General features: G+C 47.1%; 78 protein-coding genes, 1 non-coding gene and 1 pseudogene across 80 annotated transcripts in view; 39 read left to right on the top strand and 41 right to left on the bottom strand.

Annotated features, from left to right (window-relative positions):
- Window positions 1-8,385: 8,385 nt before the first annotated feature.
- Window positions 8,386-9,588, bottom strand: F4812DRAFT_410635 (uncharacterized protein). The gene has a single exon (XM_047932541.1). It carries the CDS (start codon window positions 9,099-9,101, stop codon window positions 8,601-8,603), a length of 501 nt encoding a protein of 166 aa, XP_047795176.1. The 5' UTR covers window positions 9,102-9,588; the 3' UTR covers window positions 8,386-8,600.
- Window positions 9,589-18,021: 8,433 nt separating this feature from the next.
- Window positions 18,022-20,797, bottom strand: F4812DRAFT_410640 (uncharacterized protein). Its single transcript, XM_047932542.1, has 2 exons — window positions 19,050-20,797; window positions 18,022-18,965 (listed from the first exon to the last, which is right to left on the bottom strand). Exons 1-2 carry the CDS (start codon window positions 20,582-20,584, stop codon window positions 18,404-18,406), a joined length of 2,097 nt encoding a protein of 698 aa, XP_047795177.1. The 5' UTR covers window positions 20,585-20,797; the 3' UTR covers window positions 18,022-18,403.
- Window positions 20,798-20,830: 33 nt separating this feature from the next.
- On the bottom strand, window positions 20,831-22,050 carry F4812DRAFT_410643 (uncharacterized protein). The gene has a single exon (XM_047932543.1). The coding sequence runs from the start codon at window positions 22,031-22,033 to the stop codon at window positions 21,128-21,130; it is 906 nt and encodes a 301-aa protein (XP_047795178.1). The 5' UTR covers window positions 22,034-22,050; the 3' UTR covers window positions 20,831-21,127.
- Window positions 22,051-23,972: 1,922 nt separating this feature from the next.
- On the bottom strand, window positions 23,973-25,054 carry F4812DRAFT_29901 (phosphoglycerate mutase-like protein). The gene is made up of 2 exons (XM_047931209.1): window positions 24,334-25,054; window positions 23,973-24,247 (listed from the first exon to the last, which is right to left on the bottom strand). The coding sequence occupies exons 1-2, from the start codon at window positions 24,878-24,880 to the stop codon at window positions 24,006-24,008; spliced, it is 789 nt and encodes a 262-aa protein (XP_047795179.1). The 5' UTR covers window positions 24,881-25,054; the 3' UTR covers window positions 23,973-24,005.
- Window positions 25,055-26,691: 1,637 nt separating this feature from the next.
- F4812DRAFT_454685 (uncharacterized protein) lies at window positions 26,692-27,392 on the top strand (the record flags this gene model as incomplete). The annotated part of the gene is made up of 4 exons (XM_047936687.1): window positions 26,692-26,704; window positions 26,875-27,003; window positions 27,071-27,124; window positions 27,271-27,392. The coding sequence occupies 4 exons, from the start codon at window positions 26,692-26,694 to the stop codon at window positions 27,390-27,392; spliced, it is 318 nt and encodes a 105-aa protein (XP_047795180.1).
- Window positions 27,393-28,655: 1,263 nt separating this feature from the next.
- Window positions 28,656-30,126, bottom strand: F4812DRAFT_454686 (Phosphotyrosyl phosphatase activator; the record flags this gene model as incomplete). The annotated part of the gene is made up of 2 exons (XM_047936688.1): window positions 28,656-29,036; window positions 29,098-30,126. The coding sequence occupies 2 exons, from the start codon at window positions 30,124-30,126 to the stop codon at window positions 28,656-28,658; spliced, it is 1,410 nt and encodes a 469-aa protein (XP_047795181.1).
- Window positions 30,127-30,533: 407 nt separating this feature from the next.
- On the top strand, window positions 30,534-33,334 carry F4812DRAFT_30013 (uncharacterized protein). The gene has a single exon (XM_047931215.1). The coding sequence runs from the start codon at window positions 30,861-30,863 to the stop codon at window positions 33,189-33,191; it is 2,331 nt and encodes a 776-aa protein (XP_047795182.1). The 5' UTR covers window positions 30,534-30,860; the 3' UTR covers window positions 33,192-33,334.
- A 1,116-nt stretch (window positions 33,335-34,450) lies between these two features.
- F4812DRAFT_410652 (uncharacterized protein) lies at window positions 34,451-38,664 on the top strand. The gene is made up of 2 exons (XM_047932544.1): window positions 34,451-34,823; window positions 35,045-38,664. Exon 2 carries the CDS (start codon window positions 35,154-35,156, stop codon window positions 38,592-38,594), a length of 3,441 nt encoding a protein of 1,146 aa, XP_047795183.1. The 5' UTR covers window positions 34,451-34,823; window positions 35,045-35,153; the 3' UTR covers window positions 38,595-38,664.
- A 1,728-nt stretch (window positions 38,665-40,392) lies between these two features.
- On the bottom strand, window positions 40,393-42,668 carry F4812DRAFT_30073 (cytochrome P450). The gene is made up of 4 exons (XM_047931220.1): window positions 41,929-42,668; window positions 41,504-41,866; window positions 40,600-41,448; window positions 40,393-40,532 (listed from the first exon to the last, which is right to left on the bottom strand). Exons 1-4 carry the CDS (start codon window positions 42,241-42,243, stop codon window positions 40,401-40,403), a joined length of 1,659 nt encoding a protein of 552 aa, XP_047795184.1. The 5' UTR covers window positions 42,244-42,668; the 3' UTR covers window positions 40,393-40,400.
- A 3,276-nt stretch (window positions 42,669-45,944) lies between these two features.
- F4812DRAFT_410659 (amidase) lies at window positions 45,945-48,518 on the bottom strand. Its single transcript, XM_047932545.1, has 3 exons — window positions 46,871-48,518; window positions 46,692-46,797; window positions 45,945-46,624 (listed from the first exon to the last, which is right to left on the bottom strand). The coding sequence occupies exons 1-3, from the start codon at window positions 48,287-48,289 to the stop codon at window positions 46,404-46,406; spliced, it is 1,746 nt and encodes a 581-aa protein (XP_047795185.1). The 5' UTR covers window positions 48,290-48,518; the 3' UTR covers window positions 45,945-46,403.
- F4812DRAFT_t9 lies at window positions 46,294-46,384 on the bottom strand. The gene has a single exon. It is a non-coding gene; the product is annotated as a tRNA-Tyr (tRNA).
- Window positions 48,519-48,534: 16 nt separating the features above from the next.
- On the top strand, window positions 48,535-51,585 carry F4812DRAFT_410669 (MFS general substrate transporter). Its single transcript, XM_047932546.1, has 8 exons — window positions 48,535-48,797; window positions 48,852-49,271; window positions 49,338-49,378; window positions 49,435-49,532; window positions 49,591-49,931; window positions 50,000-50,607; window positions 50,688-51,044; window positions 51,250-51,585. The coding sequence occupies exons 2-7, from the start codon at window positions 49,038-49,040 to the stop codon at window positions 50,929-50,931; spliced, it is 1,566 nt and encodes a 521-aa protein (XP_047795186.1). The 5' UTR covers window positions 48,535-48,797; window positions 48,852-49,037; the 3' UTR covers window positions 50,932-51,044; window positions 51,250-51,585.
- On the top strand, window positions 51,278-53,804 carry F4812DRAFT_464892 (MFS general substrate transporter). The gene is made up of 4 exons (XM_047938385.1): window positions 51,278-52,120; window positions 52,315-52,821; window positions 52,905-53,046; window positions 53,179-53,804. The coding sequence occupies exons 1-4, from the start codon at window positions 51,717-51,719 to the stop codon at window positions 53,575-53,577; spliced, it is 1,452 nt and encodes a 483-aa protein (XP_047795187.1). The 5' UTR covers window positions 51,278-51,716; the 3' UTR covers window positions 53,578-53,804.
- Window positions 53,805-53,843: 39 nt separating this feature from the next.
- On the bottom strand, window positions 53,844-55,974 carry F4812DRAFT_410681 (lactoylglutathione lyase). Its single transcript, XM_047932547.1, has 5 exons — window positions 55,418-55,974; window positions 55,323-55,351; window positions 54,774-55,225; window positions 54,355-54,628; window positions 53,844-54,222 (listed from the first exon to the last, which is right to left on the bottom strand). The coding sequence occupies exons 1-5, from the start codon at window positions 55,633-55,635 to the stop codon at window positions 54,047-54,049; spliced, it is 1,149 nt and encodes a 382-aa protein (XP_047795188.1). The 5' UTR covers window positions 55,636-55,974; the 3' UTR covers window positions 53,844-54,046.
- Window positions 55,952-58,908, bottom strand: F4812DRAFT_410691 (Calcium/proton exchanger). The gene is made up of 7 exons (XM_047932548.1): window positions 58,103-58,908; window positions 57,799-58,010; window positions 57,488-57,721; window positions 56,849-57,352; window positions 56,662-56,773; window positions 56,524-56,609; window positions 55,952-56,462 (listed from the first exon to the last, which is right to left on the bottom strand). Exons 1-7 carry the CDS (start codon window positions 58,386-58,388, stop codon window positions 56,361-56,363), a joined length of 1,536 nt encoding a protein of 511 aa, XP_047795189.1. The 5' UTR covers window positions 58,389-58,908; the 3' UTR covers window positions 55,952-56,360.
- Window positions 58,909-60,868: 1,960 nt separating this feature from the next.
- F4812DRAFT_464896 (glycoside hydrolase family 81 protein) lies at window positions 60,869-63,859 on the bottom strand (the record flags this gene model as incomplete). Its single annotated transcript, XM_047938386.1, has 5 exons — window positions 60,869-61,553; window positions 61,613-61,701; window positions 61,761-62,062; window positions 62,110-62,254; window positions 62,315-63,859. The coding sequence occupies 5 exons, from the start codon at window positions 63,857-63,859 to the stop codon at window positions 61,064-61,066; spliced, it is 2,571 nt and encodes an 856-aa protein (XP_047795190.1). The 3' UTR covers window positions 60,869-61,063.
- A 1,307-nt stretch (window positions 63,860-65,166) lies between these two features.
- F4812DRAFT_410724 (uncharacterized protein) lies at window positions 65,167-66,369 on the bottom strand. The gene is made up of 3 exons (XM_047932550.1): window positions 66,216-66,369; window positions 65,982-66,161; window positions 65,167-65,906 (listed from the first exon to the last, which is right to left on the bottom strand). Exons 2-3 carry the CDS (start codon window positions 66,106-66,108, stop codon window positions 65,293-65,295), a joined length of 741 nt encoding a protein of 246 aa, XP_047795191.1. The 5' UTR covers window positions 66,109-66,161; window positions 66,216-66,369; the 3' UTR covers window positions 65,167-65,292.
- Window positions 66,370-67,800, bottom strand: F4812DRAFT_410727 (chaperone protein dnaJ 6). Its single transcript, XM_047932551.1, has 2 exons — window positions 67,407-67,800; window positions 66,370-67,335 (listed from the first exon to the last, which is right to left on the bottom strand). The coding sequence occupies exons 1-2, from the start codon at window positions 67,540-67,542 to the stop codon at window positions 66,581-66,583; spliced, it is 891 nt and encodes a 296-aa protein (XP_047795192.1). The 5' UTR covers window positions 67,543-67,800; the 3' UTR covers window positions 66,370-66,580.
- Window positions 67,801-68,968, top strand: F4812DRAFT_410728 (cytidine deaminase-like protein). Its single transcript, XM_047932552.1, has 2 exons — window positions 67,801-68,842; window positions 68,904-68,968. The coding sequence occupies exon 1, from the start codon at window positions 67,822-67,824 to the stop codon at window positions 68,350-68,352; it is 531 nt and encodes a 176-aa protein (XP_047795193.1). The 5' UTR covers window positions 67,801-67,821; the 3' UTR covers window positions 68,353-68,842; window positions 68,904-68,968.
- F4812DRAFT_t8 lies at window positions 68,822-68,968 on the bottom strand (annotated as a pseudogene). Its single transcript has one exon. The product of its transcript is annotated as a tRNA-OTHER (tRNA).
- Window positions 68,969-69,209: 241 nt separating this feature from the next.
- On the bottom strand, window positions 69,210-69,953 carry F4812DRAFT_410730 (uncharacterized protein). Its single transcript, XM_047932553.1, has one exon. It carries the CDS (start codon window positions 69,934-69,936, stop codon window positions 69,289-69,291), a length of 648 nt encoding a protein of 215 aa, XP_047795194.1. The 5' UTR covers window positions 69,937-69,953; the 3' UTR covers window positions 69,210-69,288.
- A 5,771-nt stretch (window positions 69,954-75,724) lies between these two features.
- Window positions 75,725-79,090, top strand: F4812DRAFT_454700 (Piwi-domain-containing protein; the record flags this gene model as incomplete). Its single annotated transcript, XM_047936689.1, has 5 exons — window positions 75,725-76,008; window positions 76,058-77,241; window positions 77,294-77,529; window positions 77,588-78,722; window positions 78,786-79,090. The coding sequence occupies 5 exons, from the start codon at window positions 75,725-75,727 to the stop codon at window positions 79,088-79,090; spliced, it is 3,144 nt and encodes a 1,047-aa protein (XP_047795195.1).
- Window positions 79,091-79,511: 421 nt separating this feature from the next.
- Window positions 79,512-81,873, bottom strand: F4812DRAFT_464900 (MFS general substrate transporter; the record flags this gene model as incomplete). Its single annotated transcript, XM_047938387.1, has 5 exons — window positions 79,512-80,051; window positions 80,203-80,546; window positions 80,620-80,668; window positions 80,817-80,960; window positions 81,040-81,873. The coding sequence occupies 5 exons, from the start codon at window positions 81,871-81,873 to the stop codon at window positions 79,596-79,598; spliced, it is 1,827 nt and encodes a 608-aa protein (XP_047795196.1). The 3' UTR covers window positions 79,512-79,595.
- Window positions 81,874-84,336: 2,463 nt separating this feature from the next.
- F4812DRAFT_30996 (uncharacterized protein) lies at window positions 84,337-85,832 on the top strand. The gene has a single exon (XM_047931327.1). The coding sequence runs from the start codon at window positions 84,503-84,505 to the stop codon at window positions 85,277-85,279; it is 777 nt and encodes a 258-aa protein (XP_047795197.1). The 5' UTR covers window positions 84,337-84,502; the 3' UTR covers window positions 85,280-85,832.
- Window position 85,833: 1 nt separating this feature from the next.
- F4812DRAFT_30991 (uncharacterized protein) lies at window positions 85,834-86,601 on the top strand. Its single transcript, XM_047931326.1, has one exon. The coding sequence runs from the start codon at window positions 86,016-86,018 to the stop codon at window positions 86,442-86,444; it is 429 nt and encodes a 142-aa protein (XP_047795198.1). The 5' UTR covers window positions 85,834-86,015; the 3' UTR covers window positions 86,445-86,601.
- F4812DRAFT_31000 (uncharacterized protein) lies at window positions 86,601-87,663 on the bottom strand. The gene is made up of 2 exons (XM_047931328.1): window positions 87,413-87,663; window positions 86,601-87,341 (listed from the first exon to the last, which is right to left on the bottom strand). Exons 1-2 carry the CDS (start codon window positions 87,432-87,434, stop codon window positions 86,758-86,760), a joined length of 606 nt encoding a protein of 201 aa, XP_047795199.1. The 5' UTR covers window positions 87,435-87,663; the 3' UTR covers window positions 86,601-86,757.
- A 287-nt stretch (window positions 87,664-87,950) lies between these two features.
- On the bottom strand, window positions 87,951-88,870 carry F4812DRAFT_464904 (carbohydrate esterase family 5 protein; the record flags this gene model as incomplete). Its single annotated transcript, XM_047938388.1, has 3 exons — window positions 88,366-88,870; window positions 88,179-88,295; window positions 87,951-88,084 (listed from the first exon to the last, which is right to left on the bottom strand). Exons 1-3 carry the CDS (start codon window positions 88,802-88,804, stop codon window positions 87,951-87,953), a joined length of 690 nt encoding a protein of 229 aa, XP_047795200.1. The 5' UTR covers window positions 88,805-88,870.
- Window positions 88,871-89,719: 849 nt separating this feature from the next.
- Window positions 89,720-91,237, bottom strand: F4812DRAFT_31041 (thioredoxin-like protein). The gene is made up of 2 exons (XM_047931334.1): window positions 90,712-91,237; window positions 89,720-90,425 (listed from the first exon to the last, which is right to left on the bottom strand). The coding sequence occupies exons 1-2, from the start codon at window positions 90,983-90,985 to the stop codon at window positions 89,833-89,835; spliced, it is 867 nt and encodes a 288-aa protein (XP_047795201.1). The 5' UTR covers window positions 90,986-91,237; the 3' UTR covers window positions 89,720-89,832.
- A 1,671-nt stretch (window positions 91,238-92,908) lies between these two features.
- On the bottom strand, window positions 92,909-95,059 carry F4812DRAFT_31071 (uncharacterized protein). Its single transcript, XM_047931338.1, has 3 exons — window positions 94,193-95,059; window positions 94,000-94,139; window positions 92,909-93,940 (listed from the first exon to the last, which is right to left on the bottom strand). Exons 1-3 carry the CDS (start codon window positions 94,671-94,673, stop codon window positions 93,170-93,172), a joined length of 1,392 nt encoding a protein of 463 aa, XP_047795202.1. The 5' UTR covers window positions 94,674-95,059; the 3' UTR covers window positions 92,909-93,169.
- A 14,109-nt stretch (window positions 95,060-109,168) lies between these two features.
- On the bottom strand, window positions 109,169-110,838 carry F4812DRAFT_410766 (transcription initiation factor IIE, beta subunit). The gene has a single exon (XM_047932554.1). The coding sequence runs from the start codon at window positions 110,639-110,641 to the stop codon at window positions 109,775-109,777; it is 867 nt and encodes a 288-aa protein (XP_047795203.1). The 5' UTR covers window positions 110,642-110,838; the 3' UTR covers window positions 109,169-109,774.
- Window positions 110,839-111,240: 402 nt separating this feature from the next.
- On the bottom strand, window positions 111,241-112,888 carry F4812DRAFT_31170 (cytochrome b5). The gene is made up of 4 exons (XM_047931352.1): window positions 112,575-112,888; window positions 112,096-112,380; window positions 111,848-111,974; window positions 111,241-111,748 (listed from the first exon to the last, which is right to left on the bottom strand). Exons 2-4 carry the CDS (start codon window positions 112,209-112,211, stop codon window positions 111,584-111,586), a joined length of 408 nt encoding a protein of 135 aa, XP_047795204.1. The 5' UTR covers window positions 112,212-112,380; window positions 112,575-112,888; the 3' UTR covers window positions 111,241-111,583.
- A 483-nt stretch (window positions 112,889-113,371) lies between these two features.
- On the bottom strand, window positions 113,372-115,495 carry F4812DRAFT_449178 (heterokaryon incompatibility protein-domain-containing protein; the record flags this gene model as incomplete). The annotated part of the gene is made up of 2 exons (XM_047935945.1): window positions 113,372-115,063; window positions 115,124-115,495. The coding sequence occupies 2 exons, from the start codon at window positions 115,493-115,495 to the stop codon at window positions 113,372-113,374; spliced, it is 2,064 nt and encodes a 687-aa protein (XP_047795205.1).
- A 593-nt stretch (window positions 115,496-116,088) lies between these two features.
- Window positions 116,089-117,128, top strand: F4812DRAFT_31211 (uncharacterized protein). Its single transcript, XM_047931354.1, has 3 exons — window positions 116,089-116,117; window positions 116,181-116,300; window positions 116,374-117,128. Exons 2-3 carry the CDS (start codon window positions 116,296-116,298, stop codon window positions 116,978-116,980), a joined length of 612 nt encoding a protein of 203 aa, XP_047795206.1. The 5' UTR covers window positions 116,089-116,117; window positions 116,181-116,295; the 3' UTR covers window positions 116,981-117,128.
- Window positions 117,129-117,723: 595 nt separating this feature from the next.
- On the bottom strand, window positions 117,724-118,909 carry F4812DRAFT_454713 (F-actin capping protein, alpha subunit; the record flags this gene model as incomplete). Its single annotated transcript, XM_047936690.1, has 5 exons — window positions 117,724-118,075; window positions 118,200-118,337; window positions 118,434-118,692; window positions 118,771-118,789; window positions 118,853-118,909. The coding sequence occupies 5 exons, from the start codon at window positions 118,907-118,909 to the stop codon at window positions 117,724-117,726; spliced, it is 825 nt and encodes a 274-aa protein (XP_047795207.1).
- F4812DRAFT_31320 (thiamine diphosphate-binding protein) lies at window positions 118,766-120,861 on the bottom strand. The gene is made up of 3 exons (XM_047931359.1): window positions 119,448-120,861; window positions 118,853-119,388; window positions 118,766-118,789 (listed from the first exon to the last, which is right to left on the bottom strand). The coding sequence occupies exons 1-2, from the start codon at window positions 120,634-120,636 to the stop codon at window positions 119,351-119,353; spliced, it is 1,227 nt and encodes a 408-aa protein (XP_047795208.1). The 5' UTR covers window positions 120,637-120,861; the 3' UTR covers window positions 118,766-118,789; window positions 118,853-119,350.
- A 134-nt stretch (window positions 120,862-120,995) lies between these two features.
- On the top strand, window positions 120,996-124,355 carry F4812DRAFT_410814 (glycoside hydrolase family 5 protein). Its single transcript, XM_047932555.1, has 2 exons — window positions 120,996-122,049; window positions 122,105-124,355. The coding sequence occupies exons 1-2, from the start codon at window positions 121,347-121,349 to the stop codon at window positions 123,676-123,678; spliced, it is 2,277 nt and encodes a 758-aa protein (XP_047795209.1). The 5' UTR covers window positions 120,996-121,346; the 3' UTR covers window positions 123,679-124,355.
- A 7,443-nt stretch (window positions 124,356-131,798) lies between these two features.
- F4812DRAFT_464906 (uncharacterized protein) lies at window positions 131,799-134,571 on the top strand (the record flags this gene model as incomplete). The annotated part of the gene is made up of 3 exons (XM_047938389.1): window positions 131,799-132,057; window positions 132,211-133,994; window positions 134,035-134,571. 3 exons carry the CDS (start codon window positions 131,799-131,801, stop codon window positions 134,107-134,109), a joined length of 2,118 nt encoding a protein of 705 aa, XP_047795210.1. The 3' UTR covers window positions 134,110-134,571.
- A 13-nt stretch (window positions 134,572-134,584) lies between these two features.
- Window positions 134,585-136,234, bottom strand: F4812DRAFT_410823 (riboflavin kinase). Its single transcript, XM_047932556.1, has 2 exons — window positions 136,050-136,234; window positions 134,585-135,976 (listed from the first exon to the last, which is right to left on the bottom strand). Exon 2 carries the CDS (start codon window positions 135,718-135,720, stop codon window positions 134,869-134,871), a length of 852 nt encoding a protein of 283 aa, XP_047795211.1. The 5' UTR covers window positions 135,721-135,976; window positions 136,050-136,234; the 3' UTR covers window positions 134,585-134,868.
- Window positions 136,235-137,813: 1,579 nt separating this feature from the next.
- On the top strand, window positions 137,814-138,868 carry F4812DRAFT_464908 (uncharacterized protein; the record flags this gene model as incomplete). The annotated part of the gene is made up of 2 exons (XM_047938390.1): window positions 137,814-138,030; window positions 138,381-138,868. 2 exons carry the CDS (start codon window positions 137,814-137,816, stop codon window positions 138,866-138,868), a joined length of 705 nt encoding a protein of 234 aa, XP_047795212.1.
- Window positions 138,869-140,595: 1,727 nt separating this feature from the next.
- F4812DRAFT_410826 (glycoside hydrolase family 2 protein) lies at window positions 140,596-144,127 on the top strand. Its single transcript, XM_047932557.1, has one exon. It carries the CDS (start codon window positions 140,896-140,898, stop codon window positions 143,716-143,718), a length of 2,823 nt encoding a protein of 940 aa, XP_047795213.1. The 5' UTR covers window positions 140,596-140,895; the 3' UTR covers window positions 143,719-144,127.
- A 15-nt stretch (window positions 144,128-144,142) lies between these two features.
- F4812DRAFT_410827 (Ecdysteroid kinase-domain-containing protein) lies at window positions 144,143-145,792 on the top strand. The gene is made up of 2 exons (XM_047932558.1): window positions 144,143-144,675; window positions 144,766-145,792. Exons 1-2 carry the CDS (start codon window positions 144,159-144,161, stop codon window positions 145,596-145,598), a joined length of 1,350 nt encoding a protein of 449 aa, XP_047795214.1. The 5' UTR covers window positions 144,143-144,158; the 3' UTR covers window positions 145,599-145,792.
- A 106-nt stretch (window positions 145,793-145,898) lies between these two features.
- On the top strand, window positions 145,899-147,780 carry F4812DRAFT_410831 (carbohydrate esterase family 1 protein). The gene is made up of 4 exons (XM_047932559.1): window positions 145,899-146,577; window positions 146,656-147,007; window positions 147,083-147,123; window positions 147,188-147,780. Exons 1-4 carry the CDS (start codon window positions 146,286-146,288, stop codon window positions 147,394-147,396), a joined length of 894 nt encoding a protein of 297 aa, XP_047795215.1. The 5' UTR covers window positions 145,899-146,285; the 3' UTR covers window positions 147,397-147,780.
- A 193-nt stretch (window positions 147,781-147,973) lies between these two features.
- Window positions 147,974-149,892, top strand: F4812DRAFT_410834 (NAD(P)-binding protein). The gene is made up of 2 exons (XM_047932560.1): window positions 147,974-148,852; window positions 148,958-149,892. Exons 1-2 carry the CDS (start codon window positions 148,635-148,637, stop codon window positions 149,538-149,540), a joined length of 801 nt encoding a protein of 266 aa, XP_047795216.1. The 5' UTR covers window positions 147,974-148,634; the 3' UTR covers window positions 149,541-149,892.
- Window positions 149,893-150,881: 989 nt separating this feature from the next.
- On the bottom strand, window positions 150,882-152,262 carry F4812DRAFT_410836 (NAD(P)-binding protein). Its single transcript, XM_047932561.1, has 2 exons — window positions 151,649-152,262; window positions 150,882-151,559 (listed from the first exon to the last, which is right to left on the bottom strand). Exons 1-2 carry the CDS (start codon window positions 151,929-151,931, stop codon window positions 151,141-151,143), a joined length of 702 nt encoding a protein of 233 aa, XP_047795217.1. The 5' UTR covers window positions 151,932-152,262; the 3' UTR covers window positions 150,882-151,140.
- Window positions 152,263-153,915: 1,653 nt separating this feature from the next.
- F4812DRAFT_31500 (uncharacterized protein) lies at window positions 153,916-155,312 on the top strand. The gene is made up of 4 exons (XM_047931370.1): window positions 153,916-154,298; window positions 154,361-154,613; window positions 154,709-154,809; window positions 154,886-155,312. Exons 1-4 carry the CDS (start codon window positions 154,019-154,021, stop codon window positions 155,110-155,112), a joined length of 861 nt encoding a protein of 286 aa, XP_047795218.1. The 5' UTR covers window positions 153,916-154,018; the 3' UTR covers window positions 155,113-155,312.
- Window positions 155,313-157,629, bottom strand: F4812DRAFT_31508 (MFS general substrate transporter). The gene is made up of 3 exons (XM_047931372.1): window positions 157,242-157,629; window positions 156,800-157,073; window positions 155,313-156,722 (listed from the first exon to the last, which is right to left on the bottom strand). Exons 1-3 carry the CDS (start codon window positions 157,387-157,389, stop codon window positions 155,513-155,515), a joined length of 1,632 nt encoding a protein of 543 aa, XP_047795219.1. The 5' UTR covers window positions 157,390-157,629; the 3' UTR covers window positions 155,313-155,512.
- Window positions 157,630-157,771: 142 nt separating this feature from the next.
- F4812DRAFT_410845 (3,4-dihydroxy-2-butanone 4-phosphate synthase) lies at window positions 157,772-159,418 on the bottom strand. The gene is made up of 2 exons (XM_047932562.1): window positions 158,947-159,418; window positions 157,772-158,857 (listed from the first exon to the last, which is right to left on the bottom strand). Exons 1-2 carry the CDS (start codon window positions 159,008-159,010, stop codon window positions 158,223-158,225), a joined length of 699 nt encoding a protein of 232 aa, XP_047795220.1. The 5' UTR covers window positions 159,011-159,418; the 3' UTR covers window positions 157,772-158,222.
- Window positions 159,419-159,663: 245 nt separating this feature from the next.
- F4812DRAFT_410847 (ubiquinone biosynthesis O-methyltransferase) lies at window positions 159,664-161,442 on the top strand. The gene has a single exon (XM_047932563.1). The coding sequence runs from the start codon at window positions 159,845-159,847 to the stop codon at window positions 160,781-160,783; it is 939 nt and encodes a 312-aa protein (XP_047795221.1). The 5' UTR covers window positions 159,664-159,844; the 3' UTR covers window positions 160,784-161,442.
- Window positions 161,443-161,543: 101 nt separating this feature from the next.
- Window positions 161,544-163,573, top strand: F4812DRAFT_410848 (amino acid permease/ SLC12A domain-containing protein). Its single transcript, XM_047932564.1, has 2 exons — window positions 161,544-161,846; window positions 161,922-163,573. The coding sequence occupies exons 1-2, from the start codon at window positions 161,700-161,702 to the stop codon at window positions 163,416-163,418; spliced, it is 1,644 nt and encodes a 547-aa protein (XP_047795222.1). The 5' UTR covers window positions 161,544-161,699; the 3' UTR covers window positions 163,419-163,573.
- Window positions 163,574-163,742: 169 nt separating this feature from the next.
- Window positions 163,743-166,129, bottom strand: F4812DRAFT_410851 (ankyrin repeat-containing domain protein). The gene has a single exon (XM_047932565.1). The coding sequence runs from the start codon at window positions 165,772-165,774 to the stop codon at window positions 163,936-163,938; it is 1,839 nt and encodes a 612-aa protein (XP_047795223.1). The 5' UTR covers window positions 165,775-166,129; the 3' UTR covers window positions 163,743-163,935.
- On the bottom strand, window positions 166,108-167,488 carry F4812DRAFT_410854 (trimeric LpxA-like protein). The gene is made up of 2 exons (XM_047932566.1): window positions 166,871-167,488; window positions 166,108-166,804 (listed from the first exon to the last, which is right to left on the bottom strand). The coding sequence occupies exons 1-2, from the start codon at window positions 167,267-167,269 to the stop codon at window positions 166,616-166,618; spliced, it is 588 nt and encodes a 195-aa protein (XP_047795224.1). The 5' UTR covers window positions 167,270-167,488; the 3' UTR covers window positions 166,108-166,615.
- Window positions 167,489-167,498: 10 nt separating this feature from the next.
- F4812DRAFT_410856 (NADH-ubiquinone oxidoreductase 51 kDa subunit mitochondrial precursor) lies at window positions 167,499-169,610 on the top strand. The gene is made up of 3 exons (XM_047932567.1): window positions 167,499-168,117; window positions 168,178-169,165; window positions 169,234-169,610. The coding sequence occupies exons 1-3, from the start codon at window positions 167,761-167,763 to the stop codon at window positions 169,404-169,406; spliced, it is 1,518 nt and encodes a 505-aa protein (XP_047795225.1). The 5' UTR covers window positions 167,499-167,760; the 3' UTR covers window positions 169,407-169,610.
- Window positions 169,495-171,208, bottom strand: F4812DRAFT_31613 (peroxisomal biogenesis factor 11). Its single transcript, XM_047931389.1, has 2 exons — window positions 171,084-171,208; window positions 169,495-170,600 (listed from the first exon to the last, which is right to left on the bottom strand). The coding sequence occupies exons 1-2, from the start codon at window positions 171,127-171,129 to the stop codon at window positions 169,807-169,809; spliced, it is 840 nt and encodes a 279-aa protein (XP_047795226.1). The 5' UTR covers window positions 171,130-171,208; the 3' UTR covers window positions 169,495-169,806.
- Window positions 171,209-172,133: 925 nt separating this feature from the next.
- F4812DRAFT_454731 (SRP40, C-terminal domain-containing protein) lies at window positions 172,134-173,492 on the top strand (the record flags this gene model as incomplete). Its single annotated transcript, XM_047936691.1, has 1 exon — window positions 172,134-173,492. One exon carries the CDS (start codon window positions 172,134-172,136, stop codon window positions 173,490-173,492), a length of 1,359 nt encoding a protein of 452 aa, XP_047795227.1.
- A 3,100-nt stretch (window positions 173,493-176,592) lies between these two features.
- Window positions 176,593-179,442, top strand: F4812DRAFT_410864 (Metallo-dependent hydrolase). The gene is made up of 3 exons (XM_047932568.1): window positions 176,593-177,821; window positions 177,875-178,738; window positions 178,797-179,442. Exons 1-3 carry the CDS (start codon window positions 176,827-176,829, stop codon window positions 179,080-179,082), a joined length of 2,145 nt encoding a protein of 714 aa, XP_047795228.1. The 5' UTR covers window positions 176,593-176,826; the 3' UTR covers window positions 179,083-179,442.
- A 742-nt stretch (window positions 179,443-180,184) lies between these two features.
- On the top strand, window positions 180,185-181,943 carry F4812DRAFT_31722 (uncharacterized protein). The gene has a single exon (XM_047931399.1). The coding sequence runs from the start codon at window positions 180,276-180,278 to the stop codon at window positions 181,830-181,832; it is 1,557 nt and encodes a 518-aa protein (XP_047795229.1). The 5' UTR covers window positions 180,185-180,275; the 3' UTR covers window positions 181,833-181,943.
- Window positions 181,944-182,995: 1,052 nt separating this feature from the next.
- Window positions 182,996-185,401, top strand: F4812DRAFT_31724 (uncharacterized protein). The gene is made up of 6 exons (XM_047931400.1): window positions 182,996-183,464; window positions 183,527-183,558; window positions 183,638-184,205; window positions 184,285-184,593; window positions 184,649-184,759; window positions 184,815-185,401. Exons 1-6 carry the CDS (start codon window positions 183,030-183,032, stop codon window positions 185,193-185,195), a joined length of 1,836 nt encoding a protein of 611 aa, XP_047795230.1. The 5' UTR covers window positions 182,996-183,029; the 3' UTR covers window positions 185,196-185,401.
- A 276-nt stretch (window positions 185,402-185,677) lies between these two features.
- Window positions 185,678-188,005, top strand: F4812DRAFT_464909 (FAD/NAD(P)-binding domain-containing protein; the record flags this gene model as incomplete). The annotated part of the gene is made up of 3 exons (XM_047938391.1): window positions 185,678-185,748; window positions 185,803-185,950; window positions 186,015-188,005. The coding sequence occupies 3 exons, from the start codon at window positions 185,678-185,680 to the stop codon at window positions 187,575-187,577; spliced, it is 1,782 nt and encodes a 593-aa protein (XP_047795231.1). The 3' UTR covers window positions 187,578-188,005.
- A 1-nt stretch (window position 188,006) lies between these two features.
- On the top strand, window positions 188,007-189,241 carry F4812DRAFT_31755 (GCN5-like N-acetyltransferase). The gene has a single exon (XM_047931403.1). It carries the CDS (start codon window positions 188,651-188,653, stop codon window positions 189,194-189,196), a length of 546 nt encoding a protein of 181 aa, XP_047795232.1. The 5' UTR covers window positions 188,007-188,650; the 3' UTR covers window positions 189,197-189,241.
- Window positions 189,242-197,535: 8,294 nt separating this feature from the next.
- F4812DRAFT_410887 (uncharacterized protein) lies at window positions 197,536-198,812 on the bottom strand. Its single transcript, XM_047932569.1, has 2 exons — window positions 198,429-198,812; window positions 197,536-198,100 (listed from the first exon to the last, which is right to left on the bottom strand). The coding sequence occupies exons 1-2, from the start codon at window positions 198,573-198,575 to the stop codon at window positions 197,897-197,899; spliced, it is 351 nt and encodes a 116-aa protein (XP_047795233.1). The 5' UTR covers window positions 198,576-198,812; the 3' UTR covers window positions 197,536-197,896.
- Window positions 198,813-200,282: 1,470 nt separating this feature from the next.
- F4812DRAFT_31814 (uncharacterized protein) lies at window positions 200,283-203,375 on the bottom strand. Its single transcript, XM_047931405.1, has 2 exons — window positions 203,108-203,375; window positions 200,283-202,955 (listed from the first exon to the last, which is right to left on the bottom strand). Exons 1-2 carry the CDS (start codon window positions 203,112-203,114, stop codon window positions 200,338-200,340), a joined length of 2,625 nt encoding a protein of 874 aa, XP_047795234.1. The 5' UTR covers window positions 203,115-203,375; the 3' UTR covers window positions 200,283-200,337.
- Window positions 203,376-204,284: 909 nt separating this feature from the next.
- Window positions 204,285-206,130, top strand: F4812DRAFT_31926 (proteasome). Its single transcript, XM_047931422.1, has 6 exons — window positions 204,285-204,350; window positions 204,418-204,530; window positions 204,594-204,632; window positions 204,699-204,883; window positions 204,946-205,364; window positions 205,432-206,130. Exons 3-6 carry the CDS (start codon window positions 204,609-204,611, stop codon window positions 205,557-205,559), a joined length of 756 nt encoding a protein of 251 aa, XP_047795235.1. The 5' UTR covers window positions 204,285-204,350; window positions 204,418-204,530; window positions 204,594-204,608; the 3' UTR covers window positions 205,560-206,130.
- Window positions 205,950-208,351, top strand: F4812DRAFT_410898 (nucleotide-diphospho-sugar transferase). Its single transcript, XM_047932570.1, has 4 exons — window positions 205,950-206,484; window positions 206,549-206,605; window positions 206,679-207,848; window positions 207,915-208,351. Exons 1-4 carry the CDS (start codon window positions 206,419-206,421, stop codon window positions 207,939-207,941), a joined length of 1,320 nt encoding a protein of 439 aa, XP_047795236.1. The 5' UTR covers window positions 205,950-206,418; the 3' UTR covers window positions 207,942-208,351.
- A 123-nt stretch (window positions 208,352-208,474) lies between these two features.
- F4812DRAFT_410899 (uncharacterized protein) lies at window positions 208,475-209,801 on the bottom strand. The gene has a single exon (XM_047932571.1). It carries the CDS (start codon window positions 209,652-209,654, stop codon window positions 208,722-208,724), a length of 933 nt encoding a protein of 310 aa, XP_047795237.1. The 5' UTR covers window positions 209,655-209,801; the 3' UTR covers window positions 208,475-208,721.
- A 9,255-nt stretch (window positions 209,802-219,056) lies between these two features.
- On the bottom strand, window positions 219,057-220,262 carry F4812DRAFT_454742 (uncharacterized protein; the record flags this gene model as incomplete). The annotated part of the gene is made up of 1 exon (XM_047936692.1): window positions 219,057-220,262. The coding sequence occupies one exon, from the start codon at window positions 220,260-220,262 to the stop codon at window positions 219,057-219,059; it is 1,206 nt and encodes a 401-aa protein (XP_047795238.1).
- Window positions 220,263-222,563: 2,301 nt separating this feature from the next.
- Window positions 222,564-223,800, top strand: F4812DRAFT_410915 (uncharacterized protein). Its single transcript, XM_047932572.1, has one exon. It carries the CDS (start codon window positions 222,767-222,769, stop codon window positions 223,253-223,255), a length of 489 nt encoding a protein of 162 aa, XP_047795239.1. The 5' UTR covers window positions 222,564-222,766; the 3' UTR covers window positions 223,256-223,800.
- Window positions 223,801-224,587: 787 nt separating this feature from the next.
- On the top strand, window positions 224,588-225,595 carry F4812DRAFT_31976 (uncharacterized protein). The gene has a single exon (XM_047931432.1). It carries the CDS (start codon window positions 224,793-224,795, stop codon window positions 225,309-225,311), a length of 519 nt encoding a protein of 172 aa, XP_047795240.1. The 5' UTR covers window positions 224,588-224,792; the 3' UTR covers window positions 225,312-225,595.
- Window positions 225,596-229,339: 3,744 nt separating this feature from the next.
- F4812DRAFT_454743 (uncharacterized protein) lies at window positions 229,340-229,787 on the bottom strand (the record flags this gene model as incomplete). Its single annotated transcript, XM_047936693.1, has 2 exons — window positions 229,340-229,351; window positions 229,458-229,787. 2 exons carry the CDS (start codon window positions 229,785-229,787, stop codon window positions 229,340-229,342), a joined length of 342 nt encoding a protein of 113 aa, XP_047795241.1.
- Window positions 229,788-231,171: 1,384 nt separating this feature from the next.
- F4812DRAFT_464918 (major facilitator superfamily MFS-1) lies at window positions 231,172-233,475 on the top strand (the record flags this gene model as incomplete). Its single annotated transcript, XM_047938392.1, has 4 exons — window positions 231,172-231,232; window positions 231,294-232,162; window positions 232,222-232,662; window positions 232,756-233,475. The coding sequence occupies 4 exons, from the start codon at window positions 231,172-231,174 to the stop codon at window positions 232,870-232,872; spliced, it is 1,488 nt and encodes a 495-aa protein (XP_047795242.1). The 3' UTR covers window positions 232,873-233,475.
- A 237-nt stretch (window positions 233,476-233,712) lies between these two features.
- On the top strand, window positions 233,713-235,286 carry F4812DRAFT_410923 (uncharacterized protein). Its single transcript, XM_047932573.1, has 3 exons — window positions 233,713-234,117; window positions 234,211-234,884; window positions 234,956-235,286. Exons 1-3 carry the CDS (start codon window positions 234,035-234,037, stop codon window positions 235,057-235,059), a joined length of 861 nt encoding a protein of 286 aa, XP_047795243.1. The 5' UTR covers window positions 233,713-234,034; the 3' UTR covers window positions 235,060-235,286.
- A 272-nt stretch (window positions 235,287-235,558) lies between these two features.
- On the bottom strand, window positions 235,559-235,854 carry F4812DRAFT_454746 (uncharacterized protein; the record flags this gene model as incomplete). Its single annotated transcript, XM_047936694.1, has 2 exons — window positions 235,559-235,639; window positions 235,711-235,854. 2 exons carry the CDS (start codon window positions 235,852-235,854, stop codon window positions 235,559-235,561), a joined length of 225 nt encoding a protein of 74 aa, XP_047795244.1.
- A 583-nt stretch (window positions 235,855-236,437) lies between these two features.
- On the top strand, window positions 236,438-238,738 carry F4812DRAFT_410928 (uncharacterized protein). Its single transcript, XM_047932574.1, has 3 exons — window positions 236,438-237,112; window positions 237,179-238,154; window positions 238,244-238,738. The coding sequence occupies exons 1-2, from the start codon at window positions 236,774-236,776 to the stop codon at window positions 238,145-238,147; spliced, it is 1,308 nt and encodes a 435-aa protein (XP_047795245.1). The 5' UTR covers window positions 236,438-236,773; the 3' UTR covers window positions 238,148-238,154; window positions 238,244-238,738.
- A 761-nt stretch (window positions 238,739-239,499) lies between these two features.
- On the top strand, window positions 239,500-240,993 carry F4812DRAFT_454748 (MFS general substrate transporter; the record flags this gene model as incomplete). Its single annotated transcript, XM_047936695.1, has 2 exons — window positions 239,500-240,731; window positions 240,804-240,993. 2 exons carry the CDS (start codon window positions 239,500-239,502, stop codon window positions 240,991-240,993), a joined length of 1,422 nt encoding a protein of 473 aa, XP_047795246.1.
- A 1,037-nt stretch (window positions 240,994-242,030) lies between these two features.
- On the top strand, window positions 242,031-244,205 carry F4812DRAFT_410937 (MFS general substrate transporter). The gene is made up of 4 exons (XM_047932575.1): window positions 242,031-242,304; window positions 242,372-242,521; window positions 242,642-242,854; window positions 242,909-244,205. Exons 2-4 carry the CDS (start codon window positions 242,378-242,380, stop codon window positions 244,007-244,009), a joined length of 1,458 nt encoding a protein of 485 aa, XP_047795247.1. The 5' UTR covers window positions 242,031-242,304; window positions 242,372-242,377; the 3' UTR covers window positions 244,010-244,205.
- Window positions 244,206-244,328: 123 nt separating this feature from the next.
- On the top strand, window positions 244,329-246,586 carry F4812DRAFT_410941 (FAD dependent oxidoreductase). Its single transcript, XM_047932576.1, has 3 exons — window positions 244,329-244,886; window positions 244,969-246,170; window positions 246,233-246,586. Exons 1-2 carry the CDS (start codon window positions 244,637-244,639, stop codon window positions 246,111-246,113), a joined length of 1,395 nt encoding a protein of 464 aa, XP_047795248.1. The 5' UTR covers window positions 244,329-244,636; the 3' UTR covers window positions 246,114-246,170; window positions 246,233-246,586.
- A 374-nt stretch (window positions 246,587-246,960) lies between these two features.
- Window positions 246,961-248,984, top strand: F4812DRAFT_410942 (FAD/NAD(P)-binding domain-containing protein). Its single transcript, XM_047932577.1, has 2 exons — window positions 246,961-247,737; window positions 247,813-248,984. Exons 1-2 carry the CDS (start codon window positions 247,449-247,451, stop codon window positions 248,826-248,828), a joined length of 1,305 nt encoding a protein of 434 aa, XP_047795249.1. The 5' UTR covers window positions 246,961-247,448; the 3' UTR covers window positions 248,829-248,984.
- Window positions 248,985-250,961, bottom strand: F4812DRAFT_410943 (Homogentisate 1,2-dioxygenase). The gene is made up of 2 exons (XM_047932578.1): window positions 250,613-250,961; window positions 248,985-250,552 (listed from the first exon to the last, which is right to left on the bottom strand). Exons 1-2 carry the CDS (start codon window positions 250,678-250,680, stop codon window positions 249,223-249,225), a joined length of 1,398 nt encoding a protein of 465 aa, XP_047795250.1. The 5' UTR covers window positions 250,681-250,961; the 3' UTR covers window positions 248,985-249,222.
- A 366-nt stretch (window positions 250,962-251,327) lies between these two features.
- F4812DRAFT_454753 (MFS general substrate transporter) lies at window positions 251,328-252,596 on the bottom strand (the record flags this gene model as incomplete). Its single annotated transcript, XM_047936696.1, has 1 exon — window positions 251,328-252,596. One exon carries the CDS (start codon window positions 252,594-252,596, stop codon window positions 251,328-251,330), a length of 1,269 nt encoding a protein of 422 aa, XP_047795251.1.
- Window positions 252,597-253,951: 1,355 nt separating this feature from the next.
- Window positions 253,952-255,357, bottom strand: F4812DRAFT_410945 (uncharacterized protein). The gene has a single exon (XM_047932579.1). The coding sequence runs from the start codon at window positions 254,824-254,826 to the stop codon at window positions 254,212-254,214; it is 615 nt and encodes a 204-aa protein (XP_047795252.1). The 5' UTR covers window positions 254,827-255,357; the 3' UTR covers window positions 253,952-254,211.
- Window positions 255,358-257,825: 2,468 nt separating this feature from the next.
- Window positions 257,826-258,365, top strand: part of F4812DRAFT_410949 (uncharacterized protein) — a 3,325-nt gene continuing 2,785 nt past the window's right edge. Inside the window, exon 1 of the mRNA XM_047932580.1 lies at window positions 257,826-258,365. This exon is cut by the window's right edge and continues 1,038 nt beyond it. Coding sequence (XP_047795253.1) covers window positions 258,256-258,365 — 110 coding nt within the window. The 5' untranslated portion in view covers window positions 257,826-258,255.

Genomic DNA, 258,365 nt, shown 5'->3' on the forward strand with positions numbered 1-258,365 from the left:
TCATATGCGGTGATACGCACGAATCAGACAAGTCGGTATATGAAGCTTATTACATTAGATCCATGTATATAGGTATGTATCGCTAATGCTGTGCGAGTTACTCTTTCTCTCCTGCGCGTTATCAAGTTAGCAAGTGAGCCATGGTAGAAAGTGGCATAGAGGCGTAAAGGCGTGGAGAGAAAACTCGCTGGGAGCCGTCGTACGAAGGGAAGAGTAATCCCCCATACTCCTCCGGGGTGCCGCTTAGGTACCTAGGTAGGTAGATTATTCTAGGCCTCGGGGGTCACAACCTCTCCGCAAAAGCACGATTTTTCTCCATGATGTTACGGCGCAGCAAGATGAGTTAGGAATTATTGTGCGAACGAAGAAGTATAGAAAACCTGCGGTTGTTCCCCCTTCGAACCCGTCTGAGTCGTTGTGGTGTTGCAGCGCGGGAGGGCTTTTTTTCGGCACGGCCCTTGGGGCAGCTTCGCCAACGATTGGCCCTTTCGCATCCAGCAAGACGGGTGACATGAATATTGTTCAGCACTTATTACGTACGCGAGGCACCTACAAACAACCGAAGATCCCATTAGATCCCATCAGATCCCATCAGATGAACCATACTAGAGCCCCCTTATTTGTTCCTTCCATTCGTGTGCTTTTTTGTGCTTACCTGTTCGTCATGATCGCTGCCGACAGGCGCAAGTTGATTTTACCATGAGGAACATCGGCAATAGTAGTGGTAGCAGCAGTAGCAGTCTTCTCACATAATACCAAAGTGCCTTTCGCGACGTGTCGTTGTTTCGTAGCGTTCCATCCGGGCCCCTTTCCTTCGTCCCGCTCCAGGGACGACGAGAACCGCAATTAGAAACTTGCAGCTTATGATTATCTCGCAGCGGTGTGTCGTGACCAGAGTGGAGATGCTAATCGAGATGTCAGCGTTTGTCGGTGCCGGGTGCAGCATGCTGGTCCGCATCGTTGGGTCATATTACATTGTGCGTTCTAAACATCGCAGGCATATCCCTCTATTGATCATCTCCTCACAAGGGGCGAGACAAGAGAAGCTATGAGCGTGATATCTACCTCCTTTTTGCCCCAAGGAACCTGGTTCAACTTACCGTATGTACCATCCTAAAGGCATACATACATAGGTCTAGAACTTGGCCAACACATCGTAAGACTGCCGGTCTTCAGCGAAAGTCTTTAAATCCCTTCTACCCCCGTTCACCCAGGTAACTCCAACGTAACACATAATTGGAATTGGATCATCTCCGTAGCACAGGTGTTCACGGTGACCAATACCACGGCAAGGTGAAGCGAAGTGTGGTGGTTACACGAGCCACGGTCTAATTTTACATCTGGAAAACGCTCATCGTGCTGGGTAATCGACGCGGGATGGGGAGGGGTGCCTTGTTTGAAATTTCAGGGTCGTAGGCCTGGCCACGAATCTCTATGTTGATCACATCACCATGTAAGGCAGATATGCTGCGGAGGGATAACGGCAGAAGGTCTGATGATGGCAGGTGGCAGGTTGAAAGTGAAGAATCCGAACATCAGGTACCTGTATTTGACTCAAAAACCCCATAACGCGGGTGTGGCGGCTGGTCTGCCAATTAGTCTGTTAGTTTTGATTCTCACCTAAGTTTTTGGTGAAGATTCGCCAATGTTTCTTGCATGTCTATCATCGACCAGGCAAATCTTACCAAGAACTTTGTGAGGGTGCCATCCCCATGGGAAATTTCCAACGTTCAGCTCAGCCTTTCTCACCCCACCCACCCCCAGAAGGGAAAAAAAAACTTAAAGGTGCTTCGCCCGTTCGCGGGGTCATACGGATGCTGACCGGCCAAGGCCCAAATTGCTGTGCTGACGAATCTGCCTCACGTTGACTTGGTAATGGGATAGATTGGTTGGCGTGAATCTCATCAGTCTTCCGAATGGACGTGGTCGGCGCCGTCAGACGGTACTTCGCCAACACGAAGCAACAACATAGGCTCACGTTGAGGGTAATATGAAAGGAGAGAGCAAGCAAGTCTGTCTATCAGGCGATGTTAGAAGGAGTCTATTCGAACCCTGCTGACAGCATGCGGCACGGGTGTGTCTAGCCTAGCTGTTTTCTGCTACGTACTCGGCCCGTCCCTTATCATGTTAAATTCGAATTAAATCAGATCCAACTTGCGCAAGTGGCAACACCATATTCCTGGTAGTTTCAAGGCTATTGCGCCGGGATGGTCAGCCGCTCACTTTTCTACATTCTACAGTTGACTCCTCATCCTACTCCTTAATCTACCTTAGGTACCTTAGGTAGGTACTAATGCTGTCTACGTATAACTCGACGGCGCACCCCAAAGGGGTGCTGCGCTTTAATTAAGGAAACGGGCAGTAATTGAGCTAGCGTACCAAACTTCAAGCACCAGTAAGAGGTTATTCCGATCCCTGTTACTTACTGAAAGCAGAAGAACAATAATAATATTTTATGAAATTTTATAAATGTTGGAAAATACTTTAAAAATGTGTAGGAATTACATTTGTTCGGAAGTATTTCGGATCGAATCCCTAATCTTGCCCGTTTCCTGAATTAAAGCGCAGCACCCCTTTGGGGTGCGCCGTCAAGTTATACGTAGACAGCACTAGTAGGTATAAGATGGGGGCAAGTAAGGAATGGAGAATGAAGATAATTGGCCCCCACCGTTGTAATCAGACCCGGGTTCGGTCACCAAAAGCAGAATGCACATATTCATGTTCATATTCATTTTTATCTTTTTTCATATATTTATATTTTTATTATTATTTTTTAAATTCAACTATTTGATATCTGTTTATGTCCACCATTGCCGTTGTACATATAGATATTTCATTTAAGGTGGGAAGCACAACGCCATCGGTACAGGGGTCATGGCTGGCCTACGGTACGGCTACCAACGTGCTTCTTCAAGATGACCTGCGGAACATGACCAATCGTGTAAGCTGGCCCGGTACCATCGATCGTGGCTTTCCCGCGAATAGCGTAAAAGTTAATCGAAAAAAATATCGGTCCGCTCCGATTTTTCTTCCTTTTATCTGATTAAACTCCTAATTCGAAGACGGGGGTTGTACATGCTTAGCGACTATCATCTGCACCGGCTCATATTCCTGACGCACCCCGAAGCACATGCACACCGCCGAGTGAAGAAGTCGCCGACTAGCATTAGTCCGGCTTGATTTCTCCGTGGAGCTTGGTTTCTGATAAGGAGGTTCAAGCCGCATTGTTGCATATCAGGAGAGAGGGAAAAAAAAAAGGTTAGTTGCATTTAAGGCACATGAGAATGATCCTATGATCGGCGGTCATTATTCAAAGACCGAGGCGAATATATTCAAATAGTAGGCTCTAAGAAACAGTAATTACTCCGTGGGGAAGCTAGGATATTTGCAATAACAGTATCCGATATAGTACGAGGCCACGGTGTGATCTACATGGAACTGCATTCAGCATTACTATCTCAGGTCAAAGGGGTCCCGGTCAGCCACGAAGTACCTATCTCAACTTCTAGAAACGAAGAACAAAAAAGAAGTCCTAGAATGGTCTTCTCTCCTAAACCATCCTAGTACCCCCAGGCACAATCTCTCTCTTCTGATTTGTCACGACGTGCTATCGCGATCGTATATGCCAGCAGCTGAGACTTCAGGTCACGCGATGCAGAAGCTCGTGCAAATATACCATTTATAGTAGTGGCCCCGAAATGATCGATCCTCTTGTGCTCTGCAGTGAAACTGAGAGCAAGGTTGTTCACTTAGACAGGATAGGAACGTGTGCGCAATCCCGTATACGCCTCTTATGATCGTCCGTGAGAAAGAGTCTCAGGCAGAACTCCAAAGCTTTTGAGTCAGGATAAGCGTTGTCATCACCGATCAGTGAGAGAGCGAGTAAATGAGTGAGTGAGCATGAGAGTGTGTGTGCCATCATCCTCCGCCAAGCGAATATAATTAGTAAACTGCGCAACGTTCTAACCACAGCGTTATACCCATTCTCGAAGAACCGGTTACGCGGGATCACTATCACTCAGCACGGCGGCGTAGGGCAAGTCACGTTACAACAGCAATTTCAAAAGAAGATGTCTTATTCCAAGTGTCTCGTTCGAGTTGTCGAGATTCGGTGTATACCTGGAAATGAGATTAGGACGATGATGTCTCCAAATTCAGACCTTCTGAATCAGACTCTTGTCAGATCCGTCTTACCATTCAGCCAACAGCGATGACCCTGGACAATCCAAAAATGAGGAACATGAACAACGTCAAGAAAAAAAATTATTTATTCATTTGATTTGATTTGATTTGATTTGAAAATTGAAAATTGAAATATTTAAACAGAATATAATAAAGACAGAGAAACGTCGTAGCATAAGTGGGCTGGCGTACCACGGAGGTAGATCTGGGGGCCGTCATACCGAACAAGTTACTTTTTCTTCAACAAACTTCATGCACCCCAGAATTATAAGGAGTTCCTATGCACGTATCGTACATATACGTCGCCTGTAGGATGTAGTCTATTTTATGGAGATACGCAATCAATATAAATACATATCATATAATATTGACGAGCTCCTAATCTCCTCAGGTGGCGACCTCGAGGGGGTGGTAGGCGAACCCTTGGCGTGCCTACGAAACCCCAGGTTTGGTTGCTCGTTACCACATACAATCCAATCCAATACCGTACTGGTAAACTCGCCGGCTAACTGACGGGTTCGTGAAGAATGCGTGCCGTAGCCGAAAGAGAAGAGAAGAGGAAATGAAATGAAATGAACCAAGCCGTCGCGGCGGAATTGATTAGCTTGTTGTTAGCGGCACGAACACTACCTACTCACCTCCCTTCCTCACCTCCTAAACACTAATCCCCGTAATTTCCGTCCCAAAGATCCCGGGAGATCGGTTCCAGGGTTCTGCGAACGCGTGCGAGCTGCCACCCCCTTGCCCCGTAGGAGTCCCGACGGGCTCGAAGGGCCTTGGATAAATTCGCCGGGTAAAATCCACTCGGCACGCCTCGACTTGCGCGCCATTTAGCCGGACTACTATGTACGAGAGTTCATAAGGCCATGGCCTCGCCGCCGGGGACCCCCTACCATACCCTTTTCTTTTGGGCTTAATTCTCTTCCCTCTTTTTCTTTCTCCAACGGCTAAGGGCACGGGTTGCTTGCCGATGTGGAGGGTTACTTGAACCCCAGGTCTCCCCAGGAACAAGACACGGCACTCACGAAGCTTCAGTCAAAAGTACGACGCTCTTCCCATGGCTAGAAGCCGGGCTGTCTGAGATATCTCCGTTGGCTACTACCGTTGCGTCGGCCTTTTGAGGTCAAAGGAGGCCGTGGGCCATCGGAGTTAGATTAATGATTGGATGACAGGTACTTATTTCTAGGTTATTAGATGATCTATGTATGTGCTTAAGGTATCTAAGGCTAAGATACATTTTATTTTCTTCCCTCCTCGAATAGCTTCCGTGAGCCGTTAGTGATGCTACTTTTTTCTCTATATCGTGCTACTTATTGGATCGTGATCGAGCCGTGCCGCAGGCCTGCGCTGTCGCAATAGCCGTGGCCTTACTCATGTGTGTGCCTTTTGATAACGCGTAAGTTTTGGAGTCTTAGGTAAAACCCGCTTCTTCCTCCACGAGCCCTGCTGCTGCTGGCTGCTGCGTAAGGGTCTTGTCTTAAGCCAGCCAACGGCGCGACTGACACATACACACACGCACACACACACACCCACCACGGGAGTGGTAACGGGACAGTGTAATCAGCGGTGAAGACTTTCTGTATTAGAGCCGTGCGACCCAATAATACATCAATGATGGAGTGTAGGTATCAGGAGTAATCGAAAAGAAAAAACCCTATATTAATCTTGGCGATGCACAAGATTGCTCCCCCGGGGAGGCTAGGCCCAGGTTCCGTTTCGCTGGCGCCGTTGTGCTTGGTCTGATGATCCTTCCCCGCGTCGTCTCCAGAGCCTCGCCATACGACGTGGAGAAATGAACGGTACAAAGATCTGGAGAGGACTTTGTCAGATAGAGGGCAGATTTGTTAGGTAAGGTAAGAGTAAGTAAGGTATGGTAAGACACGACATAATAAGTCAGCACACCCATTTTTACCTATTAATGTTATCATTATTATTATTTCTCGAGGGAGCGGGACAATGTTTCAGGGGGGCTCGGTGCCACCCCCTCCTCCACCCCCAAAGGTACGTAGGATGCTGTCACGCGTTCGATTTGAGACACTTTTTGACAACTCAGCCTTGAACAACTGTCTTCACACCCTCAACAGATCTTGTCGGGACAAAAAGAATAACGGTAGGTCTTTCAGCCTTCCTAATTATGTCTCGGAAAGGAAGGATCTGGGCCTTAGATCTTTAAGCCTTGACAGGCACCTGAGCTCTTTTCGTGTAACTAGCTAGGTACCGATCGGGGGATGCACAAGTCAAATTGGCGATGAGATGAGGTTACAACAGCCGTATGCGTTATCTAAGCGCGAGGCTCTCTGACTCCTTTTCGGTCTATAGAGGGCTATGACGAAAGACTTGACAGAAGGCATACAGCCTACATTGGTGCTGAAGATCAGGTGTGTATTGAGAAGTAGGCTCTCCGAACACGCACAAGTACCTAACAATATGCCTTTCCAATTTCGGGTCTCATCTAGTGAATGTCCACCTGAGGCTATTCGTCCCTCCTATAATTTCAATTAATGCATACCTGTATAGACAGAATAGTTGCTGCAACGTTGTAGATTTATGATATGAAACTTGAGCTTAGTTAAAATTCGCATAGTGATTAGTTGTTTGAGGTAGACGGCGGGAAGGAATCGCCTACCCCTGATCCTAGTGAGGCTCCGGTAGCTTTAATTGACCTCTACTCAGATGCATGTTTTGCGAAAAGCTTACGAAGCCGGGGGAAAAAAGTCTGATGAGATCGGGTAACCAGTGGTCGAGTAATTACCTCGGCATGGGCTAACTCTGGCCTTGGGATCCTGCCGTTGACGGATTTCCGTGACACGCAGTCAACACTATAGCGTTCTGATATTCAAGTAATATTTCATCAGTTGGTCCTGAGCATGTGCAAATAGAAATCTTAATATATATTGACACCATTTATTCGCGACTATTGCTGCGGAGGAAGGCTATCAGCAGAAGTTTAGTCAAGTATAAGTAGCATAAGTAGAGCTAAGTAGGACATCAAGTCCTCAATCTTAGACATACTTAGTATTGTACTGATATCTTCTAATAAGGGAATTATGAACTCTATTCCAAGTTACTCTATTGAGAAGCACATTAGATACGCTGCTAGATTGCGGAAGCTTGGATCGAGAGGTTCATGATACATAGGGGTCTCTAAGACCGTCATGAACGTCTACTCCAAGCCTACATGACTATATGAGTGCAACCGCTACATCGCAAAACATACCCGATTTATGGAAAGAAAACTAGCATCGTGCCTCTATCATGCGATGCATCTCTAGGCTAGCATCTAAAATCATCTCAAGGAAATACTTTTCTACACTAAAAGGGGTACCTAGTGCCCAAACAAGGAGTTCAGTTCTTGTGCTACCCCTATTCACCGCTCTTCAAGCCATCTCTTATTGATGTGATATAGATACGAATGAAGTCATTGAGAAGGTTGAGCACCAACTGAAGTCTGCCGAAGGCAAAAGCCTAATTTGATTGAAAGGACGAATGATGGTGATGAAATAAAAATTTAAAACCCAATTATACTTTGCTTCTAGGATATAGTAGAGTCAGGCTTTATAGTCAAATTTGCGTGGGTAAACTTTGAATTCCTCACATGGCTACTCTACGTAACTGAGTACATCAGTCGTGAGTCAATATTCTAAATAAGGGCTTTTGCTAAGAAATAAACTTGAAAATTTCACTAGATTCGCTTGAAAAGGAATTACACACATCCGACCCTCGCAAGAATTTGGTTGTACAGGGATAAAATTACCTGGCTCAGATTTACCAACCCTCATACCTACTACGGTCCCAATCAAGCCGGTAGTCGTGCCCCTGGGGATACACAACACAATGGAATAAACTTTCTTAGGTTATCTTGTCGAGTATTCGCCATCGGAAGACACCAACAATATAGGTATATCCCACTCATGATTGATCATGCGTTATTCTGTCAAAACCTGCTGATTGAAAAGTGGCAAGTGATGACGGCAGGAAGGAAACTAACTTGGTAGCTCCACAGAACATCGCTATATAACAATATCGTATGGATTCGTAGCTAACAAATCATTGTCTTCGGGTGAGAACTTAGTAGCATGATCCCCTATCAGGAGAACGAATAGCCTATGAAGTCCAAGGGCACAGTCTTTAGCGCCCGTGTTGTGTTGATAAGAACTCTATAACTTAAAGGCATGTCACACTTTAAGAAAGTTAGGTAGCAAATTGCTATAGTGTTTCTTTGAATTCGTAGACTTCGTAATCGCCTTAGGTAGCATAGTATACCCAGCCTTCATCCCTTACCCGAGGAAAAAATAACCAAAATATTGCATTGCCTCAGGTTCATCCGTATTATGCCAAAACCTGTACCCGTTCCAGATGTACACTTGTAATACGTAACAAAACCCCTTTCCTTAGATCGCTGATAGACAAAATATATTCTAATCCCCACCTATTCGCCGAGCCTCTTCTTCAGCCTCCTTATCCATCTCGTCAACCTCGTCCTTACTGAACGCCTTGCTGAACTTTATCCAAGGGCCGTGAACTAAGCCCGTACCCGCACCGACTAGAATGCCTATCCCCGTAGCGGGAATGGCGACCAACCCGCTGACTAAGGCCCCGACAGTCATGCCGAGCCCGCCAGCGATTCCCGCACCTATACCGGCCCCGGCGGCGCCGCCCTGCAGCCAGCCAGACTCGAGCCTCTTAGCCGTCTTCAACAGTTTCGCAGCTTTCACGTCGAGCTCGCGGGCACGGAACTTGAGATCCTCGACAACAGCGGAGTCATTTGCCTCATCGGCTTGCTGATGGAGCTTTACGGACTCTTCTTGGAGCTTCTTGGATTCTTCGATACGCGAGGTGATCTCCTCTACAAGCTTCTCCTTGGTTGTCGGTCTCTTCTTCTGCCCCTCTTTGCTCTCATCTTTGCTGTTATCTGCCATCGCTGATTTGGATAAATTGATTGATATACCGCGACGTTTTAGCAAGAGAAAAGCACTTCTAATACAACAAAAACAAAACAAACCGCGGAATGTCAGAAGAAAGCGTATATGCGTTGTAGAGCATCAGCCTCATCTGTTTAAGGTAGGTTCCTCTTTTGGAAAGAGGTCGTTGTTTGGTTGTGGCTTGACGATTTTGAGGCTCGATCTCCGCTTTGAAACTTTGAAGACATTTGTCTCGCGGGCTATGTATGACGTCGTTTTCGCAAGTCTACCCAACATGTTGATCTAAGTACTACTTGTTACACGATATGCAACTTTAGGTAATTATTTTGTTACTTAGTAACAGTAAGCTCTAGGAAATAGTCGCGATTGAATGATGTCAGCCGCTCGATAAGTTGTTACCAGAAAAGGGGGAAGAGAAACAAGCAAAATGACGACATTTTCCCCAGGCCCTGTGACCTCGAGGCGCGGGGAACATCGTAATTACATAATATCCATTTAATGCTCTTTATTACTTCAAAGGAAAAAATCCCACCAATCATAATCGATATGTTTACGGAAGTGTGCTAGGTAACACCTGCTTAGGTTAAGGACCAAAGTACCTAGGTACCCAGGTTTTTGATCACTTGACGACCACGGGACTATTATTAGGTGGGCATTAGGTGGATTATTTCAAGGATCGAAACCAATCACCACGTCGGCGGGTCCGTCAATCTTAGTTGCGTTTCTTATTAAAGTCCATTAGGTACACAATTACAAGTACCTAAGGGTAATACCTAATAAATCAAAAGTACAATGCGACAATACGACAATGCGACAATGCGAACCAGATAGCAAACCAACGCCCTGGATTCCTAACTTGGAACCCATTGATCCCGTGATCGTTTCAAGCTTCAGATCTTCCAGACCGGTGAGGGACGACGCTCTGAACCGGAGTTCGCATATTGCTTTACATGGACGTGAGGACAGTGGGGAAAGCATTTCAAAAAACCCCAGTAACGCGTTCCCACTTCCTGTCTTCCCATGGGATTATTTTAATTTTTATTATTATTATTTTAATTTTTTTTCTTTCTTGTGCTTATATTTATTTTTGCTACCATGATATTAAACAAGCTGTCGATAAGTAGTATTTGTAGGAGGTACCTTACTTGATTATTGGCAAACGGGATAGTCGAAAACATGTCACACGATTAATCGCGCTTGTGAAGGATAGCAAACAATAAAACACCATTGAAGACATGGCTACCTTCTATACACACATGACACCTTACATAGTGCAAAGGTAGAGCTGTAGAGAATACTGCTACTTACTTAAGCATTAAGAACCGTTTACTATCTCCGATGATGAGCAATGAGCAACTTAGATAATCAGTAAAGACTTATGTGTTGGTATCGTTGAGCTGAAGAAGATCTGGGGAACGTTCCCGCTGTCAGCCAAGGAATTGGAACTGGGTATCCTAGCTGCGATGAAGAGAGATAGGTACGTGGTGGTGTACGTAGTAGGTAGTGTAGATACAATAGGCCCCAGTGACGGGGGTAGTAAATATTCCAAATAATAAAATAGAATAAAAAAATAATAATAATAATAAAAAAATTCTTGAATATTTTTTTATTCTATTTTATTTTATTATTTCCCCCCTTCTAATCCTGACTATATCGTAGCGTCAAAACCAAACTCTGGTACCAGTAGTCTCCCCGTCTCAACGCACGGCCTCTCTTGCAGCAATCCTAACCCATACGCATCTGTGCCCATATCCTGCCCTGTCTTACCTCTGTATGTACATTGTAGGGAGGGGACAGACTAGGAGTTTGGGTGATTAGCATGAAGTGCCACCAACGGGCTCTCGGACGTTCTAGCGTTCTCGCGGGACGGGTCAGCATCCGGCGACAGGGCTATCGTCAGCCCTTGTTTTCTCTTCCTCCTTCTTCCTCCTCCTAGTCAATCTCTTGACTTGCGCGTTTCCCAATTCGAACGCGTTGCCGTTCGCCATGACTCTCTTTCGTGGGTTTTAGCAGCGAGACCAAAAAGCCTTAGCTGAACTTCGACTTCCGGGCTCGTTTCTACCTAATGTAGTTGTTACACATCAAATGCACCCCTAGCCCTTCTAGAAAGAAATTCGAACCGTTCGGCCCTACCCTACAACGTGGCCCCCCCCTCCCCAAAGGAATTTCGCCGATAGCCCTGGGCGCTGGCTTGTTTCGTGAAGCGGAGCTTCCATGTGCCTGACTCCATAACGGAGTAGTATAGTGTATATGTATTGTACTATTGCACATCCAATCACGCTATTCCTCCTCCGATGCCCCTGAAGCTTCGTCATAGCGAGAGAAGAAAAAAAATTTGCGACGGATCGCTGGTTGAAAAAAGACTCGAAGAACACCATTCCCAAAGGAGGTTCGCCCGACCGCACGAGGGCAACTGTGTCTTGAAGCTCCTCAACTAACACGATTGCGTTTTAGCATCGCCGCTGTCAAATTCGTGGTTCCTGCGACGGAGTTACCCTGCGCTAGCTAGTAGTCCTGTCAGGATTATGATCACGGGTAAGTTAAGCGTCTGATGCGAAATTTAGCAGCCTCGCAGCTTGGCAGAGCGAGTAATGTTATCTACCGAGTAGCAACGGGCCTTGGGTGCCTATGTAATCTTAGGTAATAAATCTGATTAGGTTCTCTCTCTCCTGATCGACTTCACTTTGTCTTTTGTTTCTCCACTACGATATCTCCATCGGACATAAGCGAAGTGACTTTTTAGAGAATCCGGCGACTTCAAACGGCTCTCAGACTTTAGTATGTATTAATTTACCAACTGTGATCTGCTTGTATCGCTTAAGGTGCCTGGGTATGGAGACCTAAAACCCCTCATAGAGAAAAGCTAGAATTGCGGATCGCTTCCAAGCCCATGAATCAACATGAGAAGCATAATCGACCCGAGGCCATGGCTTCGGTGGGCTCTGTTTAACAACGGCTTGAAGATGGTATTGGTGGATACGAGATGAAGAGCTCCATTCTTGCCCATCTTACGATGAAGAAAATGGAGAACAGTTGGTCTTTGAGCTACGACTCCGAGTGATCGGGTCGATTTCTTCTTAGATTGGTCTGTTTCGTCCTCGTGGCAACTGTTCACCTGCAAGTATCACCACGAAGTACACGACGGAGTAGGAAGGTCGCTAAATGGTCTTTGCTAATGGGATGAGATAACAGTGTATTGCTCCCACGTGGGCATGGATATGTATCCCCCACACTCTGCACATGTCAACACCACATAATGTAAATGCTATTCCTTCAACCGGGTATAGATGTATTTGGACGGTGAGCAGCTAATTTCTTTTTTATCTTTAAGATAAAAAAGTAAATAAATAAATTTGAATATTATTGTCTTGCCGTTAAGACGTTACTATCTTAATGTTGTTGATCCCTTCCTTCCGTTAAAGATAAGCATTTTAGACATCTCTAAAGAGAATCACTAGCTAGGATTAGTACATTACACGATCTTCACAAAATTTGGCTTCGAGTAGATAAGTTGGTAGTTATAATAAGTCAAGTTATAAGCGAGCTACACCTTAATGGTTACTCGGTCACCAGATACTAAACAATAGTCTTTATCTACTAGTGCTATAACGTCTAAATATATGACCCTAGAAATGACCGGTCAATGGTTTGAAAACATAATAGGATTCTTTTCATCACGAATCCTTCTACCTACTACAAGAGGAATGAAACGCACCTATTACAGTAGCATTTTGAAGGGCACATGCAGGGTCCTCGCGATAGGGTTAACTTCGATGGCACCAACCCATGTGGCATCGTGTGTTCATAATTGTGTGAACTTCACTTAAAGCCGCGGCATCTTACAGTTGGCAGACCGCATGACAAAAAGTCGCGTCCCCTGGCCCTAACCTAAATACTTAAATGGTATCCCTCGGTGAGAGTGGCTAGAACCCATCACCTCTTGCCAAAAGGGGAAGGTCAATAAGCTGTAGCGCGAGGTGACCCCCAAACCCTGGCACCTACTTATTGTAAGTAAATATACGTTGAGAGGTTGTTCTAGAATTGCGGCGGGATAAACTCCGGTCAGAAGTTTAAACGCGAAACGCAACGAATGAAAAGCACCACACCCCGTACGCGATCTGGGTAGTCATCCCAGGGGAGATGACGGGATTTGCGTCGGACAGAAGAGCGTCCCTAAAATTCCGCGTAGGATTTCTCATCTCTTAGGTTTTTCGTAATACCATTGTCCTCCTTTCGGAAGTACAATGCATATAAACCATAATGCTTGTGGTTTTCGAATCCGTGTTAGTTCTTGACATACCTAGGTGGCTATGTTGGGTAAGATGGAAAAAGACGAAAGGAGTAATCATAAGCGGAAACCATCGACAAAGTGTGATTCTAATAGCCCACCTAAGGTAACTATTGTATTGTATAATAGAATAGTTATCCTAAATAAGAATAACTAAATGACAACTGCAAAACAACTGCCGGAACTCGTGACCGCCGGCGCATGCGGCGTACGGCGCAAACAGGCTTAGTTCTTTTCGTTAAAGGTAAGGTACCATCTAGTGTACATGAAGTCCCCGGATTTACATCGGCAACCTTTTTCTAGTATTTTATTTTATTATGTACGAAGTACGAATACGTCGGTCATTATTTTATCTGCGGCGAGCCGCCGGCGCCGAACTTCTCACAGCTCATTAACTTTTTGCGGCTTTTGCGAAAGATGCCTCCTAGCCTTGTCCGCAGCCCTGCATGAACACTACCTGCCGCGATTACGTGTATTTCTAGGTATTATACTAACTACCTCTTAGTGTATGTTGAAGCTGAATAGTTGGTCCCTGGGTTACGCGTTTTCTTTTGTTGAGTCCGAGACTGCCTTGCTTAGACCTGCACTTCCAACTTACCGCCTCCTCATTGACATCGTCAACCCTGTCGGCTTCTTACGTACCTAACGTATATCTATATTGTGCACTATTATCGTCATCGTCAAATCCATGTCCTCGTTGTTATGTTAGTTAGTGTTAGGTATCCGGAGTAATACGGACATAGTAGCTTGTCCAATGCTGCCCAACTTCGGTCTGTTCTAGGACTCCGGATAGTGATAGAACCCTTCTTAATTTCCAAGGTAATGGAAATACTCACTGGTGATAAGGTTGATCGAATATTGCTTGTCCCATGCGATATTAGAGTTAAGTAGTGGAGTTTTCTTATTTTTTATTTTTTCGTATTTTTTTCATCTCGTCTCTTAAACAACCGGAAACCCACCACCGCGGGTTCGATTACACCGTAGATGGACCGATGGGGCATCGCGCGCCCAGCACCGTGCTGTCGGGCTCGATATGGTACTTGCGCGCGACGATGGCGGATCCTGTCACGTCTCAGTACCGCGCAAGTCAACAAAGCTAGCAGTCAAGCTCGAATTTAATCTCCATTGCCCCGAAAAATCACGAGATTTAGCGACCTTGTTAGTGTAAGAGCAGGGAGAAAGAGATCCCTTGTCGTGTTCGGCATTTGGTCTCGTGTACTTGGGTGTTTGAGTGTTCGAAAACGGAAGGGCGATCGGCAAACAGATTACTCAAGACAGTATTTCGCGTGTTTAAAAATTAACGGACGGACCATGTTAGATATGTATTCGATTGATGTCGCGCTATAATACGTAGACATGGGAGAGTCAAAGAACCCAGGGTGTTTCCTTAGAGCGATTTGCGGCTCCGCAGCAATGTGACCTTGAGTTCCAGGCGGAAGGGAGGCCGGTGCATCCCGGAAGCCTTGTGGGCCAAAGGGGGAGACGATGGATCCGCTTTGGGCAGAATAAATCATATATCTTCCAAAGTACCCGAAGCACGAGGCTTCTGGCCCAAGGCTATGGCTTGGGAAAGCACATGTCGTCGTCAAGCGTCAGGGATGGCCGGCGAATTAATTGTGATTTTATATCGTATTGCTGGTTTGAGCTGTAATGAGAAGTACCTACCTTACTCAAGGATTAGAATAAATATAATAAAATCCAACAAGATAAAATAATAAAATAATAATTTTTTTCTTTTTTATTATTATAGGAAAGGGGAGAATAATTTGCTAATGCCACGTGTATTACCAGCAGCATGGTAAGCTTTCCAGTACCCAAGGTAATAAGCAAGGTACTTAGGTATTTGGTATTAAGTAATATTAAGAGTACCAACTTATTGGTAACGGCATACTAGACAAATCAAACATATCTAACCCCAGATTGTTGAAGATTCACAGTGTTTATCAGAGCAGGTGGTCTTAATAGAAGTTTAGTCGTGTAAGATAGAAACACCGGTACAGGTATGTAATATTTAGTTACTTACGTGAATGTAAAGGCTTTTAGCCAGTAGTTACAGTTTCTATAACCTTAAAAGCTTAAACCTAGTAAGCTCTCTAGATTCAAGAGTTAAATATAGGGAGATATTAGTATTAGCTGTGTATCGTCGATCAATTGTTTAAGGCATGAATAGTTTATAATTTATTACGTGGAGAAGAGAACGTATTATTACCTAATTCTATAAAGAATAACTACCTGTGTAACTATTTACTTACTATGTAACTCTAGCCCTGTATCCATAGCCGTAGAATACGTTAGCTAACTTTACACAAGGATGGTGAATGTGGAAAGGCTTCGTCAAGGATATGTGCATGACTTAGCGTAGCGTGGAGCTAAAGTAGCTCCGAGAGGCAGCTCCGGTTACTCCGAAAAACAGCGCCGGAGGTGCCGGAGACTAGCTCCGGGCGCGCAGCGGCTACGTAGATGCTTGAAAGGGCAAGCGTTAGGTAATAGATCACTCTGCTACACTGCTACTGTTTCTAGTATTCACTCTGTGTATGACAACCGTCACGGGATCTCTGATACACTTAATGTAAGCGTAAGTGCGGTATGTTTATTCCGAACTAGACAGCTACTTGGGTACTTAGTAGAAGTCGAATAATGACTAGAGCTATGTATAAATTCGGAATAAGTAAATGGCTTAATACTTACCAAGCAGGTACTTTAGGTTAGGTACTTATTGATGACCAATGCTGATTTTGCTTACTACAAGACTTTTAACGCTTGAAGAAGAGAGCATTAACTCGTAGCAAGTGTGGTTACACGATCGCCTTTAGAATCCACGTGGAACTCCCTTACTTGGAACTACCGAAGTCATGAAGGGCCAACATGGGTTGTCTAGTATAATTAAGACGTTTTAAGATGGAAGAGATCTCTTGAAGATATTTAATTAAACGTATTTGTATATCAGCTTTCGGTAGTACAATGCATTTGCCGTTAGATGCAGCTAATCCCCTAACGTGAATACATCAACGGTAGACCAAAGTCGTCATAGAGCAAACAGCCCCCCCCCCCCTTTTTTTTTTTTTTTTTCAACATACCTTCTAGTAGCACCGAACGTAGGGAAAGGGGAAAGGTAAATAAGATTTCACCTATAATGATAAGGATTTAAGTAGAATATGTAATGCTTGGCTTATATGACAGGCTGTGTCACTCTAAACGCAAGTTTGCGGATCAATTGTTAGTATATTCCATGAGTTGAATGTTAGACTCAAATATGGGCAAGCAAAAGTAGGTTACCCAAGATAGCTTCACGTCCAGTTCGGCCGAATAGACAATTGGGATGGAAATATAGGATTGATATTTCTCGTGCGTGTCATGAGATGATTTCTTGGCTGGACGTGAGAGGAAGGATGGAGAAGGTTAGGAGTTAGTCCTCCATAGCTACATAATAGAGGTATATCTGATTCTAGGTAATTTACTACCTAATTGCTTAGTTTCAAGGCGGTCTGCCAGAACTCCTTTGCCTCTACAAGCGACTCCGGTATAGTATGTGGTACCCGGAAGTCTGTCCTAATATTTTCCACTTAGGCCAAACCAGTTGCGTGTCGCCTTCTTTTGACCAGAACCTTAGGCCGTCACGGCTATAAATATCGGGTCTCTCTTTCCAAGAGCTATGTATTTCCTCGTGAGTGACTGATGAATGATTCTGCAACGGTAGTCCCGTAGGTTTCCACGAGGGCCTGAAGTCTCCTTTGATCCCAAAATGCTCAGCCGTATTGGCGATATGTCTAGTCTGCCACATCTCAAATGGCGAAAGATCAACTTAAGTCGCATTCTTAATGCAGCCTCCATACCTGCTTGATACTCTCGCTCTCTTTGAAAGTGGCATAGAGGACTTGACAACTCGAGACGGCCGAGATTAGGGATGTGACGTCAGGTAAGAATGCAATAATGCGATGGATGAGCTCGGAAGGCAAACGCCCCAGGCAGTTTGAAGGACTCTTCGCCCCTAAAATCGCCGCGGCTGCCTTCTTATCTACCATAGGTTCTCCGGCCGATTAACCTCAGTTGCGGACATCTTGTAGGCATTTGCGTAATGGGATCGCGCCAATCAGGCGAAAGGTTAGACGATTAGACGATATACTGCCTAGGTGATTAGGGTGTAAGGCGAGGCGAAAAAGTCAAATTAAAGACGGGAAGATGGAAAGACGGTTCGTATCTAGATATCTATAGAGTGCATATCATTAAAGTATCTTGGCAATATAATGACAATACAACATGTGCCTATGAGACCAGCACTCGAGGTATGAGCGAAGCTCCGCCCCAGAGCCCCAGAGCCCAACAGAGCAGCATATATTATCAGAATAACTGCGCAGCTAAGACTGCCGAGGTAGAGTAGAAGTGTCAGAACCCTGACCCAACTAAAGCGCAAATTGCCGCTCAGGAATACATGCAGGAACTCCAAGGCCGCGAAAACATGAAAGTCAGTTGGCTGGGCTATGATATCTCTATCGGGGGCAAGTGGGCATGCGAATAGAATAATAATAGCAAACCCACGATTATGATATTTCGAGAAGAGTCGTCAACACAAAGCAGGCAAGTAGAGTTGCCAGCTATTGAGCCAAAGGCTTGACAGGATAAGGGAATATGGTAAGCTTCAGGCAGTAAGTATTATTTGTAATTGATAATTATTAGGTATGCCGTTTGACCCAATAAGACAATTTCGACTTGGAGACGGAGGTTGCAAACAACCCTCCATATAAGGGGCAGTTAACGATTCCAAACTCATAATTAGCTCGGATGCTTATACCCCTACGGCCCTCGTCAAAATCGCTTTTTTAAAATGTGTTTAACGCCCGGATAGCCTAGGTAAACAATCGGCGCTGTCGTATTACCAACTCCCCCTTTCGAGGTAGACATCGATAACAACGACGACACCACCCCATTAATCCAGCCACCCATCCACGGTCCTCAACACCCAACACCCAACAAAAAACAAACCACACCTAGGAGGTACCTTAGGTTAGGCACTCTAATCCTTCCTCTTCCTCCCCTCGCTGCCCCCCACCCGTCTAAACTTCCTCTTATCCTTCCTGCTCATCCGCGCCCTATCCCTCGTCCCCTTGCCCCCCTCCCAGAACCCCTTCCCCTTCTTCCCGATGACGCTGCGCCCGCAGAACCCGCACGCCTCCGGCGCGTAGTTCTGCTCGCGGCTGCACCACCCGCAGATCATCCTGTGGGCCCACTCCTGCGCGTGCCCCTCCTCCTCCTCGTCGTGGCACTTGTCGCACGCGTACACCTTCCCGCAGCACGAGAACCGGAACCAGCGGTACGAGCGCCGGTAGTGCGCGCACGCGCCGTTGCGCGGGAGCGCGTCCCCCGCGTGCAGCCCGAGCTTCTCCTCCGCGCGCTTGCGCGGCCCCGAGGGCGGCGGCGGCAGGGCGCCCTGGCTTATCGCGAGGAACTTGACTTCCGGGATCTTGAAGGTGAACTTCGCGTGGCACTCCCGGCACACGTTGGTGACGGCGTCGCCGCGCACGGTCACGAGCCCCTGGCTGGGCGTCGAGCAGCGCGAGCAGGTAGGCACGAACGTGCTGGTTGGGAAGCGTTAGCAAGTGAAATGAGAAGAGGTAAGTAAATACGGGAGAAAAGGGGGGATGATCGTAAACACGACGTACCTGGGAAGCATGTCGGCGACGGTGCAGCAGGCGACATCAATAAACCCGGCCCTCGTCGAGTTCTGATGCACCGTCTCCTGGCGGAACTTGGCCGTAAATGCCGTGGCGCACTTCCTACAGCTGCCCGTCTTTTCGACTTCCGGCTTTAGCCCCGTCGCGTCGTTGAGCGTTTTGCACCGTTCGCACTTGACGCTGAGGTTCAATATCGATACCTGCAGCAGCTCGATGCCGTGCAGTTCGATCGACGGGAACGACATCGCCGTGCCCCTTTCCACCTGCTGTGTGATGCTACCCGAGCCGCCTTCGGCCCGTGTGTTGATTTCCGCGCCCCCTTCGTCGGAATCGTCCTCCGAGTCCCAGGAATCGTCGTCGTCAGAGTTATCCGAGTCGCCGGATTCGTGGCCGAAGCTCCATTCGGGAGGGCGGGGAATAACATGAATACGGCTTTTCCCGTCGTCACTGATATCCTTTGGAGCTCCTATCTGCCGAGCTGGCGCACTAACCACCTCGGTATTCCCTTTTGGAGCCGCCACCTCGGATTGAATCTTTGCTGCGCGGGCCTGTTTAGCCAAGACGTGAATATTTTGCGAGAGGTAGTTCAACTGGCTCGTCAAGTTCATCTGCTTTTGTTGCGCAGCCTTGGCCGCGAAGATTTCCTCCAAGGCCTCGACATCTTTTGACTCGACATTATTAAACAGGGCTCTCAACGGCTGCAGGGGGTAAAGCAAAGGGATAATCAACTGGACTGATTGAATTTGCTGCAGTTCCGGCGGCAGTTCGCTCCGTCGTCTTGGCTCCAAAGGTAACGTGTAAACAATTCCATCCGCGGATTTTTGGTAGTGAGGCGTCCGAGACATTCGAGATTCGAGCTGTCTGATCTCTTGCGCTCGCCTTGCTCTCGCCGCGGCAATTTGCTCTTCCGTAAAAGACTCCTCCGGTACATATGGTCTTCGAGGTGCTGTCGGAGCAGGCTTTGGTGGCGCCTTTACCGGTCGAGATGAAGTTGATGCAGTTTCGTCTAATGCAGCGGCTGAGTTATTCAGGTGTCTGGTATCCTTAAAGGATAACAGGGTAACTGTCTCAGTCTTCCGCTCCGAGAGGAACACTTCAAGGTTCTTATCCAAAGCATTGGTAAGAGCCAGCAGAGTTGAGCCTTTATTTTCCTGGACTAGCCTATTCCATCCCTTTTCTATGTTGACGGCGAACCCCCGGGGGATGTCTTTATTCTTAACTCGAAGAACAGGGGGGTTCTCTGGATATGAGGCAGGTACCTGAAGCTCGCACTCTAGATAATCCAACTCGAAAGGAAAGTCCGGATCAGATGGCTTGAGCCGGAATAGCAAATTTGTTGTTCCATCTTGCAGCGTATTTTGTGTGGGAGAGAAGCGCCTTTTCATCTGATTCAGCTGGTACTTCCGGGGATCCCGGGCCTGCGAGTCGGGAATCGGCTTTGGTACGATGTGATCAGCAGGGGGTCTATCTGCGGCTTGGCGGCCGTCGATAGCGCCTTCAGGGATATTTCCAGTTGAAATCATGATGCTAAGAGCAACAAAGCTACCTCCTAACCTAATAAATAGGCTTCAATGGAAAGAATATTATCAATTACTTGAGAAATTTCAACTGAATATGGAAATAGAAATAAATACCAATAATGAGAGATCAACCTTACGCTCTGAGGACCCGAAAGCCAAGTATATATGAGACATCAATGTATTTTGATTTTTATCTACTTGGGGCGATGACTCAACCCAAAATTATGAGTTAGAATGATGCCAGAAGAAGTCAGAGTTTGAGTGGCCTTCAAACAGAAGACATTCCATAATTGCATAGCCCCGTTGCCACCTTATCACAGGTCCCCTGATAATTACATGACCACATTCTTCGTACCATAACTGAATAAAATTCCAATTTTCACTCCTTTTTTCTTTCCGACCATAACTCAAATCTTCATCTTCCTAACTGCTGTGCTATCCTCCATATCGAATCAAACGAATATTCGCAATGAAGCCCCGGGGACCATACGTTGCAGAGATTTACTATTGATTACCGCGCTCTTGATTGAAGGACCAAGTGAAGCGTTAGAAGCGATAGCATTCGTCGGCAATGGGAACTGTGGTGTTGTAAAGCGTCCTCTCCCATGAACCCACAACGTATGCATTAACAGAGAAATTGAGAGCTGAGCGTAGTTCGAAGCCGTTGGTGCAAGTAACGTTTCGTGGCCAAATCATGCGGTTGGCCTTTCTGACACGCGTCTGGCTCTGTGCCACGTTCAATTCGTTCACGAACTGAGGCCGCGCAGTGATACCACCTGTGGTATTGTACAGGCCGTTCATGACATCAAGAGCTAACTCAATCGTGAAATCGATAAAAGGTGATGCGTGTCCTGTAGCTGCTTCCGCAGTCTCGACGGCAGAAGCGAGGCGCGGTGACCATCCGATAGCGTACGAGTTATCAGTGTTCACAAAGTCAATATGTGCATGGCCATCGTTGATTTCCGTCGTGATGTTGCTATTGTGGTATATGGCTCCTGCAGCCCCAACATCAGCGCCTACGGCCCAGTGGAGTCTTGGCTTAAGATTAAAGACCTCAGGCACATTGATAGTACTAGGGAAAAACTCGCCAGGGGAGAACAGATAGTTGTTGTTATTAAGAGGTGCGGTGAGGTTGAAAATGATCGATAAATCACCAATGAAGGCCGCGTCTATGTCGAACCAGAGACTTTCAAGGTGTGCGCTCGGAACATCGTAGCTAAAGAAGCCGCGGATTATAGCAGCATCGCTCAGGTATCCATCTTGGGCTGTAGCAGTAAAGGATGGTGCCTCCGAGAAAATTTCCATGTCCGGGGGAAGTGAGAAATTAGAAGCAACATTGATACCAGGTTCAGCAAAGGTGATGTTTCCGCTACTGTTCTGCATTGATCCTCGGACGTGGGAAAAGGTGACGTGCAGGGACTCTTGAATTGGTGTTAGCTCGCGATATTGCATTATATATTGTATCTTACTTACCAGTAACGCTTGCGAAATTCTTCTTGGTTGTCCGTGCTATCACTGTGTTGATTCCATCGTCCCAGATAAGAAACGTGACTTCATGAAGTCCTCTTTCGCCTTTGGCGTCACAACCCTCGACGCCATTCGTGACCAGGTAGAAGGTGTCGTAGAGAGGCCAGATGGCGTTGGCGTGACCGAAAGCAGATGTACCGTTGAAGGTAATGCTCAAACCCTCGGACGTACAAACAACTTGGCTTACTGATCCCATGGCCTCAAGTAACACGGCGGGTTGTTTGGTTAGTAGGTCAATATTGACGCTATTGAGGGGATCGATGAAATTGCCTAGAGTGTAGTAGAGGCTGATGTTTTTGAGTGGCATCATGTTGGAGTTCTTGTGCACATCGTAGCGAGGGGCGAGGGTCGGACGTAGGTCAGTGAAGTTATTCCACGCAGCAAGAGTGGTGGTAGCCAAGAAGGCAAAGCACGTCAAGTAGGATGTGAAGCAGCGCATGGTTGCAGTGGTATTTCGTCAAGGTTATTAGAGAATGTGATAGTAGATGTGAAAGTGATTGACTTAGACTTAAGTGCAAAAGGTCACGAGAGGCTAGGTTTTGGATAAAAAAGAATAGCAGAAAGTCTCAAAGTGTACTATTAGCTCGAATGAGAAATTCGGGTCACCTATTTATCCTAAGCCTGGGAGACAAGATCAGAGAGTGAAAGTGTTGCAGAGGTTGCAGAGGTTGCGGATGGTGTGGGTGGTGTCTCGTTGTTCGGGTTCAAATATATGCCTTAAAAGTCAGCGGTCTGTCCAGGAGTATGGCCTTAGGACGTTCTTTCCTGAGCAAGTTTCTATACGACAGTGAAACAAACTAGGAATGGTTTTTTACTGGCTACATATGTAGATATGAACTATAGCCTGTTATTTAGCTGCAAAGCTTACCCGGATAGGGCAGTTACCCTTCTGGAGTTCTTGCCTGAAATCTTTCTGAGTGATGCATCTGGCAGTCGTGTCTTTTGAACCTCAAGAAGCCTTCCCATGAAAGCATATGCCTGACTTTCCGGAAGGCACACATGTAACTCTGTACATACCTTATGTACCTATGTAATATCCATCACGGCAGGTACCTTAGGTATCTCATACGTAACTTTTTCTTACCTAACGCAGTATAACTTCTTGTGGTGATAGGAACTCGCGTGGTCCCTTCTTGTATTACTACCTCTAGGTTAGGTTAGGTTAGGTAGGCACATACAATAATCTAAGCCTGAGATACGTGTAGGTAGAAGGTACCTAATGTAATTAGGTATATTTGGTTGAATACCAGGTACCTAAGGTATTGATAAAGAGACTCGGTCTGGTAGCATTAAGAGCTTCAACGCCTGCACCTCATACTATATGTCCACAGGATCATCCTACTACCGTCTAACCCCATGAAGGAAGTCGATGTATGGCTATCACTTACTAAAATACAATTCGCCACTATATACCTTTTATATGATACAAAGATAAAATGTACAGTCTTGAAGAAACCCATGACGAAATGACTACATACTTTACGACGTACCCTCCTAATCATAGGAACGTTTTCTGGTAGTTTTTATAGGGAGTAGTGTCGTACTAATGGCATATGCAATTCAGGGTGGAGGGAAGGGGTTGAAGTAAGATATGGTTCAGGTAACTAAGCTTGATTTGGAGGTGCGGCTGTGGGCTACCAGCATGCACGCAGGTGTAGATATTCAACTGAAAGCGTCGCTATGTAGCAGTGGATTTGTTTGGTATATTAGGTAGGTACGTATTGTTATATACTCTGTCCCATAACTTGTCTAATATATCTCTAAACATGTATATTGGATTGAACTCCCATAGTGAAGATACAGTATCTAGTTCTGTATTATCTGTCTGGTAGGTTGCTTTACCCACCGACCCCCGAGAGTAGAGATCTACATCTAACTGTCTCTCCCCGCTGGCTATTTAATCGGTAACAGCTACTTCCGATGCCTGGGCCGAACGGCTCTCGTGTTTCTTGACCTCCTGCCGAAGAGCAGTCTGAAACGCTTCACGTATTTCCATCTGCTCCGTCTCAGTGAGAGGAATTGCGCTGCCGCGCCGACGACGCCAGCTCGGCTGGGTCTCCTTTAGCGTTGCGTTGGGATCTTGGCCGGTGGGATCCTTGAATTCGTATGAACGGATTTCAGTGTTATCCCAACCGGTACCTATTGGCCGTCAGTGGTCATATGTTCTGTCAAACAGGAGTGAGAGAGCTGTTGTTCTGTCCGAAGGAAGCGTGCTGTTTGCATACCTCTCTCTAACTTCACTCCGTCAAAGTCTTCGGTAAGGAAGTGGAGAAACCCGCCATGGGTGACAAGGACAATTTGCGCATCTTCTCCGGCTTTGTTCGCCAAGTCCCTGAGCCATACCCTAGCCGCCCGCGCTCTTGCTTCAAGCTTGGCGGGGGTGGGATAATATTTGCTTTCGCTGGACTTATCATTCCAGCCGTCATGGAGCATATGGTAATCCACAAGATCGCCAAATTCTTCCTTGAGCTTGCTAGGATCTGAGCCAGTATCGCATGGTAGCGTCGAGATTTCTTGGGCATCGGGAAGAGCAATTACTTTCTTCCCGGATTTCACCTCTGGCGCAAATGAGCGCAGACAGGTAAGTATTGTCCGTCGGATAGGAGAAGCGACGAGATGCGTGAGTTTGCCATGAACATCGAATCTTCTGCAGAGCTCATCGCACTGAGCTTCGCCTAGAGGAGTTAAGTCTGGGTCACGTATCTGCTGATTCGCCTCATTTAGGTTATGATAACCTTGAGCGTGGCGGACGAGATGAATAATTGGAGCCATTGCTGCAGCAGTATTTTGAACGATGTAATTTTAGAGATTTAAAAAAAGGGAGAGTTTAATACGAGAAGTTCTAGTCTTTCTATTCTCTAGGTACCTAGATTACCTAGGTTAGGTATGTATTCATCCCAAGTTCGGGCAAGTTTTCTTTGATAGATGTTGTTTGTCTCGGACCTTATTTGGGACCACTGGTGACTATTCGAGACCCGATCACGCTGATAATAGAACCACGAGCCATTTTGCAAGCTCTGATTGGATTGAGTTATGGGTTGTTAGGTAAGTTTGGGTAAGTTTCTTCTTGGTAGTCTTTTAGGTGGTGGACCTCCCAAGACATTTAATCGACTGACTCGTCTCAAATTCGCAATTCGAAATGGTATTGCGATTTCGTCTGATTTGAGCTATGACGTAACATAAAAAAAAGGGGGTTTCTTTTTGTCGTATAATCGGTTAGTACTTCGTACCTTCTCTTGAATGCTGCAACTATCCGAAGATCAGTAACCCAACAACCTGGTTCTGCATTGCAACATTTTAAAACGTTGAGCATGTTATTTATTGAGGTGTTTTCGTGCATGTAAGGTCATATGGGAATATTACTCAGGTAATTACCGGTACGGAGGATATAATTAACAACTTTGAGATTTGGTTAGCCTGTAAATGATGGAAGATAATTACGAGGTACAAGTTAAAAAGGCATCCGGGATCTCGTGCTACAACTTATCTCGCTAGATCGGCGCTATTGTCGGATTTAGACAAGAGCTCTCCAATAAGCTCGCTTGCCGCTGAGTTTAACAGACGGGTAAGATTCCTAGGTAAAGGTAATAAAATAAATTTAATTTGTACGAGGCATGCAAGCCATCGTACCTGCCATCCTAACTACCCCAGACTAGAATGACTAAGACTAAAAGTTGCTGTAATATGTAAGAACGATGGGGACGTGCCTGACACACACATGTGTGAGACACGGAGATATAATGATACCTCTATTAGGTAGGTACATTAGGTACCTCATATAATAATCATACACTACATGTACCTCATGACGATGTCTATTTCCCCGTCGTAAATGATTAAACTATGAATAACTTCCTCTCTAACGAGGTAATAAAATGTAAAATGAAAAGATGATGTGACCATATCGAAATTAGATACCTATGATTAGACATGATGCTACCTAACTTGGTATACACTACTAGGTAGTACCTAATATGGTACCTACCATATATAGATCAGATGCATGCATAAGTTGAAATAACTGTCCACGGGTACATATCTGCTACTTCATTTTAGGTAGTACCTATAGATATTGACGCACCTAGTGTACCTACACGTACCTCAGCAGCTAAGGTAGTAGTAACCCGGGTTTGGACCTGCTAGAGACAATTAACAATTAGCAAACCCCTGAAGTGTAATTGTCTAGAAGCTCCTTGGCTTGGTACTGTCCGTTGGTTAAGGCTTGTGCGCCTTATTGGTGGCCCGGCGCTAAAAGGGCTAGAGGGCTAAAAAATCCAACGTACGTACATGGCCTGCGCGAAGCTTGCATTTGCATGGGCGGTTGTCAAGGGTTGTCAAGGGTGCAGCAAAAAAAAGGGTGTTTTCACCACTTATCGATTCTCCAGTTTTAATCTCGACAACTTCCCCCAAAACGCCTTTTTTATCTTTCCTTCTTCTTTTCGACAACATCTTTTGTTCACCACGTCACCTTTTAACATTCGACCCTTCCTTACCTTCAAGTCTTGTCTTCGAGACGCGCCGTTCATTCTACACCACCACGCTTCAATCTCTCATTCAAGTCCGTCACTCTCAATACCGCAATCATGCCTGGTGTTCGTAAGTCTACCCATCTACCATCTACCATTTACCATCTACCTTCTCGGTGCACTTCTGTTGCGAACGGTTCTATCCTTGGACTTTCGCTGCCTGATGTGATTAGCCTATCTTACCGCACAGATTTCCTCTTATCGAATCGTAATCATGCTAACGTGCCATAACCACTTTAGCTAAGGATGCTCTCGACAACTTGAAGGCCAAGTTCAAGAAGATCTTCAGCAGGAGCAAGAAGTCCAAGGGCGATAAGGCTGCCGACAAGGCTGCTGATGCGTCCAAGACTGACGCTGCCCCTCCTGCCAGTAAGCTCTATCCCAGTCTCCTAATGATTTCTTCTCAGTCATACGACAAGGTACTAACTTATCATAGCTGCCGACGCCGCGAAGGCAGATCAGCCCGCTGAGGCGCCTGCTGCTCCTGCGGGTAAGTCCAACTCCAACCCCTCCTTTGTTTCATGTTCAACGTGCGCACCAATGAATCCTCTCGCGGGGGTTCCGTAGCGTTACACGCATCATGCTGGAATCGGAATTTGCGCGTGACACTCTGCTAACCATATTTCTTCCGAACAGAGGCTGCCGCTACTGAGGCCCCCAAGGTCGAAGCTCCCGCCGAGGTTGCTGCTGCTGCTCCTGCAGCTGAAGCTCCCGCTGCTGAGCCCAAGGAGGAGGCCAAGCCCGCCCCCGCTGCCTAAGTGTGGACGTCATCCGCCGATTTGTCTCCGATCGAATCAAACTCAGACAGTATACGCTGAACTAATATGATCGTTGGACAAGTAAAAGGAGGAATTAAAAATGGACGGGGCTGCTTTCTATCGCAGATTACCGACAATGGTTTTGTTTTTCACGGCTTGGTAGTTGTGAACGGACGGAGGATATTCCCACAGAGTTTGCAGTTTGAGAGATACCCTAATTAATAACTACTGGTTTGGCAGAACAATGGCATTATCCTTCGGTCTAAAGTTCTTTTTTATAGTACCTAGCTAGGAGTCTATCAGCACGTGATTCACTCTAACGTCTAGTGCTAGTTTCACCTATTATATTTGTCTTAGTAGAATTCCAGTCTCTCATGTGACGAAATATGTACCAAAATACATATTCTCTCCCTTGCCTCGTGCCTAATTGGAACTATCCTTTTGCGAACTGTACTTCGTATTAAGTCTAACAAATATGATCAATCATTAAGTCCGGAAGTCAGATAATGAAATGTTTGTTTTATGCTAGTTTAATTGTGTCGTTCAGGAGCTGTCCATTGGACATTGAACTTAAGGGGGTAATACCTTGTTGTGGTCTTCTACAGTCATCCATCAATGGTTGAGGCAAGGTTGGATCGACCAAGATGGTAAGGTTCGAGAAGGGAAATGGGATTACGAAGTCTGTTTTCATTGCGGGCTCTCATTAACTACCTCACACTTGAACTCTAGGTATTCACGGTTTCCTAACTCAACTGTAATTTCATGTACGACTTCTCCACAGCTTGAGATACAAAAGGGGTCTTTGGATATCCTAGTTGAGTTCGCAATATCGCTTCTAGTATTGGACGTAACTTCGTACGGGGTACGGCTGGAGCTCGTGGCCATGTTGTAATTAGAATTATGGGGCTCAAAAGCTATCGAGACCCTTGCGTTGACTCTGTGAGCTATTATGAAGCCAGGCAGAATGCCGTCAAAATAAGTGTCTAACACTAATATTCATTCCACCAACCTTTCTCAGCAAATATAAACACCAATTAAAATTAAGAAAAAACTAGTTTGATATAGAGCAAGATTTTAGAATTATTCTAGTAGTCATTTTGATAGTATAAGAGTCGATTCGGTAAAGCTATACAGAGAGAAAAATGGCCTGCTTGGTAGTGGAATAGGCACTTTTTTGACGCCATTCTGCCAGGGTAAGAGAACATTCTATGGAAGTAATCTCGAACTTCTAGAAAACGAAGTTTGTAGAAGTAACTTGTATATTTACCCACTTGGCCTGTCGCTAGATTTGGTCCAAGGGGCTTGGGTCATAGGTGATTGGGTACCGGGGGTGCTGGTCCGTGGTTGAGGTGGTCTAGGGACAGGATGTCCCGAGCCCCACGGTGCTCGGGAGTATGGAACACCAGGCCCAGAAGGTTGAGGCATGTTTGTTTGTGCCCACGGTGCAGCCGTACCGGAGCCAACTCCTGCAATTGGCGGCGGCGGCATGGACGTTGCAGAAGGGGGTTGATTTGCCATATGAACACTCTGCTGTGGAGCCGCGGCATTAGGATCTTGTTCCCAAGAAAATAGTGAGCCAAAAGGGAAATGCTGCACTACTGGGAACTTGGAAAGAACTTCGGCGTTGAACATCTTGATCATTCCCTGTCGCAGAGTCAGTCGAGGAATCAGGGGAATCATCAGGTCTATGTCTATATCATCATACCTTGTTAATTTTCCCCCAACCGTCCTTGATGCCGGATATATCAAATAATATGGGACTATGCTCCCAAAAAGGACCCTTCTTCACATCGTTAATAAACCCTATTGCCGAGAAATACATGTTCTTCTTCCTCTCTTGCTCAACGTATTCGGCCTTGACTACTTGTGCGGGTTTTGGTGCGCGAAATAGTGAGCCCTCAATAGGCATGGGCTCCGAATCTGTGATCGCACGAGTTAACTGCGCTGACCCGTAGATATATGGTTGAAAGGAGTGATCGTCCAGACCCCAAACACCATGGGATCCGGCAGGCTCAAGCGTATATGTTAGAATTAAGCGCCGCACCACGCGAAGGTAGGGTTCAAATATACCGAGCACGATACTGCGCTCTATATCACCGCCGGGCTTGCCATCTTTGAATGTTCCAAGTTTCCACAAACCTCCGAGAAAAGCCAGAAAGCTTAATTCATGGCCTGTCCCATAGTCGAGTCGCTGCGGACTTCCAAACCCACCAAGTAGGTAGGCCATCAGCTCGTCTTTGGCGGTTGCATCAGACTCGCCCCCGGAACCAAAATTCAACACAGAATTTGGCAAGAAGTCTTCGAGAAGTCCTGCTACTCTCTCTTCTAGTAAGCTGTACCACTTCCGGAAGCTAATATTCCCAAAGCGCCTAGGACCTTGATCAGGTGGCGATTCGTCGATATAGGACTCTATCCTAGCAAGTAACTCTTGCAGCTTCAGTACAGACTGCACTGGTTGGGTCTCATATTCTGAGCCGATGTGAAAAGCCATAATCTTCTCCTTTCCATCGTCGCATACGGATTTCCGAGGACACATGGCGCGGTTTAGTTGCATGACGAATATACCGATGTCTCGATATGCTTTTGAAGTCAAAAACTTGGCGACGTCAGGCCCATCGTTAATCTTCTTTGAAGGCTTAATAAAAGCGTATTTCTTTGAAGGATCCCATATCTCTAAGACGGGGAAGCTATTACCACTTTCTTGAGGTTGTTGCGAATCCTGAATAGTTGCCATGTCAACAGGAGCTCCCTAGGTAGATAAGATCTAACTGTGGCTGATCTTTATTTATTGTTGCTCCTTTTCGCTAGAAATTAAGAGATGGTGTAACTGTAAGTAAGCAGGATAATACCTATGAAGTGAAAATGAGTACGTCAAGTTACCGGTATTCAAGCTTATCGCTTTGCATTAGGTTAGGTACCAGGTAATAGGTATAGAGTTGATAGGTGTAGCACATGGCATTTCTTAGCTGCGTCACAGCTGTCCAACTAAATCAGATGCCCCGCCCCCCACTTGTGCTTGCTGCTGTAAGATTATGTAACTGAGTACCTCTATGTATCTAGGTACCTAACCTAAGGTACGGTACCTTATCTAAGGCAGGTACCCAAAAAGTCACCTCACCTGCTCACTTCCCATGTCCTTGTCTTCTATTTTGCGAATCCCCACAACCCGCTTTCTTCATTGACCGGCAGGTAAGCCGTGTGGCTTGTTTTCTAGAAGTTGCGACTGGGATAATCACGCGTCGAAATTACAGTACGCGTACGGATCCGTACTTCTCGCAACAATCTTGGGTAATTAACTAAATTTACTGATGCTTATCTCTGGCGAAACGTTATTCAAAGCCTACCTAATTGTTGGATATATGGAACCTATTAGTCCATACTCTTCCCTCCCCGAATAAAACAACAACAAAAACAAGACACTAAACTTACTAATTCTTCGTCAAATTTGCTATATTCAAGACCGGAAATATGGTGGAGACGCGGAGTGGAGTTCGCATTCCAGCGAAAAGTCCTATCAAAGATGCAGAGCAAATACAGCAACACAGTCCTGGCCCTAGCCCAGAAAACATCGATAGCAACGAGGATGAAATCCCCCACGTCATATCACCTAGTCGCTCCATTGATCCAAACATAAGGTCGCTAGACCATCGTCGAAACTGGAACAAAAAGTCTGGGGATGACTTATCTCTACACTTCAGCCCGTCTAAAAGACGAAAAACAGAGCCCTTAGCTACTTCTAGAGATGCACATTTATATCCAACACCTGCATCGCCCTTGGTTCGACTACCAAGTAGAAAGGTAGTTTCTGGAAAACCAAGCAGAACCTCGAGCCCGGAAGATGCTGTGCCTCCGGGACTCGTAAGTAGGGTCAATGCCGCGTTCAAAAAGAAAGGACGTGGAGAGCACCAACGACATTCAGAGCCTGCAAATAGTCAATTAAATAATCTAATCACCGGTTCGCAAAAAAGTGAGGTTGTGCTGGAAAGTGCCATGATCAATACTGGGGTTCAATCTAATCATAACGAGAAAGAAGGCCTACAGAAACCTCTGGAAAATGATGATGATACAACTGGCACATCCGGACGTGGCAAGTCTTCGCCTATACCCGTTACTGACCATGAGAAGGAACATGAAGCGGATGCTGGCCCAAGTAACGATGGCATTGCTCAACACGGCTCAGGTGAAGCTCAGAGCCAGGCCGACATATGGGATGTACCCATGACACCATGTCAAAAACCATCAACCAGGCGGTCAGGAGTCTCTGCTTCGGAGGGGCTTCCTGTACGTGCAAGACGTATCGAAGTTCATATTCCACAACGTGGCTCAAAGCTCGCTCAACTTTCTCAGACGGGACGAGTTCATAATTCTGAGCATCCCGGTCCTGTGTTAGAAGGAGATGGAAATGGTTCACCAGAACTGGGACAGCCGGAGGTTGAAGTTAGTGCACGAGATGTACAGGGGGACGATAAAGCGGTTATTACTTTAGGACACATTAATGAACTTTCTTCAGATGACGAAGATCTCTCGGACTTTGACTTTTCCGAAGATGGTTTTGCTCAGGACTTAGCAAGGTTTCGAGCCCGATATCCCAAAGGCTACAAAGGTAGTGAAATAACCCAGAGACCTCAAGAAGATGATCTTACTGCTCATCTCGATCCTTCTGGCCTGAGAAAGGCGCTTCAACTTATGGGACATGATGCTTGGTCTGGCAAAGGGCGAAAGTGGCATGAGCGGCCATTTTACTTTGATTATATGCAGCCTGGTCCCGTCCGAACTCTGCTCAAGCTTCTGACGAGACTGGAGAGGTTACTTGTAGCGGCACCGAAAGCTCCTCGAATTGAAGAGCAGAATAAGTTTTTTTATGAGCATAACGATCTCCTTAGCTATTATTTCTCGAAGATAAATAGTATCATCCATCATATTCGGAAATTGAGCCGATCACAACGAAAGAAGGAGATTAAAAAGCACGACCAAATGGCCAAGGACATCGCCTCGCTCGCCATTCCTATGCTATTTCATGTTCTGGCATCTGCATGGTGGCTAGGGGGTGATAAGTATGGGTTTCGCGCGTCATTCACAATTTCCACCATTGAATTACTTATGAGGATACTTGGTTGGATTGGTCCCTTATACCGCCCGTTGCTCAGAGCGCAAAGACAACAACCTGATGTTGAAGAAGAGGAAGAGGAAGATAAAGACACTGCACCCCAGAGAAAATACAGGCGCATAAAACAGCAGAAACGAGAAGAACTTGAAGGAATCTTGAATGAGTTGAAGGAGGTTGTCGAGGCCGGCCCGGATATGCTTGAGAAGGAAGAAGACCGCCGGAACCAGGAGTACCACATTCGTCAGGAGCGATTGAAACGACAGGAAGAAATCAAAGCCAAGTTAAAACAAGATGAAGAATTGATGATGATGGCCATCCAAGAACAGAAGCGGAGGTCGCTGTTGTCTCTCAGGCATGTGTACATACCGCTGTCACAATCACGACTATCGACGTCTACACGACAATCATCGGCCCAAGAGCTGCCACAGATCCAACCGTCTCAAGATGCCAATGATTGGACTGTCGAAGAGAAGATATACCTCTTCAAGAAAATACAGGAGTCATACCCTAATCTGCTAGACCTGGATGACGTTCGATGGTACCTTGATAGAACCCTGGCTGATACCGAGGCAATGGCGGAAGAACTCTTAAACCAGATGCTAGAAACTGTGCGTCCGGAACAAGCTGCAGCGGACAGAAATGCGCATGTTCAAGAAATCATGCAAAATTACAGGCGTACATGGGGTCATTGAGTTGAGTTGGTTTGGGGATGAAAAGTGAGTTAGGTATAGGTTGGGTACCTCTATACCCGTGAGCAATGCGCTTTAGCCCTTAGGTTTCGAAATATCAAGTTTCACAATTCAAAGTTACAATACCCCGAGTCTTCAGATTTGCGTCCTGTTAATGCGACCGAGTCGGATAATGGCTTATTGTCAAACCTCTCCGGTCTAGTTATCCTGCGTATGAGAGAAGTGATTTGATTTGATTGGACCTAAAGCTTCTAGGCTTTTAGAGGTCAAAGAGTTGGCCCAGCTATTTATGTCAAATGAGAGGCTAGTATTACCCAGTTATTATATATTGCGCATATGCGGTCTGCATGTGTTCGGGTTATCGACGGGGGCGCGGCCGGCATTAGTTGGTCAATTCCCGGCCTCAATCCGCAAGCTTGGCACAAGTGGTGCCTGCAGACAGAGCCAGTTATAGAACCAGTTGAGGCCCAGCGGTTAGATTAGCGGTCGTCCATTAGAGAGAGCTGGAGGAGGTATTTTGCACTTTCTTCTCGTTGGTAATAGTCGGAAAGTGTATTTGTCTTTTTTCGCTAAAGCGAGCACAGCACATTACCTAAGGTATAAGGTATTGTACCTTAGGTACCAGTCTCTTAGGTAAGAGGTACCTGTATAGTATATGTACAGTTATGTATGTACATGCGGGTAATCGGTAGATCCACCGAAACGAGAACCTAAGACAAGCCACCTGGCAGCCTGGACAGACATGGAAGCCAATTCATATCACATGCTGCACATCTTAGGTCCCTTATCATTGGACTGCTTTGTCTTATCAATTACGTAGCCGAACCCGAGACGACGTTGCAAAAAAGCGACATCATGATGTTACGAAATAGAGAAAGATGAGGAGTGTGTTATATCACCATGTTTCGAGAGGTAAGGTGATGACGATGCGCCCGAGAAGAGTTTGCTCAGTTGTAATTTTCTTTGGTTGTAACAGGTAAATTAAAGCTCTGTTTAGTCCTTCGATAGGGGAGGTATTTAAATGCCGGCTAAGAGGTACCAGCCATTTGGTTTCATTATCGGTCGCTATTAGTGGAATTGGTAGGTGGGGCTAGCCGGCACGAAGCACGGACCATTTATCACCTGGGCAGCTGCAAGTCTGCAAGTGCTCTTATTGCTCAATTACTATCTAGGTGTTAACCCCTGTAAAGCCCCTGTTTAGACCCCTGTGATTATCTAGTCGTTTACCTGACAGGCTCTAAGCCAGTGAGGAAGTCGGTCGTCTTTTGGCGGTCTTGGTCGTTGGAGCAGAATCTTGGAGAAGCCATTCTCTTTTCTACCTTTTCCCACTCCCCATTCGACACTTTCGTATCTTTCTGAAAAAAAGGGCGTCGCGAAGAAGCGAGAAGAAAAAAAAAGCCATTCACGTCGCGAAAGAAGAATACGCGTTCTTTTATTTTTTTTTCTTTCTTGGTCATTATTCTTTTTTACTCTTGACTTCTTAATTCTCTATTGCCAACCCTCTTAACACCAGTCAGAAGTACAATACTTGGTTGTATTATACCTCACTGGTTAATATCCCACGGGCGCTAATTCGATATCAAGTTCTTAAGAAGAGCAAGGGGAAAACAAAAATAGGAGTTCGTAAGACGACAGGTCAGTCAATACCCGTTTCAACCCACCATCAAACGCTCGAACCCCCCCTTTTTATGACGTGTCGACGTTGCGAATTATAGCTATTCGAAGTCTTAATTGATCTTTTCGATCGATGCGAATCTAAAGTTTTATACATCTCAATTGTCGCTCGCTCATATTTCACTTCTATAGCCACCGCTCATGTTTGGACACCTTCAATTATTAACGCTTCAGGCTCATAGAAAGTTGTATTAGTAGCGCTCTTGATTTTTACGACCTAGAAACGTTTGACACGCGACCGATTACGTGTATCCGATAATAAAGCTTTCTATTCTCGTAAACACCGAAATCATGTCTGACGCCGAAGGATTCGAGGTCGTCCAACACGACGAGTCGGCCCTCTCAGGCGAGGAGACTGCCGGCACCACTGGCACAGGCGCAACTGAGTCTCCCAAGTCTTCGGTTAAGTCTAGCAGTGAATCCAAACCCGAAGGCATGGCTGTGAAGCGACCAGCTGCTGGCGCGTCCGGTGTTCGTCGTCCAGGCACCGCAGCCAGCACCGCTTCGAAGACTTCAACTTCGACGGCCCGTGCAAGTGGCGGTCTGACAAAGCCCCCGACTCGCCCACCTGTCGGAACTACTGTCAAGAAGCCGTCAGTAAGCACTACTGCGACTCACAGACCCCAGCTTTCTGTCTCGGAGGATGAGAGGAAACGATCTACTATGACATCGGCGGCGGCGCGTCGAACCTCAACGGCGCCAAGCGTGACGTCCCCGGGAAAGTCAAGTGTTAGGTCGAGTATTTCCACTACAACCACCGCAAGGAAGCCCTCTACGGCTAGTAGCACTACAGCTCCAAGAACTGGCACTCTCGCGAAACCCGCGTCGTCTACAACTGGCACGGGGGGTTTGTCGACACGGACGTCTACGGCTACCAGACCTGGAACTACTGGTGCTGTGGCCGACGCAAGGAAGCGGCTATCCAGTGTCACAGGTTCTCCAGCTACTTCTGCTGGAGCCGCAAGACATGCAGCCCGCCCATCTCTTGCGTCGCCCATTTCTGCGACTGCAGCTAAGGATATTGACGACTTAAAGGCGAAGCTTGCCGAAAAGGAGTCGGAGGTAGAATCCTTAAAGGAACAGGTTACTTCTTCTGAGGCCAAGGTCGCCGAACTCGAGGAAAAGATCAAGGCCGAGGCAAACGGCGTCCAGGGCGCCAAAGATGACGTGCACCAAGGACATGAAGAACTCTTGGAAACCTTGAAGTCCACCCATGCCTCGGAGAAGGAAGCTCTGAGCACCCAGATCTCGGAAGCTGTCGAAAAGCTCAAGGCCGCTGAGGAGCAGCTCGAAGCCCACAGGACGAAGCTGGCCGAACTATCTAGCTCCCAGGAGGCCAAGGACACCGAAATCATCAGCCTGCAGAGTAAACTCGAATCCCTCCAGCTCGACAAGGATACTGGTGTCAAGGATAGCGAATCTGCTTTGGCCAAGGTGGCCGAAGAGCATGCTGCTGAATTGGAAAGTCTTCGCAAATCATTAGATGAACAACATCAAGCTGTTGTTGAAGCTCTGAAGACTTCGCATGCGACTGAGCTGGACCAGACCAAAACCTCATCTAGCGAGTACGAGAAGGCGCTGCAGGAACTGAAGGCTGCCAATGAAGCATTGCAGAAGAAGATTGATGAACTGACCTCTTCGACCGAAAGCGTCGGCGCCGAGAGTGCTTCTAAGATTTCTGCATTGGAGAGCGAGCTTGCAGAATTGAAGGCTGCTGCCGAGCAAGACAAAGCTGCCTTGGCTGCTTCGCAGGCGGAGCTACAGGAAGTTAAAGCGAAGCTTGAGGAATCCCTCGCTGCCGCAGAAGCTGCAAAGGAAGAGCTAAACAAGGTCAAAGAAGAGTTTGCCAGCTTACAGGAGGAGTTAGGTCAGGCAAAGGCGGCAGCGTCGTCCAATACTGATTTGGCTACTCAGATCAAGGAGGCCGAAGAGAGATACGAGAAGTTGAAGCAAGAGCACAAAGTCTCAGAAGAGACACATGAAGCCCAGCTGAAACAAGTATCCCAGGACTACGAGACAGAAATCGAGAGCCTCAAGGGCGATGCCTTCTTCAAGCGCAAGTTCCACGTCCTTGAAGAAGAACATAACGAATTGAAGGCTAAATTTGACGAGCTTAACGACACACATTCAACGGCGGTCCAGAAACACACGGAAGAGTTACAGGCTGCAAAGGCTGAGCGTGAGGCTGCTGTTGCGGCCCTTTCCGCCAAGGAAGAGGAGCACCAAAAGGCGCTTGACGCGTTGCAAGCCAGTCATGCAATGGCCTTAGAAGATGCTAAGAGCGGTGTATCGGCTGACAAGGAAGCGCAAATAGCCGAGTTAGAGTCACTGAAGGCTAGCCACGCGAAGGAAATCGAGATCTTGAAGACCGAGAGCGAAGCTGCTCTCGCAAGGGAATTAGAGGCTATTAAAGCCGCCCATCTCGAGACCCTCAATGCTCAGAAGCAAGATGCGGAAGCAGCGATTGCCGACTTGAAAGCTGCTCATGCCCAAGAGCTTTCTACCAAGGATGCCGATGGTAGCGCACAGATAGCGCAACTCGAAGCTTTGAAAACTGCTGTCGAGGAGGCGCACGCCGAGCTGGAGAAAGCCAAGGCCAGCCACGCACAAGCGCTTGCCGAGAAGGAGGCCGACAGCAGCACCCAGTTGGAAGCATTGAAGGCGGCTCTCGAAGCCGCGCATGCTGAGCTCGACAAAGCTAAAACTGCCCATGCTCAAGAGCTAGCTACCAAGGAGGCTGATGGAAGTGCCTACTTGACCCAATTAGAAGCTCTCAAGACAGCAGTTGAAGAGTCGCAGGCCGAACTGGAGAAAGCTAAGGCTAGCCATGCTGCTGCCCTCGAGGCTTTCAAGAAGGAAACCGAGGATGCTCACTCTGCCGAGATCGAAAAGTTGATAACAATGCAATCTGAGGCTGTGGAAGCTGCAAAGAACAACGCGTCAGGTTCGCACAAGGAGGCTGTCGAGGCTCTTGAAGCGAAGCACGCCCAGTTGATCGAGGAGTTGAAGCGGGAGCATGAAAGCAAGCTCTCTGCCGCCACGTCCGAGGCAACCAAGAATCTAGATGTCGCCAACGAACACGAGGCAGCATTAATTGCGGCAAAGGAAGCTTTGGCCAAGGCTCAAGAGCAATCTACAACCTTAGAAAACGAATTGATTGATGTCAAGACTAAGAACATTGAGCTGGTCAAGATTCAAGAAGAGTCGGAATATCTGCACCAACAACTTGCAGAGGCTAAGATGAACAATGTAGAACTTATGGCTGAGCTTGACGCCTTGAAGAACCAGAGGCCCGACACCTCTGCCGTAGACGCGCTGAAGGCAGAGATCGCAGAGCTTAAGAAATCTCACGCACAAGAATTAGCCGCCATTAAGGAGGTTTCTGCGAAGTCCGCAGGTGATTTCGATTCACTACATAAGGAGCATATCGCAACGAAGTCCGAGTTTGAATCCTTGAAGGAGCAGTTAGAGATAGCTAAGCAGGACGCCCTCATTGCGAAGAAGAATTTGGAGGCGCACAAGAACGATGCCGAGGCTAAGCTGAGGAACCAGGAAGCCGACTACAAGGATATGTACGAGAATCTGTCTACTATAGCGGAGGAAGAGCAGAAGAAGAGGGCGGCCATTGAGAAGGAAGCATCCGATATCAAGTCTAGATTTGCAGAGATGGAGGCTCAGCTGAAGGTCAAGGACGCAGAAATTGCCGAGGCACTGGTACGAAAGCCCAATTAAACTCGATTAGTAGTAATCTATAATATAATATGCTGACCTGAACACCAGGCTAAGGCGGCGGCGCAAACGCCAGTAAAGAAGGGTCTGTCAGCAAGTAGATTCGCGGGCGACAATGATGCTGACAAGAAACAAGATAACCAAGGTGCTAACGACTCGGAGGCTCCCGCAGGTGAGGAGCCTGACCATTCATCGACTGCGATGAGTGCGGTGCGCAGTACCCCCCATGCAAATTCTTGCTTGCCAACCGCAACATCTCCACTTGCATCTACATCTACATCTGCATCTACGTTCAATTACACTAATTTCTTTCAAGCCATCATGAAGAATCGTGGCTGACTCATGCTTTAATAACAGCTAGCACAAGTTAATTTATCCATCAAGGGCTTAAAGTCCATGAGTGATGAAATGGGGGACCGGAATCTACGGTATGTAGATGTTTAATGTCTAATTTCATGTCTTGAAAAATATTATTTATTACGATTTGTGAAGTTGTCGATTCTTTGGCCGGCAGGCTAATCAGAGATGGACACACAGCATGCTCAAGTCCATGACGGATATTCCTCAGAAGTCATAAGTGGGAACTGAACGATAAAGTCGGCTGTGACGAGAAGGAAATTCCTCCTTTTCGTCTACAGCACCTCGTTCATACCATGCTTTATGATAAAGACCCCTCGGCATGACCACTCAGCATGACTCGCCCTCCTCTTATGAGTTTATTTCGGTCACGACTTCTCAACACCAATCTTCTACGTTGGATACACCATCCAATCCAGACCTATCCTATCTTCTCGCTCAAGTCTTACGGCTAATGGGGCTACTACCTACTGAGCCCCTAACTAACGCTTATCGTTAATCGAGAATTTTCATTTCTACTTCTTACTATTCAGGAACTGAAACGCTTTGTAATGAAATATTTTTTTCTTAGGAGGAGAGAGAAACCCGATTGCAGATACCTTAAGGGGTGGAGGAGGAAGGCAAGGGCGCGACCTTTTTCTTTTTTTTTTTTTCTTTTTTTGTCTTGAGTCGTCGCGTCCGGGATGAGAAGGAACGCGAAATGAGCATAGCATGGATAGATGAGGTGGATGAGTGGATGGATGGGATGGATGGGAATGTGTATGAGAAGAAATAGGAAAGTTGTGCGAGAACACACACACCCAACTAGCTGCTAAGAGGTAATGCTGAAGGATGATACTTTTCTGACCTCCCTTCTACCCCTGCCCCCCTTTTTTTTTCTTTACTAATGAACATTGTTTTGCTTTGCCTCTCTTTCTCTCCCTCTCTCCCTGAGGACTACCTTATGTGGATATCTACTGTAATGGTCTCAGGCTGTCTATGTAGTTGAAATGGACGATACCCCCTTCTTTTTTCATTTAACCATACTATCTGTGATGGGCTTTGGCTTTCGTCTGCCGAGTTTTCATGCCTGACCTGATGTTCACGATCGGCTAGCCATCTTACCTAACGCACCAGGTTTAATGAGGTTTGTGAAAACCACTCTACGCATCAAAACAGCTCCGCATAAGTAGAACCATTCCAAATATCAAAATCGTACTGTACAACACAACTATCCTACGCATTAGAAGCATCGTATCAACTCCATGCTAGTCCCTGAATTTCAGCCTTTGATGAGGGATCTTCAAAGCCTATCGTGGCAACAAATAGGAAGCAGATCTATTACGCTTATCAGCGAACCTAGGTACCCAGGTACCTACTACCTTAGGTACTCCGAAAAGAATTATATGCAAAGCATTCATTATGTCCTTTTCAACTCGAGCCATTACTTTACCTAATGGTAGGTAACCCTCCCTACGATATGGCGTGTTTCTCCTTCGGTGGCTTTACCAAATCTCGCACTTCGAACATAGCATGGAAATTCTGCTGCTTGACGAACCACGCATTCACCAGCTTCCACTCTTGATTGGGGTCTTTGAATTGGATCTGGAGATGGGTTAGAACCGACCTTGTCCATCAATTTGATCAAAGAATATAAGGAGCAGAGACTTACGTCGAACCGCCGGAGCAAGCTCGGGACGACCTTGTAGATCTCCAGCAAGCTAATGTTCTTCCCAATACATGTACGAGCGCCCATGCCGAATTGGAACATCATGCCATTCATCTCACGTATGCGACGTTCCTGCTCTTCTTTCTTAGCACCTGTAAGTTTCTCATCTACTAGCCATCGTTCTGGTCGGAATGTGTCGACATCCTCGCCCCAGATCTCCGGGCGGCGATGTATGATCCACGCGGAGCAACCAACAATCGTCCCACCCTTGACATAATGACCTGCAATCTCAACACCAGGCTCAGGAACAATGCGCTCGAGCGGCAAGCCAGCTGCTGGATGTAACCGGAACGCCTCTTTAATGCAAGCATCGAGATACGGTAGCTTCTGGCTCTCAGTCCATGTCACGAGACCTGTTTCGTAATCGCTAAAGACACCCGACAAAGCTGCATCGTCGAGCTCCTTTCGTAGCTTCGAGAGCGCAGATGGGTTTCGTAGCAGATAGTAAAAGACGCTGGCTAGCGATATGGCGGTCGTTTCAGAGCCAGCGAATGCCATAGACACAGCCATGGTCTGTACCAAAGTATCGTTCATGAAATCTGGTCGGGCATCGTGTGCAGCGAAAAACTTGGAAAGCAGATCAGGCGACTTGGGTTCTGCTTTTCCTTCGGTAGAAACTGGAAGAAGAGGCTTGGAAGGGTCACCTGAAAGATTAGGTCCAAGACGCTCGGCCATACGAGCGCGGGCGAACCGCGCAACGGGGAAAGTAGCATCAATGAACCCCCATTGGGACAATTTCAGGTAGATGGGATTTTTAAGAAAAACGCGATCGAGCCACGGGATCTGGCCAATCTTATTAATGGTGTCAGTATTATTTCGTGGCATTTCAGCTCAAGTTTCAACTTACCGGCGCAACATAGAGGAATAAACTCCCCAAATAATCAACTATACCGTCGATATCCTCGTTTTTCTCAACAAACCCGTGGCGCTTACTATAAGTAATCTCGCCAATAACATCGAAGGCGTAGAACTGTAACCATCGTGTAAAATCGCATCCTTCCGGGTTACCTGCAAAGAGGCGCTCCGTTTGCTTGAGGAACAGCTTGGTCGTATTATCAACAAAAGGCTCGTACTGTACCAACGCAGACATAGCAAAGGCTGAATTGACGCATCGTCTAAATTGGGCGTGGAAGCTGTTATCCGTCGTGCTAAATAGCGAGGCGAGGGAATTCCCCTTGACTACTGATTGCTGGACGACATAAAAATCGGACTAATAGAGTATCAAGATCAATGTCCCCGTCCCCTATAGGAAGTCGTATAAGCAGTTCGTACCTTGACAAATCCCTTATTGAGGCCATATATTGTCTTGAGGGCCTTCGGGTCCGCAATGGACAGAGAATTAGGTCCTAGACGTACCACATCGCCATACTTTGCGTGTAACTTTCGATGTGTTATGTCAGGTCGTTGTCCATAAACATCCCAAAATCGCCACAGATCTGTCAGCGAAGCCAGAAAGGGGCCGGGGTACTTGTTCAAGCCATTGTGGTACCGATTCCTAACCAGCCGTATGAGAACTGCTGATACAATTAGAGGTAGCCAAAAGTGAGCTATGAAGCTCCCAATCATGGAATTCTCTAGTCCCAACATTGCCCCGCTGGTTCATCTGCTCTTATAAGATAAGCTGAGTCGAAACGGAATGGTTAATAACAGACTTCCACTCCCTGATATGGTGGGAGATCTGTAGGAGCCTATAGGTTGTTGAAACCTTCAGACAGCCCTTTCAATAGATAGAGAAGGATTTCGACCTGGAAATACAGCCAAAACAAGAGACTCTGGGTACTCCTATACCTCTGAAAACACGAGAAGTAGAAACGCCGAAGCCGAATATTAGGGACTGCTGACAACGTGTGCCAAGGTGGGTATATATGCAATCCTATTTGTCGGTTATGACACGGGCATGTCGGCGTTATCCAACGATGATTCGATGAAGGATAAATGCTCTTAATACCTACGGCGAGCCTGCTCAATTAATGATGGAAAGAGAGGGCTCAAGGGTTAGAAGTACACTCGTACTTAATATTTAGGTTAGGAGGTAGATATACCTAATGATATATGAACTATCACACTTGTAACGGCAGTACGAGGCTTTGCGATTGTTTGAACCAGCTCCTCGGCGCCTCTCGGCCCCTGTGAGATTGTCCCCATGCCCGCTTGAGGTTCCGCTCACAGCTAGGTAGCCAGGCTACTAGAGATCCAAGATTCTGGGGACCCCGCTGACCCACCTAGAAGGAAAAGGGGGCCTGTCGACAAGGCCGGCGGACGAGGTGGGCGGGGGAGACAAGCGCCTGGTCTAGCGTTGAATTGGGGAAACCGACAGGAGAAACCCATGATCGCCAAGTGAGTACCTAGGTAGACACGTGAATAGGTCGAGCCTGCGCTTGGGGCTGTATTAGACGTGATTTCGGCAGATGGATAGTCCAATGGTTTCGTAGGTGAAGTCAAACAAGAGCACGATAGCACAAGCCGGAGAATATGTTATGTTTCGGGTCATATCCGCGATGATCAACCGACGAAGTTTGGGTTGACCAGGGCGACGTTGGTGACACGGTAACCGTCTCGGGAACTTTCTTGGAAACCCGAGGCGTATAAATTACCCTCTTAATACTGATATGGGAACTTAAGTCCGATTTCGTCACCCAATATCCATTTTCCATTTTCCGATATACGCTAAGTATCCGGTTGGGCAAATATAGTAGCAGGTATCATTGGAATGACGCCGAGAAGAGCGAGTAAGCGCGCGCACGGGGCAGGCAATGCGGCTCTCGTCTATGACGAACCAGATAAGACTTACATATTAGCCCAAAGAAGGCGACGACAGTAGTGTCAGATTTGAGTGTAAGCTTCTGCATATCCAATAAGTGGAAGTCAGCTTATTGAGATGATAGTAATATTTTGAGTGGGCTATATTGTTGCCATGATGTATTATGCTTAGGTTTGTCCTTGAGGTTATTTAGAATGCGATTTCTAATCATAGCCCGGTTGTGTCTGTGTCTGTGTCTCTGTCCGTGTCTGTGTCTCTGTGTCTTTTTCTGTAGATGTTAGGTATTGTCGCGCATGGTCGTCCGTAGTATACATGATGATAGGTACTTAACACGAGCTACAGCTGTAAGCTGAGCAGGATCTAGATTCCGAACCGCATTGTCAATCTAGCATCTCAGACCAGGCGTGTGGGATCTAGGCATTGTCCAATTGGTGATGTGTAGGTAACGGCGCTTGCCGGTTGGCGGAATAAAATGGATCATCGAAACTGCCGAGTTAGAATGACGAAGGGAAATTTTGTAGTAAGTTTCGAAATTTAACCAAATCGAGCCATCGACAGATTCGGTGAGGTGGGGACGATACGATACGGTAATAGCGACTCGGCAGATGTAAAGAGCTACCTGATCCATACAACCCGCACCGGCCACACGGAGCTTTCGCTTAGTACCTAACCTACATAATACATATCTCTCTACAAGGATACATGCATATTATTCATGTAACATCAACTTGGTTTCCATCCCCTTGGAATTTCCATCTCATTTTCCTCTTCCTCACCATTATTATAGCCTGATATCCCTCCCTTCACACCGGCTTAGACCTCTTTGCTTTTTGAATACAGCTGCAACGTTCACACTACAGCGACCCTTTAAGTGGCCGTTACATGGCATGCTACCCGCCGGATGCAGCTCATCAAGATTCCGGAAGTATTTTGCTAGGTCGCGCACAAGGCGACATACAAGATGTAGGCTTAACTCCGAATTTTATACCGTCCATTAGTCATAGCTAAGAGTTGCCTGCGGCATATTGAGCGGTTTTTCAGTAATTGATAATAGGCGCGATAGACGCCTGGCGGGAAACATTTATTGCCGGTGGCAACACACGCGTCTATTTTCCAGAGTCGGGACAATACCCGTAATATGACATAAATATAAAAATTACTTTTAATAAATGTATCCAGGATTTTTCAAATTACGCAGCATGCAGTGGTTGCTCTAGAACCAACTCTAAGGGGGGCTCGTGAACGAATTTGCGAGACTGGCCATTTTAACTACCTCACATGGAAAATACCCATGGTGTCAGGATTTGAAAGATTCTAAATTGGAAGTACTAGATGCCTCGTTATTCACTACATTCTCTGTGATATTGATTAAGGGATACCGGATACCTATCTCAAGAAAATGGTTGTCTTGAATCAACTTTATTTGACTACCTCCTACTTACCTGATACTTAGGTTAAGGACTATAGGATACTATAGTTTGACGAACCAATAGAATGGGTTATATACAAAAGTAATGATTTATGCAGTATGGTGGTATTAAATAGGGGAAGTAGATTTACGCTTAATATACAAGTTAACTTATGAGTAGAACTGGTTCACAACTCAGCATGGATTATCTATAACAAATAGTAATCCATAGCCTCCTGTAGCATTTTTAATATAAATAAGCTACCTACCTATCTGTCTATTATAATAACCAACTCATATGTTCAAGGATGATTTTCCAAGTATATTGACTGTCTGACATCCAGTCAAATGATGGGAATAATCTGGGATGATAGCGGCTCAAAAGTAAGAAGCCTCATCCATCAACTGCCTATTCTGCTTCGCAAACATAATACACGGAGATAGCTCATAGCATCCCCTCTTAATTAATTCAGGTTGCCATTCCCCTGACAAGCTATCATCTGTGGCGATATCAGCACCTATATGCGTACTATCCGCTTCCACGGTAATCAAGCACGCCCCGCTCGCATCGTAATAGGAGTCCTCTAGATTCTCACCAGTTTGAAATATCCTGTATTCTCGTATACCTTAGATAAAATCCTTTCCTATCGGGTGCCGTTGTAGTTCAGCGTAAACGTGAGGTCAGAGTCTCAAAGGCCAATCCCGGCATTACAACTACCGAACACACCCCGTAACTGTACCCCGTCGTCGCCGTTTATGTGCCTACCTCCTATTCTCATATAGGTACTTACCATCAGCTATCAGGTAAGGTCCCGAGACTGCCGGGAAAGTGCATCGTGCTGTGTAATATACGAGTTTTTGCTTGATTACTTCGTGCTACTACATAGTATACTCCGAACGTCAATTACGATACTAATTTAAGAGACGTTAACATCTAAACGCCGTCGCACCACCGAGTGACGTTCGGCAGTAATCCGACGTAACACCTGACGGAATTACCTAGACGTAGAAATCCATGTCCGCTTTCCCAATGACTCGGATGTAAACATGAAAGCCTGTTACCTAATGCAAGGGCCCGAGTGCTGCTCCGTTCACAACCTAATAAAAGGTAGGTAAGTATGTCGGAATCGGCCCCGGTTATGTATTATGCAGATGAACGGCAAGCTTCGGGGCGAGCGTTCACTAACTGACTGGTTAAAGGAGGTAGCCAAAGACTTTTATACAGAAGCAGACTATTATTATATAAAGTCCACAGCTGAAAACGAGGCTATGAATCGGCGCTATATGTTACGCTAAGACTAAAACAAAAGGCTAACCCTAGCCCTCGTTACTAACCAAGCTCTAAAACTGCAAAACACCGAGTCCATGACTCCATACAGCCTAAGCGCAGAACACAAGCTGCAACAGACCACAGACGAACATAGCAAAAAGATGAAAACATGAAAAAAAAAAAAACAAAAATAAATGATCCCTCGGACCGGAATCGAACCGGTGACTTTTCGGTAACAATCATCTTTACAATTACAGCCGAACGCCATAACCAACTAGACTACCAAGGGTTGTTAATAATCATGTCCTTTAGTTTGGTTTAAGAGCAAATGTGAAAAGGCTGCTGTCTGAGAAACGAAACGTACTATCCTGTAGTTGGATAGCAACAGGAGATGGATGTAGCTTTGCCAAAGCAGCACTATTCAGTATGCTGTCGATGAGCTCAGCGTCCTTGAGCAACTGTTTATCCCCTAATCTAGAGCCAACCAGCTGCAACGCCACCGGCGCGCCTTTGAACAACTCCGGGTCATCTGTAATACGTCAGCTAGGTCTGGTACTAACTCAACCCGTAATAAACGCCGTGGAAGATGTACTTACACATGTCCTGGTTCTTCTGATCGGCCTCATGCAAAGCCGTGAACTGTGCGTCCCCGGGGTCGAGAGCCGGGTCGGCGTGTGTGAAGGGGATGACGACAGCAGGATACTAGAGCGAAGCCGTGTCAGATCACCAATATCTATCACCACATAATTCGTAGCTCCCAAAGGACTTAACTTACATCAACCACATTCCACGCCACAGTATAAATATCGCTCGTCCAATCCCCCGGCAGCACCGCCGTATGCGGACCCGCGGGAGCAAGCACGACGTCGCAGCCCACCCTCTGCCACTCGTCCAGCATCTGCCTCTGGACCCCCAGCTTCTTCGCGTTCCACCGCCACCCCTCCTCCTGCGTCTTGCGGGGGAGGCCCAGGAACCCGATCTTCTCGACGCTGGACACCGCCGGCTCGCCCGACCGCGCGAATTCCCGCCGCGCGTACGAGAGCCCGTCCAGCGTGAACAGCTGCTCCGAGATCTCCCGGATGCCGCGGAAATCCGGCGGGTGGAAGTCCCGCGTCTCGAACCCGGCCGCCGCGAGCGAGGCCGCCGCTTCGCGCAGCGCTCGGCGGACCGGCGGATGCGGCGTGAGTCCCGACGCGTGGAGAACGCCGACGACGGGTTTCCGGGGCGCCGCGGCGCCAAGCTCCACGATGCCCGGTATGACAGCGGGATCGAAGGACCAGGGCTTCGCGTGCCTGACGACGCGGGTAAACAGCTCGAGGTCGCGCACGGAATGGCCCAAGGGGCCGGTCACGGGCGGGATCCCGGTGTTGGAGCCCGCCCAGCCGGAGAGCGAATACCCGATCATGGGGACGACGCCGAAGCTCGGCTTGTACGCGTAGACGCCGTTGCACGCGGCCGGTATCCGCACCGACCCGCCGACGTCGGTGCCGACGCCGAGCGCGCTGCAGCGGAAGGCCTGGCTCGCGCCTTCGCCGCCGCTGCTCCCGCCGCACGTGAGGCGGGAGTTCACGGGGTTCTTGGTGCGGCCGAAGACATTGTTATCGCTTTCCGCGACGAGCATGGTCTGCGGCACATTCGTCTTTGAGATAATGACCGCCCCGGCAGCCTGCAGGAGCTCCGGCAGCGGCGACGTGCGGTCGGCCGGCTGGAAGACCCGGGACATGTACCCGTTCGTCGAGTCGTACCCCTTGAAATGGAAGCATTCCTTGAACGTCATCGGAACCCCGTGCAGGGGCCCGACAACCTTCCCCGTGCTCTTGAAGATGCTGTCTAGCTCTTTGGCTCTTTCTATTGCGTCCGCAAACATGATCTCCGTTAGCATGTTGCACAGCTGATGTCCTATGGCGGCACGTTTGCAAAATGCCGTCACGACTTCTACGGCTGTGAACTTGCCCGAGGCGATGGCGGCTGCGAGAGACGTGGCATCGTAATTCTCGCTGGTAATTGCTAGCTCGGCCGGAGTCAATATATCGTACGAATTGACGAATGGACGAAGGTCGACCGTATCTTCTGGCGGAATGTCTTCCGGTTTCAATTTCCATTCCGTCGGTATTCTCGAGTCCCGCTCAGCCCATTTCGCCGCCTGCAATTCCTGCCAGGACTTCCCGGCTATTGGTCCTTCGTTACTGCCCATCTTCAAATTTCTCTCTTATCCAATACTGAGCATTTTTCTTAACGGAGAGCATTCAAGCGGAAGGATGCTTGCTCATGATATTGATGGCCCCTCTCATGAAGAGGTTTCGTGCAAGCCTTAAGAACGCCATGCCGCGATATAGCTCCGAAGAGTGGGGGGATTCACGTCTAGGTATAAACTTAACTGCATTAGATCGGAGTAGTTGGAGATAAGGGGAGCTATACTAGGGACTCCTCACGTGTAATCTGATATACCTAGTCCTATCCCCTTGTTACATGCAACGCAAGATAATCATATCTCTTGGCGTCGGGGATGGCCTATCTGGTAATCAGTCTTGTCGTACTCATCTGTCGCTTTAACCTGCGAATTGAGAGCGTACTTCGTACCTGGGTAGATAATTGCAGGCAGCCAAGCCAAGTACGGAATACCATATTGGACATAGTCTGGTTTTGGCATTCCTATCTTGATAAACAATCTAGATGAAAAGTCGTGGTTGTAAGAGCGCGGTGTAAGTTATACCTACCCCAATGAATATACGGCAAGAATCTTATCAGCATCCAAGGTACTGCGAGTCGGGGTAAACATCACAACTATCTCAGCCAAGCATGGCTAGTATAGAGCGAAGAAGTATTTAACGTGCCCCTTTCTATACTTTGATTTCAATAATTGTCTTTTATTTCTAAACGTCCATCCTTACCTTAGGTGCCTCCTATGCTAGGTTAGGTAGGTACGCAGACAATTGAAAATAATGTCGGAGAAGAAAGACATCCCGGGCGTCGAGAGCGTGGCATCTGATACAGAACGTGGAGTTGGCCTCGTATTGCCGAAGAAGAGTAAACTACAAGACCTGATCCGTCGAAGAAATGACCTCAATGAGCTGGGTAGGGACATGCTGCAACAGTCGTTGCAATATGACCGCGCGCAACTGGAAGCAGATGCTATCAAAGTCAGGTGGAAGTTGGATCTTCTGGTCCTTCCGATGGTACGATGACAATACCGATCGATGTACCCTACCATATTTGCTTCTAACACAAATTCCGGGGTGAAGATGATGATCACGTACATGCTGTCATTTCTCGATAAGCAGACGTAAGTTTGGCACTAACACGATTTCAACGCTGCTTCCGCTAACGACCCGACCATAGCCTCAACTACTCGAACGCATATGGCTTACAAGAAGACACGAATATGACGGGTAACGACTACTCCTGGGTTGCATCAGCCGCATACTTTGGTTGGTTCTGTACGTGAATGCTCGCCTGAACGTAATAGATGAATGGGAGCTAACATCATGTATAAAGGTGGAGCGTGGCCGTGGAACTTATTGCTGCAACGCGTCGCCATCGGAAAACTAGTCGGCGGCATGCTGTTCGTCTGGGGAGCTGTCTGCATGCTGCAAGCCGCAGTCTTCAATTTTAGCGGCTTCTTTGCCGTCCGATTCTTCCTGGGCATGCTTGAGGGCTGCATCTCCCCTGCGTGGGTGATTCTTACTTCGATGCTATGGACTCGTCAAGAGCAGTCCTTGAGAAGCTCCATTTGGCTGTGTACGAATGGCGTATCGAACATTCTAGGAGCTCTCCTCGCCTACGCTTCAGGGATGGCTGAGGGCTTGGCGATAGCGCAGTGGAAGTTGATATTCTTAGTGAGAACTCCCACACGCCCTTCTTGCGGTACCTTAGGTACCTAGGCACTAATCAAAAAGAGCTTTAGATAGTCGGTGCTCTTACATTCGTTTGGGGCTTCGTAATCTTGCTTTACCTCCCCGACGGACCGCATAATGCAAAGATGTTGACGGAATACGAACGTACTGTTGCTGTCTGGCGCGTGTCCGACAACCAGATTGGCCTCAAAGACGCGACATTTCGACCTTATCAAGTCAAGGAGGCATTGTTAGATGGGAAATGCTACGTGATGTGGCTAATTGGCATAGGACTTGGGATTTGTAACGGCGCCGTAACGACCTTCATGTCAGCCATCATCAAGGGTTTCAATTTCGACGCCCTTAGGACCTCCCTACTACAGATGCCAGGAGGCGCTGTCCAAGTTATAGCTTGTATTCTGCTGGGATTGTTTTCACAGCTCCCGAACATGGTAGGCGGAGCTATCATCCTTGGCTGTCTACCTTGCATAGCCGGACTTGCGGGTATTTTAACCATCAATATCGAGCACCGGTACGCGCTTGTCGCTATGTGCTGGCTACTAAATTTCGTTGGATCCCCTATTGTCTTGAATTGGACAGTTCCCGGTCTCAACGTAGCCGGACATACGAAGAGGAGTACCGTGATCGGGATTTACTTCGTCTGTTTCGTCATTGGAAAGTAAGTTTTTTTAAAAAAGGGAAAAAAAAAAGAAAAATGAAGACTCGAAGGAAACGAGTCGCTAATGTCAACAAATGTAGTATTATCGGCCCTCATCTGTTCTTAGCGCAAGAGGTACCCAGGTACCCGACCGCAATTAAAGGTCTCCTTGCTACTTTCTGCGCCGTCACATTCCTCCAAGGAGTATACGTTCTGTGGTGCTGGCTCGAAAATAAGGGGCGGGACAGACTGGCTCGTCATGCTGAGGTAACGGAAGAGGAGTTACTAGAAGGGTTTGAGGACCTCACCGATAAAGAGAATAAGCATTTTCGATATAAGCTTTGAAGATATCACGAAGGTTATTACAAGTACTGTAGAGCCAGTTGGGAATAGACATGTCCCAAGCCAGGTAGTTATCTTGCCATGGAGGAAATATATTAAATATTGCCTAACTAGTTGTGAGTATAATGATTGTCTTCTAATGTCTAGAAGTCCTGAATTGAGGTAAAGAGCACGGTCTAAGTCGCACATCAGGGGAGCATGATACCTAAGTTATATTCTTTTAATAGTTACATGTTCAGTTCTGCTATGTTCGTCACAGCCCGTAGTGAGGCGGTGAGGATATATATACCTTCCTCCATCAGACCACTAACACATATCAAGTGATCATCGTTGATTCGTCAATTGCAAGGAGACCAGCTCCACCACGAACTCCGACGGCAACCTCTATCCTATATACGCTCAGTAGCTTCACTCATGTATCTAGAGTAGCACATTTACCAATGCTACATCAATTGTAAGGCCCTAGAGCTTTGAACATTGATGCCTGGGCTTTTATATAAGGCCGTACATTAAGTACCTAATGTAGTTAACAACATGTTGAAAATACAACTATCTAAATCGTCGAGGCCTGATAAACCCCTCTGCCGATGTTATCTCCGAGGCGTCTCGTAGCGTCGGATATCTACCCACCTACGTAACCCAGCGAGGCGCTATTATAGCTCGCCTCTCTATTATAAAAGTCCTATACCACACTTCACCCCTCCCCAAAAACACTTTTATACCTGATTTGACTTGAATACAAGCCTTCCTTTCCCAAGCGCCAAATACCTCTACTCAGGCCAGGCACCATGTCATCTCCACCACCTCCTCCGCGTAGGCCACCCGGCATCCTCCACCGCGTCGTCGAGGAAACCGGGCTCCTATCCTTGTCCTCCGCCCCCTTCGACGTCAAACTGCTGTGTCTGCAGCGCTTCGCGCGCATGTTCGCGTACGGGCTCTCCACGCTGGTCCTGGTCGCGTACCTGTCGGCCCTCGCGGTCCCCAAGACCGACATCGGCCTGTTCATGACGCTCACCCTCGCCGGCGACGTGTGCCTCAGCTTCGCGCTGACGCTGTTCGCCGACGCGCTGGGCCGCCGCGCGGTCCTCGCCCTCGGCGCCGCCCTCGTGACCGCGAGCGGCCTCGCGTTCGCGCTGTCCGGGCAGTTCTGGGTTCTGCTCGCCGCCGCGGTCGTGGGCGTTATAAGTCCGAGGTAAGGGCACTTGACTAGACTACCTTACCTGAATTCTTCCTCCCTCTTCCCCCCCTTTCCTCCCGTCCCAATATACCTACCTCTACATAACCTATAAGGTTAATCAATAGACTACCTACCTAACCTTAGGTAGGCAGGCAGACAGGTAGGTAGACACTAGGAGGTCACAAGTGCTAATACAATGCAAAATCCAGCGGCAACGAAATCGGGCCCTTCCGCGCCATCGAAGAGAGCATCGTAGCGCAGCTCACGGACGCCCGCAAGCGCAGCGACGTCTACGCGTGGTACAGCCTGGTGGGCCTCGCGGGCGCCGCGTGCGGCTGCATGGCGTGCGGCTGGGTCCTGCAGCACCTGACGGGGACGCTCGGGTGGGGGTCCGTCCGCGCGTACCGCGCGATCTACGTCGGGTACGCGCTTTTGGGCTTGGTGAAGCTGGGCCTGACGATGCTGCTGAGTCGTGCGGTAGAATCGGAGAACAAGGACAAGAACAAGAAGAAGAAGAGCACGGCTCAGGACCGCACCACTCGAGAGGGAGAGGCGAGGCCGTTGCTGGAGAATGAGGCGACGGAGCTAGTCAACGAGCCCCCGAAACGGGGGTTCCGAGCGCTGCTCCCGGACATAAGCAAGGAGAGCATGCCCGTCGTGATGACGCTGTGTTTCCTTTTCGCGCTGGACTCGTTTGGTTCTGGGCTCGCGCCGTTGTAAGTACCTCCTCGCCAGACCTAATCCCAACCTAACGCATTGCGCGCCGTAGTTACCTATTCTAGATGCTAAACGCCATCAGATCCTGGATTACATACTACTTCAAGTCGCAATTCGACATCGAAGAAGGGGAGCTAGGTTCGATATTCTTCGCCACGCAGATCATCGCAGGCGCTTCTATGCTAGTCGCCTCTTCACTAGCTAAACGGTTCGGCAACGTCAACGTATGTCCTCCCCCCCTTATTTTACCTACCTACTTGTGGTTCGATCACGCACTACATTCATTATATGTCCCTACCTAACCTAAGGTATCCTAACCTAGGTAACCTATCAACCATTGCTAACGCTCTTCCCAGACCATGATATTCACACACCTCCCCTCGCAAATCTTCCGCGCCCTGCTCGGCGTGCCCCGCTCCCCGCGCCTCGCGCTCATCTTCCTGGTCCTGAACGCGAGCACGCAGTCCATGGACACCGGGCCCCGCTCCGCCTTCCTCGCCGCCGCCGTCCTGCCCGCGGAGCGCACCGCGGTCATGGGCACCGTGAACGTGGTCCGGACCACGGCCCAGAGCCTCGGCCCGCTGCTCACGGGCATCCTGGTCGACCGGGGCTTGTTCTGGGTCACGTTTGTCGCGTCGGGAGGCGTCAAGATCGTATACGACTTGGGGTTGTTGGCTTTCTTTAAGAATAAGGAGAGGGAGAGGGAAAGAGCTGAAAGATTGAGAGCTCGGAGGGATGAGGAAACGGTGTCTTGAATATCTAAAGTAGATGGTCGTTGGGTTAGGTAAGTTGATGGCCCGAGGACGTAAGCGCTTCAATGATATAAGACGGTAATAGGAACGAGTACCTTGATGGCTCGGTGACGTAGTATGTCAAACAGGAATCAGTCTTCGCCAACATTTATATAGTCCAGTCCGTCCACTATTTCCGAATCATATATATTCTTACCGGGACTCGTCTCTTGGATTTTTGAATAGCTGCCCCCTCCACTACTACCCCCCCAAAGTAAATCGCTCAACAGTAAATTTTACGGGTTATATTGGATATATGAGTATCATATTTACAACCTCGTACCTGATGTATTTTGCCATCAAGCAATCGAATCACATTTTCACCCCATTTAGCTGCGGCCTTCAACCCCAACTAGCCGCGCAACACCATACCTAACCTATACGGGCAACATTGAAAACATTGCCATCTATTTACAGCTCACAGCGACGTGACTTAGAAGTTTTCCTTTCCAGAGAAGCGCTCATTTTGCACGATCTCGACCCAGTATCCATCCGGATCAAGCAAGAAAGCAACATTCTTCATGCGTCCTTCAGTGAGCCTCTTCTTCCAGCTGACCTTGAGGTCCTCGAACCGCGAGCAAGCCGCCTCTAGGTGATCGACCGAGACACCTATCTCGTATTAGCTCTCTCTCCTATCTTCCCCTCTCTTCTCCGCCAAGCTTATCTTTGCAAACCCCCAAGACACGAAAAAACGAAAAAACAACTAAAATGAAATAAAATAAAAGCGTGCTGAAAACTCACAGATATGTCCAAAGCCCTGCGGCTCCGAGTTCCCGTCATGATACTTGAAGTTCTCGTCCTTCTCCGTCCCGTAGTTCCACGTGAGCTCCAGCAACCCTTCGTGATCGGCCGTGAACCCGTCCTCCGGAACGCCCTCTGGGCCCGGGTAGCCGAGGAAGTACAGGTTGAACTTGGCGGCCGGCTGCTCGACCGTGCGGAACAGCTTCATCCCCAGTACTTCCTGGTAGAACTTGAGCGACTTCTCGGCGTCTTTGACCCGGATCATCGTGTGGTTCTGCGCATTTTATCGTCAGCTATTTTTACTCGCCTTTTTTATATACTTTATATATATTTATATATAAATATATAATATAATATTCATGGTTGTTGACAAAGGGGGGGGGGGTAGGTAGGGAGGTAAGCAAGAGGTGGCATTTTACCATGCGATACGTATTAACATCCGTCTCAACACCCTGCTCCTCCGGATCCTCAGCGCCCTTGGACCCCCTCTTCCGACTAATAATCTCGACCCAGTACCCGTCGGGATCAAGCGCGAACGCGATGTTCTTCATGCGGCCGTCCGCGAGCTTCTTCTGGAACTTGTAGCCGGCGTCCTCGAGGCGCTTGCACGCGGCCTGGATGCGGTCGACGGAGAAGCAGACGTGGCCGAAGCCGCGGTACGGCTCCACGTTGCCGTTGTTGACCGTGTAGCTGGGGTCGTTCTCCGTCCCGTAGTTGTGCGTCAGCTCGATCACCCCCTGCCGGTCGAACGTGCTGTTGCCCCGCGACGGAGCCCCCGGCCCGTCGTGGCTCAGGAAGTACAGGTCGAACTTGGACTCTGGGAATTGCAGGTGCTTGACTACGCTCATGCCGAGGAACTCGTAGAACTTGACTGCGTTGGAGGGTAAGTACAAACAAGTATGGTTAGTCAATGTTGTGTTGTGCTATCGTAGCGGAAGACCTCTTATGGTGCCGGTAGGATTTCATACTGGATTCTCTAGGGTCCTTCACTCGAATCCTGTGGTTGTGTTTTTTTGTGTTTAGTAGCTCATGCATCTTAATTGGAAGACCGCTCTGGACTTACATCGTGTGGTTGAACTTGTAATTGTTCGTATCTGTAGTCGTCGCCATTGTCGCAAATGTTCGCCAAGCGCTTGTACTTGTCTTAATGAATTGGTTGGGTACGTGATATGGTCTAGGTAGTTGAATAGATTGTAGAAAACCTTTACTCGCAAGTTGCGTAGATGATGGTATCGTATAAGAGTGTATTGCTGTCCTGTACACGCAGCGAAGACAAGACATGTAGTAGGGGGAGGTGTTGTGGTATTGAGAACAAAAAAATGATGTTGGATTTACTTGAAGTCCTTTAGGTACAAGCTCTGCGATAGACAATAATATAGGTATCTTCTAGAAGTACCTACCGATAATGGAGATAATGGATAACGGCCTAGGAGGTAGCATTCAAAATAATGACGTTTTGTCACAGGCTCGCAGCTACCCCTCCAGGCCCCTCTACTCTAGCCCCACGTTAAACCAGCCCAGATTCCACCGAGGCTAGCCAAGGGACGGATGTATCAATGTACTTTGGAATAGCTTCGTATACCTAGCCTAGGTATATAACAGGTAAATAGGTACCTAGGTAAATAAACAATAAATACCTCCCATCTTATTTGCACATAAAATTGATGAGAAACAACCCGCCTTATTTCCAAGACATAGTAAACCCCTGCTCTTTTTACTCTGTATCTCTCTAAGTTGCATTGTGCCACCAACTCCAAGCAGACAGACAGACAGACAGACAGCTTGCGCCTTCGAATTGTTTTTGTCTCAAACCTACTGGGTTAACCTAACCTACCCTAACACAACTCTACTATACATGTATACAAAAGAAAAATACGTTGGCTATGGAAACATTGAATTTGAGGGATGATACTCGTCTTGTTGAGATACGCTACCTATGCGATCCGTCACGCGCAGACTTTCCCCGCCCATCGAGGACAGGTCGTAAATAGAAGAGAAAAAAAAGGTTACCCGGTTACGTCGAGCTGACCCACGGCCCATTCGGTGCTGAAATACTGACTAGGAGTAACGAAGAATGCGAGGGCAATTATGACATATAAGGCCATTAACTAATATAATTGTTAGTATTTCACATTTCACCCAATCTAATAATGAATTCGGTGACATTACCATTGCGCCCTCGAGATAGTTGGATTTTCCATCTTGGACGGTGTAAATGACAACTAGCACAGCTAGAGCGAACGAGACCGTTTCAACTATACCACGTCAGTAAACAGCAACGGTAATAAGATCCCAAATTCGACTTACAAGTCTCAAAGTGTAAATCCATATCTCTATTCATAATCCAGCCGAGAACAACGAGGAACGGGGTCACGAACAGAGCAATCTGGAGACTCGAACCGATAGCAACTCCCATGGCCTGTGTAACAAGTTAGCTCTATAGGTATTTTAAATCAACTTCCCCAAGACAAATAACATGGAACATGGCACTTACAAGATCCATCTTGTTCTTCACGGCCACCACGACGGCGGTTACATGCTCCGCCGCATTACCAACGATAGGAATGAGGATGAGACCAATAAAGCTGCGGCTGATATGGGCACGTTCGACTAGAGCGTCGATACTGTCGACGAGATAATCCGCACAGATAGCGACCAGAACAGTAGTGACTATTAGAACGGCGCCGGCGGACCATGGACTCATATGCTGCTCTTCCTCTTCCTCCGACTCTTCGTCGTCATCGTCTTGAACTGACGCATGTTGAATAATATCGGCTGCAGCCTCGTTAGGAAGTTGGGTGACTCCGTTCTGCGTGGGTTCCGGCGTCGTTCCTGCTTCGGCGCAGAATAGCTCGTGATGTGTTCTCAGCTGGAACCATAGGTACAACACATAGAGTAGCAGCAGGATGATAGCGGTGCCGCGAGAAAGTGATAGCACGATTTGGTTACGTTCCTCTCTGTTATCTTCCTCGCTGTTATGGTTGATGATCATGAATAGCTACGTCCAAGGTTAATCTTAGCTGTTTCGTTTTCTTCATTTTTCCAAAAAAAAAAATTTGTTCGTTTTCTTTTTTAAAAAAAAGAAAAAAAAGAGCAATGATAAAAAAAATAGAAAATAGAATAAAGTACTAACAGTGCCAGGGAGAATCATAGAAGCAGCAGATAGGGTCATGAGCGAAGCTGTCGTCTGGGCGGTAATGCTCTGGAAAGACTGTTCCTGGCCGCGGCCCGCCTCGTCTCTCATGTTGACGATCCCGCCGAAGAAGAAACACATGCCCATGACGAGGAGCAGGTTGGACAAGATCGAGCCAATCATGGACGACTTGACCACCTCGATCTGCCTGTCTCTTAATGCGATTATGCTAACCTGCAGGGGAAAGAAGCAGTTAATAAAACAAAACACTATGATCATGCAAGTAATGGCGGGTTGGGGGCCGTTTTTACAATCAACTCCACCGCATTGCCGAAAGTGGCATTCAGCAGGCCGCCCAGAGCCTCGCCCAGCTTTACCGATATTTCCTCCGTCGCGAATGAGAGCACGGCGGCCAAGGGGATGATGGCGAAAAAATTGATGACGAACACGGCAACTGGGTCCCAACCGGCTTGACCGGCAACGATGCCAATCGGCACTGCGACGAGAAGGATGTTGACAGGGCCTAGACAAAAACAAGATCGATCTTTTAGTTACACATCCCTGCCTTTTCCCCGGATTTTACTTTGCTTGGTATAAGATATACGGTATACGTACTGCTCAATAGGGTAGCTTTGGTGATATGCCACGTATGGGCTGGATACTTGACCCATGGCTTCGGGTTATCCGTGCCGGGCGTGTGGTTCGCATCGAAAAAGAACTCCCAGGCCCCACCACTGTGTTCATGATGGTTGGCAAAGCCATTGCCATTTTGGACTACGTGACCGTTATTTAATAGAGGTGTATCTTCGTTCGGTTCCCCATTCTCGTGCGAATGCGTCAAGCCTGTGACGGTCTTGCGAAGTTGGATTTGGAAACTCGGTAAGACTGGTTCGCGATCCATTGTCGCCTCATCGTTAGCCAAAAAAAAAGAGGATATATAAAAAATAATAATTAAGATTCGCTCGGAAGATTTAAAGCCTCCACGACGGTGAACACCACATTACTTTGTGGAAAGCAGCGCGCAGATAGAGATACAAATGTGTGTAAGGAAACACGAGAAAGGGGGGGAGAAACCAAAGTAAGTAAGAAAATGACCGGAATTAGGGATTAGGCGTCTAATTGATTAGGCAGGAAAGTGCAGTAAAGACTTATTGGGAAGATATAGCGCAATAAGTAAAGGCTGTGAATAACTTACACACCATTGGGGACAACGCTGGGATTTCCCCCGAAAGTAACGCGGCCCAAGTGAGAAAAAAAAAGATACCAAAGCTCAGAGAGAATGTGCAGGAATTGATTGGGGCGGGCGAGACAAACGAGGCGCAGGCGACCTGAGTAAGGTAAAAAAGACGCTTTGTTTTTTTACTCGCAGCGGCAAATGGGGTGTGATTTACTAAAATCGCCAGAAAAGAAACAAGTGACTCTAGGCGTAATGTTAGTTAAGGCGTTAGTTTAATTGGAATGAGAGATATGACGAGATACCAAGCTCTTTTTACTGTTTTTGGCCGATGGCTTCGCTTGTCTTTTTTATATAAGTTATTAGTCCGGTTATTTCTTTGGCTTCTTAGATTTCTTGGGATTTCTTGGTACTGGACAAGACTGGCAAGACTGGCAAGAAGTTGCTGGGAAGAGTTGTCTTAGGTAGACATGCATACCTTTGGAATTTCTTTGCCAAGAAACACTTAACAAAACTTGAGAACTTTGTTAATTTCTTTTCCTTCTTGTTTGTTGTTGCCAATTGGTTAGGTATGTATTGTAGGTATTGTACACAGTAACCTAGTATAATAGGTAAAAGGACTTCGGGACTTTGAGTTGTACGAGTCAAATTATCTCTGCTTAGTATCTCTTCTTATTTTTACTTCAGTCTCTAGTTCCAGTTTTCTCCTACTTACTCCCTTGTTGACCGTTCCGGGTGTTGACGTCGTCTTTTCCTAATCGTCCGGTAGTGTAAGGGTAGTGTACGACACCGAAGCTAGAGAGACCCATCTTAAAAACTCCACCTTCAAAACAAGGTGAAAGGAACTGAAGCGGATGAATGCATCAGACTTTACCTGCAGTTAAAACGTGGCGTGAGCTCTAAGGTCGCATGGGGATTGGGGATTCAACGAGACAAGGACAGGGGTCGTAAATGTTAAATGCAAATAAGGCACTGTTGGTATCCTATAATACGACGGGATATATCCAATTGAGCGCAACAAGTCTCAGTCAGCAGCAAGGAGCTAGGACCAACTTTTTTTTTAGCTTCGATTTTCTCGAATTTCGATCTCACCAGGAACGAGCCGAAAAAGGAAGCTAAAAAGTTGAACTTGGTCAAAATTTGAAATAATAGATTTTTGTCATGATAAGATGCAGATAATAAATAAACCATAATCATTAGTCCTTCTAGATCGTCCGAAATAGAACTGACATTAGAAGTAGAAGTAGAAAGCAAGGACACTAATAATATTAAATATCCGTGCCAATGGCTTGCGTAAAAAGGGTTGATTGAATCGTGGAAACGTCACCTATCTCATGGTAGCACAATTGCAGTGGGAAGATAACCAGATTGGATGCCAAGTGTGGCAGTGTACATACACGAATCGTGTAGGTATGTACTACCTCCTATAATAAATGTATCTATTGTACACGTCTAATCTAGGCAACCTATAAGGGGTACATGATGTACCTTGTTTAATGGTACGCTACTTATAGGTACGCCCGGCCACGGTAAGCTCCAACGCCATGTCGTGCAACTTGAGGGGAGGTAGATTTGAAACCTTGTACAATACATGGTACGGTAAGACAAGATGGAGGAGGCCTCCCGGTAAATACTTGGATACCTCCCACCTACCTCAAAATCTAGATAAGCCTTTTTTTTTTTTCAATTAAAAACTTGGCTGCAGCCAATTGCCATCATTAGAACTACCTACCTCCTATCGACATGTCACCCTGCACAAACGATATAACCCTGATTTAATATCTAACCCCTACGGATGCTAAGGTCGAATAACCATTCGTCGAACGCCATGCACGCTACCTACACGGCGCCTGGGGGCTTACAACAGGGCAATGCAAGTAAAATACATACGCGGACTCCAATAGTTGCGTAACCAATGCCGCTGCACGTTTCCAAATTATCGAAAAATGAGAATGGAGACAGCGAGGGTAGAAGTGGAATAAATACTACATGGAACATACTACATGGGGGCATGGCCCGAATAGAAAGAGATGAAGATTATTGCCTACTAAGGTCAGCTACCATCTGATCTACTGCGTATAAGCATTCAGGAGCTGCAGTTAGGTGCGAGAAATTAGGATTCAAGGCGGTATAGTGGTGAGCTTGACTCTTACACCGCCAGTAAGGTAAAAAAAAATAGGTACGTAGCACTGCTATACCCGATACGCGAACCCCAATATAACTATATTATCATCACTCCTATTCTCTCATGTCCGCCTCTGAATCATAATCATTATTCATGCCCATATATATCTAAAACGGCCACCAACGCCTTCAATATATCCACGTAACCTCCTATCCTCTCTAATTGTTCTGTGTATGTCCCACAGCTATCGTCAAGACAACCCGAACTGGCCATGCCATCACATAAAAGCTAGTGTATCATTAGTCCCTTTAGGTCTACGAAGAGGAATCGAGATGGACTCACCTGCGCAGTAAGCTAAATACCACGTCAATGAAGCGCCACCATCCAGCCACCCAGGGTCAAAGTCCTTCCGTGTGAAGAAATCCCACGCAGCTTTGGGGTCGACCGTTGCTAGATTCGCAAAAAGAATTCCCTTCCAGCCTCCCTCGACCTTCTCCGCTCGTCCCTGGTCGAAGTACGTCGCCCACTCTTGTTTGACAAAATTCGCGGGTCGAGTGAGCTTTGTGCTAGGTAGAAGCGGAAGCATATGGATACCTTGGATATACTCGATATTGGATCCGAAATACGTGTTGTGATCGCACTTGTTTTCGAATAAAATCCCGGCGACTCTGTTTCCCACGTACTGGGAGGGTTGGACATCGTTGTCCTCAGTGTAGAGATAGTACCGGTTTAGAGCACGAGCGATGATCGACAACATCAGGTTACCCCTATTTGTTTCTCTCCGTTAGTTATCAGTATAGTTTTCTGAGGACTTGCTTGGCCTTACCTGGCTTCCATATTAGCGTCCTTGACTGTCTTTCCCCATACCTTAATAGCATAGGCGTGTAGCGCGTCCTCTGAGCTCGATTCTTGGTCCTATGAAATAGCTTAGTACAGCCACATTTTTTAGTGGATGCATCATCAATAATACTAACCTTTCCATCAGAAGTCTCATATAATCCATGAGCCCAACTGTGGCCATGGTACCAATCGAAGTTGCGCGAGACTGGGAAGTATTTATCTAGTGGAGAAGGGTTGGCGATGTCCCTGACTAGCGCGTTCACGTAGTCGACATTGTCCTTCGTAAGCCAACTGGGATCGAGGTAGCCGATGATGGCAGCGGCATAAATGAAGTAGCCGTAGTGAAAGTGGTGATCATTGTAAAACGTATTACCGAAGTCTGCGCCATCGTTTCCGGTCAAGTAGGTCGCAGAAGAGACCAGACCTCCCCAGGCAGCTTTTTGAGATCAGCTCTGTCCAAGTCGCAGGTGAAGAAAGACTTACTTTCGTAATATAGGGGGAATTGCTGCTTGTTCGCCGAGAACCGACTAAAAGCGGCCTTCAAGTTTCTCAGCCCACTCTCAGCCAACTCTTTATTCTTGAGCAAGTCGTTGGCTATGTAGCAAATTCCAGCGAACTTCGCCAATGCCTGCCACGACTATTAGCTACTATTCATAAGGGCAAAAGTCCCACCGGATTGTAACTATACCTTTCCACTAAAATACATTGAATTCTGGTCCGACTGGTGGATTGCATCCTGTGCTGTTTCGTTCATAGCTATGGGGGTGACCACGTTGATTGCATCGTCCTTCAACGTTTTCTTCTCACCGTCGACAGGATCCCAAGGGGAGAGATACATTGAAATAGGCATATGAGGCTCAACCATGGTCCATGAATCTGCAACCACGCCCACTGCTACTCCCTTGGTTGTGGTTTGAAGCTTTGCCGTCGTGATGCTATCATGGGTCTCCTTGTCGAAGGAATCCACATGGTGAGGCAGAGCGTAAATAAGTGGCTTGTCATCCGAGATCCCAGCCTTCTCAAAGGTGAATTTGTATGTGCCTTTCGACCCTGATACCGAACCGGAAAGCGTTACATTAATGGGATATACACCAGAGGCCCGATCTATTACCGACTCAGCCTCACCGGGATCCTTGGCAATTTGAATGACCCCGTTGAATGGCTTCTCAGCTTTGGCCATCCCGTTGTTGACCACGGTGAGGTCAAATGTGTCGCCTTTCTCGGAAAAGGCATATACATGCCATACTTTTCCGTCCTCCAAATACAGCGTATACTTGGTCACGCCTGGCTTAGGCCCCTTGATGGATTTTGTGACCGTCTTGAAGTAAATCCCAGTATTGATAAGTGGAGTCCCTCCTTGGTAGATGGCCGTGACAAACCCCATGCCTTGCACTAACGGGAATGTAATAAGAGGTTTCGCTTTTTTATCAGCATGTAAATTGACGTTCGCCGAGTGTGCGGTCAGATTATCAGTCGTCAAAATGGTATTTGGACCCAATTCTGACGCTGAGAGACATAATGACTGAATGCCCACGGGATTCAAAAAATACTTTGCGGCACCTGTTTCTTTCGACGCCTGGCCATATACTATCTGGTTTGCGTCTATATGTGAAATGGCCAACCCCCAGCTGGACGATGCTCCCTGACCATGCGCCCAAACGACTGAGTATGGGTGTACATATGTGGGCGACGTCTGATTGCCAAGAAAGAAATTGGCATAGAATTTATTTGTACCTATCGGTCCAGACTTGTTGTTGACACCTTTTCGAGATACCGGATGATCCTTCTGAACGGGGAAAGAAGAAGCAGGGGCGCTAGTTGCGATTGGCTTCTCGAAGATGTTCGACGATGCGGCTGTTGGAGACATTGTTGAAGTGTTTGATGAATTCCCATCCAATCCAGACGGAAAAGGTGCAGTTAGGCTTGATGTCGTGCTGCTAGTAGAATTAGGAGCTGCTGAGATATTGCTAGTCCTGTTGGATTCACAACTAGACGACGGATAGAGCTCTGGGGTGGTAGAAGATGTGGAATTTGTTGTCAGGAAAATAGGTTGATAACCCTCACGATGGATATCTTGACGTTTCCAGGGGGGGTAGTAGCGCTCTTGGGAGGTTTCTTGTTTAGCGGGCCTACCTTTATAATGCGACTCAACCTGAGTATGTCGGGTCCAAAGTCGTGCTGTCAAAGCAGGGTAGACCTGAGCCAATGTCAGTATCCAATAGAGCAACAACATAGCGCCTCGGGAAAGGGAGAGTGAGGAATCAAAGGGGGGGGTTGTTCTTAGTGGTCTGTCTTTATGAAGCTATCCAAGCCTCATCGGCGTTCCCAGCGCTCAACTGGATATGATGCTATATGATGATCTCTTCGTGGATAGTAGAATAGCAATTGGACATATTTGCTTGGGTATAATAGAAAAAGTTGTTGATGGAGCTTAAGATCCAAAGTCCCACGCCCATGCCCATAAGTAGTAGGCCAGCTGAAGTTGATGAACAACATGGTGTGTGACTAGGGCCAAAGATGCCCAAGAATGATGTTGGTGTACCAGGCGACGGATGAGTCAAAGTGACGAATGTTAGGTGTAGTGGGAAGCAGTTCACGAAGAGAGGAATGAGTTGTCTTGAATAGGGGCTGAGGGGTCCTACCTAGGTGACCAGCTTGAGCAAGCGAAGGAGTCTAGAATAATCACTGGAATGAGAATCGATGACAGAGAGATGTCACGAGTGAATGGCGAGGTAAGCCGAAAGGTATACAGAATAATAATAATTGAGTCTTTAGGATAAAATGTATTAGTTGACTTCGACGGTTGTTCTAGGTCTTTAGGGATTTGTGAGTGGAAGAAAAAGTGAAGTTGTAAAAAAAAAGAATATTCGTTGTAATAAATTTGTTTGATTGAAATTCAAGCTTAGTAGCCCTAAGAGAAAAAAAGGAATTATTTAAAACAGCTTCGTAACTACTTCATTCACTTGCTCATTCCATATTTTGGATAGAAGTCTCGTATAGGTGGAAAGAGCGTATTCTCACAAGACTTAATAAAGTACCTAAGGTACCTAGGCAGGCAGGTACAAACCAGAAGAAGAGAGGCACTCTTGAGTTCAGGTTTCTTCCCTTCGAAGTTCGAACCCTTCTATTCAAGCTAACCTAGACCCACTTTAACAGATACATTATGTAAACTTATACTTTGTCTAGTTAACTATTATCTCAGCGAGCTCAGACCACAGATCCAGTGTTCTTCTCTTTGTACCCCTCTAGCCACACCAAATTTCAACCAATCAGATAGCTCAAAATAGGGAAAAATCAAACACTCACAATACAGACAAAAATTCAAAAAGACCCACAGATACAAACACACGGACCATGCGTTTGGGAGGCGCCACAGGCGCCTGTGGGTTGTCTGAATTGTGGTCTGAGTTTACTGAGATAAGTTAACTAATTGTATATGGCCATTTTGGCTGGTTTTAAAGTCGGATCGATGTTGTTGGGACAATTTCTAGATATTGGATAGATGCCCCTAGGATAAAATCATTTAATGCGAAAAAAAAACACGATACCGATTATTCATATTGACTTATATTAATCCCTGCAATACGAATATTTGAAGCGTGAATCTATATACTTAGCATGTCACGTCGTGATCTATGAGAAAAGGAGTAGGACCTATGAGTGTATTCACAGTCCTAATGCGCTGTATTGACCTTTGGTGTGTGAGCTTCGGGCTTCTAGTTTAACCAGGGACTCTTGTTTCGCGTGTTTGCTCGTCTCTCTGCCCTTGTCCTCAGGTTCTAGCTCCCGCTTATGCTTTTCGACAGCAAGCCTGTTTTCCTTTCTCTTCTTCTTCCTCTCCATAGACTCCACATCGGCCATGTATTGCTTCTTACATCGCCGGACTTCCTTCCTCTCCAATGCCCAGGGTTTGCTCAAAACATCCTTGCGAAAGTCGCGAATCTTGTTCCAAAACTGGACCTCTTGACTTGTTGACATGACTCTCTGCAGCTTTTGCACCTTGATCTGCTTCTGTCCCCGGAAGACATGCGTACTACCTTTAACCTCGATGACCGTGCCGACGTCAATTTCCGAATATGGATCCGGGACTGGGTTTTCTGCGTCGTTCCCGAGTCGACTATCAGCAGGCTTCGGAGTAGTTATGCTGCATTCGATGCACGCCCCGGTACTATCATCAACAGTGTAATTCCGGTAGCTATAATACTGGTCTATCGCAACTACGACGCCGACGATCCGAACCCAGCGGATAGGGTGGTTCAAGGAGAAAAACACATTATCACCTGTCGCATGGTAAGCCTTACGTCGTAGAGTCGGTAGTATTAGGTTAGGTAGTTGTTGGGCTATAAAGTAAATACCTTCAAACCCCGGTCGACCTTCAAGGCCGTGGATATCGATGGCTCGTAGAGGACACCATTTGTTTATCGTTGGGGATAGATGAAAGCAATACGCAGGATAAAAAATAAGAGGTTCCGCACTTGTCATGGCATTTTGATTTTGATATTGATAGACAGAATCAATTTACCGAAAAGCAATTACTGACGAGGTTAGCGTGTTATGTCTTAATGTTTGGAAGAGGACGATTGACTTGCGATGACGCGACTGACGCGCAGGACGTGGAAGTATTTTTTTTTAGGCAAGCTTAGGGCACCTAAGCCTGCCAGTACAGGTACCGACCTACAGGTACCTACATACGTCATGCAAGCAGAAGTTGTGTTGTAGCAACAATCACATGTAAACAACGCATCACAACTCGGTATGGTATCGGGATGGGTAGTTGTCTGTCAAATTTTGTGTGAATTACTTCGTGAATTTAATGCTTGATGTAGTAGTGTGATACCTAATACCAGGTAGTACGTTTATAAATCAACCCGATTGCATGCATGTCCTGATGATTCCCCCTGCTTGTCTTAAGCAATACCAAATACGCCGTAAACAAAAAATCAAGGCCTAATCTTCACTTCTTGCTCTTCTTCTTCAACCTAGCTGCCGCGGCCTGGAAAGCTTCCTCGGAGGGCTCTTCTTCCGGACTTGCACGCTTCTTGCCTTTCTTGCCGCCTGGTGCTGCACCATACTTCGCCGCCAGGTTATCGAGGAAATTGCTTCGACTCTGCTGATTACTGCGAATAAGTGCTGCCAAGTCGCCCTCGGATGACCCCTTCTTGCCTTTGCCTTTTCTGTCTTTTTTGTCCTTCTTACCGAATAACTTGTCATGCACCCCTAATTCCTTGGCGTACTCCTCAGCCTCAACGCTCTCCTTCTGCGCCGCCTTGATCCGGGCTTCTTTAGACTTCTTGCTCTCATTCGTGTACGCTTTAAATGCGGGGACATCTTTTTTGGCGATGGCTTCGTCGATGATGGCGCGGAATCGTTCGTCATCTTCGAGTACGTCGCTGAGAATGACCGACTCGTAGATCTTGTCCATCTTGCCTTTATATTCTTCGTATGCGATTAAAATATCATCCTTTTCTTCGTCGGAACCCTTATATTTCTTCGCAAAATTTTCAATCGCATCTGCGGTAACCGTGTCGCGGTACTGCTCTCGGTAGAAGTCTGACCAACTGAAGCCATCCGAGTCGACAATGGACTCGCAGGTTGAGCCTGTTTCATCGTAACGCTTGCGTCTCGCCGGGTCGGATAGCACCGCATATGCAAAGGCTATGGACTGGAAGGTCTCGTGGGCTTTCTGCTTCTGATCTTCGGGAACCTTGTCTATATACAAAGAAGGACGTAAGTAAGAATGCGTAGAATGCAAACACTTGCCAATATAATGGGTAGCTTACCTGGGTGATTTTTCAAGGCAAGCTTTCGATAGGCTGATTTGATTTGGCTCTCGTTTGCCGTGCGCTCTAAGCCAAGGACCTCATAAGGGTCGATGGTGGGCGGTTCGCCAGCAAGTAAATCGTCCGAGTCGTCCATAGTAAGGTTAGGTAGGAATTAATAAACAGGCTGATACGAAGTACAAAGTTGTAATCTAGATGTAAAGTCGACGAAGTCCAGGTGGAAGTATGGGGATCGCGTTACACGCGTTTTCTCTTTACGCGGCCTTTATCGATAAAAATAAGGTACCTTCAATTACATAATTGCTCTTAGCGGGGTCTAGGTACCTAAGGTAGAAAAGTGTACATGGCTTTTGTACATCAATATCACTTTCGCTCTTTTATTTACCCTCTTACGCCAACTCCTCTAAAAAAAAAAATGGCTGAATGCATCCCTCGCCAAGCAGGAGAGATAGTAGCAGGAGATCATAAAGGGTACATGAAATTTGCCTTATCCCTTGCTACCAAATCCTCGCCAAAGCCCACCAACTACAGAGTAGGAGCCGTTGTCGTGGACGTAGCTACGAACGAGATCTTGGCGACGGGGTATACACTCGAACTTCCTGGTAACACCCACGCTGAACAATGTTGCTTTGAGAAGCTTGCAGCAAAGTACAATGTTGCGGCAGGTCGCATAGGCGATGTTCTCCCGAATCAAGTTGCTCTTTACACCACAGTCGAGCCATGCTCTCAAAGGCTCAGCGGAAACCTTCCATGCGTGGATAGGATATTAGCCATTGGGAATAAGATAAAGACAGTTTATGTTGGGGTCCATGAACCAGAAAAGTTCGTCAGCGACAACTCTAGCAAGCGAAAGCTAGAAGAGGCCAACATCGAATTTGTGCATGTTCCTGGTTTCGAAAAGGAAATATTAGAAGTCGCAACAGCAGGCCACGAGAAGGCCAGCTAAAAGGAGCAATAGATGGAACAAGCAAAATCGCTTCAATAATGTATTAGGTAGTAGCATATCTAACGTCTAACGTCTACAAGTTCATCTTGGTCAAAAGTAGGTGTTGGTCCTTTTTAAATATGAGGGTATCATAGTGTCTCATCATATATATACTTGTATGAAGAGACATAAAAAAGATCGAATAATGATAAAACATGGAAGGGGATATCATGACAAGAACAAATAGGATATTTTGACGTAGTAAAGTGAAATTCAAAAAAGGCTCATGTGGAATTGAGCGCAACGCGGGGTCCTCGAAAAGAGATGATAAAAAAAAGATTAAGAAATCAAATCGAGCTTGACGCAAAAAATGTCGAACATGCAGACATTGCAAAATTGAACCTTAAAAGGAGAAGGAAGTTGCAACAAGAAAAAAAGAAAAAAAATTGGTGGTTGCTTATCCCAGTGTAATGGGAAGCATCAGGAATTGAGCCCGATGCGGGGGTCGAACCTTTAAGGTTATGTTAGCATATGACTGTGAATAACCTCAGTTGATTGAGAGGAATACATACCCGCAACCTTGAGATTACTATGCGATAGTAAGAGTCTCACGCTCTACCGATTGAGCTAACCGGGCGTTTTCGGTGAAAATTTGGCTTGAATTTGCCGTATATATGCCTTAGGTTGGCTAGATAGGTCAAACGATTCTGTAGCCCTAAAGGACACCATGTGTGTATAATCTTTCACGCACTATATCTTATACTGTGGCTGGCTACCTAAGTTAACAGACTTGATGATCAAATCCGTTTCAACTTTTCAACTCACTTTATTTTACCCATGTGTTTTTTTAGTTGATTGCTTTTATGACTCAAAGAGATGTTTGATTTAGCTATAGTTTAAATGGTAATGCACTACGCATTCTGCGTACTACCTAGGTATCCTTCATTTACAATTGTCTCAAAATACCGGAAAATCCTCGTCATCATTGACACCATAACAAGTACTACTAGGGTAGCCTACCGACCAGTTATCCAGGTCCAGCTCAAGTCCTGTGGCCTGTCTGGCAAGCAGATCTATCATCATCGCCGCGATGTAAACCAGGTTTTTCGGCGCAAGATCTAGAGGGTTGACCATGTCCTCTCCAAATTCCTCCCGGCATTCTTTGCTCATGATAAACCGAACAACCTCAATAATGAATTCAATAACCCGGATATCGCTCGCCTGTGGATCCATCACGATCTGTGACCGAAGGTATAAATAAGGCTTACGTGACTCGTGCATGATGTCAAACTCCAGAAGCACCGGGACCATGTCGATTGGGAGGCGGCGGAAGCCGACGATCAGCAGTACCGGTTCTAGATACGTTTTGCGGAAGATCGCTTGTATCTCCTCATGGTTGAGAAACTTGGCCACCGTTTCGGGCCCGAAGGGCAGAATCTCTCGCCCGAGATCTCCAGCGGTCGGCGGGTTGTTCTCAAGAGACCGGTCTTCCAGATAGGTCATGTCCTCATCCTCGTCGTCGTCTTCCTCCGTCTCGGTCCATCGGCGCAGCTGTATCATGTTAACATAGTCTGATAGAAACGTGGCTCTGTCTTTAGACAGCATTTCGTCGTATGTACGGGACATCTTGTTGAACTTACAAGTTGCTTCACTGGTAAAAGATGAATCCAAGTAAGTCTACGTAATTGATATGTGATAGCTTGTGTGATTTAAGTAATTCAAGCCCACAAATTAACTTACATATATACGTATAAATATGGTTTCCGCAAGAGTGAAAATGCTTTGTGGTCCTTGCGTTTCATGGCAAAGAGAGAACAAACCTCTAACATAATTGTTGTAATGGATAGAACGGTGCTTTGTACATTAAGGTATTATCTGTTTGGCACACACCTTAACCCTGTACTACCTATGTAAATATATTGCACAACCCCTTTATCCCAGTAATGTAATTCCTAGGCTTCCATGAGGTAACTCCCCCCTTTTTTTTGCCTGAATTTTCTTTCTTTTTTTTTTCAAGGCACTACCCCTTTTTAAGTTGATGATAGATTGTCAACAATATCTTGAACCCCAGCAAATGATAGCTATCGACGGCAGTACGCGCTTAGCTATTTCAGTCACGAAGAGCTGTCCGAGAAGCTTGGTGGTAGGGTAGCGGTCCCTTGCACTCCAAAAATACTTACTACCAAAGGCCTCTAGCAAAGGCTTTCTATCCCGCTCCTTGAAATTAGCCCAAGCAGCCATATCGGATGACACGGACGACCACGCGCCCCGGGGAGAACTGAGGATCTGGCAGCGTATTTTGCTTTCTTGAGGATGCGGAGTAGGAGAAGCAGGAGCAGAACGGTAGAGAGGTAGTTTGTCTGGAAACACTCTTCATGGCCCGTCGTGGGGTTTATGGGAAAAGACTCTCTGTAAACAGCCGCGTTGAGGATAGCATTGTCAAACCGAGGGCCAAGATCCCCGACCTGCTACACAAAGGCGGCCGTTATTGACTCATACCATTCATAGTCCAGCTTTCTTCTCAGGGGTCATATCAAATGAAACATCCTGTGACATCCTCAACTGAACATGCGTGTTTTTGGGGAATATATCAAATTATTACCGTACTAGGAGAGCCACAAATCCAAAGATTACTAACTATTATCCCACGATGCTTAAGTTTGAGACAGGGGAGGAAAGACGGTAGGGAGAGACATAATAGGGGAGAGCCTATCTCCATCATTGTGTAAAACCACCATGATTGAACCTAAAAATTTGAAAGAGTAGCAAATCCGGGCAAGACTGAGTTATGGCTTTATCTACGGGGATAATCGCGACTTGTGGTGTTTGGCTCAAAACCCAGCTCAGGAAGCAGGGACAGAAACATATATTGTAGGTAGAGGTTAGTTTATCGACAGACACGAAATTTCAATTTAGGTACCTATTTAACTGAGATTTTCACTACTTGTCACTCTTCAGCAGTCCAAGCTTGAGAACTAGATGCTTACCTCCTAACTTATCCCTGAGATACCTACTTCAGCTATATCAAAGTGCTGAGCGAGGATAGGACTGCCTACCTAAGGTTTTAAACGGTAAGAGTTGAATTTATTTACTAACTTGGTGACTTGTTACATTCTAATCTATAACTAGTGATTTTTTCCTTCCCAATGAACATTTTGATAATTCACACACACAAAGCTTATGATTTATACGCAAAGAGTGAGCAGACTTGACTTTACAACATTGACATGAGCCAGTAGTGGTGCTGGTAACGAGTCGACTCTCGATGTACGTATGGAGCTCGATTTGTTGTTTATTTTTCATGTTTTTCAGTCTTTTTTTTTTTTAAAAAAAAAGTAAAGCACTTCATCTTCGCCTTCGCTTAGGACTAGGTTAAGTATTGCCATTTGAATCTCAGGTTAGTTAGGAAGCTCATACGACAGTACCTATCTAATACCCCTGATACTAAAATAAGGTAGACAATACAAGGTAGGTAATCAAATGATTCACTTTTATCCTTCTACTTTGAAACCCATATGGTACGATTGGGTCTAGATTAACTGACTGCTATGATATATCTGACTACATACCTTAGGTACCTAGGTACCTAGGTATTCAACAGAAATTCTATTCCGTTGAGGTTATTTTCTAATAAGATTAAGCATAGACGAGCCGCAGGTTGATCACCTAGTTACGCAAGGAAGGACTATCGACTTGGGAACCAACTAGTTCGGTTGAGTTGAAGAGACTGACACTCGCCAATGATACTAGGATTGCTTGATATAGAAAAAAAATCATTAGGCCATCATCTTACTAGAGTATTAAGGAAGCTTGCCTATTATTACTGCTAAAATGATAACCCTAATATAAAGTATACCGTATGTTAGATTAGACCATCAATGTAGCTTGGACTCTGTGTCCCAAGAAGTAAAATGGTAAGTGGGAACGGCTTCATTAAATCCACTTGCTGATTAGTCGAATACTAGCGGCATCAATTCAGTAATCCTATTAAGGAAAATAACACTGCCAGTCAGGGGTTTCAAACGGTATGATATTATGTTTTCCTTGTCTCATAACTGACAACTATGCGACTACCCTTGGATCTAGTTTGAACATTTATATTAAAAAATATTTAGGTACCTAAAGCTGAATTTCCTTCGCGCGATTCTTGTCGTACCTATTAGACAGGTATCTTCTCATTTTCGTTAGATATCTGCCAGTCACCTTTCTAAAACCTGTCGCAGAGCCTGCTTTTACCCTGGCCGCTCGTCTTTCTCGGTAGAAGACAAGGTATCCAATTGTCGAGACAAAGCGGTTTCTTTGTAAGATGTCGTGTACCCTCTGAATCACTCACGTGGTAAGGGGCTCAGCTCGAGTCCCAGACGAAGACCAGTGATCTCCGTTCGCAGCAGGATCCATGCAACATCTACGGCGGGGTTGTGGCAACACTGCATAACAGAATAGCGTACCAATTCCAGAATTAACGAGGCTATGTTCATCTATTTTGTTGGGTGAGGCCGTACAAACGGAATGTAATCTGTTGACCCTAGTGAGCGCTGGGCTAGGATATCCCGCATCTAAATCCCGGAGGGAATCTAAGCTGACTGCAAGTAAGTACCCTCCACGACATCCATATGAATGGTCCGGGGACTAGGTATGGAGACGAACACAGATAGCGACGTGGATTAGGTAGCGGGCCGATTCGGTAGTATTAACGTCCCCATGGGGATTAGTTAGTCCTGGACTGTGCGATGGGCCTCGCCTCTGATGACGAGCGGAAGACGTATTTTTTTTTTCTCCCTCCATGACTGTGGGGAAAGATCGGGGGGCAATGAGGGCCTAAAAATTGTCTACGTGTCAAACTCTCTGGAAAAGTTGATAGACATGCTGGACATGTTGTGAGGCCCAATTCCCACCCTCCAATAAGCTGGCTGCATACTGAGGCGCAATCTGCAGGTCGGCCTCCTGCAAAAAGAAGTGGCGCGGTTACTTCGGTTCTCTACATGCACGTGGGCGCTCCGAGCAGCCAGGCGGCATACATACAGCCAATTAATGGACTGATCAGGCTGAAGTCCGTTTGCTGGTTATTACGGATTACATTATGTTAGGTACATATTCGACAGGGTTTTTTTTAGGCCAGACTTCTAGGTCATATTGGATAGATTGGCAAGGGAACAAGACGACGAATTGAGGGTTTACCTCTTGTTGATGTAAGGTAGTCAACATAGCCGATTGGATCGCCTAGGCTTGTACATGAGGTAGATATGACTCTTCTAAAGGCCAGCCAGAGCAACTCTTAAGCTGGTCAACATTTTGGATGCCTACAGCTTACAGCAATAATGGGCTGACAAGTTTCGTTGCCAAAGAGATATATCATTTTCTGAAGTAACTACATCAAAATATGGAAAGTTGTACATTCGTGTATTTCGAACGGCTTTTGATGTCAATAATGAACGCATTACCATCTATTACCTGGCATTTTCTGTAGGTACCCACCAGCTCTCATCAATAAATGTCGTAGTGATGTATATTATTGTAATAGGTGGGATAGAGTTCCAGAGACCGTTATCTTGACCGAATCATACCTGCCGATGTACATGGCAGTCCCGGCTTGGAAAAAAAAAAGTAAACGAGGATATATCAGTCCGGCCCGTTAAGCGGTGTAGATGGAGAAGTAGGTAATGTAGAACAAGATGTAGAACAAGGATGCCCGCCATCGTCTCCTGTGAATCTTGTATGATAAATTTCATTTTACACCTTTATAGAATCCATTAAGGTGTATTCAGCTCCTATTAGAGAAGAGAAGGTTTACTTTGGTGAGGATGGAATCTTGGTACAGCACTGAATATTTTAACAATTTTTATTTATTTATTTCTTTGGTGCGAGTGACGTTTTGGTTATGCAAGACGCACAGCCGTAGGGCAAGAAATGTCAGGGGTGATAGGTTCAAAGCAGAGGGTAGCTATGCAGCTTCGATCCGTGTGGGCGGGTCTTTAAAACGCCCAATTCGGTCTTAAACGGATTAGCTGTCCAATCAAGGGGAAGGGGGGGTTTAACACGCTGATGCCGAGTATCGTAAATACCAACCTTGGTGTACAGTACATGTGAAGTTGTAGTTGAAGAACATATGGACATACCTATGTGAGGTACCTAACCTATGTAGGTACATACTCGTTCCTGGCCTGATGACAACATGTAAGCAGCCTGTGCGGCAGCTTCGCTTGTATGTGAACCCTGTAAGTGACCTGTATGTACACGCATCTCCCTATGTACATACATGACCTCTGACCTACGTATTGACAAGCAATGAGGTTAGGTCTAGGTAGGTACCTAGGTAGGCTTTAACTTAAGCATATCCCCTTTATGATTCTATAATTTCTATAATTTAAATATCACTCTTTACCTCTCTTCTTCCTCTTCCTCTTCCTCTTAAACCTATTATTAGGTAGTAAGGTGCCCCTTTCAGGAAACACTTTAGGAACCCCTCCCTGATTTATCCCCTTGTCTACTTTGTACAAAGCTTCGTGCGGGACTTGCTTATCGGTTTAGCGGTATTCATATCACCCCATATTCAACATTAACTGACTGGTCTGGAGCTGTCAATAGCAGAGCTTGTTTTGCTTCAACCCCCCACAGCGGCAGAACCAACAGATAAAGGTAGATTTCATCCCTAATCGCTACCACCTCTACATAAGGTTAGTATGTAATTCTACTGTCCCATCCCAGTGAATGGAAGACGCTTCCTTGCATTACCTGTTTTAGTTCTGGGTCTAGGATTCTTACAACTTCCTTTACTTCCCAAGCTTCCATTTCTTACAAGGACTTCCATAGCAACAACAAACAAGTCCAAACAGCCTCACAGTCTGAGCCAAACAGTCTCCTCAGTCAAACTGCCCGGACTGCCTCACTTTCACTTGTCCTAATGGCAATCGCGCCATAGAAACGTGTTGCCCTCTTACCACCTACACCTCATCGGATATATAGCCCTTATGGGCATTATCCTACATGCCACTCATACCCCTTCATTCTTATTCATTCCCCTCTCACACTCTTTATGACCTACCAGCACCAGCATCTCATACTTTTGCAGATACACTCATCGCGTATCCATTAATTTAGGCATCTGTGTTGTTGTCTATGAACTAGTATACCTATTTACCTTAGGTACCTACCTACCTAAGATACCTGTCTCTTCGCACATTCAGGTGAGAACCTCCAACTACATCCATCGTGGCTAATGCCCCTCTAACCCTTTTCTTGCCTCTAAGAGACCTTCACTCTTATCATTTCATTACCAAAGACTGCTTAGTGTTTAGACCGCCCCCCAATATTGACACCTCCTAGTTTATCTACCTACATACCCGAGCACCTCTTCTCCTAGTCGTCCTTTCTCCATCGTACTACAAAAGTCAACATGGCAGACCGCGGCAGAGGTGGTCGTGGTCGTGGAGACCGTGGGGACCGTGGAGGTTTCCGTGGTGGACGCGGTGGTGGAAGTGGTACCTTTTCCGGCTTCGACCAGGGAGGTGGCGGCTACCGCGGGGGTCGCGGCGGTGGTGATAATCGTGGAGGCCGTGGAAGAGGAGATCGTGGTGGTGGTGGTGGTGGTGGTGGGCGAGGCGGAGGTGATTTCCGCGGTGGGCGCGGCCGAGGAGGTCGAGGCGGCAACGCCTTTATTGGTGAGAGTGAAGTATACAAGTAAGTTCGGCTTTGTGCATTATATGCTACGACCCTGACACAATTATAGGCCGGGTGGTGCGCCTCCCCCAAGTCTTGCTATTACCAACCTTGAGAACAAGATTCTGGATGATTTCGGAATGGCGGCAAAGATGTCCGCCTTGAAGCTGTCATCTGGCAAGGGCTCGAAGACCCCTGCAAGTGAGCATATGCCTTGCCGACCAGCTTTCGGTAACAAAGGCACGGAAGTAACCCTATGGACCAACTATTTCGCATTGGACGTCGACAAAACACCATCACTATATAGATATACTCTGGAAGTAACATTAGACAAAGAGGGCCCCAAGAAACCCGCCAAGGAAGGTGGTAAAAAGGATGACAAGAAGGATAACGGCCCACGCTCAGCAAAGGGGATGAAGCTTCAGGCAATTATCAAGTCGGCACTTGCCCAAGTCTCTCGGGGAATTCCCTATGTAACCGAGTTCAAGAGTCAAGTCGTATGCCTCAAGCCGTTCCAACTACCAGACGATCAAGTCGTCAAGGTGCCGTACACGGACGAAGGCAAGAACGACATCTGGAATGTCAAATTCTCTAAGTCCCCTGACGTCGATATGGATAAGCTGAGGGCGTATGCCCAGTCTATGCAGGATCCTGCCGGGGAGACAGCGTTCCCTAAGTTCGGAGACGTCATGGATGCCCTTAGTTTGATCACGGGTTACCAAGCTCGAGTCGATAATAAAATGGCTGCCGTAGGCCGAAGTCGATATTTCCCCTTGGAAATCCGCTCGGAAATTACTGACCTGGGCGATCGAGACCACACCATGGCCATTCGTGGATATTTTCAAAGCGCCAGACTTACGACAGGGCGTATCCTCCTAAATGCTAACGTGTCCCACGGTGTATTCCGCGCAAGCGGAAATGTGGCTGACTTGATCAGAAGGTTCTCTTCGAGTTACCGGGATACTAATGGTCCCCAAAATGTGAACAAGTTCTTATCAGGTCTGTGGTGTAACTACAGAATGCCCGCTGAGAAATCAGTTCCGGGGTCAAAAGGCGGCCAGAGTTCGGGTGAAAAAATAATACGGAAGCACATTGCTGGTCTTGCTAGACCTGGCGATGGCCAAGGTCAGAATAAGCCAAGGGTAGACCGGCCTGCTAGTGGGCCTACAGGAGTCTCGTTTTTCTTGTCAGGTTCTGCTATTCCAGGTCTGAAGGAAAATGCTTACTGCACAGTCGCCGAGTATTACCTCAAAAGTTGGTAACCTATCATCTATATCCAGTTGGATGAATACTAATTATTATATAGGGTATGGCTTGAAAGTAGACCCGAATCTACCTGTCATAAAATTCGGCACAAACCGTCCGACCTACTGTCCGGCAGAGTTACTCGAAGTTATTCCAGGGCAGCCTCTCAAGCGTAAACTAACAGGCGATGAAACGTCCAAGATGATCTTGTTTGCTTGTCGATCGCCCTGGGCCAATGCGACGTCGATCATGAACGAGGGTCGTAGGTGCTTGGGGCTGGATGGAAATACAGCGCTGGTATGTGTTTGCCTTCATATCTGATACCACTTGCACCTTGCTAATAATCATTTTCCAGACGAAGTTTAATGTCACCGCTGGCAAGGAGCTGTTGACCGTGACGGGACGCGAGTTATGGCCACCGAAAATTTCGTACCTGAATATGCAGAATAAGTCGCAGGAAACCAAAGTTAATAATGGTAGTTGGAACATGATAAACGTAAAGGTCGTCAAACCCGGTCGCCTAATCAGCAAATGGACCTGGATCAACGTGGAATACACCGCAGGCGGTAAGATCGATGAGATTCGGAATGCCATTTCAGACTTTGTCCAGTTCATGATAAAGATGGGCGTCAACATGACTGAAACTCCGATGCCATCATCTAGCAACACAGTCGTCTGCTCAAGAAACGAACCTCTTACTGTTCGCTTAAGGGAGAAGTTTAACCAGTTCCAAAAGAACCCCCCACAGATGATCTTCGTGGTTCTCCCTGGTAAGAAGACTGACAAAGAGATATACAAGGTCGTAAAGCTGCTCGGCGACGTTGAATATGGGATCCATACCGTGTGTGTACTCAAATCCAACATAGCTAAGTGCTCCCCGCAGTACTCGGCCAATGTTGCTCTCAAGGTCAACTTGAAGATGGGCGGTATAAATCACAAATTGAATAATTCTGTCCCTATCGTTAGAGATGGCAAGACAATGGTCCTCGGGTATGATGTTACCCACCCGACGAACTTGGCAGGAGGTTCGGATGGTCTTCCAAGCTTGGTCGGGATGGTATCCAGTATCGACAAGGACCTAGGCCAGTGGCCTGCTGCGGCTTGGTCGCAGACAGGAAAAGTCGAGATGCTCAACGAAACATTGAGGGAGAAGTTTGCTTCGCGCCTGGACTTATGGCGATTTCATAACAAAGATTTGCCGCAGAACATCATCATCTTCCGAGACGGGGTATCGGAAGGTCAATTTGATTTGGTCAAAGAGAAAGAACTTCCATACATTCGGCAGGCTTGTGCCTCGAAGTACCCGGCTAACCAGCAGCCGAGAATCTCCATCATAGTATCGGTGAAGAGACATCATACGCGTTTCTACCCTACCGATCCTGGCCATACGACAAATTCTCGAAACATCAAGAGCGGCACAGTGGTAGATCGTGGAGTTACCCAGGCTGCGGTGTGGGATTTCTTCCTGACTGCCCACCAGGCCATCAAAGGTAAGTCCCATCCATCCTCTCTAACGCCATGGTAGATTGTTTTAACCTTTGGACGTCATATAGGCACAGCTAGACCTGCCCACTACACGGTTATATTGGACGAAATCTTCCGTGCATCCTTCGGGTCGGAGGCGGCCAACGCTCTCGAAGCCTTGACACACGAGATGTGCTACCTCTTTGGTCGAGCCACAAAGGCTGTTAGCATCTGTCCCCCGGCATACTACGCCGACATTGTGTGTACTCGACAGCGACTATACCTCGATGACTATTTTGAGCGTGCCGAAACACAGTCCACCACCAGCTCTGTGTCCACGGTTGTAGCCCCAGACATTCACAGGAACCTGGCAAATACCATGTACTACATCTAAAGTACGGTATGGCGTTGGTTTATGTTACTTTTTACGATGCTTTTATGAGCCAAAAATAGCAGTTGTTCGATTTGAACACATTTATGTGCCGGGAGCACTACTCACTCACGGAGCAATATCAACGTCTACATTACAAATATAGCATTTTGTGCAAGCGTTTGTACTCTCTATCATCAATAGATTAAGCGCTGAATTTTGAAGCGATGCCTTATATCTGAGATGGTCTTCATGTCGTTAACTCATGTGAAATGGTGACTGTAGATGGCGGAGGAATTGTGCTGATAGTTATTCCATGATATTGAGCGAGTGAATTGACATGCCTAATGTGATCTAGGTTGCGAAAGCACGAATGTGTTTTTATTATCTTATACATACCTATATAACATACAATTTTACTCACGTTAAATTTTGACCATATACAGAATACGTTAGGTACCTCATAACCTAAGGTAAGCACCTAGTCCAACTATTTCAAATTCTCACTTAGAGCTCATATCCATACCCCTTAGGTACCTAGGTGGGCATTCAGATGCACGTGCCCCCGCCGCCGCTTCTGCAACTTGGACGACGCGGCGCCGAGCTCGCCGGCGCCCTCGTAGAACGTATCGAACTCGGCGGCCGGGGTGCAGGCCCTCCAGAGCTCCCCGGCGGCGGTGGCGTTGGAGCCCCCCTGCTTCTTGTCGATCCTCTTCCAGCGGAGGCCGAGGGCGGCGAGGAAGGCGACGCTCGCGGCGGCGGCCGAGATGTAGTACGTGTGCCGCAGGCCGCGCATGTACGCGCCCAGCACGGCGCCCAGCATCCGCTGCTGGCCGATCGACGCCAGCACGCGCCGGACCTCGGAGGCCCCGCTGTGCGTGAGGAGCGACGGGTCGATGTGCGGCGCGTCTCGGGCTAGGCCCTTGATGAGCCCGTTTTGGAAGACGGTTTGCGCGACGGCGATGAAGAGGGCGCCGCCGAGGGACTATATATATATTTACATTTCATTGTCGGTTATTATTTGTTCTTGGCTATTTATTCCTTTTTGCGTCTGGAAATACCAAGACGCTCTTAGTGAAATAAATATGGAGGTATGGACGTTGACAGGTTGATTGGAGGAAAAGTTGCTAACTAACCTGGAAGAATTGCACGCACGAAGTCACCTGCGGAACGAGTTCTTTCGAGACCACGTTCTGCACCACGATGACGCCGGCTTGGAACCCGACGCCGACGCCCAGCCCGTCGAGGACCTGGTATCCGAACCAGCGAGCGAAAGGTGTGTGGACGTCCAGCGTCGTGATCAGTCCCGCGCCGACGGCGACCATGGCGATTTCGACTAGGATGAAGGGGTTGTAGTACCCGGTAGCGGTGATGAGGGCGCCCGAGATGATGGAGCTGGTGACCACGGAGATAAGCAGGGGTAGGAGCTTAATGCCTGCCTTGACGGCGTTGTCCCCCTGGATGGCTTGGAAGTAGAGAGCTGCTACGGGTTAGATACATTTTACCCATTTCTATATAACGTAAAATTGTTGGAATTGTGAGGCTGTACTCACACAGGTAATAGATCAGGGGGAAGAATGAAGCCCCGAAGAAGGTGGCAAACTGTCACATCCCAAATCAGTAATTTCCTTTTTCGGAAAGTCTCACGATGGCTTATGTTCCGGGATAGTTGCCGGACCCCCAACAACAGAACCGTTCCACAAGAGACAAGTACCTCGTATAAGGTAGGCATATAGGGGAGTACGCTTACCAGCATCGCACACAGCAAGTCCCTATCCTTGAAGAATCTCGGAGGCAGTAAGCCCTTGTCCTGTTGATGGTGCTCAATGGCAATGAACAATATGGTCATGACACCAGCACCGGCGAACAAGCCGATGATACGTCGGTCGCTCCACTACCAAATCCAGAGTTATTAGCATTCTGTTTCGCTGGAAAGACGATTTTCTTCAGCAAATTAGTTAAACAAAACATACCGGAAACTGGGCGCCTCCCCACTGGAGCGCAAGGAGTAACATAACGATAGCCGGGATCAAGATCGCGGCGCCTAAAAGATCGAGTTCCAGGACCCTGGCGAAGAAAGACAGCCCCTCGGGGTTATTGACGCGGACGATTTCGAGGCAGAAAAATATCACCACCATCGCGAGTCCTCCGATGGGAAGGTTGATGTAGAAACACCATCTCCAGGTGAGATGGTCCGTGAACGCGCCCCCGAGCAAGGGTCCGGCGACGGACGCGATACCCCACATGCATCCGAACATACCGAACATGAGAGGCCGCCTTCGAAGCGGCAGGGTATACGACAGGATGATGATGGAGCCGGAAAACAGGCCAGCGCTGCCCATCCCAGCTACGGCTCGCCCGATGATAAACACGGTGGAAGATGGTGCTATGGCCGAGACCAAGCTGCCGAGCTCGAAGAGCGCTACGGCTCCCACGAACGAGCACTTGATGTCGAAGGAGCGGTACACTTTGCCGTATAACGGCTGAAGCGCGGTAGAGGTCAAGAGGTATGAGCTGCCATACCAGCCGATATCCTCGACACTCTGATACTCGCCGGTAATCGCGCCTAAAGCCGGAGCAATGATAGTCTGGTCGAGTGCAACTAGGAAGACAGCCAGACACAGAGACAGGATAACGAGATACAGCTTAAGTCCAGTTGGATATTCGGTCCCCTCGTCATCATCGGAGAGGGTGTCCCGGGACTGCGCTTCAGGCCTCTTGACGAGATCGATGTCATACAACCCCTTGTCTTCCCAGAGAGGAATGTCGAAAGAACTCGTAACAGTGTCCGACGCAGAACCCGACATCTTTGAGATCCCCCACGATATGTTACCACCACCACGAAGTACTCGCTACCAGCTTGGATATCTGGTTGTTCCGGAAGATGAAAAAGAAAAAGCCGAGTCAGCTTCACAGACGATATATATCTAGCTAGGTAGGTACGCTTAGCTCTCAGCAGCGAGGAATATATCGGAAGGGCAGATTTCCTATAACGCAGTCATAAACAGGAGTGAAACCGCAAAAGTTTATAGATCATAAATGTGATGTCGACGAGCCGAGACTTTCGTGATGGACAGGCGAGTGAATTACTAGAAGACACGGAACATTTTCTCCCTGCCGATACGTAGCTGTTGAAGGTGAGATGAAGAAAATAGGCTCTATGCACGCTGCGGGCGGCATGTTTATTCGATAGCCGAAGCGCCCCGACAGGAGCAATAGTGAGTGAAAATCATCGTATCAAACCAAGGAAGGCATCCCTGAGTGAAGTATGCATGACACACGCCACCTAGGCAGGCAATGAAAAATCTCAATAGACTACCTAAAGTTCGGAGCTCAGCGTGGGATGCTCGAAGAAGTCTATCATCTAATTGTCTTGTCTTGCGAGCTGTCAGCTTCCGAGAGTGACATGGTGTTACTATTAAGTTTGGTGCGGCGTCATTGATTGCTATCACCTAGTCTATTAGAGTTCAAGCACATCATTCCGTCCGACCATAGGGCTCAATTTAAAGGTGCCATGGTTCGTAACGAGCCGAGGTTGGGGATACAATTCGCTTGACCAGTTTCTATTAATACAGCGCCCATGGACGTCTCGCTATGTGCGCGAGATTCTAAGTTTAGCTATCCCATAAATCTCTGTATCTGTAGGACCTGGGTTTTGGGACTTATAAGCGCACCCCCGGTCAATATGAACGATTCTTAGAGGGCCGAAGTCATACATTGGCATGGGATTGTTAGATATCGTTGCTTTATATGGAATGGAACATATATCGTCTCCAGTAGAGCTACTCGGCCGCCTACTTGAACACGGAAGATGCACTAATAGATCAATTGTATACAATTATATCTATAGCATTAAGTACCTAAGGTACACAAATACCTTCTAGGCCACCGCGGCTTAACGACCGTGATATTAGTCGCCTACATCACAACTGCAACTCAATGACTGTACGAACGATGGTGACATGTTCAATATACAATTGTGTTAAGTTAGGGGAGCATGTATTCGGGCAAACGATACCGAAAAAAAAAAAAGAAAAGAAAAACTCACCGATTCTCACCTAGCTAGAGCTCAACGTCTAAATTAGAACATTCTCGGTGTCTCAATAGTTACTATAACTGTTGAAGGAGAAAAACAATTGGGTACTGTCGGTGCTATAACCACTTCGCTCCACAGTCACCTCCAATTCGTCCCCAAGCCATGTGCTGGCCAGGTAGATATATCAAACATAAATCGCGCGGCGAAAAAGAGCTAATGAACGCTCTTGTGTCTCCTGCTGGAGTTAAAATTGAAAACAATTTCTTAATAAAAACGCCAAGCTGCGTGATCAGCGAAGAGCACATGGCTCCGTCGAGGTAAACGAGATGAGAATCTCGGTTCACCCCTCATAATGAAGCCTAACTTGACCGCCACGATAACCCTCCAAGTCTCCAACGTTCAGCAGCTTCTTGGCGCCCAGTTTTTCGCTTCCATTTTCCAAGAGTTAGCGAATTGCGGCTGTAGGCCAACTCAATATACCCCTGTCCGCTAATCAGGACTAGACGCCCCTCGAGGTCTCAACAGCAATAGGCATTGGCGAAAATCTAGGACTATTACCAAAAGCATACCGTTAAGGTCCAGGGTTTAGTTCAGCTGGGGAATCGTCGTGACTAATAACTCTGATTCAGCCCAGGCTAAGGCTAATGAGGCATTATATAGTGGCTTTTTTTTCCTGGAGATAGAGAATCATGCGAAAATCGGCGGTCTTTGCTCGCCTTCTCATCATGCGTCGCCCTCGTGTCTCCTATGCCTAGGACAATAACTTCTTGATTGATTTGATCCAAACCGCATCGGCATTCAACGTCGGAAGTCATGCAACGGAAATTTAGAGAGGACGTCTTATCTCCATGTATGTACCTTTGCTTGGTATACCAAATTATGCCAGGCGTGTGTCGATCAAAGACTAATGGCGCTAATTTATACCTCTCACCAAACCATTGTGGACTGAATATCCATAATGTTCATCCAAGGGACTTTTGCTCATTGCGCTTACCAACTTGGTACTTAGATAGTCACGCCCGAGCCTATTCGAACATGCCAAGCCTCTTGATCGGAAAAGATGACTGAATATTGGGGTCCTAGGACAAATATGACAACTCAGCGGATTGGTGTTATAACCCTAGATATGCAGCTCCCTGCGTGGGAAATGAAGCTAGCCTCTTGGCTTCTTCAGCCCAGTGAGATAGACCAGGTTTTTATGGCAAAAGCCCTGTGCTGCCTTGGGTCCTGAGTGAGATGAGGTCGAGTAGAAACGCGATGATAAAAGGAGCGCGGTAACCCAGACACTGTTACGGTCGACTTGCTTTCTTCCAAGCGCCTCTTTGATTTTACATCGTTCAAGTCCCAAGTACCCGCCTATCAAGCTCGTTCGAGTTCCATCTGAAATATCGGAATACAAAATGCACGCCCTCACTCTCGCCTTATTTGTTGCACCGGCCGTCATGGCCGCGACGCCACGAGCGCGTTCTGGCTTACCGAAAAGCTTCGCTCAATCTAAGTTCCTTAATGTCCTGGCAACCTGCGACGTAGGCCGCGTCCAGTGTGAGAGGGGGTGTATGCCCTTCGACGCTGAGTGTTGTAATGACAACACCGACGAGTATTGTCGGAAAGGTTACTACTGCATACCTGGCGCATGCTGCCCTGAAGGTGAAATTTGCAGCGGATCCGGCGGAGGCGAAGCCGAGTGTGACATTGGCGAGACTGAATGTGACGGTCTATGCATGCCCTTGACCGGGACATGCTGCAATGACGGTCTTCATTATTGTCCCGACTTCGGCAAATGTACCAGCGATGGATATTGCTGTGATATTGGCGATGACTGCGACGAAGGTGATAGCAGTGGTAGCATCCCCACGGGCTTTAGAAGTAGCACCGCAACTGATGATGACGTGACGTCCACCACGAGCCTCACGACAACAAAGACGAGTACCTCTACTACCCATCACCACACCTCGTCCAGCACTAGCAGCGAGACTAGCAGCGAGACTAGTGAAACCAGCAGCGAAGAGACCTCGAGCGAAACGTCTACTACTGCAGATTCAACCACCGAAACGCCCGTCACTTCTGCTCCTAATGCTGAGGTCACTACAAGCGTATCCCAACAGGCCGGCGGCATCTTCACAGCTGATGGGAAGATAGCTGCAGGTCTTGCCGTCGCCGCCGCGTTGCTGGTTTAAGGCTATCCAAATATGGTGATTTCTTTGAACATGATGGCGATTATAGTCGAAAAGGGGACTTCGATTCTTGTCAAATATTTGGATGGTCTAATGAATATGGCAAATGGGATGAATAATACTGGATAGTTAACACCTATATACCCGGAATAAAAACTTCTTACCGTATGACCTCGTTTTTAAATCGTCCCGAGTCGTTTCCTTGTCACCAACTGCCATAGTCAGCATGATCAATTACCTTCTACTGACCAGACTTTATTCGATCTGCTCGGTTATGATGATCTTGAACTAGAGTATTGAATCCATCACGATAGTACTAAAACCAATTATGAAAACCATTAAGTTTCGTAACTAATAAAGCTTCTTTTCTCTATAAAGCCAGCATATAATTGCGCTGTCAAAGTCGCGGACTTGAGAAGAAAAAGTTGAAAGAGATCAATATAAGGCGTGGTCAAAGTTGCGAAACCGATGAACGGATTAGTGGAGCTGTCATCCGAGTGGGGTAGGTACCTTAGGTACTTTATGGGCTGCTCCTCCACTGTGCCCCTGTTGCGTTTGATAGATTTGGTGACGTCACTGCAACGATAGTTCTCTAAGTTCAGATACCGTACATTTTTATAAAACTGTCAGAATTACATTATAGAAAGCAATGTGTTCCTAATTTCACATACCTTTATCTACATATTCCAAGTCAGAGTCAATAACTGTAATTGAAATTACCGATAATAATTTAAAAACAATGTCAAGCTTCACAGCCATCCGCCTAGCTCTACGAGCTCGATCAGTAGGAGGAGCTCCTCTGGCATCAGCCACCTCGACCCGTCTGGTGGTCGCAAGCAGACATATGCATCAATCGTCAGCGCCACGCTCCCCTTATAAAGATGATATGGATCGGGAGTCCCTCAAACCCAAGACGCACGAGTACACGACGAGCGGGACGGACGAGGACGTCGCTGCCAAGCAGGACGCCGCTTTCAACCCGAACAAGACGGATCCAGACACCGAGAAGAACACCGCCGCCGCCGAGAGCAATGGTAACCCCTTAGATGGGAGTCCCGCGGATAAGGGCTTCGCCGAAGCTGGTAAGGGCAAGTCGGAGGATAAGGCGTACGGTAATCAAAAGAAGGCAAGCGTTGCTGGAGATGCGCCCAAAGGCGGCAAGATTTAGATAAGCTACCTGTTCCTGTTGAGAATAATGATCTGGGAGGAGGAACTGGTATTTAGCCTAGGTGTATTATATTTCGCGCATCATGTTTCGCATTCCACAGTGGGAGTTTAGTAATTGAATCAGGTAGTTTTTTTGGTGGATATCGACGCAATCCCACGATCTCGGGCAATACTTGCCACAAACTGAGCTCATCTCATCATAATACCCCTAACGGGCTCGCGATTCATATTTCGGGGGAGAGGGGGTATCGCCCTACAAACTCCAATATCTACTTCATCTCTTCTTTCCTTAAAAACGTCTATCCGCATTCCCTTTAACCATATAGCCCGTTCACATCATCTTCGTCTTTGTCATCATCCTGCGGGATTTCGATAACCTTCTTTTTGTTCAAGTCCGCTCTGCACATAGGACACGTGCCCTTGCTCTGCAGCCACGGCCCGACGCACTCGAGGTCGAACCGGTGGCTGCCGTGGCACGGCAGCTCGACGACCAGGGGGTACGGGTCGTCGAGAAAATGCTCGGCGCAGATCGGGCAGCTGTCGTCCTTCTTGAGGCTCTTCCGCGGCACCCGGTCCAGCGTGTCGAGGTACTCTTGGCTCACGCCGGGGATCGACTCCGGAGGGGACCGGATGTCGATCTCCAGCGCGGAGATCAGGCTCCCGAGGAAATCGCGGTTTTCCTCCGTCGGCGCGTCCGCGGATAGGGTCTCGAACTGGTCCCGTAAAAGGTGGAATAGCGCCGCCGTGTCGACGGGCGTCGGGCCCGTGTGTTCCCGGTGGCTTCGTTGATTGGCTGTCGCGGGATCCGGGGATATTTGATGTAGATGTGAAGTAAAGCTGGACATATCGGGGCGCCGGCGATGAGGTGGACGGTCCGAAGGCTTAATGTTGTGTTCGACTGCATGATTTTTTTTTTCGTTAGTTTAGCTAATTTCCCTTTTATCATCTATCATTTGAGCTAAGGGTTACCTTCATAAGGATTACTAGCCATGGCGGGCGAATAGTTTGCGTGGTTAAAGCTGTGATTCGTTGCGGTGATATGAAGGGGTAGCAAAAAGGGTCTTTCCAATCGTCAAGTTGTATAATAGCCGCCTAGGTAGGTAGGAAGTAGGTAAGTATTAAAGATTAGTTATCGGGTTGTTCTATCGAGTTTTATAAATAGAAAAGGCTTAGGCCTTACGTGCTCAGGTGTACGTAAGATAGCTGATACCTTCCTTAGCTGAAGCTTCAATTTATTTGCCCCGCGTTATACTAGCTGCAATTGGGACAGGCACGCTACCTAAGCCACGCGTATTTTGGGGGTACTCCGAAAAGTACTTCCTGCCTTATCTAGTATCTGCATGGTGATAAAGAAAAATGTCTCTTTATTGAATTAAGGGAATTATCGGGTCTGATTCCAATAACAGGTATCAACTACAGCTTACAAAGTGCACACACATTTATTTCTTAGCTGATTCTTCAACTTCAACAAATAAATCTAAGTCTCATGAAAAGACGAATTGCCGCCTCATAGCTTTGTCTTCACCCACGCAGCAGCTTCGGGGGTAGTCGCGTTGAAATATGCCGTATGCCAGTTATAATCCATACCTTTCCCACCACCACAGACAGGGTCGTCAGCAAAACACCAGGAGTGTAGTAATTCTGAGAATTTGTTCAGAGATTCAAGTGCGGACCTTGACCTTGGCCAGATCTTTTTTTTAAAAAAAAAGCAAATCTGTTAATATATGATACGAACTTATGCGCTGCTCGTCGACTGTGTAAGTACTTACTCCGTTGCCGCCAGCACCGGTTCCCAAATTGTAACTCTGAGAAGCTGTGTGACGCACGTCGCCGAAGAAGGTCGCTGCCACAACTGGAAGATTTAGTTAGTATATACATTATATTTCTATGGATATGATATTTAGGACTACGAGATTACGTACTTTTATTGCCGGGCGAAGTCTCGGGCGACAAGGGCGTGTTGATTTTCTGCGTGCAGCCTTGGAACGAGCCGCCGCCCCCTCCAAGGATGTCGCCCACGACGTGTCCTCCTTGGGAATAGCCCGTCAAAACTAATTTGGACTCGGGGCAGCTCTTAGCGTATGCCGTGATCTGCGCGGTGCCGTTGGTAACACCCGCAAATGCCGAGTCGCAGTAGTTCTCGTACGTGGCGGGATATATGATATCTTCATACCCGCAGCTCGACAGGCCTTCGCATACTCTGGTGACGAGGTCCACCTGCCGGCCCGGATAGGGCTCAACTGAGCCGCGGGCTATGAAAAAATGTACGTCTTCGCACTTAGTTTGCCGCTCATCGAGATTGACCGGTGTTGCGGCGACAGCCCCGAAGACGGCGGCAAAGACGAGTGACCTGGTGAGCATAATTCCTAGTCCTTACTAAATCGCTTTTTGGAGTTTTTGTTATTTGTAAAGGGGCAGCTAAACGTCCACGATCGAGGGGCGGGACACATCTTATACTTGACCTGTTAATGTTTTGACTTCTCCAGAAGCAGCATAATGCCACTTGATTAGAACCCATGCCGTTGTAGGTTATAGTGTTTTTCGTACTTGTGCCGGATCCACTGTCACATTATCCTCCCAGGTTTCGTGCTGAGAACTTGGGAAATGATACCTTAGATCCTTGCCCAAGAAAATGGTGGAGGCTTTCATGCAATGCCGACATTTCATCTGGTTAGCCTTTTATGAAAGAATTCGGAAAGAATATAGCTTTATTAAGCAGGTATTCCGGGCTAATGGTAAGGCATCATTGGAGGAAAATTGAAGATTGGGATTATAATTAAGATCAGCTTCCGATTTGATTTTAGTTTCTAACAGCTTTTACTACTAGGAAATGTTACTGTCGTTCCCATCTTTGGCCTTGAACTGACACATGTAACATCCGCGAATAGCCCGTTACCCTTTTCCATATTAGGATGTCAGTTATCCAGTCGGCATCGTGTACCGGTAATTGAGTCAAATGCACCATTAACAGAGCAATGACTTGTTTTTACAGCTATGTCGCCAGTATTTTATACAAGTGAAGTCCATGTAAGCGTCTAATTAAGGATATAGAAAATAGACATAAAATCTAGTACGCAGCTACCATGGTTCTGTTGTTAACGTGTTGAAATTAGAGACTTGTCTTAAGAGCAACAATAATGCAGGGGTTTTTATCAAGACATAATACTAGTCTTATTGACTGGAATCTTGTTCCCGGTCCTTCATAGTCAACACCGAGCAGAAGCCCCTATCCAAGATACCAGGCCCCGAGTAGATATACAAATAGATAGAAGCATCTTAGGTACCTGTTATAAGGTACCAGGTATACATACCTAGACCTATAGCTCATTCGTATTCCCTTCATGACTTCCTCATTCATCATCCCCCAAAGCCATATACATACTCCTATCCTACCTCGCCCCACCCCCCCTCCGTATTCTCTCAAACTCCTCGGCCAAAAATTCCGCGCTCTGCACCCCGCCAATCACGTACCGGTCGTTCACCACCATCGTAGGCACCGCGCGCACCGCCAGCCCCCGCGGCGACGACACCTGCGCGACCAGCGCCTCCACCGCGCGGCCCCACTCCCCGCCCGCGTCCACCAGCACGCGCCGGACGTGCGCGGTCGCGAACCCCGTCGTCGCGGCCGCGATCGCCGCTAGGGTCGACGCGTCCGATATGTCGCCGTCGGACTCGTGGTGCGCGCGGAAGAGCGCTTCGAGGAGGCGCAGCTGCGGGGCCGGGCCGTGGGCCGACGTGCTGCCGTTTATGGCGGTTGACGGCGGTCGCGGTGAGGAAGACGGCGTGGGTGCTCCCCAGCCGCTGCGCCCGCCGCGGGGGGGCGTGGGAGAGCGCTCGAGCGCGAAGCGCAGGAGCTTGTGCGCGTCCCGCGTGCTTCCCGTGCGGCCCGTCCAGGCAAAGTTTATCCCGGCTGCCTCGCCGAGACTAGCCCAGTACTCGGGGCTTCGGGTTCGGGAGATGAGGTAGTCGGATTTATCGTATGCTATGTAACGAGTAGTTAGCTACCTGGCAAGTAACCGATCTATCGACGAAGTAGCTCGATGTAGTTTTCCCCGTGGAACAGCTTGAATAGGAACGTTTATATCCAAGAAATAAGACCGTTAGGAGAATATGTCCATTCATCGGTCTAATATCCGTCGGCATGTGATACAATGAGCAGCAAGAATAGACGTATAGACGTACTGTATGTACCCGTCCAGCAAAACTAGCCGCGTACCGGGTTTCCTATTCTTGTGCGCCTCTAAACTGGGGAAGTTGGATAGACTTACCACTTCGAGCTGCCAGAGGGTGGAGTAGAAACGGCAAGCAGACGATCTCGAAGGTTGCGTCAGGATGACGAGCTCTATACGTCTCCATAGCAGCCTTTAGGTTCTTAAATCCGACATAACAGTATGGGCAGATAACGTCTAGGATAAATTCGACCGCGAACTTCGTCGTCTCGGATACACCATTGGTCTTAGTCACTTCTTCCTCCTCTTTTACCGCTGTATCTATAGACATCATGTCGTCGACTGGCAACAGCAAATCTCGTATGCTCGCCATAGTTTCTCCGAATGTTGCAGCTGTGTTGATCGTAGTCAATATCAGAGGTCCAGGGCCGGACTCCTAGAAGAGTTGTATATATAGGCCCTGAGAAACCTCTTAATTTCCTTCTACAAGTGACAACCTTGCCCGGACCACCACCGGAAGGTGAGCGTGGGAAGAAACTCGGATTTGGATAGCAGGAGTCTCAGTATTAGGAAATAAGAAAGATGTATGTAATAGGGGCAAAAGCCCAATCAACGACTTCTAACCACATCCTCAAAGGTCTCATCTTGACGGAATATTCGACGCCGCAAGACATGAATAAATAGTTCTTTAATATAACCCTACCCACGGTAATTAACCCGTACAAAACCTAACTCTGGTACCAACAACTCCATGGCATACATACATGTTACGAAGAAGCGCGAAGACAAGACGCCGGTTTCCTGCATTAGCAGTCCAACAAGGCAAAAAAACAAGAATTAAAAAAACTCTTTAGTTGAAAGATCACATAATCAGAAAATCAAAATAGGGTTAAAAAAATTAATCCAAGAAGCCAAGCTATAATAGCTCTAATCAGGAATGCGTTGGCTAACTGCGCGATGATACGCGGAAGGAATAGGAGATAGATAAAAAAAAAGGGGGGGGAGGAAAGGGATTACATATTACTACTTGCGTCTACCCCATTATGATCACAAATCAAAAAATCGCCAAAAGCTTCCCTCAATACATAGTACTTACTTAGCTTAACTCTTAAGACCTTTTTTAAAGCCTCTCCTCCACCCCACGCACCGTACATGTACGCCATGCAGACAATCCCACCGCCTCAAAGTCGGAAGTACCTATTTCGTCACAATCGTACGAGAAACCAACCCCCGATGAAAAAGCTTTTTTATTCATTTTTGTTTTTTGTACATGACCTCTCTCGCCAAGATAGTAAAAGGTACCCTTAACCTAAGTACGCATTACCCACGCGCGGCAGATGGAGCCGAGCTGAGGATCGACATCACACTTGATCGAGAGGGCCCCTAAAATCCCACCCGCATGAGGTATTGTACCTACCGGCGTACCTAGGGTCCCTAACCTAAGTGAGTATACCTATTAGGTACCTACCTGGAAGCCAATAGGTTAGAGGTATCCACTCTCTACCCGCGCGCCCGGGTTTTAGCGCGGACGCCCTGTGTTGGAAGCAAGGAGAAAACCGATACCTAAAAGATGGGACTTGTATAACCTCCATCTACCTCTTACGCGATAACCATCTCCATGTGATATGTTGTATGTTGGCAACTAACAACCCAAGATAGAAACCAATAGCTCCATAAGAATACCTACGTGGTTCTATACCTCATACTTAATATAACTCAATCACTTCTACCGATATTTCACCATAGGTACGAAGTTAGCTGGATAGAAAAAGGTATGCTTCGATTTGTACGACGTCCTTCATAGATAGGTATTCAGCACAACAACTAAAATTCCTGTACTAGATGGTCCGCTAATCATGCATTCAAGACAAGCCCCTATTTTGCGCTGCCGATTTTTTTTCTTTTTTTTTTCTTTCATTCTTGATGCTCAATACCGGCGGACTCGTCTTCTTATCGACGTACCATCGCACTGTACAAAATGTGCCTTTTCTATAGCAAATCCATCGCACCATGTTTACTATTCACCACAAGAGTAAACATTCCTAAAAGTCCCCGATCCGAATATTTTCCTTTCCTTATCCTTAACTTCCTTCCTTCCTTCCTTCCCACCGGTGCCGATCTATGCGTATTATCGTGAAGACCGCCGGGCCGACCAGTTTATGTCGAATCGGCAGAAAGAAGCGAAGTCCAAACTGGCCATCCTCGTCCCAGTCGAATCCATCAAGTGAGACGTAGGTAATGGGCCCTTGGTATTATTAAGTTCCACTGGTGGCGCCGGCGGCCTATGACTCGGCCAACTAATGTGAAGACCTGCGCCTCTAAGCTGAGCTAAGTCAAGACTGCCTCGCAGTGGGATTCCTGATCTGAAGCCTGAAAACAAGACCCTAGAAAAGACAAACGCATGTGGCAAACAATCAGACCTGCCGTACCATTGGGTATTGAGCCTTCCATAACACAAAGGGAAGATGCAAGAAACAAAGGAGATCTATGCAAGATCATCGTAAGGGGGGAATATGGCCCCGTCGTAGTGCCATCCCACACCGCGTTGGAAGCCATCCTACTGACTAGCCCATAGCTCGTTAGGACGTGGTTTGACGTCATATCCTGCTGAGCCTGGCTCTGTGCTTGTTGCTCGTCTGATTTGCGCGCTTGAGTTGTAGTACATCTGACCCAGGTTGTTACTACTTAGGAACGGCTGATCTGGATCCGGATACACGTAGCTATTGCCACTGTTGCTATGCGTGGGTGAAGCCATATGAGAGGGCGATTGCCATCCTACACTACCCATATGCGGACTTCCAGCCGTGCTACCAGTACCTGACTGATGTGATTCCACACTCGGCTCCAGCGTAGGAGGTGGCGGATATACTGTCGGGTGAGAGGTAGGTCGCATGCCTGCAGGGTAGCCCGGAGCCGAAGTAGGACTCTGTGACTGCATATCGGTACGGATGTGCACCGGGAGCGAACCATTACCCACGTACGCATAGTCGCTATTGCGCATCGCATTAGCAGCAGCAAGCTCAGCACTAGGCGACATAGACATATGTCTTTGGCCTGGAGAAGGAGAGTTTAGTGGTGAACCATGGTTAGACCCAGGGTCGCCTTCACTACGCGCCACGCGGGCCGCGGTTCTGCTAGCCTGAGCTGCTAGAGCATTGGCTGTAGCTGCTGCTGCTTCCTCAACTGTACCAGAATGAGAATTTTGGTGGCGAGTCAGGGTTGTCCTCCGAGTGAACGTCTTTTGACAGTTGGCATAAGGACACTTATACGGTCGTTTACCCGAATGGATACGCCTATGTCGTGCTAATGAGCTGCTATCACTAAATGGCTAGAGTATCCAAGTCAGTATATCTTCTGTACGAAAACGAACATGATTAATATCAATACCTTGCCGCATCTTTCACACATGTGGGGTTTCTCGCCAGTGTGCACTCGCTGGTGCACTGTAAGAGCTGACCGTTGGATAAACTGCTTTCCGCACCCCTGAAAGTCGCAGACATGAGGACGAATACCGCTGTGGATACGCTCTGGGATATGTTAGAATCACCCCGTTGAATCTTCAAATGAATAAAAAACTTACCATGCCTGGCTAAATCACTACGTCTTGCAAAGGCCTTTTGACACGTGCTGCAGGGATACGCTTTATGTTGAGGTTGGGGTTGTTGGGGTTGCTCGGGAGGCTTGTTGTAAGGCATCGAGAGTGGGTGGGATAGGTGTGGCATCCCAGGAATCATCATCGTGTGAGGCATACTAGGGTCGGATAGGGCCATCGTAGCATGCATGGCAGTGGGGGAGCCGTAGGGCCGACCGTTACCCATCCCATTCAATGCATCTAATTGTTGGCCGGGGCGGGGTCCAGAGTGGTAGGAGCTCTCGGATCCGTGCGGCGAGTTTGCACGATCCATCCCGACCGGAGTCAACTGTGGATGGGGAAGAAGTTGATGTTCCGAGGGGCCTGAGGCTGCTGCTGCTGCTGCTGCCGCCGCTGCTGCCGCCGCCGCGTTTTTCTTGTCCAACATGTTCGTGATATTCATCACCTCTGATGATGGCGATTTGGACATGGCGTGGCCAAAATAAAGCCCAAGTTAGCCAAATCACGCCTCGCACGTACTAGAGAGCAAAATATGACTATCACGTCTCCACCGTGCTGCGGGTATTTATAGAGGAATAAATATTTCTTCCCTTGGACGATTTCAGGTGAATAACAGGCCCCGATATTCTAATTTCAGTAGAAAGGAGTCGATATAGTTCAGATATCTGGTTTGCATGGGACGGCAAAACACAAATGATTGGCTTTATCACCAACACTGACAAGGGTTTGGGTCGTCAAACTCGATACGCGTTAGTCGTGACCTGGAAAATTGTAGTCTAACACTTCGGCGTTACGTGAACGGCTTGCTGATATATTGGATACTAGTTGCGCACTCTTGAGTCGGCTTATTTGCAATCAGGCAACTTTGATGCGCCAAGTTTTTCCAGTCGGATCTCGAGGAGAGTCTGCACAGCAGCACAAGTAGCAATATCTAGGGTAATGCTTTTTTCCGATTATTATGAATGATGACAAGGGCGGGGCAGTGGTGTCGCAGTAGTATGCCGTGGGAGCTGAATCCGTGAGGATGTGATTGAAAACGTCGAGTGATGTGGTAGTCCAGTCAAGATTTCACGTTTCTTTGGGGCAGTATGAGGCGAAAGATTCGCGATCCTGACCAAGATAAATCGAGTCAGCACTCTTGAAATAATATGGTTCATTGAATAAGAATAAATTGGTCATATCCGTAGCACACGAAAGATATGAGGTAAAGTTTGTTAACTTGGACCTCGTCGACAAAGCTACCTTCTAAGGTAGCACACCAAAGACTTCTGTGATGCATGGATACCTCGAGCTTCACAGATAGCAAATGGGTCAAAGCAAACCGCCACTATAATTGCGGCGCGTGACAAAGAGTGGTCAGATCGTAGAGCAGCTACGGCAGCATATCGTACAAACCGTCCAAAGCGAACGGGCTATAATGCTGCAACAAAAGCGCGTGATAGATCTGGAGCTAGGCAACTAAAGCGGGAGGGAATGGGGCAGCTGGTGATCCTAACGTACCTCGAGGAATTATTCGGTGTTTCTTAAAAGTTTAACGGTAGACAACCTAGGCGGAACAAGAGCGCCGCTACTTATGTTAATTAGTTTTTTAGACGGCCGACTCAGAGGAAAACAGATGTTGACGAAAGAATTTAGAAAAAAAAGAAAAAAAAAAGAGGATGTGTGACGGCGAGGGAGGAAAAATAATAGAGGTGATGAAATAACCAAATCGATGTTATTTTAGGTAAGCTTGGTCGAGGGAGGTTTGTACTATGTATTGAAGTACATTGGTACTTGAATAGGTACATGCGTCTTGGTACTTTTTGATATAAATTTGGCGGTGGGCGGTGGGCGGCGTGCGTGTTAGCAAAGGCTGGTGGTAAGTGCACTGTACACTAAGATGGAGGTACCTAAGGGGACGGACGCAGGGGCCACAATGCGCAGAAAAAAACGTCGCTGTGGGTACCTCAGGTAGGTAGTAAGTGCATGCATCAATCTCTAAAATAAAACACTGCACGAAAGCTATGCACTCACCTAGTACTATAGGATGTAATTGTCTACTTAATATATATAAGGCATTTACATATGTAGATATCTAATTACATTTATATTAGTGTGAAGATGTAAAAGAATAGAAGAAGAAGAAAAAGGAAAATCTACGTATAATAATATTAACTTTCTCTCCTTTTCTGACCTTAGATAGATATGTCCTTTTTAGCCCCTGTTCATTTCAATGAAGGTCCAATGAAACCATATTTTAATAGGGCTACAGCTACAAGGGTACCGAAGTAGCGTATGTACATGCGCGTACAATGCGCTAAGGTTAGCGTATCGATAAAGTAAAGCACGCTAAGCATCATTTGGCTTTTTCTAAGCTTTTTTCGGTATAGAGCTTGTTTTCTGGAAGCTCGAATCCCTGTTAGTGAAAGCGAGAAAAAGAAATAAAAGAGGGAATTAAAAATACAAAAGAGGTAAATACATAGAAAAAGAAAAAGAAGAAAAAGAAAAACTTTCGGGGTCTTCGCGGGTCCGTCCCGATTCGGTACATTAGGTTAAGTGCCTTTCATTTAACTGATTTTAAAATGTGCATAGAACTTGAAGTGCACATATCGAGATACCTCCATTTATATCGAGATGAGTTCTCTTTTTATCATACCCGTTCTCCTCATCTGTAAGATCAATATGCGAACTTTTAAGCATGGTACGTGTGTGCTTAACTGCTAATACTATGGTTTGCTATGGTTTGCTATAGCTTGTGACGGGCTTCTATAGGCTGCACTGGTAAATAGGTATGTAGATATCAAACGCATAATTCGATCATGTACCCAGGCCACCCTCCAGGACCCAGGAGAAGGAACCGGTCAGAATAACTGCTTACCTTGGCACCAGGCACATTTATCATCCTGGCAAGAAGACCCATAGAACGATAGAACGGGACCCGCTCATACCATCCGCGATATTGGCATGATTATCTCCCCCAGACGTGCCATTGTACATAGTAATTGTACATAATCACTTTACTAAAACAGGTGAAACACCATTAAGGGTGAGCCTCTAAGTTAGGTTAGGTACGATACGAATGCTGAAGTCTACTACGTTAGGTATATACGGGGAATGAGACAGACCAGGCTACTTTTCTATACGGGCAACATCCCACTTATCTCATATACCTAACGGCAACTGACACCACGCATCAAAGGTGCATACATGAGGCATATGATATACATACATACGCTACATCATACTTAAGTCTATCCAAAACACATAAACTGCCGGGGTAGTACACATGTGCACATAAGAACGTATGCTCATATCTTAACGCTGTGCAATAGGTACTGTACCCAGTGCACTCGGACGTCGGAAGTAAGCATCTCGGGAAGACTGGTGATAAATCTTGGTAAGGTGACGAATACTGACTGCCCTGAGCAATGGAAAATACCAGTTACCAGTTACCAGCCGGTGCAGCTACTTTGACCTCGGAGCTTCAGGAGCCTAGACCTTTAACAGCAGCTCGAGAGTCACCCAAGAGTTACCTAAGGGAGGACCTGGGATTTTGGCGCGTACCGGAGACATGGTAAGAAGGTAAAGAATTAATGAGACGAGCGAAATATCCTTGTAAATAGGATGTACCTATAACGGCCTATCTGCTTGTGCGGCTTCTATGGGGACTCATCGTTTCCATAAATAGGGACCTGACCACAAACCAGCCACTAGACACGGGGGTGCATTCCGCTCAGTGACCGCAAAGAATACCAGGTAAAGGACCAGGTAGAATCGAAATTGCATATCCAGGCTTAACTGTATGATGGTAATCATGGTAATCCGGCCATAGTAAATTCGGGCTATTATGCAACAGGAACTCCAAATGCTTGAGCTTCCCACGTTTTATTCTTTTTCTTTGTCTTTACCTAGGTAAGTTCTGGGTAAGTTCTAATCCCGACCCTGTCACCTTTAGCTGGGTAGATAGTACTTCACCTACTTCATCTTATGTGCCGGGCAGTAGAATGAAACGTTATAGTGTAAATACAAAGTACCAAACGACGATACCCAGCCCGATGGGGATCCGTGTACGAGGCGAATACGTACCTTAAGGGGAGGTACCTATATTGCACCCACCCTATTCTACTTCCCGACAGCCCGAGCGCAAGGAAGTTATTCTTCCTTTTTCTTAGCTGTTTCTGACGGTATATCCAATCAGAACAGAGTATAGACAAAGTACAGAGGTAAAAACGACTGCTGCAGCACTCTCCGCTAGATAGCTGATAAGTTATAATTCAGATATCGAATTTTTACTTTTGATCCCAACAGTCGAATACTGGTATCGTCAAATGAGATAAATCTCCAACTTAACACGTCACTTTTGCTCTTCGCGGGAAGACGCAGATACTGCCGGGAAGATCCAGGGTACGTTAGGTACCTACAGGCATCAACAACCTTTCTTACACTCTGTCTCGTACGGTACCTATTCTACTACCTAGTTTCAACTCCAACTAAACTCCAACTCAACCCCAAGATCATGGGGGGGAGGGCGGAAGCACCACCAAGTAGTACCTATTAGCGTAGCATTCCTATCAGCATTACCACCAGCTGAGAACAACGCAGCTTGTAGCCTCGTGTGATCACGCTTATCTTCAGCTGCTCAGTAAGAGTACGACACGATACGATACATAACCACGTTTTTGACAGTGTATCCTCTTTAAGTGGCTATGACACTGCCTCTGCCATCGCACATACGGTATGGTATGGTATGGTATGGATACCTGGGTAGCTGTGGGGAAAGGCAAGGGTTCCATCAGCCAATGCACCTCAGCGCATGAGGTTTTCAAGCAGGCTTTGAAATTGGCCCTAACCCCAACACAGTAAGATTCTGGAAGATTTCGAGAAGCGGAAGAAAAAGCGCTGGACCCGGACGTGCCAACATTGAAAGGGTTTTTACCCTTTTTCGAAGGCATCAACCATCAACCCCCCCCCCCCCCCCCCCCTTTAACATTGCGTGGACAGAAAAGATACATACAACGCCTCCTTGGACATCTAGAACATCTAGCCACAACATACCTAATTACCTGGCAAGTTACATTTTCTCCCCTCCTTATCCCATCAGTTATGACAACGTTTCGATCTGATTATTCCTTATCCCTTAGGCCGAGCGCTTTGCCCGGGCATGGTCCCCCCCCCTTGGCCTAGGTCAAGGCAATAGATCGTTGCTTGATCCGTGACATGGAAATCTCCCGCGCCTTGCTAGCGGCACCTTCATTTCGCAGGCATTACAACAATGACATCAATTGGTTCAACCATGTGAGTTAAAAACATTCTCGAAGCTTTGCCGACCAACCTGCCAAAAGCGGAGCTTGCCTCTGCGCTTGCGCTTCTATGACTTCCACTATTTTCTTCTAGAACCACACAAACTGTTTAAATACGGGCCTTGGTTGTAACTTATCATGATGTACCAGCATGTAACAGGCTATGAGGTAGGTAGTTTGTGTATTATAATTTTTTTTGGTGAAAAGAGCTGGTTTAACCATCGCCATCTCCTTTATTAAATTGCACCTCAAAATTGTAAATTCATTAAATGAATGTTAAAGCACAGCCTCAAACAGTGCCAGTCAAGAGAATATCATGAGACGTAGTAATTTCAGAAGTAATATATGCAGCTACTTGTTTATATTTGTTCCACAAGTAAGAGGTATCTATACAATTAAACTGGCTAATAAGGTATGCAGTTAATGAATCAAAATATAAACTATTGTGATAATAAATGATTTCTTCTTGGATAATACCCAAGCAGCATTAGATGTCAAGCAAGAACTTTAAGTTTCTTGTCTACGCCATATTAATGGGCTGTATGAGGTACTCAGTCACTGTGGCAGTATGCGTTAGCCAGTTTCCACCAACATATAACAACATATTCGTTGTGATTTGAGCAGTCTCCTCATCTTAAGATCTCAAGTAGTAGTTAACCCAGATGAGTTATCAATTAGGTTACTTCATAAGCCACGTAGGAAACGATTCCACCTGTAGTTATCTCCTTTGGGTAACACAAGATACTTCACATAGGAAGAATTGTAGTATATTCTAACTCATGATATGCCAAGTTTACTATAACGCTGGATGACTTCACGCACATATCGATTTGGAACTAAAACCCGAGCTATACATGGCGCCGGTCGAAGCCACGTTGCTAGTAGACATTAAAAACACATTCCTGTTCTAGTGCATACCTATCTATCAAGTAATACACTAGATAGCTTGGACGGATTTAGCTCCACATCGAGGCTAATATTTTGATACCAACTGCAAAGGTAGTATACATAGTATGTAATCGATGTGGTTCAAAATACCTACATAGTAATACGCTTGGGCAGAGCGGCTCACCAAGTCGTCCCAGTAAAAAGGGTAACTAAAATAGGGCTCTAACACTAAAATCAACTTGTCCTACTCCTTCAATTTTCCATAGCTACTCAGAAGGGAATCTCCGAATCAAGCTGAAGATATCCGAGCGAGAGATGAGAAGGTCAATCAGTATAGGGGGACACTATTAGGGAAAGGCGGAATTGAGAGATTTCGGCTCGCCCCGAATACTAGTAGCCATTACGATGTGAGTGGAACCTCAAGGATAGAAACGAGGATACATACAGCAACAGCACCCGCATGCCTTTCCTTTATCTTGTCCGCTTAACTCGCAATCAGCTTCCTCCAGTCTCCAGGTCTTACGGAAGCTACTATTGCTAGAAACTTGATTCGCTGAGAACACAACTGGTAAGGATATACTATCTACCTCATGGTTTGTTTAAACGATCACAAGTCTCATCTCGCATACCAAGAACAGTATAGGAGTATCTAACCACTAAAGAAGGGGCTCACGAAGTGCTTATTCTTGGACCCCCTTCAAAAGGGGTGACGCTTAGCTGGGATCGACGCAACATGAATACGTACATACCTTGGGTACCTACTTACCTAGACGAATACTCCCGCAGTAATTCACCAAGCGTTTGCTATATGATTTATAAGGAAGGTACCGAATAAGTCCACACTTACGCATGATACCTTCACCGCCCATCCCCATCTGGGCTTCCTGCCGTACATTGTAATGCACATACGGAGGCTCAACGGCCGGCGGCCACGGACAAGTTCTTTAATCTATCCCGAGTGCCGTATCACATCAGGTAACGTGTAGGAAAGGTTCTAATACCACATTAAAGAAGAGTAATGGAGGTGTCACCAAGGTGTTGTATTGTGATCAAAATATGACAAAGTCCAAGAATTAAAAACTAAAGTATTTTCAATACATATAATGTACCTATATGCAAATATTTATCCGTTTCATGGCTACCTGAGATTCTATAGTTGAATCCATAATTTGAAACAACTCGTTTAAAGATTCGACAATGCTGTTGTTGTAACAAAGTGTACAAACAAAAATAATATCAGCGCACATCATTCGACCACAGGCAATGCCTCGCAGTTAACCCTAACGCCCTAGCACACTGGCCTATCGACTCCATTCCGCTGAACAGGGAATGACCTTGTCTTCCCGGCACACGGTTCGCATCCGCGCCCCGTCCACTACTACACAGTAGCGGTCCAGTACGACCTTAAGCGAACCCAGAACCGGTGAGTACCCTGTCCTGAACGCCCCCCTTGCCTACCATTGTCACCCTTGAAGACCCTTCCTCTGGGTCGTCCGACTCTCTGGGACACAGAAATGCCCGAAGGAACAAAAAAAAAAGCACGGTTGCTCAGGCGCGTTATTCTTACATACATAAACACATATATAGTAACATCCACATAAACTTCGCCCGTTGAGCACAGCTCACATTTTAGCTAGTTATTACGGACGGGTTTATCTTTAGTGAACAGTCAACTAATGAGTAAGCTTCTCCGCAGCTAAGTCCGTCCGAGGGAGCAACTGTGGAAGCGAACGTTTAGACACACTTCGCTCTTCAGCAATAACAATGAAAAGCACCCACCCCGGCTCGCCCGCAAGGGCTTGAGACGTTGGGCCTAGTTTCGTCAAACCTCTGTCCTTGACGTCTCTAGCCATTTTGAGCGGGACCCACGGGCTTCTTTTCATTACAGCATCCCCATAATTTTCTATTTACGTCGACGTGCGTGCGAAGCCCGTCGGGCAGCAGGCCACGGCCTGTGAAATTCGTGAGGCGGTCGACTCTTTTTATTATTAGTATTACCTCTGGCTTCGCTTTGACTAATAACTGTGTTTTGAAAACCCCGAACTCTGCAACAGACATGTCCGTACAAACACTCGGGCCGAGATTACTTATTTTGTTCGAAACGACTATATGGAGACTTTCATGGTATATCAATAAAAAAGCTAATATTATAGAAAATATCGAGGAATACAAACATCACGACGATAAGTTCAAAATATAAAAATGGGTATAGTTATCTATCCTGTTAACAAGTATTGTATATGCCTGTCAGGTAAGGGTATCTACCAGGTACGTAAGGGGGCAATACTGTCCACGCATAAAGCAGCAAAGAGCTGTTGCAAGGTGAATCGACGACCTATCATTAAAGAGTAAATATTGGTAACTATCTAACTACTGTATATACCGCAAACTACTCTGAAGATTCAAGGCTTGGAATAGATGCGGTGGCACCTTAGAAGCGTAATTATCTTCCTGAAATCCTCCACCTTCGAAGCAACCGTAAATTAGGTATTGAGCTTCATCCTGCAAGGCATCCATCCTATTCCGGAAAAGAGATCGCAGACATCTATCAAAGACGAGTTTTTACTGTGTGTAGTATACATGTTGTATTAGAGGTACCTAAGGTAGCATTGTATCAACAGCATGCTCTTGTAGATGGACTCATGAGGTCGCCCCTTATTCTGAGTGTAAATCTCTTCGATACATATTATGACATACCTTAGGTTAAATTGGTATCCTGCAGCTACAAATAATGATACCAGCCACTATGCAGGACTGCGAGCTGCATACTACGTAGTAATAGTTGCAAAAAGTGTTGCAGATCCTTCATCACCTGCAGCAAAAGTAATATCAATATATCCCCTTTTGAGGATTACTATGTGATATATTTGTTTACAGGGCTTTTGCGTGACTCAAATACTACTACGCCTCGCGTGTGGTCCCCCACGAGGGCGCGTAGCCTTATGTTTTCAAGCAAACATCCCCAGGATACCTACCTACCTACCTATGCTGCCTAGCAATACCGGCCTTGCAGATTCTAAGATAGAAGCTGCAGTAGCGAGTTTCGCTCATCGTGCGTTGTAAGCAAATGATCATCCTAGATAACCTGCTACTAAGACGGGACCTGCGGCGTAGAAGTCGTGTATGTTGCGTGCCGTGGTCATCATTACCTACATTAACATCAAGGATCGGTAATAATGGCTTCTACCTAACCGACTTCCAGCCAAGTAGTATACATCACGGAGCTTTACCTACAAGTACCGAATAGTACTTCACCGAGGTGCGAAATCAAGCGCTGCATGATTCATGGGATGTCACCACAATTTCCCCCCGAATCTAAACCGCGTGCCACCTACGGCATGTCCGTTACTAGCCTGGAGAATCGGCAATTCTATTGGCATAACCCGCTTTGTTGAAGTTAGCTGAATCGATCGCCGACGGGAGCTAAGGTCGTGTAAGATGAAATTTTGCAGCGGCAGCTTGGCCCTGACTTAGGTAGACGATACTTTGTGCTGGTCTGCTCGATTTGTAAAAACTTCGTGTGGGGAAAGGAGGGTTGCGGATTGCTTCGTGTAAACAAAGATTCTAATGCCAGAAACCGATCATACGATCTCTTGCAGCACATATTAAGACTTGTGAGACTGTCGAGGTTCATAAGCATTACAGCATTGACCGGACCCATATCACTAAGTCGAGATGGGCGATAGGTAGTCTAGCGACAAATATTTGTTTCATGCACTGCTTATTCCGCTGGGTATTATACAGGTTGTTTGATCTAGGGCTGGATAGGTAATTCATTCTAAGGGGGCACACACGTCTTCGGGCTCGCCATAACCAGGTGAATGGAGTAACTGGATCGACTACGATGGGTTAGTGTAAGATTTTAGGTTGCCCTGCGCTGCTATTCTCCTAAGATATTCCTTCTGCCTCCCTGTATCAAGGTGCTTGTTATTCTTGGGAAATGTGCTGTTAGCTAGACCATGTCGTCTCCACCTCTCTGGTGTCCTTCCGCCCCCACGGGGCCTTGGACTAAGAGCTAAGGGAATACGCTAATAGTGTATGTCAAGCGACGCTTTGAAATTATTGATAAGTCCGTGGAACAACGGTATCGAGCGAGTCAAAATAGTAGGGCTTCCCATCGAGGCTATGGATTCGTCCGAAAGAGTTTCCCGAGAACCAGAGCTAATTTCCATTTAGGTGGGTTTGGCAACTTTTAATACACGATAGACCGAGACAAGGATATCCCTTCCGACCTAAAACAATGAATTCCCGCTCGAGAGAAAGCTGACCTAAGGATATTTGCCAACTTTTTGATGTGACTTGCGTTGTTCTGGAAATAATTATGTTAACGGTTGAAAACTGATTTTTGCGTACCCAATAAAAGCAGTATTTCCGGAATTGCAATAAAAATATTTTGATCATTGAATAATTATATGCCATTATATTGTTACGTGTTAAGCGATGTTTGCAATAACCCTGGCTAATAAAAAGCAAGCATTAATACAGGATAAGAACGTGAAGCAATTCACCAAGGACTACATTTTACAAAGCGTTAAGTTCACAAGTCTTAAAAGTGTTACTATAAAGACCAATATTAACACAACTAGATCAAAGCCATAACAAACTCTAGATATTCAGAGTAATTATGAAGATTGGAGATTGAGTTACTTACTCCCATAATGACATTATGGCTTCTTAGTGACTTCCATGTCTCTTAGTTAATGATCGAAGCGTGCCTTCCAAAGACGATGGCTATGACATATGGTTGAGAATGCCGAATGTATGCTACTATTCACGGGTATTTACTTGCTATTATATTACGAGGTACAATCTTTACGTAGTTCTTCTGCTGGAACATATCCTAAAGTGAATTAATCTCTCTAAGCTATAGGGAAGATTGGGACAGGTAGAATTACTACAACGAGGCTGGTATTATGCCCAAAGGCCTAGCCTTGTAGGGCTAAACACTGCTGCTGTAGGTAGCTTACAACCCCCTAAGTCATAATACAATAACTTGTTCTTATTGCGTACTACTTCTGTAAAATTCGCTCTAGTCCTTCTATATTCAAACCACTACAAGATCTTTTACAGAGGAATTTGTCCCTCCTAGCTTAATTCCAAATCGTTCAGCATGACAAGCCTTAATATCCCCCTTGATATTCTGTATGTAATAAATTTTGGGACCATAAATTCCTTTGCTGCTCTGTGTAGACGTATAAATGCTGATATAAAAGCCCCCTTTATTAGGTAGGTAGTCATGCATTGTAACACGTTTTATGCTGAGCTCCGAACGACGGAGTTTGCAAAAGATATATGCCAACGATCAAACGAAACTAAATAATCGCGACAAACCAACAATAGGAATACTGTCTCTCAGAGATGACCACCGAGAGATTCCATCTCTCATGCAAAGCGCGTGTGTTTGTGATTATGGCGAGTAATAACCTAACCTATTTCTACTGTCCTAAAACATCGTATACGCCCCCAATACCCAAGCATACACTTCGAACAGGTACTTAAAGAACAAATAATGAATGATCTTTTCAAAATTCCCAAGCCACCTGTTGTTTATGCCCGACTCCCCTGAACGTGTCTTGGCCAACCGGCACGAATCATTCTAATATCAAGGACCAAGTATCGCGCAAGCACTATCAAATGGCCCGCGGCCCGATACGATGTAACCATATAGGACGCTACTTAGGTTAGAACCGGAGAATTAAATCGATATCTCCTTCCACTGTAGAGCTGCGGAACGATCTACCTATCTACCGGTATCGAGCTTTAGGCGGAACGGAGAAGATACGATCTCAACATTGCATTGGACGGCTGTTCCAATGATAGTTTGATAGTAAGTATTCTAAGAAACTCCCTAGCCAGACACAAAATCATCATTTCAAGACGCTAATTGCTAACGAAAGTATTGTAATACTAGTTCATCTACACTGTCTATATTTATTCAACCGATACCATATTCAATCACTAGGTCCTCGTTCATCAAGCGCCGATATCTACCTCCAGTATAATAACTGCAAAAGGATTTAGTTAATTGCGAAGACCTACAATGGGAGAGATGACTCCATTGGAATTTAAGAGTTGTTGGAGCGGTGGAAGGGATTTTGTAGAAGCGATCGAATCATCTGTTACCGACCGACCACACTAAGTACCGCAATCCGCTGAAGTAGTAACTTTATGGGTTGTCTCCAAGCATACCTGAAATATTGTAGCCCATCGATATGGTTGGCCTTGGAATAAAAGGAGCTTGAACTAGTATAATAGAATAATATTAAAGAGACCACTGAATTGTATATTATCCGCTTGCTATATAGCAACTGCTAATACATATCTACAAACGAAAGCTGCCAAATGGCGTTTTATGTATCGTCGATAGAGCCTAGGTGCCTGTATTTCTGATAGAAAACAAGCTATTATGTGCTACCACTCGTGAACAAAGATATACAAAACTGATTAAAAGTACCCAAGGTAATACGATTTAAGTGTATTGAAAGAGCAGCCAAAAAGTGGCTTTGGTGGACTGCCAACGGAAGTCCTACCTTCCTGGTGGCTATTCACTATTGAAGGCACGACCACCACGACAACATAATGCGGCTAGCTGGTTTCTCCTCTTGATGGTTCAATAGGAGTCATTAGCAAAGTGCCTCTTTCTCATCCGTGAATAATTCCAGTAGTCTTCAACTTACAATAAATCGCAAGCCAGTCTTTTGACTTCTGTAGACCTAAATCCTTTCTAGTCAGGTTAGCTGGGCGCTTCCACGCATTGCAGAGCGGTCTTTTGTAAATTCTCGTTGCCAACATTATCCGCCCTAGGTTTTATTGCAGTTAGCATCATACACTGGTGTAAGGCAAGACAAATACCTTAGGTACCTCCTATTTATTTACCAGCAACTACGTGTTAGTAAATCCTATCGTTGGAATCTTAACAAGACGCCTGGAATAAGCAACACATTTACCATACGAAGCTTAAATTCCCAAGGTTATTAAGGGTTAAAGTCTGCTGCGGAGTATCGAAGCCATCTCTACACATGTCACTCAGCTTTATGAAATTGTATTTATACTTCCTTAGCTAGGTCGGTAGTCATATTATCCCTTGATTTTGATTAAGAGCCTTTTAATAGAAACCCTAAGAGCCGCTACACATGTTCGATCCCTTATAAAGGGTTTTTGTATTCTAGGACCGAGAACATAAAGTAGAAACCTTGGCTACTAAGTGCATACGCTATTTAATAAACACCAGGTAATGAGTGCCAAATTTTGTCTTAACAGGAACCCATAGGTAACAACTATATGTGTAGGAGTTCGGAAGCTAGCTATCAAACCGCTACACTACCAAGAGGTAGGACGATGTCAACTCGAGGGGTTGACGTTGCTAGGACCGTACTGTGAGAATAGGGGGCTTCGTATCTTGTTTGAAATTAGTTGTATGTTATCCTGAGTCATAGTGCAATTACTACTTCTCTAACAATAGCAATGGCCGCTCGGCTCCAAGTTATGAATTCATTGACAGTATATGGAAAGCTAAGCTATGTTTCGACTTTGGTGCTACTTCTTCATATTGAACCGAACGTTCTCTTCTATGAGACGGATGCTGTGATGGTCAAACCAAACTATGATATATAATTTTTCTTAGGCGAAGATTTCCGCGTAAGCCGGCCATCCTGTGCTCGAAGCACCCATACAACATAGCAGACTCTTTTCACCGTTTATCTCGCAATAGCAAGCTACTGAAAATCATGGAGGGTATATATGGAAAATATATTAATGATGGAAAGCCCAGTAATGGTTAGTAATAGCTGAATTGGGTTGGCAGGTGCGCTTTAACTGAACACGCAAGCAAACACAAAACGGCACTTGTGAAAGGAACGGCGGTCGGCTGTGCGAGGAATATGAAACTGTTCTAATACTTACAGTCACTAATACAGGATGTTGACATTGATACAGCAAGCATGAGCTTGATCTCTTAGTACTAGTCATTCATGAATGTTTTTCTTATTTTAATGGCATTATCCGGTTAAATATTTTCATTAACTGAAACAATAGCTTTAACTCTTTACTATACTAATTCCCAATGGATTTGCCAGTTATTTGGGTACTTAGATAGCACTGGTATTTAGCTAATAAGCCTTAAGTTCGCGAAGTTAGAGGACGACAGTGAACAGGTGCAGAATATGTGAATGTCCCATGAGGGATTCGTTAAATAAAACCTACTTACCTACCTAGGTACCTTATATAATACTTATGATATAAGCCTGATAGTATTGAACTTTCTCTCATCTGAGACTCGAACTTGATTGTTAACCATGCATTATTCACCCTTCTGGTTTCACTGTAGGTGTGCCAACCTCAGCAATGTCTATACATTTAGGTTAGGTACCTACATAGGTAGGTATATACGTTAGGTAGTTTGTATTCTTCTAGTTAGATCATCCCTATCCTCTTCCCAGAATAGAATTATCGACTGCCTGCCTACCCAGGTATCTGTTGCTTTGTAACAGGATTTTGGATAGTGAGTGTGCGAAATAGGTAGCATGCGCTTAGGAGAGTCTGGCTCCTGTTTAACGGCGATCATAAGTATAGGCTGGTATCTAACATAACACAAAAGAACCCAATTCTAGATGCCGGTTAAATGTAGATTTGATGCCTAAACACTCAGTAATGGTGGAAATCGAGCTCACTGGTATATAATGACGCAAGGCTCGATCACAAGCCTTCAATACGAATCGTCATCTCTAATGACCTCCTTTTTCTAAGTGCTTAGCTAGTATCGGGTTCACCAAGACGACGAACATGACAACAAACAATTGTAAACTTTGTTTATTATATTAACTTGTGGCTGTAGCCGGTATATTTACCCCAGTTCTCTCTTCATTCTATGTTGCTTTAATGTAAAGGGGAAAGGGGAGAGAAACATAAAAGTATAGCTCTCTAAGCTGACTTCAACTGCTTCGATGTTTTTAAAATGTAACCACTTGGTTGGTTTCTTTTCTACCTACCTCTAAGGCATGGCCTATTTCTTGATGGACTCGCAGCGAAGTCGTGACATGGTAGGATGGTGTCGATAAACCTACCTAACCTGTTCCGTCTTGAGTTTGCTCCGCACCCAAACATTTGGATGGGAATTTAATGTAACAGAACACAGATATTGATCGAAAATTCGCCGTCGCGTATTAATTTTTCCTACCTACCGAGTATGCGTGTATCCATTATTTTATATAGGGGGTAAATTTAGTTTCCCCTTTCCGTTCCGAAACACCTCATGAATAAGACTGACCGAACGCCGTAATGCTTGCTTCACTCTCTCCCTTCCCCGGCTCTAGTACTATTTTGTAGGAATAGCCTAACCCAATAATAAAACAAGCCCCTTAATAGACACGCCCAGAGCTTTCCCACCAGACGACCAAGGCTAAGATCACTTGCGCTTGTGCTGCTCGAAGATGTTCCTCATGTGTTCGTTCTCGAATTTCTTCTGAACGCGCGAGGCCTTCTTTCGCTTCGGCGGCGCCTTTTGGCCGAGGTTCGCATCTGTCTTCCCCTCGCTCGTAGCCTTCTGACCCAACGCCTTCAGCTTCCTAGGCATGTCATCGACGGAGGGTAGGGCTTCTTGGAACCACATGACTCGGAACTCCGGATCGACCTCGTGGTGCAGTTCTGGGAAATCGGGCCAGATGAATCGCGCGTGGGTGTCCTTCTTGGTGCGAATACCCATAACCCTGTGTTCCTGCTCCAGTTCTTCGATCGCGGCATCGCAGTCCGGCCAGCCATCTTTGATATCTTTAATCGATAGGCCTGCTTGATCCTTCCTGTGTTGTAGGTATTCCAAGAGTTTTATCTTGGAATTCACTCCAGGTAATTTGGCTCTATACTCATAGGTACCGGCACGCCAATCAAATTGCTGGCCTTTGACTTTGGGAGCAGGGTTGAACTGAACACGAGAATGCGTCTTCAAATTGTGAACGAACACGCGTTGCTGGTCCTCGGGAAGATGCTGTAGCGTCAGGTGGTCCAGGATTTCTTGTATAGGTTTAGGACTGCCTTTCGCTTTGAGGAAATCGACAGCGTATTGTAGATGCGTGTTGCTATGCTCGCCGATATCTCTCGCTGCGGCGGCTGCAGCTGCAGCTGCAGGTGTCGGAGTCGAAGCATAATCCCTCGTAAAACTCTCATCGCGTTTTTGGCGCTTGATGTCGGACTTAGTTGGATTCGCTCCGGATGGCGATGCGGTCGATGAAGCAGGCGCCGACCTTTTTATGCCATTCGCGGGTTTTAAGGGAGACATGATGGGGTGTTTCGGAATCGATTCGTATAGTTTATGCGACGTCGCGACGAGGGATTTTTATTGATGAAAGAGATCTCGTCAAAAGCGCAGGATGATGGAAAGAATGAAGAATGAAAAGACGAGGCTGAATAATACCTTCAATTGTTAGGTAATGTTTTAATGTTCTAAAATTAGGCCCACTAATTACATCGATTAGGTGCATCCACGCTTGTAAGGTTTAGTGGGTTTCCGGTGGGGTGTCTTGGAAAGTTGGGATGAATCTTATCCTTATCAGTTCTTTTTCTTTGACAAAATATTGGGACACCTTGGGACGTTCTTGGGACGTCCACGTATTCCTTAGAAAAAGGATCAAAGAAGCAACGTATCTTTCTTTACAAACAATCGGGATCTGTTATATTGTCGCATTAATACTAAACTATTGTCACAATGAATAGCTCTATGTCATTTTAATAACACAACGAAGGTTTAGAATACGAATGCTACTTAAATGATTTATTACCTATCCCTCCTAGTGATTGTTCTGTTACTGTTATTAAAGACGGGAAATGTATTGGACGCCATGCGTGTAATCAATGGTTGGAGATAAATATTCCGAATTATATTAATTCATTGCTACAGTACTTCCTACTCCTTTCGATCATCGGAATTATTAAAACTGCCTTTTTATTAAAAAAGTGACTGCTGTCTTCTAGCAAGTTCATCTCTCTACTAATGTTAAATGAGCTATCTATATTTTCATCCGACTTGGTGTTCTAAATTAACTAAGAAAGTCTGAATGATGGTAAGAACAATGGACCAATGCATCGCGAAGAACTAAATAGCTCCATCTATTGAGTACCTTTCATCAAATACATTGCCCAGAGGATATAAATCGTCCATCCCCTGAATCATCCTGGACGCTCTTAATCCCCAAACAATTCACTCCGAAATGTACGATCCCGTTTAAGCCTCTTTGCCTTGCTGCGCCTGGAAGTATTGGAATGCACCGAAACCAAGTAAACCTCCGATGAAGATAATGGCGTACAAAGCAGTTCCCATACCAGCAGAGCTTGTGTTGGCGGCAGGCGCAAGAGATGACTGTCGGTCCTTGGGGGAAGGGTCACCGGGCTGTATTCAAAAACCGTCAGCATGTCGGAAACAAGAGAGAGAGGTATGGCTTATTTCTTTATTTTTAGAGACATAGGGAATAGGACATGTCTCTCTTACCTGTCGCTTAAGAGTACCGACGAGGAGTTGTTCTAAGGTCTCTCGAGCTTCGTCACTGTGGCCGACATCTTCGAAAGCTTCCGTCGCATCTTGGCCACCGACATCTAACAAAACTTCTTCACCACCACTATGAAGAGGAGACGAGTCAGCTTATACGCCACCAAGTCCGAGTATTGGCGAGTTGCTGCAAGGCGGGGAAGAAATTGCGACTCGGGGATCGCATCATACGTTGGAGTTGGAGTACTTACGGATGTTCATCGACGAATTTTGTGCAATCGTAGACCTTATCGTGGATAACAACAAAAAGATCCTTCTTAGTGTTGTGCTCAGCAATATCCTGGTAGGTGTACTCCTTGTCCGCCATTTTGAATTTGTTGTATTTAATATTTTTGAGGTTTAAAAGAGGAAAAATATCAATAGAAACCGCTTGCTACGCAGACTTTCGAATCGAGATGAAGGCACTGGATGCACGGGAACGGGAACGGAGTTCGGAGATTGTTGAGGAACTTGTGGAAAGTTGGGGGATAAGAGAGCTTATGAAATTAATTGTATTGGTGGTTGAACTTCTTTAAGTTGGACTTGTCTTTTTCCCCTAGAAAATTTCGGAGCTAGCGGTCTGCGGAGTGCCACGGCAGCACGGGCACCCCCCATTCACACAAGTCCTAGCGAATCAGGACTTCCCTAATTCATTTATCAGGATGCTATGGGGATCCTTGGATAAGCTCACCTAAGATAATGGGTCAAATGGACCCTGAGATTGGTTAGCTGCTTCCTTGACCCGTACTACAAGCTACGTACACCTGGAAGCTACCTAGCCCTTCTGCCCTTATTCCTGAGTTATGTACAAGAATCTTATGCACGCCTCGGCTGGTCGGTTATGTATTCCTCTTAAGACCGGATAGTCGGTCGGTACCTGCTTTGCGAGCATTGTGTAAGAGGTAGCATTGCATAATTTTATTGGTTATTTAACTGTACGAATCGTACCTACTTAGATAATTTGATAACAGATATTGAGATTTCTCAGACTTTGATAAAGTACACGGCATTTTGTCGCAACAATTATATTTGTAATTGATGAAATAAACTGCATTATATCTCCTAAATTGTTAGTGGGCATCGGTATGCATCGAATATATGAGGAATCGAATACGCTTTTACTTTCTTCTGTCTTATCCGGGTTGATCACGGATCTATATGGCACTGGTGTCAATGTTCACCCTCCGATTACATTGACCCCCATGGTCCGGATCTGAGGTTTCCGTCCGGTTTTATATTCACGCTCAATAATGATATAGACTGTAGCGTATGATACCTACTATTTCGACTTTAATACCAACTGCCTTTTTATGAACATATCTTGTCAGTTATCAGCCTACCTGGGCAGTTCTCATACCTACCTAAATAATGACCCTTCTCGAAAGGCCCGGGATGCTGCATTGTGGAATCGTGGTGAAATCCTCGGAAGCTTTCTTGAACGAATACGAAGAGCGGGGATCACCAAGAGACTGAGCTGCAACGAGTTTTCTATACAAGGTTGAAGAACTCAGCTGCTGGGGTTCCAATTGCCTTCCATTGTTCAATGGCCTCCCCAGCCATCAAACCAGCGACAAAACACTCTCCGATGAAAGAATATCTGTCCTCACCTAGGTCTCGAATTACATAAGGCACTTTACCACCAAATAGGACGACAACTATATCGTCCCTTTCCATCGTTTCGGGACCTATTCCCATCAAATTTCCTTCCGTGATGAAAAATCGTCTATGTAAGCAAACTCTTGTGAAGGCCTCGTGGAACCGGACCGAGCTAGAAGACTTAAGAAGATTATCAGTCCACTTGCGTTTTTGACTGATTCCAGAAATTTGTATTCGCTTCCTAAACTGCTGGAGTAGCCATTGTACTGCATCATCAAGAAATTCGGGATCCTCGTTGATCGGCTTTTTCGTGTCGCTGAGACCTGCGGTGAGCGTTGAAACAAAAGTATACGGTATATTCTTCGGCTGGTACATCTCTGGTCTCCTGTCTTCTAGGTTATTCGCCTTGTCGGCCCAGTGTGCTATCAAACTCCAAGCTGCCCCAACGAAATCACGTTCCTCTTTGTACGTCTTGTGTCGGAATCTATAGCTGACAAGCTTATCACTGTATTCCCTTATTCCACCGCTGGGGACCCTGGTACCTCTAACGCAAAGGCATCCCGGATCAGTCGAATCTCCAAATGTCAAATGCTCATTATTGCTTGCATTGTAAGGTGGGTTATCCTGGTTGTGGCTAACTAACTCCACGCATGCCTTTGGCTGGCTCCAGTCGGGAACCCAAGATGGCCATGCGGTGGTTTTTAAACCTTGGATTCCACCAGCATGAGATAAGGCCGAAAGCTCACCGTGTTCTATGAGGAGAAAGCGAATGACGCTGCGATAAACCTCATCAATAGGCTTACCGTAGACAGGTTCGATCAGCGTGTCAATCCTCTTCGTATTTGAGGTCTCCTCTGCTAAACTGTAGGTTGCGTATACTTTGTCTTCTTTGAGGGCTGCTTTCCTCCCTCGAACGTCGCGCAACATCTGAAGCAATGGCTGCCTCTTTCCTGGTTTTATGTGCATGTGCCACATTGCAGCTACTTCGGATATAGAGAGAAGGTCCCCTAACTCTCCCTTGAACTCAACATTGGTGGGCAACGCAAACCCATGGGTCTGAAACCACGCGGCCGCTTGACCTATGGCCGCCCAGTGAACCTCCCATTCCCCCAAAATAACTATGGCGCGTGGAGCAAGGACGACTTCCTGCACGACCCAAACGCGTTGGAACCACAAGTTATCGAAGAACTCCCGAAGGTACTGCCAATCTTCAGCCGACGCGTTGGGAAAGCCGTGTACTAAGTTTCGATATATGGTATCTGCAGCAGATTTGGATGCTGTAGAGTATCCCTCCCCAGCCTGAACGTTTCTCAACGCTTGTGCAATCATCGTCAGCACGACTGGCATCTTCCCGCGCTGACTGATGGGCCTGCTCCGTTGCCTTAGAAATGCGGGTACTCCTGTCAGTAGTTGTAATTCCGGGGTTGGCTGATTAGTTGGATGTGCGGTGTTTGGTAATTTGCCTAACCATATCTTGACCGTATGGGCATTGGCATAAATTTTATTCATGGCCTTTACCTGGAGCGACTTCTCAGAATTGTCGTTTTGGTTGATACAGAGAGCATCGATCCATATGGGCCTTTCCTATATGAGATTATTACGATTTGGACGTATCTATCACCCATCTCGAACGAGTCGCCTCACCTGTTGAAAGTCGGAACGCTCTCGCTTTTCCTGCCGATTCGAGGCGATCCCGCGCCAAACATTGCGACTCGAGTGGAGAGGGTGATCTTCTGGCCAAGTGACGACCGAATCCCAGTTTGGGAGCGGACGGAGATATCTCATCGCCTCGATCAAGTTCTTGGTGACTGTCATCCTCTGGCCATTACACATGATAGGCTCCTCCGACAGTTCAGTACCCCAGACATATGATATCGCGTCAAAAATTGGCGCCTCTTCTACGTTGCTGACCACGACGAGACTACAATTAATGGCTTCGGAAGCGAAACCCGGCATGATTAATAACAAACGCATCGACCCTGCCGGAAGGGGTTGGTAAATATGTTGGTTTGCCATTTCACCGCGCTCGACGTGAGGATCTATCCGAATACTGCTCTTTTTTGCACGATACCTCTTATATATACGGTTTCAGATGATTACGATCGTACCTTTCTTATTAGAATGAGAAGAAGGTACTATAAGCCCTCACCCACTGTTAAGGAATCGGAGTTAGTGCTAAACAAGCAATAAAAACGCCCCTCAGCAGAGCTATTTCTGGCATGAAACGCCTTCCCATAGGCTGTGATCTCTTAAAGCTGCTTATGCTCGATCAGCGCTTGTTCTCAGCCCCCATGCCTGCCTTACGCATGTCCGACTTCTTTGGGGTTACATCTGATACTAAATGGATGCTAATCCTTGAATTAGGTCGACATGTCACATTTGTAAGGCAAAAGCGACTTTCACGATCTTTATTTCCATCTTAGGTTTCTTTCTCATCGGGAATCAAACTTTAACTTCATTTTGAGACCATACGTATCTGCTGTATTCAATTTTATCTTGTCTGGGTATGATGAGGGTATTTTCAAATATTAGGAGAGACCTCGCCCTACGGAATGCTAGTGAGTCTTGACCAAGGAATATGGACCTAATTATGTCAGGACTTGTTACTGAGCGACTCCATAGCTGTTTACGCGCAATGGTAATGGATCATTTATCAGTTATGGAATATATGTGTTACTTTTTTCTAAGTTTACCCTCTCAGGCTCGGAGTTTTGTCAGCCCTCTCTTTCATATTGACGAGAGTTTACTGGATCATCGCATACGACAGCTTTAGCAGCAATTCGAAAAAACTCCAAACACTGGGTCGACTATTGGATATGATGTACGTCTGCTTTAAGCTTATTCCCACCCATCCTGGAGTTCCTTTTTAGAAATGGCCTCTTAACAGTTCTTAGCTTCTTCCCCCTCTGCCTATTTTTAATGGAGACGCCTCCCAGCCTCCGCCGCTGGCGCGTGATCTTCGGCATCAGCCTGGGCTATTGCTACGCCCGCTCGATGCTAGGCTTCGTGATGTCTATACCCAACCTATCCCACAACGTGCCGGCAGGCATCGTCATGTTCTTCGGCAGCTTCGTCGGGATCGCGCTGTACTTCTCCCTGTCCGGGAACATGCTGCTCCGCGGCGAGTCGGAGGACTTCTATTCGTGCCGCTCGCGGGCGCTGTTCTACGCGGGATACACGTTTTCCGTAGCCGTGGGCGGGCGCGGGAAACCGATAGACCCCCCGTACGCCTGCACCATATCCCCGCTCTGGTTCCTCCGCCCGGGACGGGTTCTCGCGCTCAGGTGGTGGTCCGGCGCGACGTGCTGCGTCGAGCTGGCAGAGGTGCTTGCGGCGGCGGCGGCGCTCGCATATTTCGTCGCGTGGTGGGCTGGGCATGACTATGTGTTTACGCGGACGCTGGGGGGCCCGGGGGTCGAGCTCATGCCCAGGGTGAGTGTTGGGCTGGCGCCGCGCGATGACTCGATAGGGCAGGATGAGGGGAGGATTATGTTGACTTGATTATATAGGTACCTAGGTAGGTACCTAAGGTATACTGTGTGGCTGGCGATGGGAGTCTTGATTTAGATGCCGGTATTATAGGGTAAAGGGGAAAAGAGCAAAGGTAGAAGAGTCTTGATAATTTAATATGACAGCTCAGCCTTGTCAACTATTCTATTGGGATTGCCGACCCGACCCGTCACCCTGTTAGATTCGAAGCAAAAAGTGCCTATTTTCGAAAATCGTAAAAGTGGTTATTTCTACGCTTTTAATTATATCTTCCACCGGTACCAAAGGCTAATGGAGATGTGAATTGCTTAGATTTCTTTGTAAGCAGAAGTAATGCTTTCTTGTAGGTTAGGAGCTAGGTAGGTAGGTAGCTTAGAGTAGCTTAGTGCCCTTGTTCCTGGGCTATCTAGAGTCTGATAGCACATGGCAAAATGCGTAATGAGCTATATCAAGGCAGCACGGGTCTCTTTTCTCTTATGAATCCCCAATAGGCCTAGTATATCCGAGACACAAGCTCTCTTAAGTCCTCATCACTCATAGAAGTATCTAAGGGAGGTACGTGCTCATGAAAAATTCATTGTTCGGCGTATGCTAAGCTAAAAATTACTCGGGCTGGCTAAGTACAGCATAACACCCCTGACCTCGAACCAGTTAGGTCATCGTTCCGCGTCAATCAAAAGGCATCGCAGCTACCTTCTCCCCTCCGCACCGCACAATTTACCTAGGTAGGTAGGTATATCTTAGGTACTATCTATCTATCCTCTCCTCGCCGCCCCGCCGATATCCTGGCCGACGCGGTAGCTAGCGACCTTATCCCACTCGATCTTCTGGCGGGTGACGGGCAGCTGCCTGCGGAGGCCCTTGAAGGCGCCCTCGCTCAGGCTCGTGAACCCGCGGTTCAGCTCCTCCTGGTACCTGCGCTCGGCGGCGCCGATCTCCCGCGCGATGGCGGCGCCGGTGCCGCCGGAAACGGACGTGGGCGCGACGGGCTTGCTCGTGAGCAGCCGCACGTTGCCGTCCTCGTAGTAGTGCACGTCGACCTTGACGCTGCCCTCGAGCGTGCTCGCGGCCGGGTCGAAGACGTAGAGCGAGCGCCAGCGGCCGTTCCTTGGGACGCGTGAGCAGTCTGTACATCTTGATAGGGGGGGATGCGGTGGGTGATTGTGATTGTTCTGTGGATGGGTTGTTGGGCTGGTGTTGGTGGAGAAGAATAGGAATAAGGGAGCAGTACCAGTAGTTGTTAGGGCTGTATTTGTTCGCCACGATTATCACCGCGATCTTGGTGTCGTTCTCGATCGGGTACACGCCGTATGAACCGTTGGGGAAGTGTTCCTTGACATATGCGGATATGCTCTTTAGTGTCGACTTCCTGCGCTCTGCCTGTCAGCCGACATATTCTATACCAATACCTACAAACCATTTCCCCCCTTTTCTCTCATCGCAACATAAAGAGGTTTATTCGTACACTAAATCTGTCTGGGGACCTTCCAGCACGTAGCTCTGAACATTGCTCGCTTTTTGGGTGGTGTGATCGAAGGAGAAGCTCGAAGAGCTTTCCACATCGTAGTATCGTCCGTCGCCGAGGGAGCTGTGGGAGCTGATAATGACGTGCTGGCTGCTGCCGGGCAGCTTGGCGGTGACGAACTGCTCTTCATTGTATCTCTCGAAGGCGGGTCCTAGCTTAGAGACGATGTCGGGTTCGTTGAAGGTTAAGGCTTTGATGTCTGTAGGAGTTATGAAGCATTAGTTACTATCTTATGTTGGATTAGTAGAATAGCTGCGTAAATAGGTTCGGTTTATACCATTTATGACATCGGCGAGCTATTTGACATGTGTAAGTTAGCTTGCGATGCTTCAACGCATATAAATAGCTGTTAAACGTACCTCGCCAGGGGGTGCACCCTCTACGAAGGACTCGACGGTTTCCAGAGCGGTCGCCATATTGAGTCTGTGTGCAGTGTGCAGAGAGATTAATTAATCCAGGTAAGTTGAGAACTTCCTAGCTAAAGTAAGGTACTATTAAATAAATAAAAATATCACAAGCGTTGTTGTCTCCATCACCCCCGATTTACTGGTCACTAGGTATCGAAACGTTAGGTACCTAGGGAGCGCGGGGGTATCTAATCTAAGTGGGGGCTAAGTGCTTTATCGATAACATATGTCCTAATTACGTAGCCTAGTACATACGGATCCGTGCATGGATTTCTTTTTCATTAACATGCACTTTATTCTTTTTTCCATACAACAAACATTGAAGACATTCGAATACTTCCTCTAAAATCCTAAGAATACTAGACTCGCGACTTATATGCATAGGAGGTAGTAAATGGTATTTACAAAGGCACTTCTTAAACCTCATGATTCAACATCTACAGCTCCTGTTTAATATTCTAACAATTTCTTAACTCCGTCATATACTCCTATGCTACAGTTAGCACGAACTATTCATCGCCAAACAATAACAGCTTTGGAAACTTACTGGCTACGTCCGGGATGTTGAACTTCTCAAACATCAATGGAGTAAATATACTCCATCCTGCCACTCGTGATACGGGAGCCTCGAGTCTTATAAATGTGTCTGGGTCTTCTTGGATTGCCGCAGCTACTTCGGCTCCGATTCCTGCGTTGACCATGGACTCGTGGACCACCATGCACCTCCCCGTCTTCCGCACACTCTTAAAAACGCATTCTTTATCCCAAGGATAGACGGTTCGCAAATCGATAAGTTCTATCGAAACCCCCAAGTCTTCTTCTGCCTTTTGGATGGCAGCACTACAAGTGTACAACGGCTGCCCGTACGAGATGATAGTAACGTCCTTGCCCTCCTTGAGTATCTCTGCTTTGGAGAGGGGCAATGTGTATGGACTTGTCGGCACTTGTTCGACGGCTGCTCGATACAGAATTTTGGGCTCCATGAAAACGCACGGGTCATTGCTCCTAATCGCAGAAAGCAATAGGCCCTTAGCTTGGAGTGGAGATCTCGGCATTATCACTCTTAAACCAGGAATATGAGTGAAAAGGCTCTCGGGCGACTGCGAATGGTATAGTGCTCCGTGACCAACACCTCCGCAGGGCATCCTCACCGTCAAGCCGCCCACGCTTCTTCCTGTATTACCTTCGCGGTATCGATACTTAGCAGCTTCGTTTACCAATTGGTCGAAGGCAGGGTAGACGTAGTCGGCAAACTGGATTTCAGCTACGGGCCGCATACCCTCAGCAGCCAATCCGATACCAAACCCCATAATGCCTTGTTCTGTCAAAGGTGTATTAAAGACACGAGCAGCTCCAAAATTCTCTGCGAGCTTCATCGTACAGCGAAACACGCCACCAAAGGAGACATCTTCTCCAAATACCAGAACGTTCTCATCCTCGGCAAGCGCTATTGATAGAGCGTCGTTTATAGCCTGAAATAAGTTCATACGTTTTGCCGTGCTATTCCTGGCTTCTGGTGGTAACTCTGGATTGGCAAGTGCCGTTTGCGAGCTATGTGATAACAGTGGTGTCGTTGAGTAGTCGGGCGGTAAGTTAAGTCGTGCGTTGGGCGGATGTGTAGAGTAGTTTCGACGCCGCGAGAAGCACGCAGCCGAGAATCTAGACTTGTACAAGATGTTGTTGATAATAGGCGTTGAAGCTCTAGCTAAAGGACGAAACGAAATGGAATTCTTCATTGTCACGAGTTCTACCTGCTACCTGTGCGGATTCATGTCTAGTATTCAAAGTATTCGATGGAGAACTTTGCTGAAAAGTAGAAGTGGAATTGAAGGAATCGGTCAAGACAAACCGAAGCCGTCATACGGGATGAGAAGTTGCCCATAACCGACGTCGCTTAGTTGCGGCATTCGGTTCAGAGTAACTTTCGGTTCAGGGAAACTTCGAATTGTTGAACTAAAACCCCACAATCTAACTAACGGGAAGCCCACGAGACCTTAATAAGCCAACCCCGCTAGTGGACCACTAAGCAGCTAAGTATCTTGCACTATGTTCATTGGTCCAAGCTACTGGGTGCAACAAGGTCTTAGCTTACGGTAAATCCGCAATTGGAGAACAACCATCTTTAAAACACAACAACTTTCTGCAAGGATTATTAACTTGATTAACTTGGACAGAGATAGTTGCCCGGTCAACCACAGATTCGCTGTTGAATTGAATACGAACTCTGGACCACGCAAGCTTAACCGGCGCATATTCCTAGGAACCTGACGCAATTGATAAATGACTGCAGATACTTTCCTCAAACGGCCTGCATATTTGTCTCCTCTACAGATTGAGGCACTCGTTAAGAAGAGTCTGTGAATGTATTCATATCACTATTGTATAGGTAGTTACCTGGGTACCTACATACCTGTCTCAACTTTCTCAATCTCTATACCCAGGTGGCATGGCGCACGACGAGGTGGAATCCGACGGCCCTCGGCGTAAGAACCCCGATGCGCACCATCAACGACATAAGAAAATAAGGTCAAGAGAAAATGGCTCTAAGAGGCCGACCTCAGGCGCTGAGGGAACGTCGCGTGGAACTAGCCAAAGGTTGTCAATGGGCGCTCTCGCTCAATTGAATGAGTATAACTCCCTCGAGGCTGCAGAGGAACAACCGAAATCACGAGAGCGCAAACCGAAACGGGATCGACCTCGACGAGAGGAGTACAAAGTTGTTGATGTCGAGTACGAATCACCCAGGAGAGCACGACGTTCTAGGGCCGAGCATGCGTATTCGGAAGGAGAGTATGAATCGCCTAGAAGAGAGCGACGGCGGACGAGGGAATATCGGGACGGAGAAAGGATACGAGAAAGAGGATACGAATCTCAGGGGGCGGAAGATCGGAGGGATCGGCGGCGACATCATAACATAGAAACTGAAAACGAAGAGGATATACCCATTTCAAGAGAAAAAGTACCAAAACATCGCAAAAAGGATCGAAGAGTGGTTAGCGGGGCTATTGTAGAGGAAGGGAGGGCAACTTCAAGGATGAGAGGCGGTGCCGCGAGTAAGCACAGTAGCTACGACAGCTACGACAGTATCGCGCAGGAGAAAGCGGGCATGCAATGGAACATGCCGGGAACAGTCAGAAAGAAAAAACGATGTACGTTTATTAAAGGCCTGATACCAGGCGATCATATTATTAACTTTATATATAGGGATTATAGCAGGCGTTGCGCTTGTGATACTTATCATTATTATAGTGGTAGCAGTCGTCGTAAGCAAGAAGAACCAAGTCAACGGTTCCGGTTCTCATAAGTCCAACCTCGGCGACATCTCGCAGAATGACGTCCCTCCAGCCGCCCGGGGAACGTATCTGGACCCGTTTACATGGTACGACACAACAGACTTCAACGTGACTTATACGAATGAGACGGTAGGCGATCTACCGATTATGGGGCTCTTCATGGACTGGGACGACTCCAAGTCCGCTAATGACAAGGTCCCGGCTATCGAGAAGTCCTGGGGAGATTACGCCAAAACTCCAGCACGAGGGGTTAACCTGGGCGGCTGGCTGTCGCTCGAACCGTTTATTACGCCTTCTCTATTCGACTACGACAGCAGGTTAGGGATCATCGACGAGTGGACTCTATGCAAGCATCTAGGTCCCAAGACGGCGGCTTCAACGCTCGAAAAGCACTACGCGACGTTTGTTACGGAGCAGACGTTCCAGGAAATTCAAGCGGCGGGTCTAGATCACATCCGAATTCCCTACAGCTACTGGGCCGTCCAGACGTACGACGACGACCCGTACGTCTTCCGCACCTCCTGGCGCTACCTCCTGCGCGGGATCGAATGGGCGCGCAAGTACGGGCTACGAGTGAATCTGGACCTACACGCCTTGCCGGGGAGCCAGAACGGCTGGAATCACAGCGGGAGGCAAGGTACCGCCAACTGGCTTAATGGCACGGACGGCGACCTGAACTCCCAGCGGTCGCTCGACGTGCACGACCGCCTGACCAAGTTCTTCGCGCAGGACCGTTACAAGAACATCGTCACGTTCTACGGGCTGGCGAACGAGCCGCGCATGGTGAACCTGCCGGCGGACGCCGTGATATCGTGGACGACGCAGGCGTACGACCTAGCGCGCAATAACGGGGTGACGGCGAATATCGTGTTCGGGGACGGGTTCATGGGGCTGGGCAACTGGCAGGGCAAGCTGACGGGGATGGACGGGCTCGTCTTGGACGTGCACCAGTACGTCATCTTCAACAACGACCAGATCGTGTTCTCGCACCAGAAGAAGGTCCAGTACGCCTGCGACGGCTGGACCCAGCAGACGCAGCTCAGCATGGATACGTCGACCGGGTTCGGCCCCACCATGTTCGCCGAGTGGTCGCAGGCCGACACGGACTGCGCCAAGCACCTGACGAACGTGGGCTGGGGCAACCGGTGGACGGGGACGTACGAATCGGGGAACGCGTCGACGGAGGCGTTGACGCCGCGGTGCCCGACCCAGGACTCGTCGTGCTCGTGCTCCGACGCCAACGCGGACCCGGGGTCCTACTCGGACGCGTACAAGAAGTTCCTCAAGATGTTCGCCGAGGCCCAGATGACCAGCTTCGAGAAGGGTTGGGGCTGGTGGTACTGGACCTGGGACACCGAGGGCGCGACCCAGTGGAGCTACAGGAAGGGCCTCGCCGCCGGCATACTACCCCAGAAGGCCTACGACAAGGACTTCAGCTGCGACGCCGACGTGCCTGATTTCTCGGACCTGAGCGAGACGTATTGAGCGCTGATAGCGACGTATCTTGAATAAGCATTATTTGATGTCCTTGATTTTTTATTTTTCTTCCTGCTTCCTTTGCTGGTTTTTTGCGTGGGGGTGGGCGTTTGGGCTGAAACCGGCGTGTTCTTCGAAGGGGGGCTTAGCATCATCATCTTAACCGGTCACTTACACCCATGCATGCCTAATCTACCTCCAACTTCGCATTCTAGAGGGGTTGTCAAAATGAGCTGAGACCGAGTGCAAATCTATAGACAAACAGGTCATCAATCGCGACAGCTCACTAATCCCCTTGCAGCAATTTCGAAGGGTAGAGCCAAGCGCGGGTAAGAGGTATGCAAGATGCAGCGGTAAAAAACAAGCAAGTAAGCAAGCTAATTTTCCAGCTATACTATCAGACCGGATCTCGCAGACGAGTCAAAGAGGGAAGTGGCGTATAAAGCCGACCGAGAAAAGATTAGCCGCATGTATCCCGCATCCGGTGGCGTCTTCTTTCGGCTCCTAGGCAAAGCTGGAGATGCCAATATCATCATCGTCGTCATCTCGCGCGCATAAGATTGGTTTCATGGAGCAGCAAGCGTTTCGCATATCCGGATTTTGCAAGCGGCTGATTTTTTTTTATTGACATATATATTGGATATGATACATGAAGTAGGTAGGTAGGTAGGGAAAGGAAAGGGGGCAGGGGGAGAGGGTGTGGTGAACGGGGTGGTAGTGGTGGTTAGGTCTCAGTCTATGTAATTATGAAACAAGCAAAATCTGGGTAGATATGAGATGAGCTTGCGTGTATATACTCCACGGAGAAAATCTGGCCATGGCAACATTATCTTGATAAGAAACAAATTTCGCAATGCTCTCACTATTCCCGGTCTCCCCCCCGGATCACCTGCTCCGGATTGTTGTATCAAGCACCATCCACGGGGATCCGCTTTGCATGGGGAAAGAAAGAGGGTGTGTGGAAGCCATTAAGGTAGTATTATGAGGCTCTGCGGTTGAGAGCAGAAAAGCAAAATCTCAAAGCAGACAAAGAGTAACGTAGAACGTTGGTATGCATGGGGAGGAAGAGCGAGTTGATCTCGGTGTGGCTAACCGGGATTTGTTTAGGGATCGGGCCTCTAGGAAGGCCAACCGGTATACACCGAGGCCGATGAAGTAGGGTGGGGGCCGGGACGAAAAAGGAGGCTGATGGAACTGTATGTTGGCCCGGTTTGGATCTTCTGGTTCTTTGCTTTACTGCGTTTCGCGTCCTGCCCACGCCACAGAGTCGCATTGCGGCTGATCCTACATGAGTTAGGTATACTTCGTTTATGCTGACAAGACCTGACAAGTGACAGATGGAATGCAAAAAAAATATCACCTAAATCGACTTAAAGCAAGCGTAAAGCGAATAAGAAAGTGGCTTGATATGCCAGCGTCTAATATCGATGTCTAAATCATACCAACAGACCGCACAAGGGTCCAAGTTCTGTCTGACGAGACGGCTAGAAGCCGGGGATTGGGTTATATTGCCGCGCATACGGGATAAGCGACTCGTTCGATTATGAGGCGGTGGAAGTCAAGTACAAAGCCAGAGGGTATGATTCGGCAGGTTGGCAGGCTAGCTGAATGTCCCGTAAACAACCTCTCATCGTACGTCTTTATCACAGCTTCATCCAGCTGCCCAGAATATTTGCCTCAACTCAATCCGAAGAAGGGCCGAGCCGCACGTTATACGTTCTAGATGAAGTCCTAGATCTAATAAATCTGAATGCAATAATACCTTACGTTAGGTTAGGTAGCCTTGTGAATCTGTGATATCGCAAAGATACCAATAGGCAACGCAGGCCAACGCAGGCAACCTACCTGTTAGCAAACCGTCTTTTCTGTTCCATCTGTCACCGTTAGACTAAACTAAGAGAATTTATGCCGTGCTATAGCCGTTTGAATATGTGCCAAGTCTACGGCTGGTTGCGGTTCGCAACTTACTTCCTTACTTAGACAAGTTTACTCTGAATTCCAGGAACGTAGATATGGAGCGAAATAGAGTCATATACTGTTAGGTCTCGGGGGAAACTCGAAATGGCGCCATTCAAGACCTACCTACCTTAGGTAGCTAACTTCGTACTCCTAACCGTGTTAGGGGTGTTACTTTGATGTGTACCTAACGCAAATACGCCCTTGTCCGGCGGTTATTCCCAAGTTTGATCTATAGAAACCGTAATTACGAGTTGATAGGAGGTAGTTGGTAAAAAACGATACGTGTAGCTGGAACGCAAAATCAGGACCTGCACTAGTGCAGCCCGCATCTGCGGCCGTAAAGACGATCCTACAGCTGAATTCCAGTACGAATGCCGAGAGACACGTCGATGGATAGGTGCTGGAAGGGCATCGACTGATGGTCGCTGTAAGTCGGAAGTAGCACCTAGCTTTCCGAATAAGCCAACTACCCGTGGCAATACCAACATTCTTCTTATCTTTTGTCGCTGTAGACTTAGATGCTATCGAGCGCCACCTCGCATCTCATGATGTCAAACATTGTAGCTTGCTAGGTCATTGGCTCCCTTTGCCTGCGATATGCAGCGCCACAAGGTAGTGTTTTGAACCGACTGTACGAGCCATAGGACGTACTTCTCCTCATCTATGCTTCCCAGTCCGTCGGGCCCAGCTACAGATAAGCTTATTGGCGGCATTGCAGACGTGCGTATCATTTTGACCACTTGGCGATGAATGTATTGGTTAGTTGTCAGAGACCTTGATCGCGACCTTGTAACCTCGTATCAAGTTTTCAATATATGCCCACAACCGATGTACGAGGAGAGCTAATGGGCGTGTCTTTCACGCAAGGTACGATACCTTACCGGATTAACGGTTCACTTGCTGTTAGCTGCTCTTATACTTACAGTTAGAAGTTAAAATACTTCCCCCCTGAAATAGTCCCCTGATACCACTTAGTTAGGCCTAGGAGACGTATTCGCATCAATAGATAGCCATAGTCATAAAGTAAAGCAGATTAGGTTTTGCATATGCTCACCGAATAGACCAATTTTGGAATAGTTTGGGAGTAACCCAGTATTCTGTACTCGGAAGTCCGGGCAGCCTTTTACCATAACTACGCCAAGGGTGTTTCCTCATTTGGAGGGCTTCATCCATCGTGATGGAATGCTATCCAGTAAATTGACCATATCAAACAATTATAACGTTGTATTCGATGCTGAGGATAGCTACCAACACCGTGTACAGACCGTCCGGTTACATAGGGTCTAAGCCTGGCAGCCTAACGCAGATGATGGTGTTGAGCAATGTTAGAGAGAGCCCTTCCTGCGAACTTGTGAGATAATGCAGTGAGACAAAGACAGGGTGCATAGTCGAAAGTCTTCCTCGAAATATTTTTGTAATCGCTTTGTCAGGTTTCTGTGGGCCATCGTGATCTTGCATGTCCGAAGCAACTTTTCCAAGTTAAGGTTCCGTGTCACCAGTTGGGACGAAGTGTAGAACACCTCAGAATAGGTAACGCAATTCTCACGTACAGCATGCTTCGAACCGTGACATCATGTGTGATACCACGATGAGTAACCGCAATATCAGTACCTACGCAGCGAACGCCCACGTCTTCGTAAGTTAGTCATGTCTAGGACCGCTGATGCTGCCTTGAGCCGGGCTGCATTTGGAAGAGCGCTTCCCATGTTGCACCAAGCTTGTAGCCGCTCAGCTACTTTCCTAGGGGATAGTTCTTCCTGATGAACTTCCCCAGTTCGCGCATTAGTCTTAGTCACTAGCAACTTGCCACAGTCCGTTGAGAGGCACACTAGCCACTTGGGTAGTAATATATATCTCTACACCACCCCTTCTACGGCTTCTTGTCCTCCCCAGTTTGTGTAGCCTGGATTATATTAAAACGCGCGAGGGTTGTATGCAGGCGAAACACGTGACTTTAATTATAGGTAGATTAGAAGGCTTGTAATGACAGCTCTTGGTCTACTGAAGTGCCGTGTTGTTGGGGTTCGAATATATCTGATCCGTACTATTGCATGACCCTCCAAAGGATTTGCATGCTGTGCCTCCCCAGTCCATCTGGCCAAGAGCAGGGCTGTACGCCATATGATATCTCAGAATAAAAGGAGTGCCGGTATTAAAACAAGATGCGAATATACTGGTGGAAGGGTGGCATTTACTTTCCATGACGGGTATAATGGGAATAACAAGCTTATAATGTGGTTGCATCCCGCAATAATAACAGCGCTATCCATGCAATGCACGGCACTGAAGTAGCGGATTGTTGGCGCCGTGAAATGCGTCGAGTTTGGGTGAGCGATCTTAGATCAATAAGACTGTATCAAAGCTATGTAGGGTTTCCAAATATGTGGACAACCTACATTGGCTATGTCGAATGGCATGCTAGGTATCATGACAATGGCGGGTAAGGCGACATCAATAGATGTTGTATGCAACCGTCTGTTAACGTAGTCATGAAAAGATGATCTAGAAGTCGGATGCGGCCTTTCCCTGGTGATACTGGTGGTGATCACTACATAGTGCGTTTTAGGTAGTGGCATAACGAAAGATGAAGGTCTCTTGCATTGAAGATCTTCAGGTACCCCGGAGAATTCGGGAAGGTTGGCGATAGGATACGGACGACTAAGCGGGAAAAGAGCGTCTAGATCAACATAGCGACCTGCCTATTTCACTGAGTTTTAGTGGGCGGCGGACGTAGCAACGTCTTTTGGAGAATCTGCAAAGAATGAGGCGATCTTGGTATGCAGCCATTCACCCATCGATTCGACGTCCCAAGTGACGCGTCCAAGAGAAAGCTTCGACTGGACCCGTTGGAAGCTGATTGGACGCCATCAAATGTTGAGTGCATATACATGTGGATTGACCCATGATAAGCATGGCTGGGACAATTCCTCGGCACTACATTCTGCGTCTTCCTTCCCAGTCAGGCTCGGCAAGACGGAGAGGTAGATGATGATTCGACGAAACGTCTCTCGCTTGTGTTGGCTCTAGATATTCAGCCACCCTTATGCATATAGAGACATGCAGAGAGCGCCATTCGTTTTAACGAAAGGGGGGGCAATTTGGAGCTGTTATCATTATTATTGGATATACCTGCGTACCGATGGTCCATCGATGGTCCATCCATAGTGGCCCCGTATAGATTTATATCAGAGATAGTATACGTGTCTATAAAGAAGGGGCAGAATATAGGACGGCAGCGTGCTCACCTGCTAGAACTGGAAGAAATGAACGCACGGGAGTGTTGTCCGTGATGAGATGGCGAGGCGGAGGGAGGGAAAAAAAGGGGGGGTGGATAGGTAGGTAACTTGCACTTGTGAGAAAAAAAAAGCGATAGAGTGAATGGAAAATGTAAGATGTAAAAGATGTAAGTAAAATGAAGTATTACGAAAGCCTCTCCATGCTTTAAATTGACGATTCGTATATGTACGTATCCCTGGGTTAGACCACCCTATACAGCTATACCTACCTACCTGGTACCTTACTTATACATGTAGAGGTATGTGTGGGCAGGTATGTGTATATGTATAGTTGAGTATCCAGCATAGTCTACCTCCTGAAGAGGCAACGGCACCTACCAATTATACCTGCATATGGTATATACCTTTCCTAAGTGTTCCCTTAAATATTGGAGCACCTAATGTTGGTCGCATTAAATTGTGCGCATGTATGTACCTAGGTACCTTAGGTAGGTAGGTTTATACATAATGTACGGATGTATGGATATAATAATGTAAGCTGCGATACCTATGTAGGTTAGGTACCTGGTATTCGTCCATATTTCGCTTAATGCATACCTATAATTAAATAAATGTCTACCTACCTAAATATAGGTAGAGCTTTAAGACGCCATGATCTGCCAAGCTAATTGTTTGGCTTGTCTGGGGAAACGCTGCATCAACGGCAGAGAGCCCTGTCGGGAGTGATCGGTCTTAGAGGTGGGTGAGAGGACACCTGAAAATGATGTCGTGCAAGGTTCTCACGTTTTTTATAGTTAGTCATCCAAGTTTGTAGCCTATCCTTGGCATAATTCTTGGCGTTGGTTGGTTCGTGCCTGACTGGCAGGACTGGGCAGGACTGGCCGACAAAAACCTTGTGGAGACTTGCCCACTGCATGAAAACATGCAGTTTTAGGTCTAGCGCCGCTTGGCTTTTCGCTTTTTTGTTCCTTTTTTTATCGATGTTCTTGTTTTCTTATGGGAAAATCCACACTGTCGTGTGCGTTTACCGGCTTTCTCTCAAGACCTGGCCTACATGGGGTAAAAAAAAAGACAAAGAATTAAAGGGATAAGAAAGATATGCCGGGAAAAGGGAAAAATGAATTCAATACATTTAAGTCCCTAAGAGGTAAGTACTGTGTAATAAAAACCTATATAGGTACTTACCTAAACTACCTAAGGTACCTAGGTAGTAGTAATAGTACCTCAAAGCGAAAGTGAAAATGAAATTAGAGTTCAGATGATTTTATGAACCCCGCAATTCGGTTCAAGGACCAGAGGGAACTACATAGTACGTACACTACAATTTGAGAATTGCGGAAAGGAAATAGCCAATGAGGTACCATCCTTCCCTCTTTTTTTTCGGTTCACTACTCTACCGACCGATATCGTCAATTCTTTTTTTTTTTCTCTGGTCTGCTGGCTCACCAAATCTCAAGGCCCATGTCATTGGGTCACTGATGTCGACATCAAGCTCTTACTAACCTCACCTAAACAAACCTCCCGACTTCCCTTTTACTTTTGCGCCACCGCTGTTTAATACCAATTGATTGGCGCTACAATTTTTTGAATATGAAAATTCCCGACTACTGACGTCTCTTCGTCAGTATTGTATCATTACAATTTCTTATTCTCGCTCTGATCTCGCTTGATCTCGTCGCTTAAATTACCCAAGGTAGCTCTTCATTGTTCTATTCAACTTAGTTCACCTACTTCGTCGCCGATCATCGAGTCGCTAGATGCATCCATATCCATATCAGATCTCCTATGCAGACCGCGCCTTACACGATCATCCTCGCAAAGCCGCGCAGCAAATAACGTATACGCAATAGCCTAGCCTACCTCTACCTACCCATATTCTTCTTACCTGCGTATGGTACTTTAGTTACATAGGTCGCCGATCCAGAAATAAATACATACCTACCTATATTTCTATATACACGCATATATACACGTACCCTACGCCTATCTATACACCCATCTATACACCCATACTTCACAAGCTACTGCTTCACATCTCCGGTTTCCCTCCTCCCCCTCCCCCACCTCCAGGTGTTCTATTCATATCCGAATCGCCGACGACAAAACAAAACTCTGTGCGCCCCAGTACCAAATGCGAACAAGCTCAGACGTTGCGGCTAGCTGCATCACCGTCGACCATCCCACATACCACCCCAGCCAGACGCCCCAGTGCCTTATCCGTCGCCGCGTGACTCCATGAGCAAAGACTTGTCCCCCCGCGCAGCCCGGCCCGTTCTTATTCTTGTTGAAACGAAATAACACCCCCCGCGATCTGTGCGAACAGAGCGGATAGACCCGCTCGACGGGGCCCCAGTAAGCCTTGTCCCCGTTGCACAAGGAACGCCTCTTTGTAACGGGGAACGGGGAACTTGCCCATTGGCGTCCGCCTTGCTTGACCACGCTGAATACGAGCGGCCTGTCGTTGCGCCGTGCTTGTGCAAGCCTTCTTGGGGTGTACTGGCCCCTAGACACGGCTGTCGCACCGCGGCAGCGTACAGCGCCATAATACCTAACCTAGCGTCTTACGCAGTATCTTTAGCTCCCCATTACCTCCAGCTTCGAATAAAAAAAACTTCTCAGGCGACTTCATTGGCTTGCATACGCCACTCAAGTCAATTGCTACTGGACCACGATCCAAGTCGAGGGTCTGTGCTGAAGTTGAAGCTAAGAGGCGGTGGGAAGATTGTACCTAGTGCTTGAAATAGGGAATATTGAAATTCTGAGGGAGCCCCCCCGGCTCTGACTGTGATACTCCTGCGGGGGTTCGCAAATATCAGCTATTTGTTGTCCTGGCCAGTGTGGTTGTGCCAGACTTACCCTGGGGCTTGTATTGCCATCCCTTTCATATCAGACGTGGAAAGCTGAACAGGAGCTATTCTATATAACTAAGACAGGATGCCGGAAGACGTTGAGGCAAATGGGACAGAGGTCTCAGATGCCTTGTCCGAGAACGAGAACGAGTACGACGACATGGAACAACCTATCAAAGACGAAGACGCCAAGATGACTGACCAAAACACGTCGCCCGAGGCTGGCGCCGCCGACCATTCAGGAGAGGTTAAGAAGAAGTACGATCCCAAAGATCCCCACCGCCCTAGGAGGAAGAAGGCAAGACGTGCGTGCTATGCTTGCCAAAGGGCGCATCTTACATGCGGTAAGTCTCAGCCCTACGACTATGTGCCCAGCGCCTGCATCGCAGTCCAACTGTCTCAACAACCCCACAATTGACCTACAGCCAATGTGTCTCAGCGTGAATTATGTCGAAGCGCCATGGAGCTAAAGTAGCCTTACTGACACCCTTCGGTAGGAGATGAGCGCCCGTGCCAAAGGTGCATCAAACGTGGTCTTGCGGATGCTTGCCAAGACGGAGTCCGGAAGAAAGCCAAGTATCTTCACGATGCTCCTCCGGAGGCTTTGAGACCGGTACTGGGACCAACTTATAACCCAGCGGTCCACACGAAACCAACGAATGGGAGACATCTTTCTAATGGGAATTCCGAAACATCCCCATATTATTCGGAAGCTTCCAATTCCTCTACCTACTCTATATTCAATGGCAATGCTCAAGGTCAGCTATCGTCGCTGTCCGACAACATGTCATTCGCCAGCCAACAGTCTCCGGTGACTTCTGGATTTCAGCCACCGAACACGTCAAGAGCGGCGCAGATGGGCTCCATGCACGTTCCTCAAGTCTCTGGCGAGATGACCCATAATTTTTCGACTGCACTGTTTGATCCAAGTAACCCCGCGTTATTTAACTTCGACCTCGAAGGCCTGAATTTTGGGAATCATTATGGTGCCCTTGAATTCGGGATGCTCGGCCATATGTCTTCTGGTGCTGCAGAGACACCCCCCAGAGACGCCATAGCTCATCCTCCTGGGACGGACGTCAACTACGGATCTACACCAGTATATCGAAACGGAGTCAATCAGTACAGTCATATGTATGAGAATGGCATGAACGACGGCTTCATGAGCGTTGATCCAAATAACGGCGGCACATATCCGGGTAACTTGCAGCATGGCTTACCCCATGCGTACGCCGTGGCGGCTGCCGGACCAACGCCAAATAGTCTAGCCAGCCCGAGCACAGACAATACGTCAAGCCCGCAACCCACGGGCTATGGATTCGATAAGTCGCCAACTGCGAGTACTTACACAGCTGCCAGCTCTCAACCAATAACTCAAGCTCAACCTACGCGACCAAAACCGAAATCGTCTAATTCGACGGGACGGTTCGGACCTCAGTCTGTTTTGGGCAAAAGACAACGTGACCCATCTGCGATCTATGATACTGTCACCGAGCCCTATCCATATCTCACCGGTTTTCATAACTTGATCGCATTTGTCCAGCGAAGGTTCTCCGCTAATAAAACTCTACGTATCGCCAAGTCTCTTGCCAGTATTCGGCCTTCATTCATCGCATGCACACGGAATCTCAACCGGCAGGATCTCATTTTTATGGAAAAATGTTTACAGCGAACATTATTCGAATACGAAGACTTTATGGGTCACTGCTCTGCACCAACTATTGTTTGCCGAAGAACAGGTGAAGTGGCCGCTGTAAACAAAGAATTCATAGCTCTGACTGGATGGACCAAAAATGTGTTGCTTGGAAAAGAACCCAACATGAACGTTAATAATGGTCGGTCGGCATCTGAGCTGAGTAGCCTCGGTAGCACAGGCAAGCCAGAATACACTACACCGCGGCTCAGAACTACTCAGCCAGACTTGGGCAAAGCCTCGGAAGGCAAGATACAACCAGCCTTCATTGCGGAGTTTATGGATGACGATAGTGTGGTGCAATTCTACGAAGACTTCGCCCAATTGGCCTTCGGGGACAGCCGCGGCCACGTGACAAGAAAATGCCGACTCCTCAAATACCGAACCAAGGAAATGAGCGAGTCTCTAAACAATGACGACTCCTCTCACAAAGACAGGCGGAACAGCAGCATCCTGAGCAACAGGGTCACACGGATCGACGGAGAACATGGAATCTCCAAACTTGAAAAGGACGGCAAGATTGACTGCACGTTTTGCTGGACTATCAAGCGGGACGTTTTTGATATACCAATGTTAATTGTGATGAACGTAGGTCGACTTCGCTACCGTGCCCCGAGGGGATTTTTAGATGGCTAATTTGATCGCAGTTCCTACCATGTTACTATCGCAATCAGGACCAACTAGCTGTATGAAGACTGGTTAGTTGAATCACACGTATAGAAGCATGCATGCTCTTGGATTACCCCCTCTTTTTTTTAACTTCACGGAACTACTATATATAGGTAGCATGGGCGGCGTTTTGGATGGAGCTCGTATTAAGAGCTCTTCTCCCTTTGAAGGGAGCTGGTCATAGTGCATGTTATCAGGGCTCACCATAGGGTAGACACGGCATAGAACATGGATTTTAAAATCGGTTCTACAATCGAACACCATGAATTTCATTGACCTATTCTACGGTACTATTAAAAAAACAGTACACCTTGTTCTATGCACTGAACGCCTATACGGTGAACTGCTAGACCAATATATATGGTCTTGTATAGGAGAATCGCATCCAACATGTCTCACGTGCCTTGCATCAAGGATATCCGAGAATTCCCATTGCAAATGCCTCGGGACGGGTTGATTCGGGTAACCCGCTGCCCCTCCTACCCCTTCGCGTCACCTCTCACCCCCTTCGCTCCCTTACCCCTCCATTTTGCCCCTCCTGATCGCATTACCCATGTCGCATCCTTGTGATGATATTTCCCATGTGGGTAAGTGAGGAAAGTAAGATTATTATATTTGCGTCACGTTGATATTGCAAGTACGTATCTAAACAAACGCGATACATAAGGTCAGGTTAGGTTAGGTTAGGTTAAGCAAGCAACCCAAGTCTAGGTACCCAGGTCTCTCCATGTCTATCTAGATATATATAGGTAGGTATAAGGTATATATATATATAGAAGAAAGAAACAGGCCGTTATTCGTCCCTAACGAGCCAGGAGGCGTCGAGCTCGCCGGCGGACCCTTGTTGTTGGCGCGGGGTCCAGGCGGGGCGGGCGAGGGAGGCGCGGGCGACCTCGCAGTCGATGTTGATGTCGGCGACGAGGGCGTCGAGGGAGGCGTAGTCGCGCTCCTCGCGGACGAAGCCCAGGATCAGCAGGCGCACGGGGGCGCCGTAGAAGTCGGCGCCGAAGGACCGCAGCACGTGCACCTCGGCGGAGCGCACCGCGTTCTTGTAGAAGGGGTTGTACCCGATCGACATGACCATCGGGTAGATCTGCCAGTGCTGCTGCTGCTGCTGCTGCTTCGGCGACGAGGAGGTGGGGGCGGAGGCGGAGTCGTGGGGAGTGGGGGAGGATGTGGATGTGGATGTGGGTTTGGATGTGGAGAGCGACGGAAAGGTTTCGGATGCTGTGCTGACGGATGTTATCGTCGTGCGCGGAGGGGGAGGGTGGGATGTAGGAGGAGCGTCGACGGCGGCGCGGGGGTTGGAGCGGTGGCGGGGTTCGTGGGATTGGTTTGCGCCGGTGCTGTTGGTGTTGTTGCTATCGCTGTCGCTGTTGATGGTGGTGGCATCTTGTCGGTCGGGATGAGAGGAAGGCAAGGCGAGGGCGGCGTATCCGAAGTATACGCCCGACTTGGCGGTGGCGATCCAGGGCGTCGTGACGGAGTCGACGGGAAGGTTGGCGGTTGGGATGCCGAGCTCCTTGGACCCGCGACCGAAGCCGGATATGACGGTGCCTTCCATGCGCAGCGGGTACGGTGGCTCCGGACCCGAATCCGAGTACAGGATCCGCGGGCGATCCTCCGCTGCTCCTGCTGTTGCCATGGCGTTCTAGGTCCCTCTATAAAGGGTAGATCTTAAGGGGTTATCGGAAGTTGGGTTAGAGATTGGCTGAGATTAGCGCTGACTGGCGTTTCGAAGGCGACGTTGTTTTTCTTTTCGTTCTCGGATGTGCGACAAGGATAACTTGGGGATCGACCGCGGGGTTTTTTGAGGGGCCTTGTTTGGTGGATAAAAAGCAATCTATTTTTTGATTGCTTCTCTAAGGTATATATTAACGACCAATTGGCATATAAAAGAGGTATGTATCCATTATATAAATCCTGTGGCTATAATGTATTCTAGTTGAAAAAATTATGACTCGGATCTATTAGGCACAACGCATGGAGAAAAGAGAGATCCATTTACGTGTAAAGCTATATCGGAGTTGATGGACATGTGGGGGTAGGATTAATAATACCTTAGGAACTAGCTAGTGTATATGATGCACGTCGCAGATTAGATAAACCTTACATTATCAGTTAAGCACCTTAGTACGTACAGGCTATTTTTTTATTGCCATTTTGTTCGCCTCAGGTACCTCCTATCACCAAGTCTCAGGAATTTATAGTGTGCTTATGTAATCGCTGGGTGTCGCTGAGCAAAGCCCACTACAATACATTATAGAACTTATATGATGACCAAACGTAAAGTTATTTTACGTTTAGTTTACGAATAGAGCATATGACCACATAGGTAAGGTAATTGGTCTTCCAATGTTTTACCTGTGAGACGATATCTTTGACGTCTTAACAAATACTCATCACTTTGTTGTTGACCTCACGTCCTATTAGCGCATTTGAAATAATTACCACAAAGCACAGTTTATTGACATGTTCTTCAAATCTAGTCCCGAAAACAAATGCAATTATATAAACAAAGCACAATCACAGTAGTGTGAGCGCGAAGAAATTCTAATATGATATACTTACAGATCGTAGCAGTTTATTGCATTCGACCGAGTATACCTAATCTATACTCACCTAAGGTAATATGAAAAGGACATAATCAAGGGTAGCCAGGTGCCTCGCAAGAGGATAAAACTTTAGGTAGAGGGCCAGGTGTTACTACATATTTCATCCCAGTATACCGCGCGTACAGCCTTGTGTTAGGGATAGGTGAATATAGTAGCGGTTCTACCAGGTATATAAATGGTAGCCAGCTCCCTCAAAGGAGGTTAGAAGGCCAGACGTTCTCGAAGCCAACTTTCAGAGCCCTTTGACTACGACGATATACACGAGCATTATGTGTAAGTAGTTTCTCATAAGAATAGTCAAATTTATTATCTACCGTAACAATAACGCCGCCTAAGTACAGTTATGATAAAGAATTGTTATTCGAATCGCTTTGAACTTGTAAATTAACGCACACGTCAACCATAGACTGATTAAAAAGATGCAAATATTATATAGATATGCCAAAGCAACTCAAAAATACGCACCACGTAATCGACCCTCCCCCCTTTTCTTTCTTTTTACTATCCATAATAATGTTGCCGAAATTATACCTACCTCCTAGCTTCCCTAGCCCCAAAAAGAGCAAAAGAAAAGCCTTGGATATAATTTCCTATAAGGTATTTCAGTTTTACCAGCTTTGGGCTTTACTTTGACCAACAATAACGTTTTATTCGAATTAGTAGTTTGTTCTTTACCTTACCTAAGGTAATTAGATGGTACGGGATCGGGCAAGGCCACGTACAAGCGTGAAACTATCGTCAAAATTAGGCTTGGATCTACAAGATCTAAACACGATGTATAATGTCCCTAATAAGAGCAAAATAAGATTTGAACTTCGTCAATGCGTTTTGTTTACCACACTAAACCGGAGTAAACAACACGTCTATGCTAGCCATAAGTTTATTTGGAAGCTAGTATTATAAAAGCAGACCCTCCTAGCCAGTCCGGTTTCATTTTATTCTTTCCCTTCCCCATATCGACCTACATCATCTTGGATACTCCAGTGGCATCTACGTCTCGAAAACATTCACAAGTTTTCATATTTTATCAGATCTATTTTCGAAGCATCGTTCCTAATCATCCACTACTTCGTCTTTTAGATACACAACATCGTTCTAAGCCCACTCAATTACTACAACCAAGATGTATGACTCGCTGGGATTCACCCAAGTTTCCTACGGCCGTCGACGCCAAAACAAGCCCAAGCAATCAAGCCCGCCTTGCCGACGAGACAACAACGGTTGGCAAGAGGGTGAAATTGCGTTCCTCAAGCCACACAACGAATTCAGTCCGGCGGCAAGAAACGACCTGATCCGTAGTGGCTATCTGGAAGTAAAGGCGAGCGGACACCCTGTAATTGGTACGTACACTACGTAGACAAACGCGTCCGCGTATACCCTATTTCGCACCCAAATCTACACTTCTTCGAGAGGTATCACAATTGTACAGAAATGGATAGAGGTGGAATAAAAGTACAGGATGATAAGTAACTACCATAGAGAAGGAATTATCCTTGTTGCTCATCCATTCTTGCTAAATATAGACATTATCCGTATAAGACGCGTCTCTACGTAGAGCCAATACGAAATGATACACTATATTTTGCAGAGTACTTTTTATCCATTCTCTATAGCCTCTTGCTCTCCCTTTTCTTTCTTTTTCTCTTTTTTTTCTAGAAGTATAACTGCTAATTATCATTATTCTATTCAGTCCTGGAGAAGTCGAAGGATTCGAGCCACTATCTAGTTACCACCATCTCGGCATATGGCTCTGGATCCTTCAATGACTATCTCCCGCCGTGGAAGCAGGCCGTTCACCGCTACAAGGACCGCTCTGCTTTTCGTGCGTTCCAGGGCTCGGTTAGGCCAAATTGCCATCGCAAGTATCTTGAACTCGAAGGCAACGCCGCTCTACCGAAGCCAGAAACGTCATGGGTCTACGCTCGAAGCGCTTTCGTGGTTCCTTCCTCAACCCTTAAGAAGTTTAATAAAGTTGAGAAGGGAACTCGATTAGCTAAAGAGAGCCTTATGGACCTCCTTGATCACTTCCGGGAGAATCCTCAGTTCCATCAACGCTGGACTCACCCGACGATTGTCAAGATGCTTCAATCGAAGCCGGAAAGCGGTAGCCCCTCAGGAAACCCGAAGCCAAGATTTCCAACGACAGCAACATCGCCCGTGCTATGGTGCCGTCTATGAGGGAGGTCCTTATAGCAACGTCAACCCCTCGAGTTGGCATCGCTCTACCTTTTGGTAGTGTAGCGGTTTGATAGACATCTCCCCGAACAATTACAGCCCGGAACCAACGCAACCGAAAAATTTGTCTCGAGTCCAGAAGATGCTACCCATTCGACCCCGGAGTGAATGCCAAATACAACATCAAATATAACTCATAGAGTGACTCTTAGTTGCACTTGGAGTACAGTTGTGAGGAGGTTCATTCCTAGGCCGAGTTAGTGGCTCGCGCGTTCTGATGCGGTTACGAGCAAACCCGTCACCGGATGACACCATTACCTTAGGTGTCTTCCGCACGATAAACGTTGCATTGGTAACACTGCAACCAGCTCGTATCCAACTCAACGCGAGCAAACTCGACAGACGATTTATTCCATAACTTCGACATTGCCGCGACCACCATAATGCAATCACTATATTTTGGTGACGATGGTGACGACCTTTACATTTATTGGGCTGTGAATGGACTATCTACGATAATCCAACAGCCGTATTATATACAAGCGAGGAGTTATCACCTATATAACTTTTTCAGGGGTATCTGGAAACAAAACAAATCAGGCAACCATTGACATCCTGTCGCATGGTATATAAGCCGTAATCGCTAGCTACATGTAGCAATTACGACGGCGGCATTTTTGTTCGACACATCTTCTGCTCCACGCAAAATGCCGCGGAGGGGGGCTATTGAATCATCGGGATGGGGATCGGATCCCGAGGCCGCGCGGAGAATGAAGTCCATAAACACTATGACGCTTCCACTTACGCGCCGCCATGCTGGATATCTTGGATCAAACCCTCGAAGTCATCGCCCCCGTCTGTCGATCTGCCTACTCCTAGCACTTTGCTACCTAGGTGGTTTGGCAGCTTCGGGGCCCTCGGGGTGCGATACCCACCTACCACCAACTACCAGCGCTTCTATCCGCGGAGCTCGGACTCTTGATCATGTTGGAGATTATGACCGAAAATCTAGGCAGCAACTTGTTTGACGCATGGGCTCACTCTTTATTCCACTGGGGTTTAGGTAGCAGAAACAAACATAACAGCTACACCTACCTAACCTAGACATACCCATGCCGTGGCTCCGCGTTGAGAATGAATGTTTATGGCGGGAACGAGATATGATTTTTGGAAAGATGGATTTTGGGAAGGGGTTTTGGATGGTTCCAATTTTTGGATGACTTTTTTTGGGAAAGGATTTGAGAATGCTTTGCGGGTTTTGTCCTCAGTGGAGGTTTCCCCGTATTCAGCGTATACAAAGGCATATACATGTAGCTGGCGAATGCGCATTCAAACTTGGGTGGAATTTGGCTATGACGATGTCGAGCTTGGAAATTGTGAGATATTGAGCGTTGGGAGGGTTATAGGTTTACCAAGACTATGGCTTTTGAGGATATGTCATATACTGTACGATCAAATGAACTCAGACTTTTACAATATCCAATTGATATTGGATCATTCTACAACATGGAAAGCTCCTTAACTTCTATCTTACCTGAGGTAGTCACTCAAGTTTCCTTGCTTCTACTTCCGGCGCAATAATAACTGAGAGCGCAGGTAAGTTTTAGACATTTGCTTTTGTAATTCACCTTTCATCGTAAAGCTGACGACTTGGGTTTAAGGTGACGTTGGTACATAGTCATAAATTTTACCCCTGAAAGTAAAAAGTTCCTTAAATCGACTGCAGATCTCAGCGGTGTGGGGATCTGATTTAGGGATCTAGATGTGCCAACATGCGCGTTGGATCCTAAATCCAAACAATTGTTGCTGACGTCGCACCCAATTATATTATATTATTTGTCATTCGTGTGGCGGAGCTCACCCTCACAGGATTGTGGGATTTTGGCCTTGGCTGGGTTGTATTATAAGAGTCATGTTGTCTAGATGTTTTCTAGCGGTTATGAGCTATGTTCCTTAGAGCTCACTGCGACGTGCCCTCCGGTAGGTCAAGTACTCAGCTCGCTTTTGAGTAGGTACGACATAAAACGAATATGCGTTTCGCCCACCTTGCTGCGTCAGCTGCCGTGGCCGCCGCTGCGAACGTCGTCGACCTGTCCGATGTAGGCTGGACACTTACCAACGACGAAAGGGATATCTCCGTTCCTGGAAAAGTCCCTTCGCAAGCCCACCTGGATTTATTTGCCGCAAAAGTTATTGATGACCCGTTATATGGGCTGAATGACTTCGAGCTGCGATGGGTCGCCTTGGCCGATTGGAACTACACGGCCCAGGTCTTGGGGCTGTCGAAGGGGGAGGGCTTAAGCACTTTTCTGCTGTTCAACGGCCTCGATACGTTTGCAAACATCAGTCTCTGCTCGAAACCTGTTGCGAGCACAAACAACCAATTCCGCCAATATTTCTTTGACGTCACCGATGTTTTATCCGGATGCCAATGCGATTCTCCCGAGCTTCTCATCGAGTTCGGTAGTGCTCCTAGAATTGCCAACGAGCTTGCAAGTCTACCCGGAGCTCCTACTTGGCCCGGGGATCCCTCTAAAGGCGTTCCCTTTGCCCTTGAGATCACATTTGAGTTCTCGAATCGCCAGTTCATCCGAAAGGAGCAATCGGATTTCGGTTGGGATTGGGGCCCGGCGTTTGCGCCGGCAGGTGTTTGGCAGAAGGCTTGGGTCGTGCAACTTCAAGATGAGGAGGTTCACGTTCGCAACTCGGTACTTGACATCTATCGCGAGGGTCAGTTGAACCTCATCCCCCCCAATCAGAATGCCAACTGGGTCTTGAACGCCAGCATCGACGTGATTGGTACCGTGCCGCAAGGGGCGAGCATGAACTACAAGATTGTCGACCTTGTAACTCAGAAGGAGGTTAGCAGCGGAGATTTGGCAAACATCATGAATCATGGAGACGTGATTATTGGTACTGCTGTCCTAGGGGCTAATGATTATAAGTTATGGTGGCCAAACGGACTGGGAGCGCAGAACCTTTACAATATCACTATTGATATAGTATCTAGATCGGGCAAGACGTTGGCTTCCGTAGAGAAGCGTACCGGATTCCGCACAGTCGTTCTAAACATGGGAGAAGTTACAGAGGACGACATAGCCAAGGGAATAGCACCGGGTAACTACTGGCATTTCGAGGTTAATGGGAAAACATTCTACGCTAAGGGTAGCAACATGATCCCGCCGGATACCTTCTGGCCACGAGTAACCGCGGAGAAAATCCGGGCGATGTTTACTGCCGTGGTCGATGCAAATATGAATATGCTTCGTGTCTGGGCTGGCGGCGCGTACCTCCCCGATTTTATATACGACCTCGCAGACGAGATGGGTATCCTCCTCTGGTCCGAGTTCCAGTACGGCGATGCCCTTTATCCCGTCGACCCAGAATTTCTCGAGAACGCTCGCGAGGAGGCCGTGTACAACGTCCGCCGCATTAATCATCACCCTTCGCTGGCTGTCTGGGCAGGCAACAATGAAATCTTGCTCTTGATGTTTTATGTACTCTCAATCATCGCACCAGACAAGATCGACTACTACCAGCAACAATTCCAGACGCTATTCATAGACACGCTGGTCCCTGCTCTCTTTGGAAACTCCCGCAGCATCAGCTACATGTCCAGCAGCGCCAACTACGGATATCTGTCTCTTAATTTCAGCGACCCGATGCCGTACGTCGATCGATACATGAACATCACGCCGGGACACATCTACGGCGATACCGACTACTACAACTACGATATCTGGCAGGCGTTCAACATATCGTCTTTCCCTATAGGTCGGTTCTCCAACGAGTTCGGGATCACAAGCATGCCGAGCATCAACTCGTGGAAGAACGCCGTCGACGAGGAGGACCTGTGGTACAACAGCACGACAATCGTGCTGCGGAACCACCACCAGCCCCCCAATGGGCTCAACACGAGCAACTTCGACCAGGCGACGCAGGGCATGATCGAGATGACGAACGCGGTGGAGACGTACTACCCGGTTCCCATGAAGGCGGACCCCGCAGCCAACTTCTCCGCGTGGTGCCACGCGACGCAGGTCTTCCAGGCAGACTTCTACAAGACGCAGATCGAGTTCTACCGCGTCGGATCGGGAAAGCCCCAGCGCCAGCTCGGCACCTTGTACTGGCAGCTGCAGGACGTGTGGCAGGCGCCGACGTGGGCGAGCATCGAGTACGAGGGGCGCTGGAAGGTCCTGCACAACACGGCGAAGGACATATTTCAGCCCGTCGTCGTCGCGAACCAGTTCAACGTGACGTCCGGGATCCTCGAGGTCTACGCCGTGAGCGACCTCTGGGAGGAGATTAAAGGAAAAGCGAGCCTCGGCTGGGTGGGCTGGGATGGTAGCAACGTCGATGCTGCCATCGAGGCGGGAGACGTGGATTTTACGATCGGGCCGCTGAATACCACGCTGCTCGCGAGGGTGGATGTGAACAAGTTGAAGGCGGACGCGGCGTTCGACGCTAGTAACGCCGTGCTGGTGGCGAACTTGACGGCCACCGGAACGCTGCCGAACAGCGACGCGACCACGACGTTCACGCACACGAACTACTTCACGCCGACGCCTCTAGCTTCAGCTGCTCTGGTAGATCCGGGTCTAAGCGTCGAGCACGACAGTAGCGCGGACGAGTTCGTGGTGCGGGCGGACAAGGGGACGAGCATCTGGACGTGGGTTAGCGTGGGAGTAGACGATGCGGACGACGTGATTATCGCTTTCGACGAGAATGCGTTCTTGTTGAGGAAGGGCGAGGAGAAGCGCATTAGATATCGGGTCATTAGTGATAGTGGACGGAGGTCTGGGTGGAAGAGCAGGGTTGGTGTTAGTAGTATTTGGGATCAGACCTTGCCGTAAGGGATTAGGGATAGAGTTACAGTAAGCAGATGACGTTTTTGATATTTTATTTTACGAGTATAGGTAATATACTCTGCCTTCTTATGCAAATAATCTTTAGATGCTTGAGAGGTATCTATATCTATATCTATGCCTTTTGATTTATGATGAATATTTGAGGACTTGTCACATAGGTACTTGTTAGGATTCTTTCTGAGCATAGTTGCAAATTCTCCCTTGGTTCAGATATACCCTAGATGTAATTAAGATATGTAAGAGCATTTGAACCACTCAGTTTAAAGATCTCTACTATAAAGCCCGGAAAGACTACAGGATACGGAAAAAAAGGGGGTGATGCTAACAGCTGTAAGGCACCTTACCGGCCCGACAGCTGTAAAAAAAGGTAACCATTGCGGGTCTCTCAGATCTTAGGCACATAGTAGTTCACCGACAACTCGATCATGACTTATAAATTCATATCCATACCAAAACTCACAGCGCTTCTCGTCTTTTTTATTGCACTAGTCATGCACAATGTTCTTAAAAATCAGGTTGGGCCCGAAAAAGTGGCCGCCATCATGCTATCATGGCACTCTCTTGAGTTAGTCTCATGCCGGAAATTGCAGACATTATGGGCAGGGTATGGATACATCTACGAGCTCAAAGCCCGAGCTACTAACGATGAGACCGCTACCGAACTTCGAAAGAAATATAGTAATAATAATACTCCTCATACCAAAACCGGTGAAGAGTTGTTTCCACTCATCCTCAAGTACATAGCACCCCCACCCACAAGGCCAGGTTTCGAAGATGAAGGGCATTTGCGAAAAGTCATGAGTTATGGCGTTGAGCAATACTTCTACAACTCTGTGGCTCCGCTGTTAGAAGATGATACAGCTGTGTCTCACTGTGTTGCTACAACACTGGAGTCTCACGGAAAACCAGGTGCAGGGGACCTTCAAGGTTTGACAGCAACAAGTATGTAAAAACATTTTATTTAACTATCACGATCTTTCTACACCTTTCCATTTCTAACAATAAATGGCCTTTGACTTATTCTTATTATAGTTATGACCGATCTGAAGCCTAGCTTTCCTATTGCGGGAGAAAAAAGGTCAGAACTCAATGAAAACCAGGTTTACGCCGCATTGGATTGGCTGTCGAGTTTCCATAGAACTAGTCGAAGATTCATGTCGGCGAACCTGCAGGAATATGTGCGCCCTCCTCTCGAAGAAGCTGAGAGGCGACGTAATGGAGACGACTCTGGCAAGACGTTGTGGCTTAATGGAGGGTATACATATCTTGCCACTCGTCGCAAGGAGTATAAAGAACTTTGCCAATATGAGAACTCGGAATGGTCTGCACTCTGCAAGCCATTTGTCCCCGGCGGACAGGCCGTCTCCGAAATGGTGGCTGACTTCCTAACTCCGCGTGGCCGAGACTATGAGACCCTCATCCACGGTGACGTCAAATCCGAGAATCTCTTCACGATTGGAACCGGTAAAAAGGCTGCATTCTACGATTTTCAATATGTCGGCCTCGGCTTAGGTGTCTGCGACCTCGCTAAATTATTCACATGTTCGGTTCCACGAGGGTTTCTTATAGAGAAGGGCAGAGAACTCCCCTGGGCGCTTCCGATGACCGTGGGCGAGAGCAAGCTTCTCGAATATTATTATTCGAGATTAACCAATGATTTCAGAGACTCTGAGGGACGGAAGCTAGAGTATGACTGGGATTCATTTATTCGGCACTGGGATACCGCGCTGGTTGACTGGTTGAGATTCCAGGCGTCGTGGGGTTTCTGGGGTAACACGGACTGGCTTGAGGCCAGAGTTCGATACATTATAACGAATGAAGCGTGGAGGGAATGGATCCAAAAAGAAATTGAAATCGGGATCTAAGTAGGTACCTAGGTTAGGTACCTGATATCAAGTTGTGAATATCAAGTTGTGAATGTCAAAGAGAATAGAAAGCTCCATCCTATGAAGGTGAGATAATCATGGAGGCTGAATTAGACTATTCCCAACTAAAGGAAATAAGCCTGGCATTATTTGTTGTCTGTTTCGATTTTCGTGAGCTAATCTTAGTATCTAACTTGGAGGCTCCCGGACGCGACGCTATGCTGGGTGCAGCTATTTCGCATTTAGCCGAGAGTATTTACGTATGTCAATGAGCTGACCTAGAACGTCACGGCGTTTTCGGCTTTACATGTTTCAACATTAATGGCCTTATACGCATTATGATTACCACTTGGGCCCGTATTCCCTAACTTCTCCGCAGAAGCAATACAACCTACTCATTAACCGAACGGTCCGCTTTCCGTATTCGGAATGAGGCGGCCCACGATGAATTTTCCAGCTATTAGTAGATTAGCCTAAGGGAAGAAGATGCAAAAAGGAGACATTCGGGAAAATGGCAGAGGTCACATGAGACATCTTCGAGACTGCCCTAGGTAGGGTCAACGGAATCAAAATGTTTATTTACCTTGGAAATCGCCCACCGGATTCCTTTTTTTTGAGTGATTCTTTCGAGGGAAACTACTGGGAACCATCTAAGTTCATAGCGGCTCCTGCGAAGAAACAGCAACAATGAAGGTCTTGTCGACGCTCGCAACTTTGGTTGCGCTTGGCAGCTGCCAATCCCTGACCAAGGTCAATGACTTCAGCGGCACTCCCACGAAGTTGGGCATGTACTCGTACGTGCCGAAGAACCTCAAGACCCCGGCGCCCATCATCGTAGCTGTACACCACTGCCAAGGCTCAGCTCAGGGATACTTCAATGAGGCCCGCTACGCACCATTGGCTGACCAGCATGGCTTCATTTTGATCTACCCCAACTCCAAGTCTGGTGGTGGTTGCTTCGACGTCGCTTCCGACGCTAGTATGTCTCTATTTCCCCCAAGCTATACTATTGCGAAGTTCATTATTACAAGAAAGTTGACTAACTGAATTTGTGTAGCCTTAAAGCACAATGGCGGCGGTGACAGCCAGACCATCGCCAACATGGTCAAATACGCCGTAGAGAAATACGGTGGTGACGCAAACAGGACATATGTCACCGGAACCAGCTCCGGTGCCATGATGACCAACGTCCTCCTCGGAGCCTACCCCGACGTGTTCAAGGCAGGATCCATCTACTCCGGCGTGCCGGACGGATGCTTCGCCGTCCCCGGCTCTACCGCCACCCAGGACCCTCCGGGATGGAACAACCAGTGCGCCAACGGACAGACCACCAAGACCGCCGCTCAATGGGGTGACCTCGTCCGATCTTACTACCCAGGATACACCGGCCCTCGTCCCCGAGTCTTAGTGTAAGAGAAAAGACACCTCATCTCAGATACGATCATGTTATTTTCGAACTGGTAGGACTGACCACTATCCTATAGCTGGCACGGAACTTCTGACAGCACCCTGCGATACCCTAACTGTAAGTCCCAACTGACTTGGACGAGATACATAACACAAAAAGCTAATCTTATATGTGTAAACAGACCAAGAGACGCTCAAGCAATGGTCCAACGTCCTGGGCCTCACCACCCACAAGGACACGCCCAACACCCCGCAGAGCGGATACACCCAGACGATCTACGGCGAAGGCACCGCGACGACGGCTCAGCTCGTCGGATACAGCGCCCAGGGCGTTGGCCACACCGTCCCTGTTCACCAGAACGACGACCTCGCATTCTTCGGTCTTGTGTAAAAGGTAGGAAAAGGTCGTGTGGGGTTCACCAGACCGAAGGGCTAGGAGGTGCCTACCTACTTGGTTTGGCCAATTTGTAAATACATAGCGGAAGCATTACTACCTGGTATATACATACTAGTTGACTTTACCTCGCAACTACATATCTTTATGATTGTTTAGATTGGTAAAGCTTAATTTTCTAACTTAATGTAAGGTAAATTCTTGAGGTGAGAATTTCAAAATATTTGAATAGGGTAGCAGAGTCAGAAACTAATTTTCATGGCATCAAATGATTACATGTAAATAGATGCCACGTGGCTACGGCAGTAAGTCCCTATTATCTGGTCTGTGGGGTTGCGTCTTAGCCGGGGAACTGGAAACTTCATAGAGACTGTAATATGCTATAGGTACCTACCTAACCTAAGTTAAGCTCAGATTCAGTCTCAGATATCTTGCGCCCGTCGTAGTAAGGTTATTACCTAAGACATAACTTGGGATCAATTAGCCTGTCTCAATCCAAGGTGCTTCACACACCGTAGGCAAAACATTGGAGCCTCTCCAGAAAGTAATTCTGCAGCAACGACATATGTATTGTAAGAATCTTAAAGTTACACGGATCTAAGATCGACAAATCCCACATGCATGGCCTATCCGCGCAGGATAAATCTTCACTGCCGAACTGGGACGGGTCCGGGTTGGCAGGGGATATATCTTGGCAAAGCGACCTAGGAGAACTATACTACCCTAGATGTATGCTACGTAGCCAATGAACGGTCGAATACAAGCTGCCGATATAGAATGCTATTGGGGTAACCTATATAGTTGATAGTATTCCCAAGCTTGGTTGTGGAGGTTTGCACTAGGCAGATCCATGACACCATGTGGGAATAAAAAGCCTTTGGCGTGTGTCCCCATCTGTATCTCCCGAACAGGCGCTTTCGTTTAGGAAGAGTGTATAAGGGTAAATTTCGCGTCTATTCTATTTTAGCTCGTAATGGCAAATGTGCGATTAGCAGATAAAGAGGTACCTAAGGTGGAAGGGGGAGAATAGCTTTGCTCGGTCTCGGAGATATACCATGTAGCTATTTCTAGCAATATCCGGAGAACTTCACCGTCATCGATATTCGATTTGTAAGAGATCAGACCTTTTGTTACCGGAACATACCTACCTAATATATACCTCCTTTTTTGCTGGACTCTGTATTTAAGGTACCTACCTAGGTTGTTTAGGACATTATATATAGTAAGACGCGAAAATGTCCTTCCCGTATAAAACCGTCCTCTTAGTCGGTGCCACGGCCGGCATTGGCCTGGCGATGGCGGAGCGCATGATCGAGAACGGCATTTTCGTCATCGGTGTCGGTCGTCGGAAGGAAAGGCTCGACGCGTTCGTAGCCAAGCACGAGCCCGAAAAAGCCGCAGGGTCGCAATTCGATATTACCGAATTTGACAAGATCGAGGCATGGGCTAAAGAGTAAGTGCCTGTCTACCTTCTATGTAAAACCCGAGAGACAATGTTAGATCCGACTGATTGTTTGGTTGGTTTGGTTGGTTGGTTGACCGAAGCCGCATATATTAGCATCACTACCAAATACCCCGACATCGACGCCGTGTTCCTCAACTCGGGCATCCAGCGCACGCTGGACTTCACCAAGCCCAAGGAGATCGACCTGCCCCGCACGATGCAGGAGCTCGGCACGAACTACACGTCGTACCTGTACCTGATGACGCATCTGCTCCCGCACCTGCAAGCGCGCGCGCCCCAGCCCGCGGCCCTGATCGCCGTGACCTCGGGGCTCGCGCAGGTGCCGCTTCCGCGGTGCGGGAACTACTGCGCGACGAAGGCGGCGCTGCACTCGCTGCTGTGGTCGATCCGCGCGCAGCTCTCGCACGACGAGGCCAGCAAGCACATCCGGGTGGTGGAGATCCTGCCGCCGGCCGTCAAGACGGAGCTGCACTCGCAGCAGGCGGAGCTCGTGGCCATCGGGGAGGGGGACATCGGGATCCCGCTCGAGCAGTTCACCGACGAGGCCTGGGAGGGGTTGGTCAGGGGCGACGAGGAGATCCCCGTCGGCCAGATCAAAGAGCGGTTCGAGGCGATCGAGGGTCCGAAGAGGGGGCCGTTTAAGAAGATTGTGGAGATATTCATGGAGAAGAAGTGACTATTAAGGGGGAGGTTGTGAGGACCGTAGCTGGGTGTTTATAGCGAGCGACTGCTCTTTTCGTTTCTTGTTCGAATCGGGTATCACGTAAGGGATACAAGATTCCAGCTAGATATTAAGATGCAACCTAGACGTAGCTGTCCAACAATGGAGACAATAGATTCTGTTAAGTCGGCAGTCAATATTTGGTGTAAGATAAAAAACTTTAGGGTTTGACTCTAACCATACTAAACCATATCTATATTATTATGGCTCCAAAAAAAAAAAAAAATCACACGCTTTGGGTTATTATAATATCGGAGCCGTGTATCTCGGGGTTTACATACAACATTTCTAAATTGGTAGATGGCGCAAGTGTCGAAGAGCTCTAGAAGAGGCAACCATCACAACAGCAGCAACGAATTATACATCTAGCACGTAAAGGTGACACGCAATCATACGCAAGTGGTGATAGAAATTATGTATATTGAAGAAAACCCTCAAGTATGGTTTTCCGGGAGTTCCATCGATAATGCTAGTAGTAGCCGCCGAGGACCATTAATTTAATAATGATATCCCCCGTAACAACTACCAGTCCTGGAAATATATGGCAAAGCAGGCGATGGGGAGCATGAGGATGAGCCCTAGGACATGCTTGATCGCTTGGCCGAAGCTCTTGTGGGAGCGCTTGCTTGTCTTCTTCTTGCCGTCCATAATTGCTATGGTAAGAGAAAGGAATTCAGTGCAAGATGCAGTTCCTCGACCTAGATATTTATATTTTCTCAAGGGGTCTGTAGAAGGGACATCTCTTTATCTCAGGCCTTTGGAAGTGACTGAGGGTGAAACTACTCCAGGACAAAAGTATACAATCAGCCTGGTACTCGGTCATTGTTTTGGATTGTTGTTATATTCTTAGTACGCTAGTCTCTAGTTACAGCCCAGCAAACACTATTGTTTGTCTAGTGAATACCTACTGCCGCCAATAAAAGCATGACCTGTTAAAGGGATGAATGTCCATAGTCTTCAGCTCTTCTTTGAATGACTAAGTGTAGGCTGACTTTATGTAGATGTTGCAAACACCTTCCACGTAATAGGCATAGATAAAATTATGGTGATTAGGGCAAACTCGCCAAGTCCTACACTAATTCCTTCAAGTAGTTCGTGGTTGACCATGACGGTGGAGATCTCATGCGAGATCGAATAAGATCCTTCACTATACCTACATGTGAGTTGACTATTAACATGCATTTTTATAGTTTCTCGATTCTCCCGTGGTACTCCGACGAGAAAGGCGGAAAGTGTATATCGAAACTCCTCGTTCTCGTAGTTTCACCCAATGAGCACGTGTATGACAGATGGAAGTGAGATAGGCCAAGGGTATTGTTTTAGTTGATCGAGAAGAAGTCGACTTCAATAATAGCTAGTACACAGAGCCGCTAATATATCACTGTTAACATATCCTATTCACTATAGGTGATATTCCTTAACAGTCTTCCTATTCTCTCAAACCTAGGTACCTCCCCCACCATCCGGATATGAGATATAGCCCAAGCGCCAGACTCCATGCCTTAAAACAAAAGGTATACCTAACCCGTTCCACGCTTTCTCCTCTCTTAGGTACTTAAGCCTTCCACTCGTCCCGGCCGAGCCTGACGATATCCGATGCCCCCAGAACCCAGTACTTGCTCGGGGCCTTGCCCTCGGCCGCGAGCTGGGAAGCGCGAACGGCCGCCCGCCCGATGACGTCCGCTTCCTGGCCCAAGAAGTCCTGCGCGCCCTGGGCGATCTTGCCCAGGCCACGCACGACGGCGTTGAGGAGCGGCCCGCCGGTGTGCTCGACGTCGCGCTTCCCGAGGATCAGGCCCGGCTGCAGGATGATGGCCTGGTCGAAGGCGAGCGCCTTGATCGAGTCCTCGACGCCCACCTTCATCTTGGAGTAGGGCGCCGCGCCGCTGAGGAACCCGCGCGTGCCGGCCGAGGATACGAAGACGAAGGTTTTTACTCCGGCGGAGTGCGCGGCTTTGGCGAGCTCAATATTGACTGCGAAGTTGGAAAATAAAGAATTCTGTTAGTCCTATATACTCGAGTTGAATTTGCGCATCAAGGGTATGACGGGTCTTGCGACGTACGGTCATGATCAATCTTCCACTGGTTCGCGATGCCACCAGCTTGAGCTCTGGTTGTTCCCAAGGCGGAGAAAACGACGGGGGGCGGGGGTGAAATGGACGAGAGGTTAGATGCCCACTTCGTAGTGTCGGACTCGACGGCGGCGACTAGTTTGGGCGACTCTGCTTTCGGATGCCTGCGAGAGATGGTATAAATCGACTTGAAGGTATCGAGACCGAGGAGGGTCGAGAGTATGTGAGAGCCTACGAGGCCTGTGCTGCCGATGACTGCAGCTGTCGACGTCATGATCGCTGAATGTGAGGTAGTAAGTTGGCCGGTTGGGTTATGGTGAATAAGTGTCAATATTGTGTTGTGTTGTATTATTGTATTATATTATACGACGGCTTTAATACAGGAATGCAGCCCACTATCAGGTGCCGCTATCAGGTGCAGCTTATCGGATACAGCCGATTCGGGCTGCCGCTTCGGAAACTTCTTTTAATTGTGAAATACAATTCGGGGAAATGGTCCTCCCGTAATTCAATTACTCATCGGGCCTGGAAGTCTCAAGCAGGAAGTACCTCCCGGTAATGTCGTACAACATCGAAGCTACTAGTGACGCCATTTGATAGCGCTGCAAACGGTTGCAAGCTAGGCAAGGTAAAATGGGGGGTTACGCCGCGGCCGTTTTTGGCTTTTATGCCGAGGCTTATTTTTCTATGTACCACCACATAGCTCCAACTCCGGCCACGACATCAAGACCTGCCTAAGAAAATCCAACAACATAGTCATTACGAAGTGCTTATGATGCCTACGCTCAACCTTCACATCTATTTGTTATTAACACAATTAATTGGTATACGAAAGTGCTTTGCGCAGATATTGATTTGCGAATGGATGTTATCATATAATTTCCTTCTAATTTGAAATATCCCCCTTTATTTTTACCGTCTTGTCTCCAATCAGGTCACCTCGCAAGCTTCCCCTTAAGTCCAAATGGCGCATGGATAGTATCGCATCCCACACAGCCTACATAGCGGTCTTGAATAAAGAGAAATCGATGCTGAGCTGATTGACTTAGGCTATATCTATCAAGGATATTGCAAAGGTTTGATTCTCTAACTCCGATCTATGGGAGAGAAGATCAACTGTATCCCCGTCACAGCTAGTCACTAATAGCCTATGCCAACCAGGGTGAAGTACCAGAGTGAAGTGTTTCCCAAATACGAAATATGATTTAAAAAAAAATATGGAAAAGTTGTCTATATGTCTTTTCTATTGCGCTGTTGCACGCTGAGGGGATATCCTCTTTTCTGTCAGGGTAAAGCACTGACCTAACATAGTAACTTCTTTTGGGTGGGGTCTTCGAGTTCTTGTTCGAGCGAACAGTTCTAGAATTTCTCAAGTTTCTCTCAGGTTGTTAACTATGCTGTGCGACACGGTTTGTTTCAACTCGTAAGCTTGATTAAGTCACAATGTTGAAGCGAAGCTGTATCGAGCTTTACCTCTTTCAAGATACAAGATACCCTTTGAGCTGGGTCTTAAGACTCCATTGCACTTTACTGCCTCCAATTGGCTAGAGTCTTTGGAGAGACTACATAGTGTAAAGGTCTCTAATGATCATCAATATATTAACATTTAGCAGATAATTCCGTTTTATATTAGGCATGTATTGTAAGTCTATTGTTTACCTCCTAATTCCATCAACGCGAAGACTTTTACTTTCAGATTGTATTGCCTTTTAGTTCTTAACGACAATTAATTACACAGTACAGCTGAGCATCAGCTAACAAATTTGTGGAGTTTAAGGAGATGGCCTTATCCCTTACCTTGGTTGTTCGTATGAGAGCCTCACAGCCTCAGAGCTTGGTTTCAACTAGCCAAGGAAGAATGGATACATCTGCCTCATCTGGTCTAGCAGCTAATAAGAAGGGGTTGTTAATAACCCCAACCCACCAGGATAAGGAGAGCGACGTCGAGACATCCTGGCGAAAACTCATACAAATGGTGGCGTTTCGTTTGAATGGAATCGCATTTACCCTCCAAAACTGCCTATTTTCGAAGAAAACTGCTAGCATTCTATCTTATCTATATCCCAGCAATCTGTGCCACAGGTGGACACTTTGCGACGGCGTAGAAGGCCTCAAGAGAAATCCAAAACTCACAACGGATTCTTTTTCTTTGTAGAATTACACATCTCCTAAAATCTAACTTCAATTCTCAGCAACTGCAGGGCAGTATATTCTAGATAGTATCAAGGCCGGTCCTTAAGTTATAAAAGTATTTTTTTGTAATTATCGTCATTCATTTCAGCTTCATTTTCCTATCGTTCATTCGTTCAGTTTTCTTTCTATTTTTATTGAACAAAAAAAAAAAAAAATCAATTCGCAACAATGCTGCACACGGCAACCTTACCTCCGATATACGAAGTACTCGAAGATGATTATGAGAAGAGCGAGTCAGTCTATTTCTTACCCAAGAGACAACAGCCGAGATATGCCAGGCGGCGGTATCATGCGCGCGACGATAGCAGTCAAGGAGTCCTCTCGATAATTCTCATTGCTCTTGGAACATTCTTGCTGGGTGTCATTTCCGCACTGGTCATCATTCAATTCAAATCTCGAAATCCTACGAACGGCAGCTATGAGACGGGATTTGAAGAAGAGAAGCTATGTAAGTCTTCTTAGAATACGTAAGACGCGCCTTGGACTATGATCTAATGCTTCGTCAACTAGTACCAGCTAGCTCCATCGAGCTTGAGCAAGTCCAGTTCAAATTGCCGGTAGACTTCGCATCCAATGGGGGCGAGTTCCTCGTCGCTGAGCCCGGCGACAAATCCTACATCGGCACAACCGCGGAAGTAGACGCCGCCTGGAAGAACCTGCTCTGGGGGAGATATTTCTCGGTGTCTGAAGCCGAGGCGAAGGACTTATGGGGAGACGAATACACGGAGTATTGGGACCATCATAGAAGCGGCTACACGGCAGGGTGAGTTGTTCTGGCCCACTTTCTATATGTACATGTGCATTTTCGAAGGGGGAGGTAGCCTATATGTGCTGACTTGTCTTGTGCGATTATGGTAGTCTCGACATGTTCCATCAGCTACATTGTCTAAACCAGATTAGACAAGCCCTACACCGCGACGTCTACCCAGAGACGCCCTTGCATGGGCCCGTTCACACCGGTTCGTAGTTTCTCTCTCACACCCCCTCCCCCTCTTCCATGTGAAAAAGTTCTTCACCGCTAAAACCTCCAACAAGACCGCTGCTTGGATCAGCTACGTCAGTCGATTATGTGCTGGGGCAGCACAGCTGTCGTCCCATTGAAGTATTTGGAAGGTTACGGCAGCGAGTACGTCAAGACGGACGCGGTTCATACGTGTCGAAAGTTCGAGCCGATTCGTGAATTCGTGTCGGAGAGGTTCAACGGCAGTCTGTTCGTGCCACGGCCTAGCGGATGGATTGATACTTCGGATAATGCATTTTAAAAGCGAGTTGGCGCCTAGTTTAGATACATGTTATACTATTATTGGAATACCCCTGGGAATTTTGGTTAGACGGATAATTGGCTTGAAGGCGAGTTTCTTCCCGCGAGAGCTGAGGTTACTATGTTACTATCTCCTGGCATATAGAGTTATATACACCCCCTCTTTGGATTGCTAGATTGACGGTTCTATAAATACAAGTCTCTAAAGACTATACACCCTGTAAACTCGCTATGTGAACACCCTGAAAGTACCTAGATTCGATTTATATGTATAACTGTACCTTTTATGTAGAATACCTACTGTGTTCAGAGCCCACAGATGGATTGCGTGGCATATACAGTAAGTGTTAGGTAACAATACAGACGTTCGGCGAACCCGAACTTCTCCCTTTCAACCGGAGCTATATCTCCGCTCGGCGTGGACTCCTGCTTCGAATTCTCTGGTTACTACTATCGGGAACTCGAAGACTAGCAGCAGTCTTAGTCTCGGTCTCAGTCTCAGTCCTAGACTTCTCAGAGCGCGTCTCTTCGCTCCCGCTGTCAGTATCGGCAAGACTCTCCAACTCCATCTCTTCGTCAGGGACTCGTCTTGGACCATGCTGGCTAGGCGGGTCGACCGGCTTCTCGTGCGCGTGCAGTTTCATGTTCACGAACATGGCGTATAGTCCGAAGTCGTACGACAACCGGCAGCTCCCTGCCACGATGAATGCGATCCAGAAGCGGTCGCTCGAAGCCAGTATCCCGGTGACTGTGGGCCCCGCGGTAGCGGCCAGAGTCCTAACGGTGGCCGTGATGCCCATGACTGCCGTCCGCTCCTCGGGCTTCACCACCGCCGCTATGAAAGCCGCCCGCGGCGCTTGATCCATGTTATTCAACCCCGAACGGATGAGTAGGAGCCCTGCCGTCAGCCATAGGTACGGCGGGAAAGGGAAGAGCAGCACTGCCGCTGAAGATGGCGTATGGGTGAACACCATCGTGTTGATTAACCCGATCTTTCGCGCTAGGGGACCTGCGAACGACGCGGAAATGGCCCCTAGGAAATAGCTAAATGAAGTGATGTCGCCAAGCGTTGACTTGGCTGGGTGGAACTTCTCGTCCATGTAATAGTTAGTGAGAGAATACGGCACCATCCCGTCGGCAAGAGAGTCGACGGCAAGTAGAAACCATAACTTATACATAACCGATCGAGTAGATGGCGATATTTGAGCTAATCGATCGGATAGCCACCTAAAGGCTCGGATGATCCAATTTCGAGACGCTGTAGATTCAGGAGATACTTCCGAAGGTTCCTCAATATGTCCCGTACTTACATCGCTGTCATCTGTGCTATCGTCTTGTGTAAGTTGTGCGTAGGCTTCATTCTCTGGTTGCAGCTCGCATGCGTCAGTCAGACATAAGACCAGTACGAGGTTAACCGTGCCCATCACAGCGTATATCCAAAAGAGGGCATGGTATGAATCGACCTCAGTCCAGCCATCTTTACTTTGCAGGTAGCGGAGAACTCTCCCTGACAGTTCGCTTCCTAGCGAGGACCCAAATAACGCCGTGGTGACATGCCACGACAAGACATCTGCTCTTGTCGAAGGAGTAGTAAGCTGCGACAGTATAGACCTGCGCTATCGTCAGAAAGGGGCTGATACTACCATATGGTAGTCTTAATAAGAAAAAAAGATAACAATTTGACTAACTCTTCTATACTTCGAAACGGACCAAAATCGCCGCCAGTGATACTGATAACCCCGACAATCGCAGCGAAGAGCAAAATCCAAAAATTCTCAAAAATCGCAAAGATGAGACCGCTGCATATCATCAACACAGATCCACCTAGCAGGACTTTTCGTCTCCCAAGACGGTCCGCGACAAGCGTGAGAAAGGTTCCGAGGACGACATCTCCGACCAGCGTAAACGTCATGAACAGGCCGATCTGGTGGTCTGATATCCCCAGGGCGGAGAAGAAGATAGCTGTGCGATATCGTATTAAAACTCGTATGTCAAACTAGAAGCTATAGAACTAACTATAGGCAGGCAGATACAGGATGTAAATGAATAGAAGTATAGGTTAGGTGCGTATAAGTACAGTATAATTATATCCTGCCTGTTACATAGTAGGTTGAACCGGAAGATGCGTACCTAGAATCAAGGCATTGGTCCCGTACGCGAACATCCGGCAGGTCCGCGCCAAGATGATCAGGTAGGCGTTCCGACCGGCCTCGTGGATGGCCGCGACGCCGAATTCATGGTAAAACCACTTTATCGGCTTTACGATTCTCTCCAACATCTAGTAATAAGTTCTGACTTTTCGCCGATTCCAATCGCCGATAGTTCAATCTGACGCACTACCTTTTTTTTCTTCTTATTGATGTACCTTATATACGATATACAATATACAGGTAAAGATTATGTGTTGAGGAAGACTTTTTACAATATAGAATAAGCACTCCAGAAAAAAAAAGATCGGTTGCCTAGCTCTAAACCCGCACCGGCTTGGTCAACCCCCCGTACGCAGAAGAGATAGCCGACGTCGGCATTGCATCATTTTGTCCCCGGGTACGTCGCATTCTTTTTGAAGGGATAACACGGGCCCCGGTAGGTGATTTGAGTTTTGTATTTGCATATACTATTATTCAATGGGACGGATTGAGATTTAGTTTATACAGCATCTGCCATTGATAGATAGTTTTTATGCTGCCTAGGGTTAGAAGGTAGTTGTTAATATTAACTCTTGAAGAGTATTCTATAATTCTACCATGCTCTTAATGCAATTTATACAAGACTGTGTCAGGAGGTATGTATGCATGAATTAACGTAAACGTAAACTGCGTGGATTCGACGACGCTTTATTTCAACTCGGATATCAGATCCGTGCAGTGTAATACAATGTAAGGTAACTTTCGGAGTTGTGACTGTGACGCTGTCCATATTTTCTCTATGCAAACCCGGCGTAATCCAAGTAAATATACCTCATCTTCACATCTTCTCAACTGGTGCTTTTCTTTCCTACCATCATCTACAACATCCCCAACCACATCGGGCGGTCTTACGGGAGGAGTTGCGCCTTTATTGATCTATATTCAGAATATCCCTTTTCGTATCCAAATCTCAGAGGCGACACTACGAACTCCCGTTGGCGTCGATTTTACCCTCGGTCTTTTCTATGTAGTCGACTAGGTCCTCGATTGTGCAGACTTTCAGTCCCCATCTCCTTGCGAATGCGATACATCCTTCACCCCTCATCATCCCCGGGTGTTCTCGCACGGCCGCTCCGGCGACCTCTTCTCCATCTTCGACTATTTCGCAGATCGCAGCGACTTCTGGCTTTCCAGCTAATCTACAGAAGTCCACGCCAGCTTCTGTATGCCCTCTTCGGGCTCGAACGCCGCCTGGGCGCGCGCGCAGGGGAAACACGTGGCCCGGACGCCGAAAGCTAGCGACGGTAGAGTTGGGGTCTGCGAGCTGTCGAATTGTTAGAGCCCGGTCGTGGGCGCTAATACCGGTCGTAACAGAAGGGTCGGCAGCGTCGATGGAAATTGTGTAAGCAGTTCCGCGGGGGTCTTCGCTGTTTTCCACCATCTGCGGTAACTTGAGAGATTCGGTAAGGGCGTGTGTGATAGGTGCGCAAATCAAGCCGGACGTATGCCGAACCATGAAAGCCATCTTCTCGGTTGTTATGCTGTCGCCAGCTATGATCAGATCTCCCTCGTTCTCGCGACCGGGGTCGTCCATAACGACTATGAATTCGCCATTGCCTATACAATTACATTTGTGTAAGCTGACTGTAGGTATGGACTGCGCTCGAGATGAATCCTGTCAAATACCTAGGATCAAGGACACGTACGAAAAGCGGCAATTGTTTCGGGTATGCCGTCGAACTTGTTATGGTTGATGAGGGCGGACGGCATGACAGGCGATTTTTTTTCTTTTATTTTAATATAGTCTAATGAGTGTTCTTTATTTTCTAACGCTCGCTAAGGATATCGGAAATTGGTTCAAGGTGGTTATAGGATTACGTCGCAACGTACGGTTCGGAGAGCGGCGTATAAATGGCAAAGATGTCGTCCTGTTAATTGAATGGCTTCCAGGAATAAAGGGCTAATAAAATTTTGAGGTTCAAAATAATCTACGACAATAAAAGAAGAATTGGAAAGAAGTAACTAATAAGTTAAGTACCTAACATTAATAAGTAATGTCTGACTACTAAATTACGGTAGACAATTACTCATCCTCCATCTTTCAAAACGAAGAATGCGGAAACAACTTTCAAATGCTGACTGATGACCCCGTTTGTCTCATCTAAGCTAAAGGGTTCTCCGAGGGGCCTGGGGGCTTAGGGACTTTCCTCGGCGGGGTCGGATTTCAATCATGAGGGGCCTTTTTTGCGCATTCAAAAAGATCTATGGGGCGCAAGTTAATCCGCCATCCTCTCGGGGTTTAAAATTACATCACATTAACTCTTATCGCGTACTTTAATTGGCCAATTCCAATTTTTGTTAATGTTACCACACGATAAGACTTTCCATTTCCACTAGACTGGGTACGTTACTTCACATGCATTCTTGGCTCTTCAGTTAAGGTAAGCTGTTTACCTAATTTGGAATTTTACCATCTTGATGCGACCAATCTTTTCCCACCTTTTCACTCCTGCACGATAATAACATCCGTCGTAGCTGGGTACCTAAAACTACAAGATCTAGGGGTAAGCGTGAGAGTGAAGGTATATTTCAAAATACTCAATCATGCCACCCCGCATAACACCCGCCCTTCTCCGGCAGCTCCGATCTCCTCCAGCAAGTCCGCGGGCCGCTCGATGGATATTATCATCTCCAAGCCGGAACCTTTCGGCTACGGCAGCCTCGGCCTCGGCTTCAGCTTCTCACTCATCTCCGAATCCTACTTCTGCAGATTCTACTTTCACAACCGTTTCTCCCGATGAGGTCTCTCATTTCAACGCTCTAGCATCCTCGTGGTGGGATCCTCATGGCCCATCCCGCATCCTCCACTTGATGAACCCGCTGCGCCATGACTTCATCCGCTCATGTCGCTCTTCCGTCTTTGACGACCCACCACCGTCTTCCAATAATTTAAAATACTTAGATATAGGTTGTGGGGGTGGTATCTTCGCCGAGTCCGCCGCCCGATTACCTACCACCGCGTCCGTAACGGCCATAGATCCTAGCCCTGAGGTGCTATCTGTTGCCAAGGCGCACGCGAAGCGGGATCCCGCTTTGAAATCCAAGTTGACTTACTTAAATACTCCCATTGAGGAGCTGCCAGTCCCGAGTACGCCTCAGGACGGCTATGATATCGTGTCAGTCTTCGAAGTGATAGAGCATGTATCGTACCCGGCAGAGTTTCTTGATCGCTGTGCGCCCTTCGTCAAGCCCGGTGGCTGGTTAGTTCTCAGCACTATCGCAAGGACGTGGCTTAGTTGGGTGACGACCAACCTTGTGGCCGAGGATTTATTACGCATAGTACCGAAAGGCACCCACGACTGGCGGAAGTACATCAACGAAGAAGAGATGAAAACCTACTTCCTGCAAAAGAGGACAGAGTGGACTGAGCCTAGGTGTATGGGCGTAGTTTACGTCCCTGGTCTTGGTTGGAAAGAGGTTCCTGGTAGCGAGAAAGTAGGAAACTACTTCTTTGCCGTGAGAAAGGCCGCTAATACGGTATGATTAATTGATGTGGTCTAGTTGACCAACAACACGACTTGAGGATATCGTACTGCCTCACATCTCTATGCCAGGTACCTATGTGGGTACCTATACTATATATAGTCTAATCGTTGGCATTACGGCTATGGAAGCTCTGAGGTCGAATCCAGAGCTTCGGTGATGAAATAACGCCCTCGGGATCACACCATTTTTCTCCAAACCAGCGACATGCCGAAGGAGATTAGGTGCCTACCTAGCCTATCATTATATCCAGCGTCAGATACCGTTTGGTTTATTTGACTCATATAACTTAGGTACTCTGTCACGAAGACAGTAATAAAGACGGTGATACTATAATCCTACCGCCAGGTCTAGGTCGAACTAATTCGATCGGATGACATAGAAAAATATATACAAATATTAACTAAATATTCAAACACATATATGACCCATCTTAGGCTTCTCCTGATTGACAACTCAACCTACCTGTAGGCTTACTATGTTCTTGTTCAAGCTTATCTAGTTAGGGACCACTCGCGCGATAAAGCCTGCTCATGTTGGATGTCGTAATTCCGAGTGTAACGCTATCTACCAATGACAAACCGGGGATAGTATAGATATCGATAGATATCTCATAACACAAGGCGTCTATTCTACGTTGATAGGTACTTCAGGAATCCCTGAAGTAGTTGGTAAGTTGGCCTTGATTAAGAGCAAGTTTAAGCCTAGATTTCAAATGGCTATACCGAATGCGCATCCCTTACCGATGGTTAGAAGTGGATCTTCGAATTATACACCATGGCGACACGGTTATAATAGGTACCTAAGCTGTGGTTCTCTTTAAACCTTTCTACCTACCTAAGGTACCTAGTTTACTCTTCACGCCTACCTTGACTTATCCTCGTAGACGGGATCTAGTCCTAGGTCAGTTGCAATAATGAGTTCATCTTCAAAGACGGAAGTCAACGACGAAAAGTCGTCGGCTTCCCCTGGAGAACTTCTACAAGAGAGAGAACCCGCTCTCGCCAGTAACGGAAACATAATCGACGATGGCTTACAGCGCGGCCTCAAAAACCGCCACCTAGTCAGTATCTTCCTACTCTACCGTAAATCCAGCATGCATGTGAAGATACCTACTCACTCGAGATAATACCTACAGCAAATGATTGCCTTCGGCGGCGTCGTAGGCGCCAGCATCTGGTACGGGACCGGCTCGGCGATCTCCTACAGCGGGCCGGCCGGGGCGCTGATCTGCTTCCTGGTGGTCGGGGTCGACGTCTTCTTCGTCATGCAGAGCCTGGGCGAGATGGCAACGCTGTTCCCCATCCAAGGCGCCTTCATCGAGCTCGCCGGCCGCTTCGTTGACCCGGCGCTCGCCTTTGCGCTCGGGGTTAATTACTGGTACGCTTGGGTGACTAACATCGCCAACGACTACAATAACATCTCCCTCATCATGGGGCTCTGGACCCGCGACGCCGTCCCCTCATACGCCTGGATCTTGATCTTCTGGGCCGCGTTCCAGGGCTCCTCGCTCCTGGGCATCGTCGTCTACGGGGAGATGGAGTTCTGGCTCGCCTGCTGGAAGCTTGTCTGCGTCGTGGGCGGCTTTCTCGTTGCGATCCTCGTAAATACGGGGGCTATCGGCGGCGAGTACATCGGGTTCCGGTATTGGCGGGACCCTGGCGCCATCGCGAACGGGATCAATGGGTTTGGAAAGACCTTCGTTCTAGCCGCGGTTTATTACAGCGGTACTGAAATGCTGGCCCTGACCGCTGCTGAGAGCCGCAATCCGAGGAGGGACTTGCCCAAGGCGATTCGGCAGACCTTCTGGCGCATATTGATCATATTTCTTGGCCTGGTTTTCTTTGCCGGGATAATTGTACCTTATAACGACAGCTCGCTTCTAACGGCTACTAGCAAGTCTGCGCAATCCCCCTGGACGGTTGCGCTCGTGCACGCCGGCTGGGCAGGAGGCGGTAACCTAGTCAACGTCGTCATGATCACCGCGCAGCTCTCGTCCGTCAACAGCGCCATCTACGTCGCCTCGCGGAGCCTCGTCGCCCTCGCCGCGAACGGGCGCGCGCCCGCTCTCTTCGCGCGGACCACGGCCAACGGGGTTCCCGTCAACGCCATCGTCTTCTCGAACCTGCTCGGGCTCCTGGCCCTGCTGAACGTCGCCGCCACCCCGGGAAAAGTGTTCAGCTACCTGGTCAGCATCTCCGGGGCCGCGACGTTCATCGCGTGGGCCTTCATTGGCGTCACGCACGTGCGGCTGCGGCGGGCGTGGGCACTCCAGGGCCGCGGCCTCGACGAGCTGCCGTACCGGGCGTCCCTGTACCCGTACGGCGCCTGGCTCGTCGTGGTGCTGAACCTGTTCCTCGTGTTCGTTTCCGGGTACGAGGTTTTCGTCGGCGGCTTCGCGGCGGTCGATTTCGTCTTCTCGTACGTCGTCGTCGCGATATTCGCGGTCTTGTACTTTGGCTGGAAGCTGGTGAAGAAGACTACGGTTGTGAAGTTGGCCGAGGCGGACCTCGTGACGGGGAGGCGGGATTATTTGCTGCCGGCGGAGGGGGAGGGAGAGGGAGAGGGAGAGGGTGCTGGGGAGGAATCGGGGATCCCGTGGTATGTTGTGGTTAAGAGAGTTATTTTTAGCTGAGGATAGGTGGTATAAAAGGTGTTTGAAAAAAGCGAAAGTGCAGTCACCTCTAATAGTGTTAATGTTGTAGATTAGCAATTATTGGAGTACAAATCTGCTGCCTCTTCTTCGCTTTGTATTTCTTCGTAAGTTAAATCAAAGTCAAGCTCAAATCACTCAATATCCCGCTCTGCTATACAGTGTTTAAGTTGCAAGAAGATGTAAAGTAATAGCTCAACCTGATTCCCTAGGTAAATCATGGGGGAAGGTAATTCAGCCATCCGGTTCGGTCTGGATCGACGAGATATAAGCATTCTGAAGCAGTCTATGCAAACTATAGAAGGTAGGCAGTCAACTTAGTACTTAGGTACCTAGGTACCTAAGGTAAACTATGTGAATATATTTTATTGTTGGTCTAGCCATCATCTAGCAGTCATTAGCTGTGCTGCTATAACGTGTTTAGCCGAGCGAACCCCATAGGAAGTACATGATCCGATTAACAGCAACCACTGTAGACGTCGCCACGCCGTTGGGTACATCAGCGAATTGAAGTTTTGGCTTGAAGTATATCCCGTATGACATGTTGGTCTCCCCACATAGCGCAAGTCAACATCCGGACAGAGTCATCCCTAGATAGGCGAGGAATTCTATCCAACAACACTTGGACAGTGCCGCTATGCTGCCACTTGATTGCATAGTATAGCGGGCGTCGCTTCTGGTTATCCCTCGATAAGACGTCGGCACTCTGCTCGAGCAGTATTTGGGTAACAATATCATGACCTCCCTCAGCTGCATAGGAGAGTGCTGTTCTGCCTTCATTATCCTTCAAATCAATGTCGGCACCATTTTCCAGCAGGAGACGAACCGCGGCATCGCATCCTTCCTCGGCAGCATATGACAGCGGTGTTCTGCCTGTGATATCTCTTGCCTGAATATCCGCACCGCGCTCTAGGAGAAGTTTTGCGAGGTCATTGCAGCAGCTTTGAGTATTATGCCCCCTTTTTAGCGTAGCAGCATGGAATAAGGGCGTTTTGCCGTTAATATCTGCTGCTTCAACGTCCGCGCCCCTTGTGAGCAGTGTGGACGCAACAATGGCGTGTTTATTCTTCACTGCTTTGATCAGTGGCGTATCGAAGAGGTAATCCAAGTTGACATCGGCGCCGCCATCAAGTAGTAGACCCACTATTGCATTGTAACCTTCCTGTGCCGCCCACATTAGCGGTGTTTGGTTATCATATGAGGTATCTTTTGACTCGATGTCAGGACCTCTTTGGTCTAATAGCTGCCTGACGACCTCTTCAAGTCCAAAGCACGACGCGCGCGCTAGTTGAGAATAAAACTCTGGGCATTCTGTACGCAGAGAAGTCCAAATATTGTACCACATTCTGGTTTCAACCGAATCTAGGAGACGGAGCATTGAGTTCTGGATTGACTCGTTCTTCTGGAACCGAGCTTGGTGGTAATGAATAAGCCAATTTTGTGCTGAGTATTTGAGGAATGGATAAATGGTGGAAGTTTCCTTGCTGCGCAGAAATGTAAGGTCGATAGAAACATTGGTAGAATCCGAAATGTCTTCGCGATGATGATAAGTTGTCAATGGATCAAGGAGAAGATACCAAATGCAGACATTGGCGAGGATACGATGTGATTCCACCAAATCTAGCGACTGTTTCCATTGAAGACAGGAGTTCATTGGTCTATTTAATGTTTGAGCATTTTGAGTTTTGATTAAGAAATCTCTCGCAGTCTCATGAAGTAAGTATATCTTCGACTCCACGATTCTTATGAAACAGCCGCTCAGGTCTCTAACCGTCCGACTAAATCGGTCTTCCGTTTCAAGCAGTAAGTCATCATGTTTACGATGGCTCTCTCCAATAGCTAATGCCACAGCTATTTCATTTAAAGAAAGGGGCCGCGCTGCCGCAATCACGATGCCTAAGAGTCGCCTAGCCTGTGATGGATCGCTGCTTCGGCCCAGAATCATGTCATAAGCTGCTTCAACTGTCCTAGGAAGTGTGTGAACATATTGCTGTAATTCATCTCTTGTGATATCGACGTTATTTCTGATAGCTTCGAAGACCAGATTTGCCCATAGGTATGTCTGGTGAGGAACTGTAGTAATCGCTTTTCTTAAGAGTTTCTTCTCACTCTCTGAGAGTCTGAGCGCTGGGCCTAGATGGTGGATATTATCCTCGATGAATATGTTGATTTCTCGAGATATTGAATCAATACTGTTTTCTCCTGTTACTTCTATTATAGGAACGCACTGCTTTAAACGCTCAAGGCCGCGCCAAATGGTAGAATATGGGTGGCTTGTTAACACGAATTTCAGCACACCGCTATTGTTCAGGAAATGGACTAAGGGTAACCTGCTCATTGCTTCGGTTAGTTGAGCTCGCCCCTATTCTGCACATTCGTCAAAAGCGTCCATGATACAAATGATTTCTCCGTCAATCTGGGATTTTGGATCGATAAGAATTTCCTAGAGTCCTTGAAAAGAGCTAGTAAGTGTTTCTCTTGATTCAATCTTTTCGATTATTCCTCTAGAAAGGAGACCAGGTCTTTGATCGATAATCTGTCGTACGATGCAACACATAGCAATCGTCATATTGCTTTGGTCTTCTAAACCTTCTTTGAAGAAGAAATAGCACGTTGCTCTTGTATCTGTTCTAAGAAGGACCTCATCGGCCAAATACTTTGCTAGGACCGATTTCCCGCATCCTGGATCTGCAGACACCCAGAGTATACTTGGTGCTGTAGCAGTGCACCAGTCGTGGAATTGGGGGTAACCCGTAAACCAGGCACAGGTATTATTAAGGCGTTCGGGGACCGCATTCATGCAATCTTCATATGGTAGAAGATATACAGTTTGATACGAGATATTATTGGCTGTGGCTTATAACCTATTGCTCCTAAAATTGAAGCTGATTGGACGTACTAAATACCGATACGAAACCATACTGTGTATTAGAAGTAACGAAATGCCTCTTGATCTCAGAGCATCGCTGGACCTTCTCGTAAGTAGCATAGGCGCATTGCCAAACGGCTTATTAAAATGAGAACTATTCCTCCTTAAGATACGGTACGGATTCAAGTTTGGTACGGCTATTGTGATCGATGAAAGGGAAAAAAAATCAATTCTCAAGAGCAAGGTAAAAAACGGAATAGGGTATCATTGAATAGGGTGAGTCGAATCATACTAGAGGTATCTAACAATATTATTTGAATTTGTCGGGATTGCTGGTTATGAGTCTCTTGAGCACCTCAATTTGACGCGCTTGCGCCTTATTCTTTAAATCTGTAACTCCGCGCTTGTCGGTTCGTCTGGTTCCATTCGAGTATACGACGGTGAAGTCAGGAACTATCTCCCAAGGCTTTATAACGCTATGGGGCGTTAATGTGCAGTGCTTCTTCATCGTCAACATTTGAATTATCTACTAAAATAGGAAAATGAGCATATAGATTCAACTCACCTTCCCCAGCCTCGCCCCCTTACCAACTCTACAGCCTACGCCAACCAAACATCCCTCGCCGATCAGTGTGCCGCCAGACTCGAGTACGGCGCCAACTTCAATATTTGCACAGTCGCTAATGAATACGCCGTCACGCGACTCGCTGGGAGTTGGGTCCGCAGACGCGGCTCCAATGCTCGTCCGTTCATGGATAATACATCTTCGACCAATGGTGATTCGTCCATTAGAGGAATCTAACTTTGCTCGTGGATGTATAACCGTCTCGCCGCTGATATTGATTGTGTGATTTCCCGTCAGAAGGGCAGAATCAGCTATTATAATTGACGAAGAGAAGTTAACGGGGGCTTTCGGGCCGGACTGGACACGAGGGAGGATTGACTGGCGTTTGGAGGAGGACATCTTGATCCCATCTAGGTTATGTGTTTGTGTTTTGAGGAAGATCAATAATACCTGAGGTACCTGAGGTAGGTAACGCTTTTGAAGGGGGAGGTACCTAATTGTACCTCTTTAGATCAGGTACGCTTACCAGCTTATCAGCAATTCATTTATCTGATAAACCGTATGCATAAATCAATTGAAGACATGACCTCATTACATAGTACTCAGCCATTCAGCCACAGTAAGAAAACCTTAAAAGACGCCATCGCTCTTGTATGCAACCTAGAGGCTAGGTGATCGCCACAGACGATAGAGCCCACCTTTAGACAGCCCGAACCAATCACAAACCGGCCATTTCCATTCAAAGGCCTCACTTTACTAATATACTAATGTACTAATAGTAGGTTAAGTACTTTTATCTTTTCCAAGACAAAACCTACGTATTCCTCTCCATCGCCAATCCGGTCTCTCCACTCCCTCCGCTCAATTGAGCAACCAAAAACCCTTCCAAGATGCTGTCAAGGACCACCGCGCCGTCGGCAGCTTCCGCGAAGGCTTTATCGCGTGTCGCCCTACCGTCCTGTTCGAGATTATCATCACAACAGTCCCCCTCCCAACAGAACCGAAGTTTCGCGACAGTCCAGGATGGAACACCGAAACGAACTTATGGCGGCCTTAGGGACCAAGACCGCATATTCCAGAACCTCTACGGCCGCTACCCCGCCGACCTGAAGTCCGCTAAGAAGATGGGAGACTGGCACAAGACGAAAGAGATTATTCTGAAGGGTCACGACTGGATTATCAGCGAGATTAAGGCTTCGGGCTTGCGAGGTAGAGGAGGAGCTGGTTTCCCTTCTGGCTTAAAATGGGTATGTCGAATTCTCGCATCTGGGGCCGGAAGATAATCGCTAATTAATGGCACGATGCAGTCGTTCATGAACTTCAAGGATTGGGATAAGGACACGAAACCCCGATACTTAGTCGTCAACGCCGATGAAGGAGAGCCCGGTACCTGCAAAGACCGAGAGATTATGCGAAAGGACCCCCACAAACTTATTGAAGGATGTCTAGTCGCTGGCCGAGCTATGAATGCTACTGCTGCTTATATTTATATTCGCGGAGAGTTTATCCTTGAGGCCGCCGTGCTACAACGGGCAATCAACGAAGCTTACGCCGATGGTCTAATTGGTAAAAACGCCTGCGGATCCGGATACGACTTCGATGTGTACATACACCGCGGTGCTGGTGCATACGTCTGTGGCGAGGAGACGTCACTAATCGAGTCTCTGGAAGGCAAACCCGGAAAACCCCGTCTAAAGCCTCCGTTCCCCGCTGCTGTGGGTGTGTTCGGTTGCCCATCTACTGTCGCCAACGTTGAAACTGTTGCTGTCGCTCCAACGATCTGCAGAAGAGGAGGTAGCTGGTTCGCCTCTTTTGGCCGAGAACGAAACCAAGGAACCAAGTTGTTCTGTATTTCCGGCCACGTTAACAACCCCGCGACCGTCGAAGAGGAGATGAGCATTCCCCTGCGAGAACTCATCGAGAAGCACTGCGGTGGCGTCAGGGGTGGTTGGGACAACTTGCTTGCCGTCATTCCTGGCGGCTCGTCTACTCCTATCCTCCCTAAGAGCATATGTGATGACCAACTGATGGACTTCGACGCTCTCAAGGATAGCCAATCCGGTCTTGGTACTGCCGCTGTCATCGTCATGGACAAGAGTACGGATGTGGTCCGGGCCATCTCTCGATTAAGTCATTTCTACCGACATGAGTCCTGCGGACAGTGCACACCCTGCCGTGAGGGTAGCAAGTGGACTGAGCAAATCATGACCCGTTTCGAGAAGGGAATGGGTCGCGAGCGGGAGATTGATATGTTGCAGGAGTTGACGAAACAAGTTGAAGGACACACTATTTGTGGTAAGTCGCTATCATGATAATAAATAATACCCTACTATATTATTACAGTAATACTTATTTCTCTATAGCTCTTGGTGAGGCGTTTGCCTGGCCCATTCAGGGTCTTATCCGTCACTTCAGACCCGAGCTAGAGGCTAGGATGCAGAAGTATGCGGCGGAACACGGCGGTGCACAAGCTCTAGCTGGCGGATGGGATCCTAATGCCCGAGCAGAGGGCAAGCTGATTGCCCCCGGACAATAGACCTGAGCGGGTTGCCCATTATACTATACTACTAGATGGCGTAACTGGAAGGGTTAGAGAAACACTCAGCCACGTTGTACATCATAAATACTCGTCACTTTGTACATATCCGCACAGAGGCAGCACTCAATTCCTAGACATTGCTAGGTACCTACTTACTAGTGACACCAACCCTCTATCCAATAATTCAAAAAGAAATCATCCATGAGTATCTTGCCTTTGCAATTAACGTCTTTATGCTTAAGGCACTTAACGTCGTATCTCTATCTCATCTCCTTTCATGGTCTCGTAGCCTCATTTCCAACAGTAAGTCGAAAGTCTATCCAATTCTCCCCAGATTGACCCCAAACTTGATGTCTAAAAGGGTCTGCTAAGCATCAGGATCCAACGTCCCGAATTTCTACCTAGCCCCTGCAACTTCTCGTCCACATCTCTCCCACACATCCATCATCGTCAAGATCGTCGTCACGAACATGGCCAAGCCGACAGTCCCAGGTTCGGCTTTAACCCAGCCGACCGCAGTGCCCGGCAGGAAAATATCGAGAAGGCTAGCCGTGGCGCCGCGGCCCAATTTGTACACTTTAGTCGTGACCTCCCGCTTGCGCTTCTCCTGACTCCCGGCGACCTTCTTCTTCTCAGAAGCAGCGCCCTTGCTGGCTGGCGCGGGTTGAGCCGCGGCGGCGGCGGAAAGCGTAAATGATATCTCGAGGACGCTGTAGACGGCGCTGCAGACGAGCGAGAACAGCCAGAACCGCTGGGCCTCGACGGAGATGGTGCGCTCCCGCTCGGCGGTCCAGATCGCTAGGCCGGGGACTTGCAGCGCGTCGACGATCGTGCTGGCTTCCAGCAGCAGGTACATCCCCATGAAGGTCTTGGCGAACACGTCGATCCACGGGTGCACGCGCGACACGAACCCGCGCGGGGGTGCGCCTTTCTGGTCCTGGGCGGCGGTGAGCTTGGAAGAGAGCTTTTGTGCCGCGCTGAAGGAGTCCAGGAACCGGAAGAGCCGGAAGAAGCGCCGAGCAAGGGCTAATCGCTGATTCAAAGCCTTAAGGACGACGCGAGTCGTTGCGGGGGAGGGGGTCTTTTCTGTGGTGAAGGTGAAGAGTTGCAGGAGTAGATCGAAGGGGAGAGCGAAGTTTGAGAGGATCTGCACGATGGATTGGAAGAGACGGAAGGTCCTCTCAAGGCCGACTATGAGTTGGTGTTAGCTAATATCTCCAGCGAGAATAATTTGATGTAGAGTAATTTGGAAAATGTGTGTCCATTCATGAAATATGAGGGCTATGTCCCGGCTTAGGTCACTCATAACCATCTTGACATTGACATTAAGCCCAAGCCATTTACAATACTCTCATTTCGATATCATGAGCAGATCGCGGCTTGACACAAGTTCCTAGGTATATCTAGAGGATATAAATGACTCCAAATAAATTCTGTGCCGATATTCTTGCTAGCAACTTGAGACCAATATTAGGTTTTTTCTAACCTGATCGTACTTAGATATAACCCAATTCACTCTGCTTTGGAGAGTGCAATTGACTTATGTTTGATTATAAACTGAAACAAGTTACCCGGGCCAAGAACTACTTGACTCGGGGGCCACACGGCGTTTAGACGGGGGCCCGGAGGATTTGTGAGACGGCCATAGAAAAAAAGGAAATAATCTGGCCGTACCTGAATCGGTTGTGAACCTTACGAATTGTTCAAATTTGAATGACATCTTGCAGGCCTATTCGATCGAGATGTATCGAAATTCTCAAAGTCAATAGGCGTACCTAGTAGTATGTTGATGGGAAGATTTCGCTTATAAACTGTTGGAAATGGTACGTAGCTTACCTGCCAGGTTAGGTAGGATTTGCTCCGGATGCGGGCGATTTGTTGAGTCGGCGTTACGGGAACATCCGGAGCTAAGATGCATTATGCGGTACTTGACCTGCGCCCATCATTGCTCCGTGTTTATGCAAAATAAAAGCTCAACTTCTACTACCTAATGTAATTGCGTTAATATTAACAGTAGGTAGCCAACTTCGTAAAAAGCAGAACTCCCGCCTCTTCACAGAGAGGAATATGTTAACATTTTCTACAACTGCACTCCGAAAATAGAGTCAAGTAGAAACAGGATACTTGACTGGACTTCCAGATTGTCGAACGGGTTTCTACTTTTCGGGTAACTCAAAGTCTCTAGGGTAACAATAAGGACGAATAGAGCCATTATGCTCTTTCTCAAGATGAGAGCTGCCACGGGAAATATCCACTGTTTTATAATTAGCAAGTTGTACGAGCTCTTATACTGTTCAACGATAACCCTTGGTTCATTATAGGTAAAGTACCTATTAAACCGATGAGTAAAAGTGAGATAAACCTAGGTAATTATCGATAAAAGGTACGTACCTGCGATAAGCAGGATAAGCAAAATGTCAATGGCAGAAAAGAGGGTCCTCGTCGCGTTCCACAAATTTTTTTTTTCTTCGGCAACCAGAAGGTCGTGATTTCCTCCCAGCTTGGGGTCAATTCCGAAAAGTAACCTACCAACCTTTCTTTTAGGTGGAAGGTACTTACCGTTGGCAACTTCTCTTATTATTTTTACTATAATTAAGGGTTATGTCCCCCAAATCTCACACTCAACCCCTTTCTACATCATCTCAAGGCCCTCCAAATTGGTTATTTAGTAATAACTCTAGTAACTCCTCTATATCCACATCCTCGAAAAACAAGGCGCCAACAATGGCAAAGAAGAGTCAAAAGCCTGCCAAGGCGGCGGTCGCGTCTACCGCAGCGGCATCATCATCCGCCAACCGAAATCAGCCTCCTCCCGGCCAGCTCATGGACTTAGTTGAGTCGTTCTTGTCCGATCAAGGATTCGACAATGCCCATCGCGAATTTCAGAAACACAGGGCAAAGAAAGGATGGAAGAGCCAGAATGCCGGAAAGCAGAAGGACAAGGCACATCATTCTCTGGTCAGTGTGTTCCAGACATGGGAGACATTCTCAAGCCAGGCAAACACACCCGTCATTCCCAAGGACGATCCCATGAAGAAGATCACCAAAGTCAGCAGTAGCAGTAGCGATAGCGATAGCAGCGATGACTCAAGCTCAGAGAGCTCTAGCTCTAGTGATAGCGACAGCGACAGCGACGATTCCAAAGACGTCGCTATGGCCGACGCGCCTGGTGATGAATCTAGCTCTTCTGAAAGTTCCAGCTCCGACGATAGCGATAGTGATAGCGAGAGCGAAAGTGAAAGCGATGATGAGAAGGAAACAGCAGCAAAAGCAACCAATGGTACTGCTAAGACTGGCGCAAACCCGTTGAAGCGAAAGGCAGCTTCCGAAAGCGACAGTTCGTCTGAATCTGATTCCGACGAAGACATGTCAGACTCAAGCTCGGAGGATGAACGCCCACAGACGAAGAAGGCTAAGACTAAGGCAAGCTCCGATGAGAGTTCATCTTCGTCCTCTGAGTCATCTTCTGACTCTTCTGACGACGAGAGCTCCGACGACGAAGACGAAGATAACGCCAAAAAACCTAAGAAATCCCAAGCCGATGATGAGTCCTCTAATTCTGAATCGGACTCCGACTCTGACTCCGACTCTTCGGACTCTGAATCTGACGATGAGCCTAAAGTGGACTTGAAAGCGGCTGCCGCAGTTCCACTACCTGAATCTGACTCCTCTTCCAGCGACTCTGAGTCCGAGGCGGAGGATGGAAAGCGCCAGAAACCTAACAAAGGGTCGGTTCCCAATGGGGCCGGATCGGATACGTCCGTAACTCTTAAGGCCTCGCCCGAGTTCACACCCGCCCCTCTTCCGCCTGACCCTGTTACATCAAAGACGAACAATCGGGGTAAGAACGGGGCCAAGACGCAGAATCAGCCTTTCTCCCGAATCCGCAAGGATATTACCATTGACCCAAGATTGTCTTCCAATGCCTATGTTTCGCATGACTATGGCGAGAAGGCCCACCAGGACCTTATCGTGACCAAAGGCAAGGGCTTTACCAAGGAAAAAAATAAGAAGAAGCGGGGAAGCTACAAGGGTGGTCCTCTAGATATCCACAAGAGCCGAAGCATTAAATTTGAGGATTAGGACTCCTGAATTAGTGCCGACTTGGTCAAGCCATCCCCTAGGATTACAAGCAAAGCGAAGCGAATTATGTACCAAGCGAAAACGCCAGGAACTTCCTACCTAGATCCTCAAGAGAGCCCCTAGCGAAATTTCCGATAACAAGTCCAGTTACGATCTGAAGAAAGCAGCGAAGCAGGTTCTTTCCAATCAATACTCTCAAAGTTAGGGTTACCTACCTCCTACCTACGTCAAGACACCTCCAAAAAGTAGGTATCTACCTAGATACATTTATCTCGGCAGTCTTTGTGTTTGTATTTATCAAGCATAAGAATGCTCATACTTTTTTTTTCACTAGTTATTACTTCCAGGGAGCCTGTCTATTGTCAGAGGGCGAACATGTTGGATTGAGCCAGACGTTCTACGAAGTGTAAAAGGGGGTTGGATGTTGCTACATCTACGTGCCTATTGCAGATAATAAGTTAAGCAATGCCCTCTTATAAAGCGTTTTACCTACCAACACTTTCATCCATAATCACTTCATAGTATTACCCGAATTCTCTCAGGATTTCTAAATAGAGTATCGACTGCTTCATAAATAAAATATACCCTAACCCTATCCCCTGCCTCTTTCGGATTGTTCTACATGACATGTCAAAAATTCATTGGGTACCCCTGAGAAGAGAATAAGGGTTGGAGTGGGCTAACTCAGATATTCCAGTCCGCTCCTCCCGAGATAACAATCGCTATGGGAGCAAATCTTTAGCGTCGTCGTTATAGACATCGTTCAATCCTACCATTTTCGCTGGAGCTTCAAAAAATCACTTTGATACCTACCTAGGTACCTAGTGTAGGATTATTCCGCTCTACTCTAAGGCTGATTGATAGAATTATTACCTACTTAGGTTAGGTACCTGTGATGCCTAAAAGTTGTCTTCGTTTTCAATGAAAAGCCGCAGATGTGGGGCCATCGCAGCACCGCCTCTCCAGGTCGTATTGATTGTTTTCTTTATGAGCGATTTCCTGTGAGCGATGAGACCGCATGACAGCATACCTACTAAGGTATCCTTTTTTTTCTCCGAAGGCTGTATGAAATCATGTGGGGAAGGGCAGAACGTTGGATGTTGAGTTCTGACAAGACAGGGATCCCTAGAAAGTGGAATCTTCAGCAGGGGGGTTCGGGTTGTTGAGTTGTTTGCAGACTTGGTTCACGGAAAGGCGTCACGGTGATTGGCATACTTCTATTACTATTCACGCAGATAGGTACACTGCCTTTTTGGTGTCCTTCCTCCAAGGCTGGCATATTGAGGCTGTTTATGGTAAGTAAATGTGAACCAGCTATCGCTATGAAGTAAGCTCGGATTAAGAAGATGACGCTTGATACTTTTCAGCCTGGCGGACTAATATGACTATTGTAGAATTTTCACCTGGAGTACCTGGGTAATTAGCGCAACCTCATATTATCTGACAACATATTTGTCTTCTGACCCGATCACAATATACCTTATCTGCCTCATAGGTAATATGATTTTATGTTAGCTACCTACCTAGTAGGCGCCCTAACTATCGAACACGCTGATCGTAAACTCGAAAGCCATCGCCTAGCACATTCCGTTCGTTGAGTGAGTCAAAGAACATAATCGCATAAATGTGTTAATAATTAATGGCCTAGTATATACGATGTATCGTGGAAGATCCTATAGGCAGAGTTGTACCTATAAGATAGGTGTACCAGCTGGATATCACAGTATGCCTTTCCATCCAGCTCAGGAATTGAGATAACGCCGGAGAGTCAGATGATAAGTTTGCTACCATCGAACTAATTATTTGGGTCTGATCATAGCCGCCTTGGTGCCGTATGCTGTTATGTTGCTAAATACGGATGCTTCGAGTAGCTTTGTTAGGCTTACTGGACTGATTTTTTTTTTTTGTTGATATTCCCGAGTCCTAGGATAAAAAAGGCGTATCGAGTGTACGGTAAGTGACTAGAAGAGCGGGAAATATACACAGATGATGGTACGATGCTTGATAATCTATATATCTAATAGGTGTGAATGTCGGGAGGCGCAGTCTCCTGCAAACAAATGAGCTGAATTTGGACAGCAAGCAAAAGGACTAGACCAAAGATGACAGGATTCGGGTGAGACTTGTGACGATAAAGGCCAATAAAGACAATGATACAAGTATGCTACGATGAAGATGGAGTTTATTTAGTCTGTTGTAGCCCTTGGGTTGCCCTTGGGTATAGTAATACCTCTCCATAATAAGTAACACCTGGAGATAGGCAATAGTGTTGTTAAAATGCTTCGTTGAATTCTTCGGCAAAATAGCCTCATGCTTAAATCTGATAAGACAACCTAAATAGGATAGAGAGTTCGTTGCAAGGGAGGATCGTTATCCTGAAGGAGGACCAGTTCGATGTTTAAGTGAGTTGCCGGACTTTTAATAGATACTTGTATGTCCTCAAGTGCCAACTAGAAACAGGTACATACTCCACTTATACCAACGAACCAAAATCTCTGAAAAGATTAAGATATACTATTGTTGGAATGATATTTAAAAGGAGTACCAATCAGATTGAATTGAGAAATGTACCTGTGTCTAGTTGGCACTTGAGGACATAGCACACGCGGTTTTTACACTTCTCACCCGCACTTACATGGATTTATTCTATATTAGGTACCTACATGGTAAGGTAAGGGAAGACCCGTTTGCTTGAAGAATTTTACTATAGTATGCTAAGAGTTAGGTATAACAAAATACCTAGACTTCAATCAAAATTTAGTGTGAAGAGATGATTGGTGCTTCAAGAGACGAGCAAATGTACCTACCTAGTCAGCCTAACCGCTCAGCCTAATTAGGTATAGGTACCACTATTTAAGTGTGATGTAGCGCTTAATCAGATTAGGTACAGTACTTTTCACTACAGGTAACCTATGATAGATAAAAAGGGCCTATGAATGTAGATGTACGTCGGGTCAGGTACATAGCCTACTAAGACAGGTACCTAAAATAACTTAATCCCAATTAGGTTTAGCATTTGTCCTGAGAGCCTTACCTGGGAACTTTTGGGGATCCAACACAACCATGTCCCCCCTTCTCCACGCGACACTCCAGCGCATGCATTCTTATTCCTATCACAACCCGCAACTCACAACTCAAGCTGTGCCGATGGGGTAACTACCTAACGTATAGGTATTGGCAAACATGACTATAGAATTAGTTTCGGAACACTTACTAAATATTATGTGACTCCTAGCGTTAATTCACTTTTAGCCCATTGCTACTAATCCGGAAAGTCACATCTTTTTTTTATGAAAAAAAAAAAAAAATCACAACGTCTTCACCATATGCGCTTATGTGCCTGGGTACCTTCCGCAGTACATATAAAAACGGTCGTGTCGGCCAACATGAACCAGCCATGAATAACTTCCCAAGCAAACCATCTAGATTCCCTCAATTGCGCAAGATTAGCAAAATGGCTGGGAACTTCTTACACTCGATATCCAGACAATCGAATGCCCATCCAAACCATCAGGGCGGGGCACAGGTCGGACTCCATTTTCAAGATGCGATGAGGAAGCGTGCTAGCCGTGATGAGAAAGCCGCAAATGAAGTCCTGCTAGAGACGAGAGATGCCGATGGGAAATTGTATGGCGAGCATGAGCTTCCTGGAAATCATTTCTCCCGGAACGTTCATATCATCGACAAGACCCAGCTTTTGAAGGCAGCACAATTTCTACCTAAAGGCGCACACCTTCATATTCATTTTAACTCTACCCTCCTCCCCGAATTTCTCTTGGGTATAGCCAAAGAAATGCCCAATATGTATATCTCGAGTCCTACCCACAAGCTTCGATCTAAATCTGACTTCGATAATTGCGAGATCGTATTCACGCTCCAGAGTACGAAGAAGATTCTTCATGACCCAAACGTAGGCCGTGAACTTCAAGAGCAGGAACTATCTCCTAAAGATCTAGAAGGCCCGAACCTATTTCATGCCGATTATAAGCCACGCCAACTCATGCGTTACCAATACTTCCGTTCTGCATGGAACAAGGAGAGGAATACCAGGCAGGATTATACGTCGCAAAACGAAGAAAAGGCTGACCAAGATCAATCTGAGCTATGGGATATGAATATAGAGTGTGACGATTGGCTCGTGAGTAAACTCGTGTTTCACAAAGAGCAAATCGACGAGATATTCAATTCGGAAGATCAAATCAAAAAGACCACGACAGAAGAGGAGAAACAAGCAAGACAAAAGCAAATTGAGGAAGAAAGATGGCCCGAGAATATCGAGTCGAACTTTCAAAATAGTCCATATAAATCTACGCGTGAGAGGGCAGTAAGGTATTGCACCATCTACTCCATTAATTAATAACAGGTAGCTAACTGGCTTACAGGGCATGGGAGAAATTCAATGGCCGTACAAGAATGATGAAGGGCTTATTTAACTATGAAAAAGCTTTCAGGGCCTATACCAGAAAATGCTTAGAAGAGTTCGTCCGGGAAAATGTCCAGTATGCCGAGATTCGGCCAAATTTTATGAAAAGCAACCAAGTTTTACGAGATGATGGGTCGGAGGGTTTCAACAACTTCGGGTTAATGGAAATCATCATAGAAGAATATGAGAAATTCATGAAAGATATTGGAGACATGGACGAGCATGGTCAAATTAAAGATAATAGGAAGTTAGATTTAGAAGGCAACCCTGTGTACTTAGATGGTACCGACATTCCGCTTGGAAATGGCCACATCCCGTCCTTTGGCGGTATGAAGGTCATCTACTGCACGCCCCGATCTTTCCCTAAAGCCATGGTAAAGGACGCATTGGACGAATGCATACGAATGAAGAAGAGATGGCCACAATATATCGCTGGTTTCGATCTGGTTGGCGAAGAAGCTTACGACAAGAAATATCCACTACGGTATTTCAAGGAAGAATTCAGGCAGTTTCAAGAGGACTGTAAGGAAGAGGGACTAGATATTCCATTCTTATTTCACTGCGGCGAGACCCCTGACGATATCGAAGGCAACCTCGAATGTGCACTCGATCTTAACGCTAGACGAATTGGACACGGCTACGCGCTACCGCAAAAACCTGCCGTTATGGAGCAAATGAGAGCCAATGAAGTCTGTGTCGAAGCATGCCCGATCTCGAACATGGTTCTGGGGTTAGTGGAGCACATGCACGAGCACCGGATCTACAGGCTGCTTGAACACGAAGTCCATTGCAGTCTAAATAGTGACAACGGTACCCTTTTCAGGTAAGCCCATAAAATCCCACCAAACTCGGAACCACTCGATTTAATTTTACTGCTCTAGGTCTACATTATCACATGATTTTTTCGAGGTCATGATTGGCAATCGCGATATGGATCTATTTGGTTGGCGCCAACTGGCCAGGTGGAGCATAGATCATTCTTGCATGAGCCATGTCGAGCGCGAGCGAGTCCTAGTAGAGTGGGAAAGGCGATGGAAATATGAATTTATTCCTCGAATTCTCGGGAAAGAGTCCACTAGCAGTCTGGCGAGGCTCGAGAGATTGAATCAGATCGAGGAGAGTCGAAAAAGGCGGGAGGCTAAGGCTAAAGGTAATTCAGAAGAATGATGGGCGCTATATACATGTAGATTGGGCGTCTTTGGAGTGGGGCTGGAGCGACGAGACGGATGAAGCCATTTACGATTTTGATACCCGATTTGACGAGGCCCTTAACGGCGTTCATGTTACTATATCTGGGATCAAGAACGCAAGTACTTATACCAGGGAGTTTAGGTACCTAGATACCTAGCTTTTCCACCTTACTTAGGTAGTTCAGGGTACTAGTATTAATGATCTACGAATTTCCTTATTTTCCTACCATGTATCAATTTATGAGTTACGAGATAGATCAGCTTGATCAGCGTGACGTGTTAGGCAAATAGATCTAGATGGATAATTAGCCACATGAATACGTATATCCTACATAGGAAATACTTTTCATATAATTTTTCGGCATCCTATAATATGAACCCCGTGCTTATTTTCATTGCTGTAAGTAGTTGCAGAGGCTGCCTCCATGAGAAACATATATAAGATTGAGGCTATGAATACCTGTATTTACAGATGCGCGCTTAAACAAAGGAGGCTTTGGTCGGTGAAGTGGAGTCGATCGTGTGTACATAGTACATAGTAAACGCTGTGTTACCTCCAATAGCACACAAAAAACCCAATCATTCAAGGCCAGCTGGGGCTAGGTATCGGACGCGTGCCAGCGTAGTGGACAAGCTGACAAGTAGGCGGGCCGTAGCGGCAGAACCAAGGAGGGATCCAAGTGGGACCCTCCCAAGATCAGCCAATTGGAACCAATTAAAACCATAGAATCTCTAGAGCGGGCAAGGATCATCCTGCAGCTCCCCATTATCTTTTCGAAACTTCGCGGCACCGCGAACGTTTATTTCATTTTCAGCCTCCAAGTCTTTTGCTCCTTTCCTTCTCATTGTACTATACCCTTTCTTAAAAGGCCGGTGCTTTTACCGACCAAGTCTGGTTTATTTGTATTTGTATAGGTATTATAAATATATATGTTATGATTTCCTACGCAAATATACCTACCTGTTATTTCTTTTTGGCAACTTATAAACCTACATCCCGCTCCCATCGAACAAGTCATTATCACAACTCTCAATTGAACTTTAAACTTTAAACTCTAATAACGTTGATTCCGATTTGCTTTTTCCGCATTCTTTCTCCGCACTGCGGCCCGAACCTTACTCGCTACCGACGGACTGGAACTTACTAGGCGCCTAGTAAAAGTATAAATAATGGCTGACGACGCAGATGGTGTTATTAGATCCTCGGCGGCTAGTTGGTTTTCCTCCGACGTCCCAGGCGCCGAGGGACCTGGAGGTTGGCGTCTTGATGTTGTTACTCTACTTGCGGTTATTGGCGAGTCTTCCATAGCGGAACACTGTCAAACTATCACCGCCAGCATCTTCTGCCTCCTTCCACGCATCATCCCCGCTCCGCAGGCATTCCTAAAACCTTCCCGCCCCGGTCGATTACCCGAGACCACGGCAAAATTGACCGGTGTCTACAGCGGTGTTGTCCTCGACACCGTGGGATTCTTCGCTAATATCATCCACCCCCTCGACGAGTTGCAGCCGTTTGCCTTCCGAGTCTTGCATATCACCCATACCGACCGGAATAACGCCGGTGGCACCGAAGTCCCTAGAATCAGAAATAGAACGACCTTACTTGAAAGAATGCGTACAAATGGAAAGTCTGCTACTCCTTCTTCGTATGAACTCCGTACTCTACCACGAGGTCCTCCGGCAGATCGCAATGCGCCGATAGACACGGGAAACAGCAACGACATCGAGGCTGGACCATCACCTGGCCTAAATAGGCGGGCGACGATCAAAGAGAAAATCCAAGATTTTGCGGCCAACCCGACGCTTGCCAATAACAAGAAGCGGCCTGCAATCCCTGCTACCCTATATTCGCCCGTCCACGTCCTCTCATTATTTTCTCTGTTATTGACGTGCGGTATCATCGCCCTCGCGGCCGTACTCGAGGATGGGACTGCCATCCTCGCCGTTACCCTCATCTCTTTTGCGAGCTCCATCGTTGGCTGGGCTTCATGGTGGAAGCCTATTCTGATGAATCGCAGTCACACTAATACGGTGCCCGACGGTGATGTGATCATTCGCACACGGGAGGGCGCATTCCTCCTTATCAAATGTACCGAAGAAGTAGCGCGTGAGCTCTATTCAGGCACGGAGGAATGCGAGTACCACGTTAGCGGAAGCGCTTATAGGGTGCTCATGGGATTTGGAACCTGTTTGCTAATGGTATCTGTCATCCTCCTGGGCAACTGCAAATGGTGGTCTCAAGTCTTCATCGGTGTTAGTTACATCGTGTTGAATGGGCTCTACTGGACCATGGGGTTGATCCCAAAACGCTTCTTCTGGGACTTGAGCCGCTATCAAATCAGAGACATAACTCCCAGAGAAGCACAGAACGCACACACAGAGACCTCCAGCGATCCGCGCGAAGGGGTCAAAAGCTACACGCGCACTCTATGGTACGCGATCCGCGAAACCAAGCGTACCGCCTGGGTCAACAGGAGCGGCGCGGCTCCCGACACGCCGCAGTGGCGCAAATGGCTTGCGGAGGCCGAGGAGGCTGCGATTTTGAATAACAAGGACTGGACCTCCGTTGCTCGTAAGGACGTGATTATGAAGATGACAGAGAGCGAACTCAATGAGAAGGATGCTTCGGCCCCCGAGGCGACTCGAATATTTGACCAGGCGGAGCAAGCGGCACCGATGACCCAGGTACAACCTCGAGACCGACGCCCTGCCGACGGTACTCTATAGGCCGTCTTGCGCCAATCAGCGGGCTTCTACCTTTTTGGAATAGTCAATGCGTTGGATATACCCCTTTATATTTACGATCGAGTTGCTGATATCAAAACCTTTACATCTCATTTAATCTACAAGGCTCTGGAAAATTGCTGTTTGAGCTAATGGCTGAGGATATAATGCTTTTACGACATCTATTTTTCTCTATTTACGTCTTTTTTTTTCGTGGTGCCTGGCTATTGCATATACATGTATACTACTAAGACCATGCATCGGTGCAAGGCGCATAAATGACATTGGTCCCTGCATATGGCATGTAGAACTAAAAACAAAAAGAAAAGGTCAATATGCATATTCCATCGGATACAATTTGGGTACTTGAAGATAGGAGGAGGGGAGATTGCGGCTTTTAGCGAGGAGTTTGGTGTTTGATAGCGGGCGAATATCGGCTTATACGTTTTTACATATGGCCTTGCAAAGAGCATAGTTGGTAGAAGTCTTTTTAGATGCTTTCTATTGGAATAACATGCTAAAGCTACGAGACATATTTTGATGTGATTAACTTGACGGGTGAATATAATATTTTGGTGATAGGTACTTGGGAATAAAGGAGAAGTGACAGGTATGCCCGGTGATGGTTGTCATATATAGGTAGAGAGTGAGTGTTAGCGCATAGTATGCAGTCTATTGTAGAGATCTAGTAACGCCTAGCCTTCTTACCTTCCTCGAGGGAGCTGGCTACCCTTCATATAGACAGTAGAGCCTCATACTAGACTCATATCCCCAACAAGAAATAGAGAATAATATTCCAAGTGTAACAACAGTTAGGGTCGTGTGAATAGGAAAGTTGACTATAGGAGTCTGTTGAATCTCTCAGCAGCTCCCCTGGTACCGAACCTGCCAGCCTATAATAGTAATAAACCGTGAGTACTAGGTAGGCAGGTGGATACATTAGCCACATTATTTTATAATAGGGTTGTATTATTTGCTTCAGCTCGCGTCCTGTTGCAGAACATTCAGCTGACACGGACGCCCAACCAGCCAATATTCATGTCACATAGATTGGGCGTGAAGCAGGCTGTAACTTCCCCGCAGTGGCAGAAAATCGATCTTGAAAAGAGGTATTTAGAAAAGAATCCTGACTTTCTAGTTTTGAGTCTTTCTTTTCTTTTTTCACCGTAAACCGTTTACAACACAACCAAGCTGGCCATCATGGATCAGAACTTGGAGGACGTTCTACAACAACTACATACCGCATTAACTAGTTTGAATTCTTTCTTGAAACCCCTAAACCATCAAACTCCAACCGCCGCGGAAGACTCGGATACCTCTAATGACGAAGTTGCTTCGCCAGAATCGGATGAGTGGAAAGATTTTCGTATCCCCGACGAAGCTTGCCTTCGCAAGATTGGAGACGCATTCATACGACTCATAGAGCGTAAAGATGACAGGGGGTTATTAGTTAATAGAGATGATTTTCTCTTTGACTCCGATGCTGAAGTTCTTGTTCAGGATTTGGCAACCCAGATTATGCTCTTGAAAAACATATTAACTAATGAGAAGAACAACTTGTTACCGAAGATCGCCATACCTTATGGGCGTAGTTTTGAGTTTAGTAGTAAGGGATATCCGGTCTACAACCCCAGGGTTAGTGTTAAAAGATTTCCCACGCCACAAATGATACAGTTCATAACTAATACCATATCTAGCTGCCATATTCGTCAGCACCTGGTCGGGTCATGTAAGTGTTCAACTGACACAAGGGCTTGCCTAGCATGGGATTTTATGATTACCTTAGGTACCTACTAATTATTTATTAGCAACGTATCATCTGGAAATGGCATTATTAAACTTGAAGAATTTGCATTCCTGTGTAACTGGCTCCGGTCTTATTCTGGCGTTATCAGCACCAAATTTATTGTCACATTCGTGGAGCCATGGGGGAGAAAGAAGAGGGTTTCTGAAGAATTCAGTTGGGAACCTGGAGAGCTTTCGCCACGCATGATATTTGAATGCCATTTGCGTTTTGTTCGGCATATCTCCGGTCATCATCAAATCAGTCAAGAACTTGGGATCTTACTCAACAGAGAACGCGTTGCGATGCGCGATATTCGCCACAGTATCCATATATTTTACGAGGAAAGACAGTCATTACGCCTCGAGATGGTTACAACGCCTGGCACAATCAGATATACCTTGCTGGGACTTGGCGACAATTACAACGTAGTCGAGGTGTCCTGGCCTTACCCCAAGTCCAAGGGAATTTTACCCTGTGGAAAGGCCGTCGGGATTTACCATTTTCAAGTCATTGTCTGCGACATGCTAGATAAATGGGACCGTGAATGGACAGCTGTGCTTGATTCAATCAACGAAGCCGTCGGCGTAAGAGTCAGTATTGGACATTGCCCCCAACTCGCAGCGCTTTTTCATTATTCAACTGGTTGTCTAATCATTTTTGAAATAATAGTTCAACGATACTCAAGATGACGAGTTTATGTTCGACTCTTCATTTAAATTGTCTAGGTTATATTTTACTGTGATCCAAATACTTCGGCTCATGGCCGAATGGATTGAAGAAAGCGCCTCTGATATAACCCAGTCACGGGAACACTTTAGCTCTGTAATTCATGATGGCTCACTTGGGTTAACCGATGAAGAACTGGAAAGAATAGAGAAAAACTGGAATACTATTTCATATAAAATGGACTCACAAGCGAAGAAACTCAACAGCCGTATCATTCGGAAAACAGAAGAGATTAAAAGCCTTAGGGATGGGGTAAGACTTATATGAAGGGAAATATGAGAACTAATTGCTAACCGCCTACATCTAGCTTTTCAATGCGACGTCGCTTCGCGAGACTAGCAAGGCTATGGCCCTAAATCGGGCAATCTATGTGTTCACGGTGGTCACTATTATCTACACCCCTCTCGGATTCATGGCTGTCAGTTCACCCTGTGATAGCATAAAGACTCCATAACTAACAACATTCTATGTAGACATTCTGGGCATTGCCGGTTTTGAATAGCTCACCGAATAACGAGACTGCGGTATGGTGGAGAGCCTTCATCAGCACTTTTGTTCTTATACCAGCCCTTACATACATCATTTGTCCGTTCGCTGTCTGGTATTTCAGTTTAGACAGCGCAAGGAGGTCATTGAACTCAGAGAATATTCACAAGATTCTTCACGCGGATTTTAGGGAAATAATTCGCGATAGTGCTACCACATTACCACATAAAATGAAGGTATGGGCATTTGGAGATAGAAGATTTCCGTGGCGTAATTCACGACCTGCTATGGATTCTGGTCCTCCAGCACAGGATATAGAGCCCGGCAGTCGAGGTCGATCGGAGAGTGGCAATGTTTCAACCGCCTAGATCGGCGTACAATGGGATTTCCAGTATACACGCGAGGAAAAAGGAAGTGTTCATATAAAGTATGAATATTCTTTTTCATAGAAAACGAAGGGAGGGCCTGTTCTTCATTAGAGGTAGTTTGGGATCCTTTGAATTTTATATTGTATGTACCTTGAAATTGCTTAAACTATTGGGTCAAGTAGGATCGTTAGTTTTGAGTAAAGAGCAGTATGGATCGACTTTATCAGTGTCTAAATTGTTACCCAGTGGCGTGGAATGTCCCCTCGGGAATCCATGACGTCGTGATTGAGGTACGGTAGTGTGCTCATCATCAAACCCAAAAGCAATAAACTCAACGCTTCAGGGACTACAATAATATTCATAAAAAACAAGATTCTAATGTTCGTCTACCTATGTTGTCAAAGAAACGTTACGTATTATAAAATAATAATAATAATTGACGACCACGACACTTGATACCAACTAACGAAAAATAGGAATCTATGGCTTTAAATGGAAGCAACATCCCGGATGGGCGTAAAAGGGTTCTAATCGTCGGCGCTGGCGCTGCTGGGTATGTAATATATGAATTTACAAAAGATTTCATTCATTAATATATAAAATCTAGAATGTCAACAGCATATCATCTGTCGCAACACCCGGATAAATTCCATCTGACGCTAATAGACGCTGTTGATTATTGCGGCGGTCAAGCATTCTCTATCCCGCTGGACAAGCAGCGTTATGGAGCATCGTGGTTTAATCAGGGAGTTCAAGTACGAGCTTCGAGTTTCCCTCAAACAAACACCCTTGGTTAGATACTAATTGAATATAACCCAGGGCGGCTCTTACATTTTTCACCATACGGTGACTATGTTTTATCGACAGGGCTTTCATGCCGATCCTGTCAATCTCCAAGTCTCATTTGGCAAAGATAAAACTTTCTGGACTAATGTATTCCCAACACTCCTGCTCGCTCGCCACGAGAAGGAAGTGAAACGGCTACCAAAAGTGCTAAAACTGATCCGTTGGTTCGAGGTCTTCTTTGCCTTACTCCCTCTAAAACTGGTCCTCAAGTTATTCAGGTTTTCCGAGGAGTTCACAAACACAATTGCCCTGCCAATGACTGCCTTATTCCTGGGTACGGGGAATGCTACTCCAGAAGTCCCTACCATCATGTTCGAGAGACTCTGTACGTCGCCAACGTACGGCATGTGGTATGCCCCTGACGCCAACACCGTTGTCAACAACCAACCCCCCATGATTGTGTTCCCCAATTTCTCCGAGTTCTACGGTACTTGGGCCAAGGACCTCATTTCACGTGGCGTCATTGTTCGACTGTCAACAGAGCTCACCGAAGTCGTCCAGAGGAATGACCGTGGGGTCGTCGTCAGGCTCAAAGCACGGACACCTGTGCCCGATGGACATAACCCCACCGGTGGCGACCCGAACGCCCCAGTCACCGAGGAGGTATTCGACGAGATCGTTATGTGTTGTCTTGCAGATACTGCGAAAAAGGTGTTGGGTCGGACGGCGACTTGGAAGGAGAAGAAGGTACTAGGGTCAGCCAAGTTTAGCGATGATATTACGATCACTCACAATGATTCCGGCTACATGAAGAGGCATTACGAGAACTTCTATCGCGAAGATCTAGCCGTTGCTAAGGTGAATGGCGTGGACCAAACCTCGCGTCTCCAATTTGCGGTGAATAATTTTCTGCCAATGTACTATATTAAGATGTACCCTGAAGATCAATCAAAGCTCGAGATGTGTTTCGACACGACCAACTATCAGAGCCAATTCCCGGATAAGGTGTCCTTCGAACAGCATGTTTTCCAGACCATCTACCTGAACAAAGACCGCGATAGGAAACTATGGACGGATCAGGAGATCGATGAGGAAAAGATCATTCGAAAAGACTGGTGGCATCAACTTTGCCACACCTACACACACTATCTCTTCGTCGTACCGTGGATGATGTTTCTTCAAGCGAAGAACCATACCCGCTACGCGGCAGCGTGGACTCTGGTCAACGCCCACGAAGTCGCGGTTATGTCTGGAATCGCTGCCGCTGTGGATCTCGGCGCGGAATATCCCGAGGATCTCGAGCACGACAAGTTCGCGTTCCTCTGCTTCCGGCTCTACTATCTTCTTGCATATGGGAGGTGGTACAAGCGCAGATACACCAGCAGTAGTGGTAAGAAGAGCGATAAGCAGGGAGAACAGACCACGACGCAGGCCGCCAGAGAAGGCAAGAGCTGGGCGACGGGGCCATACGGCGGTGTATACGAAGGCCCCGGAGTATCAAAAACGGAGCGGCAGACGTGGAAAGAGGGGCTCCTGGATGGCACTAGCACTAAGAACTTGGCCGATGGGAACGCACCCGGGAGGAGCCAGCCGTGAGCACGACCGTTTTAGGACATGTTCTAGATCGAATTTGAGATGGAGTGTCCATATAGGGAAGAAGTATGAATCTAACAAGACTGCCAATTCACCTCTTCCAAGCTTCAAGTCCCAAGTTTCCTAATTTTCTATTCTCGTTTCTAGTTCCTAGTTTAGACTTTCCAATTATGGTTCCGTGCTGCACCGCGAGATGTTACCCTTGTTAACTGTCAAAGGGGGCACGAGCCACATTTGTGCGGTGGCCTGCGGTGGTAGCCTGCGATGATGGCCTGCGCACGCATACCTGCCGGTGGCTAGAACACCTACTTGTCTTTCCCACTTTGTTGGTGCCCACCGACGTATAATATGCCTTGAGGCTTAATATTATAATAACTGAACCACCGTTAGAAGCAATGTAGTTAGCAATTCACGGTCTACGCAGCCTACATAAATTATGGAGATATAGTTCCAGACTTCATATCAGTTATACATAACTAGTTCGTATTTATCTCAAAAGGGGGCTCTTGACTCACAGCCCCAGGTGCATTAGTAGTATGCCTGGTGTTGGTGTTGTTATTGTTGTCGTTGTTGTTGATAATTTTATGGTGTTTATGCTTACCCCCCCATCAGTACTTTTGGTATACCTATCTACTTCCTAACCTCCCTCTAAGTAACGTATAGTACGAATATTAAGAGCGAGTAAGCTAAGCTATACAGCTATAAGATCTGAATATATTGAGTCTGTGGGCAGCTGTCAGCAAGTATAATGTGTGGGACCAGATGTTAGAACATGAATTAGCAAGTGTTAGCAGAGCCTCGACTAAGCTGGCATCCCACCACTACACCACCTATCGTAGCTCATAGAGATTACGAGCTACTGAAGGGCTACGGGCTATGGGTTACGGACCACGATTCTAGGAATCTCCGCTAAATTAAGGCTCGTATGACTCATCTGTAGTCTTCACCACGAACAAGTAAAAAAATAAAGAATAATTCCAAAAAAAAAAAAAAAAAAAGATAGACAACAAAAAAGAATTCTTCTGTTTTTTCCCCCGAGATCCTTGGATCTTTGGGACCATACAAATCAACCCAACATGGAGTCTCGTCACACAATTCCTGCTACCTTCACACACAAACAACCACTAATATCTATAAGACCAATCTCAGCAGAAGATACTTACGCCTTACGACAGGCAGTGCTTTGGCCCAACAAGCCGTTGTCTTACGTGCAGCTACCCGACGACCCCGACGGTCAGCATTTCGGAGCATTCGTCTCCAATAACAATGACGACAACGACGCGGAGCGCAACAATAGTAGTAGCAGTAGCAGTAGCCGCGACAGTAAACAACAAAATTCGGAAGAATCATTAGTGAGCATCATCTCGCTGTTCGATGATGGTAGTGGCGCGGCGCGGTTTCGCAAGTTCGCCACCGCGCAGCTGTGGCAGGGCAAAGGCGTGGGGTCCGCCCTGCTATCCTACACCATTGAGGCGGCCGCCAGAAACGGTGCCACGAGTATCTGGTGCGACGCTCGACAGAGCGCCCTGGGGTTTTATGAGCGCTTCGGCATGAGCGGTGAGGGCGAGGTCTTCTTCAAAGGCGAGGTGCCTTACCTTCGTATGTCCAGGGCTCTACCCTAAAAGACCTATTTTTCGGCTCCGGTCTGGCTTGCGTTTGGGTCGGGGGGGCCAGGGTAGCGCAGGGTAAGGCGGGGGGGTAGGGGGTGCTATTAAAGAGGTGTAGGAAGAGAAAAGAGAAAAGAGAAACAGGAAAAAAAGAAGGAAAAAAAAAACCACAAAAAGGAGAGGAGCGACACGGAAGAGTCTATTGTCTCTTGGCGCAGGAGTGGAATTAGATGCGCTTGTCCGTCCCGCGGCTTACAAGACCTACGGTTGTCCAATAAACTCGGCATGTACTGACACTACGCGTCTATGATTGGGAGGAGGATACCGCCGCGGACAGCGCCGTGCAGAGGGTGGAAATGGTTATTCCCCGCGTTTTACATCGGGGCACGGGCGCTGCCTATAGGTCTTCATGGGTCTTTTAGGTCTTTTTAGGTCTTTTATGGGACTGAAGAAGCTGTGGATAACGGTCCTTGGCTTAGGTGATGATGCTTGCTAAACCTAGACGGATGGCTGGGATGGATACCGAAAAAAAGCTCGATTGCCTTGATCACGCTAAACAACGTTCCGCTGTTTGACGATTTTGATTCTCCAGCCCTGGAAATTTTTGGCTAATGACGTACTCATGGCCATTCGATTCTAGGCGCTTCACTTCATTTACATAGAACGGTTTAGACCGGCTGCCCGGCTGCCTGGACGGGCCTTCAGGACAAGGATACCGGCTGTAAATTCTGCTACGGGTATTACTATGTATGCTTCATCCCCCAGCCTCCCTTTGAAGCCCAAGGTGATACAGAGAAACGGAGAGACAGAGGGACGGAGGGACAGACGTGCGCCTTCTCTGGAAAAGGGGGTTCATTCAATCTCCATCATTATCATGCGATATGTAACAATATAGGTACCCTCATACGACACGAGCATACGCTATTTAATACACGAAGATGGATCACGTGCAGAAACGGAGACTTGCTAAGGAAACGTCGAACCCCTTGGGGATGGATGTGATCGTATAGATTCAGTTGGCACGACGATGGGTTGAGTTGATGGTTAATAACGGTTAGTAGGCACATACTATGTAGACACTACTGCCATGCAAGCTGATGTGTATCTACTATCTACCTCTTAGAGATACTGGAGATACAAGGAATCCTAGAAGTATCTAGGAATAATATCAATAATAATAATAATAATAATAGATAGCAAGAAGAGGAATATGAGGAGAGTTCGACCTATACCGCAACATATACCGCAACAGACCGCAATCTATACCGCACAGTGCGGGAGGTGAGGTCCGTGTACCGCCCCCCTCCGGCCCCCCCCCCCCCCCCTTTTATACGCCTTTTGTATGGGCATTACGGCGATTTGACAAGTCTGGTATGAACGGTATGATTTACAAACTCCACTTACGCACGCACTGTTTTATGCAGTGTGCCGGCGCCACACCTATCGGGAACAAATGTTTATGAGGGAAATCATTAAATGGGCAAGCAAAAATAATGAACGGGAGTAATGTACGTAATGTACCCAAGTGACCGGATCTGAAGGAATTATGCTCGGTTAGGTACACACGATAATGGTACACACGATGATCGGACCTTTAGATCTTCGATGTTGGTTGTCTATCGGTCTGTCGTATATCGCACACTTTTTATTTTTATTTATTATTTTTTTAAGAATCTGCTGCTAACCGGTGTTACAAGGGTAAGCAAAAGCCAACATACGTATTTACACATTTGCGAGAGACACGATTGTGTTGTGTTACCTGTATACCTAAAACCATCGCTCATAAATCAAGAAAATCCTCAAGAATTTCAATTAACTTAGGTAGGTACTTAGAGGTAGTTAGAAAGAAAAATGAATAGTTGGAAGGATATTCCTGTCGCATTATTATTCAAGTCATACGTACATAACCCTACGTACATAACCTAACCTATCAAGTAAAACACTGTGCAGACTTCACAAAGTGACTCCGGTATACCTTTTCTTCTCCAGAATATACCTAACGCCTAAACGGCGCTACGCCGAAAGAATAAGACGCAACTCACCATAGTAGGCATCTACCGGCGTCTCTAACGCGTTAGTCTCTGCGTCTAAAAAAGGGCGTCCACCGTAAGGGGATCCATAAGTATAGATCCTAATCGGACTATCAGGGGCGATAGGCGGTCGATCCGTCCATTGTCCACTGGCGAGACCAAATCTAGCCGCGTACATCAGGTACTTTGACAACGCAATTGACGATTCAGTAAGGGCCAGGCGGGGGCGTGGCGGACTGAAAATAAAACTCGAGACGGGGTCTATGTGGCTCAACCGACTCCGTCGGCCGCTGGTTGGAGGACGGAGGATGCAAGCAGTGTCCAATCCGACACGATTTCCATATATGCCCATATATGTCTATGTACATCCCTATGTACGTCCCTATGTATGTTCATAATGCTCGAACCGTAAGACGTCAATGGCTCTGTAATTTTCCGTGGTGCATGTGAGAGAAAGGAACCGTTAAACCGGCCTGGCTTGTTGCTCTCTTGGCCTCTCTCTCTCTCTCGCTCGCTCGCTCGCTCGCTTAATGCATAAGCCGTCGGCCAGCCTCGCGTCAATAGTGGAAAAACTGTAGGGCAGAAGAAACCTAAAGACGTCATTAGGCCGACGAAGAATTGCGTATGATTGTCTCGCACCAAGGTGATAGAGACGGGGAGTGGTCAGTAATTTTATGAAATTCTTCTGACTTGGCAAAAGGTGGCAAATGATGGGCCAAATAAAGGGGGTGGGGTAGTATTTAGAGGGTCATCTGGCAATTGAGCCAATCATCTTACACGGATGCATGAGTGCCCAATGTCTCCCAGAAGGGTTGGGCACTTGGGCATCTGATCCAACGATAGGTTTCCAACGATAGGTTACAGCCTCTTTTTCTGCGTCTTCTTATGCATCTCTCTTGCGTTCACCAGGTTAGGTACTACTTTGTATTCTACTGTGTACGCCCTTGGGCTACGGTGTCTACTTTGTCTACTTCTTACTACATGCACCACCACCTTTACTACACCACCACTTAAGTCTTAACGCCACTACCATCACTACCTACATAGTACTCTACTCTCTACTACTACTACTTACGGACACTACTACGGACGCTACTACGGGGCCCCGTTGGGCAACGTTCCGTATACCCATTGGGCGCCTCGCGGTGAGTCAGGTAGGTACAGCAAATTTAGCAAATTCTCTTGCAGATGGACCCGGGGACGGTTAATCCCTGTAAAGCACGCGGTTGTGCAGCGTGCAGTTCTTTGCCAACTAAAGCTAGGCTTTGGACCTTGGTCATCTACACACCCCATACTATAGCATATAGTATCAGCCGTTACGAGGCCCCATTAGTCTCATCCGTTCCATACACCCACCGTAGAAAATCCAGTTTATTATTCAAGTACCCGTTCAGCCTTCCCTTTAGAGTCTCCTGATCCTAACTTGGGAAAGTCGACAAAAACCCTCCCGGGCTACGTCTTTATCCGTTTGCCTCACCTTGTCTCGTAATTCCCAGACAACAAAAACCTGATCAAGCCCACCGAAATGAGCCAGCACCTCACCATTTCAACTCCAATTCAAGAGACCACACTGACCAAACTGACCTGGGCGTACTTGATATCAACTCTAACATACCAATTTCATCCAGCATACGAGATACTAAAAGAAGAGAGATAAGAAGAGAGGAAGAGGAAAAAAAAGAATTACCATGGACGTGCGACCAAGCCGACCCGTGGACCGGGCGTTCGTCGTGCCCGGCGGATTCCCAACCCCAACCCCAGCAGCCGAGCGGCCCCGGTCAAGATCAAGATCACGGCCGCCGGCATCCGAAGCAGAGACAACCCATAGCAGACCAGCCACAACAACCACAACACAGACTGGTCCTCTAAGAGGAATACTCAAGAACCCAACATCTCTAATACCCATACGAACACCACAAGACCCCCTCGCTGCGCGCTTCAACAGAGTCACGAGACCCGAACCGCAGATGTACACAAACTCGGCACCCCCCTCACCAACATATCACTCGGACAGCGACAGGTACACATCCTACGAGACTGATTCCCAATCGGCATCGTCAGAGCTTTCTGTCAGCACAGATGCTACCAGCGTCATATCAGATTCTAGTGTTCCCCCCAAACCCTCCAAGCCCTCGAGCCAAGTAAAGCACGTGCGCCATGTGCAATCAACAATTTCGACCAAGGCCAAGACAAGGACGCGATCTAGGACGCCTTCGGAGGTATCTAAGCCTCCCGTCCCGGAGAAGAAGAGAACGGTGCACATTCAATTCGTCTCACCTAAGCAGCAACAGGCCCCCGCGCAGTCCAAGGAACTCCAGCTCGCTCGCAAACCAGAGGAAGACCTTAGGTATAAGATTGAGCAACTCGAGTCCGAAACTGACAACCTCCGACAAGAGCGGAATAGGCTAAACAGGGACCTGGATGATGTATCTGTGCAATTATCTGCTAAGGGACAGGAGAACAAGGAAATAATGCGAGCATTGAACATCGAACGCAACTCAAAGGAGCTTATCTTACGAGACCTCGAAGAGCAACGGCAGATTTCCGATGAATTCCGCAGCAACTTGCAGCTACAGCAAGTCATGCTGGTAGAGGTGGAAAGGGAGCGAGATAGCCTCAGGCACATGCGTGACAGGTTCCAGCAGCAGGTCGCCGATCTTGAGAGGGAATTGGCGATGCGAGACGCCGCCCAACGAGAACAGGAAGAAGCACTCAGACGTGACATCGAGACTCTAGAGCATACCACAGCAAGCTTCGAGAGACAAATGGGCTCTCGAAACAAGGACGTTAAAGAGCTAAGCACCGAGGTCAAGGAACTGAACGCGGAAATCCGGGACCTGGACCACGAAGTCAAGGAGCTAACGTCAGAGAGAGACTTGGCTCGGGCGGACGCCTCGCGATTCCTAGCCAAGATCAAGGCTCTAGAGGCCAACAGCGCACCTATTAGAGAGGAGAACAACGCCCTCGACAAGGATAACCAGAAGCTTCACAACCGGGTCGAACATCTTCTAGACGAGAGGGATGCCCTTGAGAAGAAGCTCGAATGCTATGAGCGAGACATTGAGACTCTCAGGGCACATATCACAACCCTTGAGTCTGACAAGCGAGATATTGAGTCTCTCAGGGCGCATATCGCAGCCCTTGAGTCTGACAAGAGATCTCTCGAGTCCGATAAGCAATCTCTCGAGAAAGATATTGAATCGTTGAAGAGCAGCAGAGAAGATCTCGAAAAGCAACTTGAGACTGCGCATGCTGATAGGAGAGAGCTTATGGACTTCCTTGAGGCCGCCAGGACTGCCCGAAATGACCTTGAGAAGCAACTCGAGGCGAATAAGGAGGAACTCGAGAAGCAGCTTGCGACCGCCAAGGAGGACTTTGAGAAGCAGCTTGCGACTAGCAAATATGACTTCGAGAAGCAACTAGAGGCTACTAGGGATGACCTAGGACAGCAGCTGGAATCCTCCAAGCAGGAGCTCGACAAGCAGGCTTTGGACTTCAAGACGATTATAGACGAGAAGCAGTCGAGAATTAACGAGCTAGTCACCGAGATTGCCGGATCCAAGGAAGCTAACATCTCCCTTGCGACCGAGCGTCTACGGCTTGACGAACAGCTCGTGAATGTTCAGGCTAACTTAGTCAACATCGAGAACGACCTCAACCTAGCACTAGAGCAGAATAGGACGCTTGAGTTTGAGAAAGAGCAGCTGATCAACCGCACCGCTGACGTCGGAAGGGTGTACGACGACCTCGAGAAGCTCCGTCAGGAACACGCAGGATGCGAAGAACGATGGAAGGCCCTCGAGGAGAAGTCCAAGGGACTTGAAGCCGACGTCGAGAAGCACCAGGCAGTTGCCAAGGTGCTACAGGAGGAGAAGGACAAGATCGCCGCGGTGGCTAATTACCTAGAACAGGGCCTAGGTGTTAACAAGTTCCACGAGGAGAAGAGCACTCTCGAAGTCAGTGTGAAGGAACTTGAGGGCAAGGTCTCCGCGCTCGCGCAGGACCTGGAGGCCAAGACAAGCGACCTCCACAACGAAGCCGGAAAGATTCCCATGCTAGCCCAAGAGAAGGCCGACCTCATGGCCAGCCTGGAGGCTAAGTCTAAAGAGCTCCAAGCTGAAGCCGACAGGGTCGCAGCTCTCACGCGGGAGAAGAACGACCTTGAAGGCAGGATCAAGGATCTACAGGCCGAAGCGGACAAGGTACCCGGTCTAGTCGACCAGGTGCAGTCATTGACCACGCGTCTTGATGCGGCAAACCTACAGCTCTCCACATCCACCGCGATCCACGCGTCGTCTACAGCCCAGATAGCTGATCTCCACTCGCTCGTGAACAAGCTCCAAGACAAGCTGCACGATAAGGACCACCACCGGTCCAAGTCACGGAGCAGCAAGCGTCAGAGCCGCTCACCATCCAACAGCCTGATCTTCGTCCGCAACCCGTCGGACAAGGACGGCAACATATTCGTCATGTCGCGCGACACGCTCAAGAAGAGAGACAAGTCGCCATGCTAAATGAACAGGGCTGCTGCTGGTCACGCCAAGGAAGTGAGGAGTTTTCCCACTCTCCTCTCTCACTAAAGTCACACATTTAATCGAGGTCCGGGATAGAGAAAAAAAGATCAATCATTATCAACACCAATACCATATACCATCACCAATATAATACTACTACTATTACTACTATTACTACTACGACAATATGGATCCAACGGGATCTGATAGAGCGGAGGGATCTACGAGAACAAGAGATCTACGATGACCAAAGACTGAACGCTACATTTGCCTACGAGCAGAAACGATTCCGTCGCCGTCGCGGATCGACCTACCTACGGGTATTACGGGTTATTATCTACTACTACTACTACAACTACTACTATGGGATACATAAAAGCACGGACGAGTTGAGCGGGGGTGAATTGAGTTTGTGTTGCTGCTGCTGCTGCTATTGTTGTTGTTGTCGGCTGTATTGTGTCGAGAGCGCTGTCATCATCGGCATTCTTATTGTACGAGGAGGATTTGAACAAACCCCCCATAGATTGTTCCAACTTGTCAAGCGGATTGTAGGGCGATTATTCCTACGACCCACGCCGCCGTCATAGCATTTCATTTACATCTGTTTTTTCCTTTGTTGGTCATCACTATCACAATATTTCTTTCTTATTTTCTTTCTTATTTTCTATCTACCTGTTATTCTACTACACATTTCATCGTTGTCATATGGGAGGGGGGGGGGGGTCAAATCGGGAGCGGAATGCGAAAATGGAACATGAGAAACACCGGGGGTGTTACCAAGGAGGGGGAATCGGGATACAGCAACTACAACGACGAACACCACCACCACCAACAACAACAAAAGGGTCAACCTCGTTATCATGTTTTAATTCGCCCTCACGACGACGTGTATTGCTAGTGTAAGGTTGTCGGACGTCAAATCATGTCTTGTTGTTAAATCAGGTCGTCATTATGTATCGGTCTAGACAATGAGCACGAGCTCGAAAGGGGAAGTGGGCAACAACCACGGAAAGGGTTGCACAATTTTTAGAAACTCAGCAATCGTACCTAATTTGTGGATTTTAATTGTTCAATTGAATATTATTTTTTTCCAAATATCTACCTCTTAGCCGTCTCTGTCTCCGCTCCCTATTGATCTACCGTAAATCTTACTGTGGCAATAAAGTAAAATTCAAAATTGTGATATTTCATCCCATTGGTGTCTCGGTAAACGATATCTTCTCCATCTTTCTAGAAATACCCAACCCAATAACAACCCGGCATACCTAGCTGGGCTCTTGGGCGTAAGTATCGTTAAGTATTGTATTGTACCGTACCTGAGAGCCCAGGCAACTCTCGTTGAACCCAACCAATCACGATTCCTATCAACAACCGAATACGGTAGTAAAAGCGTGTTAGCGTCTTCATCACCTCTACTCAGCTCGCCGGTCAAGAAAGAAAATTTTCTTTCTTCCTTCATTAGTGGCCCAATGCGTGCGAGTTTGGGTAGCCAGATCTAATGCAACCATAGAACCACCCATCCTAGTAACTACGATCAAGTAAAAACTGGCAACTATTTGCTACCTCGAAGCAGGCAGCCAACCTTACGTACCTAGGTAACTTAGGTGTGTACCCTACGTACATTAGGCATGTAACTTTACTATGGTACATTTATTTACAGAGCCAAGATCGGAAAAACTCGTTACGGAAATAGCGTATCAAGTGCCGGCCTCGATGCCCTAACTTTCGGATCGCTCCGAGCCTCAATCTCTGTCCAATTGACATTCCTCCAAAAGCCTGAATAGGGGCGGGGCGGGGCGAGTGGCAACTACAGAGGAGAAGAGGGGAGGGAGGGGGTTGTGGCGGAATCTCTTAATATCAGACGTATAATACTCACAAAGACGCCTCTATTAAAAGCCGATCTTTATACACCTTGGATAACAGCCTTTCGCAGATCGCAGAAGATAAATCTCCTATATTGCTATGTAAGGAATTCTAGACCAAGAGACCGGTTCCGCCTAGACCCTCGTCTTAGGTAGCCCGTAGTATATTGTAATGTAATGGCAACGCAGATCCGCAAAAAGAGAAATAAACGTTCGTACCCGAAAGAATTCTAGGTACCTATCTATCAAACCTAGACCCCGACCCTGTGTCTCCCCTTCCGAGCAGGTTTTTTTTTTCTTCAACTTTCTTCAGCTTTCTTCCATCTTTCTAAGTTGCCGCAGAACCGTAAATACCAGGTACGTTAGGTTAGGTAGACATAGCCAGGCACAAGGATCGAACGTGAAACTTCCCCACGCCCGCGCTAATTGCGGTCGGGCAGCTATACTAGCGTCAGGGATCATCGTCGCCTGGGATTGAACGAGGCGGGAGCGTGGCAAATTTCCAAATATACGGTACGTAAAACGGAGAGAAAAGACAAAAACAAAAGAGTTCGAGGCGAACGTACCTATGTGTGATGAGAGATGCGGCTGTTATTTGTCCTGTCCTGTGCGCTACGCTGGCATAGCCGAGAACGCGGCCGGGGTCTGGGTTGGTACGATACCGCATCGGTATCCCGAACGCTATTAAGCCGGGCGAACATCTAGACACCTCGGGGACATCCCGCTCCAATAAATCGCCATGACGTTCTGGGGAGTCGAGCCCTGTGACGAGTAGGTACCTAGTCGCTGGTACCGCGCGTTAGGAGCTTGGGACTTGTCCTGCTGACGAGCTCGATTGTAGTAGATCTTCAGTGCGAGCACACGTACATGTAATACTGTCCTTTTCGCGGGAGCCTGGCCTCAGGCGAGGAACTGGATGAGCTGGCAAAGTCGCAAGCGAGAAACCGAGAAACCGAGCGAGGGGTATGTCTCCCCAGCCAAACTGCATTACAAGGCATAGAAGAAAAAACAAGGCTGCTGTTATCTAGACGAAATATACCTTGGATGCCTACATGTCATATATGCTGGTACCACTTGCAAAAATACCTCATCAAAAGCCGTAGGAGACGGCTCCGTCAGTGGTAACACGTCCGAGGTAGCTAGGCTCTCATTCCAACGGACTTAACTTACAAGTTTGGACCAGCGGCCCTCCAAGCCGCCATCTTCGAGATCGCAGGACCTCCCCTCCCCCTCCCCTCAAGACGCTCCCCCCGCAGAGACCTGGTGTTGAAGCGTCAACACTACTAGGTTAGCACCCTATAAGCGAGAGAGCTTAGTCTAGTCCAACTAACTATGTTGACGACATCGATCGAACCTGGGGGAAGAGGACACGTATATCCTGCAAGATGATAGGGATGGAGATATAGCTCGAGCACATAAGAGCTAGCTACCTACCTAAGATAGATGCACTAGAAATGATGTGCTGGTCTGGGGTAAGCAGTACGGGGAAAGTCCATTCCCCCAGATGGGCTTTATGCAACCCGATGACTAGCTCTAGATGTTACGTCTGATGTATGTCGGGTCACGACACATGCATGTAGAATGCCATGTAACTTCAAGACCTTACTAACTAATGGAATAGCCGCAGCTACTTCTAGCGACATGGGCTTGGCTTGCCTTTGGCATGTTGAGCTTAATATGCCCATGATAAACCCAGTACGGCGACGTGGCAGTTACTTCGAAGTTCGAACATTTGGGATTGAGAAATTTCACTTGACCATTATCGTCCCTGATCACAAACGTACATAGACTCAAACTTTTTTTTGGTTCATTTTGTTCCTTTTTCAATTATTATGTCCGTGACGTAAATCTGAAAGCCACAGGATTGGGCCATTTATTCGTAGAGACATTAAGCTATAGCAATATTTCCCTTTTCTCCTGAATCCCTTAACCAACAAGAAGAGTTCCCTCCGAGTATTAAACTCGATATCGAACTAAGAAGAGAACGGCGTCTTGGACACCACGGAAATTCGAGCTGTCTGTTAATATGTTAACATCTACTCTGATCAAAGTCTAGGTGGTGCGTAGTCCTGAACTTACTTTAAACATTGCTCAAAGATTGGCGTTGGAGCCTGAATCTGTTCTTCGTTGAGATACCTGTCATCCTTGCAGGATGATGACCACGCTGACACGTATCTGTGTCAAGTAGAATCACCGGGCTCTGTACACCGATTTCAATGTTGGAAAGGGCCAAAGTAGAGTGTTTCACAGGTACTATCGTCCATATAGTATATCGATGAGTTACAATTCAATCCGACTACTACTCAAATAACGCAAGAGAGTGAAAAAAAAAGTTCAAGGCCTCTGGATCTTGGGTCACTGAGTGCATGTAAGCTACCTCGAAAGCGTAACCTTTGCGGGTCCTGATCGTTGTCTCGTCAAGATGCAGGGCAGCATCTCAACGCAGACGCATATGAAAGCTAGAGCGAAATGGAACAAAGCGAGTGATGTGATAGAAGTTGGAAAGATAAATGGTGTCTATTATGATTGGAATTTCTTGCTCAAGGGTGCCACAGGCTCCCTCCAGTGCCAACCATACTGGTATGCCATGCGAATCCTGTGTCGTTGGGCGGGTATACCATCAAGAATCAAACCGTCTTAAGAGCTCGTAGCCCATACCGCATTAACCGCAGTGGTCGATTTTAGCCACTAGAATCAGAATACATATATATCCGCATTGAATTGTTCTGTTGATCGATAAATGGGAAGGGTTACGTATTAGGCTGGACTGCTGGTGCCGAACCTTCAATTGTCGCGGCAATCGTAGTCTGGGCGACACCAGAAGGGACTGGGTTGGGTTGCGGACCATTCTTACGGTGGTTGTTACCCTCTTCAGTCAAAAGCTTACTCAGAAGCTGTAGATCATCACGAGCGCGTGGATCACGCTCTAAGGCTCTACGAACGGCAGTCCACTCGCCTTCCTTCATACGAGCCGCATGAGGAAGAAGGAAGGCCACGGTTGAGCTCGAGAACAGAGGACCAAGTACTTGTCGAGCCTTCATTTCGCCTTCAGCCTGTGCAGCTCGTAAAGCCGGAACCATAGGGTCTTGGGCAACTTGCGGCGCGGGTGCCGGCACAGGTGCGGGTGCGGGTGCGGATACGGGTGGCGCCTGGCGGGGCGGCACTACTGGTGTCGGATGGCCTGGGATCTTAGGAGGCGGAATCGGCGTTTGACTGTATTGCGGCTGAGGCAAAGTCGGGGTACCGAAGGGTCCCTGAGGTGTTGCAGGTGACCACGACGGACCTGAAAGCGATGGTCTCGGCGGCATTGGTGTACCTTGAGTTGGTGTTGCCGAGGTCGCTTTCTGTAGCTCTGAACGCTGTTGGTCGATCGGAATCTGTGCCTGTTTCTCGTCGCGATAGACAAAGATCATTAGGAGCATAGGCTCGGAACGCTTCAGAGGAATGAGGTGATCTCCAATGTTTTGCAATGGTTCTGGGATCGGGCCGTCGCCTTCCGCTACGGGGACCAAGTAGGTGTCTCTAACATTGCCTAGCTTCTTCTCGCCAACAACTCCATATCGTTTCTTAGATTGGAAGTATTCAATGACAGCCGAGAATTGCTTTCGTGCGGCGGGGTCCGTGGGGTGACTCGGAGACAAACTAGTAATGACTAGGTCTACCTGGTTGTTATATCTCAACCCGCAAAGATACGGAATAGCTTTCTCTTCTGCGATACGTCCGGCGACGGTGAGAAGGGGCGGTATCAAGTCTTTCCATGCAATGTTCCTAACCTTGCTAAGATCGGCGCCACCAGCATACCTCGCTACGGTATCAACCTCGGCCACGTTGGTCATAACAAGGGGACCGCGCCACACGATATCAGGGTCGACGTGCTCGGTCGGTGAGTATGGCGGAGACTCGTTACCATCTTCCTGGAGTAGTCGGTCAACTTCAGGATCGTCGCCGGGACCTGCCGACTGAACTTGTGTAGAGGCTCGTCTTTGATGAGATACCGAAGGAGAGCGCACGCTCGAGAAAACTTTGCCAATATCAAAATCCGATCTTCTGGGCGATTGCTGGTGTGTCTGGGTATCAACCCGAAGAGGCACCGCTGACGAGCTAGAAAGGCTGCCAGTATTTGCAGGAGATGCCCCTCCATCCGCCGATGATGCAGCCGCCTCGTTGCTCGCATTCGCAGCCTCACTAGCTTCTCTAACACCCTTTCGGCGAAGAGTAGACGGGGCCTCGTCTAATTCAACTGCAAGGTGGTCCACTTCCACAACTTCCTCTCCTTTGTGAGTTCGTCGTACCCGGGGGCCATCGTCAGTAATCAGAATGGATTGCTTCTCCGCCCGCGCTTTCATCTCGGCCGTCTCACGCTGCTGCTCCTTAGTTGCAAGCTGGTCACCAGTCATCACGACAAAGGATGTAGGTGGCAATGACCTATTCAGGACCTGACTAGCAAGTTCCAGATTGTTTTTCAGACTGAAGAACAGTGCGCGAAGCTGAGATGCGTTATGAGAGGTATTCGGATGAGTATCTTGAAAGGCTCGTTCAATCTCGATAGCTAACCGTTCAGTAACATCCTTTTTGGATGAGCCTTCGGGGAGCGTATACAGCTTCTTCTTCTCAGTAAGGTCAACAGCAACATCAAGAGACTTCTGTAAGCCTAATGCTGCTTGTCTTCGAGGTCCCTCAAGCTTCTGTATGCTCTCGGGCAGATCATCAGGGGGCGTATATGCCGGACCTGATGGAACTGCTTGTACCTCTGAAACCTTGCGAAGCTTGCTCTGTGGTCCTTGCGACTGATCTCGAGCCTTGCGCTTGCCCTTTGAAGCCGACTCAGGAGTAGTCTCATCCTTTTTCGCGTCAGGGGTAGATGCCTTTCCTTTCGCGCTGGATGCACTCGGTGATGCTCGGTCCTTGGGGTCGCTTACACGCTTTCCCTTGCTCTTTCTACCCCCTTTTTTGCGCTTCTTCTCTTCTTCATACTTGTGCCTACGATCCTCCCAAGGCTTCTCACCCTTCTTCATAGCCTCCAGGGTACTTTTGTGGTCCTCGGGCGCGCATTGTTCACAGAAGTAATCTCTAGTTAAATCTTCCGTAAAAACACTCATGCCCATACACACGTTGTGCTGCCAAGCGCCGCACTTGTCGCATGCAATCCACGGCTCGTTCGTGTCATCATCGTCCTGCGTGGTAGCACCGCAGATGCAACGGATGATCTCTTCATCCTCCTCTTGTTTCTCGTCCTTTTCGGTCGCCTTCTTGCTGTTCTTTTTGGTCTGGCGTCTCTTAGCTGGCTCTGGCCCGTTTTCGAGTTGGTCGAATACTTTCGTGTGTTGCCCTTTTGTGGCTCGCACAGATCGACGAGGCTCTGGTTCACCTATAAAGATGTGTGTACGCGTTAGCGAGTGGTTTAAACTTCATAGCTATGTCTGAAGTAACAGAACGTATATAGTAACAGGTATTTGGACGTGTCAACTGGGACTTGCGCCAAACTGCTTGTTGCAGAACTGTGGCAGGTGGTACGCTTACCAGACATATTGGAGGTTGACGGAATGCAAATTAGGGGGATTCAGGTCAAGTTGCAGTACGGATTGTTTTAGTTGATTGGCGTTGTAAGAGTGAGTCTACGTTGCGACTTTAGATATTGGCAGCACTCTTCAGACAATCATGACTTCTACGGAGCTGGGTTGATCTATGATTTGACCAGAAGGCGAAGGCAAAAGTAACCAGAATATGACCTCCAAGCTCTTTTAGCACTTAAAAAGAGACCTAGCCTTTTTCCTTTGGGCACTGGTAGAATGTATTTTGCTGGACCAAAGTGGCGAAGATAAAAAAAAAAGGAGAAATCTAGTAAAATACTGTCGAGCGATATAGTTGCGAAGAATCCAAACTGCCGGTGACGCGACAACACCTACTTATTGTTGGCGGGCGGATATAAAAAAAAGGTTGATACCGTCGGGTAAGAACCTTGTTATGAGGCTCTGAATGGTATCGTGTCGTGTCGTGTCTTGTCGTGTCGTGACGTGGCCCTCCGAATGCTGAGGAGGGAGTTATTATAATGGGAAATTGTCACGAGTGGAGAGTTTTTGATGCTGAAAATGGGGAAACATTCTATGAAAAGACAGCGGCGGTTGTGCACGGACCTTCGGATCTTCTATTTAGAAGAGATGGAATCACGGAGGCTGGCAGACCAGGCAGGCTGTTTAGCAGGTTAGCTAACATCTTAGCCTTGTGGCTCAGGTTACTAATACCAGGTTGGTTAGGTACTACCTAAAGCAGCTTCCCCGCACATCTCTTGGCAGGTTGGGAGTACTTACCTTAATATACGAATGTGTATAAAGCAACTTCCTACCTACCTGTAGGCTGTAGTAGGTTGACAGGTAAGCACGCCTTATTCTCAATAATAGTTTTTTTTATTAACAGCTTCTATTATGCGCATATGAATAAAATATGTGCCTTTTCATAAAAATATCAATTGCACCCTTATGAATGCTAAATTGTAGGTGGTACCTAATGAGATGAACCTTTGCTCTTTCAAAAGTTATGTACGTGGGGTAATTCTAGGTACCTCATGGCCCCGTGCACTTATGTTTGTGGAGGTATTTCGTACAATCACCAGCCACATTAGCTCCAAAAGTGTATTTGTCAAACTGAGGCGCCAGGCCGTTCAAAGTTCAGGTTAGGCACCTAGCCACATGCACGTAAATATATATGTACCTAGGTACCTAAGCCTTACAGGTACGGGTCCCGTCTCTTGTACTATGTATTGTTGGTAGGTACCTGCCCTGCTATCTTACGCGTAGGAGCTCTTGCCTAGCTGTTAACCCTTGATTCAATAGCCTCAGCCTTTCCAGAATTCAATTCGCAGCATTCAACAACGTCAGAGCTTTGATACCTGATACAAACAACACCACCAATCCTGGCTTTTATTAGCAACTGAAGACCGGCCTTCGTAAAGTCATTTTATTATTCAAGGCTAAGAGTCATTTTCATTCCTGATTCTTGATTGTTAAAGGCCAGATCCCCCACCATGTCTCGCCGCTACGATTCCCGAGTAAGCTTAAAAGCTACCTACATATCCCCAAGTAACATTATGCGCAGAAGCTCACATCTCCACTAGACCACTATCTTCTCGCCTGAAGGTCGCCTGTATCAGGTCGAATATGCGCTAGAAGCCATATCCCACGCTGGAACTGCGATCGGAATCCTCGCCAAAGATGGCATCGTCTTAGCCGCAGAGCGCAAGGTCACATCGAAGCTGTTAGAGCAAGATACTTCAGCGGAGAAGCTCTACATCCTGAATGAGTGCGTAGTGGGGTTACAACAATATTGCTAGGTTATCTTGTAGAGAGGCTAACGAGTTGCAGCAACATGATCTGTGCAGTCGCGGGCATGACAGCCGACGCAAACATCCTCATCAACTATGCCCGACAAGCCGCCCAACGGTACCTCCTAACCTACAACGAAGACATTCCATGCGAGCAGCTGGTGCGAAGACTGTGCGATCTCAAGCAAGGCTATACTCAACACGGTGGACTACGACCGTTTGGCGTGTCATTCATCTATGCGGGATGGGATCCCCAGCGACAATTCCAGCTCTACCTGAGCAACCCTTCGGGTAACTACGGCGGTTGGAAGGCGACAAGTGCCGGTGCCAACAATGCAAGCGCTTCAAGTTTGTTAAAGCAGGACTACAAGGAGGATTGTACGTTGAAGGAGGCCTGTGGTATGGCGGTTAAGGTGCTAAGCAAGACAATGGACTCAACGAAACTGAGCAGCGAAAAGAGTGAGTTCTCCCTGATGATGAAAATGTGCGTCTTGTGCGTAGCAAATACTAATACCGGTTTTTCTAGTTGAATTCGCAACGGTGGGACAGACAAAGGACGGTAAGATCTACCACCGGCTTTGGAGCGCGGATGAAATCACTGCGCTCTTAAAGGAGCATGACCTCGCAAAGGATGAGAGCGCGGAAGATAAATAAGGGAGATTTCTAGATGATAGACTTTCCGTCGGTTTAAAAGCACCCGGAGTTAGTCATGTAGGTATCAATATCAAATGATAGGAACATCAGCTGAGTTGACGTTGGTATATTATATACCTTAGATTAGGTACATATACCACGTCCGGGTCAACCGTTTTGTGCACCGCGGTATTGGGAGCTTCAGCTGATCCAGGACTGTTTATTCCGTAATCCTGGACGAGTTATAGATACGTGAAAGAAGATAATGCTCAAGACTTCTTCGAAATGCCATGCCCGTCATACACGTAACTCTCCCATGTCTACCTGAGGTTAGGTAGGTTAGGTACCTACCTAGGCACCCAAAAGGCCAAAACAGTTCCAAGTACGAAGCTTGTTTCTACCAGCAGTGATGTGATTACTTTAGGTACCTATGTACCCGAAGGTTACCTAGGTAGGTACCTAGGAGGTAGGAGGTACCGGGCACTTTATTATCGGACACAATGTTGATCCCTCCGACCTGAGTTGGGCAGAGTACCTAGGTATCTACCTCTTTCCACCATCCAAAAGCCAATTAGTGCCTCCACATGTCGCACGCATATCAATGAAAGCCATTAATCAAATCCCTGTCACTTTCTTAATCTCCATCAACCCAATCAACAAGCTTCTACAGCTGCATGAACCTAGGTACCATAGCCTACCGGAGTAAGAATTTCAGGTCAAGTCAGGGGCCTAAACAAGCAGACAAGCAACTAAACTTCGCTGCCCCGCCAAATAAAAACATATTGTCTTAGGCGGACTTCCAGTTGTCGTTGCATTTCGAAGCTTCAAACTTCCATTCCTTGCCTTAGCATTATATACATACATCTTTGTGTCGGTCATCATGCTTCAGGTTCCGATTCGAGAAAAACATAATGGTCCCGGTACGGGTACCAAAGCTATTATTCTGGTATGCGCACCCCCCCACCTCTTATAGAGATAACTTACAACTAATAACAACTTGTTCATTACAGGTTGGTGGTCCTTCGAGAGGAACTCGCTTCCGTCCTCTGTCACTCGATGTCCCAAAGGTCTGCATCCATAAAATAATCATTCCTATAATCGAATTATAATAACCCGTATTAACAATGGTTTAATACCTAGCCTCTGTTCGACGTTGCTGGCCATCCCATCATCTGGCACTGCTTGACCGCCATTGCGAAAGTACCCTCCATCCAGGAGGTTATTATGATTGGTTACTATGATGAATCTGTATTTAAGGATTTTATCAAGGAGGCCGCTTCAGAATTTCACAATCTCCCTATCAAATACCTACGAGAATACCAAGCGCTAGGAACAGCAGGTGGCCTGTACCATTTCCGAGATGCTATCCTCAAGGGTCGACCTGAGCGCATCTTCGTCCTCAACTCGGACGTATGCTGTTCTTTCCCTCTCAACGAGATGGCGAAGATATTCGACGATAAGGATGCCGAAGCTGTCATTCTAGGAACCCGGGTTAGCGAAGATGCTGCCACCAACTTTGGTTGCATCGTATCCGACCAACACTCTCGTCGCGTGTTACACTACGTCGAAAAGCCAGAAAGCCACATCTCGAATCTCATCAACTGCGGTGTCTATCTCTTCAGCGTCGATGCCATCTTCCCGAGCATCAAGACCGCTATCAAGCGAAGAACCGATCGACCGCGACTAGTGTCATATCCCTCGTCCGAGAACCTCGAGTCAAGCTTCATGGCCGACGAAGATGAGGAGAAGAAGAATGAAGTCATCCGCCTCGAACAAGATATCCTTAGCGATCTTGCGGATAGCAAGCAATTCTTCGTATACGAAACCAAGGACTTCTGGCGCCAGATCAAGACGGCTGGCTCTGCCGTCCCAGCTAACGCGCTATACCTACAGAAGGCCTACCAAACCGGGTCGACCGAACTTGCGAAGCCTTCCCCTAACGTTATACCACCTGTCTTCATTCACCCCTCCGCCCACGTCGACCCTACTGCTAAGCTCGGACCTAATGTTTCTATCGGACCCCGAGCTGTCATCGGACCCGGTGCAAGAGTAAAGGAGTCTATCGTTCTTGAGGATGCGGAGATCAAGCATGACGCTTGTGTGTTATACTCTATCGTCGGGTGGAATAGCCGAATTGGTGCATGGGCTCGTGTTGAAGGCACGCCCACGCCCGTCACAAGCCATTCCACCAGCATCGTGAAGAACGGTGTGAAGGTGCAAAGTATCACTATTCTAGGAAAGGAATGCGCGGTTGGTGACGAAGTGCGCGTGCAAAACTGTGTCTGTCTACCTTTCAAGGAGTTAAAGAGGGTATGTTCTACGAATCCATCTCGAATACCAAAGTCTCTATACGGTATCAAGCTAACAAACTGATAGGATGTCGCTAATGAAGTCATCATGTGAGGACGTTTACCGTGGTAAAGCAAATTACTTGCGGCCTCCTTTCTCCTTGCGATGTCAGAGAGCACAGTCGGTTCTCAATTTGGTGTAAGAGCTTTGAAGAGAAAAAAAAACCTACTATGATACCTTCGGCGCAACTTGCCAGCCAGCCAGTCAGATAGTCGAGACGTTATATAATTGGCAACGTTTCTGTTTTTCAATGTCATTTTGGCTTCTCTGCATTTTGCCCAGGCGGAACAGTGATTCTCGATTCAGATTACCACGATATAAGTTGTTACAACGTGACAAGCTCTTCGCAGCGCAGTGAGAAATAACATGATGCAAGCCAGCATACCATTTGGTAATGTATCAGGCATACCCAGCCATGTCGATATACTTTTAAACGTATTAAATAACAGGTACCTCTTATGCAGCAAGTCCCACGTCACTAATCCCCTCAAGTAGAAAAGCTGAAATCATTAAAGAAATCAAAGATTAGCATGTCTTAAAAATGCATTACTTGTAAGTTAAAGAGATTAAAATCAGTTTTCACAGTAGGCCGGTAGAATGGCCGGCTTATCTTCAAATCAACAGCATCCAATGTCAGCAAACAGAGCATATTTGCGAGAACAAATGATATTAGCACCGAACTAAGTGGTGCGCCGTCGCAACTAACTGTGGACTCGATCCACGAAACGAATATAAAGTGACGAGTAGTGCCGCTTCGGCAGGTGGAAAATATGTACAATCCTGGCGACTTCCGGCGAGAGACTTCTTTCTCTCGCTCGGATTGCCAGCTTTCGCTTAAAACTCGTTCCGCCTGCTATATTCTTCTTGGTTCAGAACCGGCGGTGCGAATAACGGCCTGGGGACACCTGCGAACCCACCGCCGCCGCCGCCGGCAACCGAGGGCTGGGATTGCCGCCACGGATGCGAGTCCCGCCACGTCGGGGGGTCTTCTTGCCACGGCGGCGTCGCTAGCCACTGTCCACTCGGCGGGCGAGCATCGCCTGTATCGCTAGCCCCTCTGAGGTGTACTTGTTCCATGACCGGCATCGGCATCGGCACCGGCACCGGTGGTACGGGCGGTGGCGGTGGCGGTAACGGCATGCTGATCTGGGACATGCGTTCTTGATGTGATTGTGCAAGTTCCTCGTCCCGGAGCGCGTTGATCTCCATCTGCGCCATACGCGCTCGCCGCCGCCGCCGGCAGAAGAAAAATATTAATCCGAGGATTGCGAGCACACCGACCGCTGACCATACCCCGATCGCGACCCGGGCTCCTGTGCTGAGACTCCCCGGGGGTTCGACGGTGCCGATTGCGGGATGGTCCGCGGCGCCGAGAGCTACGCCGGCTTGGGGTGATTCCGGTAAACTGGGGGTATCATCGTCATCGTCTTCTTTTTTCTCCCCTTTTTCATCTTTCGCGTCTCCGGAACTACTAGACCCTGATGAGGAGGAAGAGTCTACCGACGAAGGGCTATCTACTGAAGATTCTCCATCCTCCTCTTCTTCCCCTTCTTCATCATCATCATCTTCCTCTCCCTCGGATGCGGGTGCGGGCGCAGGCGCCTGTCTCCTTGAGGATTTTATAACACCATGTCTTCGTAGAAAGTTATTAAGCGCCTCCTCCGGCAGCGAAACCTCGCTGGCGCTAGCGCCCTGGATCCAGGCGGCGGTGCTGACGAAAGTCGCAATGCGCGCTGCGCTGATAGTCTTGGGGAACCTGTGGCCCATCGTGTATAATATAAAATTAAAGCGTAAAAGAAATAAAGAAATAGAGAGGAGCGAATGAATTGTCGTCGAGACGAGTAAAGCCGGTCTCGCAGTCCTCCTGTCGTTCTTAGCTCGGTTGATAACTTTTACTATCACTATACTACACTACACTACACGTGGTTCCTCCAGGGACTAACAAGCGTAGTATAGTCAGTCGATCGACGGGGAGGAGAGATCGTGCTTCGACGACTAGGTAGGGGACGGATCGCGAATGCCGATGAGCAACTTTACCCTTCAACTCGTCCTGAAGGTATGGGTGTTGGGTCGCCAAGGAACATTGGATCGAGAAAGAAAGGGACGGCAGGACAAAGTCTTGGGGGGAAGATCAATAGTATATACTAGGTACATATCAACGTATTGCTAACTAGAAACCCAGAAGCGGTAATTGGACACACGACAGCCGGCGATCTACATCTTTGCTATGGGGCCGTGTCGCAACCCAACCCAAGTTTGGATTGCTTTAGAGCTTGTTATGGTGGGAGTGGAAGTTCGGGGTTGACGATGAGATGAAACGAGATCACAATGCCAAGGGTATCAATGCTCTCTTGGCGAGCCGCATCGTTTGGCTTGGCTTTTTCGTGCAGTTCTACACACGTTAGGCAGTATCAAATTCTCCACCGACTTCACTTCCACGCGTTAACAATTTCAGCTAATTTCCGAACTGGAAGATACCCGTAGCCTTGCGAGAAGCCAAGCCTTTATCCTAGACGAAATCAGACGGCTGCCGTCACGGAAAGAATCAATGAGTTAGCGCCGGCGACGATCTCTTAGCGAAACAACCATCACCTGCCTCGTCATCAATTGTTTCAACCAATGCTAAATATCCCTTAATCCCCCTTTCCTTCGTATTGATGACGGCACAATTTGCGTATAGAAGTTTTAAGCAGACAAGCTCCTAGCATATATCTACCTAACCTAGTCTAGGGGTTCCTACAAGCAATCACAAAGTTCGAGAAAGATATCGGTGCTTAACAGAAAGTCCCGGTCCAAGTCCATCCAGTGACGCTTCATCGCATCCGAGTGCCGGTTTGATACGTCCCATCACACCCTTCAAACACCGTCCCTAGGGTCAGGGAATATACGTTATCATTCAAGGGTGCATTAACCATTTATTATATATACCCTTGTTAAACCGTCGTTGTTAGTTCTAGGTGTTTCCCGAGTCCATCCTATAATATAGGCCTATCATAAAGACTTAGTATATATATATATATTTGCATGCTTTACATCTAACAGCCAATCTTATCCTCTAAAGACTACGTCAACCTGGGGAACCTGTTAGACATTTGCAGCGAAGCAACATTTTCGGCAGCGTTTTCTCCACGACTAGAGGCCTTTAGTCTCTTTATCATATGATTCATATGACGCCTTTTAGCTATATGGCTGCTCATCATAAGTCTTAGTGGTTCTCCTACCAAAAACTACATGTGTCACACAATCTGGATGTCATAATAAAGAGTATGTCGCAATTTTAAATATAGGTACTTAGAGTTGAAGAAATGACCCCTAATCCTTGTCTCACTCGTACCTAGTTGCAGCTTAGTAGGTAGTTGTCCTAAAGTCCTAAAAGACTAAAGTGTTATGTACCTTAGATGGTTTAATCGTCACTAAGCTACGAAGTTTGTGAAGTTTTGCGCCATGAACTTAGAAAGGAAAAGTCATTATCCCGGAAGATTTTACATCTATAAAACCAAATCAATCGTATGCTTCACAATAGCTATGATGTTGTCAAGGTGATAAGGAAAAAGCGTGATATTCACGTCTAAGGAGTAGGTAGAAAGAGCAGTTTAAGCAAGTAACTTCGTATAAGATATGAGAGACATCGAAGGACATCGAGCAGTAAACCCTATATTAATACTAGGTTTTAGGCATCATTGAGAAGGAATCACTTTTATAGTTGATATAGTTAACCACTCTTATAAATAACTATAATATCAAGAATTTCAACGATGATGTATACTTCTGCTTAGATTTTACGACGAGTTATTACGTTTCTCATCGTACTCTATCTGCTTCTACGGTGGTTCCTTACATCTCTACTTACCTAGGAGGCAATTTGTAAACAATGCATATAATAGGATGAGACTTTTAAGGATGTGATGCACACCTTACCCAGATATCAACCAATACATATTGAGAACTAGAGTAAAGTGAAATGTAAGATATAAACAGGCAGCATTATTCTGCTGATAGATAACATATGTAGGTACGTCAACCAAATTTCGGGTTAGATTGAGTTCTGGCAGCTCAATGGTACCAGAAAATATTATGATCCTATTCGAATCTAGCAAACCTGGCGGTGAATTGATCTAGACTCTCGAGTGTGATATACAGCACACCGTAGATTATCAGTTAAAATAATATAGTTTGGATTAGGTGTATGATTATAGAACGCGGTAAATACCAGCGTGATAGATAAGGGCCTCCGTGACAGGTCACCACGCATGTCGATAGGTATTCATATTCCAAATGTTCTAGAACATGACTTGGAATCATACGTGGTGGCTGTCTCTCGAAACAATATCCATGGAGTGAATTGGACGAGCATGAACCATTACCAAAGAGACTATGGCCATTGGAGGACCTGGTTACGTGCGCTCGAGTGCGGATATCATATACCACTATAGTATCGTGAAGGACATAGCTCCATAGTGCCTACCAATTAATATAACCTGGATCAAAACAGGTCCTTGAAGAAGCACGTGTTACCATGTGCGTCTAGAACTATAAAGCTACCTAAGCTGTGAATATATATGGACACTCTATATTGAATATTGAACACAACCCGTGATACTCTCTACCAATTGACCCTACCCCACCTGTATAAAGCATAGAAAGACAGAACCACAAGGTGTAACTGTATAAAAAGTAAGACTACCTAGGTATGAATTGCTATAGACCCCGATTGCTATATACAACACTATAGAATATAACCGTCTCACCCCCATCGATCAGCAACTACATGGATGCAAGGATACAGGTAGTCAAATGGAGTAATGACACCCCTGCAACCTCCGTGTCCCAAAGCCGTAGACTCGGCGCGGAACCGAGTTGGGGATCCCAGTCGCCACGCGGGTGCTAGCTAGTGAATACGTCGTGAAGGGGGGGCCGGGACCGCCACCGTGGCACAGGCGACTTGTACATGAATAGATACCTACCTACCAGGTTAGGTACATAGACATGTGTTACGGTGCATGCATCTCTCAGGCGCAGTCCCACCCCCCTTTCAGCCCTTCAGCTGACTGTGACTATTATTGGGGTATGAGGTATACCTTAGGTACAGTTTCCTATTTCTTGATTTCCAAGTATACATACCTTACCTCTTACCTAACGTAAGGTAGCTATAAACCGGGAAATTGGGGTGGTGTAGGTATACCAGGTAGGTATTCCAAAGTGCCAAAGTGCGACATCAGGCTTATGCCAAGGAAGACGGGGTCGAAAATCAAGAAGATAGATGGGATATGAGAGAACAGGATAGGATGGGATGGGGGAAATTGACGCCTTAAGCTGGCAGGTGGGATCCTGTGACTTGACTAACGACCTGAACTATTCGCCGTAACCTCCCCAATGCAACAGGTTCGCCGTCGGTAGCCGTCACGTCATAGAAGCACATGAACCGATAGAGAACTCCGGCCTGCGATCTTGCGATGGAGAGAGAAAAAGAGAGAGCAAGAGAGGACAAACCAACTGAGTCGCGTTCCCGGGCGGGTGCTACGTAAAACGCTGCGAGTATCCGATTTCAGCTAGCCCGTGGCAATACGCGAATATACCCACGCGCCTATCGAACAGGACAGGCTCGAACAGAGAGAGACATATCAAGTTTACTTGGAATTGGGCAGCGCCGCTAAAGGACCCCGTAACTTCATTTCTGTCTAGGTGAGGCGGAAGTAATATGTAGGCATCTTAGGTTAGGTGCGTATGTTGATCTACACTTGTCCTCGTGGACTAAGGGCTGAACGAGGGGTTGGTAGGGTAGGGTAGGGTAGGTAGTACCTATCGCTATAGTCAAGTAAGGCTATGACACACAGCGAAAGCTCTTTTAGGTGAGAGTCGCACCGCAGGCAACACGAGTAACCTCAAGGGCAAAAAGTAATGCTACACCTACATATCCAGCCCTTCCACGGGGTCTGCGGCCGAGCAAACGTATGATAGACTTGAGGTAGCCTGCTGTAATACCTAGGGGCGTACATGGAAAGGAGCTAGGATTTCTATGGCAGCTTGGGATATCTATAGCATCTTACAGGTAATTTGGAAGTCTCAGGGGCTAGAGAGCACACCCGTCCGTGGTAATACGCCCACCTCGGACCGATACGTATAGGTATAGGAAGGTAGATGTACATCGCATCCACTCCCCTATGATGATGGGAGCCTTAGAGACTTTGCGATATGTACGATATGTATGGGGTTCTAAAAATGAATGGGATTTTCGACATCTAGACTCATCTTTGGAGATGGAGGGGGGAGGGGTTGGGTTATGTTGGGTTGGCATGGCATGAGCATGTCCTGAACTCCCTACCCTATCGATAAATGAACACAGGCAAAAAAGGGGGGTCGACTGGTTACTGGTGCGATTCGCGAGTAAGGAAGAGTATAGGACGATGGGTTGAATCTCGGGTTAGGCTATGTTGGGTACCTAGGTGGTTCACTAAGGTTCCCGTCGTCGCGTCTCGGTGCGGGCTGTACAAGTGCGACTATAACCCTACATACATACCTACCTACATATAGGTAATGATGATGTTCAGTGATGCTGCCGGGGGATCTCAGCCCCTCTACTACGTAATGACTTGCATAGACGCCGGTATTCTCTAAGCCCTAAGTTAGGTAGTCTTCGAGAAGTCGAGTAAGGAATTCCATGCCTGCCCACGTCAATTGCAGCACGGATACATTGCATATATGTATAACACGTCAATTAGATAAGGGACCCCTTATATCAAGGGGCTGGTTTTTGCTATAGTGAATCAATCTATCCTCACGCCAATGGAATCGTCTATCTAATGATTACAAGTGGTGGCAATTCGTGTCCAGCTGTCTGCCCGACAGTCTCGTGTGGTACACGGCTTTCACAGCCAATACTCGCACCAGAGAGAACCACTATTACGAGTTATAGACGGGAACTAGGTAATTGATCTGGATATTGAGGAATGCCGGATCAAATTGTGTTTGCTTGCCTGTTTATCATCCGACGTTAGAAGAGAGGAGAGCCGACCGATGTGTTATACAGGTTACGGAACCGCGCATATGTTCGCTGCATACTAAGCCTTACGAGAGACGATACGTATCGTATCGTATCGTATCTTACATGGTAAGGGTATGTTTCCGAATGCAAGAAAGGGAGATGGCAGATTCTCACTCACTTAGGAACGTAATCCCCTAAATCCCCTAGATCCCCTGTGCCTTTCAACCCCCCCCTCCTTGATGACGCGGAACTCAATTCGTCCATGTGTGTGAGACAAAAAAGAGTACCTAGAAGGTAGGTGGGTGAGAATATCCTCCTTTAGTTTCTATTCCCATTGTGCTGCGAAAAGAATAAGACAACTGTGCCATATTGGCCGGTTTCTGTGGGTAGTATTCGATGATTTCTATTTCTGTTGTAAGCCAATGCGACCTGATGTATGCACGGCTGCTGCGCAATGAGAACGGCGCCTTGCCGTTGCTGACATGACAGATAGGTAGAATAATAGGACCTAATTTACCTCCTCTACCATCCTGCTTGGGGACTTTGGCCCTCCTATCTGCCGGGGGTGAGAAGGCTAGTGAAGCCTCAGCACGCTCTACATGGATGCGATTCTGATCTATGATTGGACATATAGGGGTCCCCCAGCTCGTGGAAGAAACCCCAAAATGGAACACAAATTTAGTATGAGATGGATGGGTGGTTTGAATGGACGAAAACTCGAATCTGATCACATCAGCGCGCGAATAGTCGCTGATATTCCTACTATGCAAACGACCAACTGCCGCGACAGACGCGGCTGGGACTTGACGAGGAATAGGACGAGGTTGGCTTCCTTTTGTGTTACTTATTCGGGTCGCTTGTAAGAGATAGGATGCAATAACATGTAACTAACTAATGTAATAACTTTGACTTTTTGGCGAGCAGCCAACCTGCATTCCTTCGGCGAATAACCCTTCAACAAAGTACATACGGTATGCAGTCCATCCGCTCCGTATGTTCGGCCGCCTCCTCCGATAGGTTCGAAATAAAAACCCATATGGCATGCAAGGTACTCAACTTCGGTTCTGTTATTGTTTTTATCCCTAGCTAGATATTTCGATCAATGAGGATATTGGATACGTGATCCAATTCTTCCATGCCAGGGATAATTTTAATGTGCCTTTTTTTTGGCCTGGAACACGAAACCAACGCAAATAAACATCGAGTCTCACATGGGGCGGGAGGTATGTGTATGTGTATCCAATGTATTATGCGTATGTTCCTGTACTTTGTTGTTTAACACACAACCCCCCCGTCCCCAGTCTACCATCAACTTCAGCTTCACTAGCCACAATTACGATTACACGATGACTTGCAGGAGGATGAAAATACTGTTAAACAGCTAATTGAAATGAATTGTCTCAGTCTGGAGGTATTACTTGTTAAGTATAGCTAGTCTAAGAAGGTGTAGTATTCCATAATACTCGCGTGGCAGTGGATTCCATGTACTGTAACCTCTCAAGCGGCGGAATCCTAAGGAGTTTCTCTCCAGGCTCCTTCCCTCCCCCTCCCCTTGCCGTCTCTGAGCGCTACTGCGCCGTACGCTTACGATTACAATGACCCCTACACTTAATCCGTACCGGGGCCTACACAATCCAAAAGGGGGTCTACAGGGTGTCAGTACCAGTAGCGTACGTACTGCTATCTACCAGGGCGACCGGCGGTGCGGATATGAGCGGATCCGCGTTGGCGCCCTACGGACAAATTCGTAGGTGCCTAACATAAATACTATGGCGGAAGGACAAGTTGGAACAGCCAATTCACTTTGGTGACTCGAATGATGAGTGGTAGACTCGCTCATTCGATCGATAACTCGTTCGAACAGACAGGCAAAGAGGGGTAAAATAAACTGGCGAATGAGACAATTGGTGGCCCGCCGGTTCGATGGCCATGATGATGCCAGCCTTTCAAAGTACATGATGTTATATACATACGGAGGGGAGTAAAAAGTCTAATTCGTGTATGTACAATACTTGATGTATGTTATATGCGTTACGTACACTATAATATGTAACCAGGGAAGGAAGAAAAAAAAAGTTGACATGCAGCCTGCAGCTTGGACCGCGGAACGCATACGGACTTAACTATCATGGAAGACATGACATGGGATATGACAGGGGTATTCAGTCGCTAAAGGAGCCTGTAAGAAGCACTAGAAGACATTAATGCGACGGAAGGATTGGTGATAGACTGTGCCCTGTAACCCTAGAGATGGAACCCTAACACGCCGTCGGTCTCGGCCCTCGTATCATGAAGAATAACAATAACAACAATATCATCATCATCACAGTCAGACGTATTTTATTAAATATGGGAAATCTGGGGAAATATCAGACATACCCCTTACTACCATACCTTACATTCAAAGCATGTGTCTAAAGCAACAAAATAAGCATGAAGGTGGGTAATCATATGTATATAATAAAGCGTCCTCAACATTCTCATTCTCGTGTTCGTGTTCCAAGACCGCATAGCATGGTTGGAGTATGCCAATCTCGGCCAAACAAGCCGTCGGCACACAAAATTAAAATGAAAAGGATATGCGAAATTAAAATAAAAGAAAAAAAAAAAGTTCGAAGGATTCTGCTATGTATATACCTGTAATAATAATAAGATATTATTACATTACGCCAGAGGAACGAATGCTGACATTGCATGGCAACTCATCCTTCATCATCTTTTTTTCTTTCTCACTTTTTTTTCTTTTAGTTCCTCATATCAGGCAGTCAAGGTAACGTATGAAGATGACGACAAGTACCTCTAACATACGCGCAAAATTACCGAATGTGTGGCAGAGTAGGTGGAAAAAATTGAAGACAAAATTGGCTTGGCGAAAAGACGGTTTGATATCTTGCGCGGGAATACTCTGTGGAAGACATTCCAAGGGAGGCAAAACATAAAAAAAAAAAAAAAAAAAAAAAAAAAAACCGGGTTATACGGTTAACTAATCATTTCAACTCTCATATCTTTGTTGAGTCAGAGGTAGAACAATTCACCGATGCAATGCTTACCACATAGCGATAATTGACCTCTACCATGTACGGAATATATTATGTTGCAACGACGTTGGCAAACGGGTCCTCATCTAAGACCGCATACCTCCACCCATAAATAATTTCGGCAGCAAGCATATGCATACCACATGCAAACATACGAACGGCGGGACAAGAACATGCATAAAGTACAACACCATATGTAGGATAAGTAAGCCCATGAGGAACTGTATTGCGATCAAAATTTGTTGTGTATATCAGCATCATATCACGATTCAGACAAGATCACCATTCATAAGATGCGAGACAGTAGACGTGGGAGAATAACAATAGTGGTCTTTTTGTCTTCCTGAGATTTGAGCTACCTAACAATGAGAAGAAAAGGGGGTATCTCCCAGCCAGCCAGTACAACCATATCCCAATCAATAATAGAACACGCTAGAGATCTTCTATAATTGTATCTCTGCGAAAACGACAATAAAGCAAAAGAGGCCACCGTAATCGACCGAACGCCCGCTCATATTCGCGCAGGGTGCCAACTGGTGAAGCAAACGTAACTCGGCTGGCGTCAACGAATCCATCGCTAACATCAATAAAACAATAGCCATTAAACTCTCTTTCAGAGGTTGGGTCATAGCCAACCCCGTTTGATACCCTTCAATGGGTTCCGTAATGTTGTTGCGCAAAAAAAATAAAAAACAAAACAATTCCTTCTCCAAAGACAAACTTTTGAGTTCCCGAATAATGTCCCTACAGGGTATATCGCTCGTGTCCTCGTCAACTGCTTGCGCGGTGAGCCGTGTGCAATAGACACGCATTCTCCTCTCTTCGTCCGGGGTATCTCTGGAAAAACGAAAGATAAGACAGGAAAATCCAGGCCCTTCTTCCCTCGATGCATGCTAGTTTGCCCTGCGGCGTGTGTAATATGACAGATGAAAGACGTCCTCAAAAAGAGAGGAAATCCTGGTATTAGGGTGTCACTCCGGAAATACGACCCAACAGGAAATCAGTTTCTACTTGTACACGATGGCGTAAGCCATCCTCCGTCCTCAAATCGGGTTTAATAGTAAATATGTTATGGTCCATCCTCGGGGAAAAATTGGATCCAATGGATGGCAATAAGCTGGGAAAAAATAAATCAAGGGGTCCGGGTATCTATTGCTTGGGCCTCTTCAAAATGTCCTCGCAGTTTGCATCAAACCGCAGGTTCCAGAGACGAACTTGCTGCATAAAAGCCTCGGTACGCTCAAGCTCTCTCTCACGGCCGAAAATGGTCCTGACGAACTCCACTCCGGCATTCTGCCCGAGGTGAGATGCTTCCTTGGTTTTGGAAGACCTTAGCATAGGGGCCTCGCATTTCTTAAGTAGAACGCGAAGCTTGTCTGTCAGGCGTTCGCCTGATTCAATAAAATCTTCAATCATCTCCTTATTGGCTTGGGTCCTGACCTCTGGCACAACTTCTTCGGCGCGCTTTATCTTGCCAGAGAGTTGAATCAGAAGAACCCATAGTTCACCAGCCACATCGGCAATGGGAGTGGCAGCTCCGTGGTGGTGAACGGTCCAATCGTAGATCCACTTTCCCAATGAGTTTGAGTCGAAAACACTACCTAACAGCATGATTGGTTCCTCGGCGGGATCCCAGTTCTTGAGGGAATATCCAGGGGGGATCCGATGCTTCCGGGCATCCGCCTCGGTGGCCTTCTTTGGTACCGAGGTAACAGTCTTCTTCTTGTGCGAGCTAGAGGGGCGTGTAGTAGCGGGGCGCTGGATGGGTACAGCGGTGGATGAAGAGCGACGGGTGTGGTGACCGATCCTCGTAGCAGAGCGGGCTGGAGGCTCCTCGTAGGAGGGGTACTCGGCCCTTTCTTTCTCGTAGAACGACGACGGCATGCCCTGCGAACGGTAGTAGTGATCAGTGCCATGTCCCGGAGCAGCATAGAAAGACTCTCTGCGCTTGCGACTCTTGGACTCCCCTATCAACACGCATCTGTACCCATCGATCTCGACAATCTCGTCCTCGTCGGAATCCCCATGAGAGGCCCGATTATATGAGAATGAGGTCCGAAGCTCGCGCCGAGGCATATGATGCGACCCTATTGAGAAACTGTGCTTTCGCGAACTCACATTCGGGCTTGGGCCGGTGGCATACTCGCCGGTGCTCGTGTACCGGGGCGAGAAGGCAGTCGACGGTCGGTAGTCGGGGATGCCGCTGCTAGCATTACGAACATGAGCTCCGGTAGCCGGTCGCTGGTAAAATGGGTAGTGACGTGGAGAAGGTGTTGGTGAGGGGCTCTGTACGTCGTAATAATAACCCGCATCGCCTCCTCGATGGGGAGTCCCGTAAGGCGACCCGTAACTCATCTTGATTGAGTCTTGCGTGATGTAATGTCGCCGAATTTGTGTAATGTCGCTAATATAACTTCTCTATTTATGATCGCCCCCGAATGCGACTCGATGGTAATAAAATGTCGTCGTAGTTTATTTCGATGCTGCTTTTTCTATTTTGTTCTGATATGGCGCCTGTGTCGTGACGCTGGAGGAAGTGACACCTGTCACCTTGGTATGTGGTCGGTGGGAAGAGGAGAGGAAAGCCGTCTTCTTTGAGAGAACATGTCAAGATCTGGTGTTTATATCCCCCAGGAGGATTGGGCATCAAAGTCGATAGTAGTCGACTTCGGATGTTGAAAGCGCTGGAAAAAGCTGGACCGTTCTATAAAGTCCAGTTTGGAAAATTCGTTTGGGGAAAACGAATATCAAATACAAATAATGTGGATGTAATAGCAAGATGAGTCAGTTGATATGGCAAAAGCCAAACTTGGTAGAAGAGGTAAACCGTCCGAGGTGGTTGGGCAAGGCGAGTGGTCTCGTTTAATAATAACAGAAATATTTTGGAGCAACCAACGGCCAGGCCAATTTTTTTTTAAATTTTTTTTTTTAAGTGTCGGGGGGGCTAGCAAGGGGTGCTAGAAAAAAAAATTGACAGGGGGGGCCCCTACCAAGCCTAATCCTAGCCTAAAAGTAAAGGTAGGTACCTTGGCAGGATTTGGGTATGTGCGTAGTCCGGTACGTACAGTACACTCAGCTCGGGTGTGTATGTTGAGATGTCAAGGACACGGGTGTATGCGCAGTATGCCCCTCTATGCACACACTCTCACACAATTTTTAGTCTGGTGTAATGACACAGCCACAACGTCTGACAAAAATCCGCTCGCACTTTGTTTCTGATTTGGTACCCAATCAGGATACCTAGGCACTCAGTTGTCCACTATGTGCCGAAATAGCGATTAAATTCAGCTGCTAGTTGCTGCAAATCGGTCCGCTCAGCATTGAATGATTTGATAATGCCAGCGGCAATAAATAAAGGCCACGCCTCTTCAAAAGTTGTCGTATATCGCTCGAAGCCTGGAGATCCTCCTCGGCGGCGAATGCGATTACGATAACGTTTGAATAAATGCGCAACTCCTCCGATATCCCCTGTCACTTGATCATAATTCAGGCAACTCGGAGCTCTCCATAGTAAAAGGCTCGTTGTAATAGATATGAGTCCGGCCGTGCCTGGTGAAAATGGAAACTGTTGAAAATTTTTCGTGAATAATAATGCTCTGAGGATCCTGGATTCCAGGGTTGCCGAGATATCGGCCTGCCCTTTAGCGAAATTGTGATTATAGCCTCCTTGTTCCGACTCGGTCCTGGTCCTAGTCCCTGTCCTTGGCGCACCGACAATATCCCAACGATATGGACCGTATCAAAAGGAATAGTGAAGAAAACTTTTTTTTTTTAAAAAAAAAAAAAAAATCTAGCTCATGGATTATCAAGGATCCATCAACAGAGATTTCAGATCCCTAGGCCTTCGTTTAGAGATTGAGGCGCAATAGAAATTAATGCAGCGAATATCAGGGAGATTACTCGTTTGAGTATTCTGTAAAGGAGAATGTAGGTCGCATTAGATTCCGAGTAAATGATTTTTTTTTTTCCAATGCCTTTGGTTAGATTGAATCAAAGGAAAAAAAAAGTGTTGAAAAATCCGTATCAATCCTAGTGGAAAAGAGAAACAACTTGTAGATTCAAGATTGCAGGTTTGACAGATGTGGCGGGTGACACGATCCTTATGCTCCAGATTGGCAGATTGGACACACCGAGGAGCCTATGATCCCTCTCTGTCAAACAGCATCAGATGAGTAATAAGTGCAGATGCTCAGATACTCGTTCATGTAGGCATTCAACAATCCGGCCGCGGGACTCCAACGGGTGCCAACAGCATGCGGAGGGACAGAAGCTTTGAATTGAAAGCTTTGGCCAGTTTGCGAACTGATCAATCAAATATGCGCCCGAAGCAGTGAGGGGCGTGTGGTGGAATGGTGGAATGGCCTAACCCCCTCAATTGTCCCAGCGTATTGATTTAGATGATCCGATGAGAAGGAGGAAATAGGTGAGAGAGAACGGATTCAATTTCCAAATCTTGCGCGATTATCATGTGGGTTGGCTGGTTGTAGATTTATAAGTTGAGTGATATAAGTTACCTAAGTGAAAGAAGGGAAGTTAAAATTTAGACTACGATTCGGGCGGTGCCGAACAGGTATATGTAATAGGTAAAAGTCGAGATCACAAGATGGGACGCAGTTGCCTACCCACCTCCCATAGTTCATAAGTTAATTGATGGTTAGGTAATTCTCTAGAGGAGGTACGACGGATATTCTGTAGTATTACTAGACGATAGTATTGGAGTAGTGCCCGCGCGGGGAAGTGGGCAGGCAAGAGCGGGTACGTGCCTAGGCCCGATTGTGCATATGAATTACCTACATGTAGCCAAAAAGTGTCTTGCCTACCTCCTAGACCTAAGCTATACTTGCCTATACCTATAGGCGATGCTACTGTGTGTACTCCATCTCGTCATCGCCAGCCTTCTTACAAAAGAGATACATCCTAAGAATAGTTGTAAGAGTAACAATCCCCCCCACTTGCTAGATTTAGCCTTTTACAATAGCCTGCCCTCCAAAGAGATAGCCCCTCTTATTAGTCAATTTATCATATACAAAAGGTATTATTGCTCATATTGTCGTCCTTACAAATGTGAACGCACGGAGAAGACTTACACTACCAAGGTGTATATACAATCACATTTGAGGCTACGTACGCCTGTGCTGACTATTTCCTTGCCTCTTCCACCTCGGCAAACTCGCATCTTTGCCGGATTTATTTATCTCGGTGGCGTGGGACATAGTAGATCGGATTGGAGGGTTGTAGATTCTTACACACCCATACACCAAAATAGAGTATCATCCGGCGCTTCCATCCTTGATACGACCCCGAAAAATCGAACTCTCTTCCTAGCCATAAGAGAAAAGAAAGAGTAATTCAAATCGAGTAACCACACAATAGAACTATCCAGGACTTTCTCGATGCGTCATCCGACGAGCGCGATTTACATCTAGCGTTATAAGAGCGCCAATATGGATTTGGGCCAGCAAGCCTTCTAATAGTTCGTTATTAAGAGGGTCATCTGCAACTCCCCGGGGGATGCATGGTAGTGCATGGCGGGGGAAAAGAACCAGGAAGTGAGTTAAAAAAAAACGTGGGAGGTCGCAGCATAAGGCCCTCCTCTATTCTCCAATCAAAGCTTTCTGGAGTCATGTATGTATGATGCTGATGACAAGCTGCGAACGTTCCTAGATCTAATATGAGTCGTTATTGGCGGTCATCATATGCGCATAGTTAATCTTGCTTTATTAAATCTCTAAAGTAAGATTTGGTTTTAGCCAACTAGGTGAAAAGAAATACTCCGTATAGATCAGCTACCTACCTGTCGGAGGCCTGTTTTTACAAGCAAACAATCTATACAACCATATTCGTGCTGTTACCTTACCTTACCTACTTGAGATCTATAAATTGTTAAATCGCCACCGCATTATTAAATGTCTACGGAATGAATGTATGTGTGTATTACTGTACAATACTGTACACAACCAATTCTGTTGAGATATTGTCTCTGCACGGACTCGCCCCCGGCTTCAATCTGGATCAGCCAGAATCGTAAATTGTTGGTTCTTTAAGGACAGTCAGCCTCTATTCCGCCAAAAATTATCCGCCTTACAGTGTAGATACTATTATCTGCCTAGGTAGGTATCTACACAATAAGTTAGGTAGGTAGGAGGTAGTTATCGTATATTAAAAATATTTCTAAGTAGTCAAAAGCATATCTAGTCCTGCTCCTTTTCAGTGTTCCGCTGTGTAGGTAGGTTACCATGTATTACGACGCACGACCTGCCTCACACCCTTATGTCCCTTTCGGTGTAAGCAAGGAACCTCGGGGTGGTTGGCAAACCCGTTTACGAGTTACCCTGTTTCGGCCTTATTCCCTCAGCTCAACGCCTCAAGTCAATTCCGATCTTATCTATGTCCTATCGACACCAAGTCGAGACTCATCCGTACCGGCTCATTCATGGCAGAAGATCCTTCCGAGGACAATCACTTCAAACGTGTGATACCGAGGCGCTTAGACATTTTGCAACGATGAGAAGACAAGATGAGAAGACAACAACACGGCTTTTTCAGCCACCGAACAGAAACTTCACCAATAGTCTAGTTGAGTTGCTCCTGGGATCGGTACACTTCGTCATGCGATGGACCAATAATTCGAAACGGTGGGATTCTGTGTGACAGTCTCGCACTTATTATTACCCCAGGGTTCCTACTTCGTACGACGGCAAAGCAAGCCACTTGAAAAAGACTGGCGGCTCATCGCAAATACGTACATCGAGTGGATTCAGATAAAACTTACTACGGTTGCTCTAGAAGGTTCAGCTCTCTAATTCGAAGAGCTAGGAGCCCGGGCCGGTTCGGCTGACAGGTAACTAATGCTTCTCTTCCCCGGCAAAGCAACCATAATTGGGAATGGTGCTTTTACGATTTCATATTCTCCATACAGTATGGGCAAGACTGTCCCAGGCCACGATTCAAGCCGCAGATGTTCTGGAGCTATCGACTCGGCGGAGATTACACCCATTGCCGCGGGTCAGTCCAGTAGCATGCGTTGGAATCCATGCAGCCATGAGTAGAAGTACCCATATACAGGACATGGGCTATGGACTACAAGGGCAACACGGACTTACACAGGCTACGCCATGGATTTTACCAGTCTGTCTTCCTTTCGTCTTGGCCCCGTTGACCCATGCCATAGCAAGCATGGACGGAACAGAAATTACCTGCTCCCCGTGCACGGCTACATTCACCGGCCACACCTTAACCATCCCTGGTTGGTTTTTTTTTTATAGGTTTGCACCCTTATGGTTTTTAGGGTTAGGTATGCATTCTTTTTGCTTTGTCCCATACCCGGTCTTGGATAATAAGCCAATCCACCTTCTCATTTCTCGATACGACATAGGAGGGAAAATTTTTTTTATTTCCAAATAGTTCATTTTACTCCCTTCACTGCAAGACATGCCAAAGGTACATCAAGTACACAGAGAAGGGATAGGATAGAACGGCATAGATGGATACCTATTCTCTGATACCATCGGCCTAGTATCAGATGTGACTCATACGAGTAGGACGTCATGTACGTTTATGTCCTGATGCCCTGCGAGCAGAAATTTCTGGATGCAATGATGTCCAATGTCTGTAAGCTGAACGGGCCTTGTAAGTTGTTTGGTCAATGGGGACCCGGCTTAAGACCACTGACCACATCGACCACACTTCCTGCAGCTGTGCATATCCCAATTGGGGCTGGCAGGGATGTGTGAAGCCCTTTAGAGGTCAACATCCTGTTTAAGCCACCTGATGTATCTATTCTTTCATGGTAGTCTTTTTCTATCTCCGCACCCAGCAGCCAATATCATGGTCACTTTGTTGAATAGCGTATTTACTCCACCAAGTTTTCAACAAAACAAACACAGAACTCGACCAGGACAAGAGGCCTGACCCGAATGACCTAGGCGACTCTGGCACGATCACGAAGCAGATCCCCCCTCATTTCTACCACTCACCGACTGTTACTGAATAGTGGACAACCTGTCTCTGCAGGATATTTCGGAGTCTTTTTTACCCATGCCTTACATGCAGCTCGCAGATACCGCCCCGGTCGAAGTTGGCTCGGTGACGTAAAGGAAGTGCACAAAAAATGATTTTTTTTTCTCGTGGAATTGATATTGGTGCGATGGCAGCCATCTCCCCCTCTCTCGGCCTTCTGGAAGAAGACGAAAAAGAGGAGCGAATGTATGCATACTAATGGCTTCGAATTGTATTCTCTTTCCCCATTCTCCATCGAATTTGACATTCGACATTCAATATTCGATACATAAAACCCACAAACCCACAGACGACGCCAAAGGGGCACTCGATGGTTAGAAAAGGTATAAGTTTGAGCCTATTAGGACTATAGCGACACCTCCATTAGAATCTTCAAAGAGGGTACTCCAACCATAAGTAGGGCTTTTAACGCACGTGTTAGTTTTGTGATGGAAAATAGGCGGCAGGGCGGTAGTCATTTTCCCTATCCAGAACATTTTGTGATGAATCTTGCTGTCTATCGCTATGCGTTGTTCGATCCATACATAGTATCCCTGTCGTCGCTCACCTGGCCCTCCTTTCCTTCATTGTCTTGTAAGCCTCCGATATCCTGATTCGACATTGTCTCACACATCGAGATTATAAGAATGCCGTTATTATCTGCCAAATCGCAAAATGCCTTTCAAGGTTGGGCAAGGCCGCCGGTACCTCTACATATCTCCCCTCGCGCGCCTGGCCAATGCTATGTAAGTTATGTTTGGGAATTCAAATCATTAAGCGTGCGCAGCACCAAGGGAATCATCCTACGAGGCGATACGGACAATAATACATACGAGTTAGCTAAATCACTGGGACGGCGCGCCGGCCTTGACCTCTCATTTGCTACCGCCTCCCGCACTGCCCGGCGTCGCGTATTATTCTAAGTATCACAGAGCACGGCCGCACGGGAGACAGGCCATAAAAATATATGCCTTAGGCCACTTCTTTTTTTTTCCTACCCTGTTTCTATCGGGAATTCTAGATACCGCGACCCAGAAGCCTGGGTATGCCGTATGTGTGCGTTGACGTGTCACTATTCAAACCCAGACGAATGCACAGAGCACAGCGCGCTTCCATCGTGGCTGTGCTGCTATATTGTCCTATTATATCTATCAGGTCTAGGCCCTGGCATGTGACAAAATATTAACCTCTCTAAAACCCGACTTTATATCGCTCCACTTCGTTCCGGAACATTGCCCTTTTCGATTACGGCTTCCCGCTTCGCCCTTTGTCAATCGTGACAGATACGCCCAACTATATTTCGACGCCCATCGAACTCCATCCGTTGTGCGTTTGTCTACGCTTGCGCGGGATCACCGGTACCATAGATTCTCTGCCATGCCATCCGGGAGCACGGATATCCATGTTTTCCGAAGGGGGAGGCAGCTAGCTCCCTGGTGCAAATCACGACTCACGATGGTAACGGGGAGATTAGTAGTCCGCGGGCGGGCAAGCTATCATGATTCATCCTAACGCGGAGGTAATAATAGTAAACGCCTGATTTAAGGAATATCTAGATAACAATAGTTGCACACCTCCGGCGCGGCTGTTGAGTTTTAGTTTGTGTGTAAGTCCGACGATCGCTCGCTCAGAACCTCTTCACCGTTATTTTATACGCATTACGACGTCCTTGCTCCTAGTTGGAGACTGGCTATCGCGAGGCGCTAGCTCCTACGTACTCCCTGTCTATCAATCAAGTTTCATAAAGTCTAACCAGTGACTCACCGCAAACGGACTCGATTCGCTGAACGTCGAAGCGAGCACCCGAACTTCGGGTACCCACCAAATCAAGACGAAAACCCCAAAGTATTCCACACAATACCGCCACCACCTAGCCCTAGTGGCTCTACTCTAATCCATGCTAAACGTAGTTCTATATTGTAGTAGACTGATATTACTGAAACATTGGCTCAACTCAACGGTGAATTTCGCCATTCGGATGTCATGGATGTACTCACGTTGGTGCCGAACCCAGGCAGCAGCCGCGCAATACCTATTCCACTACATCCCTTTTTCCGCTGCGACGCAATATGGGGCGAAGACAAGAGGCGGCGGTAGAACGAGCCTCAATATCATATTTCATATATACCTATCTATCGTACCGGCGACGCGTTCCCTGCTGCTACGCGCCTAACACAGGCCTATCAGAAGCTCCCGGTCTTCGATATTTCTCGTCCTACCCCACGCCCGCGTCGCACTTCAGCCTGCTGCCCGCCTCCCGCCTCACGCCGGCTATCTAAATTCCCGCGAGGCTGCGGACCGCCATCCAGACCCCAACTCTAGTTACACGATTTCTAAATCCGGCAGGGGAGGCAAGTTTGCCACAGCATCCCGCCTCGCCGTTCGCAAATCGAACCCCAAATTGAACCCCAAGATAAATAGATACTTAGGTAGGTAGGTAAGTCGGGCAATTGTCGTGGTGAAACAGCATCAGCCCGGCCTTGTACAACCAATCGATGATGACTGGAATTATCACACCCGTTTACGGTGAGTCATATGGAATAGATACTTACTCCTACAACCACACCCCCCAGCCTTCTCGATATCTTGATGTCGATGGTATCAGATGATCTATCGTCGATGTCGACAGTGCTGATACACTGGGTTGTCTAACTTTACACAAATGCCGGAGGTCTGGAGGTGGCTGTGCACTCTAATTTACATGTTAACCTTGGGCAGTAAAGCATCAATTGCTATGTAGCTTGCTGATGACTCTTTTCTCTCTACATTTGTGCGCTGATAGACATTATACACTCCACCACACGTAGTAATATCTCCTATTGGCACATTTGGGCGCTACACAAGCCCAATCGAGGAACGAAAATAGATGAGTGGTGATTGTTTCGTGAGGCAGCCGATTGATGCTTTGGAAACTATTGGATATCCTAGAGCCAATGACTTCTATGCGAGGCGAGTAATGATTAGAGTGGTATCTGTATGTTAGCCTTCGGCGTCTTAGTAGAGACTTTTACCACGGCCTTCTGCTACGCACACCGAAATAATGATGAATCATTCTTATTGATCTGGGCAGTGCACCTGTGACTTATTTCTCCGTTGTGCGTGTGAATCATTTCTCGCGTTGTGTTGTTAGAGAACCTCATACTATAGTGTTCCAAGAACTATTCGTCCTTCGACACTGGCGTGAATGGGATCTGAGTGAACCCTCAAACATGTGTAAATGGCGCCGCACTTATCCTGTGAAGTGTTCTACGTCCACAAGCGTTAAGTGATCAGATGTGCTATTCTAGTTCACACCTTTGAAAATGCATTTCACTCGTATAAACGAGACTAGATAGGGGCGCTCAAAATCAGCTGAATCTAGTTGATACAGGACTAATATAATTCAGCAGCGGATAAGCCCGTTGGCACATTGATGACTGGGATGGTTGCCGGCTTCACGCCGACGGCTGTAGTGACTAAATTAGTGAGATTGGGGACACATTTGTCGAAGATCTTCTATGCTCTTCACGTCTCTGTCACTCCATTCGCCACGAAGAGCCGGGTTAACTAGACCTCCTCAGAGATTGAAGTTGCTCCGAGAGTGATGATAAGGTCTGAGATATTCGCTTTCAGATCATCTGTGAGAGCTAGTACACCCTCTAAAGGCGTGTGCTGAGAGATGCCGTAGCGGGTTCCGATAATCTTGCTGCCAAGAACCTTCTGGAGGGTCGTGAAGGCGTTGGTCTTGTTAATAGAATTCGACACGACAACATAAATGCGCGAGGCATTAGAGATATTCTCAGTATGGTATGAACAAGCCGTTTCAAATGATAAGCCATGAGAAATATAAGGCCTTCGCTGGGGTGCAAAGGCTGCAAAGTAAGATTCGCCTGAAGCTGCCATGATAGTTATAGCTGTTTCAACTGGACAATCGTGTTCTAAGGGGTACCTATCTATTATAAGGTTCAGTCAAGCATCGAACCATGTTTGGACAACTTAGGGGGTAAATTGGCTTATTTATAGTATAACAGTCTGGTTGTTTCGATAAATGCGAGGCACTACCGTCCAGATACTTCAAGACGGAGCACATTGAGGCCTCTCTAAATGATCCAAAGACGATCACCCGTCGTGAAAGAACGGAGCCGATGCGCTTCCTTCACCTAGTCCTTTCCGAATGCCAAAGTTCCGACGTTAATGGGAAGTTCTGTCCCCGCTATGTCCGTCCTTCGATAGCCGGCTGCTGACCTTGTAACCTTTGCAACCTACATATCCTAAAACAGTGTCTAACGTTAAGCAGCCAAACTCTATTTACCTATGTAGGTACTCTCAATCATATGTCTGAGGTTCTAACTCGTTTCACAACAAGATCAATCCTCCAAGATTCGCCCAGGGGAATAATGTACACGAATGGCTGGGTAACTGATACGCTTCATTCAGGGGTCGTACTTAGATTTAAACTTCATACTATGGAAATGGTGGGTAAAGCATCTTCTTCCACGGCGGCTTTCTGTATGCATGAAGAGACTCGAGCGGTAGTGGGCTGGCCGTAGAAACACCAGAACCAACTCGGCTAAGTAAGAGCGCATCATCTGTTATTGATAGGCGACGTACTTGAACACTCGAAAAATTAGAAAGTAACGGATGAGTGCCATATATAGCTGTGAGATGGTAGTTAAAGATTTTATGATGACTTGGTAGCACCCTCTAAAATGGTCACACCCTTAATATCCTATTATAGTGCAGACCACCACCAGCGGATATCCCCAGATAGATTCCACGAATACAAATACATACCATGAAGGTACCTATATATTCGGAGGCCGCGAGCCCTCGCGCACGCGTATCAAATGTGGCATCCTGTTATCACATACCATCAACACGCATCCGACCCCACACAGTTATGTCGTTGACGGACTCACTTTTCAGAAACTCGTTCTGGGGCTATGAAGAGACCCACGAGGTTACGCTCCGCCGCCTAAGCGACACCCACACGCCGTCTGGCGATGCCGCGACGACTCACTCGTCAGAACGCCAGTCGCAGTTCTCCATTAGCAGCGACGATGGCCATCCCGCAAGCCTGGGACCATTCAACAACTTGACCCGCTTGCCACGCGACAAGCCCCTGCCACCTGTCCCGCGGGCGTATAGTCTCGCCAGGCGGCTTCGAGGACATACGACTGTCAGGTGCTCGGAGTTCCGAGACATCAGCGAGATATCCTGGCCATTGCCGCCCGGGATGAAACCGCCGCCGCAGGATTCTGGAAACTCGGGCTATATAGCCAGCAAAATGACACGGGCACGTGCAAGCTTGTTTATCTCGACGATATGTACAGCTCAGCTGTGTGCTTGTGAGTGGGACGCCGAGATGGCTATCGCGTAGGCAATAGGTCTGGCTAATACAAGTTGTAGACGCGGGTATCGGCCAAACGCTGGCGATTCTTCGCGAAATAGGCATCAGCTTCCGCGTCGGCAACACTGGCGATCTGACTTGGGCCCTTGCCGGCTATGGCTTAGCGATCGGCACCTTCACCTTGATAGCAGGTAGATTAGGCGACACGTATGGATACAAGCGAATACTTCTCGCCGGACTCGTCTGGTCGGCTATATGGTCTGCTATTTCGGGGACGGCGGTCTACTCGACTCACATATTCTTCATATTTTCTCGAGTGTTCGACGGCCTGGGCGCTGCTCTCTCCATCCCCAATAGTCTAGCACTTCTGGGAGCAGCATACCCGCCCGGAAAACAGAAGGCGGTGGTATTTACGCTTGTTGCCACAATGGCGCCTATTGGTATCATTATTGGTGCAATAAGTGCTAGCTTATTGGCGCTGGTTTGGTGGCCTTTAACATACTGGATTTTTGCTGTCACGCTTCTTATGATTGCCGGAGTAGGGCACTTCACCATCCCTGATGAATCTACTTCGAAGGACGAGACACCCGCTACCATACGAGCTGCAATATCTGAGCTCGATATTCCAGGAGCAGTATCAGCCGTTTCAGCCTTCGTACTGATAGGTTTTGCCTGGAATCAGGCCCCTCTCGTCGGATGGCAAGAACCATATCTCTGGATTGCCTTAATTGTCGGCATTCTAATTGCAATGCTGTTTCTGTTGATCGAAATTTATTATGCACATAAACCGCTCATCCCGTTCAATTCAATCTCATCCGACGTGTACTTTATCTTGGCCGCGGATGCCTGTGGCTGGTCGTGTTTTGGAATATGGGCATCATATACGTGGCAGTTTGTCGAGGATATTCGCGGGACTCCTCCACTTCTGGTATGATTAGACACAATTCCACCCATAGTATTTCTTGACTGACTCTTCCTACATCTAAGGCCACGGCATATATCAGCCCGTGTATTATTGTCGGTTGTTTAGCGACAGCATCGTCAGGCTTCGTCCTGCAACGCTTAAGCGCGCCGATTGTCGTATCCATCTCGCTCCTGGGATTCATGCTGGGATCCATACTCGTTGCCACTATGCCTGCCGTGCAAACATATTGGACTCAAGTATTCTTTTCAGTGTTGACAGTCTCTTGGGCAATGGATACAGGGTTTCCGGCTACGGCATTAGCCCTATCGAATGCGTTTGAGAAGAAACATCAGAGTACGGCAGCAAGTTTAGCCTATACCGTAACGAATTATAGTGTTTTCCTCGGTTTGGGTATTGCTAGAACCGTGGAGGCATATGTAACTAGAGGCGACCAGTCTATAGACAGTAAGTTGAAAGGGTACCGAGCCGCTTTATCTACCGCAGTTGGTCTAGCAGGATTAGGAGTACTTGGCTGTTCGGCTTTCTTCTTGAAAACTGTCTGGTGGAAGAAATTATGCTGTAAATATCACGAGGAACAATAATTACACCAAATACAGGTAGATTTTGCTTTAGCAGGCGACTCACAGGTATATTTGTTATATTTCGAAGGTCCTAGTGTCTCATACCTATCAGGTATGCCCGTGATAGATGTCATATACAGAGTGAGTGTTTAGGTATAGTATGCAGTCTATTATAGAGATCTAGTAACGCCTAACCTTCTAACCTCCCTCGAGGGAGCTGGCTACCATTTGTATAGACGGTAGAGCCCCGTACTAGCCAGTTTCTCTTATGCTTCTTCTTTCTCAGCCTTTGAGAGCGGGCCAATAAAGCCCATAGAAGCATCTCCCGTCGTGTAATTCACCAATGAAAGTTTGCTGAGTATCAACTCATCCAACTTCGTTTTATCTATCCTCAATATTTGCTCTTTGGTGAGCCATTGACCTCCTCTTCTTGAGCAAACCTCGACTAAACGAGTATGCGCAGAGAATCACTTAGTAAGACTTCGTAATGTGGTAATAAGCTAGTGTATTCATGAACTTGCGAACAAAGTGTAACTAGTTGATGGATAAAGATGACAAGACGTATCAAAATTGCAACACAATATGTCCGAATAGATTTGCAAATCTGCTCGTAGTTGAAATGAGTCCCGGTTATTGGTATTTCTATATCTATATCGGCTGTGGATGTCTTACCAGATAGTAACATACCAGGCACCCAAGTTATGCAAGTAAAAAAAAACTAAAAACTTTTATACTCGTCATAGAACCTTGCATTTTGGCGGATGTGATGTGATGGTCATGAAGTACGTGGAGGTACAATATATATGTACCTCCTACCTAGCTGGGTTGCCGGATAGCTTACTAAGCTGCCCAAGGTATCTAGGTACCAACCTACATGTACATAGATGTACCTAAAGAGGTCAAATTATTGCCCCACAGCCACAGGGGGAGAGCTTGGCCCAAATGACGTGTATGTTGCCCCTCATTCTTCCCTCAGCCCCCCTCTACATGAAAAAGGCATGGAAATAGGTATAGTAGGTACCTACTAGCTTGTGATATGGCTACCATAACAGGGATATACGAGAGGTACCTATATAGGGGTATCAGGTGTTGAGAGAAGTCCCATGGCATGCGGACGAACGTTTCAACTTATCAACTTAGGCCTCCAACTTCGTCACCTTTTAATATTTCGATCATATCTTCATCCTGTTTTCAACTCCTCCTACCTACCTAGGTACCTAAGCAGATCTATCCTTACCTATCCTACCTCTACATATTCATACATTCGATTCATACTCGCGCAACATAGTGCCCCTCAATCTATATCTCTATCATCATGGCTTCTAACCTGACAGTTCTGGTGAAAAATATCAGCGCAGATGCGAGCGACAGCGAAATTAAAGATTTCTTCAGCTTCTGGTAAGTTTCTCAATTATTTTATTTTGTTAGATATTTATTCTTACTACAAGGCCATTTTCGTGATAGAGCTCTTTACTAACTTTCACCAAATAGTGGCAAGATTACCGAGATCAAAGTCACCCCGGGCGAGGGGAATACAAAAGATGCTAGCGTCACCTTCGAGAAGGAGACTGCTGCTAAGACTGCGCAGCTCCTGAATAATACCCAACTCAAGGGATCGCAAATTTCTGTAATTCCCGCCGATGGTAAATCTGATGACGGTACCCCTCACACCACCAATGCCGACCGCGATACCGACGAGATTACCCAGGAGGAGAAACCGAGAAGTCGTATCTTGGCCGAGTACCTTGCACATGGTTACGTCATTGGTGATGCTGCTCTCCAGCATGCGATTGAGCTTGACCATAAGCACGGCGTTACCAACCGTTTCATGAACACCTTGATGAACCTCGACCAGAAGTACCATGCTACCGAGCGTGCTAAGGCGACTGACCAATCGTACGGTATCACGAACCGGGCCAGCAGCCTCTTCAGCGGCCTCAGCTCGTACTTTGAGAAAGCCGCAAGCTCTCCCACTGGGAAAAAGTTGGTCGGCTTTTATACCCAGAGCCAGCGACAAGTACAAGATATTCATGCCGAGGCGCGCCGTCTAGCTAATCTCAAGAAGGAGGAACATGGTGGTTCGGCATACAAGGCTTCAGGACTCGAGAGGGTCTTCGGTAAGGAGAAGGAGCAGGAGAAGGAGCAGGCAGCACCGACGGATCCATGTAAGTATACCGATAAGACAAAATGGACACCAACAATTGTATCGAAATCGCTGCTAACATTTGTCATTTAGCTGCAGTTCCTACCCCCGGCCCTAAGGCTGGTACAGAGGAATCTACTCCTCTGAGCACCGCGGGAGCTATTCCCTCAAAGGCGCCCGGAGAGGAGAAGGCGTAGAGATATATGATGAGAGCAGTTTGATGTTGTTATGAATTACTATGACTCGGGTACTGGGTTTAGTGTAGCTTTGTATTAGTCGGGTATGGTAATTTGATTGCGTTCGTCTGCAATACGTTTTTCTTTTCATAATTAAAGAACTGCTACCAATGTCCGTCCTGCTGAATACTCAATGAATTTTGTGATTTATCTAGAATGCTTAACTTGGCTTTTTAAGATGTGTTCAGGTGAGGAAAGATATTTTTAGTAGAAGACTAACGGTGTTGCTGAGAATAACTACGAATCCGTAATAGCCATCACAGTGAGGTAGCGTTAAGAATTTGTGTCACAACATTGGGTTACGTATCTATTCAGATAAATTCATTCCATTAAATCAAATATCAAAATAGCTTTAAACCGCGTCATACATATATTCGTAATACAATGTCCTTTTCCTATGTAATGAGATGTTGCTTGATGTATAACCTGGTGTATCTCTCATGCCAAATTCCCAAATTCTTTATGATGAAGATTTTGTTCCCTTGCTAACTTTACTCTCGGCTGCGTCGTCAAGGGGTCCCTTGGGGTTTGAAGGTAGGTTCTGCATAATTGATTCGTGTTAGCTACGATATTTCAAACATTGGTTCTTGAAAAGCCTCTTCGTGTACTTACGTTCAAATGGTCTTGTAGGTTGGCCCTCTTATTAGGTGTTTCATCTGTGCCTTGTCCGGAAGCGGGCACCTCGTTTAATTGTCGACCAGTCTGTCGCTCAGGGGGAGGGGATTGGCGGCCTTGGTTTGGGGTAGCAGACGACATTGTGAGGTATTTAGACTTGAAGTATGGTATGTGAGTCTAAAGATAAGTCAAGTTAATAAAACAAGTTCAATTGAGATATTGGGAACCTTGCAAACATAACATGCGAATATGAATCTATGATGTTTCGTATTTGGTAGGCTTGTAAGTCGATGGATCTTGGCTGGATATTGAATGTTTTGAGAAAAGGAACTAGAAACTACCTAAGACAACGGAGAAGAGTTATATAAGGCTCGGAGCATGCGCAAAATCGACGATTGAAAAGATACATAACCTATAATATTCTAAGACGGGCAGGTCTTGCAACACTGTTTGACATCAGAGCAGCCGTCAATGCCGTCATGTCCGCATATTCAACCTTCGAGAAAGGCGATATCTACGTCATTGTCTGCTCTTATCGATAATTGATGATGAAGCTTTGGTACGTACTCTTTTATGCATCTAAATTATGGGTCTCGGCAACTTCAAGCCACGATCCATAATAAAGTTCCCTACATTAGGTAACCACATATACGTACCTAGGTACCTATCAGTAAGGCTGAAGGACCCCGCACAGCGCGCAGAAAGCGTGAAAGTTACAGGTGCAGACCACTAAACGCGACCTTTGGTACAATACCTACTTCGCTGTAAACAGATACCCAAGAATAACTCTGCCTAAAACAACATTGGAAATGCTAACTTAATACCTTTTAATATCCATCTCATCTCACCCTGAGACGTTTATTTACAAACAAAGCAATGTAATCGCTTTTGACGGGGACCAGATTGGGACCGAATCTTTCGTTAGCTTTTATGTTGGTATCCGGAACACTCTGGTAGTTAACTCTTTCTGTGTGCTTCGGTCAAGCATCTGAAGCATTTGAGGCTATCAAGGAACTCGAGAACATCCATCCCAACTATTTGATATCGTAGCTTGGTCAATATGCCCGACCTCAACTCAGTTCCACCTTCTCCCCACATCCTTGCGGCTTCTAGACAAGCCTCTTCCAATCATAATTGGCAATCACAAACCTCAGCACCTCCAGCACCTTTGTCACCTTCTCTAAATATCCTGCCTTCGAATCAGCAGACCGTCAACCGGACATCCTCTATTCCCCTCCCATCGCCACCACTAGCGGGAGCTCATACGATGTCTGCTTCGCATTCTATCCCCGGACAGGATAACACCGGCGTCGGTGCTGGACCAGGTCCTTTGCGACACCCGCGACCCCTGACGGCTGCTGAACTTCATTCACAGCTGGAACAGGAGCAAGAGCTCTTGGTAACTACGATAATCTAGCATAACTACTTTCACGTCATGGCAAGCCTTCTAATTAAGTTGATCTAGGTGAACCGTTTAAGCCGCGATTTGGTTATGCTCCGAGCTGCGCAGAACTCATCGGTAGCCTCTAATGCTTCGTCCACGAGCGCGTCGACATCTGCTGATCAGACCCACCCTTCTTCTTTCACCGACACCCACCTACTATCTGGTCCGGGATTTCCCCTCCCAACGACGAGCGCAGATCGCCGTCATCACCGGACAAGCTCGAGTGCTAGTGCCCGTAGTCTAAACCAGTCTGTTGCTGCTAGCCAAGGATCATTGCCCGCCCCGATACCTATACCTCAGCCTCACTCCGGGAGTGCTGCTTCAGTCCTAGAAGCAGCTCGATATCCTCGAGCAGCTCCAGGAATGAGCCGGCAGAATAGTACCGCTTCTCAACGAAGCCGGAGCCGAAACCATTCACCCCATCCGTATCATACTAGCACTAGCCTAAGTTCTTCGTACACCCAATCACATGGCGTCTTGCATGACTACGGATCCGGTTACTTCCCTCGAGGCTACGCGTCTTCTAACACAAGCGTGCCTGCCACACCAGGCTCGGAGCTTTCTCCAGGACTCTTACCGGCCACTTTACGCTACGAGGAGACAGCTCACTATCGGCAGGAGTTGGAGTCAGCTAAACGCGAGAACGAGACTCTCAAGCGACGGATTAAGGAGCTAGAACGGGCTCTGCGAGACCGCCGCCAGAGCGATGCCAGCCGCACTAGCGGAAGAGACCGAAGCGGGAGCACCAGCACTACGGCCAGCGTTAGCGTTAGCGGCGCGACTGGCATCGGGGGCGTCATCGGAGGCGGCACAACCATAGCCGGGGACCGTCGAGGAGAGCGCAGAGCTATCGAGCGAGGTGTTAGTAATTTGAGCATTTCCGGGAGCATCGGAGCTGGCGTCCCCGAAGATGAGGTCAAGGTGGGCGAGAGCGCTGCAAGCGCTGGTTTACCGGTAGTAGCGGGGGACCAGAGCCGGGAGGCAAAGTAGCAAACATGTGAGATAACTCCTACCTAAGGTACCTAACCTAATGTTATTAGGATGGAGGGTGGTTTAGTAATGTGTGAATAACTGAATGAAGTCTAGGTACCTAAGATAGTTTATTATTATTATTACCTTCCAATACTGCCTTTGTCTTTTGTTCCTTAATGTTGGTGAGAAATACTAATGTTTAGTATGTTGAAACTGAGATGTGATATAGTTGTTTCAAGGTAGCAAGTCCTTTTCTACCTTGATACTTGAACCAAAGCTTAGAGGATTAGATAGATTATCCCTATAAAATTAAGTCAACTTGTAACACATACTATCTTATACTATCCTATTTACCTAACCTAAGGTAGGTAGATAGGTAGATGAGTATGTGCCCTGAGCTAGCTGGTAGCGAGATACTAAAACCACCTAACGGGAATTAAATGTTGACTTACGTCTTCAAAGCCAAAGATCTCACAATATCCCAAGGCAAATAGAGACTAGAGCTTCTCCCCTTTTATCGTTTTAGCCTCGATGGCGCAATCGGGCTAAATAGTCATTTCACCGAGACTATGCCGTATATAGAGGAAAGAAATTCTAATGAATTTACTACACATACACATGGTTAGGTGCGGCTCTGAAAGTGATTACTATTCCGACTTTGCCTGCTGTTCACAGTAGTACTCTTGCAGTACGCGTTTCCATCATAGAAGTGCTGATGTAATATGAGACTTTACCTCTCATTAATTTCACTGACTTTTCTAACTTTCAATTCCGGTAATAAATAACATGCATACCTAAATTAAGATGTCACAAATATTAATAACAACACATAGACTTATTTTCTTCGAAAAGAGAGAAGAAAAAAAAAGAGACAATATTTAAAATGACCACTAACACACCTCGTTCCCCCCTAAGCGGCGATTTGCCCTAGTCAGTTTACCGGCGTCAGGCACACTGGCACAGTGATACGCTACGGAGCGGCAAGTACGGATCTAGACAATCACGCAATCGCTCCACCCGAAAATTTCGAGGCCCCTTTGTGGCTCCTGGCTCATCATCGCGACAGCTAGACCTGTATACCTCTCTACCTTATATAATAACGCGCTCGTGTGCGGTCGCCCCCCTTCCCGTTGGTAAAAAAACCATGGCGTTGTGTCGTGGATCAAGAGTTCGCATCTACCTAAGCTAGCAATTAAATTTGCCACTTTCTTAGGTTGTCGGCCTTCTTCTCGTTCTTCTTGCTTCCTCTTAAAACAAAACAAAACTAGAAGACACACCATTGACGATAGCTTGATCGAGCATTGGTGGGGGGATTGTTAAAGGGAAAGAAGAAGGGGAAAAGAGAAAGAAAGAAAGAAGGAGAAGAAGAAATGGCGTCTCCGAATGAGGATTATACCGAACACTCGGACGATGGTGCTGCTGTTACTTCTACGGCTTCTAAGCCGTTGAAGCACTCTATCTTCCGTTCGGTACCCTTTCAGATGGCCGTCGCATGCGGTGTCTCTTTCACCGCTCCCGGTATGTGGGATGCGCTCGGTGGTCTGGGAGCTGGTGGCGCTGCTGAGCCATACGCCGTATCAGCCGCCAACGCTCTTGTCTACGGTCTATTCTCTATCGTCTGTGTAGCCGCGGGAGCCATAAACAATCGCATCGGTTTACCGTACGGTCTTGCCCTCGGCGCTGTCGGCTATCCCCTCTACGGCGCCGGACTGTACACTAACAACGTCAACGCCACCACGTGGTTCATGCTCTTCGGTAGCGCCCTCTGCGGTATCTCGGCTGGGTTCTTCTGGGCCGCGGAGGCAGCTATTATTATTGGTTACCCGAGCCCGAAGGATCGTGCTTTTTATCTGGCTATTTGGCAGACTGCTAAGGCGGCTGGTCCTATTGTTGGCGGCGCTATTAATCTCGGCCTTAACGCCCAGCGCTCTACAGCTGGATCCGTCGGTTCCGCCACGTATATCGTCTTCATCGCTATCATGTGCTTAGGCCTGCCCATCGCACTCTGTCTCAGTCCCGCGGAAAAGGTGTGGCGTCGCGACGGCACCCGCGTCGTCGTGCGCAAGGAGGTGACCTGGCGCGCCGAGTTCCAGGCCGTGGGCAAACTACTGGCGTCGCGACGCGTGCTCCTGCTGCTCCCGGCTTTCTTCATCAGCTACTTCTACAACGGCTTCGTCAGCACCTGGCTGACCAAGTACTTCACGGTGCGCGCGCGCGCCTTCTCCTCCTTCTTCACCAACTTCGCCGGCATCTTCAGCTCCTTCATCATCGCCGCCCTGCTCGACCGCCAGAACATCCACATCCGGACGCGCGCCCGCGTCGCCTTCACCGCCATCGTGACCATACTCATCGGCACCTGGATCTGGGCTTCTATCCTGCAGAAGCGGTTCTACGACGCTCCCGTCGCCCCCGTGTTCGACTGGTTCAAGGGCGGCTTCGGCTCCGCGTACGCGCTCGTTTTCTTCTGGACGTTCGGCGGCCAGGCCTTCCAGCAGTTCCTCTACTGGCTTGTTGGGCAGTATGCCACGGACCTGTCGTCGCTTTCGCATCACACTGGTATTTTGAGAGGTGTTGAGGCTCTCGGACAGACTGTTGCTTGGGCGTATGTTACCCCTTCCCTTCCTCCCTTCCCCTATTTCTCAAGACTTCAATAGGCTAATTGATGTGTTCGCAGCATGCAATCGGAAGGCAACGCCAACCACTTCGTCAGCATCGGGCTCAACTTCGGCATCACCGTCCTGTGCATCCCGTTCACCTGGATCATCCTTTCGGAACTCGACCGCAGCCACGAGATCAAGGTTACGGAAGTCCAAGTCGAGGCGGACGCGGATCAAAAGAAGGATGATACCGCTGTTTCCGTTTGATATTTGTTTTGTTGTTGTTGTTGTTATTGAAAGCGATTGGAGATAACAGTTTAATGAGTTGTGCGAAATGTTCTTATGAAAAGAGCGAATGAGTTGGTAATCGAGGAGATTGGGAGCTTTGGATGATACCCTGTTGATAGATGAATGAAGAGCTCTTTTTTTGCGTGGTCTCGAGTAAGAACTGTTATGAGTGCATCTTGAGACTTAGTACCTGTGTTGTAGGGTTGTTGCTGCTATCTTGTGATACCATTTCGAGAGCTTTGATGATTTGGTTTATTACGGGCGCAATACCAAGAAACCAGCTCCATTGAGCTTCGCTAAGGTGCTATTATTCATGAAGACATGCATCACATGTAATTGTGGTCAACCGCGTTTCTTTTCCCCTTTCTAGATAACTAAAATCAATGCATAGCATTGTCCAGTTGTTTCACTGCGAACTAATCGTAAGCGCCGTAGATATGTCGTGTTACTCTCTCACTGCCCACGTGTCATGCTTCAAGCGCCACATGTAAGAATAGTCATACCTGTCATAAGTAGAAGATAGTGATCATGGATTCTCGAATCTTTTTTTTTTTTTTTTTTTTTTCCTCGGCGTGACTAAACGCTACCTCCTCGCGAGGGCTGATATTTGCTTCGATAAGAATTTACGTCTCCGCATATAACTAGTACTAAATCAGAACTATGATCAAAGGCTTCGGGTATTCGCTGATCTCAACTGCCATTTCGTAGTGTGGGAAGTAATATGATGTTGTGGATACTTCCTTTTATAAGGGACCCTGAACCATTGTTAACTTATACCTTAGATACCTGTTATAGAGTTATCACCTTTGTTTGTGTTACCCTCAAATACTTTCTTAGGGATCATCTCCTTAAATAGTGTATGTGGCTTGAGGCTACCTATTGAATTATGAACACGCATGCTCCAATGAAAAGACATTACAGCAACACGTACCTAAAGTATACCTTTCTTGAGTGCACAAGAGAATAACGTGAATCCTATCTTGAATTACATAAGATATATGTAGTTGGCCCCTCTTCATTTCATGTTGTTCGTTCCTTGTACTTGGGCTGGCATATCAACACAAGCTAGCTAATTCGAGTTACTTGCATGGAAAAAGGCTCGGTTCGACCCCTGTTCGCTCGCAATGCAACATCATTCTAATCTCACCGTTTTTATTTTTATTTTTTTCTTCGTCCTTATCACTCCGGCGTTAGGACGGAAGCCAACGTAGTCCAACGTTATCCAGCATCTGATGCCATTGCTTTTTCGGTGTGACTCAAATCTAGTAGATCGCTCGTATATAATGAGTTGTCCGTGTCGCTTGTCTCTGTCTTGTATACGTGTAGAGTAAAGAGATCCCTAATCATCTCTAAACAGAGAATAATGGCTAGCGAAGAGCCGCTGCCAAGCTTCTACCGACGGTCTACGGATGTCTTTGATCGACTTAGCTGGACACCTCCCTGGGTCAAATGGGACCCTGAGGTGAATCATGACCTTAGTTGGGGGATGAACATCCTATTCGGATTGGTACGTAAACCTACCTCTATTACTTTTACCCGTGATATGATCCTTGATCATTACCTTAGGTACCTAAGGTTAGGTAGATATCTGTAAAAGAGAAGTCGTATATACGCTGACTTAGAGTAGTCGGCATCGTTTAGTGTCGCAAATTTGTACTATAGCCATCCTATCTTAAACATCCTCGCAGATGACTTCGGTATTTCAGATCAACGTGCTTCGTTAGTACCGACTATGACGCAAGCTGGATATGCTGCTGGACTTCTCCTGATCGTGCCTGTTGGAGATATCGTCCGACGACGGCCCATGGTTCTAAGTCTGATATTTATAACATCTCTAATAGTAAGTGTAAAACTTCGGTTGATATTCAACTACCAGGTAGCTAATTCGTCTTAGTGGCTGGGCTGTACCCTCACCCAGTCTTTCTCCTCATTCCTCGGCCTCTCGTTTGTTGTCGGTCTCTTAACCGTGACCCCACAACTCATGTTCCCGTTGGCGGTCCAATATGCCCCACAACGGCACCGAACTACTATGATCTCGGTGGTCATGTCCGGTCTCGTGTTCGGTGTCCTCGTCGCGCGTCTTCTTAGCGGTATCGTCACCCAATACACTTCGTGGAGAAACGTCTATTGGATCTCATTCGGTCTTCAGATTCTAGTCTGGATTCTGCTGTTCTTCACCATGCCAGATTATCCGACTTTAAGCCCCGATACATCTTATCCGAGGATCCTCCTGAAGATTGTTACTCTCCCATTCCTCAAGCCCGACCTTACCCAAATGGCACTTGTAGCCTTCTTAACATCGGGAATGTTTACATCTTTCTGGACGACGTTGACGTTTCAACTAGCCGACGTCTTTCACTTGTCGACGTTGGCGATTGGCTTGTTCGCTCTTATCGGCATTTCGCCCGTGTTCCTTAACCCGGTCATCTCTCGCTTGCTGATCTCACGCCTACATCCGCATGGTACGCTTATCATTGCGCATCTAATGACCATCGCCGCTATTTGCATCGGTACATTCGTCGGCACGTTTTCGCTCGCGGGCCCTGTCATCTGGGCATTCTTCGGTGACCTTGGAATGAATACGATCGTCGTTGGAAATCGGGTTGCTATAGCACATGTCGACCCTAAGGCCCAGAACGCTGTGAATTCTGTTTACATGGTTCACACATTTTGTGGCCAACTTTTTGGTACCGCGGTAGGCAATGCGCTTTACGCCAAGGGAGGATGGACATACTCCGGTGCCTTTAACATCGCGCAAATGATAGCTGGGTTGCTGGTACTATTTTTGAGGGGACCACATGAGAGACGTTGGCTAGGTTGGAGAGGCGGGTGGGACATGAGAAAGCCTAAGACCGAGGAACATAGCTTGCCTGCTGGAGCACAACGTGACGTGGAAGCAAACGCAGAGGACGTAGCTACTGAGATCCCCACAGAATTTCCTACGGAAGATGAAGGCCCTAAAGAGAAAGCAGGGGACAACGATGAAGAGAGATAGTTTCTTTGCAGTTAATGGGTAAATCTGGGCCTTTTTGCTTGGCGTGTCATCGTTTATCTATTAGGGAAAATTGATCAAGTATCTCAAGTATCTCACGTATTTCCTAAGAAATCATCGTAGAAGACGATTGTATTATTTATAGCTCTGCAACGTCGTAGTGTTTTCCTTATGGAATATAACTCCGAGTTCCAATTCAGCTGCAACCCCTATTCCGCAGCCCCTATTTATACTAGCCACCATTAGCCACATACATAGCTATACTGTTTACATACCGTATTATTGACTGTGTGGTCACACGAGGAAGGCCTCATGGGTGGTGATACGGGATACGTGAGCGATCTTTGAATGGTTCAAACATCTTCTTATCTATAGTTTCTGCTGGTCGCATCTCAATTGCGCGTGATTATAGCCCGATGTAGAATAAGATTCTTTTGAAATACATCTAGTGGTTATAGTCATTCCCTTCTGGGAAGTCCGAACACTTGGATTCCAACTCAAATCCGTGGTCGTAATTGAAGCATCAATTCCGAAGGGTATCGAGTAATGAAAATCATATTCCATGAAGACCAAGAGTTACCCGCAATATCATAAACAAACTTGTTTCTTCCTGTCATTTTATCTTAGACAATGGATGAACGTGCCGCAATCCCAGTTACTCTACCAAGAGATAACCCCACCCGGAGCTATTGGCAGCTTGAACCAGATGAGATCGCGGATATGCGCTCGACCGACTCGCTTCCGGAGAAGGCGGAAGTCCTCATTATTGGCAGCGGGATCACCGGAGCCGCAGTGGCTTTCAACCTTCTAGAGAGAGGCACCCGCGACATCGTTATGCTGGAGGCTCGACAGGCATGCTCGGGCGCGACGGGGCGGAACGGTATATTTTCCTCCTTTACCATTTGCCTGAGTACCTAATCTACTGAAGGTATACTTCCTAATACTAAATTTGCGTGTCACAGGCGGTCACACGAAGGCTGCATCTTACCTGTCATTTCTAATGCATGAGAAGCAGCACGGCACTGCCATGGCTGCGAAGATCGCTCGCCTCGAGCTAGCGAATATTCGTGCCGTGCATGCATTCGCAAGAGAACATGGCATTGATTGCGATAGTCATCCATGTACTACAGTGGACGTGGTTTATAATGCGGAGCGGTGGGAGTTCGACCAGCGCGCCGTTGAGGCCATGCAAGATGCCATGCCTGGTGATGATGCCTCCGTGTATGCTGTCCACGGCGCCGAGGAAATGCGATCCAAGTTCTTCTGTGGCAGTGGAGGAGACGAGGGGGTCTATGGTGGTTTGTCTTACGAAGCCGGGAGTTTAAATTCTTACAAGTTTGCTATCGGCGTGCTAAAGCTGTGCTTGGAAAAAGGGCTCAACTTGCACACGAATACTCCCGCGCTCAACTTGGAAAAGCTAGAAAGCGGTGGCTGGAAGGTCAAGACCTCTAGAGGCTCGATATACGCACAGAAGATGGTACTAGCTACCAATGGATATACAGCGAACACCTTGAAAAGTTTCCAAGGAATTATCGTCCCCCTGCGCGGCCATGTTACTGCGCAGCGGCCCGGTCTAAGCATTCCGAAAGATCGTTTAGCTGGTTCATACAGCTTCTTTAGCGAAAAGGGGTACGACTACATGATCCAGCGGCCGAAGGGCTCGAAGTTCGAGGGGGATCTCGTGATTGGCGGGGCTCTGTCTAAAGCCGTTGCAGAGGGTCTCGAGGAGTACGGGACGACGGACGATACTACGCTTAACGAAGACATTGTAAAAGCTCTCGAAGACAGCCTGCCGAGATACTTTGGTGACAATTGGGGCGAAGATAATCCTGATGGTCGTATACGTAATGCATGGACTGGTATTATGGGATATAGCCCCGATGGTTTGCCCTTCGTCGGGGAGGTGCCAGGTGAAAAAGACCTCTGGGTATCTACTAGTTTCCAAGGTCACGGCATGGTGCTCTGCTGGATGTGCGCCCGCGCGCTCACGGTTATGATGAATAGTCGCCCCGAAGAAGATGAGGAGTTGAATTCCTGGTTTCCTGAAGTGTACAGGATTACCGAAGAGAGAATGCGTTTGACTTTTAGGGGCCGTCTTCGTAACTGAGATGAAGTATTTTGTGATAGTATTTGTATGCTATTTATGCGAATCCTGAGAAAGGGGCTATGCATTTCTATGAAATCAGTTGTCTTCACTCTGCCATTGAAGCGGGAAGCCTACGATACCTTTCTTAAAAGATCCTTACCGGCATTTCGCCTGGTATTAACAGCGGGGTATGCATTAACGTTGCATTTGAATCTCAAGGTAAAAAGCGTAGAAGATGCAGCGTCTATATCCTTATTGGTTTTCTACGTATCTTGCCAGGATCATCTACCCCCTTAGCACTAGGTACTTCAAGCCCTTGTCGGGTCTGTAGATCCGGCATATGCGTCTTATCGTTCTTATGAGGTAAGCGACATCTCGTTCGTGCTGTCGCCATTTAGATGGACACCCTCGCGCTATACGTTCTTAGCGAAAACACGAAGACGTCGTTTCTTCCGGTAAAAGTTGCACTTGGTGTACAGAGCTTGGCATGCAGATGGGGTGGACTTAGGTATTGGACATTTAGACGATCTGTACGGTCAACAGCCGACATGTCACAATTTTCTCGTTCTCGTTCTCGCTATCGGCACCTACTGCATTAACTAGGAATACTACTGGGTATGTAAACCGGATCTTTTTTTTCGGGGACGATTAGTGGTATGCACGAGCCATGACCAGTGGACTGATTACTTCTGCGCGATATTACGGAATCAAACGTTTAATTCTGAATTCCACAAGTAAACTGCTAAGCCAAGTTCATGGTCAACCAGAGCGTAGCCGTACAATACGTGTATGCTGCATTGATCATGTTCGGAGGGTCGGATGATAATGCCTAAGGGATATATCCGACTCCGCCTAGTGTTCGGGGATATGAATTGATACCATTTTCCCCTTCTATTTTGGCTTGGTTGATCAGTGGGTATCAGTAGTACCGTGTAATGGTTCGCGTTTAGGTTTGGTACCTGGCAAGGAACCATGCCAGCCAGTATGCTAATGCTTCATTCGTACCTATGTATGGTCTGCCTTTTTTCGGGCTCTACAGTGAGACGAAGGGCCGAGAAGGTCTAGCCTCCGGCTCCGAACATCGTCACTAGACACCGGTAACGTGAGGCTACCTAAGGTAGACAAGTATACGGCCCCCAATCGAGATGAATATAAAAACTACTCTGCCCTATATTCAAGAGAGTTATTTAAGTCTACTAGCTCATTCTTATTCTTCAACTATTCACTAGTTACTAGTTAATTCTTTATATACTCGCAAGTTGGTTTAACAAGTAGACATCTTCACCACATACCTAACACTAGAAATCAGGTAAATAAGTTGCGACTAACCAATAAGAAAATACAATTTCGATAACCATGCCCGCCAACGTCCTCATCATCGGCGCCGGTATCTGTGGCCCTGCTTTAGCGACGCTGTTACGCCGTTCCGACCCGGAGAATAGAATCACAGTCGTGGAAAGATATCCGGGAATCCGGCATAACGGGTTGCAAATCGACCTTCGAGCATGGGGCGTGCCGATCATGAAGCGGCTTGGACTTATCGAGGCTGTGAAGGAAAAAGTCGTGCACGAGAGCGGCATCACCTTCGTTAATTCCAAGGGCAGGGAATATGGCTTGTTCGGCGCTACAGGCACAGGCACTGGTCGTAGGTGTTCATATTGCTTAAAACGCCCGTTCACCAAATCAAGATACTAATGGTTACGTTACAACTATACTATAGAACAATCTTTCACTAGCGATTTTGAGATTCTCCGTGGCGACCTCTCGGAGATCCTCTACCAAGCTAGTCTCACCGATGTAGACACAAAAACAGGCGATAAAAAAGTGCAGGATGCCCCGGACAGTGAAAACGGACCCGTCAAGTACATCTTTGGCACAACGGTCACGAGGCTAGAACAAGACGATAAAGGTGTGGATGCGACATTCTCGGATGGCCAGACGAGGCGGTACGACCTGGTGGTCGGAGCCGACGGGCAATGGTCGCGAACCCGGCGCATGATGTTCGGGGAGGAGGAAGGGATCGGCATGTTCAAGCGCATGAGGATATACATCGCATACTTCAAGGTTCCCAAGCTGCCCGAAGACGGCGATGTGGCGCGCTTCTACCACGCCGGCCAGGGGCGCAGCATCGCGACGCGCTCGGCCGACCGGCCTTTCACCCAAGTGTACATGATGATGGGCACGGACTCGGAGGAGGTGCGGCGAGGGATCGAGCGGCAGCCGGTCGAGGAGCAGAAGGCCACGTTCGAGAAGATATTCCGGGGCTCCGGGTGGACGATGGACCGCTTCCTCAAGGGGATGGCCGAATCGACCGACTTCTACGCCGACTCGATCGGACAGGTCAAAGCACCTCGCGTGGTTAAGGGCCGCATCGCGCTGCTAGGGGACGCGGGCTACTGCGCGGCGCCGGTGACGGGTATGGGCACGACGGTCTCTCTGATCGGTGCCTGGATACTGGCTGGAGAGCTGGCACGACATAACGGCGACGTACCCGCGGCCTTGGATGCTTACGACGCAAGGATCCGTCCCTACATCGAGGAAGCGCACAAACTCCTGCCTGGTGTACCCAAGATCCATCTGCTGGAGTCGAGCTGGGCTATTGCTCTTTTCCACATTGTCGTGGCAGTTTTCTCGTTCTTTAAAATCGACAAGTTGCTCGCGCGTCTCATGCCTGAGGACAAGGGCGGAATACCGGTTCCGGAGTACCCAGAGCTAAAAGGTGTATATCCTGCGTGAAATATAGATGGATAAGGGGGGATAGAAGAGGAAGAAAACCTGGCAAGGCATCTCTCACATGTGGTAATCAAGGAACTAAGAATGTGTTTGATATCTTGGAAACTAGGCTCGTCGGGCTTCTGGATAATGGTATATGGATGTTTCTAATGTTTTCATTGGGTTGATTAATTGTACATGTATATAGAAAGCAAGCGAGCGATAACTCTTAATATAAATCTCCTATCCAATCTATGATTTCTAATATCATGGGCCCGCGATATAAAATGTTGTTTTCGATCTAGAATTGCCGCAGCCATTCGCACTTGTATAACATTCCCAAGACGAAACTGTGACTGCAGTATGAGCCATTGAGAAACTTTCCTGAGTTTCGAGCAATTTTGACGTTGAGGGTATCTTACTGTAGCAAGTGACTATTGACACCTGCACCTTCGGGCCTCTTCCAGTGAGTTTGTACGCCGCCCCAGCTTTCTTCACTGTAGCCTTCCTGGACCTTGCAAGTTTTGAGGCCCCATACAGTCACGCCAACCATCAAGCAACTCTCAAACATGAAAGCGCAGCTACCTTTACCAACTAAGGTAGGTTTAAGCTCGGCATTAGAAGCGCCCTCGAAGCTCTTAGCATCTGGCCCATGCCCGCTCATAACATTATGCAAGCTCGCACCGCCAGGCAGAAAACCGCCATTCCCTCCCTTTTTCGCGTCGTACTCTCCGGCAATTAGACCCATGAACTCCGACATTGTGTTGCGGTGATACCATGGTGGCCGAAACGTATTCTCGGCTACTAGCCAACGCGGCGGAAAGATAACGAAATCGGCGATAGCTGTGCCAGGATGGTCCGAAAGCGCCGACAGCACTGTGAATATTGAAGGGTCCGGATGGTCGTACGAAATACTTCCAATGGTGTTGAAACGGCCGAGGTCGTACTTGTACGGGTAGTAGTTCCCATGCCAAGCAACAACATCAAATGGTGTATGGGCTTGCTTGGTTTGGAAGAACGAGTTGTTGAATTTGCTAGTAATTACGTATGTGTTAGGGCCTTCAAAAGCGGTAATACCAAAGTCCTCACTGAACGATGCAACAGGAGCTTGGAAGTCACGCGTATTGGCAAGGCAATTCGATCCGATCGGGCCTAGTTCTGGGAGTGTGAAGTGACCCTGGTAAAGTTCGAGTGCGTATCCACGGACTGGACCAGACGGTAGATGGACTTGATACCGAATCCCGCGTGGTATCACACAAATTTCCATGGGTCGGACTAGAAGCCATCCGAGCTCAGTTCTGATATCTAAGACTCCATCTTGAGCGACGATCAGAAGATCACCATCCGCCGAGTAGAAAGCAGAACGCTCATCCATCGATTTCCCCGCGGCATACACGTACATTCCGATGCCTTGCTTCAAAGTTGGATCGCCAGCCCCGGCAAGTAAGCGTAGACCTGAGACGAAGTTGGTCTGCTCGTCGTGGTTGAAAGGATCCCATCGTAATTGATTCGGTATATATTTAAGCTTTGCGGAATCAACTGGATTATTAGACTCCAAAGGGCTATCTTCCGCCGGGGAAAATGGAGGGTGTGCACATGAAGGTAGTATGCGGTACAGCCATGACTGCCGATTCTCATGACGTGGGGCCGTGAACGCAGTCCCGGAGAGCTTCTCAGCGTATAGCCCATATGGAGGTTTCTGAGGGGAGTTTTGACCAATAGGTAAAGCACCCGAGATTGCCTCTGTCCTAATTTAATTATAATGTAAGTAATTGTGGTGAAAAGACGATAGCACGTCGCAGACTTACTCGAAATAAGACCCAAATCCATTTTGATACCGATATTTCTCGGCGAAATCAAAAGTGGTGACAGGCATCGTGAGTTTTCCAAAGGATGTTAGTTCACTGGGTATAGGTTGTTATTGTTGTTGTTGTTGTTGTTGTTGTATGTCTTTCAAAGAGAGTTGATGTCAGGCGTGTCAAATAACATGATTGCTATCAAAGCAACCCGTAGCTGAAAAAAGGGATAGCAGAATCGAATGAGATACTGATCTACGGCTACTGAAGGTAAACTCCGCGGAACTCATAGGAAACTTAAAAGGGGTCATTCCGATGCATACCTAATGTACCGGAGCTGGAGAGTGCGGGTAAAGGACACCGCTAATATCCAGCAATAGCCGCCTAACCCGCTTTATCAACCCCAACTATTGAATATTCCCCACGGTTAGAATCGTGGGGTAGATCGGAAACCGAGCTGGGGTACTGTTCCAATACAACATCAAATTGCTAGTATTACAGGATCAAGTTTGGGTAACAGTTATGCCGGAAATAAATAATAGTCTCTTTCAAGGTGTCAATTACCTCTCAAGTCAGGCCCAAATGCATTAGATACCTGTGATTCTACTAAAGTCTAAAAGCGTAATATTTACATAGGTAGATAGAAACAATGTCTTCAACTTTTTTATAATGGAAACGACTTGTTTATATATTAATAAGCGTCCGACTAATAAATCAACGCCCTAATTCATGCAGATGGAGCTTCTCGAGTATTAGAAAGCTCTAAATTCTCATTATCGTACTCTTCCGAAGATTTAGACCGTCTGTAAGTTAAAATACCAACCAACGTGAAGAGGAAAAAATAAAGCGCTCCGCAGAACATACTAACTCCGAAGTAACCTGCTGAGGTTACCATGATTGCTCCAGCAATGGGAGGTCCAATCAAGAAGCCAACTCCTTGAAAACCTTCAACCAGGCCTATCCTAGCTCCGATTATCTCCGAGTGCGGATTGAGTTCCCGGACTGTTGACGGTATCAGAGAAATCAAACCACCTACGAGAAATCCATAGAGAATTACGAAGACAATTATGCCAGCCAATGTTCTAACTATCCACCAGCAGAATAGTAACACGCATGCCCCAAAAATAGAGAACTGCCACGTAATAAGAGCTGTTGAATATCCGGAAATCCAGTTGAAAAAAATGCGGCCGAGTAAAGACGAAGCGTTTATGCCAGCAAGTAAAGAATCCCCTACTTCTGCAAAGAGTCCTAGCTTCATTTGAACAAAGGTGGGGACAAAATAGAAGGGCACATCGACCCCTATATTCAGGATCAGGGCACAAACACCCAGTATTATGAGCTTCCAGTCGTAAAAGACATCCGAATTGACGGATCGTGAACTTATGTTTCTTTCTAATTGTTGGGACTGCCGAGGCTTTATGAGCAAACACGACGTCAGTAGAAAGACGCCGTTTATAAGAGCAAACGTGCGGCATGTCCATGAAAAGCCGATGCTGTTTTCTAGTTGCCGAAATAAAATAGGGTATATTATGCCACCGACACTCGACCCCGTCATAGAAATTCCTGTCGGTAAAGAGGCTTTTTCCGGTGAGAAATAGGTTTGTACCGCTGCCTGGGACGGAACATACAGAGCACCGGACCCTAGACCTGTCGCAATACCATAGGAGAGAATAATCCAATGGTACTGTCCGGCGAAGCTGGTACACAGCAAGCCAGCAACATTCAGAGCCCCACCCAAGTACATTAAGGATCTGATATAGCCTTTATCGTATAGGGGCCCACTGACGATGCCGAATATACTCGATAAAAACCCTTGAGTAGTCCCGATCCAGGCAATATTGGACGGCGAAAACGAGTCGAGAATATTATGTTCGAAATATGATTGGAAAACACCAAAGCTGTTGCTCAAACCCAGTGTACAGAGCTGTATCAGAAATGAGGCAAGTACTTGAGACCATGCTAACCAGGCGGAACTTGATATCTCGTCTGCTGCCATATCTCGTCCGAATTTTTATGTGGTAACTTGGGTTGAGGATATCGAGATTGCAGTTAAGGCCGTGGAAGTCAAGTCCAAACTCGTTGCAGATAAGTAAACCTACAAGGTTCTTATATCGGGCATCATGGGAAAATTTGTAGTGTACCTAACCGAAGAGCACCAAACTAACATCGTTACAAAGTCACAGAGTAGTGAAAATAAGCTTGTGGAGTCCTGTGCCTCAACTTCGTGTGATACTTCAACAAACGTTACCATTCACAATCAAAGTGCTGTGAATCGGACCATGGGTTAGGTAGGCAGACAATTCAAACAGCCCTTGTTCCCTTCATTGATTTTTTCTTTAGACTGCTTCCCCCTTCACATCAATATTATACTGCAAGGGTGATTAAGACACGTCACATATATTGAAATGAAACCAAAATATAAAGAGATAACTTTGTTGTCCCTTGCGGAACTCTATCCAGGTAGTTGTGCTAACCTTAGATACTGAGCAAGCTCTTTGTCCTTAGGTTGTCTCATCTAGAATCCAGTCACTATTCCAAGAATCACAAGTCTTCGCTACGGAACATCATTCAGCTATTAGATAGTGATTGATAAAAAGCCAGCTCTAGCTTCTTTAAGATACCAATGTAGGTGTAGGTGTAGGAAAATCAAATAACCAAAGAGGTGAGTCAGGCCCAAAGATATAAAGGGTATTAAATACACATCATTGAGAAAGAGCAACAGCAGGTAGTCCTGTACTAAACTAAGAATACGATATGCCTCATTCAAGTGATCCACAGGCTTGTTACCCTTGCAGAGGTGACAAAAGCAAGTATCTCTGATAGGCACATAACTTGGGTTCGACAAAGCATGCCTTACCTTCAACTGTCATACAAGGTAGGTGCTTAGATCTTTAGTAGACGCCTAGATGCCCATTATGTTTAGAAGGTAACTAGCAGCACATGTGTACGATATCACTATTTCTCAATTGGTTTAATGGGCACCCCAGATATCTCTGTAATGCACCTGTAAGTTCCGGTACCTAGTATGGTGAAACAGGCTGTGGTTAATACTTACTACCTCCTATAGCCGCTCCTCAGCCCTAAGCTTATGGGGTGAATTGTTTCAAGAGACCTGGTTTTTCCAAAAATAGTAAAAATACTTGGAAGTTCTCACCAATAAAAGGTATCTAACCTGCCTAGGTACCTTAGACTTTTAGAGTTGACGGTTGATGTAAGTGAGGGGAAAAGGGAAGACTATCAGCAACTTGTGGCTGCACTTGAACGGGAAAATAATTGGAAAATGTAAACCCATCATAATTGATAGACACGGTTTTCGGAGGGGGATTGCTTAATACTAGGTTAGGTACCTACCTCCTACATAACAAGAGTCAAACCCAACACAATTAGTCCGACTTCAGCGACCCAAAAAAATCACACGAGAAATGATATCTTCACACGCAGATTAACATGAAAGTAGTGATAATAATTAATAAATTTAGAGCGATATTTTGGTTACCGTTATACTCATTACGTTTTTAATCCGCCTTAGACCTTGCGTACCTAGTATTTTGTTGCTAATCTAAAATATCAAGAATTTAAAATCGTGGTGTGCGATAGGTTAGGCCTCCTCTTTACATTGCGGCCATAACACCAGCGATACCCGCGGCGGCGGCAGCTGCTAGCACGAAACCTGTCTCTTGTGGGTAGGCGGCTCCACCGTCAGAAGTGGATGAAGAAACGGCAGCCGAACCGGTAGGAGATGGCTCGGAAGAGTCAGTGGGCTCAGACGAGCCGGTTGTCTCGGATGAATTGGTAGTCTCGGTGGTACCAGAGGTTTGGGTCACTACCGTAGTTTGGGTTACGGACGTTTGGGTACCGGTGCCCGAACCCGTAGCGGAATCAGTGTTGGCGCCGCTGCTAACTGATGTATCCGTTTGGATGGTGGGGAGAGCAAACGTATCGGTCCCGGTGGAGACGGCCGATCCCGTACTCGTCACCGTTGAGACTTGAACGGTACCCGTCACTGTTGAGACTTGAGCGGTGCCCGTCTCAGTGGACAGATTAACGGAGGTGTCGGTTTCGATAGATATAACCCCGGTTGCACTTCCATCGGCGGAGGTGGCAGACTCGAGGGGACCGCCGGGGCTTGTTATTACTTCGGTTTGGCGCGCCTTCACATTAGCGTGAGTGGCAGATGCAAGACTGCCTGCCAAGGCGAAAGTGGTGAGAACGTATTTTCCGTACATGATGATTCGGGTTTGGCTAGCTGTAGTGGAAAATATGACCAAATTCTGTAGGTTATTACTAACGACTAAAATGGCGATCTAGGACGATGGGGTTAACGACAGCTGGAAAAGTTAGGCGGGTGCCTCCCAAATATATCTTCGATCCGAAATACTACTTGTCCTTCTTAACACTTCTTAACATGATCCCCATTCGCGAGGCGAGGATCCATTGGGGCAACACGAACTGACGTATGGACCCATCCTTGCATGACGTGGACGTAATCAGGGGTCCACGATTCGCATTTGCAATGCCTCAATTATGTGATATTTTCCTAGGATCGCCAAGCTTAAGAATTCCGGGGTAGCACCAAGCACAACAGCTCTGGGTTGCATCGATTCAGGGAGTTGCCATCAACAGCTTGAGATGTGTCTATCACTCCGTAAACTATTAATATTGACGTACATGTGTGTGCACAGTACGGGTCTGCAGAAGCTGGGCGTTTCATCTAAGGTGCGTCTGGGAGCTCTCAGAGAGGTAATTGGATACGAATGGTATGCAAGGTCAATACGAGTTCAACTACAAGCCTTACCCAGGTACGTGTCTGTGTACCTAACTTACCTGGTATAGGTATGTAAGATCGTGGCTGGGAGGCCAGGGAGGGGCACTTCGTACACCGCCCCCAAAGCTGACTGGTCGTCGAACCCTCGGCTTCGTTTTAAGACAGTTTCCAGATCTAACTCTTAACACTGTGTATGTCTTCGCCGTGTTTCCCGTCCATGGCTGTCACGATGTTACATAGTACAGCATCGAACGAGTTCCGAAGTCCCATACATCCACAAGCCCGGTTCTTAGCTTTGGCAGTAACACGGAATTAATCGGCGGCTCTGCTAGCACTTATATCGCTTGTCAACCGATTTCTTTTATCGATTCTATGCACTTTTTCTACCCCGGCTGCCCGGCTAACTAAAGCACCCATCCGTATCCTGCTGATTCGCAAATCCGTTCGGTGCCCCGATAGCCGGGGATTAGATCCTACGGAACCATGTATCTTTTTTTCTTTTCCACTTTGTAGTACAGCCACGCGACCTAAACCGACCAGGACCGACATCAACTAACACACAGATGGCTAGATCACAGCCCTGATTTCAACTCACCGAGGATCCGTGTGTTCGCCGAATTTACCTAGTATGCTCTCTCCTTATGATACACTTTTAGTCGGCGTATTTGTGTCGAGTCATAGGTATTCGTCGACAGAGATTTTAACTGATACTCAACTCAACCACAATCTAAGCCATCCAACCCTTATATGCTTAGGAAAGAGCATTATGAGTTTTATGAGCTATAATAATTATTATGGTGTCTAACAATAACAGAGCCAATCAGTCGCCAAGCCGCCTACTAGATCGAAATGCAGGAGCCCGAATCTAACACTATCTCTGGACACTTCGATCAAGATCTTGGTTGTACAATTCCAGCCAGGAACTGGTAACTCGAATTTTTATGGTTCATAAGAAATATTATGTCCCCGTTTTACGCTCTATGATTGTAATTGGGGTTATATGTCTCGTAGTATCTCATAGCATATTTCGTGGTTTCCCAGGCCCCCTTTTCCTAACTTAGGATCTTCGGATTTTCTAATAAACGTGGGAAAGGTTTGACGTATCCAACATTTTCGGGAAAACAAAACTCGGTACGTTTAAAGTTAAGTGGTCAATGCACTCGATAGGTTATTTAATGTGCTATATAGGTCCCTGTCATATATGGTACGTAGGTATATGAGTTGGTCAACGTGTCGCGAATGTCTATTGCAGCTGCACTATTTCGCATCTCCCTATTACTCATTTCTTGTCATTGTATTAGTAATAGACTCATAATAAGACTCAATAGTCCATAGACTCGTCCAAACTTGAATGAAAATATCTAGGTACCAAGCTGACATGGAATAAAGGAGTAGATGCATAAGACAGTTCGGTGAACAAGAAGCGTTTGATTATTCTAGAAGACTACCTGGTACTTTCATATGGAGGATCAAGCGTTAGTACGGCTAAAGAAACACCTGGCCAGCCGAGGGGTAGAGTTCTTTCTACGTGAGGTACCTAACCAAGCTACTCCCTTCCCCGACTATAGAACGCCATGCATATCATATCTTGTGTAACACGCCACTATAGACCAGCCGATGAACGTAGGTATATGTATTTGTCAGATAGACATAAGAACCTTGGATGGAACAGCGCACTTGTTTTTCGAGACCATTAATAAGGAAATGTTGGCTACGCGGAATAAGGTCGCAGGGAATGTTTTCATATATTGGCTACCTAGGTAAATCTATCTGCAGCATAATATGATAGTTCTTGAGACTAAAGACGAAATCCTGAAGATATTTCTTACTAGTTAAGATGCTGAGGCGCATCTTTCCGATGAATCCATTATCTCTCCTCTTGGAACTGACGTGAGGCAAGTCGTGCGGTAGAGAGACAGTTGATAGACAAAACACTTAGCCTTGCCGCAACATAGCCGGAGTGCTATCGGATTACTCGGAACTCTTCAGATATTGCACTTGTTCAGCCGCACATGACGTACTCCACGCCATGAATTGCAGTGTTAACGAGCCAAGACTTGATAGCCCTACCTCCTACAGTAGCCAAGTAGATATTAGTGCAGGTAGGCAGCCACAAGCTAGCATATTCCCATGTGAACTAACTAATACTAAGAACTGACAACGCTCTTAGGTTACAATGGAAAATCGATTTAGATCGGGGCTATAAATAGGTAGGTCAGGTACCTAGGATGGTATCATATCATCTACTACATACCTAAAGCCCTATAGCGAATACCAGGTACCTAATATATAGGGCATATCCCCTTCACGTGGCCCCAGGGTAGCTTGACGTGTGTTTGAGAACACCTGACGTCCAATTGCGTTTTGAGGATTGTGGTCGGGCGCTTATAATGAAGATTGCTTGTCGGGCTTAAATAAATCGCCCCTCGTTCTCTGATTAGTCTCTTGGCCCCCCGGTGACTTGATTTCTTAGGTATATACCTCAATTCGTAGATGCCTTAGATAATACCAATTCCCCTTTCCCGGGCTGATGTCCTTCACCTGATGCCCTCCACCGAGCCCGGCTAGGATGGGGGCGCGCCTCAGCAGCCGTCCAGCTGAAGGTCCTGACTCCTTAAGCACACGTCAACGCGGTTTTAGTTCAATTTGTTTTAAGTAGTCTTCGCCCTGAGAATATTATACCCCTGGGCTTTTTTTTCCATGAGACCTTTTCCCCTTTTTACCCGAATCTAGCGCGCCAAGCCATTTTGTTAGGATGTTTAACATCATGAGGCCTCATATATGTTATATATGGTAATATGCAGAGCTTCTATATGTTCGCCCTCGTCCAAGGTTAATTCTATCGCCAGCGTCTTTCCGCAAAGCCGCAGTAGTATATACGTTATTTGTAATGCCTTTTCTTCATAACTCATTACTATGGCTTTTAGTCCTATGGCTACATTTGGCCCAGTGCCAACCGGACATCCGCAACTCGTCAACCGATCTTGTTCCTATTTATCA

Source organism: Daldinia caldariorum (assembly GCF_022478825.1).
Source record: "Daldinia caldariorum strain CBS 122874 unplaced genomic scaffold F4812scaffold_1, whole genome shotgun sequence".
NCBI lineage: Eukaryota > Fungi > Ascomycota > Sordariomycetes > Xylariales > Hypoxylaceae > Daldinia > Daldinia caldariorum.

What these genes read in the sequence shown, in the direction of transcription:
- F4812DRAFT_410669 (XM_047932546.1), top strand. Translation starts at nt 49,038, where the DNA reads ATGTCGGAGAAGAAAGACATCCCGGGCGTCGAGAGCGTGGCATCTGAT. An exon ending in TCATTTCTCGATAAGCAGAC is followed by an intron (nt 49,379 to 49,434) that starts GTAAGTTTGGCA and finishes ACCCGACCATAG; the next exon opens with CCTCAACTACTCGAACGCAT. An exon ending in CGCATACTTTGGTTGGTTCT is followed by an intron (nt 49,533 to 49,590) that starts GTACGTGAATGC and finishes TCATGTATAAAG; the next exon opens with GTGGAGCGTGGCCGTGGAAC.
- F4812DRAFT_410915 (XM_047932572.1), top strand. Translation starts at nt 222,767, where the DNA reads ATGCTACTGTGTGTACTCCATCTCGTCATCGCCAGCCTTCTTACAAAA.
- F4812DRAFT_31320 (XM_047931359.1), bottom strand. Translation starts at nt 120,636, where the DNA reads ATGAAGAATTCCATTTCGTTTCGTCCTTTAGCTAGAGCTTCAACGCCT. An exon ending in CAACATCCCGGACGTAGCCA is followed by an intron (nt 119,389 to 119,447) that starts GTAAGTTTCCAA and finishes ACTGTAGCATAG; the next exon opens with GAGTATATGACGGAGTTAAG.
- F4812DRAFT_31926 (XM_047931422.1), top strand. Translation starts at nt 204,609, where the DNA reads ATGTCTCGCCGCTACGATTCCCGA. An exon ending in CTCGCCGCTACGATTCCCGA is followed by an intron (nt 204,633 to 204,698) that starts GTAAGCTTAAAA and finishes CATCTCCACTAG; the next exon opens with ACCACTATCTTCTCGCCTGA. An exon ending in AAGCTCTACATCCTGAATGA is followed by an intron (nt 204,884 to 204,945) that starts GTGCGTAGTGGG and finishes AACGAGTTGCAG; the next exon opens with CAACATGATCTGTGCAGTCG.
- F4812DRAFT_31724 (XM_047931400.1), top strand. Translation starts at nt 183,030, where the DNA reads ATGGATCAGAACTTGGAGGACGTTCTACAACAACTACATACCGCATTA. An exon ending in ATCCGGTCTACAACCCCAGG is followed by an intron (nt 183,465 to 183,526) that starts GTTAGTGTTAAA and finishes TACCATATCTAG; the next exon opens with CTGCCATATTCGTCAGCACC. An exon ending in TCAGCACCTGGTCGGGTCAT is followed by an intron (nt 183,559 to 183,637) that starts GTAAGTGTTCAA and finishes ATTATTTATTAG; the next exon opens with CAACGTATCATCTGGAAATG.
- F4812DRAFT_410640 (XM_047932542.1), bottom strand. Translation starts at nt 20,584, where the DNA reads ATGATTTCAACTGGAAATATCCCTGAAGGCGCTATCGACGGCCGCCAA. An exon ending in GTCGCCGACATGCTTCCCAG is followed by an intron (nt 18,966 to 19,049) that starts GTACGTCGTGTT and finishes CTTCCCAACCAG; the next exon opens with CACGTTCGTGCCTACCTGCT.
- F4812DRAFT_410643 (XM_047932543.1), bottom strand. Translation starts at nt 22,033, where the DNA reads ATGCAATATCGCGAGCTAACACCAATTCAAGAGTCCCTGCACGTCACC.
- F4812DRAFT_31170 (XM_047931352.1), bottom strand. Translation starts at nt 112,211, where the DNA reads ATGGCGGACAAGGAGTACACCTACCAGGATATTGCTGAGCACAACACT. An exon ending in AAATTCGTCGATGAACATCC is followed by an intron (nt 111,975 to 112,095) that starts GTAAGTACTCCA and finishes TCCTCTTCATAG; the next exon opens with TGGTGGTGAAGAAGTTTTGT. An exon ending in TCGGTACTCTTAAGCGACAG is followed by an intron (nt 111,749 to 111,847) that starts GTAAGAGAGACA and finishes TTTTGAATACAG; the next exon opens with CCCGGTGACCCTTCCCCCAA.
- F4812DRAFT_410724 (XM_047932550.1), bottom strand. Translation starts at nt 66,108, where the DNA reads ATGACAAGTGCGGAACCTCTTATTTTTTATCCTGCGTATTGCTTTCAT. An exon ending in AGGTCGACCGGGGTTTGAAG is followed by an intron (nt 65,907 to 65,981) that starts GTATTTACTTTA and finishes ACCATGCGACAG; the next exon opens with GTGATAATGTGTTTTTCTCC.
- F4812DRAFT_410766 (XM_047932554.1), bottom strand. Translation starts at nt 110,641, where the DNA reads ATGTCTCCCTTAAAACCCGCGAATGGCATAAAAAGGTCGGCGCCTGCT.
- F4812DRAFT_410728 (XM_047932552.1), top strand. Translation starts at nt 67,822, where the DNA reads ATGGCTGAATGCATCCCTCGCCAAGCAGGAGAGATAGTAGCAGGAGAT.
- F4812DRAFT_410899 (XM_047932571.1), bottom strand. Translation starts at nt 209,654, where the DNA reads ATGGGCCACAGGTTCCCCAAGACTATCAGCGCAGCGCGCATTGCGACT.
- F4812DRAFT_410942 (XM_047932577.1), top strand. Translation starts at nt 247,449, where the DNA reads ATGCCCGCCAACGTCCTCATCATCGGCGCCGGTATCTGTGGCCCTGCT. An exon ending in TACAGGCACAGGCACTGGTC is followed by an intron (nt 247,738 to 247,812) that starts GTAGGTGTTCAT and finishes ACTATACTATAG; the next exon opens with AACAATCTTTCACTAGCGAT.
- F4812DRAFT_410864 (XM_047932568.1), top strand. Translation starts at nt 176,827, where the DNA reads ATGTGCCTGGGTACCTTCCGCAGTACATATAAAAACGGTCGTGTCGGC. An exon ending in ACGCGTGAGAGGGCAGTAAG is followed by an intron (nt 177,822 to 177,874) that starts GTATTGCACCAT and finishes ACTGGCTTACAG; the next exon opens with GGCATGGGAGAAATTCAATG. An exon ending in GACAACGGTACCCTTTTCAG is followed by an intron (nt 178,739 to 178,796) that starts GTAAGCCCATAA and finishes TTACTGCTCTAG; the next exon opens with GTCTACATTATCACATGATT.
- F4812DRAFT_31041 (XM_047931334.1), bottom strand. Translation starts at nt 90,985, where the DNA reads ATGGCGAGCATACGAGATTTGCTGTTGCCAGTCGACGACATGATGTCT. An exon ending in CCCTCTGGCAGCTCGAAGTG is followed by an intron (nt 90,426 to 90,711) that starts GTAAGTCTATCC and finishes CTCGTTACATAG; the next exon opens with CATACGATAAATCCGACTAC.
- F4812DRAFT_30996 (XM_047931327.1), top strand. Translation starts at nt 84,503, where the DNA reads ATGCACGCCCTCACTCTCGCCTTATTTGTTGCACCGGCCGTCATGGCC.
- F4812DRAFT_410847 (XM_047932563.1), top strand. Translation starts at nt 159,845, where the DNA reads ATGCCACCCCGCATAACACCCGCCCTTCTCCGGCAGCTCCGATCTCCT.
- F4812DRAFT_410848 (XM_047932564.1), top strand. Translation starts at nt 161,700, where the DNA reads ATGAGTTCATCTTCAAAGACGGAAGTCAACGACGAAAAGTCGTCGGCT. An exon ending in GCCTCAAAAACCGCCACCTA is followed by an intron (nt 161,847 to 161,921) that starts GTCAGTATCTTC and finishes TAATACCTACAG; the next exon opens with CAAATGATTGCCTTCGGCGG.
- F4812DRAFT_410831 (XM_047932559.1), top strand. Translation starts at nt 146,286, where the DNA reads ATGAAGGTCTTGTCGACGCTCGCAACTTTGGTTGCGCTTGGCAGCTGC. An exon ending in CCTCGTCCCCGAGTCTTAGT is followed by an intron (nt 147,008 to 147,082) that starts GTAAGAGAAAAG and finishes ACTATCCTATAG; the next exon opens with CTGGCACGGAACTTCTGACA. An exon ending in CACCCTGCGATACCCTAACT is followed by an intron (nt 147,124 to 147,187) that starts GTAAGTCCCAAC and finishes ATGTGTAAACAG; the next exon opens with ACCAAGAGACGCTCAAGCAA.
- F4812DRAFT_410730 (XM_047932553.1), bottom strand. Translation starts at nt 69,936, where the DNA reads ATGCTGTCTAAAGACAGAGCCACGTTTCTATCAGACTATGTTAACATG.
- F4812DRAFT_31755 (XM_047931403.1), top strand. Translation starts at nt 188,651, where the DNA reads ATGGAGTCTCGTCACACAATTCCTGCTACCTTCACACACAAACAACCA.
- F4812DRAFT_31976 (XM_047931432.1), top strand. Translation starts at nt 224,793, where the DNA reads ATGGTGCTTTTACGATTTCATATTCTCCATACAGTATGGGCAAGACTG.
- F4812DRAFT_410659 (XM_047932545.1), bottom strand. Translation starts at nt 48,289, where the DNA reads ATGGGCAGTAACGAAGGACCAATAGCCGGGAAGTCCTGGCAGGAATTG. An exon ending in TGGCGTGGAATGTGGTTGAT is followed by an intron (nt 46,798 to 46,870) that starts GTAAGTTAAGTC and finishes GCTTCGCTCTAG; the next exon opens with TATCCTGCTGTCGTCATCCC. An exon ending in TCAGAAGAACCAGGACATGT is followed by an intron (nt 46,625 to 46,691) that starts GTAAGTACATCT and finishes GACGTATTACAG; the next exon opens with ATGACCCGGAGTTGTTCAAA.
- F4812DRAFT_410937 (XM_047932575.1), top strand. Translation starts at nt 242,378, where the DNA reads ATGGCTAGCGAAGAGCCGCTGCCAAGCTTCTACCGACGGTCTACGGAT. An exon ending in TGAACATCCTATTCGGATTG is followed by an intron (nt 242,522 to 242,641) that starts GTACGTAAACCT and finishes GACTTAGAGTAG; the next exon opens with TCGGCATCGTTTAGTGTCGC. An exon ending in TATTTATAACATCTCTAATA is followed by an intron (nt 242,855 to 242,908) that starts GTAAGTGTAAAA and finishes AATTCGTCTTAG; the next exon opens with TGGCTGGGCTGTACCCTCAC.
- F4812DRAFT_31071 (XM_047931338.1), bottom strand. Translation starts at nt 94,673, where the DNA reads ATGTCCAAATCGCCATCATCAGAGGTGATGAATATCACGAACATGTTG. An exon ending in TAGTGATTTAGCCAGGCATG is followed by an intron (nt 94,140 to 94,192) that starts GTAAGTTTTTTA and finishes AACATATCCCAG; the next exon opens with AGCGTATCCACAGCGGTATT. An exon ending in TGTGTGAAAGATGCGGCAAG is followed by an intron (nt 93,941 to 93,999) that starts GTATTGATATTA and finishes TGGATACTCTAG; the next exon opens with CCATTTAGTGATAGCAGCTC.
- F4812DRAFT_410887 (XM_047932569.1), bottom strand. Translation starts at nt 198,575, where the DNA reads ATGCAGTTTGGCTGGGGAGACATACCCCTCGCTCGGTTTCTCGGTTTC. An exon ending in GTGCTCGCACTGAAGATCTA is followed by an intron (nt 198,101 to 198,428) that starts CTACAATCGAGC and finishes CGTTTTACGTAC; the next exon opens with CGTATATTTGGAAATTTGCC.
- F4812DRAFT_410856 (XM_047932567.1), top strand. Translation starts at nt 167,761, where the DNA reads ATGCTGTCAAGGACCACCGCGCCGTCGGCAGCTTCCGCGAAGGCTTTA. An exon ending in TCCCTTCTGGCTTAAAATGG is followed by an intron (nt 168,118 to 168,177) that starts GTATGTCGAATT and finishes GGCACGATGCAG; the next exon opens with TCGTTCATGAACTTCAAGGA. An exon ending in TGAAGGACACACTATTTGTG is followed by an intron (nt 169,166 to 169,233) that starts GTAAGTCGCTAT and finishes ATTTCTCTATAG; the next exon opens with CTCTTGGTGAGGCGTTTGCC.
- F4812DRAFT_31722 (XM_047931399.1), top strand. Translation starts at nt 180,276, where the DNA reads ATGGCTGACGACGCAGATGGTGTTATTAGATCCTCGGCGGCTAGTTGG.
- F4812DRAFT_410691 (XM_047932548.1), bottom strand. Translation starts at nt 58,388, where the DNA reads ATGGATCGCGAACCAGTCTTACCGAGTTTCCAAATCCAACTTCGCAAG. An exon ending in CAAAGCTACCCTATTGAGCA is followed by an intron (nt 58,011 to 58,102) that starts GTACGTATACCG and finishes GTTTTTGTCTAG; the next exon opens with GCCCTGTCAACATCCTTCTC. An exon ending in TGAAGAACAAGATGGATCTT is followed by an intron (nt 56,774 to 56,848) that starts GTAAGTGCCATG and finishes CTTGTTACACAG; the next exon opens with GCCATGGGAGTTGCTATCGG.
- F4812DRAFT_410635 (XM_047932541.1), bottom strand. Translation starts at nt 9,101, where the DNA reads ATGGCAGATAACAGCAAAGATGAGAGCAAAGAGGGGCAGAAGAAGAGA.
- F4812DRAFT_410834 (XM_047932560.1), top strand. Translation starts at nt 148,635, where the DNA reads ATGTCCTTCCCGTATAAAACCGTCCTCTTAGTCGGTGCCACGGCCGGC. An exon ending in ATCGAGGCATGGGCTAAAGA is followed by an intron (nt 148,853 to 148,957) that starts GTAAGTGCCTGT and finishes CGCATATATTAG; the next exon opens with CATCACTACCAAATACCCCG.
- F4812DRAFT_410826 (XM_047932557.1), top strand. Translation starts at nt 140,896, where the DNA reads ATGCGTTTCGCCCACCTTGCTGCGTCAGCTGCCGTGGCCGCCGCTGCG.
- F4812DRAFT_410827 (XM_047932558.1), top strand. Translation starts at nt 144,159, where the DNA reads ATGACTTATAAATTCATATCCATACCAAAACTCACAGCGCTTCTCGTC. An exon ending in TCAAGGTTTGACAGCAACAA is followed by an intron (nt 144,676 to 144,765) that starts GTATGTAAAAAC and finishes TTCTTATTATAG; the next exon opens with TTATGACCGATCTGAAGCCT.
- F4812DRAFT_410652 (XM_047932544.1), top strand. Translation starts at nt 35,154, where the DNA reads ATGTCTGACGCCGAAGGATTCGAGGTCGTCCAACACGACGAGTCGGCC.
- F4812DRAFT_30073 (XM_047931220.1), bottom strand. Translation starts at nt 42,243, where the DNA reads ATGTTGGGACTAGAGAATTCCATGATTGGGAGCTTCATAGCTCACTTT. An exon ending in TCAATAAGGGATTTGTCAAG is followed by an intron (nt 41,867 to 41,928) that starts GTACGAACTGCT and finishes ATACTCTATTAG; the next exon opens with TCCGATTTTTATGTCGTCCA. An exon ending in GCTTGCTCCGGCGGTTCGAC is followed by an intron (nt 40,533 to 40,599) that starts GTAAGTCTCTGC and finishes ACCCATCTCCAG; the next exon opens with ATCCAATTCAAAGACCCCAA.
- F4812DRAFT_410681 (XM_047932547.1), bottom strand. Translation starts at nt 55,635, where the DNA reads ATGTCTTGTCTTCGCTGCGTGTACAGGACAGCAATACACTCTTATACG. An exon ending in TACAAGTTCAACCACACGAT is followed by an intron (nt 55,352 to 55,417) that starts GTAAGTCCAGAG and finishes ACACAACCACAG; the next exon opens with GATTCGAGTGAAGGACCCTA. An exon ending in ATGTTAATACGTATCGCATG is followed by an intron (nt 54,629 to 54,773) that starts GTAAAATGCCAC and finishes TAAAATGCGCAG; the next exon opens with AACCACACGATGATCCGGGT.
- F4812DRAFT_410941 (XM_047932576.1), top strand. Translation starts at nt 244,637, where the DNA reads ATGGATGAACGTGCCGCAATCCCAGTTACTCTACCAAGAGATAACCCC. An exon ending in GGGCGCGACGGGGCGGAACG is followed by an intron (nt 244,887 to 244,968) that starts GTATATTTTCCT and finishes TGCGTGTCACAG; the next exon opens with GCGGTCACACGAAGGCTGCA.
- F4812DRAFT_29901 (XM_047931209.1), bottom strand. Translation starts at nt 24,880, where the DNA reads ATGGCTCCAATTATTCATCTCGTCCGCCACGCTCAAGGTTATCATAAC. An exon ending in CGGAGTGAAGTTAGAGAGAG is followed by an intron (nt 24,248 to 24,333) that starts GTATGCAAACAG and finishes GACGGCCAATAG; the next exon opens with GTACCGGTTGGGATAACACT.
- F4812DRAFT_464892 (XM_047938385.1), top strand. Translation starts at nt 51,717, where the DNA reads ATGTCATCTCCACCACCTCCTCCGCGTAGGCCACCCGGCATCCTCCAC. An exon ending in GGTTCTGGGCTCGCGCCGTT is followed by an intron (nt 52,822 to 52,904) that starts GTAAGTACCTCC and finishes AAACGCCATCAG; the next exon opens with ATCCTGGATTACATACTACT. An exon ending in AACGGTTCGGCAACGTCAAC is followed by an intron (nt 53,047 to 53,178) that starts GTATGTCCTCCC and finishes CGCTCTTCCCAG; the next exon opens with ACCATGATATTCACACACCT.
- F4812DRAFT_31500 (XM_047931370.1), top strand. Translation starts at nt 154,019, where the DNA reads ATGCTGCACACGGCAACCTTACCTCCGATATACGAAGTACTCGAAGAT. An exon ending in ATTTGAAGAAGAGAAGCTAT is followed by an intron (nt 154,299 to 154,360) that starts GTAAGTCTTCTT and finishes TTCGTCAACTAG; the next exon opens with TACCAGCTAGCTCCATCGAG. An exon ending in GCATGGGCCCGTTCACACCG is followed by an intron (nt 154,810 to 154,885) that starts GTTCGTAGTTTC and finishes ACCTCCAACAAG; the next exon opens with ACCGCTGCTTGGATCAGCTA.
- F4812DRAFT_30991 (XM_047931326.1), top strand. Translation starts at nt 86,016, where the DNA reads ATGTCAAGCTTCACAGCCATCCGCCTAGCTCTACGAGCTCGATCAGTA.
- F4812DRAFT_410923 (XM_047932573.1), top strand. Translation starts at nt 234,035, where the DNA reads ATGGCTTCTAACCTGACAGTTCTGGTGAAAAATATCAGCGCAGATGCG. An exon ending in AAAGATTTCTTCAGCTTCTG is followed by an intron (nt 234,118 to 234,210) that starts GTAAGTTTCTCA and finishes TTCACCAAATAG; the next exon opens with TGGCAAGATTACCGAGATCA. An exon ending in GGCAGCACCGACGGATCCAT is followed by an intron (nt 234,885 to 234,955) that starts GTAAGTATACCG and finishes TTTGTCATTTAG; the next exon opens with CTGCAGTTCCTACCCCCGGC.
- F4812DRAFT_31508 (XM_047931372.1), bottom strand. Translation starts at nt 157,389, where the DNA reads ATGTTGGAGAGAATCGTAAAGCCGATAAAGTGGTTTTACCATGAATTC. An exon ending in GACCAATGCCTTGATTCTAG is followed by an intron (nt 157,074 to 157,241) that starts GTACGCATCTTC and finishes GATATCGCACAG; the next exon opens with CTATCTTCTTCTCCGCCCTG. An exon ending in CCGTTTCGAAGTATAGAAGA is followed by an intron (nt 156,723 to 156,799) that starts GTTAGTCAAATT and finishes ACGATAGCGCAG; the next exon opens with GTCTATACTGTCGCAGCTTA.
- F4812DRAFT_410814 (XM_047932555.1), top strand. Translation starts at nt 121,347, where the DNA reads ATGGCGCACGACGAGGTGGAATCCGACGGCCCTCGGCGTAAGAACCCC. An exon ending in AGTCAGAAAGAAAAAACGAT is followed by an intron (nt 122,050 to 122,104) that starts GTACGTTTATTA and finishes CTTTATATATAG; the next exon opens with GGATTATAGCAGGCGTTGCG.
- F4812DRAFT_410943 (XM_047932578.1), bottom strand. Translation starts at nt 250,680, where the DNA reads ATGCCTGTCACCACTTTTGATTTCGCCGAGAAATATCGGTATCAAAAT. An exon ending in GGATTTGGGTCTTATTTCGA is followed by an intron (nt 250,553 to 250,612) that starts GTAAGTCTGCGA and finishes TAATTAAATTAG; the next exon opens with GACAGAGGCAATCTCGGGTG.
- F4812DRAFT_410898 (XM_047932570.1), top strand. Translation starts at nt 206,419, where the DNA reads ATGCTTCAGGTTCCGATTCGAGAAAAACATAATGGTCCCGGTACGGGT. An exon ending in GTACCAAAGCTATTATTCTG is followed by an intron (nt 206,485 to 206,548) that starts GTATGCGCACCC and finishes TGTTCATTACAG; the next exon opens with GTTGGTGGTCCTTCGAGAGG. An exon ending in CTTTCAAGGAGTTAAAGAGG is followed by an intron (nt 207,849 to 207,914) that starts GTATGTTCTACG and finishes ACAAACTGATAG; the next exon opens with GATGTCGCTAATGAAGTCAT.
- F4812DRAFT_410854 (XM_047932566.1), bottom strand. Translation starts at nt 167,269, where the DNA reads ATGTCCTCCTCCAAACGCCAGTCAATCCTCCCTCGTGTCCAGTCCGGC. An exon ending in AGGGGGCGAGGCTGGGGAAG is followed by an intron (nt 166,805 to 166,870) that starts GTGAGTTGAATC and finishes ACGATGAAGAAG; the next exon opens with CACTGCACATTAACGCCCCA.
- F4812DRAFT_410823 (XM_047932556.1), bottom strand. Translation starts at nt 135,720, where the DNA reads ATGGCAACAGCAGGAGCAGCGGAGGATCGCCCGCGGATCCTGTACTCG.
- F4812DRAFT_410836 (XM_047932561.1), bottom strand. Translation starts at nt 151,931, where the DNA reads ATGACGTCGACAGCTGCAGTCATCGGCAGCACAGGCCTCGTAGGCTCT. An exon ending in GTGGAAGATTGATCATGACC is followed by an intron (nt 151,560 to 151,648) that starts GTACGTCGCAAG and finishes CCAACTTCGCAG; the next exon opens with TCAATATTGAGCTCGCCAAA.
- F4812DRAFT_410727 (XM_047932551.1), bottom strand. Translation starts at nt 67,542, where the DNA reads ATGGACGACTCGGACGATTTACTTGCTGGCGAACCGCCCACCATCGAC. An exon ending in TGCCTTGAAAAATCACCCAG is followed by an intron (nt 67,336 to 67,406) that starts GTAAGCTACCCA and finishes CTTTGTATATAG; the next exon opens with ACAAGGTTCCCGAAGATCAG.
- F4812DRAFT_410945 (XM_047932579.1), bottom strand. Translation starts at nt 254,826, where the DNA reads ATGTACGGAAAATACGTTCTCACCACTTTCGCCTTGGCAGGCAGTCTT.
- F4812DRAFT_31000 (XM_047931328.1), bottom strand. Translation starts at nt 87,434, where the DNA reads ATGGCTAGTAATCCTTATGAAG. An exon ending in GGCTAGTAATCCTTATGAAG is followed by an intron (nt 87,342 to 87,412) that starts GTAACCCTTAGC and finishes AAAATCATGCAG; the next exon opens with TCGAACACAACATTAAGCCT.
- F4812DRAFT_410851 (XM_047932565.1), bottom strand. Translation starts at nt 165,774, where the DNA reads ATGAGCAGGTTACCCTTAGTCCATTTCCTGAACAATAGCGGTGTGCTG.
- F4812DRAFT_30013 (XM_047931215.1), top strand. Translation starts at nt 30,861, where the DNA reads ATGGTGGAGACGCGGAGTGGAGTTCGCATTCCAGCGAAAAGTCCTATC.
- F4812DRAFT_410928 (XM_047932574.1), top strand. Translation starts at nt 236,774, where the DNA reads ATGCCCGACCTCAACTCAGTTCCACCTTCTCCCCACATCCTTGCGGCT. An exon ending in AACAGGAGCAAGAGCTCTTG is followed by an intron (nt 237,113 to 237,178) that starts GTAACTACGATA and finishes AAGTTGATCTAG; the next exon opens with GTGAACCGTTTAAGCCGCGA.
- F4812DRAFT_31613 (XM_047931389.1), bottom strand. Translation starts at nt 171,129, where the DNA reads ATGTCATTCAAATTTGAACAATTCGTAAGGTTCACAACCGATTCAG. An exon ending in AAGGTTCACAACCGATTCAG is followed by an intron (nt 170,601 to 171,083) that starts GTACGGCCAGAT and finishes ACCAACTCATAG; the next exon opens with TCGGCCTTGAGAGGACCTTC.
- F4812DRAFT_410845 (XM_047932562.1), bottom strand. Translation starts at nt 159,010, where the DNA reads ATGCCGTCCGCCCTCATCAACCATAACAAGTTCGACGGCATACCCGAA. An exon ending in CGAAACAATTGCCGCTTTTC is followed by an intron (nt 158,858 to 158,946) that starts GTACGTGTCCTT and finishes GTAATTGTATAG; the next exon opens with GCAATGGCGAATTCATAGTC.